We start from the raw sequence: 288,358 nt of genomic DNA, 5'->3' as shown, positions 1-288,358 counted from the left end.
TTGAGGTTTTTGTGGTTTCATACAAATTTTAGGACTGTATTTTTATTTCTGTAAAAAAATGTCATTGAAATTTTGATAGGAGTTTTATTGAATTTGTAGATTGCTTGGATATATGGACATTCTAGCAATATAAATTATTCCATTCATAAACAAAAAATATCTATTTATTTGTATCTCCTTCAATTTTTTGCATTGCTTTATAGTTTTCAGTGTGTAGATCTTTCAGAGAATCTTGCTTCTTCTTTTCCATCTTTAAAAGAGGAAAAATATCTGTCCAAAACTGCAGCGTTTTAATAGCAAAAAATATCTGTATAGAATCAGATAATTATGAGCACTGAATTAGATGCTTCTTTGAAATAAATTGATGATAAACAAAACCTTCAAGGAAAAAATAAGATTAAGTATGTTGGTAATGTCCCAGACTTTTCTCTCTACCACCTGGCTAATTGTAATATCTGACTTCTTCATTTTAGTTAATGAAAAAATTGATATCTTAACCATGAGAAATGCAGTCTGTGTATCTCAGACTGTACCCAGTTTCTGTGTATTCTGTAGCTGTTACACCAAGCTGTAGGTTTTATATGTACATATTTATGCCTTTGAAAATAGGCTGTTTGAGCAGTTAAATGTTATTGGATTGGGTCAATATTCCATGTGAGGTGCTAAGTATAGCTAAGCTGAGTCACCTGACAAGTCCCCGCAGTTAAGAATTTAATTTATAACACCTCCCAGAACAAAGAAATAAAAATAAAGTACCACTTACACGACATTATATAGTATAACTTATGTATCTCAATTTCTCCAGCAGCTGAAGCTGTTGAGCCAGCTTCAACTGGAGAGACAACTGGAGAGAAAGGCTTACATTTTTATAAGGGGAGAATCCAAAAATTTTCTTCTATGTTCTGTAATAAGGAGGCAAGAGTCCTATTCCCATTTAATTCAAGCAGTGATTTAAGTGAATGTTTATGTGTTTGTTATTGCCATGAAATTTTAATCATACATGCATCTTTTAGTCTAAAATATAAAAGCGTTTCTTCAAACATAAGGTAAATTGCTCAGATTTGAAGAGTAAAACATTTTTAGTGATGTGATAATTTATGCAAATTGAGGCTCAGTGGTCTTCTCAGGACAATTGGCAGGATTTAAGAGAGATAGAAGGACTTTTAGATGTGGCTATTTTACTAATTGAGGATGTGTCTGATGTGTCTGGATCATCAGTCTTTTGTCTGCATCTGACGTGATTGAATGAGTTTGTGTTGAAAATATAAAATGCTAGACAAGGAGTGAGGAGTGGAGAACACCTAGATCTATTCCCAGAGTCAACAAGCCTCCCTCTGGGTGACTTATGCAAGCTTATGTTCATATCTTTAATATGAGAGGCATGGAGAGGAGATAATAGAGAAAATAATAATAATAGTGATATGATGATACTAATATCTAACATTTATTCATAATTTTTGTATGTAAACATCGTTTTATTACTCCGTGTGATTTATGTTATTTAAAAAAACACACAATCTTTAAAGCAATACGCATATTAAAGGCCCTCAAGGAATAGGCCCTGTACAAAGGGGATTTTCAAGTGAAAGCATCTAAAATAAAGGGAGTCTATGACTAATCTTTACTGCATCTCCACCAAATAAAGTCTTGCTATTTACCAACTATGAGACCTGCTGCATTATCTGACCTTCATCACTTACTGCCCTGATCATTCACCATGCAAGATATTTACCTTGTGATTGTTAATTCTATGTCAACTTGAATGGACCACAGGGTGCCCCAATTGAACAGTGTTTCGTGGTGTGTCTGTGTGGGTGCTTTGGGATAACCTTAGCATTTGAATTAGTGGATTTAGTAATGCACATTGCCTTCTTCAATGTGGTGAGTATCATCCAATCTGTTGAGAACTTGAAGAATACAAGAGGATGAAGGAGAAATTCACTGTTTTTTTGTTTTTTTTTTGTTTGTTTTTCTGTTTTGCTGCATGCACTGGGTCAGTTTATTTCCTCTTCTACCTTTGGGCTGAAATTCATACAATTGGCTCCCTGATTCTCAAGTCTTTCGACTTTGACTGAATTACACCTGTGGCCACCGGCTTATCCCAGTTATGCAGCTTGCAGATGGCAGATTGTGGCACTCCTCAGTCTCCATAATCATGTGAGACAATTCCTCATTAAGTTTCTCTGGAGAACTGTAACTAACATACTACACCTTCTTCCTTTTATTTTGTACAAAAGAATTTTATATATGTCACACAATGTTTACATATCTATAAACATTAGATACACCCACGTAATTCTCAAAAGATGAATTGATGAGGACACTATCTAAACAAATTTGAAGTAGATAATATTGTTCTCCCCATTTCACAGATTTCAGCACTGAGACTTGGAGAGGGTATGTAATTATCTCATGCTACACACTGGTGAATGGCAGACCAGGGACATGAAACCCAGGTTGTCTAACCTCGAATCTACCCCCTTTTAAACAGAAGACTGTGTTGAACACATTTTTCGTTTCTATCAGCCCCTTGAAAGGGGAAGGGCACATAGACTGGCTTTTCCATTGCACTTGGGAAAGCTAATGATAAAGCCTGTAGAAGCTCTTCCAGCCCGAGGAAAATGAGCCAAACAATGACCTTATTTGAAGAGTTACAAAATGAATTGTTACAGGGAAACTTAGAGGCCAGTTGCTTGCAGCCAATTTACTTCTCCAAGGTTGTACCCACAGTTTTGGTCTCTAATATGTCACATTCCCTAGAATTGCTACCTCCTCTTAGGTACTCAGTTGATGTTTAACAGAAATCAATATGCAGTTTTAACTCTCACTGACAAGGGAAGGTGGATTTTTGTTTCCTGATACATCAAGATAACATACTCCTGTAAAATTATTAAGTCTGTGTGACTTGTTGGCCAACTTGACTTCAAATAAAGTTATTTCAACAGATAGTAGAAGTCCTCCAAGCTCAGAAGACAAGGAAGACCTTAATTAAAATCAATGAAGAAAAAATCTGTAAAACAATTAAGCACTTAAGTTGACTTCTTTTAATTTGAGGTCTGAAGGTCTTCTTGGGAAATTACTAAATCACTGAGATGATTTAATTTGGCTGCCTTGAATTAAGTCTGGTGAAATAGAAAAGGTCTCTCAGATGCTGTATAATGTATAATACTCAGAAGCATTATAGGACTAGTAAAATCCAAAGATACAAGAAAACATTTATTTAAAGAAACAGATGCAGGAGTTAGTTGTCCTCTGGAATAGATTTTTGCAGTTGAAATATTTAATAGGCTGTTTATTTAAGAAAAAGCCAGTTGGAGCCATTTTCTCTGAGACACAAATGAAAATTTCAATAGAAGTTTTACTCCAAAAAACATCAATGATTCCATCTCAGATTTTTTCTAGAATTCAGTGTTTATTGAAATAAATGACAGTGAACAAGATAGAATCATCATTCTAGCATTTCTTTTAAAACTGTGGTACAAAATAGGTAAAGTGATGAATGACTATGGAACTAGTTGTTTTGTTCTTTATTTTGATAGATATCTGTTGTTCCTACTGCCCAGTGTTGGCTGAATTTCCTTTAGGGAGTTACCTTTTTCCTTTTCTTTCCATAAGGTTTTGGGGCTAGCCGTAGCTCCAGAAATATACATGTGATCCAAATCAAAGCCAACTTGACATTCTGTTTGCCAATATCCGGTGTAGCCATATGATTAAATTTGGTCTAAAATTAACACACAATAGTCAAATCTGAGGCTTTGTGTTGAAATTATTAGAGAAAATTCTCTTTTTAATTTCTTTTTTTTCTGAAACCATGTCAGGTTCATACTTTGGGTGGATTCGAGCCTAGAAGAGTTTGAACTGAGTTTGCTAGGGTCATCATGTGAAGACAAAAAAAAAAAAAAATCAAGAGATGCCAATTCCTGATGATATTGTTTGGACTCCAGGATCAAACTAATTCCCAAGCCTACACCTAAGCTTGGCGAGATTGCTACTGTTTCTGCCTAATACTACTTGGATGTGGTTTTTCCATGTTTGCAAATAATGAAGTAAATATTTCTGAGAATCCTTATTTTGTCTCACTTGACTTTCAAACAGGTGATAACCATTTTATGAAGTAAATGTACACATTTACTTTAGGTTTCCTTCTTAGGAAATAATGAATTCTCATTCTTTAAGAAAGATTTCCTGGTGAGTAGCATTTTTAACTCCTTAAAGAAGATATTTAATCTGTTTAAAGAGTTTTCTCATTTACCCTCAAATTTGAATACCTGTTAACGACAGAATAGATCCGCACAGAATTCAGCTCATACCATTTATGAGGCCCTGTCTTTTCCGAAAGGATGATATAGACTGCAGGCTTGTGTTTCCATCGAGCTCATATGCTGAACCTCTAATTCTTAATGTGATGGTACTTGAAGATGGGGATCTGGGGAGGTAATTAGGTCATGAGAATGAAGCCCTCATGGTGGCATTAGTGATCTTATAAGAAAGAGACAAAAGAGAGCTTGCTTCCTCCCGCTCTCTACCATGTGAGCAAACCAGGGAGAGCTCACTCACCAGAACCCAATTGAGTTGACATTCTGACCTCAGACGTCCCAACCTCTAGAACTGTGAAAAATAACTGTTCTTTAAGTTACCCAGGACATGCTATCTTTTAATAGCAACTTCAAATGACCGAGACATATGCCTTAAGCAAATAGCACACCATAAAACAGAATCATAATCTAAGACTGACCCTGACTGGTCATTTGACAAATTGGTATAGGCAGGTAACTAGTGGATAGAGTGCCCTTCTAAAGTGAGTTCAAGGTAACAATAGTTGACTAATAAATGACAAGCATTACACTGAAACAAAGAAAGTTTAAACTATTTAATACATCCCATATTTAAATCAATATGACATAGTTTTTTTAATTTCTTAAAACTATGAACTGTTGTCATGTAAGTTACCATTGTACCATCATAAAAATGGGTTGATTCTATTCATTAAATTTCTCTCCATAATGTTTATTTAGGAGTGAAAAAGAGAGAGAGCTAAGCTAATGATATCCAGTTGTGAGAATTTTTACTTACCGGATTGAGTTGGTCTTGTGTGAACTTGGTTGAGTCAGTCTTATAGGAACAGTCTTTAGGAAACCCAAGCTTTGACCCTCTGGTTAGTGATGAACTTGCTCTGCAATTATTTAGGTCCTTTTGTCTTTCCTTTTGCATCTGCAATGGGTGACATATCCTCCACTGAGTCACTTTTGACTTTAAATTATGAAACGATGCCAAAACTCCTTGCAAAAATGAAGTGTTCTGTATGTGATTCATAACCAAAACAATAATGTTAACCTCTACACAGTCTCCTAAAAATAATTATACTTCATAAACTCCAAATCAGTACAGCTGGCTTGAGTTTAATTTTTAACCCACATTAACTTAGAAGCATTTGATCAACTAAATTCAGCTTAAAAGCAATAGACAAGCTAGAGAATAGATGAAGGGTCTGGTTAAGGAAAGAGATCAAGAAGGAAAAGTCAGAACGACTTGGGTAATTTTTGTACATAAACACAGGTCTACCTTCAAATCAAGGTAGTAATTCTTTGCTAAGCAATTCCCAAAGAGAGGCCTGATAAAGCCAGAATGAGTTAATATCCTTAGAAAGAACAATACTTAAAAATGCCAACTAATTGAGAAAATTATCTGCAACAGAAACTAGCTAAGCTGTGCTCATGTATTTTCTCAATTAGTTCATATAAAAATTTTAAGAGTTAGGTATTATTAAATTTCATATTTTACAGAAAAGCAAACTGAAGTTGAGGGAGTTTAAGTAGCTCTTCCAGAATCACCTATTAGTTGGTGGTAAAACAGATATTTACACCAAGCTTGACTTATTACTAGAAACAACTACAATGCATAAGAAGAAATGCCATATTTTCTATTTACAAGGTATTATATAATTAAAAGTAAGAGCTTTTCTCACACTTGAGATGAGCAGTCATTTAAAACCTTACTGTTAAAGCATTAAGTGTTTAAACTTTATAGATTAAAGTTTTTTTTTTTTTTATTTTTTGGTTGTCCCACTAACCAATCTCAACTGTGAAAAGGAGCAATGGCAATCAAGGCAGAGAATACTTTCTCAAAAAGCCTTCTAATTATATCAGCATATGACTCAAGATTGCAATAGGATTCCAAGAAAACCCAAAGTGTTCAGAAGGTACTGACTATATGAGTCAAAACTTCCAACTGTCAGTGACACAACCCCAGTGTAATTAGCATAAGCAATGAAAAAGAAGGGGCCAACTTATTAGATGGCATAACTGCTAAGTCTGAGGTTAGATAAAACTTCAGGCACACTGGAACCAAGAACATAAATGATCATAAAAGCTTTCACTTTCTTTCTAATTACATCCATCCCCTCATCTTCCACCTTGACTTCTGCACGTTCAGGTCTCTTTTGCGGATCAATTTCAGGGAAGGATTATGATTGACTTGTTTACATCACATCTCAATCTTTAAACCAATCGGTGCCACCAAGTGTTAAGGACTGGGAAGGTACATGCCCATAAATACCTGTTCCCCATTCTAACGTTAATTTGGGACAAAGGGACACTGGGAAGACAGATGTAGCAGATATTCATTGCAGAGGCAGCTGTTTTCCTGTGCAACATACATAATACCTCATTTGCCTTCACAAAACTTCCAATGAGATACGAATATTATACTTAGAACAGTTGAGGTTCAGAGATCTTAAGCATGTAGTTCATCATAACACACCTAGTGTCATCTTCAACACATGTACATGTTCTTAGCCATGATATTATAATGCCTCTAGGAAAGAAAGATATTGCTTGCCTATCAAAGGAGCACAATGCTTTTCCTCCTTCATGCCAAAGCTATAAAGATTCAACAACCCATGCTAGATACCTAGAAAATGGAAAAATTCTTCGTTTGCTTTAAATGTAACCCGGGAGTTTTAAAACTTGCAGTATAGGCAGACCTATCTGAAAGAAAATGGAATCTGGCTCTGCCTAAATTTTCAGAAACTATAAAGGAAACTCTCTGCTATTTTATTATCACAAAGTGAAAGCTTATAATGCTCAGCATTCTAATTTCTACTTCTCTTACTAACCTGATTGAGAATGATTGAATTAGACATACTGGCATGCAAGCTTTTAAAATAAGAAACTCATTTATAAGAAGACAGAGGTTAAAATGAGGAATATAGCATAGGCTTCTTCAACATTTCCTTACTGCTCTTGGACACAGAGGTAAATATTTTACCCTGATGTAGGTTTACAAGTATACAGAACTCTCTGAAATAGAAATAGTTGAATGTAATGGAATGTGTCCCTTGGCTATAAGTGGATGTCCAATTATTTATCTCAGGAAACTGGAGAACTAAAGGGACAAGATTCTGTCCCTTCAAAAGACCGTATTTTAATTGCCCAGTCTCTGACTGAGAGCAGTATTGGGCTGTCTTTCTTTTTCTTTCTTTCTTTCTTTCTTTCTTTCTTTCTTTCTTTCTTTCTTTCTTCTCTTTCTAGTATACTTTAAGTTCTGGGATACATGTGGAGAAAGTGCAGGTTTGTTACATAGGTATACATGTTCCATGGTGGTTTGCTGCACCCATCAACTCATCATCTACATTAGGTATTTCTTCTAATGCTATCCCTCCCCTAACCCCCCATCCCCTGACAGGCCCTGGTGTGTGATGTACCATGTACCCCTCCCTGTGTCTATATGTTCTCATTGTTCAACTCCCACTTATGAGTGAGAAAATGCAGTGTTTGTTTTTCTGTTTCTGTATTAGTTTGCTGAGAATGATGGTTTCCAGCTTCATCCATGTCCCTGCAAAGGACATGAATTCATCCTTTTTTATGGCTGCATAGTATTCCATGGTGTATATGTGCCACATTTTCTTGATCCAGTCTATCATTGATGGGCATTTTGGTTGGTTCCAAGTCTTTGCTATTGTGAATAGTGCTGCAATAAACATAGTGTGCATGTGTCTTTTTTTTTTTTTTTTTGTAGAATGAGTTGTAACCCTTTGGGTATATACCCAGTAATGAGATTGGTGGGTCAAATGGTATTTCTGGTTCTAGTTCGTTGGGGAATCATCACACTGTCTTCCACAACAGTTGAACTAATTTACACTCCCACCAACAGTGTAATAGTGTTCCTATTTCTCGACATCCTCTCCAGGATCTGTTGTTTCCTGACTTTTTAATAATCGCCATTCTAACTGATGTGAGATGCCATCTCTTTAATGCTTACTTCTTGACATGGAAGACAGAAGTATTATTAGTCAGTTTCTAAATCTCCTAATGTTTCTGCTCTTTAAATGATCTCATTTTAAATGTTTTTGTTACGTTTCAAGTTTTCTTTAAAAAATTTTTATGCTGTAATATCCATATTCCTTGGCTGATATGTAAAGATTGGATATAATGATTAGCACAAGATATTGTAGGACATGTATTAGTCTAGTTGCACTAACACTTACCAAGAAAAGCTTATATATGTTAGGTTATGAGTTTGCGTAATCCAAAAGTAATCGTGCAGTAAATAAAATATACCATTGTGAGGTTTTACCAGGGTGTATGCAACAGATAATGGCCTAGATTTTAAAAATAGTTTTATCTCAAACAACTTGGTACATTCATCCCAATGAACATTTATTAAACGCTGAGTAAAAGCTAAGTAGCTTCTTTTTTTTTTTTAACCTGCGGGTCATTGATGAAAGATACAAGGAATTTCCCAGCTGCCAGGGAGGCCACATGCATTTCATGCCAACTATCGCCTGTGGAGAGGTATAGAACTGTTACATTCTTAACAGTGTATTTAGAACCTGAAATATCCAAGGGCATCCCTAAAGTCCTGAAATTTTAGCATGAGATATTTCAAAGCACCACAGTGTCTTAATTTTGCAAAAGTATTCTTTTCTAGAGATATTTAGAGTACTAACAGTTTAGGAGGGCACTTCAAAGGATATGGTGAGTATCTGTTAGTTTTGGCTTCCAACATTCCTGAGCGTTATAGACTCTTAATGTATTGCAGTCAGCACCTGCTGTTTCTTCTTTAGATGAAACCAAAGACCATTAGCTGGGCAATCAAGGTAATAAGTAATCCCTTTTGCTGGTCCCCATATACTAGGTGTTAATCATAAAGGGATGCCTTCTAGTTCTTTATCCCCTACATAGTTAATCTCAGAGTTCAAAAGATTTTTGAAAAAAAAATTATATTGCTTACGTAAAGATTATGTAAGAATTAGATAAATACTAACTTTCTCAGCTCCCCTTTTAACCAAAATCTAAATATGAGTTTTTGCTATTCATCCTTGAAGGATTCCTTATACTCAAATAAATTGTTGATTTTTGACAAGCACAATGACTCAGACAGAAAGCTAACATACAGTAACTTTATGCCAAACATTATATTAAACTTCCAAATTTAAGGACACATACAAAACAAGAAAATGTTTGCTTAAGAGGTCAAAATTAGTTTCTTCTTGAAACCAGTTTGGAATATTACTTAGATAACATAAAATGTACTTGAAAAATAGTTTCTTCTTATTTTTCACGTAAGATGTTATTTTTTAAGAGTACATTTTTTCATTTTATTATTTCCGATTTTTGTTTTTAAATCTGCTGGATCAAGGTGTGATTAACGTATTGAAATAAGTAAAGTATGAGTTGATCCTCAGTTGAGAAAAAAATGAAGATGTTATTTAAGGAAATTCAATATTTATTATAATTATATGATAAGTTAGCTTGCAAACTATCTTATAAAAACCAAAGTGATTATCTATCTATCTATCTATCATCTGTGTCATCTCATCTACCTATCTATATCATATCTGTATCTTAGGCACCTGTAAGTTTATCCCAGTTCTCATTTGCCAATTTGAAATTCTGTTGATGTCTTTTCCAAGGAAATGGTACAGATACTGAGATAGGAAATTAAGAAAAAAAAACAGTAGAAATTACCTGAGGCATTGTTAAGAATATAAAGCCTCCTGTTAAAAATCTTGCCTGGAGACAGTTCAGGTCTTAGTCACCATGCTTAAAGAACTATGTAATTGCTATCAAAGAAGTTTTGCCTCTTTCAACCCAAACAGTGTCAGGCTTCAAGCCATATTATGGAAAAGAGATGGAGAAAAGTCAGTTTATTCTCACTGGATAAGAAAAGAGTCCACAATGATCTAATTGAGATTTATCAAGTTACATCTGACTTCATGAACGTTTGAGCAAGCATCTCTTACATAAATAATAGATCCACATGAAAAAGAATGTATCTTGAAATTAGGGCTTTGGGAGCCAAAAGTCAGTTTTTTTAAAAAAAGAAATTGTGCCAGACACAGTGGCTCACGCCTGTAATCCCAACACTTTGGGAGGCTGAGGTAGGTGAATCACGAGGACAGGAGTTAAAGACTAGCCTGGCCAACATAGTGAAACCCCGTCTCTACTAAAAATACAAAAAAGAAATTAGCTGGGCATGGTGGTGGGCGCCTGTAGTCCCAGCTACTTGGGAGGCTGAGGCAGGAGAATTGCTTGAACCTGGGAGGCGGCGGTTGCAGTGAGCCGAGATCATACCACTGCACTCCAGCCTGGGTGAGAGAGTGAGACTCCATCTCAAAAAAAAAAAAAGAAAAAAAAAAAGAAATTGTAAATTTTCCACTCTAAGCACCCCTGAGTGGGGAAATGCAGGGCTATTGAGATGGGGGCTGTTAAAACAAGATATACAGAGCAAAGAGGGAAATTAAGGAAGACTCGATACTGAAACCTGTAGCAGTATGGGGGATGACTGTCTTAGTTGTCATGGGAGATTAGGACTGGCATGCGTCTGTCAGCATCACCTACCTAAATGTACAGTTACTTTTATTAGGCAGAGTCTATCAGATTACTGTGAATTTTCTGACCCCAAAACTCCAAATGGCCTTTTGTGTCCAGAACATGCTTACTAATATATAATTTGCAAGTCAATGAATAAATGTAGCTTTATATGTATTAGTAGACTATATTTAGCATTCAAATTTGAGTGCAATTTCTAATAATGCATTAAGAAGTATTATTCTATTCTAATAGAAATATTACAATAGCAGTGTGGTTGATAGGATTCACAGAGATTTCTCCTGTATTGATTTTTTTGAACTGGCTACAACCCTGTAAAATAGGCAGGGTTGGTATTTTTTATTCCATTACACCAGGAAAGAAATCTGAGCTTTTAGGTCTTAACTGGCTGCCTCAGTTTACATAGCTAGCTAAAGGCTAGTAAGAAGCTTTGTAATGGAAAGGAAGTAGACCAGTGCATGCTGGTAAATAATGTCTAAGTAGTGGTTTTAGTGCTAGAAATCTACAGTAAAACCAATCTTTATAGCAACTGATGAAAGAAACTCAATTTTAATATACAGAGAACACAAGCAATTTTATGGTTTTATCTCCATTAGCTCACCCCCTTATTCGTTTATTGGCAGTAGTATAGTAAGTAAATGGGAAACTATTATCCGTTCCCAAACATAGACTATTTCCAATAACTTAATTATACCTTTAGGCTTTTCGTCTGTCTCACCCCGGTATGTTCTCATCTTCCTTTCCAGTTACCACTCTGTTGAAGTTTGTGTTTATTTTATATATATATATATGTAATATATATGACATATACACACATGGATATATCAGATATGTGTATATATACATGTACATATAATTTGCTTGTGGGGGAAAGAAAGAGAGATCAGACTGTTACTGTGTCTGTAGAAAGAAGTAGACATAAGAGACTCCATTTTGTTCTGTACTAAGAAAAATTCTTCTGCCTTGAGATGCTGTTAATCTGTAACCCTACCCCCAACCCTGTGCTTGCAGAAACATGTGCTGTGTTGACTCAGGGTCTAATGGATTTAGGGCTGTGCAGGATGTGCTTTGTTAAACAAGTGCTTGAAGGCAGTATGCTTATTAAAAGTCATCACCACTCTCTAATCTCAAGTACCCAGGGACACAATACACTGTGGAAGGCCGCAGGGACCTCTGCCCAGGAAAGCCAGGTATTGTCCAAGGTTTCTCCCCATGTGATAGTCTGAAATATGGCCTCCTGGGAAGGGAAAGACCTGACCATCCCCCAGCCTGACACCGGTAAAGGGTCTTTGCTGAGGAGGATTAGTAAAAGAGGAAGGCCTCTTTGTAGTTAGGATAAGAGGAAGGCATCTGTCTCCTGCTCATCCCTGGGCAATGGAATGTCTCGGTGTAAAACCCGATTGTATGTTCCATCTACTGAGGTAGGAGAAAACCGCCTTAAGGCTGTAGGTGAGTCATGCTGGCAGCAATACTGCTCTTTAATGCACCGAGATGTTTATGTATGTGCACATCAAAGCACAGCACCTTTTTCTTAACCTTGTTTACGACACAGAGACATTTGTTCACATGTTTTCCTGCTGACCCTCTCCCCACTATTACCCTATTGTCCTGCCACATCCCCCTCTCCGAGATGGTAGAGATAGTGATCAATAAATACTGAGGGAACTCAGAGACCAGTGCCAGCGCGGGTCCTCCATATGATGAGCGCCAGGCGTGTGGAGGGGCAGGCTACCCCTTCAATGCTTATATATACAGATATATTACTCTACTGTCCATTTTACAATACATGTGAATGCATGCATATACAGTAGTGCCCTCTTACTAGGGGTTTCAGTTACCCATGATCACCTTTGAAAATAAGTGACCACAGTATAAAGGAGATACTGAGAGAGAGAGACCACATTCACATAACTTTTATTACAGTATTTTGTTATAATTACCTATTTTATTATTAGTTATCATTGTGTTTTGTTTGTTTGTTCGTTTGTTTGAGATGGAGTTTAGCTCTTGTTGCCCAGGCTGGAGTGCAGTGGCACTATCTCAGCTCACTGCAACCTCTGCCTCCTGGGTTCCCAGGTTCAAGCAATTCTCCTGCCTCAGCCTCCCCAGTACCTGGGATTACAGGCGTCCACCACAACGCCCAGCTAATTTTTGTATTTTTAGTAGAGGTGGGGTTTTGCCATGTTGACCAGGCTGGCCTCAAGCTCCTGACCTCAGGTGATCCACCCGCTTCAGCCTCCCAAAGTGCTGGGATTACAGGCATGAGCCACCATGCCAGGCCAGTTATTATTGTTAATCTCTTACTATGCCTAATTTATAAATTAAATAGATCATTACCATATAAGTTCATATAGGAAAAAACATAAAATATAGGGAGTTTGGTATCAACTGAGTTTTCAGGCATCCACTGGGGATCCTAGAGTGTATTCCCTTTGGATAAGGAAGGACTACTATATAACTAAAATGAGTAAAGTTATTAAAATAATAAAGTTTGTTTTTCTTTAATTTGTTTTTTTAATGTCAAATTGTTCCAAATTATGCTACTAGGACCTATCTTTTCACTGCTTTATAATATTCCATTGTGGCCACCATTTTTTGAATCAGTTTTCCCATTGAAAGTTATTTCGTTATTTATTACCTATTATAAATAGAAATACAATTAATATTCTTGGAAATATCTTCTGGCACATAACATAAAATTTATCTTGCATGTATACCTAGCTCTGGGTTTAGTGAGTCATAGGTTATGTGAATATCCCACTTAATAAAACAATGCTAAATTGTTTTCTGAAGTGGTTTTACTGATTTCCACTTCTACCAGCATTGTATAAAATAGTACTTTGATTGACAACGGGTGTTGTCAGACTTCTCGGCTTTTTCCAATGAAGTAATTGTAGAATAATTTCTCATTATGTTCCTAATTTGCATTTTTCTTGTTAGTAGTGAGATTGACATTTACTCATATGGCTATTATATATATGTTCAAGTCTACTTCTGTTGAATTTTCTCTTAATGATATATAGATATTCTTTATATATGCTTGTTTGAAATTCTTTGTTGGTTAAATGTGGTGTACATATTTTCTCCTAGTTTTCAGGTTTCATTTTCATATTTTAAAGATGTTATTTTGATGAACAGAACTTTCTGATATTAATATAGACAAAAGTATTAGTCTTTGTAGTCATGATCAGGACTTCCTGTGTTTGCTTAAGAAATCCTTTCATATCTTGAGTTGAGAAAGATATTCTTTTATTTTTTTACAAGTTTAAATTTTTTTCTTTTGGTATTTAAATGCTTAAATTCATCTGTAGCTTAGTTACATACATGGTTTTAGCTAGAGATCTAATTTTTAACTTAGGCATAATACATATTTTATCTACATTTATTGAACAATACATTCTTTCATCAGTAATTTGCAATGCTACCTCGTTTCTATACACAATTCTCATCGAAGCCTGCTTCTGAGCTGTCTATTCTGTTCCACTGGTCACACACTCATTAAGGCCGTGTGATCTCTGCATACACATAACACTGTCTTAATTAGTTGTACTTTTTATAAGTCTTTCTATAGGCCCCTCCTGAGTATACTCTTTCAAAAATATATTGGACCATCTAGCCAATTCACAAGTCTATACACACTTTTGAAAACACTATTTTACTGTGAAATAGAACATACAGAGATGTGCATAAAATATAAATGTGCAGCTGCATAAAATATTATAATGTAAACACCAAGAAATAGAACAAAGCTTCCTTCACAGAAGTTTTCCAAATGCCTCTTTTCAATTACAATCTCTTTCTTCTTTCTGAATGTAATCAATTTGTTACTTTTATTGATAATCACTACCCTGCCATGCTTTATAAGTGTGCATTAGTAATATAGTATAATTTTACTGCTTTAGAATATTTTATTAATAGAAAAATATAGTATTATTTTGTATCTGGCTTCTTTTGAACAACATTAAGCTTTTAAGATACCTTCATGTTGTAACATTTATGTATAGTTCGTTCATTTTTATTTCTATATAATATTCTACTGTATGAATGTATACCACAATTAATTTATCTGATAGAAATTTAGGTATTTTCAGTTTGGAGCTATTAAGAATAGCATCTCCATGAATTGCTGCAAATATGCATACATTTCTCTAGAGTAATACTGAGACTAAAATTTATGAGTCATAAAGGATGCACAAATTAAAATTTAATAGAAAATGCTGACATGAACGAGTGAATTTGAACATACATAAGAAATATATACAAGTTCTTATTCTTCTATGTTTTCATCCACATCTACTGAGTTTTTGTTTTGAGTGAGTTTTTGTTTTAATTTATTAATGTTTTTGGCCATTCTGATGGATGGGTAGTGGTATATCACAATTTAAAATTGTATTTATTTGATTACTAATAATATTGAGTCCATTTCCATATGTTTTAGGGCTAAACATATTTTTCCTTTGTAATTGCCCATTTTTCCCTTTTTAAGTCTCTTTTTCTCATTGAATTGTTGGATTCCTTTATATTCTACATAATCTTTTGTTGAATCTTTTGTTGGTTATATTTGTTGTACATATTTTCTCTAACTGTGTGGTTTGCCTTTTCACACTCTTAATGGTAGCACCCCTCTCTCTCTCTCTCTCTCCCTCTTGTTCTGTGTGTGTCTATATATACAAATACATATGTATATATTTCCCAAGAATGGAAATTCTAAATATAAATGTAATCAAATTTCTTGATATTTTCCTTTGTGATTGGTGCATTTTGTATACTGTTTGCAAAATCTTTTCCTACCTCGAAGCATAAAAGAATTTTTCTGCCTTATATTCTAAAAGTTGCTCATGGCTTATGTATTATATATTTGGTACTCTTTTATAGTTAAGTATATACACCATGTGAAATTGCTATTTTGGCATATGGTGTAAGGTCAGGGCCAAGATTCTTCCCCAACCCCTCTCCCCTACAACTCTGGATATCAAACTGTTTCCATTTGTTTATTGAAAAGACTTTCTGCCCATTACTCTGAAATTGCACCTTTCTCTCAAATTCAGTGTCAATGTGGATATGGTTCTGTTTTTTTCTTATAGCATATTTTTTGTACTATTTATACTTGGTCAACATTATACTATTTTTTATACAAACATTATAAGTTCTCATACCATATTTTAAAGCTCCTAGAGCATATCATCTATTTTTAGATCTCTGCATTTCTATATCATATTTTAAATAATCTTTTCAATTTACACATACACATACATACACACATATGTGAATGACAGGTTTTGATTACAATTGCTTTAAAACTATGAACAATCAGAGGGAAATCTGTATCTCTACGTTGTGGATTCTTTCAATCTATGAAAATGGTGTCTTTTCATTATTAGTTATTCCCAGGATGTTTTATAGTCATCTGTGTAGTGGTATTTAAATCTCTTTATAAAGATTGAATTTCATATATAGAAATCTTATATATATTTATTTTTAGATATTTGTTACTTGAGATGTTGTAAAATATATCATTCATATTTCACTTTTGGTGTGTGTCAAGCATTTATAAATAAAATATATTGTTTGGTATAATGAATTTGTACTTAAATAAATAAATAAACAATAAACTGTCCTGATATCCATATGGATTTTATTAAGTCTTCAGAACAAAGTGATGGGAACAGATATCTTTATGATCTCAATTCTTTCTTTCCATGAAAATGAGCTATCTCCGTTTATTTCCATCGTTGAGCTGACTTCTGATGCAATTTTATAATTTCTGCATTTCTTTAACAGTTTCATTACAGATATTTAACCAAAAACTTTATACTTTTGTAAATGTTAAAACTGATCTATTTTTACAAAGTGTATTCTTTAACTTTTTGGCTGTCGTGTGAATATGTGATTGACTCTCGTATATTAGGCTTATATCCATGCAGATGTAAAGATGTCTAAATATTAAAATATCTTTGTGTTACTAAGATAAGTCAAATCTTATATTTATTCTCTGTTGAGTTTGGGCTTCTTATATTTTTAGTTTTTTTTTTCTCAAACTAAAATGTGAGGAAATGGGAATTTAAACTTTCCATTCTTCTGCTATACCTCACAAATTTTGGGTATAAAAATATGCTAAATATAATACTCAAATGAAATGAGCTAGAAAACATTCTGTGTTTTTGTCTTCTCTGAAAAGAATTTTTTATGTTTAACACATTCTACTATTTAAGCAAACTCACTTATTAATCTGTCTAAGCTGAATGGAATAATTTTTAAATGACCCCTCTAATGTCTAAACTATTTGTAACTTCTCTTTTTTCTTGAGTTTGTTTTAGTAAGATAAGCTTTTAATTTTTTTGGAAGTAAATTTGACAGGATTCTTTCTTGCCTTTAAAAGAATCTGTAGTACCTGTTATGATAGCCCTTTTTATTCATGGTGCTGGGTTTTTTGTCTACTGTTTCCTTTTAGTTGAAAGGACGTCTATTTTACCAGAGGTTGTCTCTTTTACTAGGTATTTAACAGAATCAGCTTTTGTGACTGTGGGTTCTTTTTGCCTCTGTATTGATTTTTGCTTTCCTTTTTATTTTCACCTTTGTACTCCAGTTATTCTGCTGTTCTTAACTTCTTAAACTGGACAATTGATTCATTTGTTTTTCACCCTCCTTATTTTCCAATATATATATTTAAGACTAGAAATTGCCCTCAGATTATTCCTTTATCTGTGTTCCTCAATTTTGATATATAATGTTACCCTATCATTCATTCCTGCATATTTAAAAAATTTATTGATTTCTTCTTGGAGCCATGAAACATATAAGTTTTATTTCCAACTTCCGAGTATATATGTTTTATACTTTTGTTTAAATTATCTACAATATGTTTAGAGAAAATTTTCTGTATGATGTTGGCTGGGCGAGTGGCTCACACCTGTAATCCCAGCACTTTGGGAGGCTGAGGCGGGCAGATCACTTGAGGTCAGGAGTTCAAGACCAGTCTGGCCAACATGGTGAAACCCCATCTCTACTAAAAATACAAAAATTAGCCAGGCGTGGTGGCGGGCACTGTAATCCCAGCTACTCGGGAGGCTGAGACAGGAGAATTGCTTGAACCCAAGAGATAGAGGTTGCAGTGAGCCGAGATTGCGTGCCATCGCACTCCAGCCTGGGCAACAGAGCAAGACATCGTCTCAAAGAAAAAAGAAAAAGAAAAAAAGAAAAAAAATTCTGTATGATGTTCATTCTTTAAAAGTTGATAAGAATCAATTTGTATCCTAGCACTTAGCAATGTAAGCACATCTTCAACGTGCTTGTATCAGTCATCATCTTTTACTATAAAAACAAATATTCCAGTTTTTCATGGTTTGGAACAACAAAACTTTTATTTAACTCACGGTAGAAAGGCTGGGCATCAGCTCCAGTTGTGTTCAACTCAGCTGGGCTCAGGTGAGCTCCCCATTTCTTCCCATTCACCCTATGGCGAAGGATCAGCATCTATCTGGGACATGCTGTCCTCATGATAAACAGCTGAAACTCCTAAGGCTAAACTAAACCACATAAGCAAATTATAGTTATTTATTGGTGCCTGGATTGTTCACATTCTCTTGGACAAAGCAAGTCATTTGACCAAGTGTGACACTGGGGCAGGGGCATATAACCAATGTACCTGGAGGCATGACACAAATGGGAATAATAATACTTTTAAAGATGAGGACAATAGTAAAATCTACCATAATGATTGAAAAGAATGTCTATTCTAATTTTTCTTTGAAGAATTGAAAGAAAAATGTATGGGTTCATTTGACTCTGACTATTAGTTGTGTTGTTCGAATCTCTGTGTCTTTACAGATCTGTCTACTTGACATAACAGTAACTGAGAAAAGTTTACCAAGAAGATAAAATGTTTATATTTAATAAAGTAGCCTCATTTGTATGAAACAAAATCTATTAAATGTATTAAATTAAGTAAACAAATCTATCATCATAATGGGACATTTCAAAACACTTCCTGTCTCTGGCTAAAGGAAATCTTGCTGACTGGTTAGGCTTGAGGAGTTTACTTTTGTGTAAATTTTCGAAGGTAGCTTTTGTCTTTTATTAAAGACAAAAAATGAAAAATAAAGAGAATATTTAATGTCTGAATCTCCTTCTATGTAATTTAACTGTTCAGACTATTTTCAATAGTTTCAAGTGGTTTTAGCTATGAAAAGACAAATTGTTTTTAAAGTTCAAAACATTAAATTTTTATGTTTAGAGAGGATTTATGAGTCTCAAATTGTTGACATATTTTATTTTAGATTGTTATTTTGTCACTTGTAGCACATTTACATGCAAAGATGTAGATTATCTCCCAAAGGCCATAGGTGAATAGAAAGAAGTTAAGAGAGACATAGCTTTTGCCTATAAAAAACCCCAGAATTTGAAAGTTTAGGTTACACCAGGCATAATAATGAATGTAAATTAAAAGATGGTCAGGAACTTGACAAAATGATAGTTGATTAGATGGCTTGGTATTTCCTACATAGATTGCTTCAATAGATAACTTTTAGCTGAAAGAATTCATTTTACTTCTAATAACAGTTAAAGTTTACAGAACCGGGCAATGAATGCTACCCCCCAAAAAATACTATTTCAGAATTCTGTGTGTGTGTGTGTGTGTGTGTGTGTGTGTGTGTGTGTGTGTGAATAGTTTTGCTGCTCCAATTTAAAATATCCATTGTTTGATTCTAGTTTTGTCATTAATACCCAATGTAATTTTCTCAAGCATATTCTCCAAAAGGTTTTAATTTCGACAGAGTTTCTGTTACAATGTGCATTTCCAATCTTTGGCAGAGGGCAGGTCATAGTCAGAGGGGAGAATTGGCCTGTCCTCAATGAACTTTTCAGATTCTCTGTTGATATGGTTTATGTTAGAGTAGAAAGAAGTAAATTTGGTTACTTTACAAAACTCTTGGCATATATCCTTCTACCATGTGGAAAAACATGAGATTTCATTTACAGAAAGCTCTTCAGACCATATACTGCCTCCTCAGGCATAAATACAGTCAATCTGAATTCTTCGCAGTTGGTCATATCCTGAACCATACAAGATAAATGACTTGAAATACGTCTAATACACTGTTTTTAACTCATGTTGTATATTTCTCTCTCTCTCTTCTTTTTTTTTTTTTTTTTTTTTTTTTTTTTTTTTTTTTGAGATGGAATCTCACTCTGTAGTCCATGCTGGAGTGCAGTGGCGTGATCCCAGCTCACCGCAACTTCTGCCTCCTGGGTTCAAGCGATTCTCCTGCCTCAGCCTCCTGAGTGGCAGGAACTACAGGCGTGTGCCACCACACCCGGCTAATTTTTTGTATTTTTAGTAGAGACAGGGTTTCACCACATTAGCCTGGATGGTCTTAATCTCCTCATCTCGTGATCTGCCTGCCTGGGCCTCCCAAAGTGCCGGGATTACAGGCATGAGCCACCATGCCCAGCCCATGCTATTTCTTATGTTGTCTTCCTTCAAATTATCTATTGACAATAAAACTAATCTCAGCTTCCTAATTTATCTGCCAAGCCAAGAATATGTTTATGCAATCATTCATTCAACAAATTGTGTTGCGAACACCTAATGTGTGTCAGGGACTCTGTTGGGTATCAGAGATATATCCAGTGCAAGACAGTCGCTATTCCTTCTGTCATGGAGTTCTTTGAGTAAGTTTTAGTTCCTTTGAGAGTTCGTTGGGGGCGGGGGATGGGGAAGAAAATTCTTTGACTTTCATATCCATCCTTCAGATGCTTGATATTTTCCTTTTGTAGGATAAAGAATGACCCTGAAAATGTTATGGGGATGATTTTCCTTTGTTCATGGCCCAGAGGTACCTCAAAGAAAGGGTTTAATTACAGATCCATTTCTATTGCTGGACACCAATTTTAGCTGGTGGGGTCCAATTCCAACTCACCTGGCAAGTTGATGGTCGGTTCTTACTTGACAAGTGCATAAAAATGACCAAGCTAGTGAATGATCCTCAAGGAACTCCCCCCTCAAATAAATGGAGTTCTTAGGCTTCTTTTTCCAACAGTCCCAGCAGACAAAAATAAGAGACTACTAGCATTCTTGCATACTCTTGTGCTCCTAACACTGGAATACAAAGCCACCAAGGATGGCTGGGTCATGACAGAGATACATAAAGAAAGCCACATTGTAACCATCAGGCTATTTCCTGAACAGTTTCATTGAGTAGTAAATAATTTACATATTTATTGTTATATCAAAGCAAATAGAGTTATATAATCAAGTAAATGAAAATTTCACATGAATTTTAAGATAATGATAATTGTTAATACTTAAAAAATAGTTCCTAGGTGCTAGACACCATGTTATATACTTCACATGGGTTACCTCATGTTAGTGTTCTGCTATGGTTTGGCTGTGTCCCCACCCAAAATCTCAACTTGAATTATAATCCCCGTAATCCCTGTGTGGCAAGGGAGAGACCAGGTGGAGGTATTTGAATCACAGGGAAAGCTTCCCCCATGCTGTTCTCGTGATAGGGAGTGAATTCTCACAGAATCTGGTGGTTTTATAAGGTAGTTTTCCCTGCTCTCTCTTGCGCTTTTCTCCTTCCTAGTGCCATGTGAGGAAGGTGCCTTGCTTCCCCTTTGCCTTCCACTGTGATTGTAAGTTTCCTGAGGTATCCCCCGCCATGCTGAACTGTGAGTCAATTAAACCTCCTTCTCTTATAAATCACCCAATCTTGGGCAGATCTTATAGCAGTGTGAAAACAGACTAATACATTATCCTAATAATGAGGTAGGTACATTTTACAGAAAGGAGACTGAGACAGGTAAGTGTAAACAAAATTGCTCAAAGTGATAACATAGTAAATGCTGGGGCCAGAATTTAAAGCCAGGCAATCTGATTCAGAACCTATGTTCTTAACCACTGTGTTACGTAATTAAATATGCAACTTTAAGGAAATGGCTGATGGCTGAAGGTCAGTGTTACTATTTGCTTTTTTTTCTGTCAAAAAGAGACATATCAGCAGATGAATCAAATTGTGCTTTACATGATCCTGCTACCACTGCTTTCTGTTTTATTCTCAACCCAGAACTCAATAGCCCTATAGGAATCATTCACTATCCCAATCCCAACCCATCTTTCACTAGCTTCTGGTACAAAACTTCAGGGCATGGCTCTTCATGACATCATTTCTCACATAAAGAAACGACAGTTGCTGTCTTGCCTGTTGTTGCTCAGCTTAAATCCAAAACCCTTTCACCTGTCCTTTCTGCAATCTCTTCTAATCAGGCAGTTTGTCACTCAGCAATGCCATCACTTTGCTCCTGCCAGGCAAAACTCTCCTCCTGCTCTTGCCTCATCCGGTGAACTTTTGACTTTCTATGAGCTCACTCCAATTTTAACAGATTGACATTTTTTGTATCCTAACCAAGTGCATCTAAGAAAATGAACATGGCAAAATCTCACTTGGTGATCTTGGGAAAACATAGAACTTTTTTTCAAGACGGATCTTCCCTTCAAAGCCAAACTGTTTTCCATGGAGGGAGATCTCATTTCAAAATGTGTTTGAACCAGTTTAGCTCATCTCAGTTTGAAATTGTGATTTATCTTGGGAGATAGGCATGAATGGTAGACCCTATTGAAAATGTAAAGGTTTTCACAACCACCGGATCAATAGAAAATGCATTTATGAAGGTTTGGATTTGTTTTCAGAAGCTGAGAAAGGCGAAAACCCTGATTTATGAACTAAGGATTAAGGTGAGTTATGGGCAGTAGGCAAGACAATGTTAGGCTTTTTGTTTGTTTGTTTTTCTGCAAAATGAGTTATTTCCAAAGCCAAAACAAAGAGAATCCTTTCACTAAGTTCAAAGTGAAGAGTTGCACTTGAGTTAAAAGACTGAAGTTATTTCATATTCTTTCTAATTGTATCACACAATATTTCAATTTTCATGTGAGAATAGAACCATAGATAATGTGAGTTGCAGTGCTCCTGAGTGATACATAAATTACAGGTAATTTCATGAAGATTGGAAGGAAGCTATTGTGTGAATGAGAGAGGATAGAGATATTATTACCAAAACCTTAAGAAAATCGATTAAAGAAAAAAATTTTCTTGCAGAAGGAGAGATAATATTTAATAATTGAAATATTTTCTTCTTAGAGTTTTAAAACTCTTAACATAAATAGATATAGCAATTATTGTGCCAAAAAAGCCCTCCAGTTAGTCAATTAACTATAAGCTTACTCTGTCTTTTTTGACATGTACTTGGTGTGAAAATATTAGGGACATATATCTAGCAAAACCAACTATAATTCATCAGTGGCTTAGGTTTCTAAATATGAAATGGAAATGAAAATAGTTGTTGATACATAGTATATTAGAATCTGATTATGTCATGTTAGTAAGAAGATAGGATTAAGAAGAGCCCTTCTGGCCGGGTGCAGTGGCTCAAGCCTGTAATCCCAGCATTTTAGGAGGCTGAGGCAGGTGGATCATGAGGTTAAGAGATCAAGACCATCCTGGCCAACATGGTGAAACCCCATCTCTACTAAAAATACAAAAGTTAGTTGGGCATGGTGGTGCATACCTGTAGTCCCCACTACTCAGGAGGCTGAGGCAGGAGAATCACTTGAACCCAGGAGGTAGAGGCTGCAGTGAACTGAGATTACGCCACTGAACTCTGCCTGGCGACAGAGTGAGACTCCATCTCAAAAAAAAAAAAAAAAGAAAAGAAAAGTCCTTCCAAATTTTGGGTTTTGGCAATAATTTTATTGGACCTATTGAAGATAGAAGGGATTTCTTATTAGGTAATAAAGAAGCAAGTAAAACTCACTTCAAAAAGCATTTCCCTAGTCTATAGAAAATTTCTGAGACCCAGTCCATCTAATCAGTAGGAGAACATGTATACTGTGTAATCAATATTTATGCAAGGTGAAACAAAGCTATACAATTCTGGAAAATGACCATCCATTAGACCTTTGTCTAGTACCTAAGAAAGCTGTCATCTGGCTCCCCAACTAATGTCTCACACCATTTATAATATGCCACCACATTTTACTGTGAAGTTGACAATAAAGGTGATATATTGTTGATGTGCTGCTTCACAAAGCATGTAATACTCATGGAAAGGAGACTGTTTTTCTCAGGTTATAGGTGGAGTGTATGAATATACTCAGTCCCTGCCAGGGTTATTAATATTTTCTCTGATTATGATTTCTACAGCAGATTGCCAAAATATTGTTCTACACTGTTTACACTGTGATTGAATGTGATTCATCTAAGAGGAGAAAGGACAGGCTTGGGCATCAGAACACCAGCAGGCAACTTGGTATAAGATGTGAAAAGAATGCAGGATTTGGAGTGCTTGGCTCTGGTTTGTATTGGTACATAGCTTCCGTAGAGAAAGTTACTTGTTAGACCTCAGTCTTTCTGTTGTTACAATTAGGAAAATGAGAATCATCACCTTTTTAATTCTTAAATGTTTTTGTAAGGATATAAGACTATAATCTGTGGTACACACTGTATGTGTATTTGGTTTCTTATTTTTACTTGTCAGGGTAACAGAAAATGAGAATGTTTTCTATGGCTCTTTTTGTTCCTCAAATTACATCCAAGTAAATATGGAATTGGATTTATGAAGGCTGCCACTCTTCTCCCAAAACTCTGGTTATTCATACCTTGCTCTGTGATTTCCAGAGCTGTCTTTTCTTTTCCTTTTTTTTTTTTTTGAGACGGAGTCTTGCTCTGTCGCCCAGGCTGGAGTGCAGTGGCGCGATCTTGGCTCACTGCAATCTCCGCCTCCTGGGTTCATTCCATTCTCCTGCCTCAGCCTCCCGAGTAGCTGGGACTACAGGTGCCCGCCACTGCACCTGGTTAATTTTTTTTGTATTTTTAGTAGAGACGAGGTTTCACCATTTTGGCCAGGATGGTCTCGATCTCCTGACCTCATGATCCACCCACCTTGGCCTCCCAAAGTGCTGGGATTACAGGCATGAGCCACTGCGCCCGGCCCCAGAGCTGTCTTTTCTTTTTCCACTTCTGCTAACTTTACTCTCCTCATTCTCTTCTTTGGTCTCTATTTCTGTTTGATGTAGTCATACAGTAGCGTCACCACACGCAAGTCTGGCTGCTTCACTCAGAGGCTGAAAACATGAGAAGCGGGGTGTGATGAACAGAAAGCTACTTTATTCAAATGCCAAGATTTGGGAATGGCCAAGCTCATGCCCTTAAAAGACAATTTCAAACTTTAGGCTGGGGAGAGGTGTTTATAAAGCGGAACTTAGAGTGGGAGGCATGCAGGAGTGGTGCTGGGTGCTAGGTCTCCGTGCGTCGGTCTGGTGGCTATCTTGAGTCATGGTCCACCTGGAACGCAGTCTAATGTTATCTTGACGATGGCTGGGCTGTAGACTAACAACCTGGAGGTCATTTCTGGGATTCTGCAGCTTGGTCTCCATGCCTGGTTCATCTCGATATTAGTCCCTGAAATTTCTAAGCAAACACATAATTAGATAAGCCAGCAGTGCAAGGGAGTGTCTATTGGAAAGGTAGGGAAATGAAGCTTTAAACTGTGTTCCAAGGCTAAAAGTAAGAAAGGAAAAAGAAAAATTTCAAAATGCATTTTGAAGCCAAGCTATTGGTTACAGTAGTTCACTCTTATCCACAGGGAATACATTCCAAGAGCCCCAGTGGATACCTGAAACCTCAGATACTATAATACCAAACTCTATGTAATACCATATTTTTTTCCTATACACACATACCTATGATTAAGTTTAATTTATAAATTAGGCAAAGTAGGAGGTTAGCAACAATAATCATAAAATAGAACAATTGTAATGATACACTGAAATAAACCTTATGTGAATGTGGTTCTCTCTCTCAAAATGGGTTACACTGTACTCAGCCTTCTTCTTTTGCTGATGTGAGATGATGCAATGCCTATATGAGGAGACAAAGTGAGGTGAATGATGTAAGCATTGTGATGAAAGTGAAAAGTGTCAAAAACAAACAACTCCTCAGTTTTAGAAAGTGTGCCATTCTGAGCAGCATGATGAAATCTCATGCCGTCCTGCTCCATCCTGCCTGGATTGTCCTTAGTCTCTCAGCGATCTTGGTGATCAGATAAACTTTTGCAGTACCACGGTGCTTGTTTTACTTAATAATGGCCCCAAAACACAAGAGTAGTGATGTGATATTTACGGATCTCCACTGAATGCAGATAACAGGAACCTTAGAAAGCAGACTATAAATAAGGGAGGACCACTGTGTTGTTTTCAATTTAACAAAATTCCCCTGTAAAACATAGCAACATGATTTAAACACATGAAAATTATGAAGGTAGTACATTGGTCTCACCAAGAAGTGTTTATCCTAGTTCAAAATGAGAGCGACTGTTCCCCCCTCCTTGGTCCTGGCAGCCCTTTTTCTTTGCAAAATGAAATCTTAGCAATCTAAGGGCTGAATTTTTGCCTGGTGTTCAGCTGTTGAATTAAAACATCTATGTAATGTTTCTCCAATCCCATGTTCTTCTATAAGAGTTAAGTGACATCTGTTTGATGTCTCTTTCAATCTGTTTTGGTTGAGGTAACTATCTTCCCTGATTATATTTAAGGAAATGAAAGATGAGACTGAAACAAGCTGTAAACTGCCAAAGTACTTAATGCTGTGTCTACGCTAATTATATACATGTAATATCAAACACTTTGCATCAAAGGATGCCTGCAGTCCCAGTGTGATCTACCTCATATGGAAATGAAGACATGTTCAAAAGCCAGGGTGCTCCACAGAATGGTTCTTTTGTTCATCTGAATTGTCAAACTTTCCATTTAAAACATTAAGTCTATTTGATGCTTCTCTCTTATTAAAACTAGCTCCTGTTTTCAGTAAATAACTTGTTACTGATGATATTAGTCTTTGAATGCTCAGAATCCAGGCAAAAATCCTCCAGAGAATCCAAGGTCAATATTGATGTGTCCAAATAGCGTTTTCCACTGTTCCAAAGCAAATAAGATCTGAGACCCTTGGGATATCGCAGTGTTGTATTTAAACTGTAAAATATGTAGGTACAACCTATGAACAGCATCAGCAAAACTAAACATAAAGTCCCAATTTGACAATGAATAGATGTGCTGAGTTTTATATTACACTGAATATTGAGAATTACTCTTGTAATGCACTGTTGGCTTCAAGGTTTATTTTTCTTAAAGTGTGTATTTAAGATCACAGTTATGTAAGCAGAGGCAATGCTCTTACTGGCTGATCAGCCGGCCTCTGTATGTTGTTAATCAGTCTTTAAAAATCAGTGTTGAAACATACACATGCATAAATCACATTTGATCAAAGCACAACAATTAGTACTGAGCCACATGGCTGGGGACTAAAAAAACAGTGTGAACTAGAAAATTCAGGCATCCTGGTCAAAAGAAACTAAACACTCTTACACTTATAAATCTTTTTGCTTAAAATTTATTATGTCTTGCTAATAACAGAACCTAGCCTCACAGCCCAATTAAAAATAACAGTATGATAACAGTCCTTTACTTTTTATACAATGTTTTGTACACCTCGGTTTAATGATATTCAAAAATAGTGTTAAGAGCAGAATCTTGCTATAAACAAAATACAATGCAAAAAGAAGGCCCATCTATTTTATTAATATAACAAATTAAGCTAGAGATATTATGGTGGAGGTGAGACATTTGAGGCAAGGGCATAGTAACACATAGCCTCCATAGTCTACAAGAGATCTGAAAGACCCCCCTTTCTCGGGAATCCTTAAGACTCTATCCAGCATAATTTTAAAATCACTGCATTTGATTTATCTTCGTAACTACCTCAAGAGCATGTGTTGTCTCAGAGAAAGCTAAGCCTGAGTGATGTATGGAAATTTGCCCTACTTCTTCTTCCAGAAATACTGAGTTTTCCAAATCCAAAGTGTATGCCTTTTTTTAAGACACAACTTTTGTCTACAAGAGAACATAGCAGATACCTGCTAATAAAATCGAGATTACTATAGGAGAGAGTTAATATAGATGACTGTTGAGTGGCCAAACAATTAATTTGGTGTAATGATTGCAGGAATACCTATGTGGACCTGAGAAATAGCATTTGGACCTGAGAAATGCTGACAATCAAGATCCTATCAGTAACCCTGTAAGATAACAGCCTTCTATGAATCATTTAAATTAGAGAAAGGTGATTTTTCTGAATTTAAAAATGTTGAGGTATAAATAAATATAAACATTTTCTAACTTAAGAGTGTGATCTCCATGTTCGTATTCTGGTCTGTTTCACTGGTTTTATGCTCAATGTGGGCTTTTCTGTTTGTTGCTGGCAAATCTACCCTTTATTGACTAGTCATGTACCTATATAGATTTTAGTTAATAGCATTTTAAGGCCGTCTCTTTGTGAGAAGAAAAAAAATCAGTGTCTTTAATCATTCACACATGTATATGGAAAATTCAGTGTAAGGGGGAGGATTTTAAACTTTCTTTCTGTATCCCCCTCAACCACTTTTTTTTTTATTTTTTTTACCAGAGTAGTATCTTGGCTCAAAGAGGAAAATAAAATGTCAACCTGTTTGGGAAAAAGAAAACCTAAAGACTTAATTATATGTATGACTTAAGGACCTTGAAATCATGTGTAGACGGAAAAAGTTTGAATCTAGAACTCCTGTTACTTCAATTTTGTCTTGCAGGTGCTTTATAGCAACAACCACCTGTGATGTCGTGGGCAAAACTAGTTGGAATACTTACAGTTATTTGAACTCTTTGGTTGTAAAGTTGTTGCTAAGTACCAAAAAATTATGTTTAGGTTACTTCTTGTGCAAAATTAAGTTGGTAAAAATTTATTTAATTGAATAAATGAAATTATTCAACACATATTTATAAAAACCCTATTGCACACAGGCACTCTGCCAGTTGTTTGAGGAACAAGAGAGAAGATCTTGCTCCCCCAAGATCCATAGCCTAGTGAGTGGGAACAGATACCCCAACACAATAAATATTAAAAATTGTAACTGAAAAATGTTTAAAAACTGATTATCTATCTTTCCATGGGGTTTGTTGTTGCTGTTTGTTTGTTTGTGTCTTACTTCAAGCCAATTGCCAAGCAGAAGGGGCACATGTTTCTAGGAGCCTGGGAGAAGAACCAAGTCTCTGCCTCATAATCACATGCTCATGAAGAACCCCTAGTAGTGATCAGACCTGAGGAGAGAAAAACGGTGTGATACTTGCGGGGAGGTTGGGCCCTAATTTCTCCGAATTTTTCCATGCCTTTACTGTGATAAAGAAGACACAGCCCTTACTCTTTCAAGAGTGCCTTGAACTCTCCAAGGTAAACTGAAAACTCTACTGCCCCATTGTGGGATGGGATCCATCTTCACACCCATCTGTAATACCAGCATTGATTCGTCTAGATATCTCTATTCTACACCTCATAAAGCGTTTGGGAGAAGGGACACTTTTTTATTAACAGAATCTAGCCTGGAGCCTGGCACTTCTGAAAGTGATTAAATTTAATTGTATCTATTCTTAAGAAAGTCAGGAATAATGCTTACAGCCCACAGATTCACTTGACTCTACTCAACTTCTCGTAAATGACTCAACTTTGTATCACTATGAGCCTAGTTCTGAGCCCAGGATGGATATTCATTCAACTTTCTCGTTGACTTAAAAACAAGAGATGCTGGCTCTCTCACAGTTTCTAGAGTTAGACACCTTCTGTTTTTTATGATTGTTGCAAAGGCTGAAATTTTCTTCTTCCTCTTCCTTGGTATGATCCATCCGCATCTCCTTTGATATCTCAGTATGTGCTGCACCTTGCAAGGAGTGGTTCCCCCTCCTGGAATGCTGGAGCCTGCTCACATGGGCTAGTTGTGCACATCTCATCCCACCTCCACATTCACTGACACTACGTTAGTAATTTGAAGTCGGCTGCAGTGAGGGGTTATAACACCATGGAAATGAGCACATGCTACAAGTCAGAGGGAGGCAGAGATGAAATATAGAAATATAAAGATAGAAATAGAGATAGAGCTAGAAAGATAGAAGGAGAATGAGATTTAAACTAAGGCTCAAAGATGTTACAAAACTTGCTCAAAGTCATGTAAATATGACAGAGCCATGATTCAACCACAGATATGTCTATTACCTTAACATCATACGGATTTCCTCTCATCTCTCAGCTGAGCCCTTTAAATTTCCTTTTTCCCAGCCCCCTCACCTGTGAGTTCACAAGCTGCCTTATACTTGCATAATGCTAAATTGCCAGAAGTATGCTCAGAGTCTGGGCTGACTCTCGAATGTTTACTGAACAAATCACAAAAAGATAGAAGGAAACACCTAGAAAAGCTGTTTTGGTGATATTTTGACTCTACCTTCTAACGGGAGGGTGAGCCATCCATCTCTCAGTAATCATCCAATATATTGTACTACATCAAGCAAGTCTGCAGCCATGTACTGTTACCTCAGTATGTTGTCCTTTCTTTATGAAGCTGAATGGACTCTAATGTGTGATAGGTACCAAAAAGAAAAAAAGTGGGAGGTTGTTACTTTCAGACCCAGAATTTGACTGACTATGAATCATACTTGGAACATACAGGTGCATAGAAGCACAAAATGTTCCAGGGTATAACTTAAGTTTCACTTTTATGTACTTCTGTACAAAAGAGAGTGCACATATTTGATTGAATGTATTGTATCATTCGTTTATCTTGAAAACTGACCTGAAATACTACCACTTGAGATGTGCCCAAGAGCCTCAATGACATTCATCAGAGGAACGGCAAAGGAATCTGAGTGCCTGAAACTTTAAGGCTTATAGCAACTTCCCTTTCAAAAGGAAGCTTTTAAACTCTGTGTGTGCTTCTAAATCAAGTATTAAAACTATGACTTAAGGCAGGTGTCAGGGAAACGTTTTGCACTTTTAAAGATAAGAAGATAGAGACTCCGAGGTAAGTTGATTCCTGACGCCCTTATGAGTCAGTGAAATTATCCAAGAAAACAAATGGATTTCCTCTGTGTTAGTGGAAGTCTCTTCCTACATGGGGAATAAAGATATTATCATTATTGTTCCAAGGGACAGACTTCCAAAAAGCAGGATACACACGCAAACTTCTAAGTTTCCAGTACTTTCCTCAAACCTCAAATTTGAACATTCCCAGCAGCTGCTAAAAAGAGAAATAAACGTTTTCATCTGGGTAAGTTAAATGAAAATTTCAATGTTAAGACATTAGCATAGTTATCTTTCTATGGGAAGAACATGGTCATTTAGGTCCTTCTTTAACTGGGAGATAGAGATGGTGCCTGTCCAGCTCCTCCAGGAATTGACAGCCTGGCTTTCTACTGCTCCACAGAGACTTATAAAGTATCTCCATATATTTTAAATGAGAAAAGATACAAATACTCCTTCAGTAAATCCTTTCTCATTTCTTGTCAATATCCACCCCTCCCATCATCTCGTGTTGACAGGACTGATTTGCAGAAGGAGGGTTTAACATTACAGACACTCTTTCATCAGCTTAAAAATTGAGATGAGTCAATATTTACATCATGTTGCTGATCTTTAAAGTACATACCCTGTTTTCTGTTCTAATAAATAGCTGTCACTCTTTCCTCCATCAGAGCTTAGCTGAGAGTGGGTTGGCATGCTCAGTGGTCCCCGTATTCCGGGAACAATCTAATATTTCACATCTCTCATGTGACAGCAGGTCGATTTCTTTCTCTCTCTCTTTCATACTGGTTTGCAATGACAGACCTTATAAAACCATTTAGGTCAGCTTAAAGAAAAAAAAATCCATAAGCATGCTGGGTTTATCTGTCTTCAGAAATGCACAGTGTAACATTTAGTGAAAGAAGATAGGCAGTATGTTTGTTATCTATTTTGCCATGCAATTTTCAGATCATATTTTTGTCTAAAACACTAGATGCGACTACTATGTTTCTATTTCTTACCAATGAAATGAAGTTAACACTGAACTGGAAAAAGAGAAAAGCCTTCCATCCTTTAGCCAGAGAGTTCATAACCATAGCGTATACTTGTTCAAGATCTCGTTTACTCTGTGAGTGCTCTCACTTAGCTCCTGGATAAATTTAACTGGGGTTTATTCATGGCACAGCTTTTCCAATGGACCCACACTGACCACAGAAGAATTTCAAGATTAGTTTTATGTGTCTTATTTTTCTTAGCTTTTGACTGTTGTTGGTTCTTACCTTCCAAAATCATTGGTATGGTTCAGGAGCACAGAGGTGTCTAGATCAGAAATAAGCTTTCCTTTTGGACCATCTGCCTCTCACATTGCAGAAAGCCAACTTCAGAAGAGCCTGCTAAGTATGGTTTTTAAAAATTAAGCAAAAAGGACAGGAGAAGAGATGATCTGAGATATTATAGATATCTTGACATCCTTGAGGGGATGTCTGTTTTACAAATGGGGATTAAGGGCTCTGAGATAAAGAGCAAATGAGGGTAAGAATTTATCCCCAAACTTATACAGCATATCTGGAGACAAAATAAGAAAGTGTGACGCCAAAGCAGATGTCCATTTCCCGTATTTGCCTGCCTTCCTCACACTATCCAATAAAGATGTGAGCTGTGAGCACCCAATGGAAACATCCAGCAGAGGCAAGAGGGGTGTTTATGTACAATGCTGTGGTTATGGATATGTGTGTGTATGTGTCTGTGTGTGTGTGTGTGTGTGTGTGTGTGTCGGTGTGGGGGGGGGGGGGGGCGCGGCAAGAGCCAGACCTAATTCCAGCTTGATTTGTTCTATTTCAATTATTTGGTGATAATCTATTGTTTTAAGGAAGCTCCCTAATGCAGTTAACTAAACCTCATGATATATTTGCATGGACAATTTGGATAAAAGATGCCTAAGTATCATGTGTGATTACTAAGATCAGTTAAGAAAAAGCATTTCAGAATCTGCAAGTTCAAACAAGACAAAGCTGAAGAGAGTATGAGTAAAGCTCAGCCTCTGATATCCTCTGAAATTCATCTCTGAGCTCAGTACCTGCTAGGATTTGAATGAGGGGTGTCCCCTCAAAAACGAATGTTGAAATTTAATCCCCAATGCAACAATATTAAGACGTGTGTCCTTTGGGGTGATTAAGTCGTGAGGGCTCTTATACAAGCACAGGAGGTTGAGGGGAGCACCCTCTTCCCCTCCTCCCATGTGAGGACACAGCATATCTCCCCTGTGGAGGATCTGGCAACAAGGCGCCATCTTGGAAGCAGAGAGAAGCCCTCACCAGACACTAGTCCTGCGGACATCTTGATCTTGGACTTCCCAGTCTCGCAGACTATAAGAAGTAAATTTTTATTGTTTACAAATTACCTAGTCTGTGATATTTTGTTATAGCAGCATAAATGACTAAGACAGTAACCCAAGCTGAAGTACGATGAAGGAACATTTCCATGTGGCTAATGATTCAGCTTTTACAGTGGATTTGATATCAGCAGGTCTTTTTCAGCTCTACCTGGTTACACATGACATCTTAAGTTACTTCTTATGCTTTATCAATAGCAGTTCCCAAACAACCAAGATGAAAGGAAAATCCTACAAATAGATGAATAGGAATTAAAAATCCTCAGATGGAGGTGGAACATGTCTAAACCATCAGTTATAAAAGGCACATTAGTAATTATCTTGATACCCATTCAATAATTCATTATGCTATTGATTGATCACCAAGCAGGTCAGTTTCAGCCCTTGACCCCATAGTTTTCTAGGCAATTTCTCTTGTAAAATAGGACAATGTTCTTTTTCCTGCATCATGATCCAGGGAGCTGGTGAGAATTGTTTTATAGATCTTTCCTCTGTTAATGGCTGCTTTGTTTTGTTTTAGTTTGGCACAGTGGATTAGCCATTATGTGATGAGTTTTTATTATTATAGTTTCCAGAGTATGAGAGGAAATGAGGTAAATGATTAATGGCAGAGTAACTTAAAGTAAGATGGAATTATATAAAGCCATTGAAAAATAGATGGGAAGTGCAGCCTCCCAAATGGACTTGGTTCAGCTCCAAGGGTAACAGTCTTATCAAAGGTGTCACAAGGTTTTATTCATGATCCCAAGTACGGGGGCTCTCAGTATTCAATCTTAGCAACTGCACAATACCATGAAGCAACAGGAAGCTTCCCAGCCCTGGCGTGTGATCCATCCTGTCTCAGAGGGAAGCCCTCTTTGCTTCAGGTCTAGCATCATTGTTATACATCAACTCCTCTTTATTTTGACTTTCTAAAGTTGCAGTTCAGTTCACTGTTACTTTGGAGATTTTCTTAGAGACCACTTGCATACACTTCAAATGAGCATGGTTTTGTTCTGTTTTATGTTTGTTTGTTTGTTTTTTAAGGCTGTTAAAGAGTTTGGTGGATTGATTTTGGTCGCAGGACCGGGAGATCTAAATGCTCTTTCTGTTTTGGGTTGTTTTTACAGCATAAACAGAGGTGACTTCATTTAAAATGCAGCCTGCTCTGACATCAGGATGTTATTGTGCTACTGGGAAGATCAGTTGATTAATGTGTATGAGTGATTCCAGATGAAAGTGAGGTCACCCAATCAACTTGATAAATAGAGCTCATAGCGTAACATCCCACATTCTTACATATTTGAAATTTAAAAATACTAAATAATTCTGAATTATTTTACTCTTAAGAGTACAACTGAACATTTTCTTCTGTGAAGCATAATGGAGAACCCACACCAGCTCATAGAAGGCAGCCAGTGTTTTAAAAATACCTCATTTTCTTCACTGGTCCTATCCTTATCATTATGACAACAGTGGATACTATTAGTTTTTAACTGATGGTACTAACTAATAATAATTACGAGGAAAATTGCCAGTGTTCTACACATACATATTTCACTGAATCCCCAAAAGAATAAGAGGTGGATTTTATAATTACCATCCCTTTTTACAATGCTGATGCTAAAATCTCAGGTCAAGTGCTTTATTAAAGTGGCTCAATTAGGACTTGAATTCCATATTTTGTTTGGTGCTATATTGCTTTTAGGAAAGATTTTGAGGAGTGGGGAGGTCTCACTAGAAATACATTTCTAAAAGCCTTGAGAGTTTCTTTAGCTGAGAATTCCCAAAGCAGCTTAAAGAATTTTGCAAGAACTGAGCTGCTGATTCTTTTATGTCAGTTTGCCACCAAGATGATTTTTTTCAGAGGAAAAACCAAAGATAGAACAGTATTTTTCCACTCTGACCTCCCTGGCTGCCTTCACCCCATCCCATTTCATTCATGCTGCACCTTAGGCAACAAAACAAATGGGACAAAGCTGTATATCCTTTCCTAAGATAAATTCATCAGGTGAGGGAGAAAGATAATTTAAATTAACCATGTGTTGTGTAGGCAAGTTCAATGGAGAGAGAGACTAAGTGAAAACCTAACAAGGACATAAGCACCACCTTCACCAAGCAGGACACATGGACAAACAAAGACTCCCCAGAAGAACCAAGAGATAGACAAGCATCCCAGGAATAAAACCAGAATATCCAAATCATATTTGTGAAAAAATTACATTTTCTACTATGTTTTCTTACTTTTATATATGTAAAAAAATTTGCAATGCTCAGTCTCTTCTTATTTTATAAAAAGTTGATAAATATCCTTTTCATCATCTCAACTCTTGTCAGTTCATGGATAGTTTACTCAATTTCGCCTTTTAGTCTCACTTCATGGTATGCTGCCTGTACTTCTCATAAGAGAAAAACTCCAGCTCAGAATCAGATGCCCTCTAGAGAAAGGCTGGCTTGACTTTGTTGTGTGTCTGCAACAAATGACTTACTTTTTCAATAAAACCCTCAGTGTGGCTGGTAACTATACATTACCTTCTTTCTAAAGCACCCAAGAGGCTACAGAGATCATTTTCAAAGTGAACTATTGAGCATTGCAGTGCTGGGCATCAGGGGAGCAAGACTTAGATGGCAGGGGAAGAAGGTTTACAAGAGACCAGGGAGAGGAAAGGGAGATCAGCAGACAGCTGTCACTCCATGTCTCTTAAAGACACATTGGCAGTGAATATAAATGCTTGACAAAGAGGAAATTCAACACTAGAGGGACGACCCATAACTGCTATAACTCAATGCTTCCTGCATTTTTATACAACTTTGTTATTGTACAGGTTGTTAAATTGATACCTTAATTACATGCATTGTGGCCAAGTTATAGCTGTCATGAGAGGCATAAATCTGGTCTTTTTGACATGCTGTCAACCAGATCATTTTGTTAAGGATAGTTGTGGATACAATTTTGATGTCAAAAGGAGATATGCAATATAGAGATTTACTTCACCACTAAATAAGTACAACTGTTCTCTACCCTGCTGCTGATGGATGTGTTTTGTAAAAAGAGTGAAGTATAATCTGATGTCAAATTCTGAAGGAAATTTATATTGCAGAATTTTAAAATGAAGCTCTCTTTCTTGGCAAATTGAATAGGTAGTTTAAATTTATAGTCACTATTGCAAAGATTGAGTCAATTAGGACTTCTGAAAATTTATTAAAATACAGGCTTTGGGGATTTACAAATTAAATATCTTTTAAGTCTATCAAGTAAGTAAGGTTTTGGTCTTTGGGGTAAATTGATCTCTTATTGTTTTTCAACCAAATAATTGCAAGGTTTGATTTCCTTTGTGTTAAACCACAACTCACGTGTTCTATAATTTTATTCTCAGCACCTGTCATCAGTCTTAGCTATCATAAATCTCCTCTTACGTACTTCAGCTTCAAGCCACTCTTCTTAAACAAGGATGCACACAAGACTATATGCAACTATTCTTGCCCAATATAGATGGAATATATTTGGTCTTCTGCTAAATTACTTTATGTTACTAAAAAATAAGTATAAGCTTGTATGGTACATTTTGCTATTAGTTTGGAGTTTCAAACTTATTCTACAATCCTGGAAGCAAGAGCTTAAAATGGGAAAACTCATCAAGAAATAATTTTGAAACTCTTTACTGGCCGGGCACGGTGACTCACGCCTGTAATCCCAGCACTTTGGGAGGCTGAGGCGGGCAGATCACAAGGTCAGGAGATTGAGACCATCCTGGCTAACACGGTGAAACCCTGTCTCTACTAAAAATACAAAATATTAGCTGGGCGTGGTGTCGGGTGCCTGTAGTCCCAGCTACTCGGGAGGCTGAGGCAGGAGAATGGCATGAACCTGGGAGGCATAGGTCTCCCCACTGCACTCCAGCCTGGGCAACAGAGCAAGACTCTGTCTCAAACACACACACACACACACACACACATACACACACACACACACAGAGAGACACACACAACTCTTTACTTAAAGAAATGTATAGGACACTCTCATTCAGACATAAATAACTATTTAGGATATTTCCATTTGCATAAATGGAAATATCCTAAATAGTTATTTACGTAAACCGATCTCTATGCCTTTCATTGGAGCTAAAAGCATAACTAGGCGTTCTTTACCTGAGTTGTGAAGGTATTAAAATGGAAAACTAAAAATATCTGTTGGAAGGATAAGCCTACTGGTTTGTTATATTGGTGAGGCAACTGAGTGACAGGGACTGGGGTATGAAAGCAACTTTTTGTCAATATATACTTCTGTTGTACCTACCCATTTTGAATCATATAAATACTTCATCTAGTTACAAACAAAGCCTTTAATTGTTATTGGCAACACTTAAAATACTTTTAGACGTATAACCTCTCTATCTTGGTAGGCATGACTTGCAATTAAATTGCTGGAGGTTTCATTGGAGTGCAAGCGGGAAAGAGGGTCTACTTAAATTAAGGAGGGAAAAAAATTAGACTCTGAGCTAAATGGATGCTTAGGGACCATCTGGTACAAATCCTATATCTTTAAACTGAGACTTGGTAGGTTAAGTCACTTCTCCAAGTTCACACTGCTGATCAGTGGCTGAGCTGGTCTTCAGGTCCATGACTATAATTTCAAAGTGTGAGGTCTCTAATGACAAGCTTCATTCTTTGACTTTGAGCAATTAACTTCTGTAGGATTCTATTTTGTTATCTAGAAAATGAGAATGGTTACACCTAACTCACTAGGCATTTGTGAGAAACACATGTCAGTAAATGGAAAATACGGAGCTGAACTCTTAGCAGGGAGCTCTGGCATTGATTACTGGGATTTGCAGCGCTAGTTAAGCAGTAGCAGAAGTGGTTCAGTTATAGTAGAATTTGGGTGAGAAACCATGACTGAAATTCAGGCATTAATGCACAGCTGAATGCCCTTTCCAATAAACCGTGTTTTAATTTCCTCAAACAAAATGCATTATTTGTGGAAGATTGTTTATATAGTTTGGCAATATGCAATTTGGAGTTACTGTATTTATTAAGAGCTTACATGCAATATTTTCCTCTGCATCTCATTTGTGGCTGCCTTTTTGAAAAAGAAAATGAAAACAACACACACGCATTTGGATTCAATTTCCATATCTTCAGATGACTAGCCACGTTATCATCTATGAGTCATTTTGATCCTACGAACCTTAAATTCTTCATCTATAAGAAAGGAATAAGATACTTCTCTACTTAAAGTAAAGGATCATTGTAGGGATTAACATTTTAAAATGAATTTGAACATACCTTTAATCTTAAGGTGCTTCACTTTCTGCTGCAAAGGCAAAGGTTTTATCTGATGAGTTGTCTGGCGGAGGAGCTGAGAATTGGTTTAGAGTCACAAAGATGGGGTTTCTAACACTGCATGCCTCTCCTGCAACTCTGGGAAACATCCTTATCTATTCTGAGCCTCAATGTCCAATATACTTCTTAGGGTTATTTCTGAAATCACAACAGATAGAGTATATAAAATGCCTGGCACACAGTTCATTTAAGAAATTTCAGCTATTTTAATTATTTTTAGTAGACCAGAGAAGAAAGAGCCACAGAATCGTTACTGATATCAGAGTCTTAGCCCTCTTAGCTGTATCCAGTGAAGAGTAAAATTACACTTTCACTCATCCCCAGTTTCTCTCCAGTGCTTAAAATTGTTTTCTGAGGCTCAGGAGCATCAATATAGGTAATTCTTAACCGTGAAAAATGGAATTTCAAAATTTTGCAAATTTATGACAATAAGCTAGCCAGACTGCTATAATCTGCTTCTCATAATAAAAATCAGAGGGCACTTTGTGCCCACTGGAGGAGGGCATGAGAAGTGTTCTGGTCAGCCTTGTTCCTATGGTGATATAAGCATTTGAGCAGATGCCCTGGAGGCAGTTAGCAATCACTGTCATGCTGGCTAATAGTGGCAGGGTGACATCGATCCACATGGACAACTTTATTCATGTCTCCAGCCAAAATCCTAATCACTTTGCTGATTCTTCCTCAATCAAACAGGTAGTGAATGACAGTCATTTAAAATCTCAAACTTTGAAAGTCAATGTACTAGAGCTCAAAGAAAGACTGCAGAGGCAAGTTACATACTCTCAGCTCACTATGGATTAAGTTGTCAGTTCTTGAGATTAGCTTTCTTTGTGTGAGTGTGTGCATGTGCATATGTGTGTGTGTGTATTGTGTGTTCTACATGTGTTTTGCAGTGGCAGGCACAGAGGTACTCTCTTAGATACCCCTTCAAGGAAGGACTTGCTACCTAGCAGTAAGCTATGTGGTCACCAGATACCTTCCAGCTCTCACTAACTTCAGAATCTGCCTCAGCTGCTAAAAGCTGCCTTGCCTAATCTCATATCCTTCCCAGGACAGCAACAGCCCATAGCTGAGCCAGGTGGAGTTATAAAGTCCTGCTCTAGGGCTGCCCACTGGGCTGTCTGAGGTCACTCCAGGCTTTTCCAAGCCTGTACTAGAGTTTAACTTCTCTACTCAATCCTGCTTCCCCCATTTCTTTTGCAGATACTGGTCTCCAATCACCATTTTCCACCTCAGACTTTCTTGCAGCACCTGATCCCTGAGAACTAACTCCTGCAACATATAGGATTGAGGATAGCCCAAGATAGCAGGATGGAGTTTGGACCTAGATCGCCCACAGCTCAGCAGACAATGGGAAACTCATCATTGGTGGTAGGTAGAACACAGTCCCTGGCACAAGGTGGCTTTTGAACTGGTAAAAATTTGACCTGTGGTAAATTGAAAGGGTACCTAGTTGGAAGAGAGTGTGCAGCTGGACATGTAAGTTCTAGGCATTAAAATATATAAGGAAAATAATAACTATAAAGATATAACATTAGATGGTTATTGCTAAGCAACGTTGCTCTTTACATAAAAATAACGAAGAGCTGAGGGAGTGAACTAGAAGTAAAAGACAGGTGCAAAACAGAAGTCCTCTCTAGTTGCATCAAAAAAGCCCTCATCTCTTCCAGCAGGGGCATACAGAAGCCATATGCCAAAACTAAGGCTTATTAATCACAGTGGCTGAACTTCAAAGGGAGTTCAATGCATTGGTTTGTGACATGTCCAGAAAGGTCATCCCTGACCCCTAATATTAGTTGTTATCATGTTTTCTTCTAACATTTTCATACTTTCGTATTTTATGCTTAAACCTTGGCTCCATCTATAAGTTATTTCCATTTATAAGGTTAGGTCTATATTTATAGTTTAAAATGTTGAACAAAACTGTTTTAGATTTAAGCCGTTTTAAAAATAGCTATTGTGTTTTATTCATGTATTTCCAATAGACAGGACTCAGTTCTCAATGCATCTTAAATGACTAAATAAATAAATATGCCATACCAGTATTATCTTGGTGGTAGGAAATTTGGGATTTCCACCATTAGGTAAGTAGGACAATAGTTTTTTAAAGAGAAAAATAAAAGATGATTGGGAAAGCTCTAAAGAGTTGTATATGTAATGTGTGATTCAATGAAAGTGTTTAGAAAAAGGGAGGCATATAACCAAAGACTGCAATCCTTCAAATACAGAAGCTTTGGCTTTTCTTTTAATTGTTTTAACATTTTATATTATTTATCTATTTATATTTTTCTTCGTTGTTATGAAATAACCAAAATCAGTCAGGAGCTCTCTGAGTGGCTGTACTTTCTGCTTGTATAAAAAGGGGAGATGCCCAACCCAGCTTTGCTTCCTGTTGGCTTATTTATTTTACTTATTATAGCTCTGGCTAATTAACAATTAGTGATCATTATTATATTGTTATTGAGTAGTTGAGTAGTGTATTGAGTAGTTTTTATCATGCTAAAGAAAACATAACAGTTATCCAAGAGAGAAGGTTTTCCGTGATGCCATATTGCGAAAAAAAAAGTTAACAAGTAAATTTTTATATAATTCTGGGTTCGTGGAATTAACGTTATCTTCAAAATGGCTTTATATAACAAGCAGAAGTGACCTTCATATGATTAGTTCTGGGATCAAACTTCTGTAAAATAATGTATACTATTACAATAAGTTACTAAATATATTTCAGAAAGGTGATCCATCTGTTGAGATGAGGCTGATTGTGTACTTACCTGTTATTCTGAGTTCATAAAAGGATAAAGTTAAATATATTTTATGTATATGTTATGTATATATGTACATACATAATTCATAGTTACATACTTGCTTATTGTTGATAGATAGTTATCCATGGGCATCTACCATTTTAACATATTTTGTGAGCAGAGACACTGAATGCCTTTGTTGCTTTTGCTTTGGCAATGTTTTCATTTCTTTTTTTTTTTTTTTTTTTTAGAGACAGGGTTTTGCTCTGTTGCCCAGAGTGCAGGGACAGGGGCAGGATCATGGCTCAATGAAGCCTCAATCTCCTAGGCTCAAGCGATCTTCCCACCTCAGCCTCCCAAGTAGCTGGGACTATAGGTGTGTGCTGTCATGCTCAGCTTATCTGATTTTTTGTAGAGACACAGTCTCACTATATTGCCAAGGCTGGTCTCGAACTCCTGGTCTCAAGCAATTCTCTCATCTCAGCCTTCCAAGTAGCTGGGACTATAGGTGTGCGCTGTCATGCTCAGCCTATCTGATTTTTTGTAGCGACACAGTCTCACTATATTACCAAGGCTGGTCTTGAACTCCTGGTCTCAAGCAATTCTCTCACCTCAGCCTCCCAAAGTTCTGGGAATATAGGTGTGAGTCACCCCCACCTGGTCTTGTTCTGGCAGTTTTTTCAGGGAAGTGTATATAGCAAAAAGTATTGAAGATGGAGATATTACCTCCTTTTGGAAACAGGGAGAAAGGCATGCTTACATCATTATAAACATTTAGTTCCCTAAGCTCTGGGTTTCTCTGGTGTATGCAACCCACTGAAAATGCCATCTGTTCCACTGTTTGTCACCCTGTCGGAATTGGGGCTTAGGGAACCAGTGGAAGAAAACATGGATACTCTGGCCACTGCTTTTGCTTTGACTAATAAAGCCCTTGTTTCTTACCCTGGAGTTTCATGTCTACTGCTTGCATCTACAAAATGGTGATAGAGTAACTTTTAGCTTGAAAATAGGGTAAAATCTCACACTCTTCACCCATTCTTGACAATTATTTATTTAGATATAGAATTCTGAGTAGATGACACATCTTTTCCATGTTCTTTTTTAAAAAACTAAATTCTTTTCTCATAGGTGCTGAAAAACAATCAAGATAAAATTGACATTTCGTTATGAAGATGGAGAAGCTAGATTTATCTTTTTCATGTAAGAGACCATTTTTCTTCTCTGCTGAGTTCTAAGCAGAGTTACCTACAGGTTGAGTTAACAGATACTGCCAATGGCAATTTTAGAACCAATACAAGAACCTAGTCTTAGGTACTAGATTAGTCAAGGTTTTCTAGAGAAATAGAACCAGTAGTATATATGAATATATGTATGAATATATAGATACGTGTGTGTATGTGTGTATGTATACATACACACATACACACATACACACACATATCTATATATTCACACATATACATACATATATACATACATATATGTATATATGATATATATCATGTATATATAATGTATATATACATATATACATACACACATATCTATATATTCATATGAATATTCATATATGCTACTGGCTTATATATATAAATTATATGTTATATATAATTTTATTTAATTGTAAATTTATTTAATTATAATTAAATTTATAATCAATCAATAAATTATTTAATTATAATTTTATTTAATTATATAATAATTTTATACATGTATAAATTATATATATATAAATCCAATCTCTCTCTCTCTATATATATATATATATATATAGGAGGATTTTCTTCCTGCTCAGGGGAGGTTGCTCCTGTTTTATGAAGACCATCAAGTGAGTGGATGAGGCCCACACACATTTGGAGGGAAATCTACTTCACTCAAAATTCACTGATTTAAATCTTAATTTCATCCAAAAAAAAAACATTCTCATCAAAACATTCAGAATAATATTTAACCAAATATTTGGGCACTGCGGCCCATCAATTGGATAATAAAAGTAATAATCAGTGGTACCATTGTGTACTAAATGCATGGCAGTAACTGCAAATTAATAAAAAAAAATTTGATGATCTAATAATTTTGGAACATATTCTATACAAATTTCTCTTCCTTGATACATACAATGCATATTAATATAGTAAGTGTTCTGAAAAATCTATAGTAAACCCATTAAACTTTCTTAGACTAAAAAGCAAACTTCTTTATTCATATAACACTCTTTTGGGCAACATGTATTAACAATGAATGAGACTAGCATTCGATAAGGCACTCTTTATTAAATACTGTGTTAGTTCATTTAGTATTGGTGTAAGGAATACCCAAGGCTGGGTAATTTATAAAGAAAAGAAGTTTATTTGCCTTGCGGTTCTGCGGGTTGTACAAGAAGCATGGTACCAGCCTCTGTTTCTGGTGAGTGCCTCAGGACCCTTACAGTACTGGTGGAAAACAAAGGGGAACAGGCATGTAGAGATCACATGATGAGGGAATACAAACGAGAGAGGAGGGAGGTGCCAGGCTCCTTTTAACAACCAGCTCCCACAGAAACTCAAAGAGCCAGAACTCACTCACTCCCTTCCTAAGAGAGCATTGATCTAGTCATGTGGAATCCACTCCCCTGACCCAAATACCTCTCAATAGGCCCCACCTCCAACACTGGGGATCACATTTCAACATGAGATTTGGAGGGGATGAATATCCAAACTATAGCAAATACTCCTATGGAATATGACAGAGATGATATTTTTCAACTGTGAAACCCCAAGGTTTTACTCACCTTGATCGTTTTAGAATTTTGTAATGGAAGTTATTGAATATTTACTCATCTATCCAATATTTTATTATGGCTCACCTACATTAGTTTCCTGTTTCAATATTAGGAAGTAAAGGTAATTTTTGAAGGGGACTTGCACTGGGTTACACATTCTTAGCTTAAATTTATCTTCTCTGTATGTTTTGCATTTTTCAAGCCTTTTTAAAAAATGAACATGCACGTTAGACCACCTGCAAATAATGTTACTTTTAGAAGCCTAGAGTCTACAGCAAAGCTCCACACGTTTTCTAGAAAAAGCCTGATAGCAAATATTTTAGGCTTTGCTGGCCGTATGTCTCAGCTAGTTAACTCTGCCGTATACAATATGTAAGTAAATGGACGCGGTTGTTTTCCAATAAAATTTTATTTACAAAAAGAGGCGATAGATAGGATTTGGCCCGAAGGCCATTATTTACTAATCCTCTATCTAGAATAGCGCTTTAGAGAAATAAGAGAAATAAAGTGAGCTATGAATGGAAAACTATATAATTTTAAATTTTCTAGTAGCTCCATTAAAAAGTAAAAGGAAGCATACAAAATTAATTTTAGTAATATATTTTAATTAATCCAATATATGTTAGCATTTAAGTATGTACTTAATATATGCACTATTAATGTGACATTTTGCAGTCTTTTCTAAAAATCTTTGATATCCAGCGTGTATTTTATACTTTCACCATACCTCATGCAAGAATAACCACATTTTGAGTACTCAACAACCACACATAACTAGTGACTATCATATTGTACATTTTGTCTATATTTTTCATATCTCTGAATGTTATTTCTTTTTCTAATAGGAAATATTCTTACTACTTTTCTCCTAAGACAGAAGCAAACATTAATAAAAATTTCAAATATTGTAAATAACTTCAACTTTGATCATTCTCATGACTACCAAGATATATAGGTCATATGTCTAAAAGTATTTTAAATGTTTCCAATAACAATTCAAAGGCTTCATTTATAACTAAATGATTCATTCATAGGATTCAAAATGTATAAGTACAACAGAAGTACACAACAAAAAGTTTCTTTCACACCCAGTCCCTGTCATTCAGTTGCCTCACCAATATAATCAACCAGAAAGTGTATTCTTCCAAAAATATTTTTAGTTTTCCATTTTAATAGCTTTATAGCAAGAACACCTAGTTATGTTTTCTGGCCAGGTGCGGTGGCTCAAGCCAGTAATCCCAACACTTTGAAAGGCCAAGGCAGGCGGATCAAGGAGGTCAGGAATTCAAGACCAGCCTGGCCAATAGAGTGAAACCCCGTCTCTACTAAAAATACAAAAATTAACCGGGAGTGGTGGCAGCTGCCTGTAGTCCCAGCTACTTGGGAGGCTGAGGCAGGAGAATCACTTGAACCTGGGAGTTGGAGGTTGCAGTGAGCTGAGATCACACCACTGCCCTCCAACCTAGGCGACACAGCAAGACTTTGTCTCAAAAACAAACAAAACAAACAAACAAAAAAAAACCCACCTAGTTATGTTTTCAGTTCTGATGGGAAGCATAGAGAATAGTTTATGTAAATAAATATTTAGGATATTTCCATTTATGTCTGAATGAGAATATTCTAAATTTTTTTAACTATTTTAAAACTACTTGATGAGTTTCCACATGTAAATTCTTGCTTGCTTAAAATATAGCTCCAGGATTATAGAATAAATTTGAAATTGAAAACTAATAGTAATATACACCACACAAGCTTATATTTATTTTTTAACAGTTAAAAGTAATTTAGCAGAAGAACAAATACATTCTATGTATATTGGGCATGAGTTGCATATATTCCTGTGTGTCTTTGTTTAAGAACAGTGGCTTGAATTTGAAGTACGTAACGGGAGATTTATGATAGGTAAGACTGATGATAAGTGCTGAAAATAAAATTATGAGACAAATCAGTTGTGGTTTAACACAAAGGAAATCAAACCTTGCAATTATTTGGTAGAAAAACAATAAGAGATCCATTTACCCCAAAGACCAAAACCTTATTTAATAGATTTAATAGATACATATTTTTAGTCCCCAAAGCCTATGTCTTAATGACTTTTCAAACTATACAAGCTATACAACAAATCTTCCACAAATAATGAATTTTATTTGAGGAAATTAAAACACAGTTTATGGGAAAGGGCATTCAGCTATGTATTAATGCCTCGATTTCAGGCACGATTTTTCTCCCAAATTCTGCTATCACTGAACTGCTTCTACTACTGCTTAACTACTATTGCAAACCCAGTAATCAATTGCAGAGTTCCTTGCTAAGCATTCAGCTCGTTCTTTTTCACATACTAAGATGTGCTCCCCACAAATGCCTAGTGAGTTAGGTATGATCATTCCCATTTTCTAGATAACAGAATAGAATCCTACAGGAGTTCATTGGTCAAAGCCAAAGAATGAATCTAGTCATTAAAGACTCCATGCTTTGAAATCATGGTCATGGATCTGAAGACCAACTCAGCCCCTTGGCAGCTGTGTGAACTTAGAAAAGTGACTTAACAAGTCTCAGTTTGAAATTGTAGGATTAGTACCAGATGGTCCCTAAGCAGCTGATATGATTTGGCTGTGTTCCCACCCAAGTCTCAACTTGAATTGTATCTCCCAGAATTCCCACGTGTTGTGGGAGGGACCCAGGGTGGGAAATTTAATCATGGGGACCGGTCTTTCCCATGCTATTCTCATAATAGCGCTTTAAGTCTCACGAGATCTGATGGGTTCATCAGGCGTTTCCACTTTGGCTTCTTCCTCATTTTTTCTCTTGCCTCAGATGTAAGAAGTGCCTTTCGCCTCCCGCCGTGATTCTGAGGCCTCCCCAGCGATGTGGAACTGTAAGTCCAATTAAACCCTTTTTGTTCCCAGTTTCGGGTATGTCTTTATCAGCCGCATGTAAACGAACAAAATGTATGCAATTCAAAGTCTGACTTTTTCGTTTTGGAGTTTTTTTTGTTTGTTTTCTTATTTGGAAGACCTTCCCTCCTGCTTGGCTCCCATGAAACCTCCAGCAATTTAATCACAACTCACACCACCTGTGGTTGCCTCAAAAATTAGCCTCAATGCCACTAAATTTCATGCCCCATAATGGGAATCCCTACTCCTAGAGTTACCCATAATGAGCCTAATGGCAGTCAGAATTAACCTAACTGTCCATGAGTACATGGTGGTGGTGTGGAAGTATTAAGATTTTCTGAGTGAGGGCAGTGGGTGGAGTGTTAACTCTCCCACGTATTTGGTCGCTATCTTCCAAGCTCCATCGGCCACCTGTATCCGTTCTTGTATATCCTTGAGCCCAACAGCATTTTTGTCACTTTTTTTAAAAATCAGCTTTAAGCTTCATTTTATGTTAAATGTACTGCAGAAAACCTTGCAAATGGGTTAAGAAGCCAAAGAAAAGACAGAGAAAGAAAACCCATTTGAGGTCATTGATCACTGTGAACTATTTCCTTTCTGCTTTTGATAAAACTTGTAAAATTATTTCAAAACAACAAGACTTAAAATATCATTTATCTTTTGATTACTAACAGGCAGAGCCTTGAGTTCAGTGAACTTTCACTGTAAAAAATGGATTTTGAGCCATTGTAATCTCTCATCATGAGAGGGACTTACATGTATATATTAGAGATAAACAAAGAAATAGAAAAATCTTTCAAAAATATATTGTATTCCAAAATGCTAAAGCAATCTCCTAAATAAATTCTCAGTGTATTGAAAAGGGCTTGAACTTTCAAGTCAGAGTGAGGTTTGAGCCTCTAACACTCAGTAATGTGTGACCTCAGGTAAGTTACTCAACCTCTCTGAGGGTCTCCAGTGACATAAAAATAATATTTACAATAAATATTTTCATGGAGATTAAATGAGATAAAATTTAAAAAGTGTCTCACACAGAATATCGTATGCTGAAGCCCCTAATAATTGCTGGTTTCCTTTATTAAAGAGACAAGTAAAATCTAACTTCTGGTTACTCTTTCCTACTGAATGAGAACTGAAGGGTGATATATATGTTGAAAAGAATAATACTTGTGGCTGACCTTGAGCAAACTGGGAGCTGTGCTTTCTATCCACTTAGAATTGCCTGTGCCAGGAATTACTGGACAGATGGCATTTGACATGAGAACTTTCATACCTGAGCCACTGCCCAGAAATTGTGGCACTACTTCTGGGAAGTTTTGCAAATGCTTTGAACTTATTTGCTAAAGTTGCTTTGCATTCTGTACTGCTGGGCCCCTCTGCATATCCATGATTTGGCTGAAGCTGATGCTGGCTGTGCCAGCATATTTTCAACCTGATCAAGGCATGGAGCCCTGAAAATTTCATGAGATTCTGTTTTCGTGGGATTTCCAGATTTATACCAAGCTTTACAGATCCCCAAAGTATGCATAATTCAGAAACAAAAATAAGAGAGGGCCTAACAACTCAGACACAACACTCGATATGCTTAATTCAGGTTGAATTAGGACTCATTTGGGACTGTGAATTTTTATTTCACCTTTAGTGAAGAAAAACTTTTATCATTTTACAAGATGTGCTTTTCAAATTTAACAACAGTAGGAAGTTTCTAGAAGCTGGAATAATAATAATTCTCAACACTAATAAATACTTAGAGTTAAGTCCTAGATGGACCCAAACTAGGTATGTGTTCTCCTGGATTAAACAATAAATATGCTTGCTTTTACTCCTTCTTAATGGAGTACTATCCAATGGATCCTCTTTAGATTCTTAGCAATTATCAGGTATCTGTTGAATGAGGCACAGTTCCTTATTTCCCTTGTCTGTTGTTTTAATGCAGTTGTATACAGCATATTCAACCACCAATAATAATACACTTCACAGTTGCTCTTCATTAGTCACTTCTGGAAGAATTTTTTCTACTAAACTATATTGATTATGTAACAACCAATCCATTTCCTCCTTTTAAATCAGACATATAAGTATCGATCAGAGTTTCTGTGCAACATGAGGCATCTAACATGCCACATTGATCTGATTCATTCCAAGCAAAAGGAAAGAAACATGGTGATTTAGCTAACCTAGAGCAACGGTATTGTAGAGAAAGGTTCAGTTTCTGTCGCACTTCTAAAAATCCTGAAAAAAAACCTGCTTGATTTTCTTTGCTATGATGAATTTCCTGGCTGAGAACCATCATTTTATTAATTCTGTCATCTGTTCATTCAGCAAACCATTTTTGAGCATGTATCCTATACTACATGCCAGATAAAGATACAACATATCCATTATTTTATGCCTTTGTCAATATAAACCAGGTAAAACTATTGAAGGATCAATCAATATAAGGAGTCAAAGAAATTGGTTTCTTATGAAAGTAGAATGTTCTTTGACTTAGTAAATATACCTAAAAGTTAATATAAATTGTTGGCATTGATTTCTCCTACTCTTGCATCCTCACCCTAGGTGAAAAGAAAAAAACTAAGTTCGTTCACCAGTGTTGTTTTTTTTTTTTTTTAATTTAAACCTATGTGAAAATGGATAAATAAGACTGGTATGGGTCAGACTAGTCTCACATAAAACCATAAAAGGCAGAGACTAACATGATATAAGAGACACGTCTTCTGCTTTACTTGCGTTTCTCATGATCAGCTTACTCAGTTCTCATGGTCAATATGTTGTCCTCTAAAATTTTTCTTATATTAAACAAGAAAGGGGATAAAAAATGGATTATATGCTATTAGAAGGTTAAAATGGAAAGATGTTGTTTTTCTAGCAAATGTTAGATGGTGAACTGTTTTCCATTGGCATTGATTAGTTGATCACATCTGGCCTTGGGGATCTGGGAAACAAGGCTTTAGCATTTGTAATGAATAGTCAGAATCATCTGGGGGAAGAAAGCCAAGATTTTGAGCTGATAGACCTACATTTGGGTTTCAACTGCATCTGTTATTAGCTTCGTAACTGAGCAAGTCATTCAATCACTTTAAGACTAGGAACCCTTATCTATAAGATGGGATGATATAAATATCTATTCTATTCCCGTCTCAGACTCAAAGCATCAGAAGCATTACCATATGAATATTGACAAACTTTAAGGGTTCACTTAAAGAAGAAAAAATAAATTCCCTTTCAAGCACCCAAGGAAGGGCAAAATGAGTAGAGAGAAGATAGAAGATTTTTTAAATCAGAGTAAGTAACACTAAGTGCTGAAACAGGTAAATCTGGGAAGCTCAAAACCTTGACACAATATAATTGCAAGTAAAATTGAAAGAAATTCTGGAGAGAGATCCTTTGGAATCTCGGAAGGGTGACTACTCAAAGTGGTATTAGTGACCCTTGTAACCATGAAGGTCTGTGATTAATTCTCTGTTTTTGGCTAACCAGAAAGCAGAAAGAGAATCTCAATGAGAAAAAAAATCTCATTGGGAACTTGGGGCTAGACTTGGAAGTGGTATATAACCACTTTGCCCACTTTCCGCTTTCTAGAATTAATTCTGCAAACACACCAAGATTGTGATTTTCTTCTTCCCGTGTGCTTATCAGAAAATGAGAAAACACAGTGAATGCATGGCATCCAGTGAATCACAAAAGCCTCCTTAAAAGAGAAGACATACGAAAGGTATCCAGAAATATTTCTGAGGACAAATGAGTGATAAAGAATTAAATTTCTAAATCGTATATCACAGAACATTGTTCTCATTCTAAGGTCTCTGGATGTCTAGATATTGATAATAACAGCCTCCAGAACCTTCAAGTTATTATCTAAGGAAAACATGTGCTACTAATTAGAAAGCAAAACAACACAGGATATCTAAATATCAAATATATAATTAAACAACGCAATTTAACATCATTTGGAAATTACTACTTTTATTGTACACTCAGTTGTTTTGTATTTTATTAATGTAATAATTAGAGGGTGACTTAATATTTTTCTTATATATAACGTGTTTGGTTGACAAGAACTTTCAAATACAGAATCCTTTCAGGAAAGTACATCCTAAAAGGATTGTAAGGCAGTGGTGAATGATCACCCTACATATAATCCCTAGACTGAATATGTATTGTGAGAAGTCAAATTTGAAATAAGCAAAAGGTCTTTTGTGGGTGGCCCTTCACCAATCACTCTAGCCATAGTCTTCAAAGATGGATTGAAATTTGTGAGTGGATCTTTAGCATTGACAAAAGCAGCCATGGCATCAACAGAAACAGTCATGTTCTTAATGGCCATGACTTACACCCTGACTATATGATCCTTTTTCCATAAGCAACTAGCAGGTTCTGAAAATGAGTGTAGTAGTCTGTTTTCACACTGCCGTAAAGAAATATCAGAGACTGGGTAATTGATAAAGAAAGTAAGTTTAATTTACTCACAGTTCTGCATGGCTGACTCCCCAGGAAATTTACAATTGTGGCAGAGACTTACAATCATGACAAAAGGTGAGGTGAAAGCAAGGTACATCTTCCCACGGTGGAGCAGGGGAGCGAGACAAGTGAAGGGTAAAGTGCCACACACTTGTAAGCCACCAGATTTCGTGAGAACTCACTCACTATCACGAAACCAGCAAGGGGGAATTCGCCCCCAAGATCCAATCACTTCCACCAGGCCCCTCCCCTGATTTGTGGGGATTATAGTTCTACATGAGAATTGAGTGGGGACACAGAGCCAAACCATATCAATGATGCTCTGCAGTTATTCCCCAGTCCTGTTCAGTCATGCCCATATAAAGGTATGGGCATGATAAACGCAAAGTTTTAATTTTATATTTTTTAAAAAACAGAAGTTAATACAAGAAACATGCTTTCTATTTAAAAGAAAAAAAATGATTTTTGGTGTTCTAGCCCAAATTTTTCATACTGCATTACATGTATAAGCCTCAGGAAGTTGTTCATCACTTATTGGCCCACATAATGTCTAAATTCTAGACTGAGACCAAGTTATGACTTGTATCACTGTTTCAGAAATATGAGTGAATAAGAAAAGAAAAATAAGCAACAAAACAAGACAAAGAAAGATGGCTCAAAAAAGTCTTTGTGTGTGTGTGTGTGTGTGTGTGTAATTATCATAATCCAAACTTATTTTACTTTTGCTCTTTAAAGGAAGGTTCACTCTTTATTTAGTAAAGTAGACCAAATGTGTCCATGTTAGCATCTCTTTTACTTTGGAAATGGAAGTGGGTCAGAAGCTCCCTCTGAGGCAGAAGTTGAAAATCTGTAGCTCTATGACCATTAGTTGAGCTTTTTATTTGCCCACATTCCAATTAGTTGCCAAAAATAAAACTAAGAAGATTGCACAGAAAAAAAAATCTGCATTGTGCACCTTTTTTTTTTTTTTTTTTTTTTTTGAGATGGAGTCTTGCTCTGTCACCCAGGCTGGAGTGCAGTGGCGCAATCTCGGCTCACTGCAACCTCTGCCTCTCGGGTTCAAGTGATTCTCCTGCCTCAGCCCCCCAGATAGCTGAGACTACAAGTGCACACCACCACACCCGGCTGATTTTTGTATTTTTAGGAGAGATGGGGTTTCACCATATTGGGCAGGCTGGTCTCGAACTCCTGACCTCATGATCCACCCTCCTCAGCCTCCCAAAGTGCTGGGATTACAGGCATGAGCCACTGCACTCAGCTGCATTACCCGCTTCTGTTGAAAAATGATCTAAGAACTGAGTCAACATTTCTGGAACTGAGTGGCAAGAGAATTTCTTTCTATGGATGTATACCCTGCAGTTCACCAGAGGCTCCAGCACTCCTCAATGCTTTACCTAACATCACCAAGCACTGTCACCTCCCTGCTCTTAGCTACTGATGTGCCACATTCTTGGTGCCTAGAGGCTTCTGAGTTTGTGATCCCTGTCCAAAACACTTACCTTCCATCTCTGTGGCTTTATACAAATGAATTCTACTCTCAGTGTTCCCATCTGACAAATGCCTGTGATTAGCTCTATTTTATAGCATTGTTTCTTTGGTTACATAACACCATATATGAAGGGGCTTGAGCAGATTCTGGTGCATATAAAGCATAAGTAAACCCTGTACCCATTCCAAAATTTCAGTAAATATTATGGAAGAATTAAGCTGCTGCAATTTTCATAGTGCTTAGCAACATTTTAGCAATGACTCTGTTCTAATTGACTGTAGATTATCCATCAGATTTATATAGATCAAAAATTAATTATAATAACAATAGCCAACATTTATCAAGTACATGTAGTGTGCCAGAAACTTTGTTTAAACACAGAAACATTTTAAAATGTTAAATCATGTGCCTGTTTTTATGTGTCTTAGAAAAAATATATATATAATACATCCCTTCTATGATTTCCCTGATATTCTTGCATTGATAAATCAGCAGAGTTGGATAAGGAGGTGGATGAGATCACTGAGTTCATTTAAAGTCTACCTGTGTTAGTCCGTTTTCACATTGCTATAAAGAACTACCTAAGACTGGGTAATTTATAAAGGAAAGAGGTTTAATTGACTTACAGTTCTACATGGCTGATGAGGCCTCAGGAAACTTACAATCATGGTGGAAAAGGAAGGAGGAGCAAGCACCTTCTTCACAAGGCAGCAGGAGAGAGAGCCAGGGGAGGGGGGACGTGTCACACTTTTAAATCATCAGATCTTGTGAGAACTCACTAACATGAGAAGAGCATGGGGGATACATGGGGATTACAATTCGACATGAGATTTGGGTGAAGACACAGAGCCAAACCATATCACTACCTAAGTATAAAGTCACATAAATAAATATGTGACAGATCTGCACTTGGATATAACAAAAATATGATGATTATTATCTAATAAATAATCATTCTGAAATACCAATTTAGGAGGTTAATACCTAACCAGCTCCAATTCTTAGCCTCAACAGATGCTAACACAAAGAGGTGTCTCATATCCAATACTTGCACGCTAATGGCCAAGCTGTCATAGTCTCAGCTTCTCCCTTGTAAGCATATTTCTCTTGTGGCCTTTCTTTGGTCATTGATGCTTTACAGTGAGAATGTTACCTGTTTCTTCCAGGAGACTGCACACCTGTTTCTGCCAGAAGACAGGTGGCTTAGAAGGCAAATGGGTCTGGTTCCTATGACATTTTGTTAAACAATGAATCATGCAAAACAAAATCCTTTATGGCTCGTGAAGCCGGGCTAATAAGGCGGATGTCCTCTAAACAGTTCCTTGGGGCCTAAAATGCAAATATAAATATAAATGTGCTGATGATCACTGAACCCTAGTTTTAGTAACTGGTTTTATCTTCATTATCTCCTATTATTATCTGTGGAAAAAAAAATCCATTCTCAGCTAATGATGGATAGAATACAACTGATATCAAAGGTTTATATGGCCTCACTATCAATAAATGGAATCAAATCTCTCTTAAGTGGTAATGATACTCCAGAAAGGGCAACAGATAATAAGACCATGACAATAGAACATTCGGTGATGATTCCTTCACATGAAAACTTTAATAAGTTTCATGTGAAACCATTGCTAATTGGTCATTGCTACCTATTATTTTAGGCATATTGGATGTGTTTTCTTATGAATGTAACAACTCTAGCTCACTTACTTCAAGAGAAAATCTTTATTGGTAGTACACATGATTAAACTATGTAATAGGGCACCATCGTTCAACTTAAACAATACTGAAGAACGTTATTATGCCAAATGGCCTAATTAAAAGGTATCCATGTTTCTACTCAATGACACTAAATCCAAAAACAAGTTTTGACTATGAGAATAACTTTTTGCCAATCTTATTCCTGATTATTTTCATTTTGCTTTTGTTTTCCCTCAATTTTCTAGTGTGTTCTTGAATTATATTCTGGTAAAGCTATGATATTTATATATGACTTAATAATAATAATACTTCTAATCATAAATAACTTGTCCATATAATAAAAATACTAGTAGGAAAGAGGGATTAGAAGTAGCAATGGAAAGGTTAGACTCTGGCAATAGTGTGTAAGTTTGCTGCCATCTATAGGCTGGCAATAAAGTTCAAGACCAAAAGGAACCTTGACCAGGTTTACCCACATTGTTAATACAAGAATCGTATGTTTCCTGACAACTAAGAATCCTGAGATTTTCAGGAGAGTGGGTAATCAACATAATTTTGCTTAATTTCTCTCTACGTAATAGTTGAAATTTTTATGAAAACTTGGGTGAAGACATGAGTGGGATTTGCAAGTAAAGTAATATTAGAATAGGCAATTCTTTTAATAAAATATATTTTCTTTCATTTGGCGATCAGTAAGTTTTTTTTTAGAAAAAGAAAAAATGGAAATGAAGTATTAGGACACATTTATGCTTTTCACTTGAGATAAATGTGGAAGTCATACATAATTTACTATTTGCCATTTCATATTCTCTAGCCAGTAATGAAACTGTCTCCTTTACCTTTATATACCATTGTTTTTCCTAAAAATCGGAGTCATGCCTAGTATCTACAACCCCTAAATAAGATGAATTTTTAAAACACTGTTTTGAAACCATGTACATGTATTTATTCACAGATTTTTCTTTTTGGCATAAATACCCAAGCCTCTGTGAATTCAGGTTTTGACAAGAGCACTGACCTGTACGGGTTCTTGCAAAACATTCATCCTTTATCACTCTTCTGCCTCGGGACTTAAGAGCTAGTGTGGGGCCCTGTGCAGGGCTCCCCAGAGGCAATGCCTGCGGAAAAGAAGGCCAACTTGGTTATGGCCCAGACAGCATTTCTTCAAATATTCAAAATGCAATGTACTTGGACATTGCAGTGCTACAGGTCTTGCTAGAGGCTTGCTGAGGGCCCTAACAGCCGTTGCCACCACAGGTGGCTTCCAAAGACGTATTGGAGAAAGAACACAGATCAGTTGCTAATCATTCTGTTTCACTTCTGCTCTGTTAACATATGTCTGAAAGTCTCTCCCAGCTTGTTTCACTGCCCTGGATTGGAAATGCTGATGTTCAAGACTTATCTCCTTAGCTAGATTGTCAACTGCTACTTAAGAATAGAGGCTTTATGCCTCTCATAATCAGACCTGCAGTGTTTTGCACTTATTAGAATCAGTAAGTAGTTACCAAATAACCGAAAAGACTAAGAAGCTAAAACTACTGCTGTGAATTAAAATGTAAAACATGCAGGTTTAGCCCTGGTAAAGAACTAGAGATGGATTCTCTCTACCCATCTCCCCCAGCCTATGCAAAAGTTAAAAAAAACTTCAAATTCTTGCCAATTAAAAGGCTATGATCTGGACGGGTGTGGTGGCTCATGCCTGTAATCCCAGCACTTTGGGAGGCTGAGGCGGGTGGATCATGAGGTCAGGCATTTGAGACCAGCCTGGCCAACATAGTGAAACCCCGTCTCTACTAAAAATACAAAAAATTAGTCAGGCGTGGTGGCAGGTGCCTGTAATCCCAGCTATTCGGGAGGCTGAATTGCTTGATCCTGGGAGGCAGAGGTTGCAGTAAGCTGAGATCGTGTCACTGGACTCCAACCTGGGTGACAGTATGACACTCTGTCTCAAAAAAAAAAAAAAAGCTATATCTGCCCAACTCTTCTCCTTTGCCTTTATGCATCTTCTTTGAGTTTTTCCCCCCAGGTTCTTAGACCTTGTCCTACATCTATATAACTATAGTAACAATGACTGACATTAATTGAAAGTTTCTTTATGTTCCTAAAACTGTACTAGTTCTCAAAACACTAGAAGGAACATCCTAGAGTATGCTTTATTCCATCTAATTCAGTCTGCACATAACCCACAGTATGAGCATTGACTGAATCCCATATTCAAGTTGTGCCTTGGACTCTGTGCCTAATTCTCGCCTACATGATTCTGCTGTAGAAAGATCACTGGCCCAGAAGTCAGAGGATATAAGCCTAGTCCCAGTTCTTCCAATTATGAAATATGGAGTTAATAAGACACTTAACTTCACTAAGCCTCAGTTTCCCTGTATATATTAAAGTCCTAATGCTTTTTAAAAATAATTTTTTGTTTTGCAGATTGTGTAATACTATTAAATAATTTATTTGAAAGCTCTTGACGTTTTAATACTATTATTTAATGTTGATATGGCATTTTTCCTTTATTAGTCTTATTTAACAATTACTATTATCATATATAGAGGGAATATTAGTTTTTGCTGGCTTGGTTGTTTTTAATCACTTATACCTTAAAGCTTTTTAAAGAAAAAAAGGGTACAAATAAAGTAATAAAATAATTTCAATTTTTTAGGAAAATAGATCTATACGAAATGAAATCGTACAATTAAAGAGTAAAAAGAGATATAAAATATCTTTTAAATTTACTCACCTGGTAAGAAAAAAATAGAGAACAATGAAAATGAGTTACTATAGTTAATTACTGAAAGATTGAATTACAAAAAAATATGCTGATGTTAATTTGGAAGTTGAAAGTTGTCTACTAACACAGAATGATGCAAATGATATTAATATTGGGTTTGAATTTTTCAGATAATTTTTTTAATTTTTCATCTTATTTTGCCTTTAAAAATCACACTGTACCCCATAAATAAGTACAGCTATTACGTGTCAATTAAAAACAAAATAAAACCTAAAAATACTCTTTGAATCATCAAGTGTTAGTTATTCAGTAACAATAGATAGCAAAAAAGATTTTTTTTAATGTGCCAATGTATGTGATGCACTGTGTGAACTATAAGCTCCTATGTAAATACATATAGATTGATAGTTATTGCTACCAGATTAATAGTGGAAATCAATGGAGTGATGGGTGTTACAGGCAGATCACCCTCACAACATGATTACACTCACTCTCCCGGGGCCCTCCGACCACCCAGTTTCCAAGAGTCTTTCTTGATTGAATTAGCCCGAGTATCAGTACTTTCTGCTTTTTTGGACCTCAGCTGTAGTGTCTTTAATATTCCCTAATTTGCTTCAAATATTCTTGTTTTCTCTGACTTGCTTATTGAGGTCAAAGAGGTTTTGGTTTTTTTTTTTTTTTTTTTTTTTTGGCTTGTTTGTTTTTTCCCTAACAAAGTAATTCTACTATACCACGTATTCACCATACCTAATGAAGGACCGTTGCAAAATAGAGATAAACATCTGAGAACAACCTTGCAAGGAATCTATTTTCTATTATCAAATCCCTCTCATGCACCACTTCAAAATCATCTTGCTTCACCTGTGACTCCAGCTGTAGCTGCAGGAACTAGTTTCTTGCTGGCTTCCAGAGGATCCTCTTCTAGCAGGTACAGGCTTTTCCTGAGGTTAACGAAGTAGCTCTTCCTTCCTTCCTGGGGTGGTCAGGAAGGGATCTTCTTGTCTTACACCTTAGCGGCTAAAATGTGTGTGTATGTGTGTATTCAGGGTGGAGTCAATGCCTGTGGGGTCATTTTTAATCAACGTGGTGAGAGCAGGTGGCTGTTTCCTCTCTCATTCTCATGGAACTGTCTGAACTGTGTTTCTGAAGCCTTTTCAGAAAGTCCAAGTAGCATTTGGCCCTAGTAACTCATGGGCATAGCCTCATAGATGGATGACACCTTTCTTTCACCTTTATTCTTCTCTGTTTTACTCCACTGTTCTCTGTTTCTGTCCACCGGGATTATATTACCAACTAAACTACTGAAATATAAGCAACTATTTCAGGAAATCCTACTTAAGAAACCACCTCTAAGACTTGAGCAAGAATTTGGCATCTGAATGGCTTCAACCTTAGTGCAGTAAATTGACCTTTCTTTTTCTCTGCTCCATGCCTTTAAATTCTAATGCTGAGTCTCCACCATATTGTACTATACATATATGTTCATCAGGGAAATAAAGACCAGGTTTAAATACATATAAAAAGGCCGGGCATGGTTGCTTACTCCTGTATCCCAGCACTTTGGGAGGCTGAGGCAGGTGGATCACTTGAGGCCAGGAGTTTGAGACCAGCCTGGGCAATATAGTGAGACTTCATCTCTACAAAAAAAATAAAAAATTAGCTGGACATGGTGGTGCACACCTAAAATTCCAGCTACTTGAAGGCTAAGGCAGGAGGATCACTTGAACCCAGGAGGCGGAGGTTGCAGTGAGCTGAGATCGTGCCACGTCACTCCAGCCTGGGTGACACAGCGAGACTCTGTCTCAAAACAACCAAACAAAAAACAAACAAAAAGCACATATAAGCAGGTTAGCCACTGTTTTCCATCTGAGCTTGTGCTAAGTCATACAGCCATGAACCTAAAAATTTACTGAGTTTGGACAATCAAATGGCACCCCAGTTAAGTGACTCCTGACCCACTGAGATAGGATAAAATGATGGCATCTCACTCCTGTGGGAAGGCAGTCTTCTTCCTGTAGCCTCTGCAGGAACTGGAAAAGTAAGCTGTTAAATAAATAGATAGCACATATTTTCGTGTGTTTATTCCATTTTACCGAATGATCTGTCTCCCAGAAAATGAAGACAATCAGTGCCTACTATGGAACAAACTTCATGAGGATTATATTAGAATGAACCAAAACTCTTAGTTCAAGTACCACATTCAGGTACCCTGTCTGTGCTGCCTCCTGAAAAGAGGTGCCCAATGTCCTCTGCAGTCTAAGAGCTGCTCCCCATTGTAAGTTATAATAATAACTACAAAAAATAATAAAAATAATGACCAGAATTGACTGTGCCAACAGCTTAGAATTTAAAGAGTTAGGAAACAATTAAACCAGCTAACATTCACTCCCTATACCCTCTACTACCACCACCACCAATGAGAACATAAGACACTGCTTCTCAGAAACCATGAGCATCTCCCCAAAGTCACCAAGATGGGAAGTGGTGAGTCAGGATTTGAACCTGAGTATTTTTTATTTTAATGCACTAAATTCGACTGTATAGTAGACATCCTGTAAGAAGTGGGAAAATAATTTATTTCTTTCCATAATACTCTTCGTACTAATCTCTAGACGATTGAAAAGGAAACAAGAGAAAGCCTAAAAGGCATCTCACACAAAGCTAGTCAGTCTCCCAAACCATCAGATATCATATTTGCGCCAACCCACCCTAAGTTTTTCAAGTCCTGGAAGTCAGGGATTGGTTAAGCCCTCCTTGTTATTGAGTAATCAGTGGGGAACACGGATGGAGTAGGATATTCTGATTAACCCTCTAATCACTGTTCCTTCTCTTCCATGGTGATACTTTATTTGCCAAAAAGCTTCTTCATCTTTTTTAGAGTGGAGTTCTTGTAGGACTGGCTCTGACTGGTTAGTAGGCCAGGCAGTCTCTTTGGATCATCCCAACCCAGGCTCCATTTGAAGCTCAGCTATCCTCTGAAACTCCCTTGCAGGCCCACCAGCAATGACCTCCTCCCCAGTGTGTTGTGTTGATAATTAGAAGGAAAGAGTGAACCGAGCTTGAGTCACAGTGTGTGGTCAACCCAGCCATATTTTAGACAAAAGTGTAAATAACTCGGTAGCCAAAAGGCTAACAAATCTCTGCCTTCACACTCACCCCAACTTTTGCTCTGACCATAAAGAAAAATCTCATGTTTTATATCAGTTGTTTGCCAACTTTATATACTATACATAAGACTCATCATTGATGTTTATTTAAAATGAAGTTTCTCAAGCCACATACTGAGTGACTTTTATTTATAACATCTAGAATGGAGATCCTAAGGATTTGCATATTAAAAATATGATTTTGAGCTGGGTGCAGGGGGCATGCACCTGTAGTGCCAGCTATTTCAGCAGCTGAGGTGGGAGAATCACTTGAGACCAAGAGTTCCAGTTCTGCCTAGACAACATAGGAAAACCCCATCGCTAAAGAAATTTTATAAAGGGCCAGGCGTGGTGGTTTACACTTGTAATCCCAGCACTTTGGGGGGCCAAGGTGGGCAGATCACAAGGTCAAGATATCGAGACCATCCTGGCCAACATGGTGAAACCCCGTCTCTACTAAAAATACAAAAATTAGCCAGGCATGGTGGTGCGCACCTGTAGTCCCAGCTACTTGAGAGGCTGAGGCAGGAGAATCACTTGAACCTGGGAGGCGGAGATTGCAGTGAGCCGAGATCGCGCCACTGCACTCCAGCTTGGTGACAGAGCGAAACTCCGTAAAAAAAAAAAAAAAAATTAAAAAAAGGATTCTGATACAGATGACTTAAATAATAGCTATGTGAAATATTGATTTATAGACCTATTCATTGGCTACCCTAAGCCTTAAGATGATAGATAGATAGATGATAGATAGATAGATAGATAGATAGATAGATAGATAGATACACAAAGCAAGTTCCAGGAACAGTAAATATGGCACAAATGTTCATTAGAGGTGGCTGTGATAACATTTGGCAATTATATCTTTTCTCTTTCTTACATGGCTAGCTAGTACAATGCTATTTACCCACGAATTTAACAATATTCTCCTCAAGAAAGTATGTTAGAAAATTTTGTAACATACATAAAAGCAATAAAGACCAAATGTCAGAGAAATTATGATTATATGATGAATTAAATGGTGAATGTCTTTTATGGGAGCTGAGAGAAGATTAAGATTCACAAGTTCTAGAATATTCTTCTCAAGTATTCATGGAAGAGCCCTGAGGGTGGTGGGTCACTTGTAAAATTCCAAGTGAATATAGGTGGGGCTGCTCAATAGTACAGCAACTTAATGAAGGGATGAATTGAAAAATCTATAGATTAAGTTTGTGGGAATTTTCTTGGAATATACCACAGATTTTCCCCTTAATCCCTTTCTGATCTCTTCAACTTTTATTCAGTGATTCAGGAAGGATACACACACACACACACACACACACATATATATATATACACACATACACTCTCTCTCTCTCTCTCTCTCTCTCTCTATATATATATATATATATATAGTGATGTGATCAATAGGACAGATGCTGGTAAGAAATTAATAAAGGTGCTAAAAGACTGGAAAATGGGCCGAATTTCATGAAATGAGTGCAAATTCCTACTCCTGGGACCAATAAATTTTACTGAAATTTGTGTGCCCTTTCTAAGTCATTTATTTTTATAAGAATTTTTAGCCAGTAATGCTTTTACCTCTTAACAATGAATCGTTCATGAAAAGTAAGATTAACCACGTGTGCAGACTCTAATTTGTGAGCCTTGCTTTGGAACTAAAACCTTAATTAATTGAAATAATTTGTTACCCAAAAACAAAAATCGCTGGGTCTAAAGTTGATTAAGCATTAGAAACCCACATCTTAAAAATGACAGAGAAGAACAATGGTCATTCTTTGGTTTTGGCCATCCACCATGTGCGATAAAACCTGCTTGTCTCTTTTAAGTAGGTAAATATATGTAACCATTACTAATATTTCCTAATATATTTATTATATTTTTGAACCAATTAACTAATAAGATATCACTATTAGGTTGGGTTATTATAGCTGCAATTTTAAAAAATGCACAAAAATTTCGGTGGGTTTAACCCAATAGAGGTTTATTTCTCTCTTATGTAATACACTGTGTTCTCGGTTAATGGGAGCTGGCTTCCAGGTGATACTTCACGTATGCAAGTTCTTTCCATTCTGTGCTTTTTTTCTCTGTCTCTGGGAACCTGAATGTTCTTTTCATCCTCCTAGGAGAAGGACAAGCAATACAGTGGAGGCACACCTGGCTCACAAATACTTTAGTCCAGGAATGATACTCATTATACCCTTTCACGTTCCATAGATAAGAACTCAGCACTTGGACTCACTTCAATGCAAGGCAGGCTGGAAAACATTGTTAATAGCGTGACCACTTTTCAGTGAAAGCTGTGAAACAGGAGCACAGATTTTAATGTACAACTAACTGTCTCTGTCACAAATCTTAAGTTAATACTTCAGCCCAGATGGTAAATTTTGATCCCAGTGATTCATATCCCATAAGAATAAAAAAAAAGGAAGAAAATGTGAAAAATGCAAATTCTAATCATTTTAGGACTCAAAAGCTATTTTCATCTGTGCAATAATTTGAATTTACACAGAGGGTCTTGTCCTTTCAGATGACAAGCAATTTTTTGCCTTCCCAAATACAACTTCTCTTGAATAATAAATAGATACTAGGGGTTAATAGTTGCATAAGAGCAGAGTACTTGGAAAAATTTGTTGCCATGACAATGTAATTCACATTATTAATGTTTTATGTATTTCCTTTTTAAACAGGTGAAATTTAAGAAAAGTTTAAAATAACCTCTAACAGAAAACTGGGAGACTTTTATTAGTCATAGTCATATTTCTACCACTTGAGAAGAATTAGAAATAAAGAAAATAAAATAGTCAGCTTAGATGCACATTGCTTTTAAATGAAATATCCTGTTTTTAAATTAACCTTGGGCAATGTCTTCAAACATGTATGTGGAATACATGTTCATGTTTTAGTCATTCTTTATGCATCAAATATTTTGTGTGCATATTTTATGTGTCCTTTTGAATCAGGAAGGGAGAAGTAAAATAAATAGCAATGAATACAGTGTTCAGAACACTGAAAGTGTGTACAGTTTAATCCAGGTCATTGGGGGAAGTGCTACTAATTTCAGATGAGTTAATTTAATAAAGTATTCCTATCTATACATGGCTCCTAAGTACTAAATTCCACTATTCCTCTCCTAACTTGTGACTCTAGACTGCTAGGGAAATTACAATTTCTACTACTTACCACAAAAAAAAAAAAAAAAAATTCCTAACAGTATATTAATGCTCCAAGACCATGAAATTTCATTTCATTTCCCCATCCACATTTGACCTACATCTTCCTTCTCTACAGGATATTAAAATCTGTATCTTTTTTTTTTTAATTCAAAGGTGCAGGAAGAGAGAATAAACTATACCCCTCTCTACACCCTTCTCATTTCCAATTCTGCTTTCTTTACTATGTGGAGCTGTTGAAGAAAACTTATGTGATAGAACACCAATCTCTGAACTTTGTAGAATACTAGCCCCTCACAATGGTAATAGGTAGAATATTTTTTAAAATCTCTTTTTTTCCAAATGTTTAGGAAATAGTTTAAGCAAAGTTCAATAGTTTTGTTCCTCTCTCTCTCTGTCTCTCTCTTTCTCTCTTTCTCCCTCCCCCCACCTGCCTCTTTTTTTCTTAGCAGCAACACTAGCAATTACCAATATGACTTCCATGGAATATATAGGGATTTCCCAAGCATATTTGTAATGGATCGCTTCTCCCAAGATTTCTTAACGATATTGATATTCTGCTGAGTGTTCTCTGGGAAATGCTAAATAAAATTCTCACACAGGCTCCAAAGTACCCTTTAAATGGCTGTAACCCCTAGCAGCTCATTAAGACTTTTGTATTACCAAATTTGAGTCCTATTTTTAACAGTAAGCTGTTCCTTACCCCACTCCGTTTTATCTATGGCTCCAATATTAATTTCAGCAACTTCTTTCATAAAAATCATTAGACTAAAACAAACTTTGCCACACACAGGAAACAACTTTTGCTGGGGGAGGACAGCAGAAAACATGACCCCTTATTCCCACTCAGCTTTGGGTTTCAATTATGGATCCTTGTGGGACAAGAAATTATTCTACCAGTACTTGCACAGCAGTAAGGCTATGGACTTGCCCATTATTTCAGTCCATCAAATAATAGGAAAGAATGCACATACATTCCAAATACAAAACAGTCCTTCCAGGAACCTTTGATTTTAACAGTTTAGGTCATTTTGGACTTACAGGAGAGTTTCAAAAATAGTATAGGGGATTCTTGTTTTCCTTCACTCAGCTGGCTCCCTTTAGGTAAACATCTTATAGAACCATAAAACTTTTATCAAAATGAAGAAATTAACTTGGGACAATACTATTAACTAATGTACAGAACTCATTTGGATTTCACTGATTTTTTTCACTAATATCCTTGTTCTCTTCCCAGAGAACATTCCAATCATTCCATTCCTGACATTGTAGGTAGTCATGTCCGCTGTAACCTGTGACAGGTCCTCAGGCTGTCCTTGTCTTTCATAACCCGTACACTTTGGAGAGAACTGATCAGTCATTTTGTAAAATTCTCCTCAATTTGAGTTTTTCTGGTGTTTTCTCATTATTTAATTGAGGATGCAGTATTGATATGTATTATCAATTATGTTAAACTTGATGACTTGGTTAAAATGGTCTCTGCTAGGATTCTTCACTGTAAATTTACTCATTGTCCTCTGTAATTACTAAATATTTTGAAGAGGGTACTTGGATACTCTGCAAATATTCCTGTTTCTATTTAAACTTTTGCCCACTCATGTTAGCATCCATTGGTGGTTCTTGTCTATGGAAATGATGACTGTGGTATTCTAATGGTGATTTTCTAATTCCTTAAATCCTTCTATAGTTATTAATTGAAATTCTCCTTTAAGGAAAAGTTGTTGCTTCTCCTTCATTTCTTTATTTAGTTACTCATTTGTATCAATATGAATTCATGCCTATTTAATTCTTTGTGTTATGATCCAATATAGTTATTTATTGTGTTGCTAAAGTTGTTCCAAGCAAAAGCTTTTAATAAGCACCAATTAAAAACAACTTTGTCATCCTTTATAGAGTGGCTTAGAGTTTTGCATTTGTAATGCATGAAGTACAGTGAAGTGGGTGGTAGGAATGGAAATGATTTGTTCTGGAAGCCCTACTTCTGCTTTGGTTGAATTGTGTGCATACCGGAGACAGAACTGTATGCTTATTAGTATTGTGTTCTCCTGTGCTCTCTCCTTCCCCTGCTGATCTGTAGAGCCAAATGAGCCAAACCCCAGCAAAAGTTATTCTCAACAGTTGCGCCCTATGTGCATAACGAGCACTTGGCTTAGACCTTGGTAATTGTTGAACGTTGGCCATCTAGTAAACTCATACAAGGTTCTCATTTATGGATGCAGAATTTGTCCTTCTTTTTGCATGTGTGCTCTATCTGGCAAATTAAATGGGCATGATTATAAGGTCAAATAAAAAGTCTCTACGTGGTCATTCCAAATGCCTTCTCTCACCCATCAAAGAGAAGTGGAGTCCCATTTAAACTAGAATGACTTTTCCTTGGCCAATGAATAATGATGTACCCCAAAACATGCATTTCTATTTAATGCTAGAGCTGAGAATCATCAATGCAATCACAAACTTAGCTAACCCCACTTGAAACAGCCTTTTGAGCAGGAATATGTTTGAATATTGATTTAAGTCTAGGTCACAAGAATCAATTTACCTTTTTATTTTCATTATTTATAGGTTTCATATGACGATTTATCCCTTTAGATGGAATAATTATGAAAAAGCTACTTCTCTGGAACTCTGAGTAATTTTATCAAGTGAGCATTTTGACCAGTGGTGCTTTGCTGTACTGGGGCAGGAGCACCCCATATGATAGACTCTGTTCTTAAGACTTGACATGTGTGAACTCATGTAATCCACTAACAATGCTGTGATGTATGCATCATTATTGTACCCATTTTACAGCTGAGGAAACAGAGATGGAAAAGTTAAGCCAATTACCCATGGTCACATAGCCATGAGTGGTTGGCATAGCTTTGAGCTCAGGGTTTTGACATCTTAATCATTGACCACATAATAAATCTCAGCTGTAAATTTTACCATCTATGCAACTTTGGACAAATTTCTCACTGCACCTGTTTTATAATTTGTGAAATGTACAGGATAATGTCCATTTTTCAGGGTGCTGTCCCAGAAATTGGAGATGATGCATGTAAAGGGGTTACTCCAGTAATGTTAGTACCACATTTTAGGTACTCAATAAATAGTACATTTTTTCTGATTCTGCACTCTTAACCACTAACATATCCCTTAATCATCCATATATTATATTTGATGTATTTTTCCCCATTAGCATGTTCTTTATTTTCTTGGCTTCTCCTTTTTCCCACCACGGCCCCCACTTATTAAGCTTATTAATAATAACTGTTATTTTAATAAGAAGGAAAGAAGTAACAAAGAGAGAAGATGCTTTAGCACTTCCTAAATGTCTGTTCTAAGTGAAAATTTCATCTCTATAGAATCCCTAAGGGTTAGATACTATTATTAGTTTCAATTTACATAAAAGATGGCTGAGACACAAAAAAGCTAAGTAATCTGTGAACTGCCACACACTAGCTAGTAAGCAGCAGAACTAGGCTTTGAGATAGGAAGTGTGGTTTCAAAGAATTGCCTCTCTGGCCAATATGGGTTATAGGTTATAACAGTGTCTCATTCAGTGACACTACTCTTTGTCAATTTAGAGTCCAATTAGTTTACTCATTCATTCTTTTACTGTTTATTGAGATTTTGCCCTGCTTTGGGCCTGTGCCAAATGCTGGGAAAGGATTGGGGAAAGAATAAGAAATAGAGCAAGATAAGGGCTTGGTCTTTAAGGAGACAGACTAACAATTTAAAAACTCGTCCCAACTGCTGCTGCTAAATAACTGCTTTGAGAATGCCAGAAAGAAGCAACTTACCATGGCTCAGGAAATGAGTAGGGTTTCATGGAGGAGGTAAGATGTCCTCCAAGCATTTAAAGCTGAACAGAGAAGAATCCAGCTTGTTGCTAGTATTAGCAACCACAGGCTCAAAGCACAAAATATCATGGTGTGAAAAAGAAAAACAACAGCAAAAAAACAAAACAACAACAGAAAAACACTGTAGGAGGGTGGAAGTGGCTGGCTTTGAAAGTACCTGATGAAAGGAGGTGATGGAATTGGGAAGGAAGAACAAAAGGAAATAATGATAGAGAAGCAGAGAGGTTTCAGCAGATCATGAAATGTCATGTATCGGAATTTGGATTATTTTACTTTGTGAACAGGAACCACTGCTAGTGTAAGAAGAAATAGACACAGGCCTGGACTGAGTATCATGTTTTGTCCCCAGCTTGGCTGTAAACAAGCTCTGTGGAGCGGTTTTTCTAGATATTAGTTACCTATCTGCAAAGTAAAGACCTAGGCTCATATTATTTCTAGGATCCCTTCCAGCTCTAAAACCATATCTATTTCCATAATTATCCCACTCGCGGCCTTTGTATAGGAAATGGTCTGAAACACACAGGGAAATAAAAAGAACCACTAGATCCCAGCCTAAGAGGCCAGGAACTTTCGGAGGTAATTGGTAGCATCCGTCATAGACCATCAACATTTACTGCTCCAGAGGTTGGGATTCTGCTGCTGTTGCTACACAGACTCGTACACCTCGGTGCTGCCCAAGATTTATCCCTTGCAATTCTGCAAATTGTTATCCTAATGCCTATAGGGATCAAGTTTCATAACTGTAAGCCACTCTATCAGAGGGCTGTTTGGCCCAAGGTATCTTAATTCTTGAAGCAAGATGTTTTATTTAGCCTTCAAGGTTCTCATGGGAAGTGGGAGGCTCAGCATTTAGATGCCTAACACAGTTTTTAAAACTGGGAGGAATAAAAAAAGCTGTCACACTGTTTATGTATGTGAGTGTGTGTGTGTGTGTGTGTGTGTGTGTGTGTTTGTGTGTGTATGTATTAGTAGCTATGGTATATACATTCATTCCTTTTCTGAAATACCCTTATGCAATATGTAGGATGACCAAATATTTGTTTTTTATTCAGCAAATATTTAATGAGATATTTTAGAGAATACTCACGATTACACACAGACACACACACAGAGGTCCAGGGCCAGATATAAAGCTTCCCCTTTTCCAGGGAAAATAATTTAGCTGAAATGCATCCCATACTTGTACCTGCCGTGCTGGATGCTTTTTTCTCCAAGGTCATGTATAAGTAGGCATCTGCAAAATCAAAATGCCTGTGAGACTTTCTCCACTTCCTTCGCTTTCTGTTCTTTTAGTGGGAAAAATGTGTGCCAGAAAGTGAGAAAATACTAGAGAATGCCAAGAAAAATTTCTTCCTGTTCAATTCTCGTGAATTTGAGAGCTATCATTTAAGAAGGTCTCTCTCCTTGGGACACCAGATTCTCAGAGGAAAGGTCCAAGGTGAGCTTATATGTGCAGTCAGTTCAGAACATCCAGGCCCCAGCATCCTGGACAGCCTGGTGTAGCAGTTCAAATCACCTCTTTGGGGAAAGCCTGAGGAGGCTGATACCGCATCTCTAGTTTCACTCATAAAGCACATTAGAATCATTTCTGGTTATTCTACTGTTTCCAGTACTTGCGTCTTCTTTTTTAAATTTCCTAGTCTTTTTTTCCCTCTAGTCCCATGTAAGACTTCCTGCCCTGTAAGTGATGGTGACCTAAATCCACAAAGTTCTACAGCCATCCTATGTGCTTTCTTTATTCCTTATTATTTATTTATTTATTCTTTATTATACAGTATAAAGTACCATATTCTGAAGTCCATTCCTTTTGTATCTAATTTATTCGATGTATTCACCTGCTCTCACTTCCTGAGCTGTCTTTCAAGGTGACAGGTGCTTCATAAATTCATTACCAAGGTTCCCAATTATTTTAATTGTGTGGCTGAAAGGCTAATATGAACACTCAAGCTTACTTTCTGCTGGCTACTGAACAAAAGAAAGCAAGCTTTTTGTTTGTTTTGCTTCATTATAGTCTTGCTCTTCTCCAGTAAGTTCTGATAAAAGGAAGGTATAATAGTAACAAAATACCAAACTCTCTCCAAAATCATTCTTGCACCAATGACATAGATATAATGCCAGAACTATGTTCTTACTTGAATATTTGCTTTGTTTCCTGAACAGCATGGAACACCTAGTGAACATCTACTCATATTTTAAGTCCAAACTCAAGGTCTTCCTCTTCCATGACATCTCCCGAGCATCCTGCTCCTTTACTCTAGGAGGCCTCGGCACTTTGTATGCACTGCACTGATTGTGGTTTGCACCATGTGGTCATTAGATGCTTGCTTGTCTCCTTCCCAGACCGCTATGGCTTTCTCAAGTGCAAGGATCATGTGTTATGACAAATTCTGTCCAAAATATAAAGTGCATCATTTGGCCACCTAGAAAGTACTCAAAAGCAACTGATACACTGAGTAAATAAAGGAAGGTGGGAATAGCTGGATCCATGGTCAATAGGAAGCAATTTGAATTTTTCCAGTCCTGAAGAAGAAACTTAGCTATATTTGGTTTCATTACTTCTGCCTAGTATTTCCATTTTCTTTTGAAAGCGGGCAGTGATGAATCCCAAAAACTATAATTTTTGTTTTTTCCTCCAGCTTCCAGTCTAGTAAACAGCCCTGTCATACTGTGCCTGTCCTCAGAATATTGATCAATAGGGAATTTGATCATCACTCATTCCATTTTATTTCTTTTGTAGCATCTATCTGCTCATCTAAATCAGGGCAGTTTTGCTCCTGGGCAATTTTAGAAATGAGGACAAAATATATTGCTTGAATCTAGCTCTGGGATTTATTCTTCTCTTTCTGGCAGGAACTCATTTTCAGTAGACATAGGCCTTTGTGTTTGGCTGAAGGACATGCAGCTATTTCTGACAACTAGAGGGGTGGATAAACAGGAAAAGAGCAGCAGCCAAAGGGACTGCACAGGGAGAAAGAGCCTGGGACCATCTATTGCGCCCTTCCCTTCAAATGCCTGCTTAGACACTAGCCACAGTCTCCAACACTATTTTTCTTTTCTTTTTCTTTTCTTTTTTTTTAAGACAGAATCTCACTCTGTTGCCCAGGCTGGAATGCAATGGCCCGATCTGGGCTCACTACAACCTCTGCCTCCCTTTGGTAGAGACAGGCTTTCATCATATTGCCCAGGCTGGTCTCGAACTCTTGAGCTCAAGTGATCCACCCACTTTAGCCTCCCAAAGTGCTGGAATTACAGGCATGAGCCACTGCACCCAGCTAGCCAACACTATTTTGTTTTCCATGTCAGAGCCTCAGAGCTTCCTGGCATGAACATTGCAAGGCTCTTCTCTCCAATTGCTATCTACATTCTTAATTAGCTCCCAGGTCATTCTAAGGCAGGTATTTTCCATTCCTACTTGGAGCAACCCCATTCTTTAATGTGCCAAGAGTAAAATTGTCAGCTGTTTTTGGCCTCAGTCTCTCCATTTCAATCCTTCAACCACTTTTCTCTGGCCAAATGTCTTCAAAACTTACTGTTCTTTTATTCTTCCTTCACCTTCACCTTTCAAAGCCTCTTTGCTCCTTATTCTTCGTTCTCATATCCTTGACAGATGTTCTACTCTGGTCTGAGATTCTGCAAGAAATCATGTAACTCTTCATGTCATCATTACAGAAGTATGGTTTCTAACTTGTACAAAATCTCAATTTTGGGGAGCTATTTTTAAAATAAAAAGGTTTGTTTTTTCCCCATTTTTCCATTGGTGGAACCTCCAGATATCTACACATTTTCTTAGTTTTCTTCTGATTCCTTTCACAGAAATTGAACCTGACCCCCATTAGTTTCAAGATCATAGCTAGAGTTCAAGATTAAATCTTCGCATTTTCCGTTTCCTTTCCTCCCAACACCAAACAAATTCATCTGGCAAACATTGACTACTTCCTCCTCCTCATACATAAGCATTTATGTATGAGCTAATAAAAAAGTATCTAAGAAAGAAAAGTCTCTAAGTTGTCTTTCTCTTTTAAAAACTGACTTCTTGATCTAAAAGTTGAATAACATCACCTTAGAAATTTGCTCTACAAATTTTATCTTTTGTCTGCACTTGAACTTTTCTATTTCTGCTTGATTTTTTTTCTGTGACCCTTATAAATATGTTCATCTACGCTTAAAAAAAAGATTTTTATCTGCTGACTCATCAAGCTATACTTCCATTGATTTTCCTTACTTCAATACCAGTTTTTTAAGTGAAATATTATTGCTGTCTTCAAATCTTCTGTCATTCATTCTTCAATTTCTGCCTGACTCTCTGTCACTAAAATGAAACTCATCCATTGAAACCATCAATGATAAATGAAATGTTAAATGTCAGCTTCATTGAAGAACTTATACTATTTGAACATAGAAGTATAAAACTTATGTAACTTGAAACGTTCACCTTTCTTTATTTTTTATGAAAAGATTGACCCTCCTCTCTCCTCTTTGGCCATTCTTTCATGTGTCAGAGATTGCTAGAACTCCATAAGATCTAAATGCACCTCTTCTTCCTGGGCACACAAGTAGGTCACACTGTCAGCTTCCCTGCAATTCCACGTGGCCACAGGACTAAGTTCTGGCATAAAAATGTGAGTGTAAGTTATGTGAGCCATTTTACAGACCTAGTGTTTAAAAACCTTCCCCATGTAATTCTTAGTGTTTTCTCTATTGAATGTTGAAATGGAGAAGTCATCAGAGACCTTGGGGAAATGATACCCCAAGATGAAAAGAAGTGCCCTTGAATATCTGTGTCAAGCATAGTCTTCCTGTTGGCCTGCACTGGATGGTGTCATGAGCAGTTCTTCCTCCAGATATACTCAGAGGATCACTGCCATGTCTCATGCTACCCTAGTGCTTAGTGATCCAACAGGTTTTTGGAAACACCATAAACTTTATGGTTTAGAGGCCCAAACAGTGCATTAGGGGTCTCAGAGAGATCCTAAATTTATTTTTTTTAAAAAGATAAATATGTTTGACCCTTTGTATTAGTAAAGGGTTCTCTAGAAGGACAGAACTAATGGAATATATATATATATATATATATATATATAAAGGGGAATTTATTAAGTATTAACTCACATGATCACAAGGTCTCACAATAGGCCGTCTTCAGGCTGAGGAGTAAGGAGACCCAGTCCGAGTTCCCAAACTGAAGAATTTGGAGTCAGATGTTTGAGGGCAGGTAGCATTCAGCATGGCAGAAAGATGTAGGCTGGGAGGCTAAGCCAATCTCTCTTCTCTCATTTTTCTGTCTGCTTATATTCTAGCCACACTGGCAGTTGATTAGATTGTGCCCAGTCAGATTAAGAGTGGGTCTGCCTTTCCCAGCTCACTGACTCAAATGTTAATCTCCTTTGGCAACACCCTCCCAGACACACCCAGGATCAATACTTTGTACCCTTCAATCCAATCAAGTTGACACTCAATATTAACCATCACACCCCTATTTTCCAAATTTATTTGAATATGAAATATAACCATCATGTAATACCCACTAATACCTAGTCTATACTATGGAAAATGATAATCTAAACTTAAAATAAGCTCCTTACCATTCCCTGAAAGTGAACTTTTTCACACCACTAGACCTGGACAGTGCTGCTTCTCTTCCCTGAAACACCCTTGCTCTAATGTCTACTTAGCCAAATGCATATGCATCTGTAATCAAGCCTAGGGATCCTGGATCTGCCTCTTTCTAGCTTTGTAACTCTGGATGAATTATTTAAACTATTTGAGTTTTATTCCTCATCTCTGAACATTGGAATAATAATATCTGCTTGACTGGGTGACAGTGAAATTTGATAAGATAATGTTCTTCAAAGTAGCAAGCACATAGTCAACAATAAATATACTTGCATTTACTTTTATTTATTGGAAGGCAGTGTAGTGAGGATTAGAGATTGATAAGCATGCAGTAACCCTCTTAATATGCTAAATACTTTTTTAAAAGTGTTTCCTTGTTGGTGGAGTGTCCTTCTATAGCCAAATGTACTAATAGTCATATTCACCTTCTATAACCTCAGTTTAAACAAATATGAAACAAATCATGAAACCTTGGAGTAAACCGTTCAGTGCATCTGCATTTCTCTCCTAATGTAATGCAAATCAGTCAACATGGCTAACAAGGCCATTTGCCATGAGCCAGGAGGGTTAGAGATGTGCTGAATTTCTGATCCTCTCTACTCTCATAGCCTGAGGTGGCTGAAATACCCAGACTGGTGCCTTCAGCTACAAACAGACTCTTTTATTTTCTCCAGGATGGCATATAAGTGTTATCATTTTCTGTGAATTTCATCAACCATTCCGTGGGGTTTCAAATCCCAGGGCTTTGAGCTTTTTGGTCCCTCTGTCTGAAAATAGCTTTTCCTTTAGTAATTCCCCAGTGGATGCCTAACCTCTACTCAGCCATTATGTCTCATCATTGCCACTGTTTCTTTTTGGTAGGCCTTCCCTGATGCCCCTGTGCAACATCTCCAGGCAGCATTAGGTGCCTCTTTTTCAACTCCATAGTACCCTGTGCTTCACTCTGCCCTGGGTATCACTGCAGAATTCTGTAACTGCCAATTCCTGACCTGCCTCTCCTCTAGACCCTAGGCAACTTGAGGTCAGGGCTGATCTGTTTCATATTCTATTCCTAACACACACTCAATGCCTGTCTTGTGACCAGTACTAAAACCATGTTTGTTAAATGAATAAATAAATACAGAATATTTCTGTAGCTTCAGGAAAAAAAAATATTTCCAACATAAAGCAATCTAGAAGCACTGCAGCCCAAGAAAAATCGAGTGAAACAGATTTCAGGATACAAACAGCAGTAAGACTACTTGTTTCTCAGCAAGACGATGCAGCCAACATGGAAAAGATTCTTTTCCCTCTTTTAGCATCTGGATGCAGAACCATTCTCATGGATGTGCTTTCTGTGTATTTAATTTAGTAAGTTACTTCAGAGTCCTTCTAAATCAGGGGTCACAAACGTTTTTTGTACAGGACTAGATAGGAGATATTTTAGGCCTTGCTGGCCATATAGTACCTATTGCACTAGTCATCTTTGCCATTTGGGCATGAGAAGATTCATAGACAACACATAAACAAATGAGCATACCAATGTTCGAATAAAGCTTTATTTAAAAATACCAGTGATGAATCAGATTTAGATCACAGATTTGCTTACCCCTGTGCTACATGAAAGATTCTCAGCTTTTGAGCGGGAGGGGCTGCTTGTATTGTTCTTCTACAGTCTGTATCATCAAGCCCAAAACAGTTTTTATAGTCACTATTTTCAGGGGGCCTGAAAAACTAATTGATGTTACTCTCCATTGTCACAGTAAAGCATATTGCAAACAGTAAATGTCATGTGCGTAATTCTTCCTTACAGACAAGCAAGGCCAAACTGTTTCACTGCTCACACAGTAACTCTGATGAGGCAAATCAGGGAACTGCATGAACCCTGGGCGAGTTCCACAGCTGAGATCTTAGACCTGGGCCTTCTGCCTCAGTTTCTTTTGAGGAACAGCTTGTTCAGCTACCTTAATAAGAAAATGAGTGTGAGAAAGAAACTGTCCCGCTACACCTGGATGCCTCAGAGTGATAAAGGAGAAAGAATTCAGCAGTTAGGAGAAGGAATTCTTTGGAGAGAATTAGTGATGTTTTATGAGCCCCTCCCCTTTGTGGCAAGGGGGAGCCTTGCTACTTTATGACACTAAGGCACGTGTGTGTGTGTATGTGTGTGTGTGTGTGTGTGTGTGTGAGAGAGAGTGTGTATGTGTGAATACCCATACAGGTGGTGGTTGGGGTGGGGAGAAGGAGAAATTTCAAAAGGAAGACTAAAAAAGCTCCAAAATCTGTTTTCTGTGTTGAGGAGACACAGATGTCATAGGGCAGGTTTTATGAGGAAGCTAAACCTCACTGTGGACCCAGACCTGACTCCCACTTGGAAACTCAAGGAAACCTGAATTCACAGGCTGGGCAGCCAATCCAGGACAGTGCTGGGGTTGCTGCCCTCAGGGACTCTAAGAGAAGTGTCAAAGTATTTCTTGTTCACTTGAAATCATTTGAGGGCTTAGCTCCTGAGGGACCCAGAATGGAATCTTCTTTCCATCTTGTCCATAGACTGCTTGAGGAGGCAGCCAAAAGCAGAAAGGAGGCATGCCACAAAAGGATAGGACTGAAAAAGGAGCTTCTGTGGAGAAGGCCTTACCAGAGATCCCACAAAGTTATGCATCTGCAGGGCCCAGAGAGAATGAAGCATGACCAGGTAGGCTGGACACCCTTACTTCTCTCCTGCCCCCTCATTACAGACACACACTTAGAGGAGAAAAACAGCAACTCACAAGGAATGCAAGAGGTGAGCGGGAAAAGAAGAGGGAGATGACATCTGTGGCCCTTGATTAAGACTGAATCTGTGCTGAGCTGGGGAAAGAAATATTAAACCCTACATGAAGTACAAGCTTTAATTCTTACCCTCAACTGAGCAGTCTAACTACTGCTTTGAGACTCTATGACTTACAGTGTCAACACCATCGAAGAGTAATGGGATGTGCTGGAGTTTTGCTCTGGAGCAGGAGAAGGTTGCTTCCACCAAAAACTTGAATAAAATTTTAGCGAAATTGAGAGACAAATAAAGAACTGGTTCTTGATCACAGTCTATGTACTATCACACATTTCTTTAAAGGATGAGACAATTGTCAAATAGACTAATTTCTATAACACAGTGCTAGTCAACGTGAGTTGAGCATCTGCTATTTGCAAGTACTGTATGAGGTGCCAGCAAGAATACAAAGAATGGCATATTAACCTTACCCTCAACTAGTGTTAATTATATTGCAGAGGTGATAAAATAGTTAAGTAAAAAGTGTCATAAGAAATGATTCTTTCTCTCCAGTCTGTAAACTCTTTGAGGGTCAGAAACGTGTTTCTCCAGCTCCAAATGGGACACTGACTGGGAATATACAATAAGCAGTCAAGGCATATTTGAAAAATGAATGAATAGCTGTTATGTCATACAAGAGATTTTAAGATTGTTTAAAATACAAGGCAATCGAAATCCTGGAATTATAGTGCAGTTCGCTAAAAACAGATGTTTGGTTTCAATGACATGTGATTTTCATTTCTAACTTGTAGATAATGGTCCAAAGGAACCTTGGGATTTTGCATGATAAAAGCTCCTATTAAAAGCCATTTACACAAAATTGGCCTTTTAAAAAAGACATTTTAAAAAAACAGTCCTCAAATATTATATTATCTTTCTAGTTTTGCTTTTTAATGAAAAAGGGTGATTATGAAATGCTTTTCATTAGGGAATTACCATTTATCTTATCATAATGTTTACTCTCTTTTCATGAGTCTTATATTTTTTTTACTGCTGAAGAAAGAGCTCAGAAACTCAACTGCATGAAAATAACGGTTGATTTTTACATCCAAATTAGTGTATATTTTCCCTATGATTCTGATGGTTTTTCTAGTTAGAAAAAAATGTTAATATCAAGGGTCTTGGTGTTGTCAATTGTTTAATGTTGCTGTGGACTAGATAAGACCTGATAGAAATTTAGCCCCAAACATGTTGTTACTCCTTTTCAAGCATATCACTACAGCTCCTAAAGTTTAACTCAATTTTCCATCTCAGAAGAGGCTCTGGGAAGAGAACTCATTGTGAGTGCGGGGGATGGGGGTGGGGGAAGTAGGGGAAGTCAGGGAGAGAAAAAAAAATGGATCCAGTAAAGAGCAAAAGAAAAACAATCCTCCCCAAACACCTCTATGCAAGACAGAGTGAAGAATGTGAGCTCTGGCCTGACTGCTACTCTAAGGAAAGGGGAAATATCTGAAAATAAACACACCCATTTAGATGCAGCTGGAAAAACGAAGTCAGGTTTAGAAGGCCTGACTCCAAAGAAAATAGATTTTTAAAACTTCTCTGGGGGATGTCTCTCGTCTGCACTCAGCACTGAGCTATGTCTCTCATCCATCTGCCTTTCTCCCAATTAACAGATGCTGGGCACGGGGTAGCAGGAAAAAAATGCCCCCTTCTTCCTCCAGAGAACCAAGGTGGCATGGGCTTCAGATCCTGGCTGACCCAGGCCCCAGCCAACAGTTACTTTTCTAGTACAATAATGGATTTATCCAGTAGAGGAAGGCTTTCTCATTAAGCAAGAATGCATTCTCAATTGGCCAGTGCTTCTCCACTGATGACAGATTTAGAGGTGTGTTAATGTATTATGGCAATTCTAAGGTGTAATTATCTTTTAAAAATATATTTTTGGTTATGAAAGATGCACATACATAATAATACAAAGAGTTATTACAGACTTTTTATGTTCTCTGCATAGTTCTAAGTGCTCTCCATTAGCTTGTTTCGTTCTCAGTACAACTCTGTGAAATAGAGACTATTATTTATTCATATTTTTTGGATGAGGGAATGGAGAGACAGGAGTTTAATATATGGCCAGGGTCATAAAGCTAGTAAGTGATAGAACTGGCATTTGAACCCAACCCAGGTATTCTGGCTCCAGAATCCATCTTTTTATTCTCTACATTTAATATATTAGTCATATAAATGTTGGGCTTTTACACTTCATGTTAATGAGATTTAAAAAACTAATGATCAGCCATATAACTGACATGTCCTACTTGATTGGTTTGGAGTGTGAATTAAATCACATATCTTTTAATTACCAACTACCATAACTCAATGCCCTTATCAGACCACAGAAAGACATCCTTCCTTTTTCTCTCCAAGTCAACTCCATTCTCTAAGGATGCATACTCATACAAGTCAGTCTTGATCAAGGTTGCCTTTTGAGCTGAAATAAGGGTTCTGTCTGGAGACTCAGTGCTACTAAAATCCCCACCAGGAGCTGGTTATTTCAGAACAGAAGTCGTAGCTTATCCTGCTACCGCTGTGAAAACACCTATGTGTCAAAACCAAAAAACTGTGGCCATTGACAAGGCGTTTATCATGGTGGTACCAAGTGAGAACCTACTAGGACCAACTGTGGCTAAAGTGGAAAGTACTCTGTCATTGACATGAAAATCACTGGTGAAGCATGCTGGTGGCTGGTGCCATGTTGCTGTGCTTGTGCCTCTGCTGAAGTCACTGTGTCTCTCAGGGAGTGATACAGTAACAAGGAAAATACTCTATACTTTGGTTATGCCACACTGAGTTCTTCCCATGCTTCTGTTCTCTTTGTTGTGACACTTTATTTAAAATTTATATGCACTGACAGTAATGACAAACTGTGTCCATAATACCAAATGGCCAGGTTAAGAGAATCAGCAATTCCCCATGATTATCAGGCCCGGATGTACAGCGTAGGTCAACAATTCAAGCTACTCAATCATTTGCTATTAAGTTTTCTTATGAGAAAGAGCCATGGAGATTAGTGTCTTTTATTGCTCACTGAATTTACTTTAGGACTATTTCAATCTTTAGGTAGGTTCTATTAATCATAAGGCTCTACCAGAAAAGGAATCGCACTCCAGAGAGGCTTTTTCTCTCAAGAGGCTCCCTGACTCCCATGAAATCAGCCCTGTCTTTCCAAGTATCCTTGGATTTCTGCATACCAAAACATTCGAGGGGACGGGGTACATTTGTCAAAGTATATGCATGCCTTGTTTTGATACTCATCTTCTCTAAGAGCACAGATAATTATTTTAGGGGACACTGATTAATTTTTAGCAAATAGGGTGGGTTTTGAGTTTTTGTTTTTTAGCTAATAGGTGTCAGCTCTTGTTAATAGGGGTAGGATGCTCTAGGATATAGTGTTAGGTGAAGAGAGAACCATGTGGCTATATTGCCGAGCTGGGTTTAGACAACTTCCCTGAAAACTGAAGATATGACAGGAAGATAAGGAAAATTACAGCTTACTAGAAGCAGAAGCCCAGAGTAGTAGTTGCCAATAGCTGTAAGAATCATTTAAACGATAACTGATGAATTGCTGGATTCTCAGTATGACTAGTTTGAGACAAAAATTCTGAGGGGACAGAGTCCTAGTGATGACCCCACACTTGAGAGTTTTACCTCTAGGAACCTTCCTATTAAATTCTCACTGTGAAGAAAATCTTGTTCTTCTTCTATCAAAAGGAGAGAAAAATAGTACCTTTGAAGTATGTCCAAAGCTCTCTGTTCTCCTTAACAAGGCCTTTCCTGCAAGGAAAACTATTTTATCAAATCCTAACCAACATGCATCGAAGGAAATACCCAACTCCAGGCCCATTTAGCCTTCCGTGTAGAAAAGAAAGATCCAACTCCAGCCTTCCCTAGTCTTTTACATGAGGGAAGGAAATTACCCTACTCAGACTCACTGAAAGATTGAAACCTGATCACAGAACTAAAGAATTCTGCCCTACCCTTAATACTTAACAACCACCTCAGTTAGTTCTACAGAACATAGAATTATAGCTAAAGAACTGCAAACCTCAGGTCCCATTTAAGGAGGCTTTAGGAAAACTCAAAAACAAAATGGGAGAGAAAAACAAGGACACTAGATATAATTTCAGCCCCTGAAACCACGGCTTACGGCAAACAGTATCCTAACTCCTAGCCAGATAAATTAAGACTCCACACTAAAGGTACATATACCTAATCTCCATTTCAGGCTTAAGAGTGTGCCCTTTCCTACTGCCCATCTGTAATAGGCTGAATAGTGTTCTCCCCAAATTCATGTCTACCCACAGCCTCAAAAAAAAAAAAAAAAAAAAAAAGACATTATTTGGAAACATGGTCTTTGCAGATGCAATTAGTTAAGACAAGATCACACTGGATTAGGGTGGGCCCTAAATCCAATCACTGGTGTCTTTGTAAGACCAGGGAAAAGAGATTCAGATACAGAGACACACAGAGAAGAAGGCCATATAAAGATAAAGGCAGAGACTAGAGTGATGCATCTATAAGCCAAGGAACACCAAAAATTGTTGGGAACCACCAGAGGCTAGGAAGAGGCAAAGAAGCGTTCTTTCTTAGAAAGCACTTTCAATGTTGCCTACCTTGCTTGCAAAAATGATGCACTGACACCCAGTTAGACCCTGTTCGCTTTCTCCATAAAAGCAAGGCAAACTACCAGAAATGAAGGTTCACTGGAGCTAAGCAGTACTGACATGCAGTTAGACCCTGTTCACTTTCTCCATAAGAGCAAGGCAAATTACCAGAAATGAAGGTTCACTGGAGCTAAGCAGTGATCTGAAAGATGCAGTTATTACCAGACTCATCCCTTTCAAGGGAGGAATCAACTGGAAGCATATCATTCCTTCATAGAGGTATGAGAAGCCATTGTCAGTGAACACTAATTTTATCTTTACTTTGACTATGATGCTCACTTATTCTTTTGTGTTTACTTTTATTGGCATTTGATTTGGTCAAACCAAGAAATTTGGGAAAGTTTTTGAAAAATAAGTCAATTCACAAGACAATGCAGAAATCGTTCTATAAGCGGATATCTATAGCTTACCTGGCATAGTTGTAGGCGCTAGGCATTCAAAAGTGGAAAAAAGAATGCATTCTAATTGAATGAGTTTCCATAAACAGATACTTCATTTTATCTTTACTAGACTACCCTCCCAGTGCAGACTGCATGGGCAAGACATGATGAAGGCCTGGGTAGAAAGGCCCCATGTAGATTCAGGGGCTGGGGAAAGATACTAGGTTTTTCTCCATGGCCTCATGAGCCTTTTTTCTCCCCTAGTGTTCATGGGAATCCACATTTGGCTCACCAAGTGACTCTGTGCCCTCCACAGTTAATAGTGAGTGAAAGTATGATATCTTTGGAGTTAGGCAATCCTAGACTTTACTCCTGGTTGACCATGGCATTATACTGTAGACGTTAAAGCTCGGGTTCTGTACATGACTGTCTGAATTTAAATTCTGGCTATGTCACCACTGACTTTGAAACCTTGGGCAAGTCAGCACTCTTACCAGTCACTCATTTTTTTAAATCAGAAAATGAGAATAATAATAGTGTCTTTCTCAGAGTTATTGGGAATATTAAGTGCATCTACATATCAAAGAAACTTGAGATAGGGTTTGGCCCATAGTAAACACTCAATAAATATAACATTACAAAGAAGGAGGAGGAGAGGGAGAAAGAGAAGAAGGAAAATGCAAAGAGTTTTTACAAGCTGAGTCCTTAAAACAAATGGTTAAATTCATTCGGACTAGCTCCTTCAGCTGTAAAATTGGAGATAACACCATTTATCCCCCCAAAATGTCTTTGGTATACCACGAAACACATTATGTGAAGCTTTCTAAAATTAAAAAAAGAGGCTATTCCAATGAAAAATTGCTATTTTATAATGTTTCTTTCCTCTACTGTTGCAAGCCCCTTTTGCCAATCATATACAACAGAATACTTGTTAAGGCATGCCCAAGATTGCCAGGCCTGCTGATTTTCCAAGAGAAAATGGAAATATTTGTCTTTGTACAACACTCTCCCACCTCTAACTCCCAGTTTTAAATGTTGGTAATTATGTCAAATTGAAGAACAAACAAATCAAGCTTTGGTACCCTAAAAAAACCATGAGCTTCTGTTATCCACCTCTACTCTACACAAGTTGGTGCTAGGTTCATAATTAGTTACATAGCAAGCACTTAATTTATGTATCATGCATGAAGAAGGAACAAATAGAAGGCAGATATAAGATTACTATTTCCTGTTCAAAGTATATAAAATATAACTTTGTATTCCTGCAGGCTAGTACATATAAATCCTGGGTGCATGGTAGTCACTATAAATATTGATTGAAAGTATCATGAAATTGTATCTGGGTGGGGCTCACACCTGTAATTCCAACACTTTGGGAGCCTGAGGCGAGCAGATTACTTGAGGTCAGGCATTCGAGACCAGCCTGGCCAACATGACGAGACCCCGTCTCTACTAAAAATACAAAAATTAGCTGGGCATGGTGGTACACATCTGTAATCCCAGCTACTTGGGAAGCTGAGGCAGGAGAATCACTTGAACCCAGAAGGCAGAGGTTGCAGTGAGCCAAGATCATGCCACTGCACCTCAGCCTGAGTGACAAAGCGAGACTCCCTCTCAAAAAAAAAAAAAAAAAAATTCTATCTGTATAATATCAGAGATATCCAAAGTAATGATTATCAATCAACAGCACATAAGTAGCCTAGGAATAACTAAAATATTCTAAACACTTTTCTGACATCTCTTAGATTCTTCATTCATTCACTCAAAAAACATTCACTAGTCACCTACTCTTTGCCAGGTGATGAGCTGAAAGGTACTTCTTTAGTTTGCATTTAGCATGTACAAGGGCAACAAAGAAGCCAGCGTGGTTGAAAAGGAGAGAGGTGGAAGAGATTCAACTGTATGGAGCCTTGCAGACTGCTAAAAGAACTTTCTTGTTTTCTCTAGATTATATGGGGAAGCCATTAGGAAGTTTTGACTGACCCGATTTAAGAGAAGCACATTAGCTCTTTTGTTGGGAATAGACCCTGGGGGCAAGCATGGAATCCCAGCACACAGGTAAGATGGTTTAGCAGTAATGCACAGAGGTGATGATGGAGGTGTGGACCAAGGTGTTAGCAGTGGAGGTGGTGAGATGTTGATGGGTTTTGAATTTACTCTTCAAATATAGCCATCAGGATTTGCTGCTAAATTGAATGTGGGGAGTGAGAGAAGGAAGAAAGTGAACAAAAGAAGCTCCGAAGATTTTTGATCTGAGCAGAACTAGAGTTCCCACTGACTGAGATGGAAAAAGCTGCGAGAGGAGCAAGTTTAAGGGGTGAAATCAGTTTAAATTTGATATGCCTATTAGTTATCCAAGTGGTGATGTCGAGTAGGCAGCTGGAAATATGAGTCTGGAGTTCAAGGGAAAGGTCTGGGCTGCAGATATTAATTCGAGAGTTGTCATCATATAGATGGCGTTTAGAGCCATGAAGCTGGATGACATCATTGGGCAGTAGATGTAAAGAGAATTGGGAGGCCCAAACCCAGCCCTGTCTCCCCTCCTCCACCAAGTTGTTTCATGTTAATTTTTATGCTACATTGTAAGAGTGATAAATAAGCATTTTGCACTTTGCAGTCTTTTGTGAGTCCAAAGGGAATATTTTAATGTTTTAACATGTAAGCAATTTGGTGACACAGCGTTCTTTAGTCTAATGCAAATGTTACAAGATGAAGGCATATGGAGAAAAGATGAAAGCAAGTTTGCTTATTTTAGAATAAATTTATTTTCCTGTCTCCTTTGACGCACGAATGGAGAATCTGGAGTAATATTTCTCCTAACCGTTCTTAATCTCTGAAACTATAAGCCATTAGCATTGTACTTGAATATAAAGTGGATGCTTTCTGAATTATAGTGGCCTTTTAAGAACTAAGGAGAACATAGTGGCAGTATTCCACGTCTTTACTTTTCCTGTCACAAAGGTGTTTAGACTTGGATCTTGAATATGATAGCTTTCAAAAAGAAAAATTGAATATCACCATCAGTAAGTTAAAAACTGTGTCCTTGTTTTGTGTTAGTTTAAATCTAATTATTAACACAATAACAAGGTTGTCTGAATGAACTTCACCTAGTTTTAATCTCTCTGGATGACTGGAGAAAATAATTAAATTTCTTATGGAAATTAGCAATTTCTCATAACATACAAAGGGATGCCTTCTAGTCTTTAGCCCAGCGTGTTTGGCCTTTTTCTAATTTTTGTTTGTAATAAGAGTGAATGATTTTAATTAATATTCACAAAGCAGTAAAAATTAGAAACACGAAATCAAAAATACAAAACTAGTTAAACTGCAGAAACTTTTCTAAGCACATGAAAAATTAAAAACATTTCTGAATTCTAAAATTTAGCATGGAAGATTTTATGTGATTTGATCAAAACTAACCGAGCAGTACCTGAATACTATATAATACCCAGAACATGGAATGAGAAAGAGAAAAATCTATGGTGCTCTCCACTCCCCGTCAATTACTTCTGTGAATAAATGTGACTCTCAATCCACTTGACAAACTCCCTACACAGAAAATGGTATTGATCAGAAATGTTCCTTAAATCATGTATGGAGTTAAAATATACTACAGGAAGGTAATGAGAGAGGAGGTAAAGAGCTAACGAGATGGAGTTTTTATGGGAACTGCAATGTGGATCATTTGAAATATGGTGACTAAGTGTACTTTGAAGTTAGAAATATATTAACTCTCAGCTCTAGGAATTCACAGGAACCAGAGTGTTTACACTAGGTGCACACACTATCCCTCATTTCCCTCTTGAACCAGCTGCCGAGGAGGGGCTAGAAGTTGAAGTGTCAACAAAGCCATCTTTTCATTTCTTGAGCCTTTAGTAAGGGGAGAGCTGGGGTCATGGTTGGGATTTGAGCTTGTCAGTCTAAACACAACTCCCTAAAAGAGAATAAAAAGAGTTGCTTTGTTATATTTCATTAACAGTTATACCCCTGCTTTGCTCACACTTAATCAAGGTCCTTTACAGATTCAGGGATGGGGGAGGACTTAAAAGTTGCCTTCTCCCATGTGATGTGCTCAGAATCCTCCATTAACATGGCCTGTGGATTTTGGCGAAGTATTTTAAGTCAGTTCTGGTGTGCTGGGGGCCTCCTGGTGCCTGTATTGACCAACATTCTGATTTGCAGCTTTAATGCAATTTCTGTGTGCACTGGAAGCTTATTTTTTAGCACCTTCTTTTCAAAGATTAGGCAGTTTTAAAAATCCATATTCCACTAAGAATGCAATTTAAATCCTCTTCTGTGACATGAGAGAGTTTTTTGTTATTTTCCACTAATGTGATTACAGTGTAAAAATAATAATAACCCCTTTCTTAGGTCAGCTGTCTTAGTCAGTTAGGCCTGCTGTATCAGAATACATAATACTGGGTGACTTAAGCAACAGACATTTATTTCTCACAGTTGTAGAGGCTGGAAGTCCAAGATCAAGACATCAGCAGATCTGGTATCTAATAAGTGCTTTCTTCCTGGTTTCCAGACAACTGTCTTCTCATTGTATCTTCATATGATGTATTAGTCAGGGTTCTCCATATACACAGATATTTGAGAGGGGATTTATTAGGGGAATTGGCTCACATATAGAAGCTGAGAAGTCCCACAACAGGCTGTCTGCAACCTAGCAACCCTGGGATGCCAGTAGTGCGGTTCAGTCCAAGTTCAAAAGCCTCAGAACAGGGAAGCTGATGGTGTAATTCTCAGTGAAAGTCCAAAACGCTGGTAACCTAGGACCACTGATGTAAGTACTGGAGCCCAAAGGCCAGAGGCTAGAGTTCTGAGGTCCCAGGGCAGGGGGAAAAAAAAAGTGTCACAGCTCCAGGAGGGAGAGAGGAAATTGCCTTTCCCCTGCCTTTTTTGTACTATTCCACCCTCCAGCCCATTGGATGGTGCCTGCCCACCTTTGAAAGTGAATCTTTCCCCACCATTCAACTAAATAACAGGCCAGTCTCCTTTGAAAACACTCTCAAAGACACACCCAGAAATAATGCTTTACAAGTTCTCTAGGCATTCCTTAATCCAGTGAAATTGACAATTAAAATTAATCATCACACATGGCCTAGAGAAAAATCATCTCTGTCATGTCTCTTCTCATAAGGACATAACCCCATTCATGAGGGCTCCACCCTCATGACCTAATTACCTACCAAAGGCTCCACCTCCTAATACTATCATGTTGGGGGTTAGGGTTTCAATATATGAATTTTGCGAGGAAACATTCAGTTCCCAACAGGAGTCCATCTGCATATTTCCAGAAGTTCCCTCAGAATAGTCAGGCTGAAACTGCTTCATTTATTTGCAGTGTGACAACAGCACAGTCTTTGAAATGGGACAAATCTGGGTTCAAATCCCTCTTCTGCGGTAACCTTTCTCAGCCTGTTATTTCATCTCCCTCACCTCCTCTGTGTCTTCTCCATAATACAGGAAAATGCAAATCTTTTGGGGAGAGTTATAGTGCGTACTCAAATTGATGACATGTATCAAGCAAGTTAACAGAAGTGTTAGCATGTAATAGGTGCTCAGTACACTTCAGTTATTTCTCTTCCAGAATCCTGGTCTAATTCCTTAATATTATTTCTCATTGATCATATCATCTACATTATGCCTAGGTATAAATATTTATTGAAACATGGCTAGGCCACTAATAGAGCTAGCCAGGCAGAGGACTATGCAAAGCACTTTACATGGATGATTTCTTTTATGGCTAATGAATCCTTCTCAAGAAGATACAAGTGCCTCACTTTCAGAATGTGAAACTGTGGCTATGAATGTTTAAATAACTTGCAAATTCAGAAAGCTGGTGCTAGTAGGTACACCTTTGAGGATTGTCTAATGGAGTACAGAATAACCCTGAAGATCTGTCTGGAACAAAGTGATACCCCGTACGGCACTAGAGGCTATGCATGTGGGAGGCATGAAGTCCTAATCCTTGTAGTTCTGAAACCGTATGCCAACCCCATGGTGCCTAACTTCTATTCACACTGGCTGTGTCTGCAGTGAATATATAGTTGGACCCTGAATTTGTAAAAATTAAGAGTAATTCCCAGCTGCAGTGTCAAGACAGGGTTGTGTTATGACAAATTGTGAGGTGTGGCTAAATTAATGTATTTCTAATAACAGTAACCATTCTGTTGTTTAACATTTAATCACTCTAAAAAATATAATAAATTTTAGCAGCATCTTATTCAATTGCATGCCCGTATGCATTCCTCAATGGGATAAGAATGGGGGTGATCACTACTTTTCTATTTCTTCTAGACCCTCAATCTTCATGGGCAATGTTTATAACCTTAGTTATCACATGCAGAACACTGGCCTGGCCTGCAACTTACCACTAAAAAAAAAAATTAAGAACTACGAATCTGTAGTGTAGATGTAATTAAAGGGTTTCTTCTTTTCTAATGATGCCCTGTCATGTCTAATGAGTTGCTCATACTTCCTGGGAAGAAATATAAGATCAAATTAAAAATTAAGAGTCAGAGAATTCATTCTAAGATCTCTGTGATCATTAATTTAGTTTGTCAATTTGACTGTACCAGGAGATGCCCAGGTGTCTGGTTAAACATTATTTCTAGATGTGTCTGTGAGAGTGTTTCCAGAGGAGATTAGCATTTGACTGGAGAACTGAGTAAAGCAGATGACCTTCCCCAGTGTAGCTGGGCATCATCCAACCCATCGAGGAGCAATGGCCCGAACAGAGCAAAAAGGCAGAGGAAGGTTGAATTACCTCGCTCTGCTTGCCTGGTGATCAGCCTGCTTGATCAGTCTTCTCTTGCCCTTGGACTGAAACTTACACCATGAAGAATATATATTTATTCCATTTCTCTAGATAACCCTAATATACCCTCAAAATATTATAATAAAACCAAGTATGAAAACCACTGAAAGAAAATAGATCCTCTTCTTTTCTACTTAAATTATTTTATCAACATTCACATCTTCCCCCCACTCCCCCCAAAAATTCCTAGTGTTCTGTGTCAGAATGAATAAACTATCTATCCAACAATGACAAACTGTGAATGTCTTTTGGAGGCTTCAAAGAATAGACAGTATGTACTATGTATGTACTGGGTTGTGCTTTTTTTTTTTCTCTCTCTAAGAATATGCCCTGAGGATGTCCTAGAGATAAACCTCCAAGGCTATCACCAAATAAATGTTTTTTTCTTTGTGTGGCACCAACTGTCTCATTCCTGCCCCCTGCAACCCCATCCCTTGAGTGTTTGCCAGATATTCTGCAGGTGAGCAAACACGGTGTTAACGGGCTATCAGAATTGACACAAGGCGGATTCCATACATTTCAGGTTGGCTTTTTGTTTGTTTGTTTTTTAAGTCATCATGACCTGGTTTTAAATAACAACATGTCTTAAATGAGTTTAATGCTTTCATGATATTTGTAAACGTAATTGTAAATATATGAGTAAACATATTTGTAAGCATTCAGAACTAGAATAAGATTAAACCTTCAAGTCACCAAATGAGTAAGATCTCAAGTTGCTTAAAATACATACCTGAAGTTTCTAAATATCCTTCTCTACAGAGTTCAAGTGACCAAAATTTTGAATCTCAGGAAAAACAGATACATAATCACAGTGATGATTTTAATGAGGAAAATCATCAGCTGGTGAGTGACATAGGGAAAATTTAACAAGATCAGACTTGCCTCGACATTCTGCAACCTTTCCTAAATAAAATTATTATGCCGTGTCCAATTCATCTCTCATCCCTCACAGTTTTAAATATTTGAGACAGGATCACATTATTTTCCTCCTGCCAAATCAGCTTCTGGATAGACCTGTTCCAATTTGCATTTAGAAATAATCATCTGATTTTAAATGAAATGATAGCCTCAGATCCCTGGTCCTATATTGATGCCTGATTCAACCCCTAGAATTCACTCAAACTTTATGATATTTCTAGATAGCCTACCCTTCAAATGTGAAAGCATTGTCACCTTGAAATTCTTCCAGATAATTTCACCTTGGGAGCTCAGCATTCTAGTTTTGTCTCAGTGGGTGCAGAGAAAAATTATTCAAAAATGCAGTTGGGGTAGACTCAACTTCTGCTCACAGAATAAGAGTAAGCATTGAAATTTGAGTCTAGTAGATGGAAAGGCAAATCACTCAAGCAGCAGGCCCCTGGATTTCCTAGATGGCAGGCTTCCAGAGAAGATAGGATTCACTCTACACCAACTCCCTTCCTGCCTTCCTCTTCACTCTCTTCTTTACTGCCTCTTGTCCCCTCACTAATCCCTCCCTTTTCTTTTTTCCCTCTTCCCTCTTGCCCTTCTTCTCTCCAATCTTACCTTTCTCCTCTCCTTGCTTCTCCCTTTTGATCTCCACTTTCCCCCCTTTTCTTACCCCTGTTTAGTATTTTCTCTCTTACACCTCCTTAAAAAATAGCTAGCTACAAAGATGAAAAGCTACATACCTTCCTGACAAGGTTTTCCTTGTGGGCCCCAAGGTTCACGGTAGGTTCAGTGAGCATACTATACACTCTTTAAGGATGCTGGGTAATGTTTTCCGCATTTAAGAAGCTTATGGTATTTTAAAAATTGTAATAAAAAACAGCCAAGCGGAGTGTATCATTGGAAGTAACCTTCATATCTTTTGTGTGTCACAAATTTGTGTCACAAATTCCAACTTTACTTCAATCAGAGTTCCCTCCCTCCCTTCCTTCCTTCCCTCCTTCCTTCCTTCCTTCCTCCCTCCCTTCCTTCTTCCTTCCTTCCTGTCTCTTCTTTCTTTCTTTCTTTCTTTCTTTCTTTCTTTCTTTCTTTCTTTCTTTCTTTCTTTCTTTCTTTCTCTTTCTTTCAATGCTGTATTCCTATGAGATCTTCAGTTTGTGTCCATAATATAGCATCTATTTGGAGATCTAAATGACATCTCAAAACACTAATCAAGAAATAAATAAAACTGATGGCTATTCCAATTACCCTGATTTGCAATTGTACATTGCACTCAATTGCACCCACATGGTAAACAGTTATCAAAATATCACATGTGCTCCAAAAGTATGTACAACCATTATATAACAATACAAAAGAGACATTAATTCTGAGTTATTAAGTATTTGACTTTGTATTTAAATCTTAATTCTCCTCCACTTCCTTTCCCTTTTTCTCCTCTTTCTCCTCCTACTTCATTCATTTTTAACCTCTGTTGCTATAACATCACTGGGAGAGGCAATTAGGCAAAAGTGAAGCAGATAAACTTCAACTGAATAATGTCACATCTGCAAGTATGACTGCTTTCCCCTGCCCTTTCTCATGTCCTCCTCTCCCATTTCTCCTCCTTCTTTATTTTGTTTAAGAATGGGAAGAGATGAGATAAAGAAGTGAGGAAAGATATATAAAGCAGTATCTATGGGTCTCAGTACTTTCATTATCCACCAATTATACAGGACAAAAGGGAATCGAAGAAGAAAGCAAACAAACAAAACATTAAAATAAGCTTAAGAATCAAACAACAGAATATGTATTTATTTATTTATTCACTCATTTTTTTGAGACAAGGTCTTACTCTGTCACCCAGGCTGCAGTGCAGTGATGCTGTTATAACTCACTGCAGTCTCCACTGCCTAGGCTCAAACGGTGCTGCCTCCTCATTCAGACTCTCCAGTAGCTGGGACTACAAGTGTGCACCAGTATACCCAGCTAATTTTATTATTTTTATTTTTTGTAGAGACAGATTCTTACTATGTTGCCAGGCTGGTGTAGAACTCCTGGGCTCAAGCAATTCTCCAGGCTTGACCTCCAAAGTGTTGGGAGTACAGGTGTGAACCATGGCGCCCAAATGACAACAGGATATTTAAGCACTCTCTCTGTCATTTGCTGAGTAAGTCACATAAACTCGCTGAGCCTCAGTTACCTAATTTACAAAATTCAAAAATGCACCCATTTCTTGAGGTGTTTTTATATTTTAAATAAGATAATAAATGTACAGTTTTTTACTTATAGTACAAAATAAAGTATACTCGTTATAGTTACTTCAAACATTTAAAGTTGTTGGTATAGATTGTAATTTGTAATTAATTATTATCCATTAATATAGGAATAACTCCTTCCCAAACGTACACACACACACACACATACACACACACACATACACATATATATACACACAAAAGTGAGTTTGGGGGTCCCAAGATTTATATGCCCTTCACATGTGACCCCCAAACTCACTAAGCCAAAGGGAAAAAGCTGGGAACTGGGTTACACATACCTGCCTCCCATTTGATTCCTAAATAAGATACCTACATAGATAGCTCTTTATCCCTTCCTGCCTTCCTCTTCACTCTCTTCTTTACTGCCTCTTGTCCCCTCACTAATCCCTCCCTTTTCTTTTTTTCCTCTTCCCTCTTGCCCTTCTTCTCTCCAATCTTACCTTTCTCCTCTCCTTGCTTCTCTCTTTTGATCTCCACTTTCCCCACTTTTCTTACCCCTGTTTAGTATTTTCTCTCTTACACCTCCTTAAAAAATAGCTAGCTACAAAGACGAAAAGCTACATACCTTCCTGACAAGGATTTCCTTGTGGGCCCCAACATCTTTTTTTTTTTTTTTTGAGACGGAGTCTCACTGGGACCCAAGATCTTTACCCTAAAACAGTGCTGTTAAACTTCACCCTGGCAATGTCAAGTGTTAGCTTATCTTCACAGGTACAGGACAAAGGACAGAATTCAGTCATCACTCTGCTCACATGAGCCATATACATGTCTGATTGTTTCCTCAGACCTAGTTTTTACACCTTCTTATGTAAAAGTGAAGATTATCTCAGCCAGATGAAGGCAAAAGTTACTATTTCCTCTACCCTACCTCTCACATGAAAATTGTGTATTCAGTGAAAGGCTGATGAATGATTCAACAGGATGTAACCATTTGTCTCTCATCTACTGACATGTTTTTAAAAATATTTCTTCCTTTTCTTCCAGTAGATGCCCTTTCCCCTTTACGTACTGAAGCCCTCAAAATCATCCTTGGAGAAAGGCACAGACCTGTCTCCCAGGCATGACATCCTTAAGTTTTGCAAATAAACCTCCTGAAGGGGTTTGATTCTGTGTCCTCACCCAAATCTCATGTCAAAGTTGTAATCTTCAGTGTTGGAGGAGGGTCCTGGTGGGAAGGGATTGAATCATGGGGGCAGACTTCCCCTTTGCTGTTCTCATGATAGAGTTCTCATGAGATCTGGTTGTTGGAAAGTGTGTAGCACCTTCCCCTCACTCTCTCTCGCTCCTGCTCTGTCCACGTGAAGATGAGCCTGCTTCCCCTTTGCCATGATTGTGAGTGTCCTGAGGCCTCCCCAGCCATGTGGAACTGTGAGTCAATTAAACCTCTGTTGTTTATAATTACCCAATCTCAGGTATGTCTTTATAGCAGTGTGAAAACAGATTAATACACCTCCTAAAGTGATTGAGACTTGCCTCAGGGATTTACATATTTGCATATTTTATATATACATATATAAAACTTTTCATCATAGTCTTTAGATACCTATACTTAATTTATATCAGATTTCTAATTCTTAAATTCTTAACTTTAGTATAAACTCTCTGAATTAAATCTATATCTCTAGCTTGTGGAGATAAAACTAAACTATGATGCATTTACATTCTAGCAGTGTCCTGTCTGTAGCTCTAAGTGAAAATTCAGATTGCTTCAGTGATAATAGGGAGTTGTCAAATTGGCTACATTTTAATCACTAAAAAGCTTAATTGTTTTCTATAGCATCTTCTTGGCTTTATTACATTACTCCAAAGTGCAGCTTAAATTGTGCCTGCTTCTATAAAAAGTAAATCAATATTCAAGAATTAAAACACAAGCATATGTTCCAATAATTTACGGGCTATTCTCAAATATGCTGTATTCTAGGCACACGGACAATAAATGAGTTAATCAATTTGCAATAAAGACAAATAGCCAAAATCTTGCTTTAAGGAGGTAAAAATACCATTAAAAAGTTGGACATTGTACCAACTCTAATCCAAATCACCAAATTCAATGTTAAGTTATATTAGTTGCAAATTTGAGGTCCTGTCATAGGGAATACCTGGTTTTGCAGCCGAGAAATAAATAAGCAATGAAGTTAATGCATGGTGACCATCCTTTAGTCATATCACACTGCCACTAGTAGAACAATGTCCCATCTCACCACTCTGAAATATTTAAGATAATTTTTATATTTTCTTGGTTTTATATAAAATGATCAACAAGTCACTATCAAACCATTGTAAGAATGGAAATGGATCACCTGACATCAACATCATACATTTATTTTCCATCCAATATGTTGAATATTGACTTATCCTCTCAAAGTTCTGCATGCATTTAATACGTGTTAAACGAAAGACAGATTATAAGAAAGCCTACCATATATCAATTCATTCATTCATTAATAAATATTTGTGTCATCTAGATGTTAGAAATTTTTCAAAGTTCTGGAAATTCAAACATGGCGACAACTCAATCTCTGCCTTCCAGAAGAATGAGGAACATATAATTATGGTGTATACATAGTTATGGTACGTGAATAATTTCATACATGTATAAATAACTATGGTGTATTACATAAGTATGTTAATGTTCATGTGGTAAGTGCTACAATGTTAGTATGAAGACATTATTAACCACTGCCTAATTATCCAGAAGAGGCAGAGTTTAACTGCTTAGAGAGCTCATGGAGTGCTTTTTTGTAACATATGCCAGGTGGGCAATACGTTACCATGCTCTTTTTAACGAATATTATTTCTATTCTGCTACTGCAGCTGTTGCTATTTCTAACATTATTATTCCAGCACCTTTAAGTATTCATTTAATTAATTTATTGTTTGTTTGTTCATAATTCAATATTATTTTATTTTATTTATTCATTTCAATTGCTTATCATTCGTAATACCTATCATTGAGTGTCTGGACTGCCAGATACTACTGGCTCCTTTCTATACATCATCATGTTGAATTATTTAACAGTTCATGAAATGATGACCATAGTTCTATCTTATAGGCGAGGAAGCTCAGATTCAGAGAGATTAAGTGATGTTCCCAAAGTCACCACCTAAGCGGATGCAGGCCAAGATTCAAAGCCAGGCCAGTCTGACATCAAAAGCCAGAATCTTAACTTCAAAGTTATGCAGTCTCCTATTCTACAGTCACGGTTTATCATACCTAGTTCTCACGCAGTAACTAAATGAGAAACTCCCTTTCAACTATTTAATTTCAAGTTTTCATATTAATTTATAGCTATGTATGCTGGAGTCTTAGCCTACCAATGACAGGTTTTGAAATCTCTCTTGAAGCATTTCAAAGCTTTACATGTTCACCTTTGATTTGTTGCTGGCTGGGTTGCCCAGGGCAATTTCAACAGAGACCTTCCTACATGGTACATGCTTTTGGTGACCTAGAAGGTAAATAATGACAAGAGGGACACTCTGCATCTCTACTTAGTGCTGGAACTCTGCTGCAAATTCCTACATAAATAGAGTCTAATTCCTTAATTAAATAGGCCATAAGGTATCCCAGCTTAACGTGTAACAAAAAGAAAGCTAGCACACAACAAGAATAAATAATTAAGTCAATAAATTTTGCCTTGCACTCAAAGGATTAATTTTACCTATTAATGAGAAGCGTTTAAATGGAGTGAGATAAAGAAATCATCTGAAAGTGAAGTAAAAATATTAAACCTATCTATAATATTTCTCAATCTCTATTGTATTAACTTGAGAGCTTCTCAAATGTAGGAAATAGATTTTTCCCAGAATGCAAAAGGAAGAATAAGCTTCAAAAATAACAATTTTATATTTAAAGGAAATTCAGTGAACAGAGACTATTTAATAATCGTGGTACTGGCTGGTCGCAGTGACTCACGCCTGTAATCCCAGCACTTTGAGAGGCCGAAGCTGGTGGATCACAAGGTCAGGAGTTTAAGACCAGCCTGGCCAACATAGTGAAACTCTGTCTCTATTAAAAATACAGAAGTTAGCCATGCGTGGTGTCACATGCCTGTAGTCCCAGCTACTCAGGAGGCTGAGGCAGGAGAATTGCTTGAACACAGGAGGCAGAGATTCAGAGAGCCAAGATCTCGCCACTGCACTCCAGCCTTGGCAACAGAGTGAGACTCTGTGTCAAAAAAAAAAAAAAAAAAAAAAAAAAATCGTGGTACTAGTACTGGCCTGTTCTATACTTCCCAACTTGATGATGTCTTCAGCTGTCTTATCCACAATTTGCTAAAAGGTAAAAAGGTTGCAATCGTTTCTGCCCTGCCAGACTAGAAGGCTGCAGTAGGAATTAAATGAAAACCCTTATTGTAAAATGTTTGGAATGAATAAAAAATGGCGTACAAATTCGAGTTATCAGTACTTTCTTGTTGTTCCAACAACCCCCTGTTTATTCCACTTTAGAAAGAAATGTTTTTGTATATTCGAACGGGGTACTTGATATTTCTTGAGTAAGTAGTGTCGTGATAAATACACATCTTACAACACCAGGCCCTCATCTTCACGTTCGGCATATACTGAATCAAAGCCTACGTGGCTACCCTGCTTCTCAGGAGTTCCTTTCCTTTCCATTTTCCCAGGAGTTCTGCCAGAATTTGATTGTTTGTGTATTTAACTTATATTAAAAATATTACATTTATATATCTTCACAAACTTTTTTTTCAAGAATAAATCAACAACAGCAGAAACAGTTGTTTATCTTACCTCATTCTATTTCTTGCTTCCTAAAAATAATCACTTTCAATTCTTTTCTGATTTTTTAGTGTCTACTTTGCCATATTTTAATAATATTGTTAATATTGCTGCTGCCTGATTTTCAGCTTTATTCATCATCTATCGACTTCTACTAAAGCACATGAAGGTTAAACACGTTCCCTACTCATCAGTGTCCCCTCCAAACCCCCCCCACACGCACACACACAACACATCCTTCCCATTTCATCCGATTCTTAGTAAACATATACTATAATTTGCTTGGATGAATAGTGTTTAGATCATCATTACTACGTAAATGTTATTCAAGGCAAAACAAGGCAGTTAATAAGACTCCCTTCCTTTCCTAAGCAGTGTTTTTATTTTCTCTGAAGTTATAAAATGTTTTCTTTTATAACGTGTAGTTTTCTAAGTCCTTACCATTCACGTCTCCCTCAGTCATGTGAACCTCCTCTCTGTATATTCAGACATATGAAGGACTGTCTTAGATCTCCTGGAAGACAGTTTTCTGACTTCTTCCAACCAGAATTAGTTCAATAGCTATTGTCAAGAGACTTTCCTTTGCTACTCTCTTTAAAATTTCCTTCCCCATCCATATCTCTCTCGTTATTCCTGACTTACCCCATATATTTTTCTTTCTTAGTTTGCTTTCTTGTTTTGGTGAACAAATTCCTCTTTTAACTTCTTAAGAAAAGGTACGTGGAAGGTAATCGTGAGGTTGTAAATACTGACAATGCTTTTAATTCTGCCCTTACACTGCATTTATTGCTTGCAATGGTATAGATCCAGATAGGAAATCAATTTTCTTAGACCTATGAATATATCCTTTCGTTGTCTTTTAGCCTGCAGAAATGCCATGAAAAATTCGATTTGAATGTAATTCTTGATTCTTTACATAGGACACTTGTCTTCTTCTTTCTTCTCTCCCTGGAAGCATGTGGCATTTCATTACAATAATGTGATTTGGTGTGCTGTGCCAGACACCAAGTGGGCCCCTTTAATCTGAAAACACTCATGCTTCAATTTTGAACTATCATTTCTCTAATGATTTTCTCTTCTTTTTTTTTTGTTGTCCCTTCTTTCCTTTCAGTACTCCCTTTATTTGAGTGTTAGACTTCCTATACTAGTCTTCTCATTTTATTTTATTCCCTCAATAATTTTTATAATTGGGCTTCCTTGCCATACTTTCTGAGATATTTCTTAAGTTTTGTCTTCCAGTTCTATTTTTGTGAGTGGAGTACTCTCATTAAAAAAAAAATTGAAATTTATTATTTCAATTTTCATATGTTTGGTTTATTTCTTATAGCTTTTAAACATTCTCCAAATATTCTTTTCTTCAATATCATTTCCCATCTTCTACGGATATTGCAGCCAGTATTTTGTTTTGTTTTGCTTTATTTTTCTCCAATCATCATAGTCTCTATTTCTTTCAAGACTTTTTTTTTTATTGGGTTGATTCTCTTTGTTTTATATTTGAGGCTATGTTATCAAAGGTAAAAGACCAGCTGCTAAAACTCAAATCTCTAAATTACTATGGCCTAAGGAACATAGAATACAGAGAGATAGTCCTGGAGTGAGAAACCTAAGTTAGGGGCATAGCTTTGTTCCAAGCAGTCACTTAGAGACCCAGGTTCCTTCCACTGTTTTTCTCTACTGTCACCTAGAGTTTTTGTCTTTGTCTGTACTGTGGAAGCTGAGTCTTATGCCCCAGGTGCACCATCTTGCAGAAAGAGGAAGTGAGAGAAATTCCAGGGTCAGAGTTTCCTTTGAAGCCAATGCGATAGATGTTTTATAAGTCACTTTTACACACATTCCAATTAGCACAGAGTTATCCCTAGCTGCCAAGACAGTCATCTACAAATTTAAGTTCTATTTCTATGGAAGAAGGAAATAGCAGAGTTTGGGGACCATGAGTCATCTTTATACAGAGTCTTTCACAAATGTCTAGAGATTTTTGGTTGCCTGCTCAGCTTTGGGAGTTGGCCAGTAAACAGCTGTTGGAAGCTCTGCGTGATGGCATTTGTCTGTTGCAATCTTGGCTGTAGGTTGAACAGGCTGTTTGTGCTACTGGGCTTTTCTTGCTTGTTTTTGTTTTATTTTGTTTTGCTTTGATTGGGACGCATAAGTTTTTCTGTTAGGCTGGCCATATACTTAAGAACATTTTTATTTTCCTGACTGGATGTTATAGGTAATATTGACTCTTCTAGAATCCTAGTATAGAAGTCTTAAAGTGACCAAATCTCTATGCAAGTTTCACTTAAATTTCATTTATTTAGATTCTGTCTCACCCACAACTATATCTGGTGTACCTCAGTACAGAGGTCTGTACGTATTATCTCTAAAGAAGAAAAATTCTGCCTTCTGTAAGAATGGGGAGATCTACTGGCTTCACTATGTGGCACTAGGAAAGAGCTCAGGGTTCTAATCCCTTCATGATAGGACTTTAAAACAATTCTCCTGTTTTTGTCCTGGCACCATGCCAATTTGTGTTGTGAGGAAGACTGTTATATAAACCAGACAGTTCTTGGTTCTCCCACTGATGGGGGTCCATGGGTGCAGATCTCCCACTAACAGGCAGGTATTGAGTCTATAGCCCATTTGCTCCCCAATGCTCAAAATATTGTCAGTGTTGCCCCTCTGCCATCCTCTTTGACCTTGTGTGTTGATTCCATCTTTGTAAAAAAATTCCCCTATTATTATTTTAGTAGGATTTTAAGGTAGAAGCTAAGCAGATGTTTTCAGTCCACCACATTTCAACTGGAAGCGACCAGCAGTGTAGGAATTGTTCATGTCATACCATCATTTAAAGTATTCAAGGGACCCTCATTGCCTCCATTGCAGAAAAAAAAAATCCATATTCCTTAGCACTGCCTGAAATGTTATTCAAAATCAAGAACCAGTTTCCCTGGCCCACTTTCTATTTCTCCTCAGTTAGGCTACCTTCTGAAAACAATGAACGTTTTGTCATTCCCTGACCCCAATTCCTAATTTTGCTTCTACTGTGAAGTTTCTCCTGACTCCTCTTCCTAATTTTTGACTGCCCCCCCCCGAAAAGAATTTATCTGTTATTTCTCCCTTAATACAAAAAAAAATCTGTCATATTAATTTCCTTAATACTATGTTATATTAAGATCAGCTACAAATCGGTCTGCCATTGCGTCTTTCTCACGCTGTCTCCCATCCTTTGTGAGCTACAGATTAGATTCTGGGTCTTTTAATTTTTGTATTAGTTTCACACAGTATAGTTACTAATACAGAATGTGTGCTCCCTGAATATGTGTGAAATACATTGTAGTATTCTGCAGGTGTATATTATTTAGGAAAGTGGGCAAGTATTTGGATTTGTGAGGTATATTTTGCTTTTACAAAATATGTTATATAATTACATATGTAATTAAACATGTTTTTTGAGTACCTACTATGTGCAGTGCTAAATCTCTAATACTAGTTAATCTCCTTGTGATATCTTTCCCTAAGAAGAACAGAAATGATAGCCAGTATTCCAAGTACCCTAAAAAATATCTGTATGGCTTTTTCATATTGTTCAAAAAATAGGCAAACTTTCAAAATTTTTCCCTGTCTCTCTCACACACAGACACACACACACAGACACACACACATTTATAGTGCATTGCTTCTATTACTCTTAGTTAGGATGGCATTGTGTGGAAACAGAATAAGCACTTAACTTGGAGCCAAACAGATAAGAATTGGAATCTTAGTCTGTCACTGACCAGCTAACCATAACTAAGTTTGCACCTTCATAAAACAGTGATAGTAATACCAAGTTTATTATTATTACGGACTAAATAAGTTATTTCTATACCCCCAGCTTGTGATGAACTGTTAATAAATATACATTGCATGGAAAAATGAGTGGATGAATTAATTAACACTTTATATTTGTTAATTCCAAGCATGGCAAAGAGGAGGGATGAATAATTAGACATTTCTTCTCTCCATCTTTTATAATTTTTCTTCCTTTCTAAATTCATTACTTTCTACTAAAATTTTTTTCCTCCTTGCTTCCCTCCTTCATTTCTTTCTTTTCTTTCTTCTTCCTCCTTCTCTTCCGTGCTCCCTCCCTTGCTTTCTGCTTCCTTTCATCCTTCTTGCCTTTCTCCCTTCTATCCTGTACAAAAATTCTTCTCCTCCAGTTGCTCCCAGTCAAGGCAACACAGTAATGAACATCATAAAATACTCCAAATAGGGAAAAGGAACTTCTACATTTGAGTTATTTTTAACATCTACATAATATATTATCCTGACATTAATAATTACTTCCAGGTCTCAGACATCATGTCCACACTGCCTTCTTGTGACATAAGTTTCATTCCATTGCATATGTGCTGTCTGGTTACATGTTTAATCAATAAAATCTATTTTCAGTTTTTAAGACAGAAAAGCAATACTCTTGCAAAATATGAACACTAACTCAATTTCCATGTCCTTTGGAGCCTTTGCTGTGTCTATTGCAATTACTGAGTATCCACTCTGGGCTAACACATTATATTCATCAACTCATTTATTCCATGCAGCAATCCTACAAGCTGGATGTGATTCTACCTGTCCTGAACAAATGACAAAAATGAGGTTCAGGGAGCTTAAAAGTTTATTGTACAACATCTCAGAACTAAGTGGTAGAATCAGTATGCAAATTCAGCATTTTCTACAAAGCGCACGTCTTTCCACCACACCAGGCTATCTCTCTTGACAGACTCTCTTGACAAAAAGCAATCTGGTTTCCTTGACTGAACTTCTCATCTACTCTTGCTTTGGCATAATTATGGTCTGAGTTTCTCAAACACCTGGACAGAAATGTGTTGCCAAGTAACGTAAAAAAAAAATTACATCCCCCACAATTTTCATAATACAGCAATGTTGATGCAGACAGCAGCTGCTGTATTATATGGGGCATGCAGAATAAAGCCAACAGCGGGTAAGCTGGGCCAAGTGTGGGCGGCTCTCTGAGATTTTAAAGTCCTCCATGAATTGATGATGAGAGACTTCTCTGAGTCCCAGCTCCTTTCTTAACATATTGTGCTATATGAGGTCACACATATAGAGATATTTGAGAAGCTTTTTCTTAGGAGAAATGCTTCATGCTTCAGGACTTGTGATCCATCTCTTTTTTGTTGTTCTAAACCCTGCCTTTTTATTTCTGCTGATTCTGATTTCCTCGTATTTCATATCTATTGTTTTCTCTCCATTCTCACTGCCATTAGCATCAGGCCAACTGCACCTCTTTTTTTTTTTTTTTTTTTTTTTAATTAAAACAACCTGCAACTCATTCTCTTACTTCTAGCCTAGCTGCCAGGTTAGTTTTCTCTTACTTTTGTACCAAACTTAATGGCTTAAAACAATTTATTATCTTATAGTTCTGGAGGTCAGAAGTCAGAAATCGATTTCATTGGGCAAATATCAAGGTGCCGATAGTGCTGTGTTCCTCTGGAGGCGCTGGGAAAGAATCCGTTTTTCCAGCCTTTTCGAGCTTCTACATTCCACTCACATTCCTTGCCTCACAGCCCCATCTTCAAAGCCAGCCATGTAAGGTTGAATCTTTCTTATGATGTAAGGACGAATCTTTCTTTTGATGCCGTCTCTTTCATTCTTTCTTTCTGCCTCTGTTTTCTATTTACAAGGATCCTTGTGATTATATTGCGCCCATGTGAATAATCCCACAACTCAACATTGTTAACTTAATCACATCTACACAGTCTCCTTACGTGGCAGTGTATTCACAGGCTCTGGCCATTAGAATATGGACATCTTTGTTCCTTGCTTTCTCTTCAATGTTCTGACACCTGCTCACCTAAAGACCCATGTTTCTAAACCTTTTCCCAAATGTGGATGAACCTGACCAAATAATATAGTGCCACTCCACCTTAGTTTTCACCATCTCTAAAATAGGAATATTAATAGTTTTTTTTTAACAAGGTTGCTGTTAAAAACATAAAACTCCATTCTTTGTCCTGAAAAAAGTCATAATCCATGTTGATGTATGTAGTTCTCTGACTTATATTTCTAAACTTCTCCATCTCATAAGGTAGCCACTAGCCACATGGAACTATTTAAATTTTAATAAATTGAAATTAACTCGAATTAGAAATTCATCCCCTCCATTACCCAGACACATTTCCCATGTTGCCTAGTGGATACTATATTGGACATGGCAGATATGAACATTTCCATCACTATGGGAGTTCAATTAAAACTTCCTTCAAACTATTAGCATCTAATATTAAGTTAAACTTGTTAAATCGAGTTTAGCCTAAAGCTGCATCCTTACATATTTTAAGTTCAGCCTAAAGGTGTCTCTGTACGTTGAGAACTACAACCTGAATGGAGTTATATACAGACTGTAGTCTACTCTTGGCCACTCAAAGATGGCCAGCTGTTCAAACAATTCAAATAAGGCAAATGATGAGCTGAAAGCAATCCAGCTGTTTCTGTACTTCACTTCCATTTTCTTTACATCACTTTCCTTTTTCTGTTCATAAATCTTCCACCACGTGGCTCTGCTAGAGTCTCTGAGCCTACTCTGGCTCGGGAGGCTGCCCAATTCATGAATCGTTCTTTGCTCGATTAAACTTTTTAAAATTTAATTCAGTGGAAGTATTTCTTTTAACGGATGACATTAGAAGTGGGATCCAAAACAGAGCTTCTAATAACCACCAAGAGTGCTGAGTGACCAAGTGAGGTACCTGCCGGGCCCATCGTGCTCATTGCTCTCTTGGAGTAGTTGGGGATCATGCTGAGTTTTCTCGGGTTCCGAAGCTCCATGAATTTGTGTTTTGAGCTCTCTGAGTTTATTTGAGCAAATTTCTGATGCAGACTGGATTTACACATCATGACAGAAACTGGACTGGGTCCAGGATCAGATTGGATCTAGTAATTAACTGGTTTGGATCCAGTTAGAGGCCTCTCACATCTCACTGTGTCAAAAATAAACCAGTAGTAAATGGCAATACTGCAGGAGGTGTAAAATTCAGCTTTTGGAAATTTGCAGGGATTTTTGTGTTGTACCTCTTTGTTACATTTTTCTTGAGCACTTAGGTAGGAAAAAAAAATCATTGGCTAACTTGATCAAGGAAACCTGAGAGCCAAAGCCAGTATTTGTGGTAAAAATGAGATCTTTAATTTCTATAGAACTGAGTTCTTTCCAGCTTGTACATGCATAAGTATTAGGCCCCAGAAGCAGCAAACTCTTACAGAAATGGTGAAATCTTACTAAAGATATGTTACAGTGGAATGTTCCAGATGACTACATTGCACTGAAGTGCATTTGAAAATGAGGGCTCCCAAATTAGTGTCATCTAGGGATGTCTGTAGATATGCAGAAGCTTCTAAAAAGATTTCAATACTTTTATTTAAAGACTTTATGAAAGGCAAATAAAATGCTTACGTGATTAATTGAAAAAAATTAAATTTGCTAAACTTTTGTCCTAGTTACTATCCCATCCCAAAGGTGGAAGGAAGGCTATCCTAGATAAGGTGTGTATATAAGGTAGGCCGTCAGGTAAAATAGGCGTATTTCTTTTTCTGATCTATCCATGCTGAGTCCAGGCATATAATGCTTTGCTAGCCCTATTCCTTGATGGGCTTGACCCATTACCCTGAACTGAGTAATTTTAGCTAAAAAAGAGTAGCTGTTTTAAGAGGAACACCCTATTAAACTAAAATATACCTTTTTGGAATTTAATTGCCTATATTGAAACTCTTTTGTAAAAGAAATTTACATCTATAAAGGAAATCTGCATATTTAAGGATGTCTGCCCCTGTACATTAGGAACTCATACCATTCTTTTAAATTTACATAAGAAGTCATACGTTTGTTTAAGGTGCTTTTCTGTCCATCTTAAGTGAACTTTAATTTGAGCAATGTTTTCCCCCTTGGTTTGAGCAAATGATGATACAATATTTAGACCTAAAATCTTAGCTCTGTGCTTATGAAATATAATTTTTTGTTCTACCTATGAGTTATCCCTTTAGAAATGCAAGTTTCTTGCCTAGTTAAAAATACTTAGGGCAATGAAACCAGTAATTGGAATATTGATAGACAGAATGTGGAGAACAAAAAGTATTTAAAAGCCCACAAATGAAAATCCTTTATGAGAGCTATAGGAGCTGCTTCTGTGTGTTTGTATGTCTATATGTGTTATGTGTATGTGATATTTGGCAAATAAAACTGGTTTTTAAATTGTTGGTAAAATAGAAATTGTTTCAAAATTATCAGTTAAATATAATTAGCTACTTGCTTGATTTGACTGTGAGCTTATGTCTTTGGTTTAGAGTCTCTGGATTCAGAGGTCTGGATAGATGGCTACAATCAGGTCTGGATAGATGGCTATAATCAGGTCTGGAGACATGTTCTCAGTGCCTAGACCAGCAGCTACAAGCCAGAATCAAGCCTTTTCCCTCTGCTTTCCCTGTTTTGCCTCCTGGCTATTTTGGGAGGGGTTGGATCCTCAAGGTATAGCCTTCACAGCTTTGACTTCTGTCCTGATGGATGCAGACAGGTCCTGACCTTCACAGTCCTCCTGGGTGCCACGTGGCTACTTAGGACCTAGCATTACTGGGGGAAGACATTAGGGTAGCTACCAGTGTAGTTTGTAGCTTCAAAATTATTTCCAGTAATCTAAAATCCTAGAGTCATGTTATGTTAAAATAGGTAATAGATAATCATAAACTGTCTGAGTCATCTTTAATATACTGAAATATTAATTATTAAACATGAGTTTAAGTTTACATACCTTGACATGTTGTTTTATATGGCACAGAAAAGCTAAATATATTTAGATCTGTTAATAAACAACAATTTGAAGAATTGAAGTTTCTTCAAACTTTAGAAAATCGAATTTTGAAATGGAATTGAAATTCCTTCAAACTTCAGAAAACTTGGGAAAACTGTTTTTCTAAAAAAATTATAAAATTTTTTTATCTACAAATACTGACATAAAATTACTTTCAAAATTACTTTTGAGGGTTTTCACTAGAAATAAGGTTTACTAAGAGTTAAAAACTACTAGATATGAGAGAAACAATTCTGTATGCAAAGGGCATAAAAATGTGTGTTAAAAATTTTCTCTGGTTTCTTAAAGGTTTCAGATTCAAGGAGTAAAAAATTTGATGAAATGAGATAAATATAGAAAGTTGGAAAAAATGTAAAATGAAAAGTTTATGAAAATCTTGTGGTTAAAAGATGATAGATTTGACAAATTTATATATGATGTTTTATTAAAATTAGTTTTAATATTGATAATACACTAATATAAAAGTAAAATTTGCTTTTCTCTTTTGAACAAAAATTTTGTGTATTATTAATAAGACATTAAAATATTTTTATTCACCTTTTGAGTAAACTGCAAATGGGGAAAATGGGGAGAGGAAAGAAGAAGGAGACAAATTTCATCTCATGATATCTTAGGTCTTTGATGGCTTGGAAAACTGACTCTTTTTTATCAAAGAGTACAGGTTTTTTTAAAAATCTTTTAATTGTCACTTTGGTTACATGAGTGACTATTGCTTTACAGTGACCTGTCTTCCTATTTTGGTCAAGTATTTTCAACCTTTTACATAGTTGACAGGCTTCCCAAAATCAAATTTCAACTTCAAAATTAAGTCGTTTTTGCCCTCTAACTTTGGGATGCTACAGAGAGCACCTGAAGCACCCAAAAGAGAGGTAAACAGGATTATTTGACATGTTAAGTTAGATGGGAATCATTGTCAAATAACAAATAATGTTTAACCTTCTTCAGGTTATATTTTAATGAATGTGTTCCAAAATTGTATGGAATTTCTAAAATTCTAATATATCTGAGTATATGCTATCAATTATAATTATGGTTATTAAGTAATTGTAGGCCACAGAAATAACCAAATTTCCTTGTCAATTGTGTCTTTAATTATGACTATTTTAAATTTACAATTAATTGCTTAATTTGATGCAGTTTCTGAAAACTCCACCAGCACTCAAAATCCTAGAATATGGTGTCTTTAAGGAGGTTCATGAAAGGATGGAAAAGACCCTGAAAATCACTCTTGAATATAGGTTTCTATTGACTTTAAAATCATATTATTTGGACTGGGTAAGAATTTCTGGAACTTTAATGGAAAGACTGACTGGTTTATAAAACTGCTAACCCAAGCAGAACAAAAATTAATTGAATACCAAGATAATACTTTGCCAGATTTGTATGTTAAGTCAGCCAATAATGAAATTGTTTAGATATGCAATTTGAATGAACTCCATGGACTAAGTTAAATTACCTATGATAACCCATCAGTTATCAGTGCTATGCACCTAAATTGGAGAAACAACTGGTATTCAAGAGGACATAAGTCCAGTGTTAAGCATGGACTCCTGAAGAACCAGAACAGCCACCTTGTCCTTCCTGAGTCTTTAAAGCTTTTATTATTAAAAGTTTTGCATTCCATGACTCATCAAGGATATTGGTCTAAAATTCTCTTTTTTGGTTGTGTCTCTGCCTGGTTTTGGTATGAGGACGATGCTGGCTTCATAGAATGTGTTAGGGAGGATTCCCTCTTTTTCTATCGATTGGAATAGTTTCAGAAGGAATGGTACCAGTTCCTCCTTGTACCTCTGGTAGAATTCAGCTGTGAATCCATTAGGTCCTGGACTCTTTTTGGTTGGTAAGCTATTGATTATTGCCACAATTTCAGAACCTGTTATTGGTCTATTCAGAGATTCGACTTCTTCCTGATTTAGTCTTGGGAGGGTGTATTTGTCGAGGAATTTATCCATTTCTTCTAGATTTTCTAGTTTATTTGCATAGAGGTGTTTGTAGTATTCTCTGATGGTAGATTGTATTTCTGTGGGATCGGTGGTGATATCCCCTTTTTCATTTTTTTTGCATCTATTTGATTCTTCTCTCTTTTCTTCTTTATTAGTCTTGCTAGTGGTCTATCAATTTTGTTGATCTTCTCAAAAAACCAGCTCCTGGATTCATTAATTTTTTGAAGGGTTTTTTGTGTCTCTATTTCCTTCAGTTCTGCTCTGATTTTAGTTATTTCTAGCCTTCTGCTAGCTTTTGAATGTGTTTGCTCTTGCTTTTCTAGTTCTTTTAATTGTGATGTTAGGGTGTCCATTTTGGATCTTTCCTGCTTTCTCTTGTAGGCATTTAGTGCTATAAATTTCCCTCTACACACTGCTTTGAATGTGTCCTAGAGATTCTGGTATGTTGTGTCTTTGTTCTCGTTGGTTTCAAAGAACATCTTTATTTCTGCCTTCATTTCATTATGTACCCAATAGTCATTCAGGAGCAGGTTGTTCAGTTTCCATGTAGTTGAGCGGTTTTGAGTGAGTTTTTTAATCCTGAGTTCTAGTTTGATTGCACTGTGGTCTGAGAGACAGTTTGTTATAATTTCTGTTCTTTTACATTTACTGAGGAAAGCTTTACTTCCAACTATGTGGTCAATTTTGGAATAGGTGTGGTGTGGTGCTGAAAAAAATGTATATTCTGTTGATTTGGGGTGGAGAGTTCTGTAGATGTCTATTAGGTCCACTTTGTGCAGAGCTGAGTTTAATTCCTGGATATCCTTGTTAACTTTCTGTCTCGATGATCTGTCTAATGTTGGCAGTGGGGTGTTAAAATCTCCCGTTATTATTGTGTGGGTGTTTAAGTCCCTTTGTAGGTCACTCAGGACTTGCTTTATGAATCTGGGTGCTCCTGTGTTGGGTGCATATATATTTAGGATAGTTATCTCTTCTTGTTGAATTGATCCCTTTACCATTATGTAATGGCCTTCTTTGTCTCTTTTGATCTTTGTTGGTTTAAAGTCTATTTTATCAGAGACTAGGATTGAACCCCTGCCTTTTTTTGTTTTCCATTTGCTTGATAGATGTTCCTCCATCCCTTTATTTTGAGTCTATGTGTGTCTCTGCACGTGAGATGGGTTTCCTGAATACAGCACACTGATGGGTCCTGACTCCTTATCCAGTTTGCCAGTCTGTGTCTTTTAATTGGAGCATTTAGTCCATTTACATTTAAAGTTAATATTGTTATGTGTGAATCTGATCCTGTCATTATGATGTTAGTTGGTTATTTTGCTCATTAGTTGATGCAGTTTCTTCCTAGCCTTGATGGTCTTTACAATTTGGCATGATTTTGCAGTGGCTCGTGCCGGTTGTTCCTTTCCATGTTTAGTGCTTCCTTCAGGAGCTCTTGTAGGGCAGGCCTGGTGGTGACAAAATCACTCAGCGTTTGCTTGTCTGTAAAGTATTTTATTTCTCCTTCACTTATGAAGCTTAGTTTGGCTGGATTGGAAATTCTGGGTTGAAAATTCTTTTCTTTAAGAATGTTGAATATCGGCCCCCACTCTCTTCTGGCTTGTAGAGTTTCTGCTGAGAGATCTGCTGTTAGTCTGATGGGCTTCCCTTTGTGGGTAACCCGCCCTTTCTCTCTGGCTGCCCTTAACATTTTTTCCTTCATTTCAACTTTGGTGAATCTGACAATTATGTGTCTTGGAGTTGCTCTTCTCGAGGAGTATCTTTGTGGCGTTCTCTGTATTTCCTGAATCTGAATGCTGGCCTGCCTTGCTAGATTGGGGAAGTTCTCCTGGATAATATCTTGCAGAGTGTTTTCCAACTTGGTTCCATTCTCCCCATCATTTTCAGGTACACCAATCAGACATAGGTTTGGTCGTTTCACATAGTCCCAAATTTCTTGGAGGCTTTGTTCATTTCTTTTTATTCTTTTTTCTCTAGACTTCCCTTCTCGCTTCATTTCATTCATTTCATCTTCCATCAGCGATACCCTTTCTTCCAGTTGATCGCATCTACTACTGAGGCTTCTGCAATCTTCACATAGTTCTCGAAACTTGGCTTTCAGCTCCATCATCTCCTTTAAGCCCTTCTCTCCATTGGTTATTCTAGTTATCCATTCTTCTAATTTTTTTTCAAAGTTTTTAACTTCTTTGCTATTGTTTTGAATTTCCTCCCGTAGCTCAGAGTAGTTTGATCGTCTGAAGCCTTCTTCTCTCAACTCGTCAAAGTCATCCTCCATCCAGCTTTGTTCCGTTGCTGGTGAGGAACTGCGTTCCTTTGGAGGAGGAGAGGTGCTCTGCTTTTTAGAGTTTCCAGTTTTTCTGCTCTGTTTTTTCCCCATCTTTGCGGTTTTATCTACCTTTGGTCTTTGATGATGGTGATGTACAGATGGGTTTTTGGTGTGGATGTCCTTTCTGTTAGTTTTCCTTCTACCAGACAGGACCCTCAGCTGCAGGTCTGTTGGAGTTTGCTAGAGGTCCACTCCAGACCCCGTTTGGCTGGGTGTCAGCAGCGGTGGCTGCAGAACAGCGGATTTTCGTGAGACCACAAATTCAGCTGTCTGATAGTTCCTCTGGAAGTTTTGTCTCAGAGGAGTACCCGGCCAAGTGAGATGTCAGTCTGTCCCTACTGGGGGGGTGCCTCCCAGTTAGGCTGCTCAGGGGTGAGGGGCCCACTTTAGGAGGCAGTCTGTCCGTTCTCAGATCTCCAGCTGCATGCTAGGAGAACCACTACTCTCTTCAAAGCTGTCAGTCAGGCAGGGACATTTAAGTCTCTGGAGATTCCTGCTGACTTTTTGCTTGTCTGTGCCTTGCCCCCAGAGGTGGAGCCTACAGAGGCAGGCAGGCCTCCTTGAGCTGTGGTGGGCTCCACCCAGTTCGAGCTTCCTGGCTGCTTTGTTTACCTAAGAAAGCCTGGGCAATGGCGGGCGCCCCTCCCCCAGCCTCGCTGCCGCCTTGCAGCTTGATCTCAGACTGCTGTGCTAGCAATCAGCGAGACTCTGTGGACATAGGACCCTCCGAGCCAGGTGCGGGACACAATCTCCTAGTGTGCCGTTTTCCAGGCCCGTTGGGAAAGCGCAGTATGAGGGTGGGACTGACCCGATATTCCAGGTGCCATCTGTTACCCCTTTCTTTGACTAGGAAAGGGAACTCCCTGACCCCTTGCGCTTCCCGAGTGAGGCAATGCCTCGCCCTGCTTCGGCTCGCGCACAGTGCGCCTCACCAACTGTCCTGCACCCACTGTTTGGCACTCCCTAGTGAGATGAAACCGGTACCTCAAGCAGAAATGCAGAAATCACCAGTCATCTGTGTCGCTAGGGCTGGGAGCTGGAGACCGGAGCTGTTCCTATTCGACCATCTTGGCTCCACCCTGTTAGGTCCATTTTTCCATGGTTTGGAGTAAATCAGGCAATGATTAGAAATTTACTCTTATGATAGGCTATATAGCAGTTTCGACTTTAAATTCTGTTGTGAAGTTTATGCAAAATAATAGAATTGCTCCAGATCACATACTGGCTAAAGACAGAAGTATCTGTGCAGCTGCTGGCACTTGTTGCCCATGTAGAAATACATCATATCAGGTATTATAGAGATTCAGTTGTAAGGGATTAATGAATCCCTTACAGGAAGAGACTGCTTAGTTAAAGAGAGTAGACTCTGGGCTGGGCGTGGTGGCTCACGCCTGTAATCTCAGCACTTTGGGAGGCAGAGGGAGGTGGATCACAAGGTCAGGAGATCAAGACCATCCTGGCCAACATGGTGAAACCTCATCTCTACTAAAAATACAAAAATTAGCTGGACGTGATGGCATGTGCCTGTAGTCCCAGCTACCCAGGAGGCTGAGGCAGCAGAGTTGCTTGAATCCAGAAGACAGAAGTTGCTGTGAGCTGAGATCATGCCACTGCACTCCAGCCTGGGCCACAGAGTGAGACCATCTCAAAAAAAAGAGAGAGAGAGTAGAGAGTAGATTCTATCTAGCTCATTTATCTGGCTCATTCTTTGATCTATTAGATTTTAAGTGATTTGGTTTATGGGGACCCTGGCTAAGGAGCATACTCCAAACTCATGGTATTATCCTCCTGATAGTTATAATAGTAGCCTTCCTGGTGCACTGTATTCTCTTAAAAGTTTTAAATGTTCTCATGCAGCCATCTTTAGAATGTAAAAGAATGTCAACCTCCCTTCAACTGGAATGACAAAAGCTTAAAGACATGTGTGAACTTGAGGCTACCATAACCTATGAATGACATGCTGTAACCAAAAACCCAAAATGATGGTAACTGGGAGTGGCACTAAGACCTTAGGTTTTGGTCACACTCTCACCTATGTGAGAACCTGACCAGAATGGGGGAATTTTTAAACAAAGTTATGGGAGGCCATTGTTTTGAACTGAGCTCATGCGCCAGCCCCTAACAGACCAGACCAAACAAAAATGGAGTAACTTGGGCTAAATATGACATAATCAAACTAAGACATTAGAGAAACACATAGATCCTAGAACAAACCAGATTTTGTTTTTCTCCTGTTCCAGCATAGGAGGTAACCTCTACTCTGACCATTACAAAAAAAATAACTTGAAGTTCTTGTTCCCACCTTATAAAACCCACTGTTCTGCTATTTTCCAGATGGTTTCAGGACCAAATAAATACATTTATGATGGCAATAGTGACATCAGTGACTAAAGTTTTGGTCAGTCTCTTAAGATTGAGGGGATGATCAAATGGTGAGGGTTGTTAAATCAAGTTTAGCCTAAAGCTGCCTCCTTACATATTTTAAATTCAGCCTAAAGGTTTCTCTGTACATGGTGAACTATAACCTAAATGCAGTTGTAAACAGGCTGCAGTCTACTCTGGTGCCAATCACTGAGTTTGGCCAATCAAAGGTGCCCAACTGTTTAAACTGTGTTCACATAAGGCAAACACTGAATTGTAACCAATCCAGCTGGGTTTTTTTATTTTTATTTATTTATTTTTTTACAGCGCTTTCCTTTTTCTGTCCGTAAATCTTCTTCCACCACGTGGCTGCACTGGAGTCTCTGAGCCTACTCTGGCTCAGGAGGCTGCCCGATTCCTGAATCATTCTTTGCTCATTTAAACACTTTTGTCATCTAAAGCCAGAGTAGGCTCAGGAGTGGGGAGGGATAGCATTAGGAAATATACCTAATGTAAATGACGAGTTAATGGGTGCAGCACACCAATATGGCACATGTATACATTTGTAACAAACCTGCACGTTGTGCACATGTAACCTAGAACTCAAAGTGTAATAAAAATATATATATCTAAAAAAATAAACACTTTTAAATTTAATTCAGCTAAAGTTTTTCTTTTAACAAACTACATAAAATTACTACATATAATTTGTAAATGCAAAATAATCAACCATCAGCAACACTGCACAGTTAAACCACATGCCTCTCAGATACTAGTGGTCACCTCAAACTCAACATATTCAAGAGGAACTTCTTTATACTCTCATTACCCTCAAAAATAGCCAGCTGAGAATTAATGTAAGCCCAAATCTGGTTCACACCTTTACTTCATTTCATATACAGAAACACTATAAGCAATTTCAAAATCAGGTTTATAAGTTGATCTTTAAAAAATCCATACTGTATTTATTTTCTGTACAACTATAAATATATCCTGAGGTTGTAACATGGTCTTTTGCAAACTGGTCTGCATTTTTAATGTTTCCACCTTAAGTTATCTTTTTTTTTAATTTAATACATGTATTTAGCATCCCTAAAGAGTTCTTGGCAAGCATAAACTTGGCTCTTCTGGTTTAAAACTTATGGATGTGGTGGCCAATATAGGAAATAAAAATTCAATTTTTAGCAATTTAATGGGACACCTAACACTCAAAGTTTTGAATTTTTGCATCTCTATAAAATTTAATTAAGCCTCTTGTTAAATTACTGTTAAATAACTTAAACATACTGCTGGAATTGAGATCCCAGCTCCCAGTTCCCTATACACTTATTGAGTATTCTGTCAAGTAGCTGATACAGCTGCAAACCAAGGGAAAAATTCTAGAATGAAAACAGGGTACAGGGGTATTGGGTTTTTGATGCTGAATTCCCAGCAGCTAATACAATGTCTGACACATAGTAGGTACTCAGTAAATATGTAAGAAAGATTAAAATAATATATCTTGTATTAATAAAAAAGATAATTACGTCCAATTATAATGTTTATATAAACACCTCCAAACTGTTTAACATAAACACACGCAAATTCATGTTTGTGTGTCTTAGAATGACAGTATCGGAGTCCTAACTTTATAGGGTACAACACCCTCATTTTACAGATGAGGAAACAGATTCCAATAGCTAGCATGACTTTCTCATTTAGTGGCAGCAAATAAGCGCAAAAGTAGCAACAGTAAAATCATTTGTCAAAAGAATTATTGTAAAAGTTGCCATTTATGTAGCACTTAAAAGTAACAGGCACTGCTCTAGCTTCTTTAAATACATTAGCAATTGTAATCCTTACAACAACCCTGTGAGGTGAGTGCTTTCACTATACTCATTGGACAGATAAGAAAACTGGGTACAGAAAGGTGAAATGACTGTCTCAAGGTTGCCTGGTCACAGCAAAGCCAGGAAGTGTGGTTCTAAAAACTTTATTCTTTTAATTTTTTATTATTTTTGAGACAGGGTCACACTCTGTCACCCAGGCTAGAGTGCAGTGGCAGGATGATTGTCTTACTGCAGCCTCGACTTCCCTTAGCCTTGTGGGTAGGTTTTGTTTCGGCAACCTAGCTAAGGAGCCTGTGAGCACATGCAAATACAGGCTCAGCATCTGAGTTAAACACTTTGAGAGAACTTGCTCTCCATGATCAAGTAACCAGAGTTGGGAGTAGCCCTTCCTGCCTCCAGAGGGCTGGATTTGCAGCTTCCTTCATTTTTCCTTTTTTTTTTTCTCATCCCTGATCTGGACGACCACAGGACAGAATGGCAGCATTCATCCCTGAATTCTGACTTTGAGTCGCTTTCTCTGCCTTATTTAAGTAATTTGATTCTTACAGGCATGCCTGTGCACCTGTGTTAGTGAAAAGGCACCAACTTTTTTTTAGTATGGTTTCATTTGACTACAAACAAGGGTGGGATGGAGGAGATGACAGCCTCTCTGAACTTGAGATCTCCTTGAACAATGAAATTAGATTTCCCTTTAAAATACAGAACATTCTCAGCCTCAAAGGCCTAGAGTTAGCAGATGGTCAAACACTTCCCAGGCAAAGCCCTGGAAGACTTTCAAAAAAAAAAAAAAAAAAAGTCTTTCTTCTGGGAATGGCAAATATCTCTGCTTTAACTCTTCCATAAAAAAGTAGAGGGATGGCTATTTCCATAAGGAAAGAAATTGCCAACTGTTTCAAAGAATTACCATTCATCTAAATTAAACAATATATTTTTGTTTCTGTTTTCTTAAAATTTTCGTTCTTAAAATTTTCGTTTTCATTTCCTTCTACAAACAGAGTAATTGCTCTTCTTTTTTCACAGGCCAGGAATAAGCATGATGTAAGGTTTTCTACATAAAACTAAAATTTCGTATTTAATAGTAATCTTATCAAGCTTTCAAAAGTGGCACTTGAACAAAAACAAATCCAATTACAAAACCAATTGAAAACATTCTTTAACTCCAGAAACATCCCTCTTATATTCTTTGATATTTATAGTGTGAATATGTTTATATTTTTTTCCCCTCATATTTTATTACCTAGATTTCCCTCTATTTGGTTATTAACAATGTATGGGCAATATCCTCTATATTTTGTGCCAGGCACTAAAATGCTCAAAATATGCGTATTAATTAAGTAGCTTCTGAAGATCTGATGGGTTTCTAGACAGATTCATGATATTAGCACTGTTGCCTTGAGAAATTTATTTCAGGTTTTTGGGGGTTCTTTTATCCTCATCTCTGAGCAAGCCTTGAGGCTATGCCTTAGAAGGCAGAAGCTGTCACACGTGTGTGCTCAACATAAATACATTTTTATGCTATATTCAGTTAGGCCAGAGGTATTTAAGAAACGAGGCAACCCTGCAGCTACAACAACCACCACAAAAACTCTTCCTTTTTAAGGTTTACAAAATAGTAATGTTGATTGGGACACTGTACTCTATTAATGTTTTAGTACTGAATGGCATAAACACACATCTGCTTTGCATAGTGTATAGTATCAGATACCTATTACCAAAATACCTTTGCGTACTGAACAACCACAAAATCTCTGTGGTCTAGAACAACATGCCTTTATTGACCATCTGTCTGAGAGGCCATCTGGATGGCTCTGCTGATCTTGTCTAGGCTGCCTTAAATGAAGGTTGTCCCCTGGCATTCAGCTGAGCAAGGTTGGTTTTGGCTGGGATGACCTGGGTAACTTACTTCACTCCAAAGTTGCTTATCCTCCAAAAGATTAACTGAGGCATGATGTTATGGCAGAGGCACAAAGAGGGCAGTTAAGCTCAATTACAGAGTTATTCAAACCTCTGCTTCTGTCACATTGTCTAACATCCCTTTGGCCAAAGCAAGTCACATGGCTGAGCACAGAGCCGAAGTGAAGGGCATATTTCCCCGCCCAAAGTGGAAATTTACTGCAGTTGTTTGGCCCAATCATGGGTCTAAGGAGGAGTGATGAATTGAGTACATCTTCAGAATCTACCACACCCATTATTTGGAGAAAAAAAAAAATAAGATTATAATTCTAATCACTAATGAAACGTGATAATCTCTGGAAAAGGTCAAGGACTGTGTGTGAGTACTAGACTAAGAGACTCGACTAGAAAATGATCAATACAACATAAATATTAGTAGTAGTTTATGGTTCGAATCCTATCTAAACATTAAGCTGTGACTACATATTGGAGATGTTTGAGGTGAAATAGGCAGAGTATATAAGGATAAAATTGAATAGTATCCATGAATGTGAATATAGCAGAAAATTGGTCTCCATTAAATACTTTCATTTAAATTGGTTTAACATGGACAGAATTTGATTGAAAGTAAACAAGTAGAAATACTTTCTGACCTCCTTGCTGTTACTTGAGTACTCTAGGCAGGTTTCCACCTCAAGTCTTGGGTGTTTTCTATTATTCAGCTTCCAGTGCAATTTATCCACTCACAGTAACATGTCCTCTCATTAATAAGACCTCTGTTTGAGTAAGATCTTCCCAGAGAGGGCTTCTGAATAGTCCATTCTCACCCTGCTATGAAGAAATACCTGAGACTGGGTAATTTATAAAGAAAAGAGATATAATTGGCTCATGGTTCTGCAGGCTGTACAGGAAGCATGATGCTGGCATCCGCTCAGCTTCTGGGGAGGCCTCGGGAAACTTACAATCATGGCAGAAGGCAAGGTGGGGGCAGGCACTTCACATGGCCAGAACAGGAGGAAGAGAGAGAGGGGGGAGGTGCTACACACTTTTAAACAACCAGATGTTGCCAGGACTCACTATCACAAGAACATCACCAAGTGGATGGTGCTAAATCATGCATTAGAAACCTCGTTCATAATCCAATCACCTCCTCCCACCTCCAACACTGGATATTACAATTGGACATGAGATTTGGGCAGGAAGACATATCTAAACCATATCACCTTCTGTAAGGACCCTACCTAAAGGAGTTCTTCCCTGCCCTGTAAGATTCAACCTCTTGCCCAGCTCAGCTTTCCTCAGGAAATAGAATAGGTTGAATAGCAGGAAGATACACATACTAAATGGCACACTATGTGTATCTTCCTGCTATTCTACCTCACCGCATCCTAATGTAAGGTCTCTGAAACCAAGGATCATGTCCAATCCCTCCTTACTATATCCCAATACCTAGAATAATTCTGGCATACTGTCGGTGCTCTCCACAATTTTTTTTAAGTGAATTGACTGATCGGCTGAATGATATTAGCTAACTGAAAGTGACGTATCCACCCTACTGTCTTTTTTCTTTTTTTGATATGGAGTCTCGTTCTGTTGCTCAGACTGGAATGCAGTGGCACAATCTTGGCTCACTACAACTTCCGCCTCCCAGGTTCAAGCAATTCTTCTGCCTCAGCCTCCTGAGTAGCTGGGACTACAGGCGCACGCTGCCACACCTGGCTAATTTGTGTATTTTTAGTAGAGATGAGGTTTCACCATGTTAGCCAGGATGGTCTTGATCTCCTGACCTCGTGATCTGCCCACCTCGGCCTCCCAAAGTGCTGGGATTACAGGTGTGAGCCACCGTGCCCAGCCCACCCTACTGTCTTTTATCACACATGCTGTTGTTGGAGAGGTGACTTCATTTACTTTTTTTCTTTGAGAAATATGTACCTTTATCTCTACTTGTCCTCAGTTGCTCTTGACTCTTCAGATTTATTTTATAGCTGCTTCTTCCCATCCATTCACATATATCTTAATGGTCTCTCCTGGTGCTGGAAGTTAAGGACTAAATTGCCGCTACTTAACTCTATGTGGCTCCTTGATATACATTTGGGCTGGTAGGGTGGCTCTAACAAAATGTGGCTGCATTGAATTATGGGTAATAGACATTTGACAAAGATAATGGCTTGACAAATAAGTTATTATAGTGACCTATACGTAAGAATAGTGGCTGTATTTTATATAGCATGTATAGACATTTGAAATTGCAAAAGTGCAGAATAATGCTCTTTCATTCTAAATATATAAACTGTATGTTTCATAAAATAGCATCTTTGTGTGGAAAATGGTTGTTTTTTTTAAGTTTCAAGATAAATTACACATGTTGAGCTTGGTCAACTTAACCATCTTGGAGATCTACAATATTAGTATATTAAAAGTTATGAGAACTCCTTTAGTAAAGGAATAATTTTGTTGAAACCGGAAGACTTCAAACTTATTTGATCACAAATCTGATTGATGCATTTGTTTGCTTGCATTATTTCTTACTTTCTTGTTTGTTTGCATTTTACAAGGCAACTTACATATTCAGTGGCATATATTTGAGAAAAGACTTTTCTATTAATAATTGTATATGCTATCACTTGCTTATAACTCTAATGCCTTGCTTAAATTTACAGGCTTGTTGTGCATACCTGTTTTAGAGACTTTTAGAGTATTAGTCACTCAGTGACCAACGTAAGTCCCACAGTAGTTTAGTATTAACCTACTAGAGCCAGCCTTGAAATCATTCTCAGAGATAATACTCAAGGTTGAAGCTGTGGATGGAGCCCAGAGGTTAAGTACAGGTGAGACTCAGAGATGTTAAACAATGTTCCAAGTAGTCTGTCCAGGAAGAGAGTATAGACTTCATCTGACTTTTATTTCTGCTGAGGATATTGGTGTGTTCGTAAATTCTGAGTTCCTACTACTTATTTGAATAATGGTAACAATCACACACACACACACAAATGGTAAAAACAATTAACAATTGCTTAGTGTTTAGTATATACCAAACATTGTCCTTAGTCTTTTATAAACGTTAATTCCTTTAAATAGTTAATACTGTTATTGACACTCTTTTCCAGATGAAGAAAATGATGTAGAGTTGAGTTGCTGCTGAATAGCATACAACCAATGAAGAGAGTGTGAACTCAGAAAGTCTAGGCCAAAAGACAAAAATTCGAATCAGGACTGTATACTGTACTGTTCTTAGTACAATGGTAATCCATAGCAATGCCAGGTTACTGGTATACACATCTTGCACTATATATATATATATATATATATATATATATATATATATATATGATAATATCATATCTTTATAGAAATAAATATATATTTATAATATATATTTTATCTTCCTCCAAGACACAGTGTTTAATAATTTTTAGTCAATACTGTGTACTTTGCACTATGAGGAACATATAAATAACAGACTACACATATAAATAACAGACTACACTTTCCTACTCCATTAGGAAGTACACACCATTTGAGAAGTCAAAACTATGCAGAAAAAGTTGGAGCACAAAAGTATACCCATCTTATTTTTGAATTTCATAAAACGCAATGAATGGAATTATACCCCTTATCCTGGGTAAAAATGTCAAAAAGCACTCATTACCAAATGACATTTAGGCCCTAGAATATTTTTGCCACCTGTCATCTTGCTTCCTCTCACCTGTATAAATGGCATTTATCTCTGTTGACATCGTGATTATAATGTTATCACTGCTTTTCACTTATTTCTACTAACCCATGACAGATTTCTTTATTCACATGCCATGCATTTGACATTTATTTGCTGTCCTTAATTTGTATTTAAATATGAATTCCTAAAATCTGCCTTGATTATATGTTGCTGCTAAGCTGCTATCACTCATTACCTTTGAGATTATTCTCAATAGAAAGTAGATAGTGACATTCATTCACCCTTTCAATACATTTTATGGCAGTATGAACAACAGGTAATGTTCTGGGCAGTGGTTTTCAAACTTGAAGTTTGGGATTATCAGACTTTTTTCTCCCCCAGCACACACAGGTTGTCAACATACCATGACTGTTGGAATTTTGACATGTAGGAGAAGTGAGCTTATCTTTTGACAAAAGCATTTCACATATTTGATGGGTAATTGTGTATGTCAACTTGATGGGGCCACAGGATGCCCAGATAGTGTTTCGGTATTATATCTGGCTGCATCTGTGAAGATGTTTCTAGAAGAGACTAGCATTTAAATGGGTAAACTGAGTCAAGCAGTTCCCAAGTGGGTGGACATCACTTAATCCATTGAAAGCCTGAATAGCACAAAGAGATGGAGGAAGGCTGAATTCACTCTCTGCCTGTCTTTTGAGCTGAGACACCATTCTTCTGTCTTTTGTGCTTCTGGTTCTCAGGCCTTCAGACCCAGACAGGAATCTGTACTAGATCTCTGAATCTGAAGCCTTCGAACTACATCACTAGCTTTCCTGGGTCTCCAGCTTGCAGAAAGCAGATCATGAGACTTCTATGGTTCCTTAAACCAAAACTGCATGAGAAATCTATCTATATATAGATATATGAATACATAGATATATATATATATATAAATGTGTATGATATTTTCCTATATACAAATATATGCATAATCTATTATCACATAATATAGGATATTATCCTATTGTTGTTTCTCTGGAGAACCCTAATATGCTGTAATTTTGAACTGATTTAAAAAAATATATACAGGGGGTTTATTATAGCAAGAGGATAATGTGGCCAGAAGAAGAGGAGAGGGAATAGGAAACAAAACAATTAAGGAAATAATTTTTAAAAATGACATCAAAAATTAATAGAATGTATGTTATAGATCCAATTATGTACTTAAAGTTATAGATAAAAATATTTTAAAATTTAAAACAATTTAAATACACATTTTAAGTTCTAAAAGTTTTTCTCATTCATTGATTCATTCATATATTCATTAAATCACATGTCAAAAGTTTTTGCTCTGGTCTTATGACCTGTAGTCATTAAACATGAACAATGCCCAAAAATAAACTAAAGAATTTCTTTTATTTTCTGACCACAGTGCAGAACACTCAAGATTGTCTAGACACTGATTCTCTTACCCTTCAAATATTCTTTGAAATAAGTGAGACATCGCAACGACTGGGGAGCAGTTTCTTTGCTAGACTTTAGTCTTTCAATTTGATACTCCAATTAGTGTGATTTTTGGGGGCTACCCCAGACAACTTCAAATTCATAGGGACACTTAAGGTGTCTTTCCAAAAAATATATAATCAATAATTTAGTCAAAGCACTGTATCATCTCTGATGAACTGAAGTATGTTAAGATCCATGACTCTCACATTACAGGTCAATTCCATTTCTCCATTATTGAATTGTTATCCATTTGAAAGCACCACCAGGCTGGGCGCGTTGGCTCACACCTGTAATCCCTGAAGTTTGGGAGGCCAAGGTGGGCGTATCAGTTGAGGTCAGGAGTTTGAGACCCGCCTGGCCAACATGGTAAAAATCCATCTCTACTAAAAATACAAAAAGTCCCCGGGCGTGGTGGCAGGCACCTATAATCCTAGCTATTAGGGATGCTGAGGCAGGAAAATCACTTGAACCCAGGAGGTGGAGGTTGCAGCAGTGAGCCAAGATGGCGCCACTGCACTCCAGCCTGGGTGACAGAGCGAGACTCCAACTCAACAAATAAATAAAATAAAGACAGCAGCACAGACAAGAATGATCTAGCAAAATAATTATATCCATTCATAATTAGCCGCCATCTAGATTAAATAAATCATCCATATTTAATTTTGATAGACAAATCGTTTTCCCAAAAAGAGCTTCCAAAGGCTTTATTGAACATTAAAGAAAGTAAACTCATCTAGAAAGGGTAATATTAATTTCATTTCTTCCAAATTAGACTCTGTATTTTGTCTACCCAATGACTTCTGTTTAAAAAAAAAATTAGATTCAACTTTTTTATGAAAAGGCAGATTTCAACTAATGAATTGTGTATTATTATGAACCTGCAGTCCACCTTGTTATTAAGATATATGAATTGTGAAATTTACCAATAAAAATTATATTGAGATGTTGCCCCTAAGCAAGGGGAAATTGTACCTTCTAGATATGACATATGTGGCATTTGCAACATGCCTTTAAAGGAAAAAAAAATACATACCGGGAGTAATTCGTAGAATATTTTGATATGTGCTGGCTGAAGATTGTTTTGCAATGTAAGATTTTAGCATAATTGCATCCCCCTTACCTCTGCGAGCGCGTAAGTGTTATTACAGCATATGATAGAACCCTCAAATGCCACATTCAGATATGTAGTATTTTTCTTAGGAACACATCATATTTTATTACTGTGTTTTTTTCCAAGTAAATACTGGAAAATAGACAAGTCCCATTCAAATAAGTTGCATTAGTTAGTGGATGGCCATAGATGCATGCGCTTCTGATATATTTGATTTTTTTTTTTTTTTTTTTTTTTTTTTTTTTTGAGATGAAGTCTCACTCTGTCACCCAGGCTGGAGTGCTGTGGTGCAATCTTGACTCACTGCAACCTCCACCTCCTGGGTTCAAGCAATTCTCCTGCCTCAGCCTCTTGAGTAGCTGGGATTACAGGCACGCACCACCATGATCAGCTAATTTTTGTATTTTTAGTAGAGATGGGGTTTCACCAATGTTGGCCAGGCTGGTTTCAAACTCAAATCATCCACCCGCCTTGGCCTCCCAAAGTGCTGGGATTACGGGTACAAGCTACCACATCTGGTCTTGATTTTTCAAGTTATACTCATTTTAATGAAAAATCTCATTTCAAATCTAATTCGTGACTGATTTTTAGAAATATAAATGTCCTTTTCCCAAAAAGAAGATTTACGGAATGGCTTTTAGCTTGTGAATCAATGTGTCAGTAATTCAAAATATACCATATATGATGATGATCAAGACGACTTTTTATATATTTTTTTCCTTATCTATATTTTTCATATCCCAGCTGATTTTCGGGAGACAATTATCCACGAGACTGCCGTATTTCTGCATGCCTTGTGAAGTGAGGCAGCAACTGGCCTTTGTTCGGCACTATCTGTTCATGAATATTTTGTTAGTAAGAATAGGAACAGAAACTGGAGAAAATGGCAAGTATACCTCAGTCCAGTGCAATAAAGACAAGGTCTCACCCCAGAACCTAGGGAAGCATGCTGTCTGCCCGTTATAAAAGGTGACGGTTCCCTAAGTTCAAGTCTCCTTTCCTGAAACACCACCTACAGAGGGCAGGTATCACCTGGTCCTCTTCACATCACGGATTGGGAGATGGGGGTTGGGGAAATACAATAGAACTGTTACCCTGACTATTACTATTGTTTGTTTGTTTGTTTGTTTGTTTTGGAGACGGAGTCTCGCTCTGTCACCCAGGCTGGAGTGCAGTGGTGCGATCTCGACTCACTACGAGCTCTGCCTCCCGGGTTCATGCCATTCTCCTGCCTCAGCCTCTCGAGTAGCTGAGACCACAGGCATCTGCCACCACGCCCGGCTAATTTTTTGTATTTTTAGTAGAGACGGGGTTTCACCGAGTTAGCCAGGATGGTCTCGATCTCCTGACCTTGTGATCCACCCGCCTTGGCCTCCAAAAGTGCTGGGATTACAGGCGTGAGCCACGGCGCCCGGCCTACTATTGTTTTTGAGTAATAAACTGTCTTCTATAGTAACCAGGCAACTGTGAGTGGTTAACTTGTTCTGTTGCAAGTGAGATAAAATCTCACACACTTTAAGGTTTTTGATATTCATGCTGTTTCATCAGACAGTAAAAGAAAGTGCCTAAAGTTAGGTCTATCTTTTTTTGTGTGTCTTTCTGGAGTATTTAGTGTATGACATGCAGCCTAATTAATACTGATGATGCATGTTATTTTATTATCCTCTAATTTAAGGCTTTCCAAACAATACACATGATTTTGCCCTAATCATAAAGTGCTGAAACTATTCTTCACTTGACTTTAAAAAATTAGTTTGTTTTCGCCGGGCAAGGTGGTTCACGCTTGTAATCCCAGCACTTTGGGAGGCCGAGGCAAGCGGATCACGAGGTCAGGAGATCGAGACCACGGTGAAACCCCATCTCTACTAAAAATACAAAAAATTAGCCGGGCGTGGTGGCTGGCGCCTGTAGTCCCAGCTACTCGGAGAGGCTGAGGCAGGAGAATGGCGTGAACTTGGGAGGCGGAGCTTGCAGTGAGCCGAGATCGCGCCACTGCACTCCAGCCTGGGCGACAGAGCGAGACTCTGTCTCAAAAAAAAAAAAAAAATTAGTTTGTTGTTTAACTTAAAACCTATTTATTTTAAAATAACATTTTTCAAGAAATATCATTAATAAGTTTGATGTACAGTGTCAGTTACCATAAATAGATAATTGCATGAAAATGAAAGACATCAAACAGAAAAATGTTACAGTACCACCTCAAATCACCTAGATTTATTACCACCTAAAATCATCTAGTACTATTATCATTGGATAAACACTAATCGAGATAGTTGGCAAGGGTCCCAGAGAGAGAGAGAGGCAATAACAGCTGGGAATTGAGGGGGGCCTAGGGTATTACCAGGCATGCAGAAGCCAGGAGACTTCTGAGAAGCTGGAGAAGCAAGGAGCACTTCTTACACTCCCAGGCAACTTCCCAAATAGAAAAAGAACCCTGCCTGAGGTAGAGAACGTAACGCTGCTTCCTTTACAAAGACTGGTTTGGGGTAGGTAAAAACAGGCAGTTTTGCAAGAGCACTCTCATGTAAAGCAAATCAGCCTCTTAGAGAGAAAATGAGGACCTTGTTCATTTCGGAACCCTCTGTGCCGAGCACACAGGAAGTATGAGCTGAATAAGTATAAGTTCAGTGAATGAACAAGTCAAATGAAAGAACCAAATCACCAAAATTATGTGTAAGACAGGCAAGAGGAAAGTGACAGGGCTGTTCTTCTTTTTGATTAATGCACCTGTTAGAGCAGAACAGACGATGACTAAGATGATGCTGAGTGTAACATGAAGCCAAGAAAACAGCAATATCAGAGACAGTGAGCAGCTGTGATGCAACCAGGGCTGCTGGTGAGCTGCTGCTCTGCTTCCTCCTTATCTCTGCAACAACATTCCAGTTACTATATCATTGCTACCTGCAAAGTCGTTTAACCCTTGAAGTCTGGGACATTATATTAGCTTGATTCCTCTCCTGCTTTTTTTGTCTTCTTGTGTCTTTTTTGGGTTGGCTTTTTTTTTTCTTTCATAGCCTAAATACAGGCAAACCAAAGCTCCTCAATTCCCAATGCATACTTTTCTGTCTTAAGCCCTTTGATGTCCACACCTTTACCGAAAAGAACCCTCTTGCCTGAGCTTCCTGTGGACATGTCATTCTATTAACCAGACAGCTCTACAGAGGTCTCTTGACACCATCCCAAACTCCACATGTACACAACTGAAATTCTAATCTCCAATCCACCTGTCCCTCAAAATTACTTTCCTGTTTCTAAAATGATAACCCTATACTCAAGGCACCAGAATGAACACCATTTTTTATAAATCCATCTCATTTTTTCTATCTTAGAAACTGACAATTCTTAGCCAACTTAACTTTATTCTTTCTGCATGTATTCATTTTTTCTTCATAACTGATACTCCTTTAAATGGCCACTGTCCAATACCAGAGACACATGTGAATACTGGGCACTTAAAATGCAGCAGGTTAGGCTAAGAAATTGAATTTTTATTTCATTTTAATTAACTTAGACATAAAAAATCAAAAGTTTTTGATTTTTAATAATTTTATATCAACTACTTACTGAAATGATAATGTTGCAGATCTGTTGTAGCAAATATAATACATAATTAAAATTAATTTTACCTGTTTCTTCTAAGTTTCTTTATGTAGCTATGAAAAATAATTGTTGTATGTGTAGTTTATATTTCGATTAGACATATATTTGATTATGGTTTAGACCATATCAAGGATAAACAAAATGGGATTCACTGATTTTGAATACCTAATGTGTATCAAATTGCAGGCTAGACATTCTGTAACTTGAATCATATAATCTTCAAATTATTTCTAATAAATCAGTAACGTTATTCACCAGTTTTACACATGAAAATCTGAAAAGAACAAGGGAAGAAAAAATATTGCACAATGTTAAAGGTGAATAAGCATAGAGTAAGCCTTCACATTCAGGTCTACCAGTCTGATCCAGGGTTTTTCCACTAGATCTAGCTGTCTGTCACTGCTAAGAGCTTTGGGAAAGCACAAAGGGCTGCACAGGCTCTAAAGGAGACTGTCACTTCACTCTGTGGTTCATGGAGCTCCAGTTTTGTGTGATAATGGTTTGGCTGGCCAGCCTATAGCAGCTGCTTTGGTTTCTATGTTCATGATACATCCCATGACACTCTCGAGTCTCATGATACTCCCATGCCTGTATGATCTGATCCAGCTGTAAAAACTCAGGGCTATGTACCACCTGGTCTAGGGGAAGTGACTCAACACTTGATCATAGATGCATGCCCAGGACTCTGGCGGAGGCAGCACCGTCTGATTCTTTCTCAATGTGGTCAGGCACGGCTGCTTTCTGGTTTCATTCATCTTCCACCTTGGCAGAAACAGGTTGCGGGAGTTGATGGGATTCTCCTGACTTAGGAACTGCTTCCTTTGTACCTTCAGCTAAGAATAAAGGCAGGTGAAATCCCTTTATGACCCATCTCAAAAAGAATGCAATATGTTTGTCCTTGGGGAGATGATGTTAAAATGTCTCCAGGAATGTCACTTTCAATCTGCAAGTCCAGGCCAGTCTGACAAGTTTGTGGAGTTACACAGAAGGACTGCCTTTTGGAAAATGCACCTCACCGGGTTCTCATGGGTTATGTTAAATTTTTCCATCTAAAGTGAATGCTTTCTGAATTTTTTCATCTGATTATTCAAATTAAAATTCAGGGAGCCCAGGTAATCATTTTCAGCTAATACTTTAACAAGACTGCTATGAAAGTAAAGTCTGGTAGAAATTGGATTTTACATAGTGATAATAAACAACAAAAAGAAATATATCTATAATGACCAGCATTTACATTTCTCATAAACACTTAAAAGTGTTTTGTACTACTCATTTCCTTTGATCTGCACAATCATCCCGTATTATGCATATGATTATTATCCTCATTTTAAAGAAAAGCAAACAATGGCATTAAACAATTTGCCCAAAGTCTTACTTTTCATATGATCCAACTTGTTTGGTGTTTTATCAGTTAATTATTTTGCTTTGGGTGTTATTTCTTTTTCTAATTCAAAACAAAATAATCTTCCTACATTTTTACTATTCATTCACTATAACTACATTGTTCAAGCATTTAGCAAGTGCCTTTTTTCTTTTCATGAAACCCATTCATATACAACTATACGTCACATACCTGGTGACTCTGTATTTCAAAGTTTCTATGAAATACAATCTCTATGCTATTGACTCCAAATGTATACACCCAGCACTGGACTCTTCACTGAAAACCAGACTGAAAAGTGCAAGGGCCTGCTTGGTATCTCTGCTGTACTAGTGCTGCAAAAGATATTACAAACTTTACATGGGTAAGACAAGCTCTTGATTCATCATATGCACTCACTCTCCAACACCGTTCCTTTCCTAGTCTTCACAGTCTCCGAAAGAGGAATGCTATCACCTAGTTCCCTTACCAAAATCATAGAAGCATCCTGAATCCTTTTTATCTCTTACCCCTTGGATCCAAGTCCATCAGCAAATCCTGCCAGCTTCACCTTCAAGCTACCTCCCTAATGAAGTAGCCTCTCAGCTCCATTCCTAACATCCCACTCTGAATTACCATAATCTCCTGTCTAGACTACTGAAATAGCCTCTTAATTCTTCTAGCTTTTATTTATATCTACCCATAAACCATTAAAATTGAGATCAAATTTATATTCAGTCAAAATGTACTAATTTCAAGCACACAACTTAAAGATTCCCAGTAAATGTATACACTCATTCTAATCAAGATATAAAATATTTTCATTACACCTTTTATAACTCCCTCTAGTCAATCATCAGCCTTCTCCTTAGACAACCACTGTTCTTACTTCTGTAAGTAAAGACACATTAGCTTTTTCCTGAGTACATGTGCACAGTATGCACCCTTTGTTATCAAAGGACAGATTTCCTTTGCCCAACATCATATTAGTATTTGTGAAATTCATCTATGCTTTTACATGAATTGGTAGTTGTTTTTTTTTTTTTTTTGGTACTAAGTAGGATTCCATTATATAAGTAAACAGAAATTTATCCATTCTCCTATTGATAACCATCAGGTTGTTTTCAGTTTTGTACTATTTTGAACAAGGTACAATGAAAATTTGGGTGCAATTCTAAGTGTAGACATATGTTTTTATTTCTTATGATTAAATACTTAGGGCTGGAAATGCTGGATCTTATGTTAAGACTCAATTTAACTCTTTAAGAAATTGCCAGCCGGGTGCAGTGGCTCACGCCTGTAATCCCAGCACTTTGGGAGGCCGAGGCGGGTGGATCACGAGGTCAGGAGATCGAGACCATCCTGGATAACATGGTGAAACCCCATCTCTACTAAAAATACAAAAAAATAGCCGGGCGTGGTGGCAGCCGCCTGTAGTCCCAGCTACTTGGGAGGCTGAGGCAGGAGAATGGCGTGAACCCGGGAGACGGAGTTTGCAGTGAGCCGAGATCGCGCCACTACACTCCAGACTGGGCGACAGAGCGAGACTCCGTCTCAAAAAAAAAAAAAAAAAAAAAAGAAAGAAAAAGAAATTGCCAAATGTTTTCTAAAATTGTCATATTTTACCAATAACGTATCAGAGTTTCACTTGTTCTACATTCTCTCCAACATTTAATGTTGCTTGTCTTTAATTTTATGCATTCAGAAGCTAGAGTAGCTAAATAGAGTTATACCTCATTGTTTTAATTGGCAATTTCCTGAAGACAAAAAGATGTCCAAAGATGTGTGCTTATTGGCCATTTGTTTATTTTCTTAATGGAAGTATTCATTCAAATCCTTTGCCTCTTTTTGTTAGGTTGCTTATCTTTTCATTATTTTTTTTTAGTTCTTTATATATTCTGTATTTAAGTCTTTCAGATATATTTATTATAAATATCTTCTCCCAGTAGATACTTGGATTTTCATTTTCCTAACAGTGTCTTTTAATAAGAAGATATTTTTAATTTAGATGAAGTTCAATTTTCCATTTTCCTTCCTTTTCTTTTCAGCATTAGTGCTTTCTTCTGTATAGTTCAAGAAGTTGTTTCCAACCTCAAGGTTATGAAGATAATCTTTTGTGTTTCTTTCTAGAAGTTTATAGTACTGGCTTCTATGTTTCAGTTTATGATTGGGATTGTATTATTTTTATGTGTATGAAGTGAGACACAGGTTGAAGATTATTTCCCTGCTCAGGTATTTAGTTTCCTTACCCTCTCCCCTTTCACACTACCTTCCCCAACCTCCTAAATACCCAGTCTTGGAAAAGAGTCTCCTTTTGACATTGAATTGACTTGCAGCCTCAATTGAAAATCAATTGACCAAAAATGAGGAGGACTATTTCTGCATTCTCTATTCTGCCCCATTGATTTGTTTATTCAAATGCCCTCATAACACTGTCTTGATTATAATAGCTTTATAGCTAGTTTTAATACCAGGTAGTGGGAGTCTGTCAACTTTATTCTTTATTTTCAGATTCCTTTGTCTGTTATAGAACCTTTGCATTTTCATATAAAATTAAGAATTAGTTTTTCAATGCCCACAGAAGGAAAAAAGCTACTTGAATTTTGATTGGAATTGTCTGAATCTATATATTGATCTTGTTGAGAATGGGCATCTTCTAATTTGTAAAAGTTATTTAGGTCTCCATTTGTTTGCTTAGTTATTTTACTTTTTTTCAGTGTCTTACTGTTTTCTTTGCAGAGGTTTTGAATATTTGTTTAATTATTCTTAAGATTTTTATGCTTCTTGATGCAATTGAAAAGGAAATATTTAAAATTTCATTAATTTCCTTTTACAATTCTTTGCTACTATGCAGAGATACTAGATAACTAGAGATACTAGATAACTTTGCTAATATTCATGAGTTCTAGATATCATTGCTAGAACTCTTGAAAATTTACCAAAGTCACAGCATGCAAGTTTATTACACACAAAAAACTCTGTATCAGTTTTTTGTACAATGTAATTTTTGTATAGTAACCTTGCAAATTGTGACTTTGGTAAATTCTCATATGAGTTCTAGCAGTTACTTAGTATATTTTTAATATTTTCTATGTAAACCATACTTAACCTAGAGCAATAACTGTTACCTTTCCTCTCCAGTACCTTTGTCTTTTACTTATTTTTCTGACATTATTGCCCTTGATAGGATCTCAAGTACAGTGTTGAATAATATGGGAAGATCAGATATCCTTTCATTAGCCCAATTCCCATTATTTCCTCTTAGAAAGCGTTCCATATTTCACCATTAGGCATGAGGTTAACTTGAGTTTTGATGATGACCTTTGTCAGATTGAAAGTTTCCCTTCTGTTGTACTTCATGAGATTATTTTAAAACCACAAGTGTTATTAAATTTCACCAAATGTTTATATGTATCAGTTGATACTGTCTTTTTCTCTTTCATCCTACTTACATAGTAAACAAAATTAATTCCCTCAAATGTTAAACTAAACTTGTATTACTTATAATCTTACATTAAATGACTCCTTTTTGAATATGGCTAAATTCGGTTTGCTGATAGTTTTGTGTGTGTGTGTGTGTGTGTGTGTGTGATGGAGTCTTGCTCTGTCGCCAGGCTGGAGTACCGTGGCGATTTCAGCTCACTACAACCTCCGCATCCCAGGTTCAAGCGATTCTCCTGCCTCACCCTCCCTAGTAGCTGGGATTACAGATGTGTTGCCATGCCCAGCTAACTTTTGTATTTTTAGTAGAGACAGGGTTTCACCATGTTGGCCAGGATGGTCTCAATCTCTTGATCTCGTGATCAACCCGCCTTGGCCTCCCAAAGTGCTGGGATCACAGACGTGAGCCACCAAGCCTGGTCCTGCTGATAGTGTTAAAGGATCTGTTGGTCTATGTTCAAAGATGTTGGTCTATAATTTCTTTTTTCTCATAACATCTTTGTAAGGGTTTTTCAAGTGGATTATGGTGATTTCATAAAGTATTTTGGGAAGCTTCCTCCATTTTCTGAAAGAGTTTGTATAAGATTGGCATTGTTTCTTTCTTAAACTCTTGGTAGAATTTAACTGTGAAACTAACAGGGCCTGAAATTTTTATTAAGAAGGTTTTTAATGGACTTTTTTTTTCCATTTTAGCTGTTTCCAAATGTATTGGTATAAATTTGTTCATAATATTCTTTATTATAGTCTTACTGTCTATACAGTCATCAGTGATATTATGCCTTCATGTATCCACTGATCTTTTTGAATCTGATGGTTGACAATTTTTACCTAATTTGGAAACCATTGTCACAAATTTTTTTCTCAATTCCATTCTCTATCTCTTCTTCAGGTATTCCAATTAGATGTGATTCAGACTGGTTGATATTTTCCTATAGGTTTTTGAGATTATGATCAATTTATCTGTTCTTCAGATTAGAGAATTTTTATTGACCTAGGTTTAAGTTCACTTTAAGTCTGTAAAGTGAAATTTTCAATGTACAAACTGTAATTTACAGTTTTAAAATTTTTGTTTTTTTTTTATAGTTTCCATTTCTCTTGAGATTCTCCATCAGTTCACTCTATTATTTTTTCTTTAAGTCTTGAACATATTTACATCACGTACTTTAAAATTATTTTCTGTGAATTTCAACTTTTAGTTATTTGGGTTTCTATTTCCACTGACTGGTTATTGAGTTGTTGTTGTTTTTTTTTTAAGATGCAGGATAGAAATTACCTGGTTTTGTTTGTTTGTTTGTTTGTTTGTTTGTTTTTACTGTTCTACCAATTTTTATTGTATACCGGACATTGTGGATGTTATATATTGACACTCTTGATATGTTGTTCCTTTGGAATGTGTCTATTTTTATTCTAACCAGCAGATAAATTACTAGTTGATTAATTTGAATTTTTTATGCTTTATTATTTCAGATATGTTTTAGTTTTAACATTAGTTACAAGGCAAATTCCATAATTCTGGAGTTTCACTTGGGACTTTATTCTGGGCCTTCATCTATGCTCTTAACTTGTGACTCTTGTGGAATTTTAGAGGGAATTCAGAGGTTTATCCAGGTCCTCTACTTAGGGTAAATTCAAACTCCAAATTCAGTGTCCTGTGCTGTGGGCAGCCACTGAAGTCTCTTCCAGCCTTGCTTCCTGCAGGGCTTATTAGCGTTTCCCCCACACATGTGCAGTTTAAGGCTCAGCCAAGTTGGTGAATGAGGTAGAGATACGGGTTTGGAGTTTCCCTTTGTGTGGCTGTTATCCAGAATTACCCTCCCCCAAGTTTCCAGACCATCTGGAAACCCAAAACTCCATTCTCTTTCGCCTCCAGTAAATAAAACTGCAGCTTTCTGCTTGAGTTCTAGCCAACCTGTACTACATACATTGAGAAGTTCCCTCAAGGTAAAAGCTGTACACACACACACACACACACACACACACACACACACTTTCATTTTTTCAGTCATGTTCCATTTTCTCATTTTCTGGCTGTTTTACTTTGCTCCCCTGTGCCTTCAATTTATTTGTTTTTCAATATTTTGTCCAGATTTATGATTGTTATCAGAGAAAGAGTCTTGCCATTACTGGAACCAGAATACTTTCATAATGATTTCTTAAAAACCGTGAAACCTATGCACCTTACCAGCTACATCTTCTTTCATTTGGAATAAAATCTCAGCACCTAGTCTACATCAGTGCTTCTCAACCTTAGCTGCACATTGAATTACATGGAGAATTAACTGGTCTTTTGGTTGCATCCCTAGGCATTTTTTTAAAGCTCCCTAGATAATTCTAACAGCCAAGGTTTAAAACTACTGCCTTACATAAATTTCCCCTGCATTATTCTCCTGCACTTTCTCAATCACTTTCCTTACTTACCAAACTCTAGTTATAGGGCCTTTTTTTCTGTTTCACACACAAAACTTTTTGTGCCTATTCTTCCTGCTTCCTGAAATTCTTTGCTATTATGTCTTTTGCATTCATGTCTTAACTTAAATGCCACCTCCTATGACAGTGAACTTTATGTGTCAATTTATGACAATTTTATGTGTCATGGTGCCCGTATATTTGGTCAGATATTATTCTGGATATTTCTGTGAGGATGTTTTTGGATGAGATTACCATTTAAATGGGTAGACTTTGAATAAATCATATCACGATCTATTATGTGGGTGGGCCTCATTCAATAAGTTGAAGGCCTGAGTAGAACAAAAGACTAAACTCCTCTGAGCAAGAGGGAATTCTGCAGCCAATGGCTTTTGGACTTGAACTGCAACATCAGCTTTTCTATGGCCTTCAGCCTGACATCTTTCAGACTGACATCCTTCAGATTTGAACTGAAACATTTGATCTACCACAGGTATCCAGTATCATGGCCTTTGGACTTGAATCACAACATCAACTCTTCCCTGAGTCTCCAGCCTTCCAGCTCACCCTGCAGATTTTGGACTTGCCCGTCTCCTTTATTGCATAAGCCAATAATTCAAATATGTCTGCTGTACCTACAACATTTAGCACTTACATGTGAATACTCATTCAGTAAATTATTAAGTGTATGAACTAGTAAAGGAGATAGTGGCTGGCAATATTATTCTGCATGTCTACTTGTGTTTATTCTTGTTATATATATATACATATATATATATATATATATAAAGAGGTGAGTGATAGAGAAGGAAATAACCCACAAACACTGTGAACAGGAACCAAGACTCCAAGACTTGGGCGTACTCCCTCTACCCTCAGCCTCAGTTTTTCGAGACATTGCCCCCAACCTGATTTTCTTTTAAACAAGATACCCAAATCAGCAGCAAAGGTACCTGGGGTAGTAACTGAGATTTAAAACACTGAGAATGAGAGGGGGAATGTCCAAAAGTAGAAGTTGAGAAGAAAAGGGAAGGATCAAGGGAGAAGCTAGGCTCTGGAGGACAGGGTTGGGCCACAAGAGGTGGAAGTAAGAAGCCAATATGAGGGGTACCCCTCCTGACTGCTGTCACCCTAAAAGAAATACCAGAAAATTTTAATAGGGGATTCAATTTCAAAAACAAACATCTAGGTCATAATAAAGCATCATTTTTTGCAGAGTTCTCTTTTAAGATCCCAGTCCTGTTTTCACTCTTGTATGTATACATCATGTAACTAAAGTCCTGAAATTAGTGTCACTCCGTATCACATATTTAACCTCTAAATTTTATTTCAGAAGCCAGTAAGAACCAATATATCACATTTCGATTAAAATTCAATTTAAGTTAGTGTCAATGTTTGGATCGCTATACAACTCTTTACTCATCAATTCCCACCAACCCCTTTTTAAAGGAAACTTGTGGAGATTGCATTGAAGACCACTTCACAATGCCTGACTTGGGCTCTAGCATGAGGAGGACAGATCAGATGTTGGAACTCGAAGAAATGAAAGTAAAACGTTCTATCTTCCAATGCATAAAAAGACTTCATTCATTGGAAATAAATTTCTGAAAGATTTTTCTCTAGCTTCATAAATAAACCAAGGAGCAGTGAATTCATATCCTCATCAATGATATCTTTAGACCAAAAGGAAGTTCTTTGTTATGTTGATGTAAAAATTACTTTTGTGTAATGCTCATCCACTGGGGCTAACTCCACTATTTGAAACAGCACAGATGGCATCTCTTCATGTGCATGATCATTTCTCAGTTCTGTGAAGCCAAAAAAGCCTCTCTTCTCTTGGCTTTGGCTTCTATTCCACTGCAATATCTTCGCCAAGATCCTTCGAGAGATCCAAATAGGATGTGGATTCTGGATTCTTCACCTCCTAATTGCTCTCTTTCTAGATGCTTTCACTGTGATGACTGACCTTTAACATGTGTCCTCCATCAAACTCCACATGAGATCTGACCACGAATCAGTTTATACATTACTCCAATTGATTGCTGAAGCCATAGCCACCCTTATACTCAGCAAAAAGTGGATTTTGTTTACATTTAACACAAGAAAGTATCAGGAACCACAAAGTTCTCTTATTTGACTCATTATCTCTGACTGTGCCTTGAAGCTTAACTTGTTTTTCATTTTATAATCCTTCAGAAAGCAAATATCCCAAGACAGAAAGCAAATGACTGAAGAAAAACAGCTCTCTAGTTGCACGGATGGGCCACTGGTGCTCTGATCTAATGATGCACGGTTAAAGTTGGGAATATAAACAAAGCAACTAAGGTCCTGAAACTGACTAACTGCATATATAGGAAAAAATGTAGCCACTCCTTAAAGGTCTTCTAATGTGTATTTATTTTACTATTTTTTAATGGGGTCTAGCAGGACAAATTAATGTTTCCATCAGAGAGAAAGTGCCTTTTAAGTGCAAAACATTTTTCAGAAACTCCTTCCAACACCAGCATAGATGACATCACCAGAAGAGGGATTGTTTAACTAAAAGGGATCGTTATCTGTCATTGGGATTTGTCTTCACTGAACAAGCAATTAGTCTGTCAAAGATGGACTGAGTTCTTAAAATGAATGTCTAAAAGATGCTTACAGCATCTCTCAGTGTTCCTGACAAATAGAAAGATTGGTTTTCATGTAGAAGTGAGGTTCTAGCTGTTTGTTTTCATGAGAAAAAATAATAACTAGTTTTTAGAAAGTCTTTCATATCTGGTTTATCTCCAGTCTCATTTTTCATATTTCAAGATAATTCTATACATGCTTTTGCTGCTTTTGCCCCCCCAATAACTACATGTTTTGATGCAAAATTGCCATAGTTACAGTAATACCCATCTTTGCAAAACATATGACAGGTAATCACTGAGAAGCAGTGAAATAAATACCACACAAGGGGAAACAATCTATTCTACAATTTAGACTCTGACCATTCTTGCCATTCATTCTAAGATCATTCAGTCTAAGTTTCATTAAAATGATTACATTCGCCCCTGAACTTATAGAGAATAATTGAAAAAAAGATAAGTTTAAAAAGAGAGAAGCAGTTCTGTCTACTCAGAAGCAAAGGTTGGCTCCCCTAAATTGAATCAAACTCTGGATGGAACTAATCAGATTTTTCTCAGATTAGCAGTTCATTGGGTAAACAGACAAAAGGCTACTTTTAAGATAAATGTTCTTAATATCAACTCCATAACATGGTAAGCTTGATCCATTACATTTATCCCCACCAAAAGCATCACAAATCACATATAGATTTAAAAAAAAAAAAAAGAAAAATGAGGAGTTACAAGTTCATTATATTAGAACTATAGTTTTAAATGACTCTTGGAAATACTTCAGATTAATTTTTCACCATAATGACCTATCTATTGAAAAATGGTGATCTAACATTATAAATAAATATAGCAAGTATTTATTTACCTGACTCGCCACAAAATTCTATAAAATCATGGAGCAGTTTTCTTAAACTTTTGACTAGAAATAAATATATAGCATCTATTGGCAAATTCATAAGTTTTTCCTTCACTTCTGAAATTGTTAAGATAAAATATTTTTACATGTAAATTTAAATTGGTCTTTGTTTATTGTGTCTCCTCCAATTGTTTCTTCTCTCTTCTCTCCCAACCTGGTAAACAGAAACTGGTGAACCTAATTTGGTATATTTTCTTCCCTCATGCACACACACACACACACACACACACCCATGAATACACACTGTATACAAGGGAAACAATGATAATGATATGTAATAATGATATGTAGAGCTACGATGGCTGGATTTTAAGTTCAGTACAGGAAGCCAACTTGGAATATACAAAAATGTATTTATCCCACTCTCATATTGATGAACATTTAATTTTTTCCGGTTTCCCCTTTTGTAAATAACATTCTGATAATCTTCCTGTAAATGTAGCCTAATGCACATGTGTAAAGTTTTTTCAGGGTTGTTGTATATCAGCGTGTAATCTATAGACACCTGGGGATGCTAGGGACTTTTCAGGGGGTCTGCAAGACTGAAATCTTTCCATAATTATACTAAGGCAGTATTGGCCTTTTCACTTTCACGCTGTTAGGGTTTTGAGAGGCTATTGACGTGGCGTGACATCATTCTTTTGATGGCTAATAGAATTTGTGTGCTTCTATATTCTTGTATTTTCAAAACTTCCTATATTGATATGGAAAGTATCAACATATAAACCCACATAACGAAAAAGTGTCTGGTGCAATCTATAATTTTGGGGTGTAAAGTGGTCCTAAAACCAAAACTTTTGAAAACTACTGTGAGGAGTAATATATACTTAGAAATATGTAAAAATAAGAACTTTTTGATATTAACATAGTGCTCTCCAAAGTATCTATTCTACTTTATATTCCCATCAATAATCCATCTTACCTTTCCTCCTTCGTTAGTATTCCAAGACTGATTCATTTCTAGAAACATAATAGGGGAAAATAACACCTTAAAGTATTATTTTTATTTTTAATTGTTAAATATGAAGGAAAAACAGGAACCCATATAATATCTGTATATCCACAGTTCATATTTAATGAATGTTAACATTTTGCCACATTTACTTTATTTTGCTAACAAACTTAACATTTAAAGAAAATAAAAGTACTTTTTGGAAGAAGATTTGCCATTTTCCTAATATTTTGAAACATTTTGTAATATGTTTCTTTATATATATCATCTGAATTGTATGACTTTTAATTTATATCAATGACATTATATTGTACATCTCCATCAGCAACTTGTTTTTTTCACTCAATTTTTATGATATATTCATGTTGATACAAGCAGATTTTGTTTATTTGTTGAAACCCCCTCCATAGAATATTAAAGTATATAGCAGTCTTTGTTTTTATTTTCCTTTATTGATGGCCATGGTAGTTATTTCCACATTTTTCACTACCCTACTATAAAGGCAAACCCTCTCAGAGTTTAATAGGAGTGATACAAGCATAAGCACATTTTATAAAGTCACTCTATCTCCTCCTACCTGGAGAGTAGATTGGAGTAGAGCGTGAATGATGCAAGGAAGTAACAGCAGTGATTAATTCCCATAACCTACGTTAAATAGCTTAGACCAGGGTGGTAACGGTAAAAATAACAAGAACAAACACAGATGAGATCTACCAATGTTTAGGGGGTAAAAATCAACAAAACTTGGCATAGCAATTTTTTTTTTTTTTTTAGACCGAATCTCGCTCTGTCACCCAGGCTGGAGTGCAGTAGCGCAATCTCAGCTCACTGCAACCTCTGCCTCCTGGGTTCAAGCGATTCTCCTGCCTCAGCCTCCTGAGTAGCTGAGATTACAGGCATGTGCCACCACGCCTCGCTATTTTTTTGGATTTTTAGTAGAGACAGGGTTTCACCAGGTTGGCCAGGCTGGTTTCAGACTCCCGACCTCAAGTGATCCCTGTGCCTTGTCCTCTCAAAGTGCTGGGATTACAGGCATGAGCCACTGCGCCCGGCCCTTGGCACAGCAATTTTGATGTGATTGGTAAAGAAGAGAAAAATAATTTAGTAAATACTAATTGAACTTTTTATTTTAACAAAAGAATTGTAGAAAATGTGCATCTGGAAGATACACTAAACCATAGATTTATCATTTCCTTCATAATGTACTCCACCATCAGTCAGAGCCATCTTTCAGAGATGCTTGTATCATTACAACTTCCTACTGTTGTCCAATTTTTTTTGTTTGCTTTTGCTTTTGTTGTCCGATTTGTTGTCACACATATAGTAGCATATCTCTCCTTGGAGCTATCCTTAAGCTTGTCCCTGAATTCAAGCCACTGACTTCTGCTTTTGATTTTCCTCATCAATGCTTCTGTTCCTTGCTTTGCCTTTTACTTTGCTAAAGATGTTGGCTAGTGTATGCATGCACTCCTCCTTCCAGATCCACTTCAAAAGTCACTCTTTACCCACCTTCCAGCAAAATTAACCACATCACATCTATGTTCACACAGCACTCTGTTACAGAGCTTATACTGTATTGTGCGCCTTTTGTTTTTTTTTAATCTTTTTGTTCGCTTTTTGTCTGATGGAAATGTCTGTTGATCTATCTTCAAGCTTGCTGACATAGTAAGTATTCAACAAATATTATCTGGTATTATTATGACCACACACTATGTACTAGCCACTGTTCTGGATTTACATAATAAATGGAATATATCTGCATTTATCCTGAAAGCAAAAACAACACCTCATTCATCAGTTAAGTTCATTTATCCCTGGCTGGGCTGATTGGAGTCAGCCTTGTGGGGCTCCTTTGCTCTGGCTCTCTTCTATCAGGCATTTCTGCTCTAACTTTCCAAAGCTTGTGGTTGTCCTCAACTCTGCCTTTGCTTCATAAAGCCCCAAACACAATCAGCTTTCGATGACAGCTAAATCTGCCATAGAAAAACCATGAAAGCCAGAAACTCACTAGGACCGTCCTCATCCTCTGCGAGCAGCCTTCCGCCCTCATCTGCCTGCATTTGCCTGCTCTGTGGCACCAGGTTTTGTTTTTGTTTTTTAATATTTCTTTAGTTTATAATGATGATATGTGAGTCAGAGTCCATTGACTGTTACTTAGTTGCTAACATGTATTGTGCTTATCTTTGTATTTGCACATCTGTACTCCAAATCGTAATCTCCCAAGGAACTTAATTCTGGCATTATTTATCTTTCTTTTCTCTAGTAGCATCTAAAAAAAGTGAAAACAGCAGAAAAAAGTTTATAGAATTCTACCCACGTATTAACACTTAACATATCCTTTAATTCTTCACTGTTAGAAAAGTTTTATGCTCTTCTTTCACTAGTTTAAAATAATTCTATATTAATGTTATATATTTGACACCCTCTATAACAATTTAAAAATATAGATATTAGATTATTTCCAGTAGCTTTTAAAACTGAAATATTGGCAATTAAGCATTCACTGGGATATTTTTCTATGTAGAGAAATACATACCACAGAGACCCACAAAACATATAAAATCTCTGGGAAAAAATATTGCTGCAAAACGGGCACAATAAAAATGCTACGTTAAATATTTAATCGAGAAGTCTTTGGAATAGGAAAACAATTTCAGAAGACACTTGGCTCCCATTAGTGTCCCCGAGTTACTAGGGCTATCAAAAAACAAAATTACAATAATTGTAAAGATCTTAATTGACTTTCATTCATGATTCTAGAATCAGATAGCCCTCAGAATTAGAACAACATCTAAGAATTCCAGAGTCGTAAGGTGGTCAGATGATAATTATGGACAGAAAATGGAAGTGACACATAAATATGGCCTAACTGGTTACAGCTCGGTGTTTTGCCTTATTTTAATCATCTGGCCACCTGTGATTTATTGGAGCTCGGCTGCTGTGATTGACTAAGACTCAACCACTTGTTTCAATAGTTGAGGGCTCCTAAGTGAGGCTTTTCCTGTTAGACTACGTATTAAGCAAGGTCAGAGTTTGCCAGGTAAGGACTCAATATGGAGGCCTCCTCAGGCTTAACTTCCAACGTCACAGAGCCAAATTGTCTCTCCTTTAAGATCTGACATGTTCTGAAGGCTCCATGTGGGCTATATTTGAAATAAGCATAGGCAACGTGAATTCCTCAGAATGCTTCCTTTTACATAAATTCTTAATTAATAAATATAAGAATTTGAATTCCCATACTTTTTTTTTTTTTTCAAAGAATTTCCTTGAAAAACCTCCACATGTGGGCAGAAAGAGGAAAATTGTTTGCAGCCACCAATAGGCAGTGGGATATACCGGACATTTAGCTCAAGGATACCCCGTGTAATAAATGTTCTTTAAATAAATTACATGCTATTAAAAAAATGAATTGCCTGTATGTTTTCTGAGATTCCAAAGTTTGCTATTCCTGCTTTAAGTTAAAACATGATGATATCATTAAAACATGAGATTTGGCATTTTAAAAATCTGTTAACAAATATTAAAAATCAGAGGAGAATAAAAAAATACCTCTTATTCCATAAGCATTTATTGGGTACTAATTATGGTTTGGGAAAAATGGTGGGCCATCGAATTATTTTACACTCACAATGTAAGTATAGCCAATGTATTACGAACACAGCTAAAAAGGACATATTCTAGCCCATCCTATTCACGGTCTTATAAAATCTCTTTTTCCAAACACACACAAAAATCGCTTTTTCTAATTTGTTATATTCACCAGCTATTTGGTCATTAGCCCATCTTTCTTACCACTAATATACTTTTGAGTCATTTCTTTACTTTCTTTCTCAAAACATCTGGAACATTTCCTTACAAATACTATGATTTCCTTTCCTAATGTTTTTCCTTCACTCTTCAACTAACCCCCTACTTGTTCTCACATTCTCTTTTTCCTGAGTACTTTATTTTTCCAAATCCTGCCTTGTACTTCTCTCTGAGGCCTGCAAATAACACTAGATAGTGTTAGAACTCCATCAGATTAACCTGTGCCTCTATTCTTTTGCCAACACACTTAGTCTACGTGACACAAATTAAGTTCATAAGAAGGGACACTAAAATTCAAACCCAGCTGGATGAAAGGATCCTACTTAAATGCAAAATAAACTGTGTAATCACATCCCTGTAAGTGATGTGAGAAATTCCTCTCCACCACATCACATCCCACCCACTTCTTTCAGAGCAAAAATGTAAATCAAAATAATTTAAAGCCAGAGCCATTTCCTGTGTAAAAGAGAGAGAAGGCATTAAAAATTATGTAGCAGGATAACTTACAGAACTACTACTAATTTCTATACACTCCTCAATGTTACAGGGCTTAATGAAATGAAAAAGTAATAATAATAACATGTCCCTTTCCCTTCCCTAGGTGGAAGGATAACCAACCCTTCTGTTTAAAGATGTAATTTCTTCACATCAGCATCTGTTTTAAGGAATTAGGCTGCAACATACTTTAAGGTCATGAATAAGTCTTCTGCTGGTATTAGAAGACATAAGTGACTCGATATGGAGGAAGATGACGTCTCAAAGACAGGAAAAGTAATATGGGGAGGGGCCCCTCAAGTAGTGAAGATACATGAATTTTCTGAAAAGTAGGCCCCAAGAGGTTGTGTTCTTAGTGCTACAACTTGGAAGGCTTGATCCAAACATTTGTGTCCAAAATTAGCACGGAACCAATGAAACTGAACAATTTTCGTAAATAATGATGACAGTGCATCAGAAGCAATAAGCAAATCACCACAAGGGATGAAAGAGCAAAGACCCTCTCCAAAATATCTGGGCTTACCTGAACTAAAGATGGTACCCAAGCCAAATTCATTTGATTTAGTTTTGTTTTTTTTTTTTTTTAACATGTTGTTTTCTTTACCTGTGCAGCGAGGAGCAAAGGCATATCATTCACACCTGATGCTGGAATTTGACGTCACCACCTACAAGGCGAATAGGAAGGAACCAAATGTGCCCAACACAATAGTGGGAACATTATTTCTAATGACATAGCCAGAGCCTTGCTCTTGGGGCAACTATTTGTTTCACAATATTGACTTAGACAATATTGGCTTAGAAAGTAGACTATGAAAGTAGACAATATTGACTCACAGACTAATCACGGTTTAGTCTACAGAAAGTAGACTAATCACTACTTAGAAAGTGTGATTATTGGTTAACTCTTGGTTGTTTATGTTTTTGATATAAGTTATTCCAAAGCCTCTGATTCTCATCTGGAGATACACTCTCAACAAGACAGCCTTACTATGCCCCTCAGCTTGATTTAAGCTCAGGTTTCTTCCTAGCTATAGATCCCTGGCCTCCCCTTTCTTCGAGTATTTACTTTGGAAAGCTTGCAATTTAACGTTCTTTCTCTGCCCTTTTGAGATGTAAATCTTCTGCTAGCCTCTTGCCAGTTTTGCAACCCTGCTATGTATTTCTCAAGGACCTGGGAGTCATCCTTTTGAAATGTAATTATTTCAATTACTGTGAAAGAGCCCATCACTCCCAATGTCTCTGGAAGGGTAGGATGCTAACTTGTCTCAGTGCCGCTTAGCAGCACAGATGGCCTAATCGCATGGACCAACCTCCTCACAAAGGTTCACCAGTGCTTTTCCACTTGCTCATCCCAGCACTTAAAAACCGTGCTGCGGGCCGGGCGCGGTGGCTCACGCCTGCTATCCCAGCACTTTGGGAGGCCGAGGCGGGCGGATCACGAGGTCAGGAGATCGAGACCATCCTGGCTAAAACGGTGAAACCCCGTCTGTACTTAAAAAAATACAAAAAATTAGCCGGGCGTGGTGGCGGGCGCCTGTAGTCCCAGCTACTCGGGAGACTGAGGCAGGAGAATGGCGTGAACCCGGGAGGCGGAGCTTGCAGTGAGCCGAGATTGCACCACTGCACTCCAGCCTGGGCAACAGAGCAAAACTCCGTCTCAAAACAAACAAACAAACAAACAAACAAATCCCTGCTGCCTTTCAGAGGAGTTGAGTTCAATTTCTCTCCCCTATTGCAATAGAATTGAGGAAAGTCTTCTTTCCTGCTTAACTCCATCTGCTGCAATTTTTCTTTGGAAACCCCTCCCCACTTTCAGTGCCCAAAGCCCAGGTAGAGCGACTTCAAAGGAAACTGAGAAATAGAGGGAAACACTGGAGAGCCTGGTGATATTTATGCCCTTCTATCAAGCCATGGCTGAAGCGAGAACTACTTCTGGACTTTTTATATGTGGAAGCCATCTATTTCTTTCTTTTTTTTTTTTTTTTCCTGAATCCAGTTATGGTTGAGAGTCTCTGTGTTTGATTTTGTCTTGTTTTTATTTTGATTTTCACATCTTCAAAACAAAGTATCCAAATTGTCATAGTTGGTTAACAAGTAAAGAAACCTGCAGAGGCCGGGTGCGGTGGCTCGTGCCTGAAATCCCAGCACTTTGGGAGGCCGAGGTTGGTGGATCACCTGAGGTCAGGAGTTTGAGACCAATCCGGCCATCATGGCAAAACCCTGTCTCTGCCAAAAAAGACAAAAATTAGCCAGGTGTGGTGGTGCACACCTGTAGTCCCAGCTACTTGGAAGGCCGAGGCATGAGAACCACTTGAACCCGGGAGACAGAGGTTTCAGAGAGGTGAGATCATGCCACTGCATTCCAGCCTGGGCAACAGAGGGAGACTCCATCAAAAAAAAAAAAAAAAAAAGAAAGAAAGAAAAAGAAAAAGAAACCTGCAGCAGAGCCACAATTCTCACTTGTGGAGAGATTGAATATAAAAATTTGCACTGAGAGATTGAAAATAAAATTGTGCACTTGGGCCCTTGTTTATGTGTTATAGCCTGTCCTCCATCACCCTGCAGAGACTTCTCTTGTCTCCCACACGGATAAACGAGATAAAACATTAATTCTATTTGGCTGACACTCAGGACACTTCCTGAACTTGGACCATCCTGGAGAGATCTAGAGTGAGATCTCTTTCTGAGGCAAGGGAAGTTTTCCCACAAAGCAGGATGAAGTCCAGGCTGTAAGCCTTAGGAATGAGGTGCTTGGGTCAGGTGCAGTGTAGCTCATGACTGTAATCCCAGCACTTTGGGAGGCCTAGGTGGGTGGATCACCTGAGGTCAGGAGTTCAACATCAGCCTGGCCAACATGGTGAAATCCCCTCTCTACTAAAAATACAAAAATTAGCTGGGCGTGGTGGCAGGCGCCTGTAATCCCAGCTACTTGGGAGGCTGAGGCAGGAGAATCACTTGAACCCAGGAGGCGGAGGTTGCAGTGAGCGGAGATCGCACCATTGCACTCCAGCCTGGGCGACAAGAGCGAAACTCAAAAAAAAAAAAAAAGTGATGCTTGGAGTGTGGGTGTGCTAGTTAGAAGGCAGCAAGATCTTCCAAAGTGTCCTCACAGCATCCTCAGATCTTAGGTGTCTTCTCATGTTAACATTCAAAAGGAAAGGTCTGCTCTCTTTTTTCATAATTCCCTATGTGAGTGCCTTAAATGTCTGGTAAATAAATTTGTATAACTTGTATAGCTTGGATAAATCTGGCATGTTTGTTTCTAGAAGGCAGGAAGAAAGGGATGGGGTGGCTATATTTCCCATCATCCTAGAGTAGGGAAGGGGAGTTAGAGCAGAAAGGGGTACATGTCCTTAGAGGAATGATGACATTGTTTATGGCAAATAGGCTATCAGAACTTGGAGAATATTGAAAGATTCATAGATGTATAGGAGTGTCCTAGAGAGGCCACAGACAAGCAAGGCAATAAAACCAAACCTTCTGGTGGTTCCATGTGTTTAGCAAATGTGAAGAGGGGCTACAGTTCAGCCCTGAGTTATAAGTATTAGAGAGTATGACGGAGATCAGAGCAAAAAGACAAAACCAAACCAAACAAGACATGAAATTATTTCAACCAAGTAATTTTGGCTGAAATGGAGAATACAAATATGTCAGAGGAAAAATAAAATATTGATTTATAATCCTCTTGATAACATGGGTGATTTTGTTTTATATTGTCCTCTTCCAATTAACAGATGCCTTCAGCACACAAGCAAAAAAGGAGAATTCAGGTAATTGTCTGATTTTGCCTGAGGTTTCCTAGAATCCTAGTTAAACTGTAATTTATAAGGCAGGAAATGCCAGAGTTTCCTGCACCCATAAAGACAAACTTAGCACACTCTAGTTTAATTGCCCCTTCTTCTGATGATTCTCTCTAACCTTTAAATGCAGTGTAGATTTTTTTTTCAGGTAAAGAAAAATCGTATAACCTGGTGTATGAAAGAATAAAAAACCCTCCCCCACTATGCCCCCTTCAACAAAGCACCTTCTACTGCTCTTTTAAAAATAGCTTTAAATTAGCAAACGGCAAAACATGTCACTGAAGTTTAAACTACAATTTTAAAAAGCAGACCTAAGAATGCTCATATTTAATTATAGCTGCACGTAATTAAGTGTGGCAATCTGGTGATAAAACCTTTAAGTAATGACTCATAAAGAGATAAAAATGGAGCATGTGTTTAATCAGTTCACAGCCTTCCTCAGAAGCTGGCATCGCTCAGGTGCTAATGAGACACCTGTTGTTGGGGACACCAGAGAAAGCATGCAAATCAGTCAGGGGACAGAGAAGAGGAGCACTCACTGTCGCTGAAGGCACATGGCTTTGCCGAGATGAATGTCAGGAGGCTTAAGCTCTGTTAAGATATTTAAATAAAAGCATTCAAGCAATTCAGTACTTTTTTAAGTAGGGAAAAAAGAAGGAGAGAAGGGAAAAAAAGAAACAAATTTCTTCTATTTCACTTATAAATTGTGGAACATTTTTTAAATTTTTAGGTCATAATGTATTCAAGTTTTTAATTGGCAATATTTGCAAAATTTCTTTTCTTCTTATTTTTTTTCCAGCAATTGTGTATGTGTGTGTGCATTCAAAAATGTTATTTATACAGTGTGTTTGGGTTTTCATTCCTTTCTGCAATGGTAAGGGATTATTTTCTCTATTCTCCAAAATTGAAGTGAATTATTTCTATGATAATAGAAAAAGAAACTTACCTTTCAGTCTCTATGCGTGGGTTATACTCTTTTTTCTGGCTAGGTTGTGTGTCATGTCAGATGTTAAGAGATATGACTATGTACATTTCTTCCATCTCAGAAAGGAGAAATGGGGTGTTAATATCTGGTTCCCTATAGAACCTTAACAACGTATTAGAATTTGACAAACCTAATGGCCCAATGATGAGAGACGAAGATGAGACTCTTACTCCTGAAAGGAGAAGTGTATGCTTGCTAACACTTCCTTCCCTAGAGAGCTTTAGGCTTGTCACAGAACAACCTCCTTCACTCTTAGAATTATTCTCCATGGCCTATTCAACCCTTGGCTATAAGCAGAAATCACCACCAAGGAGCTATTTGGCACTGAGTTTAAATAAACACATGCTATATTAAAACAGACTTTAACAACATCTCAGAAGGATGCTTTGCTATTTCTGGAAATGGAAATTGCTCATGAGTTTCATGATGTATCAGAAGTTTCGGAAGTTTGAACTTAAAGTGCAATATGTAGACCTTTATTAAACATATGCAGGAAATAAAACCAAACAAAAACCAAAAGAGCAACGTGTAATCCTTTTTGTGGCACAAGTACAGTAAAATATTTGGAAAGAAGAGTGATTGAAAGTTTACGTTGGCTAAATGTGAATCAGAGAAGTCACAATACTGATGATAATGGTTCCACATTGAGCAATTTTCTTGCAAATTTGGATAGCACAACCTAGCATGTGTCATACCTCAGAAAGAGGAACTCAAGCAGCTTCAACAAAGAATACTTGTTCTGAACACAGTGCTGTTGTAGCCAAGATAAATGGAACAGGTCTCAAATGCCAAATTTGATACCCCCAAACTCCCAAGCCCTCAAAAAGCCAGGAGAGATTATTCGGGCAAGAAAGTGAATTATTGTTTTATAGATGATATGATTAATAAATCTATCAGACAATTATTCAACCTTCCATTTAATTTTGACTTTCTAGGTGTGCATGGCTTTATGAAAATATTTTCAATGTCTACATTTTTAAAAAGCAAATGAAGTTCTTATTGGCTCTGTAAATTTTGTAAAAGTCTTGAGTTCAGAAAATATTAACTTTATATACTAAAGAACTTACTTTCATACTCCCATATAAGAAATGGTTTAGGTTTACATAAAATTTGTATAAAATTTTGTAAAAATATGCATTGAACTGTTTACATGTAAGTTTTCAGAGAAATACTGTGTAATGTAACATCAACTTGAATAGAAATCTAAGTGTGATACATGCACATTGTATATATCTCATACTTTTGTATTTATTTTATATTTTTGCATTAGTTATATTTTATGCTAACACATTTTATTTCTACTAGAGAATTGTATGGATTGCATTTAGCAACTGGCTCCTTTTGGCCAATGATACATCACCAGGAATGTCAGGCGACTATCAGGTGATGGGCAGGCAGTTGTTAACCGACTCTAAAATAATAATTGGTCACAGCCAGTGCCAGGGGAAGGCCGTCTCCCAATAGATAGTAAAAACCTGAAACTGATGATCAGCAGCTTTGCAATAAAATCTCAGGAGTTGGACGAGTGGGCTCAAGCATGTGCATTAAGAGGCAAAATGGTAGAGTTTAACTGGTATATGACTTTCTAAAGACATCCGGCTGGTAAGGCAACAACACCTCAAGTGAGCATGCGTACAATTCCAGTAAACACACTGCGCATACTCCTCCCCCTACCTCCAGCAGGTTACTGCCCATGAGGACAGCCCACCCCAATAGAAAAACAGGGGAGAAGGGATGTGAGACCCTGGAGGTATACCAACATATAAAACCCTAAGTCAGGCCGGGCGCGGTGGCTCACGCCTGTAATCCCAGCACTTTGGGAGGCCAAGGCGGGCAGATCACGAGGTCAGGAGATCAAGACCCTCCTGGGCTAACACGATGAAACCCTGTCTCTACTAAAAATACAAAAAAAAAAAAGCCAGGGGTGGTGGCGGGCGCCTGTAGTCCCAGCTACTCGGGAGGCTGAGGCAGGAGAATGGCGTGAACCCGGGAGGCAGAGCTTGCAGTGAGCCGAGATCACGCCACTGCAACTCCAGCCTGGGCGACAGAGCGAGACTGTGTCTCAAAAAAAAAAGAAAAAAAAAGAAACTCTAAGGCAAAGGTCAAACGGGGCATTTGACTCTCTAAAGTCTCCTGCTTTGTCCTCTTCCAAGTGTACTTTATTTCCTTTTGCTCCTGCTCTAAGCTTTTTCATAAACTTTCACTCCTGCTCTAAAATTTGCCTCAGTCTCTTTCTGCCTTATGACTCTCAGTTAAATTCTTTCTTATCAGGAGGCAAGAATTGAGGTTGCTGTAGACCCATACAGATGTGCTGCCAGTAACATTAACAGACCTTTACAGAAAAGCGTGGGGAGGAGAATGAAAAAAAAAAAAAAAATACAGAGAGTAGAGGGAAGAAAAAGAGGGTGGATTACCTGGTGCATTTGTTTCTAAGCAAATCTGCTGATTTTCAAGAGGTTTGCTCTAGATTTCAAGTCTGAAATTTTATAGAATTGAGAAGTCTGGAATTAAGAAAAATGGTATAATCAATGTGATTTTAAAAGGATATGTATTTTGGGGCACGTCTGTCAAGCCTGAATCATTTCACTAGGGGATTTTTCAGCAGGCAGCCTTGCCTTTATTGCTAAAAGTCTGTCAACACTGGTGGGAAGCAGCAGCCAAGACATGCCAGTTCTACTTACTTCAAGTACTGTTAGAGGGATTGCCACCTTTTCCTGTGAAGGCATCTGTGGAAAGAGGGATCTCTTGAAGACAAAATTCTCTTCTTGGGTTGTGTTAGAAGCATAGGAGGATGGTTTAAAGGATTGTTTTTACTGTGTTTCTTTTTTCACTGCATCTCAGAGTTTTGCATTGTAAATTATGCTTTGTACTTTCTCAAAGACCAGTTGCATAATCTCTCACTTTCTTTTTCTAGTTGCAGATTCTTGCTCAGGCGTTCTCTTCATAGGTAAAGTTTACATTTTAATGGTATTTTTGGCTACACTTAAAAAAATAAGAATTTGTTCTTTCTCATTAAGAAGTATACACCTTTACTTTAGTATTTTATATTTCTTACATTAGTTGTACAGGATTTTGTTTTGTAGTTTATTTCATAATGGTTGACATAAATGAGTTTCTGAAAATAACAAACTATTGAGCTTCTAAACATAACATATTGTGGTTTCTATTGGATATATTTGTGATAGATTTTCTCCTTTTGCTTTCCTTCTCATGAAGATTAATTTTCCTTTTTTAATCCCGAACCACTCACAGTTTATATGGATATAGTGAGAATTTTGTTTGTCTTTTTGAAAGTAAGACATTAAAAAAATCATAACCCCACTTACCAAATATGATTATACTGAAAATACCACAGTAAATATCTAAAAAAATCTGTTTTTAAAATTTTGAAGAAAATTTCAAATTTCACCTCTAATACATTTCTGGGAAACAAAAATGGCATGTATTGATATCTCTAATTCTTTTATTTTTAAAAATAAGTAATTATAAGTGGAAGTTCTTCTAATCAATCAATTCTCAACTAATTAATCTAATCTATTATGTTTGGACTTGATATGGTTTCACTCTGTGTCCCCATCCCAATGTCATCTCAAATTGACTCCACAAGTCAATGGAGGGACCCAGTGGGAAGTGGTTGGATCATAGGGGGTGATTTCCCCCATGCTGTTCTCATGGTAGTGAGTGAGTTGTCAGGAGATCTGATGGTTTTATAAGACAGTTTTCCCTGCTCTTACGTGCTCTTCTCTCTCCTGCTGCCATTTGAAGAAGGTACTTGCTTTTCCTTTGCCTTCTGCCATGATCATATTAGTTTCCTGAGGCCTCCCCAGCCATGTGGAACTGTGAGTCAATTAAGCCTCTTTCTCTTATAAATTACCAGTCTCGGGTATTTCTTATAGCAGTGTTAGAATAGACAGGCCCATGCACTAAACTGTTTATAATTCTTAATTCAACTATTTTAATCAATGCTTAAATAATTGTAAAAAAAAAAAAAAAGAAAAAACCTTTTATTGGAACCTCTAGTTATTATTTGCATGTCACCCATAAATAGCTGATGCCTATTCAGATTTTAGAATTACTCATGCATTTTGGGGGCAATAGGGGATGGAAGTGGGTACACTTATTCGTATTAGTATATTTGAATCCCTCTCTCTTTTTTTTTTGTCTTTAAGACAAAAATGTAAATATTGCCATTGACCAAGGATGTGATTAAGAATATACTTCCTGTATTTTATGTAATTCTTTCAGAATTCATACCACTTTTATTCATGCTCACTCTTTGAATAACCCTTTTCTTTATTATTAGTAGACTACAAAGGAAAATCATTGTTTAGTATTATATCTCTGATATAATTAAGTTCCTCCTTTTCAAGAATACTGCTTCATAAAATTAAGTGCTTAATCAACTAGTGTTTTGACTACATTTAAGCAGCAAACTGAAGAATTGATTTAGAATTTCATTTGGCACATGAATGGGTTTTCTTTCTCTCATCACTAAAAGATAATCACTCCTTGGCAATCATTACCTAAGCCCAGTGGCCAGACTTTCATTCCTGGTCACCATACCAGGTAGTTAGATTTGTTTGTTCAGGCTTATGATTCACCATATTGATGCATTGCCTATTGTTTAGAGCAAAGATAGTCAATGCTTTCTACCCTTTTCAAGCCTCATTAGATGCTTGTAATCCTAGTTAGTCAACTAAAAAGACAGTCTTCTTTTCTTTAATAATAACTATAACAGTCTGCATCCCAATCTTTAAATTATATAAATATTTAAGGTATATAACAAATAAGGATGTATGTGAGAATCTTCTCAAATATATATGTAATTATTGCGTAGATTTATTAGAATTTCAAAACTGAATGCAAACTAATTCATTTTTACTAATGTTATAACCTGTATGGATTTTCCAGTGACAGACTGCTCAGGGATCCAGACAGAAGCAGAATCATTTCTGTGTGATTCTAGACAATGATTTTCAACAACAAAGCTTTGTTATCTTAATTTACATGTGGGGTTGGGAGAGGGATGTGGAACTGTCTGTGTTTTGTGGGCATGGCTTTGTGTGAAATGCAGAGCAAAATGAGAGGATGAATAAAATCACTACAGGGCCAGGCTTTGTGGCTCATGCGTTTAATCCCAGCACTGTGGGAGTCCAAGGAGGGTGGATTGCTTGAGCTCAAGAGTTCCAGACCAGTTTGGGCAACTGGCTAAACCTCATCTCTACAAAATACACACAAATTAGTGGGGCGTGGTGGCATGTGCCTGTAGTCCCAGCTACTTGGGGAGCTGAGGTAAGAGGATTGCTTGAACCCAGGAGCCAGAGGTTGCAATGAGACAAGATGGCACTGCTGCACTCAGCCTGCGCGACACAGCAAGACCCTGTGTCAAAACAAACAAACAAACAAACAAAAATTACTACAGGATTAAACATTTATAAGGATTCTTGTGAAGATATTACGTTATGGTATTATTATAATTATTTTCATACACTTTCAAAAACAATTTTAGAAAGTGGCAGATTGAACATTTGTTCTCAATGAGTATCACTGTATCTAGTACCATGGATACATACAATGTGCAAAATAAATTACCGTTTAATAAATTAATGAGAAGAGGAAGAGAAAGGGATTTCTGGCTGAGAAAACAACAATAAGGTGAGGAAGAGTTTGTGTGTTGGGGAATAGTGAATAATAGCATATGATTGATCCGTAAAGACAGGGAGCATGAAGGGAGATAAGCTGGAATAGTAGGTAAGTTTGGTCTAGATCCCTATGCATCTTCCATTTCCTTGCCAAGCTGTTGCATCTTGTTTCTGTTCTCACACGTAGAGCTATTCATTATCACTGAGAAAGAACATGACTTCTCTCCGGTTTTAGAAAAAAAAAAGGCAATGTTTGTACAGTAAAAGAGAGTTTGAAATGGCAAGAGGCAAAATCTTTAACTATACGTGTGATGGTTTTTCTGCTTTATTTAGTCTCTTTCCTACCACATTTCTTCCTCTATTTTCTTTCCTTTTACCATCTTTCCTCCAAATAAGTCAAAAATACGTTACTTGTATTTGGCTCCCGGATTTAAGCATTTAAGCAGCTGAATCTTTCTACAAAACTGTGTCTTTTTTTTTTTTTTTTTTTTTTTGAGACGGAGTTTTGCTCTTGTTGCCCAGGCTGGAGTGCAGTGGTGCAATCTCGGCTCACCACAACCTTTGCCTCCTGGGTTCAAGTGATTCTCCTGCCTCAGCCTTTCGAGTAGCTGGGATTACAGGCATGCGCCACCATGCCCGGCTAATTTTGTATTTTTAGTAGAGATGGGGTTTCTCCATGTTGGTCAGGCTGGTTTCGAACTCCTGACCTCAGGTGATCCACCCACCTCAGCCTCCCAAAGTGCTGGGATTACAGGCGTGAGCCACTGTGCCCAGCCAAAACTGTGTCTTAAGAAAAACTGAAAAAGAGAGGAGAGGAGAAAAGGAGAGGAAGGAAGAAGTGGGAGAGGAGGGGAGGGAAAGAGAGGAGAGAATTTTGATCAAATCCATCCCTCCAGTACTTTTTTTTTTTTTTTTTGAGACTGAGTCTCGCTCTGTAGCCCAGGCTGGACTGCAATGGGGTGATCTCGGCTCACTGCAAGTTCCACCTCTGGGGTTCACGCCATTCTCCTGCCTCAGCCTCCCAAGTAGCTGGGACTACAGGCGCCCGCCACTGTGCCCGGCTAATTTTTTGTATTTTTAGTAGAGACGGGGTTTCACCGTGTTAGTCAGGATGGTCTCGATCTCCTGACCTCATGATCCACCCGCCTTGGCCTCCCAAAGTGCTGGGATTACAGGCGTGAGCCACCGCGCCCGGCCCACATTTCTTTTATATTTATTTCTCTTATTTCCAATGCTGTCACTCTCTTCCTTCCACTAGGCCCTCTTGTTCTTCATCACATTCTCCCCAGTTTGACCCTCCAACTTTGGCTGAGAAACCTTTGGTTCTTCCCTCTGCTCTCTCCTACTTAGGCTGATTTAACTCACATCTTGCTAAGCCCTTCAACTCCCCCTCTACTGACTGCCCCTTCTTCTCCCCATTCTCCATTTCTCCATCATAAAAGTCCAGAAACTTCTCTGGTAAAGATCAAACAATCCTTAAAGGCTGAGAAAAATGAGGAGAGAGTATATTCTCCAGCTACAGGCTTTGGAGGAGGAGAACTGAGAACATTTGTATATAAATTAGGTTTGATGTGATGGTGGTTTAGTTAAAAAAAAAAAAAAGTCTTTTATTTCCCCCAAGACTTATTTATGCCTTTATGGTCCTTCTTTTTCTGCTTAAAATAACACCATTCTGGCAAAATACTGATATTTGCCTTTTGCCAAGACATGAAAGGGTTAGGATACAATTAAGTGAAAAAAGAAAAAAAGACCCTAAATGAGTTACAGAACTGTTTGTGTTGTTGCTCAATTTGTTATGTTTAATGCGTGGAGGGATTTTTGGTGGCTATTTATGAAAACAGAATTATTCCAAATGGAGTTAATATGAACATCCGTATCCATGATTTTGATATTCCTCATAAGCTGAGAAAAGTTGGGCCTTATGAGTAACTGAATGAGCCTCTAGAGACGTATGTAGATGATGGCTTCATAAAGTGGTTTGGATGATGACTCAGGTGGAATGCTGCCTCCAATTTCAGGCCCATTATGGCTCAGGGGCAATGATAATGTGCACATAAAAGCTACAGATTGGTCCAGAATGGGTACTATAAAGACAGCCTTTTCCTAATCATGTCACCATTTGTGTCTGATGGCTTGGATTACAGCCTGGATGTTCAAAGGCAAGACTATAAATGGAAAATATTGAAAAGTATGTCATCCTAAGCCAGAGTGATCTTTAAAAAATGGTAATCAAATCACCCCAATTCCCAACATAAAAACCCTCAATGGCTTCCAGGGCATTTAAGAAAACATCCTTCAACCTGGATTAAAAAATCCTGTGCGACTTGGCTCTTCTCTGCCTCTTCAGGGCCATCTCCTCCAGGTCTCACCCTTCACATACCAGATCCTCACAGCCTTTTATCTGGTGCTAATAGTTGCCAAGTTCATTCCTACTTTATGACCCTGCACTGCATTCCCTCTGTCTGGAATGTTTTCTCAAATAATCTTCCCAAAAGGATTGGATTGGTTTTGTCATCAGGGTCTTAGCTGTTTGTTATCATCTGCTTAGCATATCCTCAAACAATTTCTTATTTGTCGATCTCTCTGCTCCCCTCCCAACCTCCCCCACACACTCCCTCATCCATGAATCTACCTTTTCTCCCATCTCTGAATCTATCTTAGTCATGATCAAAAAATAAAAACAGTCTTCTGGGAATACATGCCCTTTTCTTCATTTTTGCATGAGTCTGGGAGTATAAAACTGATCAAACAAGACATTTTAATATTTTTTAATGTGCTTTAAATTCTAACTAGGACTTCTGAGCAATGTAGTTTTATCTTGTTCTCCCTAGAATAGTGCAACAAAGCTGTGCCAACAAATGAATTCCCTGGACTGACCCTGACATTTCTTTCTAAACCTCTGTTTTCTCAGGATGTCAATTGCACACTGCACAGATGCCGTGACCTAAGATAGCCAGAATGAGGGCCTGCTCCAGCCCCGGGCCTCTGTCTAGAAATGGTTTAATCCTTACCTGCTTCTGCAGCTGTTTTGTTTTCTTCCAATCTCTGTGATAAGTACAGCAGCTTGCTCCCCCCACCCCATCTCCCCCTGCCACTGAGGGACCATCTAACTATTTGTCTAAAATAAGATGCTAAGGAAATTAGCATCTGGTGTCATTTTAAATATTTCTTTATCTGAATTTGCAGGGAAGACATGCTTATGGGCAGAGTGAAAGCACAGTAAGAATCAAACTCAGGATAAAAATAATAAATACATAAAACAGGTTTGGTATTATGGTGGTTTAGTTAAAAAAACTATTTCATTTTCCCCAAGACCCAGTTTGATATTATGGCTCGTTTTCATTTACCTCCATTAATAAATGTGTTCTATATTATAAAATAAATTTGGTAGAGAATGCAGTACCCATGAACACACACGGATATGCATATGAAATTTTAATTGGCCGGGCACAGTGGCTCACACCTGTAATCCCAGCACTTTGGGAGGCTGGGATGGGTGGATCACCTGAGGTTGGGAGTTCAAGACCAGCATCACCAACATGGAGGAACCCTGTATCTACTAAAAATACAAAATTAGCCAGGCGTGATGGTACATGCCAGCTACTCAGGAGGCTGAGGCAGGAGAATCCCAGCTACTTGAGAGGCTGAGGCAGGAGAATCGCTTGAATCCAGGAGGTGGAGGCTGCACTGAGCCAAGATCACAACACTGCACTCCAGCCTGGGCAACAAGAGCGAAACTCCATCTCAAAAAAAAAGAAAAAGAAGAAAAGAAAGAAAGAAAAGAAATTTTAATTGATATGGTCACAGCCAGAAAATTAAGAAAAGGAAGAAGAGCATTTATAATTTTTTTCCCTAAACCATCCATTCTAGCATCTTGGTATTTTCTTTCTTTTCTGCCAGTGTTTTTTAACTCAGCAGCTTAAAAAAGTAATTAATGGCATATTAAAAATACCTTTTAGCATTTTTCTATTTAATATTCAGGATTTTTATCTTCTCATTTTTTGTAATAGTTTTTTTTTTTTTGAGACAGAGTCTCGCTCTGTCGCCCAGGCTGGAGTGCAGTGGCGCAGTCTCGGCTCACTGCAAGCTCCGCCTCCCAGGTTCACGCCATTCTCCTGCCTCAGCCTCTCCGAGTAGCTGGGACTACAGACGCCCGCCACCACGCCCGGCTAGTCTTTTGTATTTTTAGTAGAGACGGGGTTTCACTGTGGTCTCGATCTCCTGACCTCGTGATCTGCCCGCCTCGGCCTCCCAAAGTGCTGGGATTACAAGCGTGAGCCACTGCGCCCGGCCTGTAATAGTTTTAATGACTATTATGTTTAAATACTTCAGTATTTCTTCAAGTAGGATACATGTTCTCAATTACTCCTCAATTAATATTATCATTTTATTTCCAAATAGCTTTTAACTTTTCATAGGTCAGCTTATTTTCTAAACGTCATGATTATATATTTAATTTAAATGTACAGAAAATATTAGCCCTAAGAGGAAAAATTCATATATAGAACTGAATGTATTTTATTTGAGATTCTAGGAATAAAAATGGTCATTGAAATTTGAATAGTGATCATTTTGCTATCAAATCTTATAAAGTTGCTCTGATATCAAAATGCCATAATACAGCAGTATATATACAGAGAGGAAAGAAATTTTTCTAAGAAAAATCAAAACTCCCACTCTCAGAAATATAAAAAGATTCACTTTACAAGTCTCTTCTTATGTTTAAGAGATCTTGAGAAAGCTGATAAATCATATACTCAAACAGATAACCTTCCTTTGTTAAGGAAGGTTACATGATCATGGGTCAAAGCATTGTTAGTGCTGACCTAACCCCAAGACAAAAAGAATTAAACTGTGGGTCACTTTCAGCCTATGAAGTTTTTATTTTGTTAATTGAATTCGTTGTGAACATTTCATGTGAGTTTTAGTGAAAAAAAAATCTGGAGTTTCAGCATTTCTAGAAATACTACATTCTGAAGCAATATTGCATTTGTTTTTCCTTTGTCACAAACTGCTGGGGCTGAGTGGAGGCTGCCTCTTAGAAGACCTGTTTGCCCTAATCCTTACCCTCCACATATCTCTTTTATGCACTTCATTGAATTAGAGTCCTTTGATAATCTCCACAGTCCCAATTTTAGAAAGGAGAAAACTGAGGCACAGAGAAAGTAATGACTTGACCGGATCAAATGGTTAGTCATTGGCAGAGCCAAGGCAGATTCCAAATTCAAACACTGCCTAATTTAAATGTTATTTAGAACTTTAGTACCCATGCATAAAATTTATTATTTCAAGTGAGGATCTGTTGAGCATGTACTATGTGTCAGGCCCTGTTCTGGGGGTAGAGGGACAATGATCAACAAGACAGGAGTCATTGCTCTTTTGGAGTTTATGTTATAGTATCTCATGGATGGACATCAAAAAGGAAATCAATGAACAAATAATAATTCCTGAAGAGGGTAAGCCAGAATTCCAGAGAGGTAAGGAATCAACACCTCCCTCATTCCAGGAAAGTCTCACCAACTATTATGGAAGAGGAGGCCAGAACAAGTCAAGAAAGTGATGCTGAGAGTAAGTGAGGGTGCTGATAGAGGGAGGGTGGTGTTTTGAAATGAAAGATTTGTTTCTTTCTCATTTCCTTCCTTTCTTTCTTTCCTTCTTTCTTCCTTTCCTTCCTTTCTTTCTTTTCTCTCTCTCTTTCTTTCTTTTTTTTCTTTCTTCCTTCCTTCCTTCCTACCTTCCTTTTTCTTTTTTTTTTTCCATTGGTTCAAAGAAAAGAAGTGGTTAAGTGTCAAAGAGTAGGGAAGCTAAAATGAAGATTCCTAGAAGCCTTTCTGGTAAGACAAGTGTGCTAGCTCCTTTGCTTACTTTGCTGCTCTGATTGGTAGTGGTTAATATAATTGTGCATTTCCTTTTCAATGTACAATCTTGAAGAACAAGCATTCTTTCAGAGGGTCACCAATCACAGCATGTTTTTAGTAATGATATTTCAACATTCCAATGCTGCTATTAGTGATGTTTTAGCAATCGAATGAAATGATCAATAAAACAGTGTTCTGCATCCAAACAAAGTGGTCAGATGAAATGAGAACAAGTGGCACAGTTGGAGAAAATGGCTATCAAAACTAATATATGATGTTAGAAATAAAGGCAGTTGTTTCCTTTACCTTGGGAATATGTAGTGACTGGAACGGAATATGCAGGCACTTTCGAGTGCAGGTAATATTTTGTTTTTTGACATGGCTGCTACTTGCAGAGATGTGTTATATTTCTAAATAATCCTTGAAGCTATACATGTAAGATATTGGCATGTTTTTTAATGTAAATTCTTCTTCAGTTAAAAAGTTTAAACGAATAATAAAAACTGGCAAGTAACACAGACACTATTGAAATGAAAAAATATCAGGGAAAAAAAAAAGGCTTTTCGGTACTTTAAGGAGGCCCCCGAAATGAGTTGACTTTACATAAATGGAGACACAGAGAAAGGGTATCCAATGGGAAAGAATAAGGTGACCACAGAGGAAAACTAAGGAACAAATGCCAGGATCAAGAAAGACCCAGGGTAAGTTTTTCAGGAGATCTGGTCAACTTGGGACTCTCTAGCCCAGAGCCTGCAAAAATCTTCACCTGGGTTTCACTTGGCAGCCAAAGCCCCAAATCTCAGTGATAGCTGACTTTTAATTTTGCTTGTTGTTTTATTCGCTTATATACCCATCCCCTAGAATAGTGGTTCTCAAACTAGAGCATGCCTCAGAATCACCAGGAGGGCTTGTCAAAACATAGATTCTTGGGCTCTGCACAGATTTTCTTATTTTGTAGGCCTGGGGTGATGGTCTGAGAATTTCCATTTCTATCAGATTTCCAAGGTGGTGTTGATGCTGTGTATCTAGAAACCTTTGAGAGCCATTGCCTAGAAGAATATTATTTTCCCTTTCTTCATTGATCTAGCTCTACCTTACCTTTATGACTCAAAAGAAAATCAATAAATTTCCAGATAATGGGAACTTAAAGATTGGTTAATCTCACCCCCATCAAGTCTTGATCGTCTAGCCTACAATGACACAGTTCCTTTCTCCTTTTTTCTGTTTATTTAATTTTTATTAATCCCTCAAGACCGATTTCCAATTGCATAAGGCTTCTATCATTGGAGCAGACTTTAGTGATTCCTTCCTCTGAATGTATGCAGCACATATCGTAGATGCACAGACAACAGTGGACACACGGCCTTTGTAGAATTTGTCTGCATATCCTTCCTGCTACCAATTATGTTGTCTATATACCAATCACACACACTCCCCAACACACACACATACACACACACGCAGGTGCACATGCAGATGCAAGCTTTTCTTGATCTTTACTTGTGTTTCTATTGGGTGCCAGTCACATGGTTAGTCACATAGCTTATGACAGTTTAATTTTTTGCAATAGCCTTTGATAACACTTTAGCTTTACATTTTCCCCAGTGCTGGGCAGACTGACTTTTTTCTAGTAGGTGTTAGCTACCAGAGGGCAGAGGCTATTTTGTGTTTATGTTGAATCCCCAGAACCTAGCAGAGTGTCTGGCACATGTTTTATGCTTGAAAGATATTTATTGAATGCAGTCAATTTTTGCCACAGAAGTACTGAATATAAAATATACCTCTAAACATAAAATTAGTAGGTGATATTGGAGTTCAGTGCTAATTTAAACAAGAATTTAAATTGCTTTTCTACTTAAGTCAAATCATATAATGCCATTGAGAGTACGCCTACAGCTCAGCCAAGCATCATGATTTCAATTTTCCAAAATGCAACTACCACTTTAATGTTAAGGACCAGATTTGATCCTTATGTAAGCTTCTGGTTTAAGTCATACAATTCTCCCACCATCCATCCTCCCCCAGTCATTTCATCTTTTAGAATTGTATTTTTGAGTGCTTTACAGGAGAAAAAAAAAGTCAAAAGTAACTCTTTTGTGTTGGTGCATAAATGTTTCACTTTTATGGATGTGGCAGCAGCTTGTTGACAATATGAAAATAGAACTAGTAAGAACAGAGCTTCCAGATGCCACATATGATAACTTAATACATGAGACAACTAGGTAGATTTTATTTTAGATTGTGTTCTGCTATTCTTTGTTTTCTCTTTTCATTATCTGTAACACCTACTCCATGATTCAATGCTAATATAAGATTCAGTAGTTTAAATATCACGCAACTATAAGATATCAGCATTTCTTCATTTGATTCACAACTATTTATTGAATGTCCAATATGTACCAGGCACCATTCTATGTGTTGGAGATACAGTATTGAAAAAGATAGACAAAATCCTCTCATTGTGAAATTTATATTCTAGCAAAGGAATATACAAACAATTGAATACACCTACACATAAATACATACATAAATAAATAACTTCAGGTGATGACATATGTTATAGCGGAAAAAGGATCAGTGGCAGAGAAGGCTGAGATGAACTACTCTAGGTTATGTGGACAAGGATAGCTTCTCTGTAAAGGTATAATAACATTTTATCTGAGAAGTAAGTGTTGAGAAAACTCCACCATGTGAAATGTATGCAAAGGAAAAGAGCAAACATGGAATCACCCATGAAGACATCATGAGAGATTACAGGGTGCTTTACTCTAATGTTACTGTTGAATTTCTAAAAAATTTGCTTTATCACAAATAAAGATAAAAAATAATTACTTAGGCCGGGCGCGGTGGCTCACGCCTGTAATCCCAGCACTTTGGGAGGCCAAGGCAGGTGGATCACAAGGTCAGGAGATCGAGACCATCCTGGCTAACATGGTGAAACCCCGTCTCTACTAAAAATACAAAAAATTAGCCTGGCGTAGTGGCGGGCGCCTGTACTCCCAGCTACTTGGGAGGCTGAGGCAGGAGAATGGCGTGAACCCGGGAGGCAGAGCTTGCAGTGAGCCTAGATCGCGCCACTGCGCTCCAGCCTGGGCAATAGAGCAAGACTCCGTCTCAAAAAAAAGAAAAAAATATTACTTAATGGAGAAGGAAGTGAGGGCCTAAAACATTTTAGACCTATAGCAACAGAGTTTTTTTTTAATAGAATTCCAATAACGAAGGTGTTTCTTAAACACTCATTAGGGATGGCATTCAAAATAATTAACAGCCAGCCAGAATGGACACTGGCAGGGATGCTGCCTGGAAGTTAGCTTTAGTTGTATTGCTATAAACATAACATCAATAAGTAAATATAGCATTATCTGGAAATAGCTCTGTAAACGAATAACAGCCTTTTGTATTCTATCAGAATCAGAGTTACTACCATCAGCCCCATAATTTTCATAGCTCTTTGTTACATGTATTGTTCACTGCCATAAAGCATAAAGTCATCTAAGAGAAAACCCAATTCAAAGGTTGCCCAATTTCCTACACACAGTACTAGGTCCCCAACTCAATCATAGTTCCAGATGGAAATTTCAATACTAGTTTGATATTGCAAACTGTATTTTCTAAGTAATCAATTACATTGTTGCCATTTGCTATGGTATGAATGTCTTCCCCAAATGCATATGTTGGAAACTAAATTCCCAATGCAACAGTGTTGGGAGGTGAGGTCTATTAACAGGTGACTGGGTCATGAGCACAGAGCTTATGAATGGATTAATGTCATTATTGAAGAAGTGAGTTTTTATTATCATAGAGTGAATTACTATAAAAGGCAATCTGCCCCTCATGCTTTCTCTCTGTCTTCTGTCCTTCTGCCATGAGATGACACCAGATGCCAGCAACATGCTCTTAAAATTCCCAGCCTTAAGAAGCTTGAGCCAAATAAACCTCTTTATGAATTACCCAGTTTTTGGTATTCTGTTATAGAAACTGAAACGAACTAAGACACTGTATTAGTCAGTTTTCATGCTGCTATAAAGAAATACCTGAGACTAGTTAATTTATTTAAAAAAAAGATTTAATTGACTCACATTTACATGTGGCTGGGGAGGCCTCAGGAAACTTACAGTTATGATGGAAGGCGAAGAGGAAGCAGGCACTTTGTACACAAGGCTGCAGGAGATTGAGAGAGAGAGGGTGGGGGAGAGAAAAGGAGGAACTGCCAAATATCTCATGTCCTCACATTTTAAAAGTAATTATGGCTCCCAACAATCCCCCAGAGTCTTCACTCATTCCAGCATTAATTCAAAATTTCAAGTCTTCCAACAGTCCCCCAGAGTCTTAACTCATTCCAACATTAACTCAAAAGTCCAAGTCCAAAGTCTCATCTGAGACAAGGCAAGTCCCTTCTGCCCGTGAGCCTGTAAAATCAAAAACAAGTTAGTTATGTCCAAGACACAATGAGGGTACAGGCATTGGATAAGTTCTCCCATTTCAAATGGGAGAAATTTGCCAAAACATAGAAGATAACGGGCCCCATACAAGCCCAAAATCCAGCCAGGCAGTCATTAAATCTTAATGCTCCAAAATAATCTCCTTTGACTCCATATCTCACATCCAGGGCATGCTGATACAAAGGGTGGGCTCCCAAGGCCTTTGGCACCATTGCCCCGTGGCTTTGCAGGGTTCAGTTTCCACAGCTGCTCTCTTGGCCTGGTGTTGAGTGCCTGCAGCTTTTCTAGGTGCATAGTGCAAGCTGTTGGTGCACCTACCATTCTGGGGACTGGAGGATGGTGGCCCTGTTCTCACAGCTCTTCTAAGTAGTATCCCAGTGGGGACTTCGTGTGGAGGCTCGAACCTCACATTTCCCTTCTGCACTGCCCTAGCAGAGGTTCCCTATGAGGGTTCTGCCACTACAGCAGACTTCTCTCTGGACATCCAGGCATTTCCATACTCCCTCTGAAATCTAGGCAGAGGTTCCAAAAGCTCTTCTCTTCTGTGCACCTACAATTCCAACACCACATGGAAGCTACCAATGCTTGGGGCTTTCACCTCAGAAGCAATTGGCCCCTTTTAGCCATGGCTGGAGCTGGACAGGCTGGGACAAAGGCACCATGTCCTGAGGCTGCACAGAGCAGGGGTGCCTTGGGCCCGACCCATAAAACCATTTTTCCCTTTCAGGCCTCCTGCCCTATGATGGGAATCTCTGCCTTGAAGATCTCTAACATGTCCTGGAGAAATTTTCCCCATGTCTTGGCTATTAACATTCATCTTCTCATTTCTTATGCAAATTTCCACAGCTGGCTTGAATTTCTCCCCAGAAAATGGGATTTTCTTTTCTATTGTATGGTCAGGTTGCAAATTTTTCAAACTTTTTCACTCTGCTTCCGTTTTAAACATAAGTTTCAATTTCAGATCATCTCTCTCAAATTCAAAGTTCTACAGATCTCTAGGGCAGGGGCAAAATGCCGCCAGCTTCTTTGCTAAAGCATAGCAAGAGTGACTTTTGCTCCAGTTCCCAATAAGTTCCTAATCTTCATCTGAGATGACCTCAGCTTGGACTTTGTTGTCCATATCACTATCAGCATTTTGGTCAAAACAATTCAACAAGTCTCTAGGAAGTTCTAAACTTTTCTACATCTTCCTGTTTTCTTCGGAGCCCTTGAAATTGTTCCAACCTCTGCCCAGTTACCCAGTTCCAAAGTCACTTCCACATTTTCAGGTTATCTTTTTAGCAGTGCCCCACTCTCTGCTGGGGTACCAGTTTCCTGTACTAGTCCGTTCTAACACTGCTATAAAGAAATACCTGAGACTGGGTAATTTATAAGGGAAAGGGGTTTAATTGACTTACAGTTCTGAATGGCTGGGGAGGCCTCAGGAAACTTACAATTATGGCAGACAACGAAGGGAAGCAGGCAGCTCCTTCACAAAGTGGCAGGAGAGAGAGAGAGAGAGAGAACAAAGGAGGAACTTCCGAACACTTATAAAACCATTAGATCTTGTTAGTACTCAATCACTATTATGAGAACAGCATGGGGGAAACTGACCCCATGATCCAATTACCTCCCACCAAGTCCCTCCTTTGACATGTGGGGATTACAATTCCAGAGGAGATTTGGGTGGGGACACAAAGCCAAACCATTTTGTTATCACATTTCATTATTTACTCATTTTACAGATACTTATTGAATCCCTACTGGTGGTCAGGCCCTGTTCTGGGAATCAGGGTTGCAATAGTGAACACAACATACCGAATGCCCTGTCCTTATAAAGCCTGTGTGGAAACAAGAAAGAACAACAATGAACAAGATACACAGGCAAAATTCAAAGCATTTTCTCTCATGATAAGAAAAATAAGTAAATAAGAGAATGGAAGTATGAAATGTTGATGGGAGATTAAAATTTTAGATAGAATGGTCTTAAGAAAAGGGTGAATTTACAATCAAGACCCACAAGGAGATGAAGAATCTAATTGCATATGTGTTCGTAGAGGGAGCATTCCAAACAGAGAAAAAAAAAAAAAAATGACAAGTGTTTCACTGAGGTAGGAGTGAGACAAGCATATCAGCTTATAAAGGACACCAGTGAAGACCAAGCTGAGTATACAGGGATGAGGCCAGTGGGAGACAACTCAATGAAGCAAAAGAGGAACAAATCATCCGTGCCTTGGAGGACATAACAAATCCTTTAGCTTTTGCTCTGAGTAAAACAGGGAGCCAGTGAAAGTTCTGGGTAAAAGGGCAACAGTGTTATAACAGCGTTATAACCTTATAACAGCATTGCCTTATAATGGGATGACTACGGATATAACTTTGTGCATTTTGTAATCATTAGCGTATTTCTATCTCCGCTTCCTTTCCTTTGAAAGAATCTTTGTCATCATAAAGAAATTTATATATCTTCTTGAATCTTTCTACACTCCCAAAATATAATCCTTAGGGTAGCCGTGGTTTCCAAGTCTGTACTCTAAAAGATATCATTTGAGTAAAGAATCTCACACATCCAATCCCATTTCCTTCTTGATTGAAGTATTTCTTATTCACCAGGCATTGTGCCAACTATTTAAGGAAACACTTGATCCAGGCAAGAATTTTGAGTAAAACACAAATTCTAACTAAAAATTCTAATGCCTATTCTTTTTAGATTCCCTTCAAGATACAGAATTTAGAGAGATATAAAAATTCTAACATTGAAAAAGGTACCCTTCAAATATCACAAACCTTGGTGAATTTTTTCTGGAGTCAATGTAAATGGGATCTGTCTGAGGCACGAAGGATGGATTTGCTCTTCCCATAGGTTGGTCTCCTTGGAAGTAACCTGCAGAGACCGGGCCAAGCAGCAACCCTATAAAAATAGAACAGAAACAATATGAGACATAGAAGGAAACTTAAGTGAAATAAATAATAACAACAACCATAATAATAATTATATGGGGAAAATAGGAGTTTTGATTTACTAAAAAAACTAGTTAGACATGTCCTGAAATTTCCAAGATAAAGAAAAAGAATTTAAAATTCAGTCAGGAAGAGCTCCTTTTTTTTTTTTTTTTTTTGAGATGGAGTCTCGCTCTGTCACCAGGCTGGAGCACAGTGGCACAATCTCAGCTCACTGCAACCTCTGCCTCCTGGGTTCAAGTGATTCTCCTGCCTCAGCCTCCCGAGTAGCTAGGATTACAGGTGCCCGCCACCATGTCTGGCTAATTTTTTGTATTTTTGGTAGAGACAGAGTTTCACTGTGTTGGCCAGGATGGCCTCGATCTCTTGACCTCATGATCCGCCCTCTTTGGCCTCCCAAAGTGCTGGGAATACAGGCATGAGCCACCGCATCTGGCTGAAGAGCTCCTTTTATGCTGGTAAAACTATAGACTGGTTTTACATTTATTTTCAGTTCTAAACAATAGAAGAAGTTAGCATAGAGTGTAGTGAGAAAAGTAACCAGTGAATTTGTCCTTCCTATGTGAGATGAGTGAATATTTCAGACAAGTAAAAGTTCAGAAAGTAGGGCTTTCTTGTAGCATTCTGGCAAGTGGGGCAGGGGAGACATGGGATTTAAGTAACTTTACCTTAATAAGAGATTAATAAAACAGCTTCTATGCAAGTGTTGGTATAGAATAACTGCTGGAATGTAATGAAACCAGATAAACATAGAATTGAGATAAAATACAGTTATAAAATTTAATTCAGTATTAAGTCTATGTCATGTCTAATAGGCATTTCTATGTCTAATGTGAAAAACATCCCTATCTCTGCTTTCAAACCTCACATAACCCAAATACCTATACCTAACAAATGAGGCACAATCATAAAAGTACAGAAAGCCCTCACTTTTGAGTTTAGATGGGTACTAAATAAAGTCCTGGCAAATCAAATTCAGCATATTATTAAAATAATACATTGCAAACAAGCAGTATTCATTACAAGAATGCAAGAGTCATTTAATGTTTACAAAATCTAATAAAAGTCTAACTTGATTAGGTCAAAAGTAAAAAGAGAATAATTTTATCCTTTCAAGAGATACTACAGTGTTTAGTAGAACTCAGAATCTAGGCCTGATCAAATGTATATGAATAAATAATACAGTTAACTTTCTCAACATAATAAAAAATAGTTGTGTCAAGCTACCAACCAGCACTATTCTCAATGGCTCAATAACGTGGAGTCAACAGATATTTACTAATCTCTGCCTAGAATCTGAATATATAAGAAAGTAGTCAAAGAAGATGGCCTCTGCCTTTCATGGAGTTTACATGAATTGGAAGGTGAGTTTTGAATAAATACCCAAAATGAAGTAAAGAATCTAATTGTATGTTTATGTGTGGGGAGAACATTTCAGGCATAGGTTGAGAGCAGTAAGGTAGAACTGACAACTGAACGAAACACCAGTCATTATGAATTAAGTCAGAGGCAATGCTTCTATCACTTCTACTGCTTTCTATCACTACTATTGGTCAATGCCCTGAAAATTTTAGTAATGGCCATTGAAGGAGAAGGACAAGGTGGAGGAGGAGAAAGAGGAGAAGAAATGTAGTAATCAAAATTTTAAAATGGAAGAAAATTATAATGAATTGCAAATTACATCATTAGACCAAAAAGAAAGCTATCAAGATTTGTTTGAGTCTTTGGGTAGATAGGGAGTTATAAATAAACATTTCAAAAAAATAATATATTTTGTATACCAGCAATTAAAAAAACACTGTACAGTTTAATGGAAAATAAACGCCATTTTGAATGCTAACTAAATTACAAAATACTTAGGAATGAACTTAGAAAGCTTAGCAAACCACTATGAGAAAAATCTATGGAACATTATTAAGGAACATAGAAATAACCTTAATAGAAAAAAATTAATTAATTAATTAATAATTCCCTGAGGAAACTACTCAAATTGAGAATTTAATTTGGAAGTAAAAGAAATGTGAGCAAAAGTTTAATGGTATTTTGCAGGATGTTGCAATTCTTTAAACTTAACCTAAATTAGAAAGAAAAAGTGAATTCGTAACAGACAACTTGGAAAACAGGACTAAACAGAGAGTTTTAGAGTATTAGATATCATAGCAGTGTATAATAATCAAAACAGGATGGTATTGGCAATACAAAAAAATTAAAAAACCTATGATTTTTAAAAAGCCTAACTTAAAAGGGTATATAAGAATTCAGAACACTAAGATATTTTAAATTGGGAATTAGATCTTACAAAAACTGGTGGAGGAAGAGAATTTCATAAGGTGATAGAAAATAATTATAAAAATAAAAATAACTGATTTTTAAAGCATCCACAGACCTCAAGAGCATGTAGAAACAGTTTCTGGTCCCTGAAATCACTTCTTTTCTAAGGCAATAAGAGAAAAATAATGCCACAAATTCTCTTTGTAATCTTTTCTATAATAATAGGATTTTGCAAAAGTAATTGCAGTTTGTGCCATGGAAAGTAATGGCAAAAACTCAGTTACTTTAGTACCAACCTATAGGTTTTACTCTGCATATTGAACACAAATCTTTACCGTGGGAATCTTAGTTCCCTGGCTTTCTATTGGGAAATAATGTGGGATAGGTGAAAGATCATGTGTTTTTATGTTTCAAAACTTGGAATCAAATTTCAAAAATAAGTTGGTATATACATTATCTTGGGAAAATTAACATTTCATATCTTCAATGTCCTCATCAAGATAATTATGCTAACTATACCTAATTTCAAGTATATAAAACATGAAGTTCATTTATAAATTAGAAAATTCAGCCAGTTCCTTGCAATTTCTAATCCAAATGTTACCGTCTCCACTTTGTTTAAGTGCTTTAGTCATTCTTATATGTGTCTATGCCAGATATTCTTAGTTCATACTCAGTACTATCTCTGCCCTTTAAGTTAGGCTTGGTATTATGGGAGCTAAAAGCCTCGAAAACATTTAGCAAATTCTTTTGCCAGCACAGTTATATTTAAACGCCATCAATGAGAAACATCCAGTGATATTTTGAAGATGGAAAAGGAGGAACTGTTTCCCCCTATGGCAATGTATAGACATGCAGGCAGTGGCTCACTTGAGGTTTGCCTTTACTTCCAGTTAAGGCAACCTTCATTATCACAGTGGGCTGAAAATCCATGTAAGCAGCTTCCTGTGGTTCTAAAACTGCCTATTTCCTTAAAAATAGAAGCAATTTTCCTTGACCTTTATGAAACCAAATAAATATTGTTTGGGTAAGGTACTAGTAGTATCATGTCGCTGCTTTTAAAACCTTATTCTCAATTATAATTGTTCAAAAATAATTTTAAACTATTATTTTTTTAAATATATTAACCTAGATTAGTCTATGATATTTAACTCCTCTGCATTTGATGATGACAATTCTATGCTTCCTTGAACTTGCTCCTCTCTTAATATCCCTCAGGCTACGACACTGAACTTCTTCAGCTTTGCTGGCTGTAATGTCCTCATTATCTCCCCTGGTTTTTTTAATCCTCTTTTTTAAAGGTATCATACACATTTCAGTTTTCTCAGCCTCCTACCAAAGAGGAGCTGTACTCAACTTGAATTGCTGCCAAGTTTAGTGAAGTCTCCCAACTCGCTGATTTTAAGCAATTAAAGAGAGAGATGTAAATATCCACATCTGCCAATCAATTGATTTTTTTTTATGTTCTGGTATATTTTGCAGATTTGATGGGTGAAGTTTTTCTCTCCCCACAGACTGCAGCTGTGAATTTGCAACTTTTGAATTTCTGTTCATTTGCCATTTGAAAAAATTTGTTTGGAAAAATTAAAACTTTTTATGCTGGAAAAAAAAAATCAGTCAGCATTCTCTATAAGTACCATATAAGGCAAGCATATGGCAGGAGAAAGACCAGTGATCTGGTTGATATGAATAGGCTCCAAAGGGCTTTAAACCATACTCTATGCAACTATTTCTTAACTCTGACACCTGCATGGGTGGATTTGGCCATAAAATTGGAAGTGCCCAAAAGCAATGAAATTCTAATGTCATAGGGAATGCCCCCTTTATGCATCATATTTCTGCATGCTTAATTGTATACTGCAAATTTACACCCATGTCTATACTTGAATACTTCTACTTATTACTATTTTGCAAATAAATGTATTTTATTTTTGTGGCCTAAAAACCAAACTTCTGTAGACTCTTACTTGGATCTGATTATTTACAAACTTTTCTCATATGAAGCATTGTTTCATTAAACAATTTTGTGTTCAGCACATCCAATGTGATGGTGTCTAGAACAAGATGCAATCCCTGACTCAAATTGCTGATACTTCATGTTGTAATTCACTTATCTCACAAGTGCTGTATTTATTCACCTTTATGTGATTTACCATCACCATTTTCTACCTTGAAAGATCATACTTTGGGGTCACTGTAATAGAATCTCGAGATGGAGACAGGGGCTAAAGGATCTATGTTAGGAGTGCCTTAACGTTCTTCAGGTGGAAAAGAGAAATGGTCCAAGGGAAGATGGGGAGAAAGCCAGGTTAGTCACAGACCTAATAGTTTAGGTTATTCAAATATTGTTGAACAGCTGAAAAATAACAGCTACAAAAGAGGTTTTAAGCTGTAAAACATCAAAAATCACCACTAAGATCCAATCTACTAGCAGAAAATAATGCAACAAATTCTATGTCCAATTCTAAAAAGCAGCCCCTGTTTTTTCATTCTATAAAATCATAATATCTGGTTGCAGAAAATATTCCATTAGGGAAAGATAAGACCATTAGAAGATGAAACAAGCTAGTTAACATCCTTTTTGCACCTCTGTGATGGTTAATATTGAATGTCAACTTAATTGGATTGAAAGATGCAAGCATTATTCCTGGGTGTGTCTGTGAGGAGGTTGTCAAAGGAGATTAACATCTGGGTCAGTGGACTGGGAGAGGCAGACCCACCTGCAATCTTGGTGTGCACAATCTAATCAGCTGCCAGTGCAGCTAGAATAAAAGCAGGCAGAAGAACATGGAAGGATTAGACTGGTTAAGTCTTCTGGCCTCCATCTTTCTCCTATGCTGGATGCTTCCTTCCCTGAAACATCAGACTCCAAGTTCTTCAGCTTTTGGGCTCTTGGACCTAATACACCACTGGTTTGCCAGGGGCTCTCGGGCCTTCAGCCACAGACTGAAGGCTGCACTTTCAGCTTCTCTACTTTTGAGGTTTTGGGACTCAGGTGGGCTTCCTTGCTCCTCAGCTTGCAGACAGCCTATTGTGGGACTTCACTTTGTGATTTTGCAAGTCAATACTCCTTAATAAACTCCCCTTCATATATATATATATCTATCTACCTTATGAGTCCTGTCCCTCTAGAGAACTCTAATACAACCTTCTTACTATGTATGAGAGAGGGAAGATGCCTAGGGCCTCGCTATGGATGCACCCTCATTTGCCTGTATCTAAGGTTATCACCAAAACTGTAGGAATGAGGTGTCCATTGTGATATAGTTTGGATCTGTATTCCCACCCAAATCTCATGTTGAAATGTAATTCCCAGTACTGGAGGTGGGGACTGGTGGGAGGTGATTAGATCATGGGGGTATGGTTTAGCACCATCCCCCTAGTGCTATTCTCATGATAGAGTTCTCAGGAGATCTAGTTGTTTAAAAGTGTGTGGCACCTCCCACCTCCTGTCTTTCTCTTCCTCCTGCTCTGGCCATAGCCTGCTTCCCCTTCACCTTCCATGATGACTGTAAGTTTCCTGAGGTCTCCCCAGAAGCCAAGCAGATGCCAGCATCATGCTTCCTGTACAGCCTGCAGAACCGTGAGCCAATTACACCTCTTTTCTTTCTAAATTACCCAGTCTCAGGTATTTCTCCATAACAATGCAAGAACAAACAGTACACATAGCTAGAAAATGCCTTTACACATGGATAGAAATTGCCTGTAGGTAGAGAATCAAGGGACTCAAGGAAAGAGACAAGAAACCTTATCAGCAGAATAACCACACAATCAGCAATCCTGATGGAGAGACTGACAATAATTGGGTAAATATTTCCATGAAGCTGAAGAGGACAGAATGATGAATCTCAGACGGGAAAACGAGGCCTGCCCTATAATACTGCCAGAGTAGAAGGAATAACAGAGGGCACAGAAGCAGCTATTAACTTTGCTGACTGTAGAGAGAAAGCAGTGGGCTTGGAAGTTTGGACACAGAGCTAGACTCCTGTTCCACAGGAGGAATAAATTCTTTCCAACACAGGATTGCTTGTTTGATTTGTTTTTGTAGCCTGCAAATAAAACATTCCATATGTTTCTGATTGTGAGTGAAATGGAGGGGACAATAAAACATCCTACTTTCAAAGTGGGATCCAAATGTTCTCAAATGTCTCCTTCCATGGAAGGGTATTCTATCACAGTCTCTAGAAATACTAGGATGGACGAGGTGCACCATTCATAAAGAATCTCTGCAAGTGTCTAAGCAATATAATTATTTTCTGAAGCTTATCTAAACTCTTCTGGCTTTTTGTATGGGGAAGTATAATTAAAAAAACATTTGAAAATAGATTGATTGCATGTAATGTTCAATTTAAGAATTGTGATGACTAACACTTCTCATTAGTATGTGAAAATGCAAATTTCAGATAACACCAACAGACTTATGCTTAGGACATAAATAAAATCGAAAACAGGGAAATGCTGAGACATCAGAAAAGTGCCCCATGTAGTCATTTTTCTTCCCCTTCAACTATTTTATTTTCTTATTTGAGTAAAAAACATTTATTGCCAATAATTGGGAAGACAGGCTGTATTATATTTTAATGTGTTTTTTTAATTTTTTTTTAGCTAAAGATATTGCAAGCCACTTTCTAGTCCAAGATTGTCTAAGTCCTAACTCATGCCTTATTCTCATTTTTATGGATTGCAATCTTATATGTAAATAACTTATTTAAAAATATGTTGGTACATGATGTGTGGGAAGGCCCTAACTTGATTTGTTCCAAGTAACAAAATTGAAATCATCTATCCCTTTACTAATGGTTTTCAATTGTTCTCTAAGGACATCAGATGGAAGTTAATTATTTCAGGGAGCATTTCCAGGCTGCTGCTGTTTGTACACCAATCTGGCTGTCAATTCTTGGGTCTTCACTATCTGTTGCCTGGGCCAGAATGCAGTGGCACGATCTCGGCTCACTGCAAGCTCCACCTCCTGGGTTCAAGCAATTCTCCTGCCTCAGACTCTCTAGTAGCTGGGATTACAGGCACCTGCCACCACACCCAGCTAATTTTTGTATTTTTAGTAGAGACAGGGTTTCACCGTGTTGCCCAAGCTGGTCTGGAACTCCTGACCTCAGGTGAATCACCTGCCTCAGCCTCCCACAGTGGGGATTACAGGCGTGAGCCACTGCACATGGACTCTATTCACTGTCTTTTTATAATGCTTTTAAGCAGCTCACTTAAAAAGTCTCACTACATTGTCTTTACAATATTTTATCGTAGTTATATGTTACCTCAAAGGTCTGATAAAAATATTTTGTCCAATTTTAAAATATTACATGGCAATACAATAATTAAATTTGTGACTGACTAGAGAATATTGATAAAATTAAATGCTGTAGCCAGGCTGATCTCCTATGGCTCCCAGTATAGCCAGGAATGTTCCATTTAGGTTTCCCTCTGTCTTGGACACTCTTCCCCCAGATATTGACAAATCTTGTTCCCTGTGTAGTCTCAGTTTTCCCTGACCACCTATTATCAAATAGCACTACCCCCTCCTCTCCAACCTCTTGATTGGCTTTATTTTTTTGTATATCAATTATTACTGACATTTCTGTTATACGATTATTCATTTATTTTTTGTTTTTCCTGAAAGAACTCAATGTCCATGAAAAAGAGGAATTTTGTCTGTTTACTGATAATTCCTCAGCTCCCAGAACAGTGCCTGGCACATCAAAATATATATATATTTGAGACAGAGTCTCACTCTGTTGCCCAGGCTGGAGTACAGTGGCACAATCTCGGCTCACTGCAGCTTCTGCTTCCTGGCTTCAAGTGATTCTCCCACCTCAGCCTCCCGAGTGTTCGGGACTACAGGCATACGCCACCATCCCTGGTTAATTTTTGTACTTTTAGTAGAGATAGGGTTTCGCCATGTTGGCCAGGATGGTCTCGAACTCCCGGCCTCAAGTGATCTGCCTGACTTGGCTTCCCAAAGTGCTGGGATTACAGGCGAGAGCCACCGTGCCTGGCCAAAAGTTCTTAATAAATATATATTCTAGAAACAAGTCGTTGAACTTGAATGCTCCCTAGATTCAATGGATTGTGATTCCTAAATGAGGTCACTTTAGTCATCAGATCCACAGCCTCCACATTTACAACAGCAATTCTCTAAATCATTCCTGATTTTCTCCGCATGGGTATATGAAGTGGGCAGTTGCTTCACATTTAACTATTCACTGCCTGCAACTCAGATATCCTCCATTCCATGTAACTCTCCCATAGGTCTTTGGAGTCTATGCCTGAAATGACCACACTTAACCAAGAATAGATTTTTCCCAAAGAGTGTTTCCAAGAGCCCTTCCTGAATTTCAAACAATAAACGTAGTGTTTATGAAGCACCTATTGGAAATCATGCTGGAAATATCCTGTAAATAAATCATCTCTTTTGATCTTCACAACAGTCCTACAAGGTATGTTGCATCAATTCCTACATTATTAGATGGAAAATCAGAGAGTTGAAATAAGTGGTTCAAGTTGACATAATTAGCATGGAGCTTGTCCAAGATTCGGACATAATGAACAAAGTTCAAAGACAGATGTTTTTCTATTTTCTCTTTCTCTCTCTCTTTCTTCTTTCTCTCTCTTTGTAAAGGAGCTATTAACCACAATTAGCCAAACTGAAAAGTTTGAGGGCACAGCCAGCAGGACTACCCTAACTTCTGACACCAACTGAAAGTTCAGGAAGTTCCTCAAATGACCCATTTACTAGAAGGACTCTCAGAACTCACTGAAGTCCATTATACTCACAGTTACAGTGTATTACAGGAAAATAATACAGAATAAAATCAGCCAAAGGAAGAGACACCTAGGTCAGAGTCTGAGAGGGCTTCAAACATGAATATTCCCTTGTCTTCTTCCATGGAATTAGGATGCATTATTTTCCCAACATTAATGTGTGACAATATTTATAGAGTATTGCCAACCAGATAAACTCTGGAGCTTCTATGTGCAGAGATTTCATTGGAGTTCTATGACATGGGTATGACTGATTGATTGCACACGTGGTGAATTATATTGTATGATCCAAAGCCCCTACCTTAAATCACACAGGAGCTCTTTGTGGTGTGGTTAGGCCTCTTCCTAATATTATCAGGTCTTACCGACTCCACCCTGAGCTCCTGTGCCGCAAGCCCCCTCCCTAAACAAAGGTGCTTTTATCAGATATGAAATGATCTCCTAGAAGTTGAGGCCAATCGCCAGACCTCTCTTTGAGTAAGACCAAATTCTTTACTACACAGAACTTGATTCATTTACGCAGCTTTCAACATCTTTTAAAGACAATGTGGCCCATTTTTATGACTAGGGTGCTTTGCCAAATTGTACAAATAAACTTAAACTTGTGGACTCAGAGAAGTCCTGCAACAGACTGGAGACAGGGTGACACACACACACAGAGACCACAGATTTGATCATCACATCAGCTGTTACACCAAGCGCCATGCTCCATCTTTCAAAGCTTGTTATAGGCTTGGCAGGTTTTTGGTTACTAAGCTGAGAAAAACCTCAGATGACAGCAAAAGTGAAACATCAGGACTGTAAACTACTAATTGCCAATTCTATATGTTTGCAAGGCAAACAACGGGGCAGAATATCAGTGGTGAGAGATTGCTGAAGTTTGTACTTATGTAGCTAGTAGAAAAATAAAATTATGTAAAATCATTCTTCTCTCTAATCCTGTCCCCATCCCCAAATCAAGAATCCTTAATGTAAAGATTAAGGAGCCCTGAATTTAAATCCTCAGTCTTTGAAGCACTTGGTCTATATGTTTATGTAACCTACCTAACCCTGTCTCTATGTTTTGGGAATATGAGAATGATAGGTAAAGTAATATTATGCATTATAAAAATGATTGACTTACACTCTTCACCAGCCACATGTTTGTTGCTCAGCATGTTGTTCAATCTTTTTTATTCTGTTTTTCCTTTTTCTTTTCTTTCCTTGTTTTTTTTTTTTTTTTTTTTTTGAGATGGAGTTTCACTCTTGTTGCCCAGGCTGGAGTGCAATGGCGCCATCTTGGCTCACCGCAATCTCTGCCTCCCAGGTTCAAGCAATTCTTCTGCTTCAGCCTCCCAAGTAGCTGGGATTACAGGCATGTGCCACCACGCCCAGCTAATTTTTTTGTATTTTTGGTAGAGACGGGGTTTCACCATGTTGGTCAGGCTGGTCTCAAACTCCTGACTTCAGGTGATCTGCCTGCCTTGGCCTCCTGAACTGTTGGGATTACAGGCATAAGCCACCGTGCCGGCCAATCCTGTTTTTCTATAACGTCCCAAACTCATAAGGTCTTCATCACAGAATAAGCATTCAATGTATGTTTTCTACTATTATTTTTACTAAAGCATTGGGATGAAGTGAAAACCAGTTGGTTAAATCACACTGTAAACATCCTGTAAATAGTCTCTTTTGAGCCTCGCAATTCTGCCAGGTATGTTGTATCAATTCCTATATTATTAGATGGAGAATCCGAGCTTTTACACCTGTTAAATACATCTAATCCAAAATGGTTTACTGTCTACTGAGTTTAAAATCAGCCAGAAATACTACTACAGATTTTTTGAGAAACAGTTTCTGAAGTAAATATCAAAGCGTCCTTATCACCAGCTAGTGTAAACCAAAAAGACAGCAAAAATTTGAAAAAAAGAAAGAAAGAAAAATCTATAGAAATGCAGGTGTAATGAATGGTTAATAGTACTGCCCCTTTTCTAATATTCCCAGTGGTTTCCATGGTGGTGGATCTCAATGAGAAGGAAAAAGAATGTTACATTCTTGTTTTCTGAATAACTGAATAGGGAACCATTAGAATTTTTGTTTAATCCACGAAGGAGATAGAATTAAGAATACAATGTAGCTAAAGGGGGATTACCCAGAGGTAGTTAATCTTCTCAGAAAGTCTTTTACTTTTTTAAATCTGTTGCTCATTAGCCACTGTTTTTTTGTGTTTTTTTTTTTTTAAATCTCTTTTCTTTATTCCTTTTTTGGTGAAGATTTGTTGCTATAATCATTTCGCTAAATGCTCTGAAGTAAAGTAAAAGTAGAAATAGTTTGTTGGCAGAAATACATCATTAAATGTGTCCATTCATAAATACGAATAAGAATAAAAATAATAAATACTATGATATTCATGATATATAATATACTTAATTTAAATATTATAGTACAAATTACATATGTTATAGTGTATATATTATATTTACAAATTTACATTGTTATATAGTAATAAATGTTATGACTTTAATTTCTATTGAATATTTCATATGTAATTCATACTGTACATATGCTAGCTCTTTAATTTTGCTCCTAGATAATTTTGTTACCCTCAATTTATAGAGACACAAATATTCTGAGTGAAGAAATGATTTTTTTAGAGTCACCCACAGAAATTGCAGAGCTAATATGTGAATCCTGGTCTCTGACAGAAAAGTCCATAATCTTACCAATGTTCATGTTGATGATGATAAAAGAGAAGCAAATCAACAATAATTGCTATCATATCTTGAATGCTTAACATATGCCGCAAATGCTAATACAGTATGCACTGTGCTAAATACTTTACTTCCATTATCTAAGGAAATAGTCTCAGAGAAATCAAATGATTTCATCAAGTTTGTAGTTAGGGACTTTCCAGCGTATGCCATATCTTAAGACTTTTCTTCAATTTAATGATCTCCCTGTTATTCTGAAGAAACTGTGTACATTTCTGGTGACAAGATCCTTTCCTTGACAACACTTTGACCAGGCTCCTCTGAGCTCCCTCTTTGACTAGGCCAACACTTGAGCTCCTTTGTTCTTTCTTATAGAGTCCAGCTGTGCAAAGAGTGCATCCTACTAAGTGGGTTCATCAAGACCCATCTCCACCCTCAATATCTGATCACCCTCAATATCTGATTGGGTTCCTCATCCTCCCCCATCACCCAGGTGACGTGTGATTACCTTGGCCTGCCTTCAGCAAGAATCCTGTTAGGTGGGTTTAGGTAGAATCTCCCCTTATGTCTGATACTCTCTTTTAATAATTTTCCATTCACCAGATCCTTACTCTGGTTCTTGGCTATACATTTCTTGTTACATTTAGAATTAAGCTTGAGTCTATCTTGATACTTTTTTTTTGCCTTTACCGTAGGTTTTTGTTGTTGTTTTCTGAATAAAATCTGTTTTTATTTTATTTAACTTTAACTACTGTCCAGCTCTGGTTTTTCTTTAGCACTCTCAGGTGAGAGGTGTCAAGATTCTCACTATTATGAAAGATTAGAGGCCGAAAATTGAAAAGACCTTACTTCTGTAATTAACAAGCCATGATTTTATTGCTGATCTGACACATTTATGACCAGCTTTGAGGGCTGAGTCAAGTTATTTGATTCCTCTATGCTTGGAATTTTGTTGTCAATAAAGAAGTAAAGTAAATTTGTGTTAGAGTACAGCTGTAAGTGACATTCACTATATCTCAATGTTGAGGAGTTTAGGCACGCTTGTGCAATGGATGCTATTATTGCTCAGCTGCATTGCTTTCAAAAACTGTATTATCACACAGTAGGATGAAAGCATCATATTATCTAAGAGAAGTAGAAGAGCCAGAACCTGGAATCTGCCCTGACGTGATTTCTTGCAAAATTTCATTTGTTCTTATCTGAGTGTGTAATCTGGGCCTCCATAAGGGCCTTATTAACATTGATTTCTTATCGATCTGTCACATGCCAATGTTCACTTGCAATATACTTGACATTTGGCTATCAGAAAAAAAGGGAATTGGCAGAAATGTGTCAACTTAACTTTTGACCAAAACGCTATGTAATTGAACGGGAAAGCAATGTTAACATTATGCATCTGATTCCAGTTCATGTACTCAATGGGCTAACATTTTAGAGCACCGATCCTTAAAATTCTAATGCATGTCAAATCGGTATGTAAATATCAGCAATTCTGGGGAGATTTGCAATGTACAGCCCTATGCTAATGAGCAATATCTCAAGGAGCTGGAGGTTTTTCTTTTCCTCTGTGATATGAATTGGAAAATTGGAAAGCAGGTCAACTTACGAAGTTGTTTGGAGACTGTGAGCTGTTTGTTAATAGATGCATAGTGCCTAGACTATGTAGGACCTAGAATCGTATACCAGTGACAATAAATAGCAGATAAATATTAATTCCTTTCACAGCCATTTCGTTATCTCCAATGATAATAAAAAAAAATTAAATAGCATTAATTCCCAAATAATAAAACTCAGATATAGAGTTAACTAAGGGAAAATATAAAACATGCACGCTTTATATTCAAGGGCAGAAAAGTGTTCTTATTCAGCTTATTTGGGAAACTTGCAAGTTTAGAAACAAAAATGTTCTCCTCTTTTCAAAAGCATGACTTGATGTTTGTCCTTGGTCTTTATCTGTGAACAGGCAAAAGCGTCATTTAAAGTATGCTTTTTACTCATTGTCCTGTATTCAAAATACTTTCATTATAGAATGGCTGATACTCCTACTGGGAATAGTTGAGGAACTCATAGTGATCTAATCCATTCTAACGTGCTCTAGTCCCAGTGCTGTTATTTGTTCTGTGTAAAGTTTCTTAAGCTCCATGTACTATCAAAAGGAATAAGACATAACTCATTCTTCTAAATGTTATCATGAGACCTAAACATAAAATGCTTTAGCAAACAGAAAGCACTGTGTAGAGTTAAGTAATACGATTAGCAGTATCATTCATTTATAGTTTGCAACACAACAAACAATGCTGCCCCTCCAAAGTTTGAAAGGCATCTTGTCTTCGGTCAATGGAAGTATTCTGGAAAGGAGCTCCTCCACATTTAAATTATATTTTTAAAGCAGCCTATTAAAATGTCTTTGAAAAGTTTACACTGCAGTTTCTCTTGCATATATGGATCTTTTCCTCTTGTAAAATCCCAGGGCATTTCAAATAAGGAAAGGTCATTTAGCTCATCTGGTCGATTATAGCTGCGATCCATTTCCCCTACAAGAAGCAAGGGAAACGTTTCTCAATGTGTATCAGAGAAAAAAACTCTTAGGCCATTAGGACTAAAGCACTGCATATGCCACAAGCACTAGACACCTAATTTCATCACAGACGATTGATGATTCTGCCATCCGGGCAGAATCAAGCCCGGGATACTGGGACTCAGTGCTTCAGTACGGAGGCAGGTTCACCGCAGCCTTCATCCAGTTTAAAAAATATTTTATTGACACATAGAGCATTCAGAGTCATAAAAATATATCATGTTTATCACTGCTTTTATGGCATGCATAGGTATGACACAGGGGCATTGAGCCATACAGCATTAGACAAGCGTTTATTTCACCCTGAGCCGCTGGGAAGAATACAGAGCTCAGCTTCTATCCCAGGAGTGGAGCCAATAGGACAGATTTCATCAGAAATAAGCATTTAAGAAAAACAGAAAAATCAATGCAGATGCATGTATCAGTGAAGTGTCCTGATTGGGGTTTTCTACGTGTTAAACAAGCCTGTTCCTGATACATTAGTGCACATTTCTGCCAAAGGCATTAGATTGCTAAACTGGAGATTTTGAAAAAATGATCATCTTTCATGGATGTGGGAATACAGCCAGAAAATTTACCTTTAAGCACTTTAACTAACACCCGTAGTTTATGATTACATTATCACCCAGACTCTGATATATATTTTTATAGAGAGCTATTTCCTGAAGAATTATGATCCAAGACATTTGGTTTTTGAGTTACCAAGTGGACGGTTAAATGTGCATCTAGATTTAACAAACGCGAAGCCCTCCATTATCTAAAGCCAGGTTAGGGCAAAGTTGGAGGGACAGAGTGTTACAATGAGAATAGAGAGTAGATTGATATTTGCATATAAATGACAAATGTGAGTAGGTGGAAAGGAAGCATTAAGAAATTTGCATCTGATTTAAGCCTTGTCCTTATTCAGCAGATTGCAAGTGTCACAACTTGTTGGGCTGTTAGAAAGGTAGCCAGGGGTGAAGACAATGTTGGAAGAGATGAAGGGAAATGAAGTCTTTATAAACAGGGACATGCACATCAAGTGCTCAGAGAAAGTTTCAAGGCCTTTGCTCGGAGTGATTACACCCCTGGCCTGGCTAACTGTTTAGCTCTCTTGGAGGCAGAGAAACTCTCCTTTTACATTATACTACCCTAGGGCTATCTAACTTCTACCTGCTTCCGAAAAGGTTACTATTTTTTTCCTGTGAAACAGCATCATGGTGTTTTTTGTGTGCGTTAAAACACATGCATATGACTTTTTCCTCCAGGGGACTTAAACTCCTTCAAGGCAGAGACCATCTCTTTAATGTATATGTATCCCATAATTTTCACTAGTCCATAAGAGTGCAGCAAATGACATACATTAGGCCTTAAATAGCGAACAAATGAAAGAAGAAAGGAAGAAAAGGTGCAGTGCAGAATGACATTATTATAATGTTTTGTTTGGGTGCAACATGCATGAACTAAGATGCATCCTCATCAAGAGAAACTACTGAAAATAGAAAATTAACTTTATATTGAACAGTGGAGGAGAATATGGCTTCCTTAAGAAAACAAAAATAAAAATTAAACTTCCTTTGTTGTAAAACTACCTATCCCATATTCCAAATTACTCAAATTTAGCACTTGATTTTCTTTGGGTCCAAGCCAGCCATACATGATAGGGTAGGCTCTCAGTATCAGACAGACAGCCTCATGTCACAGTATATAGCAAGAAAAGGTTTTGTGTCAGGAAAAATAAAGATATACATTATTTTGTTTCACTGTGTTTAAAATCTGGTATCAGATGCCATATAATGAGCTAGGCAATAGCAGGTTCCTTTTGTAATAACCTGGCAAGACATATTGAATTCTCTTCTGTATTCCAAAATGAGACATGCATGGAAAGAATTGTTCAGCTCCTTTGCGCTATGGAGTCATTTACCTGTTCAGGATGGCTTGCTGGAGGATTGTAAAGAATGGCAGGCAGACACTTTTCCCTTGGTGGAACAATTGCTCACGTAGAGTTTAACTTGTCTCTGTAGCTTCCAACATACTTCTGAAGTGTGCTACTTAGAGGAGGAAAAAAAAAGGTGTTTTCAACCCAGAGGTATAAAAAAAAAAAAAAAAAAGAAAGAAAAAATGATGTATGTTTCATCCCATCTAATCTATCCTATTTTAAAGCAGCAGTGTTTAAAGAGAAGAGCCCTAGCGGCATACTAGTCAGTGTCTTGCCTGGCAGAATGCAAAGCGGTACCACGAAGAAGTTCTGTCATTTTCCTGCTGTCTAATCTTGGGTAACTTACTTAACTTCTCTGTTGTCTCCATTTCTTCATCTGTAAAAAGGGGGATAATAAGATCTTTATTTCTTAGGAACAAAAGAGTTGACACCTATATAGCCCTTGAACAGTGCCTGTCTCATAGTAAGTGCTCCGTGTGTTAAATACTGTTCTTGAGGCCAAAACGGTGGTTTGGCAGCCTTGGACAAAGTGTGTTTTTTCTGTTTCTTTTGCATCTCATTCGTGATGTGACACAACAGCTATCTACTTCAAACTCTTCTTTTCAGTCAAACCCACTGCAATTATTTCCCAATTCATAGTGACTTCTTTACTCACATCTTCCAAAATGACAAGGTTCCTATTGAAAGTATGAGTATCTGGCCGGGTGCAGTGGCTCATACTTGTAATCCCAGCCCTTTAGGAGGCCAAGGCGGGCAGATCATGAGGTCAGGAGTTTGAGACCAGCCTGACCAACATGGTGAAACCCGGTCCTTACTGAAAATACAAAAAATTAGTCGCGTGTGGTGGCACGTACCTGTAATCCCCACTACTCAGGAAGCTAAGGCAGGAAGGATCACTTGAACATGGGTGGCAGAGGTTGCAATGAGCCGAGAACATGCCATTGCACTCCAGCCTGGGTGACAGAGCAAGACTCCGTCTCAAAAAAGAAAAAAAAAAATGTATGAGTATCCAGCATCTATGAAACACTTATCAACCACTTAGGAAATCTGCTGAAACAACTTCAGTGAGTCTTCTCTGCCCACTGAATGAAGTTTCAACTCCTTAGGCTTAGATTCTAGTATTTACAGCTCTGATAAAGTAGTCCTCAGCTTTTCCATCCAAATTCTCCTGCTGCTTCCATCCTCTCTCTTAACCTACAGCCAATGCAGCCTGCTTATTATTCTTCACACCTAGGCTGTGTATGTGACCTGTGTTTCTCTCTTTCCTTTCTCTTTCTTTCTTTTCTTTTCCTTTCTTTCTTTTCTTTTCCTTTCTTTCTTTCTTTCTGTCTTTCTCTCTCTCTCTCTCTCTCTCTCTTTCTCTCTTTTCTCTTTTTTAAGACACAGTGTGATGGTTAATATTGAGTGTCAACTTGATTGGATTGAAGTATGCAAAGTATTATTCCTGGATGTGTCTGTGAGGGTGTTGCCAAAGGAGATTAACATTTGAGTCAGTGGACTGGGAGAGGCAGACCCACCCTCAATCTGGGTGGGCACCATCTAATTAGCTGCCAGCCCGGCTAGGATAAAAGCAGACAGAAGAATGTGGAAGGACGCGACTGACTGAGTCTTCTGGCCTCCGTCTTTCTTCTGTGCTGGATGCTTCCTGTCCTTGAATATCAGACTCCAAGTTCTTCAGCTTTTGAACTCTTGGACCTACACAAGTGGTTTGCCAGGGGCTCTCAGGCCTTCAGCCACAGACTGAAGGCTGCACTTTCAGCTTCCCTACTTTTGACGTTTTTGGACTTGGATTGGCTTTCTTGCTCCTCAGCTTGCACATGGTCTATTGTGGGACTTTACCTCGTGATCGTGTGAGTCAATACAACTTAATAAACTCCCTTTCATATATGCATCTGTCCTATTAGTCCTGTCCCTCTAGAAAACCCTAATACAGACAGAGTCTCACTCTGCTGCCCAAGCTGAAGTGCAGGGTTGCAATCATAGCTCACTGCAACCTCAAATGCCCAGACTCAAGTGATCTTCCCATCTCAGCTTTTCAAGTAGCTGGGACTACAGGTGCATGCCACCACGTCTGGTTAATTTTTCTATTTTTTGTAAAGATGGGGTCTCGCTCTGTTGCCAAGGCTTCCATCCTCCCACTCAGCTTCCCAAAGTGCTGGAATTATAGGCGTGAGCCGCCACACACCGACTTCTGTTTTTTTGTACCTGAAAGGGCTATTCTGTACGCTTACATTGGTTCAATTCTTGCCTTTTCTTTAAGGCTAAACTTATGTATGTTATTTCCTATGAGAGCTTGTTCTCGATTCACCCAGGCAGAAAAAATCGCTTCCCCCTCCAGATTTCGATATCATTTTCTCATGCCTTACAAATGGAAGGTTTTACTCTAAGGCTCACTTACTTGCGTATCCATACTACTTCCATCAATAAATCATATGCCTCCTGAGAACTGAAGCTAAAAAAAATGACACTCTCCTTGCCCACGGCAGACACTTGATAAATATTTCATGAATCAATGAATCTACCTACCTACCACACAGAAACAGGGGTTTGACAAAAAGTTCCCTTTCCTAATACAATTAGTATAGACATCTCATCATGTTTATTCAGTGAATATTTATTGAGAATCAAACATCATCAGGGTTTGAGATTAAAGTCTGTGATCTTAAAGACTGGGAGACATTTGAAACCTCTTCTTGAAGGATATATTTAAATAAATAAATAATAGTTTAATAAGCTTTAGCCTTGGACTATGTATATAGATAACTGCCTGAGGGTTAATATAATATTATATATAATCATCTATATATTCAGGCTGGCTTCACAGGAGAGGTAGGATTTAGACTGAATCCTAGAAGTTTTCCAGATGAAGTCATTGAGATTGGCAACCATGGCTCCATTGAGAATGGAGCAAAATCATGATTCAAGACAGTGAATTATGAAAGGAGCAGGTAAATCATGACTAGAAGAGTAACTGGCATTTATTAGGCACTTATTTTGTGTCAACTATTAAGCTAGGTTCCTTCATTGTCATCATAAACCTAGAAATTAGGTACAAATATTTTTCCCATTTCACCAAGAAGAAGAAACTGTAGAGTATTAGCCAGAGTTCTCCAGAGAAACAGAACAAACAAGAAAGAAGGTAAGAGGGGGTGGAGGGAGAGTTGCACTCAAGTTTGAAGAAAGAATTCCCTCTTCTTTGAGAAGGGCAATTGATGAAATGAAGCTCATCTATATGATAGAGATAAACTGCTTTACTCAAACTCCATCATTTAGAATATTAATCCCACCTCAAAATCACCTTCACAGGAACATCCAGAATAGTGTTTGACTAGATATCTGGGTACCATGGCCTAGCCAAGCTGATAAAATTAACCATCACATGTGGCCTGCAGAGATCAAGTCATCTCGTCATGAACACCAAGGGAAAGTTCATACAGCAAATATGAGGTTAAGCTGGGATTTAAACTTCTACTTGATGTTGCCTAGTTTGCAGACCCAGGAACAGGATATATTTCTGGAAAGAGCTGGTGGGTAGTATTCAAGCCAGGCTCCTTAAGGCAAAGCTGAGAGTTAGAAAATGAAAGACTAGTTACGACTGCCAAATCCGAATGCTTAGACCAAGAGTTGGTAGTGAAGCAGAAACAGAATCAATGCGAGAACTGGAGTTGAACTAAGAAGTTGCTTTGCAATGTGTAATCACTGTCGTGGCCAGCTGAGTGCACGAGTGCATTGGCATGTTAGCCTGGATTATAGGAGAAGTGAACTTGAAGGCAGGCTGACTAGAATCAGGAGAACTGACAACTCTCCTAGCTTGGTAGGAGTCTAAGCTAAAATAGGTAATGTAGATGCGAGAAAGTTAAGTTCAAGTGCACAGAGCTGGCACATGGTAGAACTCTTGCCCCTATTTGGCATCTTCATTTAGTTAGTTTAAACACTGCCCAGGTTCACAGGTCCACTGGGCATATGAAGAAAAGGAGAGAGATATCAAGAAACATTAAGATAATCAAGAAAAAAAAATCAAGGAAGATATCCAATGAGAGATGCTAGGCAGTAGTAGTGTCCAGTAAGTTGTCAAAGCCATGAAAAGATACATGGAAAAAAAAAATCTACATGAGAAAGTTATCCCATCCTGTGCTGATCAAAAGTACTCTACACAGGTGAAATAATACATAAAATAAAAATCAAGGTACCTACACTGATTAGCAAGTCACTACACTATGCTCCTCAGATATGTAACCTAATTTCATCCATTAAATGTCATCAAAAACAAGTATTTGTATCCTTTCTCCTTCATGAAGATTAAGTAGATTACCTAAGGGCCAGTAGCAGGTGATAATAGACATAGTATGTGAGTCCACAAATGGCCATTTCCAAATCTCATTTTATTTTTGTTTCAGTAGGGCCACCCTTTGACAAAAGAATAGTCCATGTATAGCGGTTATTTCCTGATTATTAGAGGTGAGAAGATGGCTAGTCATTAACATTAAAAAAAAAAAAAAAGAGCTCTGTTGCAGGGCTGGGGGAACTTTGAAAAATGTCAGTCACCTATCTACACGACATTAGTCTACAGATAGAACTTTTCACACGTGACTTAAGAATACCTATCCACCATCCACTCTAGACTATAGAAAACCTGGCAACATCCCAAGTTTCTCTTACTTCCAGTGGAGAAACTGAGGGCTGTCCCAAGAATCTCCCCCAACTCTCTACCCTCATTGTTTCCTGTCACAGTGATTCTGTTGGCAGGAGTCTGAGTGGATGTCTTTCTGGTCCTAGGCCAGATGACTTACATGTGGGATCTGCAAATGGCAACTCTGTGTTTAATGAGTTACTGCTAACCTTCTAATTCCTGATGAATTAGCGAGCGTCAGAGAGCAATTTCCCATTATATTCTAGTGGATCAGAGCACAAAATATCAGCCTGCTGTGTGTATCGTTCATATCCGAAACCAGCTTTAAAAGCCCAGGTAAAGAGTTCAATAAATTTAAGGAAATTGCAATTGCTCATAAATTATAGACACTTCAGCTGTCTGTATATTTCTCTATCAGCATATAAACGACATGATGAAAGCAAGAAAACTGATTATTTTATAAACTGTAATATGGTAATATAGTTAGAAAATTTCCAAAAAGCAATTTAAACTTCCAAGTTAACTGATAGGAAACTGTTACTGAAAATCATCATATATTTCCACTCTCTAAAAAAAATCTGTGTAAAGACTATTACTTTCCATTTAAAAAAAAAAAAAACCTCTTTACTTTTCATGTCTGCATTGCCTGATTATGACATAAAATAATTTTATGATAAGTATGAGGTATCAGAGAAGGCAAAGGAATTTTCCTCTATTTGTATCTTCAGGAAAAGAATACAGAAATACATGTAATGTTTACAAAATCACATGCCCAAAGACCAGCCTCTGAACCACTACATATAATAGCAAATATTTGGGGGGCAACTATTATGTGCTAGACTAGGGATCCAAAGTGATGAAATTATAATGCCTACTCCAACTGAAGGCAAAACATGGAAGAAAGAGAAATAATCAAGCAGGCAGTTTTATGCATTTTAACAGTGCATTCAACATAAATAGAATAGATGGATGGATGAATGGATAATAGAATAAGAATTGCTGTCATGGATGTTTACAGTTCAATGTCCTTTCTAAGTTCATATGTTGAATCCCTAATCCCCAGTGTGACTACATTTGGATATAAGATCTTTTAGGGGGTAATTAAGGTTAAATGAGGTCATAAGAATGAGGTACTAATCCAATAAGACAGGTTTCTTGTAAGAAGAGAGAGAAACACCAGAGCGCTCTTGTGCTCTCTCTCTCTCCCTCCCTCCCTTCATGTGCACAGAGGAAAGTCCATGTGAGGGTCATAGCAAGACTGTGGTCATTGATGAGCCAGAGAGAGAGAGGCCTCACCAGAAACCAACTCTGCTAGGGCCTTAGTCTTGGACTTCTGGCCTCCAGACCTGTGAGAAAATGAATTTTCGTTGTATAAGTCATCCAGTCATTGGTATCTTGTTATGCCAGACTGAGCAGAGTCCTACAGATAGATAGGTAGATAGCACCGTGAAATCAGAGAATGGGTTATGTAAATCTCTGCTCGGGTAACAAGGAAGACTTGAAAGCGAAATTCAATATTTTTTTCCTCTTTGATTTGCTTCATTTATAAATGCAATACATACTCCTTGTAACTTTGCAACAACATAGAAGGCATATAAAATTTGCAAATATGTAAGTGTTCTATTTGTGCATGACTCTTAAAGAGGTCAGTTGAACTTTTCCAGATCACTTTAAGGGAGCTGATTTCCAAGGGACAGAGGGTATTCCATATGGGAATGCTGGAAGGTAACACAATTGGAGCAAAATGAAGGGCATGTGCAAAAGCTGAGACGAAAAAGCAGAAAGGAATGAAGCAGAACCTCTCACATGAACTGGCAGCAGGTGTGTGTTCAAGGGTGCCATGCATCAGGCCATCAGCTTATATGTGAAATGGCAGGAACCAAGTCATGAAGGCACTATATGGGAAATTGGACTAGAGATAGGAATAGACAGTCCAAAGAAAAATAAAATAGCCTATACAGGAAGAGATCCTTAACTTCACTCAAAATTAGAGAAACACAAATTAAAACTACATTAAGACACCAGTTGTCATCTTTCTGATTGTCAAAACTCTAAAATTTTTATGAAGTACTTTCTTGAGGAGGCTGTGTAAATACAGCACGCTTAGACATTGCTGTTGGGAATGCAAAATGGTACAACCTTATGCAGGGGAATTTGAAAATAGCTAGTAATATTATGTAAACAGTTGCCCTTTGACCAAGCATTTCTACTTCTGGGAATATATCACAAAGATACACTGGTGGAATATAAAAATATATATAAACAAGGAATTCAATGTAGTATTTTTTGTAAAGGTAAAATACTGGAAATGATCTAAATATTTGCCAATGAAGAACTAGTTAATAAACCCTGGTACATCTGCACTATGGAATACCCTGAAGCTGTAAGAGAAATAAGAAATGATTCTATATAATACAGGTGATCACCAGGATCTACTAATAAGTGAAAAATTAAGCAAAGTGAAGGAAAGAATATTTAGTGAGTTACCATTTATCCTAACAGTTTGGAATATATAGAGAATATCCATATATATATCCATATATATATATATATATATATATATATACATGTTTGCTTATATTTTAAAAAATGAAAGGATGAACAACACCAACAAAATTAAATGGCTACCATTAGGGGCCATTTTGCAGGGGACTGGAATGGAAACTGAATGCTTTTGAAGATAACTTTTGTAAATATTTGAAAAGATGCAAATATTTCACATTTATAACAATAAATGAATAGGACAAAACATAAAATTTGGAAGAAAAAAGAAATGAAAGAACCTAACTATATATAAGTTAGCTATCATAACCACACAAAATGGAACCATTCCATGTCACTTTAACTAGCATTCATACTGGGATATCTCCTAAGGTAAAACAGTAGAAAACAAAAAACAAACAAACAAAAACCTCCTACTTTTAGTAATCATCAAGTCATCATACTGATGTCGAAGCTAGAAGTGAGTCTATGCTAAGTATATTGGCAAATGAAGAAAGTGAATAATTATATTGGTGTTCTTGACAGCTATGATTTTGGCATGGGGGAAAGACTTATTGAAAGACTGGTGAGGTTGAGGAAAACCCATATTAAATTGGAAGTGTTTGAATAAAATTTTTAGAAATTTTCTCCTTAAAATACGTGCATTGAGACAGCCCAGTACCAATAAGCACTTTTCTAATCCATATTATACTCTGTAAAGTATATATCTCATCAAAATGACCCAGTGCTTCTGTGAGAAATGCTTAAATCCAGGATAAAATGGTGCAAACAAGTTTGATAGCAAGGAAACCCAAAGACTACTGGGATCATGTAAACTGACTCAGGAGCCAAAATAAAAAATTTCCCACTAGCCACATATGGAGTAACTTGAGTATCAGTAAAGATAATTGCAATGAATTGAAAATAATTTTGTGTTAAATCTGTATGCTTTTAATTTTACAAGGAAAGTGTTTAGCTTTAAAAATAAATCTTCATCATCTATTTTTAGAGGATTGTAGGGAACCAACTCATCATTTGGAATACTGCTAAGGAAATGGAAATAATCAAATATTATGTATATTTAAGCATTTTTGTTGCCTTTCTTTACAAACTCTACCTCAGTGTTGTTAAGTAGTTGATGACTAGTAATTTTTCTATTTGAAATAATCCAGATAAGAATAAAGGACCAGTACAGTTAGAATAAATTCAAATGCATTCATGAGTAAAGAGAGATGGAAGTCAAGAAGAAGACTGTTCTGTCAACATTAAATTGTACTTTCTAGTTCTGATGTCTCTTTCACAGTTACCAATTCTTGCAGGTCCTCTCCACTTAAATTTCATTCTTATTTTTCGTGGATAAGTTTCCAAAGCAAACAACATGTTTTGTTGGTTTATTTTGTTTTTTTCCATGCATATTTCTTCTCCTGACTTTCTGTTTTTATTGTCGGATGACATCATACTTCTCTCATTAATGGAGACTTGAAAGCTTTTCTACCTTTGACTCATTCTCCTTTCCATGATCTCCCATACCAAATATAGTTACCAAGTCCAGTTTATTTTGTCATAGCAATATCTTGAAAACACATCTTCTTTTCTTCATTTTCCTTCTCTGGCCCACATTTAGAGCAGGTAATCAGGGCCTTGGTCTTGGACCTCACATTACATGGGGTTCTGCTCTGATCTTCCTCTGGAAAAACACTTCACCATAAAATGGAATGTTCCAAAGACCAAAGGAATGTGCTCATCTGAAGTTCACAGATGCTCATTTAGACCGCAATGTAGGTACCCAGCACCCTAGACTATCTTGCCCAAGGGCCCCCAGACTGCTTCTCTGGGTTGTCCTCCCAAAGACAGACTATCATACCTGATTTGGCTGTTAGAAGAGGGAGTGTGTGTGGCACATGGCCTCAAATGTCCACATGCTCAAGAGGCCCTTTGTGGTAGAGATGGAGCCTGGGGTTTAAAAGAAGGGGAGTGTGCAAGAGGTGGGAAGTCTCCATTTGAACTCTAGTCCTATCTCTGCAAACGACAGAAGAAAGCCTGCCCACCATCTAGTGAGACCTTGTCATCTTTCACATGAACTATGATAGTAATCTTGAGACTACAAACCATTCCCTAGAAATTTAGTTCAACCTTTCTAAAAGTCTGGACTTTAAGAACAAGCAGTGTGAGAATGCCCTGATCTCTGATGTATTAGCATGTCTGGGGCAGGGCTGGAAATCTGCATGTGTCACAAGCTCCTTGGTTATTATTCTCCATGTTGGAGTTTATACTTAAGTGCCTCCTCCCTCCAATGCATTTTATATACTTTCACCAAACTAGTATTAGTAAGGCTCAGTTCTAATCACTCCATCTACTTCTCTGCACCTTGCAATGGGCCTCCATTGCTTAAAAAGCATTAAATACAGTCTTCTGAACTTGCTGGTCAAGAGCTCAATTATTATCTTCATGTGACTTTTCCAGGTAATCCGATGCTTTTTCCATAATTTATCTTATAGTTCAGGGATCAGTAAACATTTGGAGTAAAGTGCCAGACGGTAAATATTTTAGGCTTTTCATGCTAGACAGTCAGCTATAATGATGCAAATCCACAAAAGCAGCCATAGATAATATGTAAACAAGTAGGCATGGCCGTGTTGCAATAAAACTTTATTTACAAAACAGGATTAGGCCTCAGGCTATAGTTTGTTGACTTCTGATTTGGTTAAACTGACTGACTCGCTCTTCCATGAACCCCACTCTCCATTTGTTCATGCTATTCCTTCCATTTCTGAACATCCATATCCTACTCAAGATTATTTCCCAAAACTAGCTCCTTTAGAGATCTTCCCTGAGCATTTTAGTAAACAGCCCTTCCATGCCAACAGCATGGTGCCTGATAGTTCTCACTAGCTTGAATTTTAGTTATGTGTCTACCTGGTCATTTCTCCAGTTTAACATCCTAAGAGCAAGGATGTTTCTGTTTGTCTTGTAGCATCTGGATTTTTGACTTTATTGTTTATTTAACAAACATTTTGGTATAGATGTAGACAGCAGCTGTAGTGGATAAGCATTGCTTGTGCCCACTAGTACCCATTAGCCATTCCACTGAAGGGCCAATCCTTCTCTCATTCAATCTCTATGCTACAGATTGAATCAAGCCCAGTGAGGAATCCAGGGTGTACCCCTGAGTCAGTCCTGGACAATTAGAGTGCTGCCTTCTACCCATCATCACTGATTCATGGGAGGATTTAGGCCTAGAGACTACAGCAGCTATTCTATCACCACCAGGAGTCTGAGAATGAAACCAACGTGAAATAAAAACGAGAAAACTCATTAGAGAGACTGATTTCTTTAGAAATAAATTGTACCTGGCTGGGATGGTGGCTCACACCTGTAATCCTAGTATCTTGGGAGGCCAAGGTGGGCGGATTATCTGAGCTCAGGAGTTGGAGACCAGCCTGGGCAACATGATGAAACCCCATCTCTACTAAAAACAACAACAACAAAAAAAAAATTAGCCAGGCATGGCGGTGTGTGCCCGTTTACACTCCCAGCTACTCTGGAGGCTGAGGCAGGAGATTCACTGGAACGCGGGAGGTGGAGGTTGTAGTAGCCGAGATTGCACCACTTCATTCCAGCCCGGGCAACAGAGGGAGACTCTGTCTCATTAAAAAAAAAAAAAAAAAAAAAAGAAAGAAAGAAAACAATTGTAGCCTCTGTAACAAGAACTAGAAATGCCCAAACTTCACTCTATATTCTACAAACATTCCCCTACTCCCAGCCTTTTCTTCCACATGAGACAATAAATTTTCTTTTTTCTAAATTAGTTTAGGTAAGGTTTATTTCCTTTGGTACTTTAAAAAACATTGTTTGGCAATGTAGGTTATCAATAAACATCAGAGGAATAAATGAAAATAATAACCCTTTATAGGACACAGTAATCGATTTCTAAAAATAATTGGAAAACTCTCCTATATACAGAGATGATCAAAAAGTAAGAATGTAATATAATATATAATATATATTAAATATTATAAGCATAATATATATTATATTATATACATTATATATTATATACATTATATATAATATATTATATTAATTATATTAATATATAATATTAAATATTATAAGTATAATATATGTTATATTATATACATTATATATAATATACATTATATATTATATGCATTATATATAATATACATTATATTATATAATGTATTATATTTATTATAGATTATATTAATATATAATGTATTATATTTATAATACATTATATATATATTTATAATATATATAATAACCCTTTATAGGACATAGTAATTGATTTCTAAAAAAACTGGAAATTATTTCTAAAAAGCGGAAATTAATTATTATATTAATATATAATATTAAATATTATAAGTATAATATATATTATATTATATACATTATATATAATATACATTATATAATATATTATATAATATACATTATATAATATATTATATAATATACATTATATAATATATTATATAATATACATTATATAATATACTATATAATATACATTATATAATATACATTAATATATACATACAATATATATAATATACATTATAATATAATATACATTATATAATATATTATATAATAACCCTTTATAGGACATAGTAATTGATTTCTAAAAAACTGGAAAACTCTCCTATATACAGAGATGATCAAAAAGTAAGAAAGTAATATCGGATCCCATTTTTAAACATTTAACTGAAATCATTCCAAAGCCTTAGAAATTTGGAAAAAATGGAGAGAAAAAGATATTTTATAAGTCATTTCTGAGACCAACGATGTGTGACATTCATCTTCCATATAACAAGGTGTCTTGGGTGAAAATAACTATTTGGTCCTCTTGAAGCTCTCTCTTAGAAGCTGTGACACTTGTTTTAAGCTTTAAACAAAATCACAAAGAAGACAGGGAAGGAAGCCAAAATCTTCAGTGAATAGAACTCAGGCAGTGACATTTACTAAAGCAGCTGCCTCTAGTCAGCCTCTGAGACACAGAGTACACAGAACAAACTGCTTTTTAAACTGTTGTTTTTAGCTGGATGAAAAGTGATGTTTATTCTCATTCATTTCAGGATTTTTCATATCTAAAAGATGGTCTTACCATAAAAAATACTGTTAAAATGGAAGAGCTAATATCGACTTGACCATGAAACAATAAACATAGTTTAAAAGCTATTTATCAACATAAATGATCTTGCACATCTGACACATTTTTATGCAGAAAAGGGTAGAGTAATAGACCCATGCCTTTGTAATGCAGTGCTCTGTAACTAATGATTTTTTGAAAAATAATTTTGCATTTCTCACCATTTTATGAGGAAGCTAATGATTTCAAGTGATGAATTTTTTTTTTAAACCTTACTCTGTGTGGTTAATGGTTTCTCATAGATAGTAAGAGACTACCACTCCGACAATTTTAGAGAGTATTGTTTTCCAACTAATAATGGATCCTAAAGATTCTTACACCTTTACTCAATGAATTGTGCGTAATCTTCTAAGATGTATTTCCAAGTACATTGCATTATTTTGGTGCATATCCATATGTTAGATTACGACTTCCTTAAATATTAAGAATGCCGAAAGAGGAATCTTAATGCATTGCTTATTATGTTGAATTGGTACTGATATCTCTTAAGTTCTAGTGATTTCTCTCTGCTCTTTTAATATCTTAAAACTTGTTGAACATAACTTTAAAGTAGAAAAAGGGCAATGGAAATCAATAATACTACCTTTTTTCTAGAGTGGTTCTTCTTAGAGGGGCAATCTCTCTCCCTGATACACCCAAAGCCCCTTGGCAATGTCGGGAGACATTTGTGGTTGTCACAAGGGTTGGAGGTGTTACTGGCATCCTGCAGGTAGAAGCCATGGGTGCTGCTAGGTATCTTGAATGGACAGGAAGCCCCTCACAACAGTTAACTCTCTAGTCTAAAATTTCCATAAAGTTGGCCAGGCGGTGCCCCACAATGGAATTTCAAAGCTCAACCTAATGAAAATTGCTGATGTAATCTGTTCACTCATATCTGGACTTCTCAATTCTTTAATGAAACCCTCACAATCTTGAGAAGGACACTTGTCAGAATGTGCACTCCCACCCACCCCCCAACCCTAGCTGTTATACAATTCTTTGTCTCTCAACTAGTATGCTGCTCTTTTAGTGGTTTCTGGCTGTCTCTGCAATTAAGACTATATTATTCAAGATGTTGCCAGCCATGTTCATGGGATTAATTGCAGATACACTATTTCAGCATCTGAATTGCCACCTAGGACTTGGGTAATGTGTGAGATGCAGAAGAATTTGATGAGGTTCCTTCCTGTCTACCTAAGGTATGGAGAGATGATCCATGAGTTGGAACAAAGAATTAAACTGAAAAAGAACACAATTTAAAATCAGCTTCAGGGCTTTAAACCAGTATTTTTGGTACCGCAATAGTGAAAATGAGAGGTATGGGAAAACGAGGTAATTTCCAGTTTGTTTCTGAAATATAGTTCTATCTGAATACAGGAAAGAATATTTTATGGAATTGGATAACAAAATGGCCATTACTTTAATACCTAAAGTATGACTTCAGTGCTTGGCTCAAAGAACTGGTAAAGGTGCCATTTTACACTGGCTGACACCTCTGTGCAGAGTTCCAGAACAGTACCATTTGGTCACAGCTTTGGCAGATTGCTATCACCCAGAGACCTTTTTATAAGCCCAAAGTCAAGCAGTGGAATGTGAAACCCACCATAATATTGGATCACGTAGAGGTACCCAGTGGTCTAGAGCATTATGAGGTAAAATCTACATCCAGGTTGAAATAGCTGCCACTGAGATAGAAAAATACCAACTAGCTTCTTCCAAGCTTGGAATGACCTATTCTTATTGGGCAAGGAATTGCATGTAGAAGAATGTTCTGTTTCCAGGAAAGGCTACTCACAAAGGGGTTGTCCATATCAGAAATTCAGGAAGCAAATTGCCCTAATATTACTAGCAATCTAGATGGATACTCATTGATATTATCCTTCTGGAAAATTACACTCGTTGCAAGAATTAATGGATAAAAAGGGAAGTCAATGGTTAGGATATGCTATTATTTAGGAGAGAGTTTTTTTGCTTCATTTTAAAGACTATGGGAGACTAGGTTATATATACCACCATTGGAACAGTAATTTAAAATGTTTAGCTGTGAGATAAATTAAGCAGCTGATCTGAGTTAGTAGATTATTTTAGATAAAATACTATGGTTCCTTTTTAGGGGAATTGAAAACATTTTTTTCTTAATACCCTACTTCTCATGGCCTATGCTGGTTCTGAGACACAGAACCAACATGGAAGCTTATTCTCTACTGAGAGTCATCATTTAAGTTCTTAATAAAAATGCAAAGAGGCAGGAAAAGTAGTTGAGAGAAAAAGAATATTAACATGAGGAATCAACCTGAAAAGCAATTCATTCGAATCGTCTTGTGATGTTTCATTCCTGAAACTTCTATAAACATAACTTTCATCATTTAATGACTCAGGTAAAACAGAAACATCATTCCATTTTGGTCTCATCTTTGTTGTAAAATATGTCGATAGTCTTGAATAGTACTATATGATACAAACTTTTTTGAATTACTTCTAACAAATAAGGATAATATTTCCCTTGATTGTAGATATTTCCAAGATGAGTGATAATTTGCTGAAATTACATTTATTATCAAATTCAATATTTTGCTTCCACTTCTTCTGCATACTTAAAATTCTAATTGTCATTATTCAAATTGCCCTTATTCATTTATTAAAAACCTTGTATTTGGTGCTTCATAAATGCAAGCTCCGCTATCAGACACAATTAAAATATGGTAGCTCCTTTGCCTTCTTTTAGCCTGAGATTACAGCAAATATGGCAGAAGAGATTTAAAAAGAGGGCAAAAGTGAAAGGACAATAATAAGGTTTATGAAGGACTGTTTTGTATTGGTTTCAACAAATTAACTTGAATCTCTGATTCAGTCCTCATGGTATAAAATCCCATATACAAAAATCAGTGAAATGAAACAATTTCATTTATTTCTTTCTGCTAAAATTGCATTTGTATTTGGAACACTGAAATATTGAAATGCATATGAGGTATAATTTTAAGTAGTAGCGGAAATATATGCTTGAAATGTCTAAAGTTACTTACAACCTACTGCAAACTTTATAGAATAGGTCATAGGCCTTTGGAAAAGGTAAAATAACTGAACGAAATCAAAGGAAAAAAACTAAAAGGAAAGAATAAGACATAAAAGAAACAAAAACAAGACAAGGAAAGTAATAATGCCAAGGATAAAACAGCAATTTATATTTTGTTTTCTAACTGATTTAAAGGAATATTATTTGTATTTAAATATTCTAGTTATAAAGCCATCAATGTTTAGGCCTCTATTAGTTTGCAAAACCATGGAATTAAAAATCTCTAGGAATAAAAGGGCCTTAACTGCGTTTGGATCTCACATGAAGAAATGAACCTGGAATTTAGTTAATTCCATTTTCTTTACTATCAGAGCTTTAAGTGACTCAGCTGAATTCAGAGTTGAATTTTTTCTCCAAATGAGATCTGAGATTTAGGAATCACGTGAAAAGTAAGACAATAAAGAAATGAAAAAATCTACTGATGCTTAGGGCAGAGTAGTGATAAAGATTTGAAGTAATAGGCATAAGAGAATATTTCCTTCATTTTAATCACAAGTTGATGTTAATATAAAATATTATAGATCTGATTTTTGCCTGTATGTATGTATTTATAAATGCTCTAGGCATTGGTATCCTGAGTTGAATAATTGTTAGGTGCTTTTCCAAGGTTGGAAGCTTGACGTGGTTGAATAAAAATTACTGAGATGAAACTGGATTACAATGATTGTCAGGGGAAGCCCCCTTTGCCACTATACAAATGAGCCAAACACTAGAAAATAGCTCCAGTACATCTGTTTATAATGGGGTTTGGCATTTGAAACAAGATTATTAGGATCATCTGCAATATCTTAACAATGATCCAGTTCCCAACTTGCTAATAATTCATGCATTTGGGTATAGAAAAATACAACTTATGTTTTGTGCAGAAATAAATAACATGTATCCTGTATTTTACTCTGAGACGAACATCATGATAAATAATTCTAAAAGAATTTTTTTTTCTTTTTTTCCCCCAATAGTACACTCTAAATTTTCCCGGCATGTTAGGTAGAGGGATTTTAGTATGATGCAGGTTCTACTGCAAAGTCAACATTTTATGTCTGACTATAAAACACGTTATTAAGGATTGAGATAAAAAAAACATGAAGCTTTACCTGATCAGAGAGTTAACACAATTCAAGCAAAAACACCTCAGAAGCAATCTTTTTCCAGAAGAAAATAATGACAACCAGTCAGTTTGTAAATAATCCAGATATAAATCCAGTCTTTGACTCCAGTCTTGGGCAGGTACTCTTGGTTTATAAAACTAAATCCCAATCTGGCTCATCATGAGAAACCGCTGGGGGCCACCCAAACCTACTAAATAAGGATCTCTGAGGAAATATGACAAAATTTGTAGTTTTACAAAAGCTATCCCAGCGCTTTTGGATGATCCATCAGGCTTGGGGACCACCAGTCTACGTGAAACTTACTTTTTACTAAAATAAAATTTCAGAAGAACCAGGACAAGTCCGTTTTTGTAAAATAAAACCTTTTTGAGGTATAATGTGAGTTCAGTATGTAAATGAATCTCAGTATATAAAGGCTAATTATTTGATAATGTATTCTTCCCCCAAATTCATTGGGTTGATAGGCCTGGGGATTTGTGTAAGGTAAAAAGCTTTTCTTAAAGTAAAATGGGACCCATTTCAACTGGATCCTAAAACCTAGAGAATGAATCTCTCACATTTTAGTGAAGAACACATCACATTAACTTAAATCAAATTATAATTCAGTTTCATCCAGACCTCGAATTTATGGCTGTACAAGACTTGGTTTGTTTTTGCTTTGACATTCCAAGACCTTTGACCGTAGATAAGGTACTAAGTCTTTTATCTCCATTTTATGCCTAATTTGTTTATGTCCAGGAATTTGACAACGCAATAACAATTGTTCCTAATTCAAAGTGGACTTTGAAATGAATTCATTTAATAAATATTTATTAAAAGAGTATTTTATTTCAAGACCTGATTGTCTGATAAAGGAAAACTCTCTTATTAGTTTAGCATTCATTAAAGGCATCAAAAATCATTTATTGACTCTTTTCATGGATATATCAGAAGCCTCAGGTGCCAAGAAATATAAGAAACTGAGTGATTCAATTATGTATGAAATACCATGGCTCACGCTTGTAATCCCAGCACTTTGGGAGGCCAAGGCGGGTGGATCACAAGGTCAGGAGATCGAGACCACAGTGAAACCCCGTTTCTACTAAAAATACAAAAAATTAGCCGAGCTTGGTGGCGGGCGCCTGTAGTCCCAGCTACTGGGAGAGGCTGAGGCAGGAGAATGGTGTGAACCCGGGAGGCGGAGCTTGCAGTGAGCCGATTTCGCACCACTGCACTCCAGCCTGGGCGACAGAGCAAGACTCCGTCTCAAAAAAAAAAAAAAAAAAGAAATACCAGAAATGCATCACTAACTGTTCACTCTGACTTCTGTTGAGTTCAAGACATGTATTGTACTACTGTGATGTTCAAGGCATTGATTAAGAGTTAGAAATACACATGAAGACATATATTCTATGAGCACACAATGTAAAGTGAAAATATCAATTGCCTAAACACCTGGTATTTATTAGTATATTCATTGGTATCTCTACAGGATATCACAAATCATCTATTGAGCTTAAAAAATAAAAAGAAACATCTACCAAAAGAAATGAGCCTAAGGAATATTTTAGTAGAAAATATGAAGACAAGCTATTAAAAGTAAGGTATGTTTTACATTGAATAATTGTAGAAGAAGTAAGAACAACATTTTATTAATGTATTTACATTATTTTTAAAGACAGTATTGAGTTTTGTCAGAACTGATGGTTACATTTAAAAGCTTAACTTGCACATTTACATATATATTGAGTACAGAGCTTTTAGTAGCCTGAATCTTATAGATGAAACCAGCTTTTAATAATCATCTTGTATTTCAATAAGTAATTATACTTAATCAAGATTCAATTTGACTAAAATCATTTTTATTATACAGCTATTGTTCCACAGTAAGAAAAATTCAAGTGTTAGTGGATATAATTTGTAAGTTCTTATTATGATTTACCCATATTTATTTTAATAATTTTTAAATATCAACAGAAAAAATGAGATATGATATATATACTTAGCTCCTCAAACTGGTGTCACTTGTTTAAAAATGTTTTTCTATCTTATAAAGTCCCATTTTTTTTATGCCATCATTGATCTTTCAATAGCCAAAAATGTAAGTAAAATGTGTATTTTAGCCAGGGGGATCACCTGTCTCTCAACAACCAAAATATTCCTTGCCAGTAGAAGTCTAAAACCATCCCCAAAGATTGGTGCAAACTCTCAAGGGGTGATGGTCTCAAAAGGAAGATGGAGACAAAAGGGTGCCAGATGAGATGGTCTTAAGATCAGATCTGATCACCATCTCATAAAATCTCATCTGATCTTGAGACCATCTGATGTGACACCCTCTTGTCTCTGTCTTTATACATGCATCCTCTAGGGTGTGCCATATTGCTCCAGATATGAGATTTGACATCATTTTCATTTCAAAGCCAAAAACAAACAAAAATGAATTTACATGTACAGCAATACAAGTAGTTGTGAATATGGAACATTTTCTCAAAGACTTAAAGAGGAAGATGTACCGAAATGGATTACCCTCGTTCTAACTTCTCAGTTGCTCATTGGGAGTCTCTCTCTTTTCTTCAATATAAGCCAATGTGCTGTCAGTGAACCCAGCTTCTTCCCTGAAGCAGAGTGATCTCATACTCCTGGCTGTAGTGATTGGTGGAATGATCTGCACATGGACAAGTGAGGCTTAATGAAACTAATAAACATTTTGCCTAGAAAAGGCTCTTTGCTCCTGGATTTCAACCTGAAAATTGCTGGCAGCCATCTTGCAACCATGAAGACATGTGAAAAACAAAGAAGAAAAGAGTCAAGGAATATATTTTGCGAACCTTGTTCAGGCCCTGACTCAAGCCAATCTTCCTAGTGTCTTATGATTATGTGAGGCAGTCAATTTCAGTTTTTGTTAGCTTCCTTTTCCATTTGCACCAGGAAGACATAAATGGTGTGATCTTTTTGTCCGTTATATAGACTTAATATAAAAATGTATTTAAAGAATTTACAGGCAGGGAAAAATTCTTCCTTTTTCTTCCTTAATTAAGGTAACTAGAACTAGGTAATACATTATATTTAACTTTTTCCTTGGTTACCATAATTAAAGCCATAATTTAATCCTATGCTCCACTGCAATAAACATCTTTACCTAGGTTGGAGTACAGTTATGTTTCCATAACTGTATTTCCTCTACCACTATATTTTCTCTTTATTTTGATATTCCTGCTGTGTCAATATCTTTTATTAAAAACGACTTTGATGGCAAAATTTTAATTGTTCAAAGTGAAAAAAATAATCTAGTTTTTTATTAGTTAGAAAATCCTTCTTTAGAAATGCTATTTGCAATAATATAAAAACTTTGCACTACATAATGAACATTTTGAATTAAAACAACAATACTAGTATAATTTAATGGATAAATTAGATTGTTTTATTTTTCCAGGAAATTACTACGAATTATAGGGAAGGAACCACAAGATGACAGCACAGAATTAGTTAATGAGTTGGAGTGAATAAATCAATTAAAGGAAACATATTTTCTGAATTAATGATTATTATATTGTGATTGAACAACTGATGAATTTAAATACAGACACAAACACAATTTCTCTCTCAATGTATATATATCACACACACAACACACACACACACACACACACACACGTGAATGCCTATCTGTTCCAATGTAGGTAACTGGTTTTCATTTTCTAAACCAAAAAAAAAGGATAAAAATGTACCTGAAGAAAAAAGAAGTTTAAAAGAATGATTGATTTCTCTTCTGGCCTCTTCCTTAATTGTGTGCATTGAAGAGGGAGACAGTCGTAGAAGGTAATTCTGAACTATCAGTACCAGCATCAGTTGCAGATTTACTTCCTGGATACTAGAATAATTTCCCTGTTTCCCAAGGTGTTAATAGATAAACCTTGAGAGCAGTGAGAACAGTGCCTAAAATCCTAAATTGAAGGGGAATAATATGACTTAAACAATAGAAACACAGTATGCGTAAATTCAGCATAAGGAAGAATTGTGCTGAAAGGGTAAGAAGATGTTACAAAATAATAAAAAAAAAAGACTGTATAGAACTAGAACTTCAAAAAAACTTGGACCTGTTCTGAGAACTTGTGTAATAGGAACAAATGGGCAATTAATCCCTTTAGGGACTTGCAAAAGGAATGAATGAGCATCATTTATCTACTCTGATGCCACTCAGATGCAGACTGGTGATTCATACAGACAGTCTGACCACAGAGCTTCACTTACTCGCTGACCCTTGATTGGCCAAGACTCCCTCATTGGCAATCTTTCCAAGAGTAAACGTACCGAGAGAGACTCAGTTTCTCAAAGGAATATTAGGGTGCTGCTTCCAAAGGAAATGGAGAGGAATATTGCTTAGGCCACCAAAACAGACTGGGCTCAAATCCAAAACAGTCCAGAAAGAGAAAGAAAATAAGAGGCTGAAAGCAATAGAGAAAAAAGTAAAAGCCACCAGCTCAAGTAAAGTAATCTGGGAGAATGCTTTATATATTTCTCTGAAGACAAGTAATAAATTATAGTTTATGATATTGTTTTGTGCATAATTATATCAAAGAGGAGAACAAGCCAATTTTTCCTTTCCAAATATCCCAGGTAGAAGGCAAACAAACTGTTTTAAAACATCCACGCTTAGAATAGATTTGCTTTCTTCTGACCCAGTTGATAACACAAATTTTAATGTTGTTTTCCCTTTATGTAGCTTCTTAAGGCTTTACCTTTTTATCTACAGCGTATAAGTTGATATAGTTGCCCTGTGTGCCTTGCTTGCCTCTGGTATTTTTTCCTTCAACCTGAAGTGCACGACATAGCCATGTGTTTGAGGTTTTAATATTTTTGTAATTATTTTATTAATGGGCTGCAAGTGTTTTACACCTATTCTTTTGAAAGAATGGTTGCCAGTTCTGCCGTGCATTTTGGAATTCGAAGCTTAGAGAAATTAACAAAGTTGTATTTATTCATTTATTTACTTATTTATTCTGAGATGGAGTCTCACTCTTTCGCCCAAGCTGGGGTGCAGTGGGGCAATCTCAGCTCACTGCAACCTCCACCTCCCGAGTTCAAGCGAGTATCCTACCTCAGCCTCCCGAGTAGCTGGGATTATAGGCGCCTGCCACCATGCCCGGCTAATTTTTGTGTTTTTAGTAGAGACGGGGATTCACCATGTTGGCTGGCTGGTCTCAAACTCCTGACCTCAGGTGATCCACCCACCTCGGCCTCCCAAAGTGCTAGGATTACAGGCATGAGTCACCGTGTACGGCCAGTTTTATTTATGTAATAAGGCATTATTTCTTGATCATCTGATCTTAATATTTTCAGGACAATGCTATGTTACAATTTTATCAGTAAAGTCTTTGTTACATGAAGCAATCTTCTTACTAATTTTTTCTTAGTCATTAAGAGTAGTCGTAACACATTTTTCTATTGAATACATGAAGTATATTGCTTTTATTTGTGATTTTTCAATGGTTTTAGCATGTTCACAAACTTATGCAACAATAACCACTAATTCCAGAACATATGCATCATCCCCGAAAGAAACACCTTATTCCTTAGAAGTCACCCTCAATTCCCAACCCCTGCCTCCTTCCAGCCTCTAGCAAGAATCAGTGTAATTAATATAATTTCTGGCTCTATTAATTTGCATTTTCTGGACATTTAAGAATGTCCAGAATCATAAATGAAATCATGCGATATTCAATATGTGGTGTTTCATGTCTGGACTTAGCATAATGTTGCTTAAAAATATGTTGTTTAAAAATGTCTGGACTTAGCATAGTATTTTCAAAGTTCTAATGTTCTATCATATAACAATGCTTCATTCCTTTTCATGGCTGAATAATATTTCATTGTATGGCTATATTACAGTTTGTCCATTCATCAGTTGATGGACATTTGGATGGTTTCCCCATTTTATCTATTATGAATAATGATGTTATGAACACCCAAGTACAAGTTTTTGTAGGAACGTATGTTTTCAATTCCCTTGGGCATATACTCAGAAGTAAATTGCTGGATCATATGGTAACACGATGTTTAACTTTTTGAGGACCTGCCAAATAATTTTCTAAAGCAGTTTCATTTTATGTTCTCACCATCAGTGTATAAGGAATCCGATTTCTCCGCATCATCTCCAACATTTGTCATTGCGTATTTTTGATTATAGCCATTCTACTTTTCTTAAAGTGGTATTCTACTGTGGTTTTGATTTGTATCTCTCTAATGACTAATGGTGTTGAGTACCTTTTTTTATTTTAATTTTTTGTAATGACAGCCTTTCTTTGAAGAAATGTTTATTACATTTCTTGGCATTTTAAAATTGCATTGTCTTTTTATTATTGAGCTACTTGTATTCTTTGTAAACTCTGAGTGCAACTATTGTATCAGATATATTATTTGCAAATATTTCCTCCTACTTTGTAAGTTATCTTTTTGTTTTCTTAATGGTATACTTTGAAGCACAAGCATTTTTAATTTTGATGAATCTCAATTTTATTTTCCTTTTTTGTTTGTAGTTTCATGTCATCCTTGTCTACTCCAATATGATAAAGATTTTCACCTACATTTTTCTTCAAGAGGTTTATACTTTTAGCTCTGACATTTAGAACTTTGAACTATTTGAATCCATTTTTGTAGATGGTATGAGATTGGGTTTCAAATTAATTCTTTTGCATGTGGATATTTGGTTGTCCCAGAATTATTTGTTGAAAAACATATCATTTTCCCTTTGAATTATTCTGGCATCCTTGTCAAAAAAATTGATTTATTTCTGATTTTAGCTATTTTAGTCTTCTTTTTTTTTTTCTCAGTCTAGCTAAAATGTTTAAATTTCATTGATGGTTTTTCTGAAAAATCGACTTTTGGTATAAGAGTTTTTTTCATTGATTTCTATTCTCTATTTATTAATTTTTGCTGTCATCTATTATTTTCTTCATTTTTCTTGCTTTGAGTTTATCTTATTTATCATTTTAGTTTCTTATAATGAAAAATTAAGTTATTGATGAGTTATTTCTTTTTTAACATAGACATTTGCTCTAATACATTTTTCTCTGAGTGCTTTAGCTGAATTTTCTAAGTTTTGATACGTTATTTTTTATTTTCATTCATCTCAAAGTATTTTATAATTTCCCTTTTGTCTTCTTTGAACCACTGGTTATTTAGAAGTATGTTATTTAATTTCCAAATATCTGTGAATGTACCAAAAAAAATTTTGCTACTGATTTCTAATTCATGTCACTGTGATCTGAGAACATACTTTGTATGCTTTAACTTCCTTTAAATTTACTGAGACTTCTTATAGTCTAAAATATGATGCATCATGGGGGATGTTTAATGTGAATTTTAGGAGATATATATTCTGCTGCTGGGTGTTCTATAAATGTCTATGTCTAGTTGTTGGGTAGAGTATTCTGTAAATGTTCATTGTATCTAGTTGTTCTATACTTTTGTTATCTTCTTCTATATTTTTGCTGGTCTTACGTCTAGCTTTTCTACAAATTATTATAAGCAGGATATTGAATTCTTTAACTATTACTGTTGAAATATCTAATTTCCCTTGTCAGTTTTCTGTCAAATATTGTTCATGTACTTTAGGCCTCTATTGTTAGGTGCATAGTTGCTCATATTTTCAGGCCTTCTTGATAGATTAACCCTCTTAAAAATGTAAGATCTCTTTTTTTGTTTCTACTAACAATTTTTTTATAAAAGTCTACTTTTTCTTATGTAGTTGCTCAAACTTTCTTTTGATTCATATTTTCATGTTTTTCATGCATCTTTTTTACATTCATACTATTTATGTATTTTAATCTGAAGTGTGTCCTGTAGATAACATATAGTAGGACAATTTTTTTGTCTTTTTTTTGCCAATTTCTGCTTTTTGATTACATTATAGAATCTATTTACATTTGATGTAATTACTAATAAGGTAGGATTTACATCTGTCTTTTAGCTAATTGTTTTCTATATGCCTTATGCCTTTTTTGTTTTTCTATTTGTTTATTACTCCCTTTTTATGTTAGAATCATTTAAGTGGCATTTTAATTCCTCTGTTATTTCTTTTACCACCTATTTTTGAGTTGTTTTCTTCGTAGTAGTTCTGGGAATTACAAGTCACATCTTAAAGCATAGCAATCTAGTCCATATTAATAACAACTTAATTTCAATATTTGCTTCCTTCACCCTCCTTTGACCTATTATTGTCGTACATATTACATCTTTATATATTATATGTTCATCCACAAAGATATATAATTATTGCTTTTTGCAGTTGACTTGCAAATAGGCCAGAAAAAAAAACTGTTATAAACAAAACATGTTTATACTCTTTCATTTTCACTTATGTGCTTAGCTTTACTTGTGCTCTTTGTTTTCTCTGTGTTCCCCAACTTGAAAACCTACCTATAGTATTTCTTATAAGAAATGTCTATTAGTGGCAAATTCTGTCAGTGTCAGTTTTTGTTTTCCAGCAAATGTCTTAATTTCTGCCTCATAATCTACATTTCCTTCATTGCTAGATATATAATTCTTGGTTGAGAGTCTTTTTTCTTTTAGCCCTTTGAGTATGACATTGCACTGCCTTCTGGCCTCCATGGTTTCAATAAAAAATTGGCTGTTCATTTTATTAAAGATCTCTTGCATGCGATGAATTGCTTCTCTCTTGCTGCTTTCAAAATTCTCTGTTTGTCATTTGACAGTTTGTTTATGATGTGTTTAAGTGTGCATTTAAAATTTCTCCCAGAAAAATGTTGCAGAGGTCCTACTTCTTTTGGCCATATATGTTGAAAATAATGAGCAAAGTTTTGGCTTCATCCTTTTTTACTTTCTTTCTTTTTGTTGCTTTAATTGTGGTTAAAAAAACACACATAACATTAAATTTACCATTTCAACTGTTTTTAAGTATACAGTTCAGTAGTGTTAAATATATTCACATTTTTGAGAAACAGATCTCAGAACTTTTTTGTCTTGCAAATCTGAAACTCTATACTCATAAAACAGTAACTCCTCATTTCTCCATTCCCCTAGACCTTGGCAATCACCATTCTACTTTCTGTCTCTCTAATTTTACTACTTTAAGTACCTCATATGAGTGGATATGTGACTTTCTATGACTAGATTATTTCACTTAGTATAATATCCTTAAGATTTATCCATGTTGTAGCATTTCAGAATTTCTTTCCCCTTTAAGGTTGAGTAATAGTCTATTGTATGTGTACGTATTTTGTTTATTCATTCATTTATCGATGGATGTTTGGGTTGCTTTTACCTCTTGGCTATTGTGAATGGTGCTGCTCTGAACACACATATGTAAATATCTAGCCCTGCCGCTTTCAATTATTGTGGATATATTTTCAGATATGGAATTGTTGGATAATATGGTAGTTCTATTTTTAATTTTTTGAGAAAGCTTCATACTGTTCTCCAAAATGATGTCACCATTTTACAATCCCACCAACAGTGCATGATGGTTTTATTATTTTCACATACTCATCAACACTTGTTATTTTCTGTAGTTTTTTTAAATAGTACCATCCTAATGGATGTGTGGTAATATCTCTCTGTGATTTTAATTTGCATTTCTCTGATAACTAGTTGATCATCTTTTTATTTGCTTGGTGGCCATTTGTATGTCATCTTTGGAGAAATGGCTCTACAAGTCCTTTGTACATTTTTTATCTGGTTATTTTACTTTTTGTTGTTGAGTCATAGGAGTTATTTATATATTATAGATATTAACTTCTTTTCAGATATAGGATTTGCAAATATTTTCTCTCATTCTATCAGTTGCCTTTCCATTCTGTCAATTGTGTCCTTTTATATACAAAAGTATTTAAGTTTGATAAATGCCAGTTGTCTATTTTTACTTTTGTTGTCCGTGCTTTTCATGTCATATTCAAAAAATCATTGCCAAGTACAATGTCATAAAGATTTTCCTCTATATTTTCTTCCAGGAGTTTTATAGTTTTAGTCTTATGTTTAGGTATTTAATCTATCTTGAGTTCATCTTGTATATGATGTAAGATATGGGCCTGACAATTCATTTGCTTGGGAATATTAGGTGTATTTTTTTTTTTTTAGTTTATCCCACTTAAGAGTTTATTGAAATTCTTGAATATGTCTATTAATGTTTTTACTCAAATTTGGGAAAATTTAGTCATAATGTCTTCAGATATTCTTTCTGTCATCATCTTTCTTTTCTCTTTCTGAGACTCCCATAATGCGTATATTCTTGTGCTTGATGGTATCCTAACAGTGTTTGATCCTTTGTTAATTTTTTTCCTATTTTTTTCTTTATGTATCACTCTGAAAGTCTCAATTGACCTATCTTAAATTTTGTTGATTACTTCTTCAGACAGTTAAAATCTGCTTTTAAGCCCTTCTAGTTAATTTTTTATTTCAGTTACTATAATTTTCAAGTTCAGAATTTTCATTTTCAAGTTCAAATTAAAGAGATCTCTATCTCTTTATCGATATTCTGTATTTGTTGAGATGTCATTCTCATACTTTTTTTATATTTCTTCAGGCATTATTTTCTTTAGTTCCTGGAACATGTTTTAAAATAATTGACTTAATGTCCTTGTCTAGTTATGCCTAATGTAGGATTCCTCAGCAACAATTTCTAGCGCCTGAGTTTTTTCTTGTGTTTGGGCTATATTTTACTGTTTTTAAAAAATGTCTCATAATTTTTTGTTAAAAACTAGATATTTTAAATAATATAATGTGATAATTATGAAAGTCAGATTATTCCCACAATATATACAATTTTTGTTATTGATGTTTGTTTTTGTCGTTGCTGTTTGTTTAGTGAATTTCCTGAACTACTTCCATAAAGTCTGTATTTTTTGTCACATGTAGCCACTAAAGTCTTTGGTCAGTGGTCAGTGAATGATTGGTCAGACATGTCCTTATATGTTTTGAAACTATAAATTTCCCAGCCTTTGCTGAGAGCTTCTATATGCAGTTTGGATAGGTCTTCAACGCTTAGATAAGCAGCTTAAAATTTTGCCTTTACGTTTTACTTTTAGCTTTCATCAGAGCCTGAAGCTTAGCAAAAGGCAACAGATTAGGGCCTTCTCAAGTCTTTTCTGGGTGTGCACACATCCCTGCATATATGCAAAGCCTTCTAGAGTCACAAGAAAAAGTTAGAGCTTTTCAAAGGCCCCTATAGACAACTTTGCAAGTTTTTCCCTTTATGTTTTTTGTTGAGCTTCTTTATGGTCACAGTTGTTATCATTGCCTCATGAAGCTGCAATATTAAATAACCACTGTTGATTGTTTTTCACAAATGTAGCCCCAGAGTTGAAAGCTCCTTGAAATTGGTGAGGTCTGATTTAGGCCAAATAAAGATGAGTTCTGCAAATGGATGTTTCCTGAGAACTGCCAGACATGTCATGTAATGGCATGTATGAATATGGGCTTTTGGGGAGCTTCAAACCCATTCTGCCCCTTCCAAAACATGTCTGCTTTACATGGCTACCATAATTATGAGGCTTTTTTTTTTATTTCTTTAAAGCTGGGGAGAGGAATAAAAATAATTTGAAATGTGGCAAAGCTCACTGTTGTCATCGAGATTCAACCATTTTTCTTCAACAAAATTCCTTGGATTGTTGCAGGCCTTTGGTTAATTCCCAGAGTTCTTAAAACATTGATTAGACAATAAATTACTATTACTATTAATTTTGGAGTCAGTGTTTTCATTTTTTTATAGAAGAGTAAATTCTTGGAGAATCTTAGTTTGCCATTCCTATGCTCTTACATGTTTGAGGATTTTTTGTAATTTTAATTTTAATTTAATTAATTAATTAATTTTTTTTTTTTTTTTTAGCGACAGGGTCTGGCTTTGTCATGCAGGCTGGAGTGCAGTGGTGTGATTACTACTCACCGCAGCCTCAAATTCCTGTGCTCAAGTGATGCTCCCACATGTTTTAAGCAGTAATAATAGTCCATTCTTAAATCTTTTAATGTTCTTTATTAATATGCAAATAATAAACATGTGGGATCCATTGCAATATTTTCTAAGGCATGCAATACATGCACAAGTACATTGCTTTCAGAATAGCTCCTTCTTTATAAGAATGGTTGCAATCTTCTGAATCTGGTCCTCTTTCCAAATAAATTCCAGCAGCAGTGGTTTGTAGGATTTGAATATGGGGTATTATATCTACATTGATTGAACTGGTAGGTATTTTATATGACATAATTTAAATGTTTTTGTGATAAATATTAAATCTATTTATACTCTGGGAAGGAGAAAGACACTCTGAGTGTAATTTTATAGAATATTCATAAGATGAGTTAAATCAGATTTTTGACAGCTCTTTTTATGGATTTTATTTAAATTACAAGTGTTTTTAACTGTTTTCCAGATGCAATTATCACAGACCACAGATTCACATTCTTTATAACCCTGGGGAGAAATCACACAATTACATAGTCAGAGATTTAAACTGAAACAAATTCTTAAATACAAATTGTCCATTATATGAATAGTATGTAAATAATTAGAATTTTACTAAAGAAGGCAAAAAGCACCAGACATACTTCTGACTGCTTTATGCAACCAGTCACTTAATTTAAGATGCTAATTTCCATTGGCTGTGCTTCAAAAATGATGTACATTGAACACAATACTCATTATTTAAGCAGATTTCAATGAATATTGAAAGAAGGCAGAAAGAGAAGATTTTGTGCATTTAAATGTGTTTTTAATCTGCTTTTCAAGAGAGCTATTTATTTACAAATAAAACACTTTATTGCTTACCTTGTAAACACATATTTACAATGGATAAAGAGCTTTCAGGAAAATTGTTAATGTAAGTAATGTTAAACACATCCATCAGGGTTCATAAAGTATTTTGTGATATACTGGCTGCAACCTAGAAAATGATTTTTCTGGCCTGGCAAGTTGGCCATTGCCTATAATCCCAGTGGTTTGGAAGGCCCAGGCAGGAGGATCACTTGAAGCCAGGAGTCGAAGACCAGGATGGGCAACATAGTGAGAGCCCATCTCTACAAAATATAAAATTAAGAAAGATTTTCTATATTATTAACATTATGAAGGAAACTTTTAATTTAAGGCAATGTCAATTAAATTGCAAGTTATAGGGTTTTGGATTCAACTGAAGTCTAGGCTCTCAAAATACCTTTAAGAATCCTTCTAGCCATTGTAAATACTGAAAGATCACTATCGACTAGTAGCTCATTTTAAGAAAATATTCCACTGTCCTAATATGACGTTTTTTTCATTATTCATGAACTTTTTCTTTTATTTTTGAGACAGGGTCTTGCTCTGTTGCCCAGGGTGAAGTGCAGTAGTGTGATCTCCATTTATTACAACCTCTGCCTCCTGGGCTCAAACAATCCTCTCACCTCAGCCTCCTGAGTAGCTGGGACTACAGGCACATGCTGCCTCACCCAGCTAATCTGTGTATTTTTAATAGAGACAGGGTTCTGCCGTGTTGCCCAGGCTGGCCCTGAACTCCGAGGCTCAAGTAATCCACCTGCCTCTGCCTCCCTAAGTGCTGGGACTACAGTCATGAGCCACCATGCCTGGTCATTCATTAACTTTCCACACACACACACAAATAATGTTAGAGCCTAAACTGGATGATAACAAGTCTTTCTGGACATTCCTGAAATGGTTCTACATATGAATTTTCCACAATGAACTAAAAGTAAACTGAATTTTACCCTTGCTCCAAAAGGATGTGTTTGATATTCTATGTCAAGTAACAGGTATGTAAAAAGGAACAAGGGGATTGTTACGTGAGAAAAAGAGCTTGCATAGCCTAGACTAGCAGCATAGCACACCACTGGAATGTTGGAAGCCCTGGATTCTGCCCTGGCCTTATATGCAGGCTTCAGTAAATTATTTAACCCCTCTGTGTATAGTTTTCTTATCTGTAAAATAATAATGGCATTATTCACATGGCAGAATGCTAAGCAAAATAGGTGCCCAATACATAACAGCTAGTATTTTTAATTAGCAAAAACATTTATTATGGAGTAGAAAAATGAATTCTAAGGTGAATGTGAGTTTTTGACTTGAAGAGTCCTAGGAGGAAGTCAGAGGTTTTCTCACGATGAGGTAGATGAAAAGTTCAGGAAGTTTGTAAAAACAATGTTAGGAGTGATTGACATCTTCCTCTGCATTCAAGACACAATCTTGAAGTGATCTGTGCTATTTCTGATGGGCTCGTATATGGATTCTATCAGCCTAGTTAAGACCACCTTCAACAATCTACCCTGAGGAAATGTCCTAAAAGTCAGGTATGCTGCAAAAAGTTGCTCCCAAGCCAGAAAGGAGCAGGCTGGACAATAGCTTGTCTGTATTTAACCCACAGCCTCTAGAGAAAGGTTTTTGAGGAGATTCCATATGCTGACATATATTAATACATCATCCACAAATTAGGGGAATCTTGTATCTCCAAAGAACATGGTATTATATAGTGGTTAAGATCCCTGGCTCAGATTGGGTGCAGTGGCTCACGCCTGTAATCCCAGTACTTTGGGAGGCCAAGGGGGGTGGATCACTTAAGGTCAGAGGCTCGAGACCAGCCTGGCCAAGACGTGAAACAGTGTCTCTACTAAAAGTTCAAATATTAGCCGGACGCTGTGGGGCATGCCTGTAATCCCAGCTACTCAGGAGGCTGAGGCAGGAGAATCGCTTGAACCCGGGAGGTGGAAGTTGCAGTGAGCTAAGACTGTGCCACTGCACTCCAGCCTGGACAACAGAGTGAAACTCTGTCTCAAAAAAAAGAAAAGAAAAAAGAAAAAGATCCCTGGCTCAGTTAAAATTCCTATTCCCTCACTTACTAGCGATATAATTTTGGCTAAGCTTCAGTTTCTTCATATACAAAATTGAATGACTACAATCAATCCATAAAGCTTATTGTGAGCCTTCAGTGATAATATGTATAGAAATTACTTAGTACAGTGACACACACCATATAAACATATGCTGTATATTGACATACTAATAAACTATAACTAGTAAAGATCATTACATGCAGTACAATTGTTAAAAAATATATGTGTAGGAAACACTCTCACTAAAATATACGATAAAATTTTGGCAAAATATTTGCATGGAGAGGTTAATCATCTGTTTGTTGTAAATGTCTGATTCTACAAGGTTTCTGGTTATAATTCACAAGAACTCACAACTCTTATAGAAAATATGTCATATGCAAAGTTTTGAAGTGGAAATTTCCACACCATGTATAAAAAATAACGTTTCACAAGAACCTGCATTTTGATTCAAATATCACTTTAAAAAATGTGAAGCTAATCATGACTTATTGCAATTGGGTATCGTAGAAAACACATACTCCTGCTTCAAAGAAGTTGCTGCAGTGAAAAGGAGAATTGGTTTGACAAGCCCAGGCTTTTAGTGGGTTATAGACAAAGTTGGTTTCAGAATATTACCCTAGAATTGATTTTATCATTGTTAAAACAGTACCGATCCATCATTAAGAAAGAGGTTTGGTGATATCAGCATTTGTATGAGTAGACTTGAGCTCAGACTGCCCTTGGTTGAAATATTTTGCCGAAGATTTAAGAGAAAGACACCAAATAAGGGGCATTGGAATGAACTAATTATGAAGTGATAAAGACAACTGAAGTCTGCAAATTGACCAATTATAACTGACATAGCAGACAAGAGTGGGAAGATTTATGTTAAATGTGTTCCCGATTGTACTCCAGGCAGAGCAACTGGTGTTAGCAGCAATACGAAAAGATTCCCAGGAAATATAAATTCAGGTTAATCACTTTTCTTGATGACAACAAAAGGCGCATAAATTTGGTAAGAATTGACCAGGCCTTTTATTTGATGGGGCAGTATATCTGGAGCAAGCCTGTTTGTAGACATGCACAGAGTGATACATATTTTGCTTGTGTCTCAGATTTCTCACCTGTGAAATGAGGAGAGGTTGTGAGATAAGATCGAGGATGCACAGTTAAATTTTAATTATGGACACGTAATGAATAACTTTTATTCATATGGCCCATTCAATATTTAGGAATACTTAAAATGTATTCATTGCTTCTCTCAAATTTAGATTTAACTGGGCATCGTTCATTATTATTTGCTAAATCTGGCAACCTAAATTTGGATAACAATGAGTTGTGAAGATTAAATGAATTAATACATATTAAGCACTTAGAAAGGTATTCAGCACAATGGAAGTACTCAATTGATGTTAGCTTTTATTAAAATTACTACTATTATCTCACTGAGGTAAATATAAAAGTCTTCTTTATGAATTGAGATACGTCATTTCTCATGTAAAAATATTTGGCTATTCACAGATCTAAAAATTATAATCACTCCATGTAAGTAATTTTTTAATCTAAATTCATGCTCTTTGGGCCCAACCTTCTTGCATGGATGGCAAAATGCTGTTTATATTGCTTTTGTTTACCAAATCAATCTTTTAGGAATTAATTGTTTCTATTAGGGCATCTATTCTCCAATTTGGTTAACTGTCCATTAGAGAAAAATAGAATGACACCTAGATTTGCATAAATGGGTCAATTAGCTGGACTCTCTGTAGGTACTAATGGATGAAATAAAACTGCCTATCTTAATTCAAGATATATTTCATTTATTTTCTAATGAGAGACATGAGAAGGACTAATATTTTGAAGTGTTAGTTTGTGCCTCTCACATTCGTTGTCCCCAATTCTCTTTACCCTTTATTATTCCTTCTCTACTTTGCCCCCAAAATGCAAAATCTTAGTTTGCTTCAAATGAATCTTGTCCTAGCAGAATCATTATTGGCATCAAATTCTTGTGTTTGTATGAGACACATCTCAAGTGGAAGTGTGATTTAAAGAAAATGTGATCTCATTTTATCACCACCACCCAGGCTAAATATCCTTTAACTGAAGGAAGAGAAAGATGATTTAGAGGGAAATCAAGAGAATCAGATGTTGGTGACATTGCAGCCAGTTTCCTTCCCTAGGGGGAGGAATAGAACCTTGGGGAGATTTGGGGATTAGGAAGAGAGCACACTTTCTTTCCATCTCACTGCTTGGGGAGTTGGCAAGATTCCCAGAGTTCTCTAGCCATGATGGATATAGACAGCAGCATAAAGACCCCAGAGAAGTGGCTTGGAATAACTCAAGCCAAGTTCTCATCCATGTTGAAGGGGCATATATTGACACTCACGTCATCTTATGTGAGCAGAAAGTTGCTGACAGGACACTGAAAGCCAGCAAAGTCAGTGACTTTAACCAGCAGATAAAGATTATATAACCAGAGACCAAATGACAAAATAGATATTTCTATACATATTGCCATAAAGTAATTCAAACCAATAATCAGATGCCATCCCTGAGAGGAGGATGCTGTGTCCCTCTCAATCTCTAAGTTAATTTCTCTCCAATAAGAAAGGATAGAGGATAAGTAGCCAACATTGCTAGATTTTTCCTCCTGAATCAAGAGAAAACACCAGAGTGGCTGAGTTTTCATCCTGGATGGAGTAAGATAAATGAGAAATCTATTATTACAAAAAAAGTTACGTTTCTCATTCTTTCTCAAGAGCCCCTGTGATGTGTGAGGCTTGAAGACTTATGTCTGCCTTTAGTAATGATAAAAGCAGTGTAAGTTTTGCTAATATTAAACCCATGCATAACTAATTCATGAGAAGGTGTTTTGTTGTTGTTGTTTTCAGACGGAGTCTTCCTCTGTCACCCAGGCTGGAGTGCAATGGAACGATCTCGGCTCACTGCAACCTCTGCCTCCTGGGTTCCAGTGAGTCTCCTGCCTCAGCCTCCAAAGTAGCTGGGATTACAGGCACACACCACCACACCCAGCTAATTTTTTGTATTTTCAGTAGAGACAGGGTTTCACCATGTTGGCCAGGCTAGTCTCGAACTCCTGACCTCCTGATCTGCCCGCCTCAGCCTCCCAAAGTGCTGGGACTACAGGCATGAGCCATTGCACCCAGCAAAGAAGGCTTAAATGAGTATCTGATTGGATATGTGAGAGTGTTTATACAGAAGTTAAAAAGACCATTGATTCCGGGCTCACTATGTTCTAGGCACTATACTAGGCTCTTGTTCATAATCTTAAGAGATTTGGTATTTTACAAGTATTAAACTTGGGGCATAAAGAGATTGCATAATTTGAACAAGTCTCTGACAGTTTGTAAGTGGTAAGGGTCAGATTTGGTTGACAGCCGCTCACTTCCAAGTAGAAGCTTTTTGGAATATCAGAGCACACCGTCTCCCTGCTAAGTATCATCTGTTATCGGTCACTGTTCAACTTAACTATGAATAGCCAGACTAAATTTTATAGGAATCTTCTTACTCTCTTTCATTTATATTTCGAGAATCTAAAGACCTTCATCAACACCAAGTTTTGCCAGAGGCAGCTTCTGCCCATTTCAGCAGCTTTAAGACGAGGGCAACTGGAATAAACAATTTTTAACTTCCTACCTCAAACTGAACATGAAGAACATTAAAAATGTCTTCCTCCTGGCCAGGTGCGGTGGCTCCAGCCTGTAATCCCATCACTTTAAAAGGCAGAGGCAGGCGGATCACGAGGTCAGGAGATTGAGACCATCCTGGCTAACGTGGTGAAACCCCATCTCTACTAAAAATACAAAAAATTAGCCGGGCGTGGTGGCGGGCGCCTGTAGTCCCAGCTACTTGGGAGGCTGAGGCAGGAGAATGGCGTGAACCCGGGAGGCGGAGCTTGCAGTGAGCCGAGATCGTGCCACTGCACTCCAGACTGGGCAATAGAGAGAGACTCTGCCTCAAAAAAAAATAAAAATAAAAAAAGGATTTCTCCTAATGAGAGGAGAAAGCTACTAAATTTCTGACAAAGTCCCTGGGTTAATGAAAAAATCAATAGCAAAATACCCCAGAATATGTCACTTACTTCTGGAACACACGTTACTCCCTAAAATGTAGAGATACTCAATGTCCATTTGAAATTGCGTTTAAGTGGTGACTTTATGGAGTCCTTCTTCCATAGTTCAGGAGATACCATTTGGGTATACTTTTGTTATCTTTTAATTGAGTCCTGACCAACTAGTGTGCTTTGAGGTAGGGTTCTGATTTTCTGTAAGTCCTGTTTCTTAATCCTGAGCCATTTCTCCAGAGGGCTGCAGAAAAGTCACATAGTTTCTAGAATATTATTGTAATTATTGTCATTAATTTTGGATGCTGAGGCTTTTCTTTAATTTTTAAGATGATTTGATAGATATGTCAGTGGAAAACTTTGAAGAGAATGTCTGTGGCATTTTAACTCACTTCATCATTGTTTTTCTGGAAGTTTCTCAGCAATTAGTTTGTAATGTATGTTGCCAGTTTTGCTGCAAGTGCATTTCCGTAATTGGCCTATGAGAACAGACATTTATTGAAAAAAAAAAAAAGGCTGACTGGAGAACATTATTTCAGGCTCACCACTGCCTAGGAAAATAAAAAGCTCTCTGCAGAATTGAGACAAAAGAATCTCAGGAGGTATTATTTCAATGTTAAGCATGGTTTGACAAAACATGTTAAATTAAATTGCTGACATTAGAGTAGCTCTTCTTTTCCTGTTGAGGCTAGGAAATAGATTGGTCTAAATATCTTAATGAAATACTCACAAAATGTAAATTTTATCATAGAGACAAATTACTTTTCATAAATTGAAAATATAATGTAATCAGTGTTTTACATATTGCTTGTAAGACATTTTTTGAATAATCAATGTTGATACCATATCATCGATTCAAGAAAACCCCAGCCATATATATATATGTGTGTATATATACATATGTGTGTATATATACATATGTGTGTATATATACATATATGTGTATATATACATATACGTGTGTATATATACATATATACATACACACACATATATGTATGTATATATACATATGTGTGTGTACACATGTATACATATATATACACACAAACATGTATCTTGGTGCAATAGCTGGATTTTTTAGCTTAAAAATATTAGAATGGTATATGACACTCAACAGCAAATAATCTGTGAAAGAAAGAATTGATAAATGCACTTCATTAAAATTAAAATTTTCTGCTCCACAAAAGACACTGTCAAGAGAATGAAAAGACATGTCACATACTGGGAGAAAATATTTCCTAAAGACATATCTTATAAAAGACTGTTATCTAAAACTTACAAAATACACTTAATACTCAACAGTAGGAAAATGAACAACACAAAGAAAAATGGGCAAAAACTTTACTTATCACCTCAATAAATAACACATATAGGAGACAAATAAGCATAGGAAAAGGTGCTCCATATGTCTTCAAGGAAATGCAAATGAAAACAACCATGTGATACTAATATACAATTTTAAAGAATGGCTAAAATCCAAAACAGTGACCACAGCCAATGCTGGCAAGGATGTGGAACAATAGAAACACTCATATGCTGCTGGTGGAAATGCAAAATGATACATGATACAGCCAACTTCGAAGACAGTTTCTCACAAAACTAAACATATTTTTACCATACACTCCTTGGTATTTACCCAAAGGAATTGAAAACTTATGTTCATACAGAAACTTAGACTTGCATTTTTATAGCAACTTTATTTATAATTGCCAAAACTTGGAAGCAACCAAGATGCCCTTCAGTAAGTGAGTGAATAAATAAACTGTAGTATATCCAGAAAATAGAATATTACTCAGTACTAAAAACAAATGAACTCTCAAACCCTGAAAAGAAATAGAGGGAATTTAAATGCATATTACTAAGTAAAAGAAGCCAATCTGAAAAGGCAACATACTATATTATTCCAACTATGTGACATTCTAAGTAAAAGAAGACAGTCTGAAAAAGATACATACTGTATTATTCCAACTATATGACATTCTGGAAAAGGCAAAACCATGGAGATGGCAAAAAGATCAGTGGTTCCCAGGCTTTGGAGGGAAGGAGAAATGAATAGGCAGAACACACAGGATTCTTAGGACAATGTAACCATTCTATATTAGGCCATACGGTGGGTATCTGTCATTACACGTTTATCCAAACATACAGAATGTAGAGAAGCAATGCAACCCTAAGGTAAACTACAGACTTTGGATGATGATAATGTTGTTTATATGTAGATTCACAGATTGCAACAAATGTACCACCCTGGTGGGGGAAGTTAGTAATGGGCAGGCTATGCATGTGTGCAGGGACGGGCATATGGGAAATCTCTATACCTTCCACTCAATTTTGTGCTGAGCCTAAAACTGCTCTAAAAAATAAAAGTTAAAAATAATGAGTATGAGCAGAGTCTTTGAAGCCTGATAGCATGTCCCAGTATCCATATATTAGGAAAGGACTCTTCCAACAACCTTTGGAATGTCTGGCCTTGTCAATTCACAAGCTCTGTGGTAAATCCAAAAAACCTGACTTTCTGCTTGGCTCTGTTTCTAATGGCTGAGGCCACATTCATTCTGGCATTATTCTGCTAATCTATTCTTCTAGAAAGGTTTCATATTGAACAGAATAATTTAAACAATCCCTATTCTTTCCTTTGTTCATAAGATTATTTGAAGAATCCCTGGAGAATTACGAAATTTTACCCAAATTAACATTGTGCTGAAATACCAAAGTATTTTCTTTTGTAATAGTAAAGTGTTAATGATTAGAATAATTATTTCTAAGGTAAACATAACATGTTACATTTTAAACAATTTAATTGAACTTTATCCTAAGCCACAGCCTTGACATTTGGACTCATTAAGAAAAGGCAATTTGTGTCAATAAACTGACGGTCTTTAAATTTCACTTAAAATCACACTCTGATTTCCAGAAGCTAGGACCAAAAATTTTTGGATCTACAAGAAGTTACTCTAAGAAACAATTTATCTTAAGCCAAGGATGAAAACATAAGGAGAGTTTCGACATTTTGAATCAGGTCCAGGCAGCTGGCAGTGTGAAACCACATGAAAATGCAAAGAACATTTTAAAGAAAAGGTTACTATAGTCTTTTGCAGTAATCCTAAAGATACATAGTTCATATTATGCCAGATTTAGATAGAATTACTTGGGGGGAAATGTTCTTATTCTACTGAAACTAGCTTTTCCCTCCTCATCAATTGGATAACATATTAGGCATTAGTGATAGAAAGACATTTGAAAGCTTTGCCATTTTAACATAATCATGAGAAATGTCTACAAAGTTATATAGTCTGAATTAGGAAAAGCTGCATATTATGGGGAAAATATAGCCACGTGTCTATAGCAGAGAGAGAAATATGTTCAAAACAATGACCTGGAGACTATACGATGCCACCTAAGTGTCTTTCTAATCATCAAAGAACATTTAAAAAACACAATCTGTAGTTTTAGCAGTAAGTTGATGGTGTACTACTAACCTATTGCTGAGTAGTAATTCATGGATAGTCTCTCTTAAAGCATTATTGGACTTATATTTTTCATTTTGCATTAATAAGCCAGTAATTATATCGTGCTACACATTCAAAAATTGAAGTATAAACATAAGCAAACATAAAACTAATATTTGATATCCTGGAGCTTCATATTATGGAAATAAAAGCCATGAATTGAGGAATCCACTATAAGGATAGAATCTGATGGAGTGTATGGAAATTTAATGTCTGGTTTCTGAAACATCTGGGTGTCTTTAAGACTCTATAACCAGGTGTTAACATCTCCAAGATATGTGAAAAAAAGTTAACTGATGTCTAAGATGACTTGACTAGTCCTCCGGTGGTCATGGGGCAATAAGACTGGATGAGGTGTCGCTATCAGTTTGGCAGGAGGCAAAGCATAAGCCATTTCAGGAACGGCAAAAACTGTGACCACAAATTGAACTTTTCAGGCTAAGTCGACTTGAAATATGCCTATAAAAAACATAAATCATTAGAGGTTTAATGAAGAAGGGGGCAGCAAAAAAAAGTGGTCAAATACAATTGATTCAAGTGAATTATTAAAGTACAATCGTTTTACTGATGTGTTTGTGTGTGTGTGTGTTTGAAGTGCACCAATGTTTAAGCTATTGTCCTTGATATTTTGAACATATAAAAATGTTTATAAAAACAAATCTCTGCCCACAGAGTATTTAATCTATACTATTGAATGAGTCATCTCAGGCTGCCATAACAAAATAGCATAGACTGAATGGCTTAAACAACAGAAATTTACTTTCTCCTAGTTCTGGAGGCTGAGAGTCTAAAATTTGGGTGACTTCATGGTCACTCCGACGAAGGCTCTCTTCCTGACTTGCAGATCGTTGTCTTTTCACTGTGATTTGACGTGGCAGAGAGCATGATCTCTCTGATATTTCTCCTAATAAGAACACTAATCCTATCTGATCAAAACCCTACCCTTATAACCTCATTTAAACCTACTATCCTCCAAAAAGCCCTATGTCCAAATACAGTCATCTTGGGGGTTATGGCTTCAACATATGAATTTGGGGGAAACAAGAACATTTAGTCCATAACAAGTACAGTACTTCCTGTCTCCCTACTAAATAATGATTAGAAAAAACAAAAAAGATAAAGGAATAAAAACGAGAAGGTTAAAAAGAATAGTGTGAAAAAACATAGATACATTGCAGTGGATGTTTAGATGAGGAAGCTGTTCCTAGAAAATAGTTCATGGCAAATGCAGCATCACATATGTAGGATACATTCATCAACCATATAATGTATTTCACAAATTGAAGCATGTCCTAGTCTGTTTATGTTGATATCTAAAACACCTGAGGCTGGGGAATTTGTAAAGAAAAAAGGTTTATTTGGCTCACAGTTCTGCAGATAGTATAAGTGTGGTGCTAGCATCTACTGAGTTCCTAGTGAGGGTCTCATGCTGCTTCTACTCATGACAGAAGGCAAAGGGGAGCTGGTTTGTGCAGAGGTCACATGGCAAGAGGGGAAGCAAGAGAGAGTAGGGGGGAGTGCCAGCCTCTTTTAAACATCCAGGGAACTAATAGAATGAGCACTCATTCATTACTGTGGGGGTGGCACCAAGACATTCACAAGGGATCTACCACCATGACCCAAACACCTCCTGCTAGGCCACACCTCCAACACCGGGGGTCAAATTTTAATATGAGCTTTGAAGGGGTCAAACATCCAAATCATAGCAAGCAATTTTAGAGTTAAAGTGGCACTATTAATAATTGCAAAATTGGTCAAGCTACAGGCAGCTCATGCCACGGGCCAACCAGTCACATTGAGTCATTTGGTCTTGTTGAAGAATAGAGTGTAAGAGGAACAAGAGAGGGGGATTCCTTGGCACCAAAATCAATAGAGGTTTGGACTCTGATTGCAGGTAAGTGAAAGCCATGCAAAGTTTCCAAAGGCTGGAGTGCCGTGGTTGAAGGTGGGCTTCCTTATGACGAATCAGGAAGTAGTGTAATTAGAATGTATGGACCAATTTTAGTAAAGGTGGTGGCAATGAAGCAAATAGAGAAGACAAGTAAGAGATGTGGAGACAGAGTTGTCAAATCAGGGGCTGATGGTGAGGCAGCAGGCGGCTCAGGTCTATAAAGTGCTAACTTTCTATTTGTAAACTATTTCTCTCTCCTCCTATACTCTTTATTCCTTGCCCTTTCTTTGGGTTTGGAACTGAATATTCAAAATCTGCCCTTTACAAAGCAGAAGCAGGTTGTAAGTTCCAGACATGGAATGATGCTGCTCAAATGGAAAGTTCTGTGGGTGAGCTGTAAGCTCAGGTGACCTCTCAAAGGTAATATTTTCTTATACCACAAAAGCATATCTAGTGTGTAAAAGGAGTAATATATTAAGCACTGTTCTGCTCCAGGAATGTTCCGAAAGTCTCTAGATACTTCCTAGCTAAGATCTCTTCATCCTTCAAAATTAAAGTAAAAGGCAATGCAGCCTGGGAATTAAAATGTTTCCAAGATTCTTATGCTGCTCTTTAAGAGTAGAGTTAGATAAGTTTTAGATAAGAAAAAGTGAAAGGGTATTATGTTATAAAACCTAATCTGCATGATTAAAAATGTCACTGATGTGAACAGAAAAGTGAGCAATTGACTGTTCTCTAACTTCTACTCTCTGCCCTCGCTTCCACCCTCCTGGGGAAAAATCCATTTCAATACCTGTCAGCTTACCTGAAAATATTTAGATTTTACATGTTTTATTTAAAAAATAAGGAAAACTACATTATGGATGCCTTTGTTCCCTGATAGAAGCTAAGTGATCTAATGTTGTTTGTGGCAGTTGTGAAGCATTTGTTTTGAGACATTCTGGCCTTTTCATGGAATAAGATACAAGAGATTAAAAAAAATCCTTGTTGCCTGTGAGAGACGTGCTCAGGAATGATTTCTTAGATGCTAAATCTATCCACAGAAACCTCTTCCTCAAGGAAAAACTGCTGCACTAGACCTTCTGTAGATGTCTTAAACAGTATTCAGATGCTCAAATCACAAGCCTCAGACAACTTGTGGAACTATTATTTCATTTTAATAATTTATGAAAATCATTTGCTTCTGAATCCATTGTCACACCCCAGTCATGCTCAGGAGTGATTAATTTTCAGCCCAACTAAAGTGGCCACGTCTTCTGCCAAGTAGAGAATAAGTGTGTCTCTTTGTTCTGGGCTATGTGTGCATCTTTCAGGAAATGCAAATGGGGAAAAATAGGCAGGAAGGGAAAAGAAAACACACAGACCTCAATAAACCGCAAAGAACTGGAAAGAAGTAACTGAGTATTTGAGAATATATCAGATCTTGCTGTGAGATAAAATGCATGTATTTAGAATATTCTGGGAAGATCTAAAACCATTTCAACTCTAATCATAAAGCCATTGATTCCTTTGTAAAATGTGCCCACAGCAATTGAGATACCAGAAAGCCAGAGGAATCAGAAAGTGATATAAGAGAACAAAAGCAATGCTAAAAAACACAAGATTATATGTGACTCGAATATGATTTCAAAATAGCATTTCAAAGAATTCTCTATGAAAAAGTCTTAAAATAATAATGATTTGTAGGGATCTACTCTAATAGTCCATTCTCATGCTGCCATGAAGAAATACCCAAGACTGGGCAATTTATAAAGAAAAGAGGTTTAATTGACTTACAGTTCCACATGGCTGGGGAGGCCTCAGGAAACATACAATCATGGCAGAAGAGGAAGCAACATGTCCTCACATGACGACAGGAGAGAAAAGAATGAGTGCCCAGGGAAGGGAGAAGCCCCTTATAAAGCAATCAGATATCATGAGAACTAACTCACTATCATGAGAGTAGGATGGGAGAAACCACCCCATGATTCAGTTATGTCTGCCTTGTCCCTCTCATGACATGTAAGGATTATGGGAACTACAGTTTGAGATGAGATTTGAGTGAGGACACAAAGCCAAACTGTACCATTCCACCCTGGTTCCTTCAAAATCTTATGTCCTCACAATTCAAAACACAATTATGCCCTTTCAACAGTCCCCCAAAATCTCAACTCATTCCAGCATTAACCCAAAAGTCCAAGTCCAAGTTCTTATCTGAGACAAGGCAATTCTTTTCCACCTATGAGCCTGCTAAAGCAAGTTAGTTACTTCCTAGATACAGTGAAGGTACAGTCATTGGATAAATATTCCCATTTCTCCAAATGGGATAAATTGGCCAAACAAAGGGGACAGAGGCCCCATGCAACTTCAAAATCCAATCAGGCAGTCATTAAGTCTTAAAGTTCCAAAATGATCTCCTTTGACTCCATGTCTCACATCCAGGTCATGCTGATGCAAGAGGTGGGCTCCCATGCCTTGGGCAGCTCTGCTCCCATAGCCCCCATCCCAGCTGGCTTCACAGGGTGGTGTTGAGTGCTTGTGGGTTTTCCAGGTGTATGGTGCAAGCTGTCAGTGTATCTACCATTCTGGGATATGGAGGACGGTGGCTCTCTTCTCACAGCTCCACTAGGTGATGCCTCAATGAGGACTGTGTGTGGGGGCTCCAACCCCACATTTCCCTTGAGCTACCCTAACAAAGGTTCTCCATGAGGGCTTCACCCCCTGCAGCATACTTCCTCCTGTACATCCTCTGAAAGCTAGGCAGAGATTCCCAAACCTCAATATTTGACTTCTGTGCCCCCACAGACTCAACACCACATAGAAGCTGCCAAGGCTTGGGGCTTGTACCCTCTGAAGCCATGGCCCAAGCTATACCTTTGCCCCTTTTAGCTATGGCTGGAGTAACTGGGATGCAGGGCATCAAGTCCTGAGGCTGCACACAGCAGGGGTCTCTGGACTTTGTCCAGGAAAGCATTTTTCCCTCCTAGGCCACCAGGTCTGTGATGGGAAGGGTTTCTGTGAAGGTCTCTAACATGTCCTGGAGGCATTTTCCCCATTATCTTGGTGATTAGCATTTGGCTCCTAGTTAGTTATGCAAATTTCTGCAGCAGGCTTGAATTTCTTCACAGAAAATGGGTATTTCTTTTTTATCGTATGTCAGGATGGAAACTTTCTGAACTTTTATGCTCTGTTTCCCTTTTAAAAATAAGTTACAATTCCAAACCATATCTTTGTAAATACATAAAACTGAATCATTTTAACAGCACCCAAGTCACTTCTTGAAGGCTTTGCTGCTTAGAAATTTCTTCTACCAGATAACCTAGATCATTTCTCTCAAGTTCAAACAAAGTTTCACAGATCTCTAGGGCTGCGCAAATGCTGCCAGTCTCTGTGCTAAAGCTTAACAAGAGTCACATTTGCTCTATTCCCTACAAGTTCCTCATCTCCATCTGAGATCACCTCAGCTTGAACTTCATTGTCCATATCACTATCAGCATTTTGGTCAAAACCATTTAACAAGTCTCTAGAAAATTCCAAACTTTCCCACACCTTTCTGTCTTCTGAGCCCTCCAAGTTTCTAGGAAGTTCCAAACTTTCTCACATTTTTCTTTTTCTGAGCCCTCCAAACTGTTTCATCCTCTGCCTATTTCCCAGTTGCAAAGTTGCTTCCACATTTTTGGGTATCTTTATAGCAGCACCCTCTCTCTGCAGTACAAATTTACTGTATTAGTCCATTCTCAGGCTGCTATGAAGAAATACTTGAGACTGGGTAATTTATAAATAAAAGAGGCTTTCTTTTATTTATAAATTACTCAGAGTTCTGCATGGCTGGGGAGGCCTCAGGAAACTTACAGTCATGGCAGAAGGGGAAGCAACAAGTCCTTCTTCACATGGTGGCAGGAGAGAGAATAATGAGTGTCCAGTGAATGGGGAAACCCCTTATAAAACCATCAGATCTTATGAGAACTAACTCACTATCATGAGAACAAGATGGGGAAACCACCTCCATGATTTGATTATCTCCATCTGGTCCCTCCCACAACATGTGGGGATCCTGGGAACTATAATTCACATGAGATTTGGTTAGGGACATGGTCAAACCATATTAGATGAGAATTTCATAGAATACAAGATACTTTCTGCTTGGCATAAGACAACTAAAGAGAAAAATAAGAGGCTCAAGACTATGTGACAAATCATGTATCCAGCCAAAGTTTCAAAGTCAAGGTCAAGGAAGGCAGGCTAGGGATAATGAGAAAGAGTAGTTGAGATCATTTTCCTCAAAGGAAACTAGAGATTTTATTTGTAGTGTCAAACTTGAGCTTGGAATCCTGGGAGAGGAAGGAAATGATAACATGAGGGTACCCATGAGAGAAAACTTCTCAAAACATAAAGATATCTTCTTTATTCCCAAGCCCTGAAGGTGGTAAACTTTTGGCTCTTTAGACTTAAACTCTAAGAGCTTGGTTTAATTTGTAGAGAAATATGATAGTGTACAAAAATCCAGTAAAGGCCGAATAATCCAACAGCAAACAAAAAGTCAACCCAACAATAAATACATATGCAGTTGAAACGTAGATCTAAGATGTTTCCATATGTTGATTGATAGGGATAGATGGTGTTTGTAAAATGAACAGGAATAGGTGGCACTTATGAAAGAGAGACTACATACAGAAATAAGGTAGAGGTCAGAATACTAAGGAATGCCTGTGATTAGAGGTTAAGATGTAGAGGAAGTCAAGCAAAGGAGGCTGAAAACCGGTTGTGACAAAGCTGTGTGAGTGTTAAGTGAAATTTGGAGAAAATGATAAATGAGTCATTTTCAGTAACCATGAAGGCATACCATTCATGTTATGCTTGCTTAATAATTACTTGAGGGTGGAACTTAGAGTGAAGGGTGAGTTCTTATTGTATCAGTTTCTCCTCTTTTTCCGTTTTACATTATACAGATTTGAAATCTAAACCATATTAATAACCCCATTGTAATAGTCCTCCTTGAACACAGTCTGAATTACTGTACTTCACTTTGTTGTTGTTGTTTTGGTTTTGTGTTTGAGACAGGGTTTTGTTCTGTTGCCCAGGCTGCAGTATAGTGGCACAGTCGTAGCTGTCTGAAGCCTCAACCTCCTGGGCTCAAGCAATCCTCCCACTTCAGCCTCCCAAGTAGCTGGGACTACATCATCACACCAGGCTAATTTTTGTATTTTTTTGTAGAGATAGGGTTTTGTCACGTTGCCCAGGCTGGTCTTGAACCTCTGGACTCAAGTGATCTACCCGCCTCTGCCTCCAAAAGGATTAGAAGGCTAGGATTTCAGGCATGAGCTACTGTGTTCGGCCAATTACTGTACTTTGACAAGTATCATATGTTTTTCTTTAACAAGGATACAGCTGGACTTGGCAAGCATTGGCCATAGGAACTTCAGAAGAGAGGAGGGGGAAAAGTAGGAGGGCTAGAAGCGGTACTGCATAGGGCAAAGTCAAGGGTCCTCAAGCACTCCTGTGCATAATAAATAAGATCCAACCTTAATGTTTACTAAAATGCAGATTTCCAGGCTCCACATCCTAAGATTCTAATTCAAGTGGGAGGGATGAGATTGTCTTGAATCTGCTTGAATGTGTGTGTGTGTGTGTATGTGTGTGTGTTTCCAAGTCTGCCCTTTTACGCTGATGCAGGCTTTCCCCACCAAACTTTGAGAAAGTCTTAGAAAAATTAAGTGTGTGGTGAAACAGTACAAAGAACATGCACAAAATTCATTGGAAATCAGAATGCATTGAGTCAACTCCTAAATGCAGCTTGGTGGCTGATAACACAGTCCCAAAATGTTACAGAGTATAAGGAGACTCTCAGAGCAATAATTTAGTGAAAGGCTAAAGATGCTTTTTGATTCACATTGAAAAAAATACATCTCTGGGAATAAAAGTTGTTACCTATAGGCCATTTCAAACAAGATTATCAGTGGCCTCTCTTGCTCTCTAAGGCAAAAGTAATACTTAAGTAGACCATTACATGCTAAGGCAGAAGCTGAGAAGCAAAAATGAGAAAAGGGTCATTTATGTGAGTTGCATATAATAGAAAAACCTGTGTTACAATTCCAAATGATTGATACTGGTAAGGGATTATACAAGAAAGTTTCATGAAATTAGTTTTTCAATTGATTTCAATTATTTTATACTTATCAGCCACTAAACCAAATTGACTAAAGGAATGAGATACTTAACTGTAAGATGGATGTTCCAAAGGGGTTGCTCCATTGCCGATGCTGAGGATCCTGAGGTTTTAAGTCATAAAGAGTGTGCTTAAAAATCACCTACCAGGCTTGTTTAAAGTGCAGATTCCTTGGCCCCAACCCACATCCACGAAACAGAATCACAGTAGATGGGTTGTAAACATTAGCTTTTTAAACAAGCTCCCCAGGACAAACTAATGTGCCTAAAGTTTGGGAATGAATGCTTTTGCTTCTTTTTCAAGTTTCTCAACCCCCTAAGCTGACAGTCTTACACAATGAACAAAGCTGGTCAAACTGGTTAATAAAATGTTAAAATACAGCAATTAGTAAATAACAGCTTTCCTGACACCCAACTTTGACTGTCAGTGCAAATGCCAAAATGACCACCTGGTCTCTCCAAGTCCTAGCCTGGGGCACTTCGACTTCCCCATGTTCAGCGGCTGAAACAGTTAACACCTGGGAGAGCAGGGGCTCAGAACCTCATTGCAGTGCTGTAGCTCCTCCCTTTTCTGTTTGGTTAGTCAACATGCCCCAGGGATTGTTAGCTGTTTTTACCATTCTCCTGGATCCCTGTGGATTTCTAATGGGCAAGCTTTTTAAAAGTACAAATTCTCAGACTCTAAGATGCTGGAGAATCTGATTTAGCAAGTCTGGGCATGTTACAATTGATCTATGTATTCCCAAAAGCTTCCCAGGTGAAAACCAAAACCTTGCTACTCAAAGTGTGGTCTGGAGACCAGCATCACCAGCATCGGCTGAGAGCTTGTTAGAAATGTAGAATCTTAGCACCTCCACCTCACTCATACTGACCGAATCAGAATCTGCATTTCAAAAAGGTGTCCAAGTGATCCATGCACACTAACTAATATGGTTTGGTTCTGTGTCTTCACCCAAATCTCACCTTGAATTGTAATCCCCATAATTCCCAGGTGTTAGAGACAGGACCAGGTGGAGGTAATTGAATCATGGGTGTGGCTTCCCCCATACTATTCTTGTGCTAATGAATGAATCTCACGAGATCTGAGGGTTATATAAGCATCTAAGCATCTGGCATTTCCCCCGCTTGCGTGTACTCCGTCCTGCCACCCTGTGAGGAAGGTTCCTGCTTCTCCTTTACCTTCTGCCATGATTGTAAGTTTCCTGAGGCTTCCCTAGCAATGAGTAACTGTGAGTCAATTAAATCTGTTTCCTTTATAAACTACCCAGTTTCAGGTATTTCTTCATAGCAGTGTGAGAACGGACGAATACACTAACGTTTGAAAAAGACTGAGCTACTGTAATTCACAAATTCATTAAACTAGGTCAATGATGCCCAGATGAGAATTTTATTACAAAACAGAAAAAAAGCAAGAGTTAAGGACTTAACCTATGGCTTAATGGGGAAAACCAAAGAAAAGAAAGCTTTGAAATTGCCTCCAGGAGAACAGAATATTTTAGGAGGCACTATTTGCCCTGATATTTGCTGTTTTCATTTTACAGGGGTTAAATTGCTGGACATTGTGCTCTCCACTTACAGTTTAAGCCTGGAGTGACTGAGATTAAGAAATTTCAGGCTGCTAGTGTCGTTTTTCTAGTCACGCTCAGTGTTTTAGCTGTGTTGTCTTACTTTATATTCTATACTGTCTTTTTTAAAAGTATGGGACATTACTAGAAGCAATCAACTTAAAATAAGCCTTTCATGCGCGTCCGTGTGAAGAGACCACCAAATAGGCTTTGTGTGAGCAACATGGCTGTTTATTTCACCTGGGTGCAGGCAGGCTGAGTCCAAAAAGAGAGTCAGCAAAGGGAGATAAGGGTGGGGCCGTTTTACAGGATTTGGGTAGATAAAGGAGAATTACAGTCAAAGGGGGGTTTTCTCTGGCGGGCAGAGTGGGGGTCACAAGGTGCTCAGTAGGGGAGCTTTTGAGTCAAGATGAGCCAGGAGAAGGAATTTCACAAGGCCATATCATAAGTTAAGGCAGGAAACGGCCATCTGGATGTGTATGTGTAGGTCACAGGGGATATGATGGCTTAGCTTGGGCTCAGAGGCCTGACAAAGCCCTCTGTGTTTCTTTCTCTTTCTCTCTTTCTTGTTCTTTTATCAACCCATGTACTGAAAGGCAGTAAGATGTAGCAGAAAGATTCCTGAACTGCAAAGCAGAAGACCAAGGTTCACAAATTCTACCTTTTCCACTTTGTATTAATAGTCACAACACATCGAATTCTTGAACTGTGCCAGGAACTTCAAAATCAGTCCTGAAAGAAAACTATTTTTCCAATTTAAAAATAAGGGAATTAAGCCTTCAAGAGATTAAAATAAGTCATATCTAAAATCACACTGCTAGTAAGTGAAAAGCAGAAATTTCAGACACTATCTATTTAAGCCTAACCATCAATTATACCAATATTAGGAGAAGATGTGAACAAATTATTTAGATTCTTTGAATTCTATTTTTCTCTTCTATGAAATGCTGAGGCAGCATTTGGAGGTGGTATATTAAACAGACTTTCAGCTCATGCAGAATCCCTCATGTAGCTTCTAGAATCTAATAATTTTCTTTTGACACATAAATTTGTCTATGATAATTTTAATCTATAATGAATAACATAATCTTGTATCCAATTCTATAATTAAAATTTTCAAAAATATAAAATTATTTGTCACCCTTTAGGATTGATACTTTTCCAAGATTCCACATCAGAAAATATACATACATACAAAGACCCATTCCCACACATCCTAAAGGTCTATTCTAATGCTCTAACGCATGGGCTGAAAATAACCAAACCAACTTGGAAAAGAACCAAGATGGAGTTATTCTAGCTGACTTTGAGTCTATTTATAAACCTTCAGTAATGAAGACATGTGGTACTGGCATCAAGAGAGAGAAATAGAATAGTGTAACAGAATAGTCTAGAAATAAATTCACACATATATGGCCAACTGGTTTTCAACAAAGATACAAAAGTAATTCAGTAGAACAAGGATAAACTTTTCTAAAAATGATACCTGAACAATTAGATATTTTTGTGCAAAGAAAGAAAAAGGGAAAAAGAGAAAGAAATTTGACCTATAAATCACAACATATACCAAAATTAATTCAAAATTTACTACAGACCTAAATTCAAATCCAAAATGTATGTAAATTCTAATAAAAAAGAAAATATATTTTTACATTTTATTTTCGAAAGAGTTCTTAAACACAACACAAAAAGTACAATCTATAAAGAAAAAGGTAATTTACAGTTCTCAAAATTAAGAATTTGTTTATAAAAAGCACTTTTAAGAAAATGAAAAGATGAGCCATAACAAAAAAGAAACTGCTAATCATATAGCAGATTAGTGACTTTTGTCCCACATATATTTAAAAACACTCAAAACTCATGAATTACAAAACCCCATCCCTACTTTAAAAATGGGTAAAAGAATGGGAAAGGCACTTATTTAAAGAAGATATATGAACGGCAAATAAACACATGAAAAGATACTCAAAACTCTAGGAAATTCAGATAAAAGCACATTGAGCTACCACTGTAGATAGAACTAGTCAAAGGGCTAAAATAAAAAATTCTAACAAGAATGAGGAGTAACTAACTGGATTGTTCATTTACTGGTAGTAGAACTGTAAAATAATACTATGATTTTGGAAAATAATTTAGCAGTTTTATGCAAAGGTATATGTATTTCTCACCCATTCAATCTGAGATATTTACTAAAGAGAAATGAGAGCAAAACTCATAAAATCTGCATTTTCACAGAATTATTATCAGTAAGACCCCAAAACTGGAACCACCCGAAATGTCCATTAATAAGATGGATAAACGAATTGCAGTGTATCCATTAAGTGAAATATTACTCAGCAACACCAAAGAATGAACTACTGATACATACAACAACATGGGTGCATCTGCAAGTAAATATTCTGAGTAAAAGAAACCAAACAAAGAAGATGCATTATACAATTCCATGTATATAAAATTCTGAAATTGCAAACTGATCTTTATTGATAGACAGCAGATCAATGGTTGCCTAGTGATGGGAGGAGGAACAGGAAAGCTGGATTGCAAACGGATACAAGGACAGTTTTGGGGGTGATGATTGTCTTGATTGTGGTTATGGTCTCATGCTATATACATATATCAAAATGTACCAAATGTAGCATTAAAATATGTACAGTTTGTTATATGTCCATTATTAAGACATATGTATATAACATTGAGGTACTTTAATGTTTTACATATATATCATGATGTATATAACATGTTATATATCATATATTATATATGATATATAACATGTTATATACATCATGATATATATGTAAACATACCATACATTATATAATAAAACATATAATGTATGTTATATATTTTATGTTATATAATATATAATATATGTTATATAATATAATGTGCTACATATAATGTTATACATAACTTATATGTTGAATATAACATGACAATGTTATACATAACATATATATAAATTTATATATAACATATATAATATATAACATATATTATATATATTATATGTGTATATATGTTTATATTTATGTTTATGTATATATAAATATATATACACATATATTTATGTTTATGTATATATGTTTATATATGTGTATATATGTTTATATATGTTGTATATTTATATATGTATATGTTATATATATAATTTTATATATATATGAAAATTGAGATTCATTACATATGTCCTAATAATGAACATCTAACAAATGGCACATTCATTTTACAGGGCAAAGGACATTGGAGTTCTTTTTTACTTAAAGTTTGGTAGAATTCACCCATATTACCACCTGTAATAGTTTATATTTTATGGGAGTAACTTAGTTTCTGGAATAAGTTAGTAAATGGCTAATATCATAGTCTGTTTGTGTTTCAATTAGTTTTAAGAACTAATTATTGTATATGTTAGTTCTACCATTTTCCTGTAATTACAGTGTTGATTTCCTCTGATCTAAGCTAAGAAGCAATGGTTGATATCATGTTAGCAGAGTGGGGGTAGAAATCTAGAAAATTTTAGCACTTTAAGCAAAATTAGATGTGTGGTTGTTTTTGATTCACATATAAAATCAAAGGGGCATTTTAGGTAATATTTCTAGTTGAGGTAACTTTTTTAACAAATACTGGTTTCAAAACATATGTATGTCTTATAATAGTTAACAATGTGAATAATATTTTTTTAAAAGGTCGTGATTTTCCTAATTAAAAAATTTAAAAATTAATCTGTACTAAATGCACTATAATCATTTCATTGTTCAAGTTTGCTTGCACTGCTTCCAATAAATGTTTAAAATGACAAATGTAATAATTATATGATCAAATAATTAAATTATAAATGCTAGTCTATAAAAGTGGATTAATTTTTATAATGTTATAGGTAATAATGACTTAATTCCTTGCACCGTGTCAGTAAAAATTTCTGTCATATCTCTTATGAAAACACTTGTTTGTCAACACAATTTTAATATATGTATTAAATAGCGTATGTAAAAAGTACATGTTAGGTAACAGGTTGGAAAGGGTGAGTAGACAACATTGGGTCATAATGATATACATGTTTATATTTGCCACTTAAATGTGTAACAAATATGTATGAGCGAATGAAAATATATGTGTCCTTATTAGTCATAAAGTCTTTCCTGGAGCTCTGGTGTTCCAATCTGTGCTTAAATATGTCAAAGAGTTGTCATTTACCTGCCTTACAGTTTTCCCTGTGCCTGTGGGGGACCAGAAGTAAATTACTTGGGTGAAAAGTTATAACTCTTTTTTTTTTTTTTTTGATTTCCTAAAAGAGCCTTTTATTTCTCATAGCTACAAATTTGATATAGCCAAAAATGAGTTATAGAATCTGATTCAATAGGTCGCCAAATTTATTTATTTATTTATTTATTTTTTTATTATACTTTAGGTTTTAGGGTACATGTGCACAATGTGCAGGTTTGTTACATATGTATCCATGTGCCATGTTGATTTCCTGCACCCATTAACTCGTCATTTAACATTAGGTATATTTCTTAATGCTGTCCCTCCCCACTCCCCACAACAGTCCCTGGAGTATGATGTTCCCCTTCCTGTGTCCATGAGTTCTCATTGTTCAATTCTCACCTATGAGTGAGAACATGCGGTGTTTGGTTTTTTGTCCTTGAGATAGTTTACTGAGAATGATGTTTTCCAGTTTCATCCATGTCCCTACAAAGGACATGAACTCATCATTTTTTATGGCTGCATAGTATTCCATGGTGTATATGTGCCACATTTTCTTAATCCAGTCTATTGTTGTTGGACATTTGGGTTGGTTCCAACTCTTTGCTATTGTGAATAGTGCCACAATAAACATACGTGTGCATGTGTCTTTATATAACTCTTATGGTCTTGCTAGAACTATGTTCCTTAGAATAGTTGTAAAACAATATATGAATAAAAAATGGATATGTTTTTCCTTTTTTTTTTGAGAAACAAAGAGATTAATTACATCTTAAGTAAAATTGCCTCTTTGTGGCAGAAGGTGAAAAGAAGACAGTAAACCGCATGCTTAAGTTGTAGAAGATTTGAAGAGTTATGTTTATTTACTTTGGTGTAAAATACTTGCAAATAATGAGTTTGAAAGCATTAAACTGTGTGAAATTTTTACAGAGTTGTTTCAGTGTTTATGGCTTTATTTATAAGATGAAGACCTGGCTTACTACAGAAAAAAATGTTACATTGGTTGTATAAAAAGGGGTAAAACTATAATTTGGTTTATTTTCTGTTAAAATAGTTTTTTTTTTTTTTTTTTAATCTGTGTCTTCTGTGTATTTTGTCTGGATAAGAAACATTTCTTATAGCATGAGACCTTAAATTTTTGTGATTTTTGTGCATATTCCTGATTTTTTTTTAGGAAGGAACTCTTGAAAAAGCAAAGGATCCTAAAAATCTTTGCTACTTGGTTCTGTTTGAATATTACTTCAAACTTTTTGCCTTTATATGCCTAGAACTTATGTTCATGCGTTTTCTGCTTTGATAATTCTATTTGATATTACAGTTTTCAAATTCAGGCTCCAAATTCACAGTAACAGAATATCATTTGCCCCTCACCTATCTTTGGGGTTTCCCAGGTTGTTCCTGGGCAATGCCAAAAATAAACTCATTCACTTTAAAAAATTAGAAGGATAGAAATAATTAGGTAAGTTTGACATTTTTCATGTTATTAATTTACTCGACATCATTGCAAGGGCTGTCCTGCTCATCAAACCAACAATTTGAGAAGAGCTAGAAAAATCAAAAGAGAAGTTCAACCTTTCCAGGTTAATTACATACAAGTAAAATGATATCAATATGAATGTATTTACCCAAATATGTACTTTTTATGTTAGATACAAGCAAAAAATCCTGTTGTTGTATAAACAATGGTGGAATAGCTGTCAACAAACTGATGTTTTAAAAATGTTTTATATCAAAATTTAATTAGAGTGTCCATGTATTCATGCTCTTTGGCCAATTTTTTTTTTTTTAATTATGGGAGTTATGCCCTTTGAAAACATGGCACAAAATTTGTGCTTGACCTTAATATGGCGTTATCAGTAAAATCACCTTATCTCTGAAAGGCATTCAGGTCAGCTTTACTTCACTGGCCAGTGTTGTTATGAATAATAGAATGGACTTAGACTTCCTCTTTGCAGGCCAAGATGTAGTCTGTGTAATTGCTAACACATCCTATTGTACATTGATTAATACCTTGGACCGACTGGAAAAGTCCATACAAAAATTTTAGGAAAGTGTCTGAGACAGTCTGAGAGACTGTCATGAGTTCCATTCTTTTGCATTTGCTGAAGAGTGTTTTACCAGATTCCGCATATGAGTAAGATTATGTGATATTTGTTTCTATTTCTGGCTTATTTCACTTATAATGTTCTCTAGGTTCATACAGGCTGTTGCAAATGACAGAATTTCATTCTTTTTATGGCTAAATAGTAGTTGTATGTATATTATCCTGTTGTTATCCACTCATCTGTTGATAAAGACTTAGGTTGATTGCATATGTTGGCATGGTGAATAGTGCTACAATAAACATGAGAGTGCAGGTATCTTTCTGACGTACTGGTTTCATTTTCTTTGGGTAAATACTCAGCAATAAGATTGCTGGATCACATAGTTTTATTTTGTATTATTTGAGGAACCTCTATACTAGTTTCCATAATGACTATACCAATTTACATTCCCACCAACAGTGTCTAAGGGTTTCCTTTTCCTCACATCTTTGCAACATTTGCTTTTTTCCATCTTTGTTTTTTTATAATAGCCATTATAACTGGAATGAGGTGATATCTCATTGTAGTTTTGATTTGCATTTTTCTGATGTCAGTGATGTTAGCATTTTTTTCACATACTTGTTGGCCATTTGTATGTCACTTTTTGAGAAATGTCTATTTAGATCTTTTGCCTATTTTTAAATTGGATTATTTGTGGGGTTTTTTGATAATGAGTTGCTTGTGCTCCTTATGTATTCTGGATATTAACCTTTGGGCAGATCTATAGTTTGCAAATATTTCCTCCCATTATGTTGGATGTATCCTCACTTTATTGTTTCCTTGCTGTGCAGAAGCTTCTTAATTTGATGTAATCCAATTTGTCTATGTTTACTTTTGTTGCCTGTATTTTTTAGGTCTTTTCAAAAAAATCCGTGCATAGGTCAATGTCATAAAGCATTTTCCCTATGTTTTATTCCAGTGATATCATAGGTTTGGGTCTTACATTAAATCTTTAACTCATTTTTGCATTTATTTGTGTATCTGGTGGGAGATAAGGGTCTAATTTTATTCTTCTATAAGTGGATATTCAGTTTTCCTAGCACAATTTATTGAATAAATTGATCTTTCCTCAATGTGTATTTTTGCAGTTTTGTCAAAAGTCAATTGGCCGTAGATGTGTGAATTTATTTCTGGGCTCTGTTCTGTTCCACTGTCCTGTGTGTTTTTATGCCAGTACCACGCTGTTTTAGTTACTATAGCTTTGTAGTATATTTTGAAGTCAGGCAGTGTGATGCCTCCAGCTTTGTTCCTTTTGCTCAAGATTGCTTTGGCTATTCAGGGCCTTTTGAGATTCTATATGAATTTTACGTTTCTCTTTTCTACTTCTGTGAAGAATGTCATTGGTATTTTGCTAGGGATTGCATTGAATCTGTAAATTGCTTTGGTTAGAAAAACATTTAAACAGTCTTGTTTCTTTCAATTCATGAACATAGACTATTATTTCTTCTAATCCATGAAAACAGGACACAAATAAATGAAATAGATTTTTTTTTCTTAATTTTTTTCAGTGTTTTCTAGTTTTCAGTGTAGAGATTTTTCACCTCTTGGTCCAAGTTGTCCTAGGTATCTTATGTATTTTTTGTAGCTATTATCAATGGAATTATTTTCTGGCTCACTGCAAGCTCCGCCTCCCGGGTTCACGCCATTCTCCTGCCTCAGCCTCTCTGAGTAGCTGGGACTACAGGCGCCCGCCACCACGCCCGGCTAATTTTTTTTGTATTTTTGGTAGAGACGGGGTTTCACCGTGGTCTCGATCTCCTGACCTCGTGATCCGCCCGCCTCGGCCTCCCAAAGTGCTGGGATTACAAGCGTGAGCCACCGCGCCCAGCCAATGGAATTATTTTCTAAATTTCTTTTGCAGATACTTCACTATTTGTTTATAGAAACACTGCTGATGTTTGTATCTTGAGTTTGTATCTTGCAACTTTCCTGAACTTGTTTATTAATGTTAACACTTTTTTGGTGGAGTTTTTAGGGTTTTCTATATGTAAGATCATTTGTCTGCAAACAGAGACAGCTTGACATTTTCCTTTCTAATTTGCATGCTTTTTATTTCTTTCTCTTGCCTAATTGCTCAGGCTAAGGTTTCCAATATTATGTTGAATTGATGTGGTGAAAATAGGCATCCTTGTCTTTTCCTGGATCGTAGAGGAAAAGTTTTCAACTTTTCCCTTTCCTATATACTATTCACCCGGATTCCCCAAGTGCAAACTTATAGCACATTAGTTTAAGTATTTGTTCATTCTCTCTTGCTTTTCCTCTCTTCCTCTTTATATTTTTTCTGAAACTGATACAAATGTTTGTAGTACATTGCAGAAATAATTCCCCTTATCTCGAAATAAGTCATTGTTTATTTTTCGTGAAAACATGGAACAATGATCACACTTGGGAAATTATCATTAGTACAGTACTATGACCTAGTTGACATACCTTATATTACATTTGCCAAGTGTCTCACTAATATGTTTTCCATGTCCAAAAATCAAATCCAGGATGTGATACATTGCCTTTAGTTATTATGTCTCTTCAGTTTCTTTTAATCCGAAACAATTCCTAAGCTTTGTCTTCATAATCTTCATATTTTTTTAAGAGAACCGAACAGCATTAAGAACTAGGAAAGATCTGAGATTTTACCTTACTTGGAAGCTAACAAGCTAACTTGCCACAGTTTTAAGTATGCAGGCAAAGGATACAGTTTCTTGGGTCAGACACAAAGGACGTTATTACTCACAGCACAGAAAACAGCCTGAGCTTAATATTTGTGTCAGTTCCTTGTGTCTCAAGACACATGAGGCAACCCAAAGGGAAACAGGCAAATGCTTATCAGAAAGGAATTTGTATATTGGCTGAGGAAACCCAAGCTTGGGGAACCCAAATCTTTTTAAATGGACTGTAAGTGAATCTACCCTTTTGTACCAGAGGGAGACATATCTTTGTTATATTGGACAGTAAAAACTTCTTCCCCTTTAATTTTGAGTGAAACACTAGCTGTCTTCCAATTTCCTTTGCTATACAAACATTCTTGAAAAGATAGTCCACGACAAAAGGTTATCGCTTTGACTGAAAAATGTGCAGAAATTGCAAGAGACACATGAAAATTTGTCTCCCAAACACAGCCACCTCTTGTTTCTTGACTGTTTTTTCTTCTAGCAATAACATGTGTATACCACTCTGTCAGCCTCTCTAATTAATCTGGTCAATAGAGGCTGGGAACAAAGTCATTCAATTTGCCTCATACAGTGCTTCATGAAGTCTACCATAAACCTTGTTCCAACCAGTAGGATGGGGCCAGACTGCAGTTTTGACCTCTACCATGCCACCCAAGATGATGGACTGACTCAGCCAGCTGAACAAATCCCATAAACCATCAGAAACTACCTTACAAAGTCAGGTGGCACTTTCCTAAAATGTTTGTATGGACTTTTCCAGTTGGCCCCAGGTATTAATCAAGGTACAATGGGATGTGTTAGCAATTACACAGACTATATCTTGGCCCGCAAAAGAGGAAGTCTAGTTCCATTCTATTATTCATAACAACCCTGGCCAGTGAATTAAAGCTGACCTGAATGCCTTTCAGAGATAAGGTGATTTTACTGATAACTCCATATAAGGTCAAGCACAAATTTTGTGCCATGTTTTCTAAGGGCCTAACTCCCATAATAATCCTCTAATCTCCTCTAATCTTGTCTTTACGCTTAATTTCATCAAGTTGATCTTCAGTCTCTGATATGCTTTCTTCTGCTTGGTCATTTGGCTATTGATATTTGTGTATGCTTCATGAAATTCTCATGCTGTGTTTTTCAGCTCCATCAGGTCATTTATGTTCTTCTCCAAACTGGTTATTCTAGTTAGCAATTCGTCTAACCTTTTTTCAAGGTTCTTAGCTTCCTTGCATTGGGTTAGAACATACTCCTTTAGCTCGGAGGAGTTTATTGTCACCCACCTTCTGAAGCCTACTTCTGTGAATTCATCAAACTCATTCTCCATCCAGTTTTGTTCCCTTGCTGGCAAGGAGTTGTGATCCTTTGGTGGAGAAGAGGCCTTCTGGTTTTTGGAATTTTCAGACTTTTTGCACTGGTTTTTCCTCATCTTTGTGGATTTATCTACCTTTTGTCTTTGATGCAGGTGACCTTCGGATGGAGTTTCTGTGTGAATGTTCTTTTTGTTGATGTTGATGCTATTCCTTTCTATTTGTTAGTTTTCCTTCTAATAGGCTCCTCTTCTGCAGGTTTGCTGGAGTTTGCTGGAGGTATACTCCAGACTCTGTTTGCCTGGTTATCACCAGCGGAAGCTGTAGAATAGCAAAGTTTGCTCTCCGTTGCTTCCTCTGGAAGCTTCGTCCCAGAGGGGCACCTGCCAGATGCCAGCTGGAGCTCTCCTGTATGAGGTGTCTGTCAACCCCTGCTGGGAAGTGTCTCCCAGTCTGGAGGCACGGGTGTCAGGGACCCACTTGAGAGGCAGTCTGTCCCTTAGCAGAGCTCAAGCGCTGTGCTGGGATATCCGCTGCTTTCTTCAGAGCCAGTAGGCAGGAACGTTTAAGTCTGTTGAAGCTGTTCCCACAGACGCTGCTTCCCCAGGAACTCTGTCCCAGGGAGATGAGAGTTTTATCTATAAGCCCCTGACTAGGACTGCTGCCTTTCTTTCAGAGATGCTCTGCCCAGAGAAGAGGAGTCTAGAGAGGCTGTCTGGCTACAGTGGCTTTGTAGAGCTGAGGTAGAATCCGCCCAGTTCGAACTTCCTGTGAGGGGAAAACCACCTACTCAAGCCTCAGTAATGGCGAACGCCCCTCCCCCCACCAAGCTCGACTTTAGACTGCTGTGCTGGCAGAGAGAATTTCAAGCCAGTGGATCTTAGCTTGCTGGATTCCATGGGGGTGAGATATGCTGAGCTAGACCACTTGGCTCCCTGGCTTTAGTCTCCTTTCCAGGGGAGTGAAGGGTTCTGTCTCACTGGTGTTCCAGTTGCCACTGGGGTACGAAAAAAAATCCTGCAGCTAGTTCGGTGTCTGCCCAAACGGCTGTCTAGTTTTGTGCTTGAAACCCAGGGTCCTGGTGGCATAGGCACTCCAGGGAATCTCCTGGTCTGTTGGTTGCGAAGAGCGTGGGAAAATCTGGGGCTGGAGTGCATCATCCCTCACAGCACAGTCCCCTGTGGCTTCCCTGGGCTAGGGGAGAAAGTTCCCTGACCCCTTGCGCTTGCTGGGTGAGGCGATGCCCCACCTTGCTTCTGCTCCCCCTCCATGGGCTACACCCACTGTCTAACCAGTTTCAGTGAGATGAGCTGGGTACTTCAGTTGGAAATGCAGAAATCACCCACCTTCTGCGTTGATCTTGCTGGGAGCTGCAGACCAGAGCTGTTCCTATTCCGTCATCTTGCTGGCCACACTAAAATTATTTTTAAATAATTTTTTAAAACTATGAATGTGGAAAACTCCAAAGGAAAAAAAAAACATGTTTTCTTAAATAAATTAATTAAATGGAAAAAGATGATCTTAGAGTAACCTGTTGTTTAAAAGTAACTTAAGAGATTATCAACCAATTACAGTATATCATCATTGAATCCTAATTCAAACCTACTATAAAAATAATGTATAAAATGATAAAATTAGGTAAATTTGTACGTTGAGTAAATATTTGCTATTAAAGAAATTTGTAGTATAATCGCGTAAGTGTAAAAAGATTTTTATAGATATATTTGGAAATATTTAAAGATAAAATTATGATATAGCAAATTTACTTCTAAATAATCTGGTGATGGAGAACAGATGGGGATATAGGTAAACAAGAATGACTATAAGTTCATAAATGCTGAAAGAAGTTGATGTGTACATGAGGCATCATTACCCTGTGTTTCTACTTCTGCATATGCTTGAAAGTTTCCATAATATATAAATGTCTTTATATAGAAATATAGAGGGGTAAAAATAGTCAAGACAATCTTTTAGAAGAATAAAGTGTTAGGACTCATTCTATTGGATAGCAAAACTTGTAAAGATTACTAATTAAAACAATGTGGTATTGATATAAGGATAGTATGCTTTGGTACTACAGCAACTCTAGATAATCACATTTAATTTCTCTTATATATAAAATGAATATAATTATTTGCCTTATTTTTAGCTAGAGAAACTGGGTCTTAAGTCAGGAAAGTCACTAGTTCATGATCATATATCTAGCAGACGGTGGAGCTAGGACTGAAATGTAGACTGCCCTGGGCCGGGTGCGGTGGCTCACGCCTGTAATCCCACAACTCTGGGAGGCCGAGACGGGCGGATCACGAGGTCAGGAGATTGAGACCATCCTGGCTAACACGGTGAAACCCCGTCTCTACCAAAAATGCAAAAAATTAGCCGGGCGTGGTGGCGGGCGCCTGTAGTCCAGCTACTCAGGAGTCTGAGGCAGGAGAATGGCGTGAACCCGGGAGGCGGAGCTTGCAGCCACTGCACTCCAGCCTGGGGGACAGAGCAAGACTCTGTCTCAAAAAAAAAAAAAAAAAAAAAAATGTATATAGACTGCCCTACTGTGTAGCCTTTGAGCTCATCCACTAGGCCATGCTGGCTTCTACTAAAACTTCCAAATGTAGGTGTCTGTGATCCATTGAAAGGGAAAAAAATTTGAGAAGCAAATGCATAGAATTACCCCAAAGCTAAAATAAACTGAACATTAAGAAGCAATTTCTAAGCAAAGGGGTGTTAGTAATAGCATTTTCTTTTTCACAGAAGTGAGGAAACTGCATCCAGTCAGCGCAGGTCATTAAGCTCCAGCGAAAGTTCACTGAAGCAAAGGCACCTATTGTTGATCTCACAAAATAACTGGAGGGTTTTCCAGAGAGAGTGGGGCACAAGGTAAATTACCTAGTGGAAATGTCAACAGGACAGGACTGCACACTAGGGTCTTTTTCATGTGCAATTGACAACAGCTAAAAATAAATTGAACTTGGCAATGGCTCCCCATGTTCCTGCAGCCCCAGGGGGCTACTTTCATTTTAATAAATGACTGAACAAAGTGTTTAACTTATTTTTGTTTTCAGACTGGTATTCAGGGGCATAGGAAATGCATTATTGAATATTTTCCTGTGCTCTGGCTTCAGGTAAATGGCTGCTCTTAACAACCAGAGCTAAAGAGCTGTGTGGGCTTACCCATGAAGAGTACTGAAAATTCAAGTTGTGTTATTAGAAGTGAAGTTATATCCTGTGCCATCCATGTCCCTTCCTAGTTCCCCATGACAGACATAAGGGTAAGACTTCTGGCTAAGGGAAATGTGTACAGACTGTGCTCATAAAATAAAATTAAATTAAACACTGTCTATTAGAAATGACTTCGTGATTGTGCCAAGTGATCGTGAATTGGGAGAGAAATGGGAAAGGGAATAAGTTAATGATTAAAAATAATGTTGTCCTGGTGAGAGGTTGAATCCAAAATAATAAATTGTACCAAGTGTTTCTAGAGTGTCTTAAAAAAGGAAAGCATTAAGAAAATATTTTTAAGTACTTTTGCTTTTAAGTTCCTTGATGATAAGATGTATGCCATTTTTTGTATTTTCCTTCTCATCGTGCTTTGAACACTCTTTTTGTATTTTATGATATCAAATTGAATCAATGCCTTATTATTTGTTAAGTATTATCTGCTATATGTTACTTAGAGAAATATAATATTGTCCACACAAAGAGATGAATCTCTAAGCAAAAAGGTTTTGTTTGCAAATAATATATAAGAAGAAAGATTGCAATCCAGGACATACATACAGACCAGGGTGATCTCTGATATGTCTGTAGAAAAAAGAAAAAGTCGTTTTCAGAGAAAGCGTACTGGCACTGGCAGCATCTTATAAGAGCTGGTGAGCTCTGATTGGTGAGTGTCAGTAGTTGCTAGATAAGACTTGTAATCTTAAGGTTATAGTTAAGCCTTTCCAGCTTTGAGTTGGGTTTGTGAGAGTTTTTGAAACAGGCAAGTGTTCTTGTATAACCGGCTAGGTGTCCTTGTGCCACTAGTTGTCCTTATGCCACTAGTTGTCCTTGTGTGACTTGTGTAGTAACTTGTGGTTTGCAAAAATTTCTTGTGATAGTTCCTGTTATCAGGCAAATCCTGAATGAGAGCACTTCCTTTCATGGCCTTCCCTGGCTCCGTTTGTCAGGAATTAACCCAAGTGACTCTATTTTGAATCTTACAATTTTCACAATATTAAAGCAAACAAAAAGCTTCTATTTCTGTCTTGCAAATAAGAACTGTGCCGTAGGCTTTAGGTGTGCCCCCTTGATTAATTCCCACAATAAATTAGGTACTATTATTGTTCACATTTTATAAATAACGAGTCATAAAAAAATTAAATACATTTTTGAGGTTACAGAACTAGGCAAAGCTGGGATTTGATCTCTTTTACTCTGTACTCTAAGAAGGTCATCAAATATATATTGAATAGTTCTTAGTTTCTTGTCCATATTGGGAAATATGGGGAGACTAATTAGTAGAAGATGTTTTTGATATCTTTAGAAATTATGTCTAGCCAACTGGCCTTATAGAAACAGAACTAATACCAGTGAAATGCTTGGTAAAATTGAGTCTGTTCTTTTTCTACACTGTGGATAGTATAATTTACCAACAACATTTAATCTAACATAACAGGTATAAGCTCTATGCACTAGAAGAGTCACCTATACCAATTAATTAATTATTGTTTTTATTTCCTATAGAATCACCTAGATAGCTGCAATGAAAGAAGTTCAGACACAAACAGTATCTCCGTCATTAATTTTAGATAATTATTTTTTTATTTTTTTTTGTATTATTATACTTTAGGTTTCAGGGTACATGTGCACAATGTGCAGGTTTGTTACATATGTATCCATGTGCCATGTTGGTTTGCTGCACCCATTAACTCGTCATTTAGCATTAGGTATATCTCCTAATGCTGTCCCTCCCCCTTTCCCCCACCCCACAACAGTCCCCGGAGTGTGATGTTCCCCTTCCTGTGTCCATGAGTTCTCATTGTTCAATTCCCACCTATGAGTGAGAACATGCAGTGTTTGGTTTTTTGTCCTTGTGATAGTTTACTGAGAATGATGGTTTCCAGTTTCATCCATGTCCCTACAAAGGACATGAACTCATCATTTTTTATGGCTGCATAGTATTCCATGGTGTATATGTGCCACATTTTCTTAATCCAGTCTATCGTTGTTGGACATTTGGGTTGGTTCCAACTCTTTGCTATTGTGAATAGTGCTGCAATGAACATACGTGTGCATGTGTCTTTATAGCAGCATGATTTATAATCCTTTGGGTATATACCCAGTAATGGGATGGCTGGGTCAAATGGTATTTCTAGTTCTAGATCCCTGAGGAATCGCCACACTGACTTCCACAATGGTTGAACTAGTTTACAGTCCCACCAACAGTGTAAAAGTGTTCCTATTTCTCCACATCCTCTCCAGCACCTGTTATTTCCTGACTTTTATTAAACCTGTACTCTGTGTAGGAATTTGGAATACATAGATTGCAATGAAAAATATTGAGAAATTCAGTTTTGGTTGTAAAATGAGTAATCTTATAACACTTCATGTATAAATTATGAGGCATTTAAGTAAGAAAGTTCTGATGGTTAACTAAAGAAAGGCGACTAACAAAGCCAGTAAAGATAGAAAACCATATTTAGAACTTTTTAACACAAAAACCTGTATAATAGAGATTTGGCTTGTGGGTGAGTCGCAGAGATGTGAGTATATAATGACTATCGAAGTATATAATGACTCTATTTTAATTCTTGGAGGGTAACCATGGCCAAGGATAGTAAGCCTCAGAAGAAAAGTCACAAAAGAGAGAGGAGGAATATAACAGCAGGAACCAGAAATATACTCTATACCAGAAATTAGGAGACAAGGCTTAAAAAATCAGAATTTGGAAAAAGCAGTAGCCAAAATTAGGAAGCATGGGTTCCAGTTCCAGTAGTTTCCTGTGTCTTTGGGCCCATTGCTTTGGTTCTCTGGGTTCCTATGAGTAAAATGGGAGTGTTCAGTTATATAATTTCTGTAACTCTTTCTAACTCCCCCATACATCATATTCTACAATCCTTAGGAACGGTTCAATAACATTCAATACCCTAAAGGAGGAAAGGAAATTGTAGTATACTCAACTGAATTAAGAAGAAAGGCCTTCCGATCTTCTTGTCAGGCCTCTGAGCCCAAGCTAAGCCATCGTATCCCCTGTGACCTGCACATATACATCCAGATGGCCTGAAGCAAGTGAAGAATCACAAAAGAAGTGAAAATGGCGGGTTCCTGCCTTAACTGATGACATTCCACCATTGTGATTTGTTTCTGCTCCACTTTAACTCAGCGATTAACCTTGTGAAATTCCTTCTCCTGGCTCAGAAGCTCCCCCACTGAGCACCTTGTGACACCCCCGCCCCTGCCCGAAAGAGAAAAACCCCCTTTGATTGTAATTTTCCACTATCCACCCAAATCCTATAAAATGGCCCCACCCCATCTCCCTTTGCTGACTCTTTTCAGTCTGGGCCCGCCTGCACCCAGGTGATTAAAAAGCTTTATTGCTCACACAAAGCCTGTTTGGTGGTCTCTTCACACGGACGGGCATGAAACTTATAATTTTCTGGTTGCCAATGTGAAAAATGAACAAATAGTAAATTCTTATAACTAATTATAAGCATGTGGGATAATCTCCTCTAAAATATATGAGAGATACAATTCATAGAGAGGTTAAGGTAAGATTACTGTGTCAAAGTCAGGAAGTTAGCCAAGGAGACAAGGGGTAAATATGATCACAGTTTAAAGGAGCTATGAATAAGGGAAACCAAGAAGGTAAAAATCTGGGATGGAAGAAGGCCAAGTAGGAGATCGAGATAAGCCCCTGAGGGAGACCTCAACAGAAATAAGTATGCAGACTTGCATATGCAGAATAGCAAGACATGCTGCTCTGGCCTAAAGAAGACCACTGTAAACAACAGATCGCTAAGGCATGTTCCACCCAACTTGTTAAAGAGCTTCGCATGTACACAGGGCCGGCCACACCAGCAAGACTTCAGGAATACTGGATATTTAACTCTTTAAGATTCAGTAGAAGAAAGAGTCTTTCCTCTGAGCATAGTCCAGCTTCAGTTCTTGTTCTGGAAAATTTCATGGTAGGTTCCAATTCTGTAAATTCTGTTTAAGAAAGCAGGAGAAAGACCAATAGAATTTAGAAGATATGTTTTAGAAAATGCTAATTATTTAAAGTTTTATAACAAGATAGTAACCTTCAGCCAGCTGATGAGTCAAATTATGTGGAACACATCATGATGGAGAAATAAGATTCTATTTGATTTTTATATCTTCCATGCCATCAAGTGATGATTTTTGTAAAATATTACAAGGCACTGACAAATTTCCCTGGATTTCTTCACTCACAAATGAACGTGCGGTTGTTGCAAGCTGACCCTGTGCCTCTTTATGTGTTTTCTACTTGGCATGCAGTGATTTCCCTGCCTCCTGTGATAGTTATTCACAGGCTGCTGCCTAGTGATTTTCATATGCTTTCTTCCTGCCTTGGACCAATGAAGCAATAAATAACGGGGAAAAAAAAGGTAAGTCTCTTTAAACAGCAGAAGAGCAGTGGTGCAGGAAATAGAAAGCAACTCCCAGAAGGAGCAAATGCATTCATAGCAAATTCCACCAGCAAATGAGTAGTGTCATCCAGCTAATTATATGTAATTGTCCCCTATATTGAAACAATAAATAATGTGGGAGGCCAGTGCTGCTTGTTGGGAATTACAACAACTCTATATAAATAGAAGGAAAACAAATGAGGAAAACCTGAACATAGGTGGTACATCCTGAAGTTGTTGCCATAGGTGTTTTATAGTACTGCCCACTGGTATATCTTCTACATAAAGAATTCAATGCCTGCATGTAGGCATACCAGAAGTGAGAATGGTAGTTGTAGATCTTCCAAATCCTAGGGTGACTCTGAGCATGCCACCCAGTACGAGTAAGCAGCCAAAACCACTGTTTATATTAGTCTTCATAACATGGTCACCTGGCCAAAGGTAACAAGATATCAGAATTTCTTAGTCACTTGAAAAGGTGAGCATATTGTCTTAAAACGTGATGCAAAGTATCAGAGACCCATGTCACTACCATAAGTGTGATGAAGACATTCATTGGTAGCCATTCATCTGTGGTACCATCACTCATATGCTGAAGGAATCTTTGTGATTTAGGACCAAAAGTCCAAATGATAGCACTAAAGCCACCAGCTCAATATTATGGCAGCCAATGTCATTATAAAGCCTCAAGTCTCTTTCCTATAACTTATACAGAGCTGCACAAGTCCAAGACTTTATGCATAGAAAGGAGAGCTCTTAGCCTGTCCCACAATTTCAGTGTATCTATGGCTATGTCTGTCTCTAGTCATCTTATATACAGTCTGTTTTTCTTTTGTTTAAGACAAAAACCTAAGTTCTTTCTACTTTAGGCTGAGATTATAACCACATAGTTACATAAACACAGCCCATCAACTGTCTTTATTCAAAGCAGATAGCAGAAGGGATTCCAAATTCAAGTTTATGCAGTCCTACAAGGCTAACCCCTCTAATTGTCACTACCGTGCATTTATTTTCATGACTGTCTTAGATAATCCTTAATAGTACTAATCTAGACATATTTGTTATTCCATATGTACACCCATTGTTACAATTGTTTATTTTTCTTTTCATTCTAAGATTATGCATTGAGCCACTAACATGCACTAGGCCTAAGACAGGCTCTGGAGATACAAAAATAAATAAAATAACACCTTTCCTCAAGGAGCCCTGAGGCCAGAGAAAATAAACTATCTTTTTCCCTCCTCAACAAGTTAACCAAGCTTATAATAACTCAGAAATTGGAGGTAGGAGAAAGGAAGTGATATGCTTTGGCTCTGTGTCCCTACCCAAATCTCATCTCAAATTGTAATCCCCCCATGTCGAGGGAGGGACCTGGTGGGGAGTGATTGGATCATGGGAGCAGATTCCCCCATGCTGTTCTTGTGATAATGAGGGAGTTCTCACAAGATATAATGGTTTAAAAGTGGCAGTTTTTCCTGATCTCTCTCTCCTGCTGCCTTGTGAAGAAGGTGCTTGCTTCTGCTTCACTTTCTACCATGATTGTAAATTTCCTGAAGCCTCCCCAGCCATGCAGAACTGTGAGTCAATTAAACCTCTTTATTTCATAAATTACCCAATCTCAAGGAATTCTTTTTAGCAGTGGGAAAATGGACTAATACAGAAAATTGGTACTGGCAGAATGGGGTAGTCTCATAAAGATGATCTGAAAATGTGGAAGCAACTTTGGAACTGGGTAACAGGCAGATATTGGAAGAGTTTGGAGGGCTCAGAAAAAGGCAGGAAGATGAGGGCAAGTTTTGAACTTCCTAGAGACTTGTTGAATGGTTTTGACCAAAATGCTGATAGTGATATGGACAATGAAGTCCAGGCTGAGATGGTCTCAGATGGAGATGAGAAACTTATTGAGAACTGAAGCAAATGTCACTCTAACTATGCTTTAGCAAAGAGACTGGCTGCATTTTGCCCCTGTGCCAGAGATCTGTTGAACCTTGAACTTGAGAGAGATGATTTAAGGTATCTGGTGGAAGAAATTTCTAAGCAGCAAAGTGTTCAAGAGGTGATGTGGTTGACTCTGAAAGCATTCAGTCATATGCATTCACAAAGAGATCACCTGAAAATGAAACTTTTATTTAAAAGGGAAGCACAACATAAAATTTGGAAAATTTGTAGCCTGACCATGAGGTAGAAAAGAAAAATCCATTTTTTCTGCTGCAGAATTTGCATAAGTAAGAAGTAGCCAAATGTTAATCACCAAAACAACTGGGAAAATGTCTCCAGGGCATTTCTGGGATCTTCATGGCAGCCCCTCCCATCACAAGCCTGCAGGCCTAGGAGGTAAAAATGGTTTCGTGGGCCAGGGCCCAGGGCCCTGCTGCTCTGTGTAGCCTCAGAATTTAGTGCCCTGCATCCCAGCCACTCCAGATCCAGCTGTGGTTAAAAGGGGCCAAGGTACAGCTCAGGCCATTGCTTCAGAGGATGCAAGCCCCAAACATTGGTGGTATTCACATGTTGTTGGGCCTATAGGTACACAGAAGACAAGAGTTGAGCTTCATGTACCTCCACCTAAGTTTCACAGGATGTATGGAAACTCCTCGATGTCCAGGCAGATGTCTGCTGCATGGGTGGAGCTCTCATTGAGAACCTCTGCTAGGGCCATGCAAAGGGGAAATGTGGGGTTGGAGACCCCACACACAGTCCCCACTGGGGCACTGCCTAGTGAAGCTGTGAGAAGAGAGCCACTGTCTTCCAAAGCCCAGAAAGGTAGATCCACTGACAGCTTGCACCACGTGCCTGGAAAAGCCACAAGCACTCAACGCCAGCCCATGAAATGAGCCGTGGAGGCTGTACCCTGTAGAGCCACAAGGGCAGAGCTGCCCAAATCCATGGGAGCCCACCCCTTATATCAGCATGCAGTGTATGTGAGACATAGAGTCAAAGGAGCTTTACGATTTAATGACTGCCATGTCGGATTTTGGACTGGCATGTTGCCTGTGGCCCCTTGTTTTGGCCAATTTCTTCCATTTGGAGTGGGACCATTTACCCAATTCCCATACTCGCATTGCATCTTGGAAGTAACTTACTTGTTTTTATTTTATGGGCTCATCAGTGAAAGGGACTTGCCTTGTCTCTGATGCAACTTTGGATTTGAACTTTTGAGTTAATGCCGGAATTAGTTAAGACTTTGAGGGCTGTTGGGAAGGCATTTGTTTTTTCTTTTTCTGAGACGGCATATCACTCTGTCACCAGGCTGGAGTGCAGTGGCGCGATCTCGGCTCACTGCAACCTCCACCTCCTGGGTTCAAGCGATTCTCCTGCCTCAGCCTCCTGAGTAGCTAGGACTACAGGCGCACCACCACACCCAGCTAATTTTCATATTTTTAGTACAGATGGGTTTCAACATGTTGGCCAGGATGGTCTCCATCTCTTGACTTCGTGATCTGCCTGCCTCCACCTCCCAAAGCGCTGGGATTACAGGTGTGAGCCACTGCACCTGGCTGGCATGAATGGTTTTGAAATGTGAAAAGGACATGAGATTTGGGAGGGGCAAGGGATGGAATGATATGGTTTGACTCTGTGTTCCCACCCAAATCTCATCTCAAATTGTAATCCCCGCACGTCAAGGGAAGGACCTGGTGGGAGGTGATTGGACCATGGGAGTGCTTTCTGCCATGCTGTTCTCATGACTGCGAGGGATTCTCAGGAGATCTGGTGGTTTAAAGGTGGCAGTTTTCCCTGCTCTCTTTCTCTCTACTGCCACTCGTGAAGTTACCTGCTTCCCCTTCACTTTCCACCATCATTGTAAGTTTCCTGAGGCCTCGCCAGCCATGCAGAACTGTGATTCAATTAAACCTCTTTCCTACATAAACTACCTAGTCTCAGGTAGTTCTTTATAGCAGTGTGAAAATGAACTAATACAGGGGACAACCAAAAGACATATAAATCAACTTCAGTGTATTTAATCAGCATATAGTTTATTGGTGAAATAAAATAGCAAAAGAAAATACAACAGTGTATGATAAAATGCTCACTTAAATAAAGTCAATAAGAAAATTCATAGTATGTTTAATTTATATGTTCTGTTATTAGAAAACCTTTTGTCTAATTTCCAATTCCATGTCAAATAACTACAGGCAGTTGGAGAGGGGATGAGGTTGCAAGAGTAGGTGCCATGGTGATCATATGCTGTAAGATGGAAACCTGCAATACTTGTTCTTCTAAGTCTTCTGTTTGTTACATTTACTGGCTCATCCTGATCAGATATTTATATCCTACACATGCGAGGCAGGCAAGTCTCCTGGAATCAAATCATCTTACCAAAAGCATATTAACATGATGTTGGCAAATACTCCAAAGATATTAGTTCAAAATCTGGGCACTTTTCTTTGATTAAAATCTTCTTGTTACCAAATCGACACCAGGTAGTATGCATTCTTTCTTTCTTGATATACTCTTTTCTTGGAATAGTCATGATAATGTCTCATTCCTTTACACAATTCTGATGTGGGAAGTAATGCTGTCAAAGGAGGTTTTGCTTATTTGCTTGCTCAACAGATTAGAAAATCAGTTGAGAAGAATGAGAAGTCTGTCAATATAATCATTTTTTTAATTCAGTAGAACTTTTGAAAAATGTAATAAGTTACTGTATATTCGACAAATGTTAGATGAATGCCTACCATGTAAAACAATTTGGGCAAGGCATTGAGGACAGAGAATAAGAAGAAAAAGACAAAGATCAAATATGAGTGACAACACCGAGCCTGTTATTACATGAATAGATAGCTATAAATCTGCTGTGATACATTTCTGGAGGGTTCCTCTTCAATAATTATACCCTCCAATATACAAAAATGCTAATATATGATAGTCTGTTATTAAAGGTTTAATTCTTTTCACAAATATTTACTCATTTGATATGATGTAAATGAGGATCTCCATTGTAAATGTCAGTAATTGGAAAGTCAGTGGTCTTTGCTCCAATACCATTTTTATTTAACCAAAACTCTCAACTTGAGAGCTCACAATAGAGAAACAAATGGCTAACTGAAAAATCTAGAATAAAAGGGAGTGATAGGAAGAGCAAAGTAAATATAACAAGAGCAACAATAAAAGAAAACATAACCTGTAACTATATATTAAAAGATTACATGTAAGGTACACAAAATGCCATGTGGAGCAGAAGTTTCTTTAGGAAGCATTTCTACAGAAGACGGATTTGGAGTTTATTTTAAAAATCTGGGAAAACACAAAATGGTAGAAGGCAATGCATGGGCTATACCCCATGGTGTTTTCCTTTGACACATAAGCACCTTTAAAAATAGCCTGATGGACCACAAGCCCCAGGAACTAGCTGTTCGTAGCTAATTATCCAAAGACTTGAAGAAGTCAAGCTGTGCAAAGTCAATTCAACTTCGCCTGGTGCAGCCTGAATCTACTTTAGTTAAACCTTAGTCATAGTGTTTCTAATGAAAGGGGGCAACACAGAATAAAAACTGCAAGCCCAATTCAATACAAGTGAATAAAATTGCAAGCAGTAAAGGCACACAACATCCAATAATTAAGACTAACAGCACTATTATTTTTCTAGAAACCCAAACCATAAAAGAGATTAATTGCTTTGTATTTAACTCAGAAAAAAGCTCATTTGATTGGGACTCATGCTCACAACTTACTCAAACAGATGTTACCTTTTGCTAATACAGAAAGGATGCTATTTTAAAAATTGAGCAGAAAACAAATTAAATGTTCATTAAAAATATTTTCAGCCAGGCGCAGTGGCTCATGCCTGTAATCCCAGAACTTTGGGAGACAGGTGGGCAGGCTGCCTGAGCTCGGGAGTTTGCGACCAGCCTGGGCAACATAACAGGGTGAAACTCCATCTCTACTAAAAGACAAAAAAAATTAGCCTGACATGGTGGCGGGTACCTGTAGTCCTAGCTAGTTGGGAGGCTGAGGCAGAAGAATTCCTTGAACCCGGGAGGCAGAGGTTGCAGTGAGCATAGATGACACCCACTGCACTCCAGCCTGGGTGACAGAGCAAGACTCCGTCTCAAAAAAAAAAGAAAAAATGATTTTGGTTTCATAGAATCAATATATTAAATAATATGTACACTATACCATTAAGTGAAAAAGAAAGGATATAAAGGAGTCAGAAACATTGACTTGTCCTCACCAAGGCTAATCTGGCTACTGACTCAAGTGAATGCCTGTCTTGACCACAACAGAAACCAATACTAAGGTATCCCAGATGTCACTGTTCCCCACACTAGCCACCTAGAAGCATACTGCTTGCTGAATTCTTTCAACATGGAGGTGGCAACAACTTATCTTTCTTACTAGAATAGACATGTATTCTAGATACGCATTCATCTTCCTTGCCCACAGTGCTTTGCCAGCTTGTAGATTTACAGAACATTTAGCTCACTACCATGACATCTCTTACAACATTGCTTCTAACCTAGAAACTCAGATCCACAACGAAACAGGACAGTGGGCTCTTGCCCAAGGAATTTACTGCTATTACTATGTGTCTCATTATCCAGAAGCAGCTGACCTGACCCAAGAGTGAAATGGTCTACTGAAGACTCAGATTCAGACATAACATTAGCAGGAATTAAAGACTCTGAAATGTCATAGAGGATGAGTCGCATGCTTTAAACAAGTAATTAATGTATCATGCTATTTTCCTTATAACCATAATACATAAGTAAAGGAACCAAGGGTAGAGGTAGCTTCTCTCTCTTATAAATAATCCACTTGCAAATTTTATTATCTTTTCTTGAAAGTTTAAACTCAATTGGTTAGACTCCCTTAATTCTTAAGCATGGAATGCTGCCAGCAAGTGATAGGACAATAGTTCCTTTGAGTTAAAAAATGAAATTAACACCTGATAATTTTGGGTTTCTCATGTCACAGCACCAGTAGGTGTTGCAGTATTGGCTGGAGGAATGATTCAGTTTTTCAAGAGGAAAATGAGTTGGTACTACATTATGTGATTAGTGAAATCTGGGTCTAGAACCCAGGGGATTGTCTCAGGTATCTCTCAATATTTCTGTGTCCCAATACTAAAAAGTTAAGGGAAAACTACAGTGATTGGATAAAAACAAATCCACAGGTTTGTTAGACACTCTAGAAGTGGTTTGGCTCATTCCACTAAGAGAGGAAGCAAGGCAACTGGAGGTACAAAGAAAAAGTGCAATGAATAGTTTTTAAAAAGTAAAGTAAAAACTAAACTATAGCATTATTCTTAGCTACAGAAACAATGCACATGTGAAGATTACGGTAGCTACACACATATAGTCACCACAGTTGTTGCAGAAATTGTGAAGCATGACTTGTGGATTGATATACCAATTTTCCCTTTTCAGCTTTTTGCTTTGAGAATAGTTCATTGGTGATCTTTTAATTTAGTGTTTGGGTTAAAGGATATTTAAGTAATTTTGTGACTGAGCTAAAAGAAACTGACCTTGCATGCTGTCTTTGTTCTTATCTTATTTACAAAGAAAATGAGAACATCTCCATTTGCTCAAAGAAAGCCATCTTATTAGGTAGAGGAAGTCATTGTTATTTTGTTGCCTGCAGAGTAAAATATGTGTAAGATGATATGTAAGTTTGCTCAGCAGCCAAAGGGGTGGACTATGCTGGTTTACTTATTTATTACCTTCTTTCAAATTCAAATTCACCTTTCTTGACTCTATAAAAACAAGACTAGAGTTCTGCCAGCTATGCATACCAGATACCCTGTCCAGTTGGCTTACTTTTAGGTTAGAAGAGCATTAGAAGATTGAAGTGGTGGTAGTGGGGAGATATTTATTTATTTATTTATTTAATTGATTGATTGATTGATTTTGTTTATTGTTCCTGTCAGTCAGGCTCCACCCATTAGCTATTGGCTCCAACCACCAGCTTCTTTTGGTGCTGCCCTGACCAGCTCAGTTTTCCTCCCAGTTTTACTAGAGAAGGCTAGATGGTGGCCCCATCTCAGATCTTGGTCTCAAGTTTTGTAGGGCCCTCTCTTGAGCTTCTGAAATACCATCTGGAGAGAGGTAGTGCTCCCTATCCAGAGATCTAAGCACATTCCAAAAAACCGTATTCTGAACACATAGGTCCTAGCAAACCTCAGCTAAGTGGAGCATGTACTTATTTGAGATGATGGGCTGTTAAACGAAGTTACCAAAATCATTCTTGAGACATGCTGCTGAATTAGCAGTGCAGAATTATCCAGATTTATCATTCCTTACTGGAGTCATTTTGAGAAAGCCTCACATTAAGATGGCAGACTTACAAGACTGAAGAAGCATAAATTGGTAATCCACATTGAGTTCAGTTGCTCTAGAGGCTTACTTAGGCACATAGAGAAATTAGTGTAAATTAGATATAAAAATGTTTGTGTTTAAGCCATGGGGATTTTGAAGCTGTTCGTTACTACTTATGACCTAGTGTCTCCTGATGAATATAGAAATCAGTACCAGGAGAAATAGTGTGCTGCCATGACAAATGCTAAAATATGTACCAGTGGCACAGTGAACAGGAATAAGACCCAAAGGAAAGATGATGATCTATGTAATGCAATGGCAGAACATAATGTTGCCTGCAATAACTTGGGAAACAAATGTTTGAGGAATTTGCAGTGTTCGGGAAAATGATTAGGAAATAAAACTTTACTTGTGGGTGTTTATTGCTATTGTGGTTTATCATATGAAATGGAAAATGTTAGAAGAATAGATGTTCTACTCTCTCGTTTCAGACAAAAGACTTGGAAGAAACAGTCTGACATATATGTTTCAAATGTTCAGCATATATAAAGTTCTAAGAGATAAAAATTGAGGCTACAAAAATAAATAAGACATACCTTTGTTACCAGAAAGTGGTCTCAATCCAGATCCCAAGAGAGGGTTCTTAGATCCCATGCAAGAAAGAATGTGAGGCAAATCCACAGAATAAAGTAAAAGCAAGTTTACTAAAAAAGTAAAGGAATTAAAAAATGCCTGCTTCATGGAAAAGCAGCCCCAAAGGCCACTGGTTGGCTATTTTTATGGTTATTTCTTGATTATATAATAAATAAAGATTGGATTATTCATGAGTTTTTCAGGAAGAATGCAGATTATCAGAATTCAGGGTTCCTCCCTTTTTAGACATAGGGTAACTCCTGGACATTGCCATGGCATTTGTAAACTGTTATGGAGCTGGTGGGAGTGTCTTTTAGCATGTTAATGCATTATAATTAGTGTATCATGAGCAGTGAGAACAATCAGAGGTCACTTTCATCACCACCTTAGATTTGGCAGGTTTGGGCTGGCTTCTTTACCACATCCTGTTTTATCAGTAGGTTCTTTGTGACCTGTATCTTGTGTTGACCTCCTATCTCATCCTGTGACTAAGGATGCCTACCCTTCTGGGAATGCAGCCCAACAGGTCTCAGCCTCATTTTACCCATCCCCTATTCAAGATGGAGTCACTCTGGTTTGAATGCCTCTGAAACCTTCTGTTATACACAAGGTTTCATTCAGGCCTATCTGTCCAATCCCTTTGCCTCTGAATTCAGTCAGCTTTCCTGACCATCATACCATAGCAAGAACCAGTCAGGAGCAAATGGGTTTTCTCTCCTAACTTTTACCAGATCCCACAAAGCTTGCTGTGTGCTGCCGACTCGTGTACATTTAGTAGTGGTTACTCCCCCCTTCCTGAGTATATACTCTGGCTCAGTGTAACTGTCCTTGAGTACCTCATTTGGTGAATCACTTAATCAACATTGTTTCTCTACTCAGATCCCAACCAGATAGCGTTCATTACTTTGGTTACCTTTCAGAAAATCCAAAGCTCTGAGTGATTAATACCTTTTACCAGCTCTCTCTGCCTTTTCCTAAAAGAGAAATTTTTAAAAAGCTAAGTCATCCCTCTCGCACAAATATAGATAACTCACGAATTAATCAGGGCATTGGTAAGATGTTTCAAACTGCTCAACTGAGGATTTGATTGATAGAAATTTGTATTGTCTACTTGTAAAAAATATTTTGCATTTCTATGAACAGGAATCATTTACAAAGACATAGGCAGGAAATATTTGCGTTACCATCAGTTTTCTACTAGTTAACTTTCATCTCTACAGACTTACAAATTAACCAAGTGAAATAATCCAAGGCAAAGATCACTATAGAATCAGAAAATTCATAGGTTGTTTTCTAGACGATGCCCAGCATTCTATTAAAAGGAAGTGCTGGAATCTTGTTTGCCTACTTTAAAGTCTTCCATATCTTGTCCTAATATGCCATCAATTAAACTCATCCCTCATCAAGTCACCTACCCAACAAATAGAAATACAGATGCAGATATACTAAGCGACTTACATGCAAATAAATATTTGAAGAATGGGTACGTAGAAGAGGAATTTTATATTCCACATGTAAACCTATTGTGAGTTAATTCGTTTACTGGCATATTAGCAGGAAACAACTATATTCCTTTCCACTGCTACCATTTTAAATCTAGTCTTTCAATTTGTTTTTTTCTAAATCTGTCTGTAATCTTGGGCAAGGCTCATAGCTTTCCCAGTGACAGGCAATGCATGAAGAATTTGTTGTTTTTTGTTTTTCCTGGTAATAAAATCTTGTTTCAGGCAATATGAAGTCCCTAAATATCATTCAGATTAAAACTTCTTTTCCCTAGATCAGGCCTTATTTTAACTCAGAAATCTGCAGGAGGAGAAGGGGATATGGTCAATTTTACCTCTATTTTCTGCTGCTTCTCCCATTATATTTAGTAGGTGATGCTTTGGGTCCTACTGGGAGATAAAGAGAAGGAGAGGTACACTTGACTAATAAGAGTTGGAATCAGCTGTGGTGCCTCATGGCATGGTGTGTTTCCATTTTCCATCCTGTGATGAGGATGTTGCCACCTCCAACTAGCCTTTTGTAATTTCTCCATCTCTTGGTTTCCAGGAACTTAGCTTTCTTGCAGAGTCATTCTAATTTCTAGTTATTCTTCTAGGAAGAGTCCCTCTCAAGAAACACAACAGGACTCTTCTCTGTGATGACCACATCTGGCTTGGTGGAACCAATGTAATACTCAGACTTTTCATTCCATTTTCAAAGCAAGCCCTTTTTTCTGTTTTATTTCCAGACAAGGGTGTTTTAGCCACAGATTCCTACATTTAAGCTTTCAGACAAAAGTTAAATGCCAGGTTCTGTGTCTTTCAAACTCCAGGAAATGCCTATAAAGCTATTTGGTTCTTTTAAGACCTCCACTTACTTGACTTGAAATGGCAGGAAGATAATAGCAACCACAGGTTTCTGAAAACGAAGTAAAAGAATTCTCACTCTGCAATCTCTTCAGCCTCTGCCAACACATTCTATCTGTAGGGAAGGAGACATATCTTCTTCCTATCTTATGTTCTTGGCTAAGACCCCTATAACAAAAGACAGATTAACAAGAGAAAAGCATACAATTTATTTAAAATAAGTTTTATGTGAGATGACAGCCTTCAGAAATAAAGATCCTATGAAACAAACAAATGTGTGTATTTTAAGCCTAAGTTTGATGAAGTGGATAGTTGCAGAGAGTATAATTAGACGAACGGGGTATGATCTAATAGTACTAGATTGGAGGAAACTTAGCAAGGCCTGTTTGTTCAGATTCTTCTCTGTGTCCCTGTGTCTTCAAAGGTAAATTTGTTCCTTTCCTCTGAGTACAGAGTGAGCACCTGTCACCTGAAGGTCTGATGACCTAGTTCAGGAGAAGATCAGCAATTCATTTCCAGGTCTTATGATCTACTTCAGGGGAAAATAGGGAAGGTCAGAATGACATTCTTGCTTCTGCTATTTTTTAAAATGCCAACGAGCCATATTTGGGGATAGTGCCTCTTGAACCCCATTAGCATTTGCTTGAATAGCTGGGCCACAGATGATAGACCAAAGTGGAGAGAACTAGTTTGGAGCCAACTCCATTGCATGTCCTGAATGCCACACTTATATCCTAATATAACATGCTACGTCATCTTATATTAGAGTATAAATGTCCCTTGCACCAACTATCTTATTTTCAGCTGTTGGAGTCTTTGTTAAAACGCCAATACAACAGAAATAGTTGCATCTAACATCTTGTTACGTATATTATCTCAGAGGGAAGAATGGTAGTAGGTGGTAGGCAGCTATATTTGAGCACAATACAAGGTGAGATATTTTTAAGAAAGGAAGCTATACAAATATGCTGTGGGCTTCCTCACGAAGTGACAAATCTCCTATCACTTGCAGGGTTTAAGCAGACATAGGATAACCACTTATTTGAATGCTGCATCAGGAATTAGAAGGTTGATTTAGCTGACCTCTTGTTTTCATATTTTATGATTATTGGGATTCGATGGCAATTTAGAGTGTATATATCAACATTGTTTGATTTGATTTTAAAGATTTAGAAAAATCTTTGTGAAATGAAATATTAGTTATCAGTTACTATTCGTTCAATCACTCATTCAGAATATGTTTTGAGAGCCTAGTATATGTTAGGCACTATGCTAGTAACTGGGGAAATTAAGAAGAAACACATTGTCCCTGTGTTCAAAGAGATGATAGTAGCAGAATAAGGAAAACAAGCAAAAATCTCTACAGTATTTCCACTCCACAGCACTATCTTGCCTACTTAAAGTTCCTCATTTGAAATGGGTCATAAACCAAAATAATTTTTTCATAGATAATTTAAAATGACAAATTACTGGCAATTTAATGTAAATCAAGTTAGCATCAGTAATTAATTCACGTGTCACATTTTATATACTAGAATGTAATTCACTTATTACATGTTGTCACATTTCAAAGAGCTGCCTGGGCCTGCACACACGATTTCCTCTGAAATGCATCCTACCTTTATGGAAGTGTTTTTTTTTTTTTTTTCAGTCCTGGGGAAAGCAGAAGGCACAGCAACATAAATTTAGACTGAACCGCTCAGGGCACAGCATGCCTAAACCCTATGCACTTTTTGTTTGCAAAGTATTCAAATGCCTTTACAAGGAAAGTCGGTTAGGAAGGAAGGGCTGCCTGCAGAATTAAGAGCGAGAGTGTAGCTGTGCATTTTTCTTTCAGTTGGTTAACTGAAAATCAATTTCCTATTTTAAAAGCAGACCCGTCAAAGCCCAAGTGTCCAATTTTAAGCTAAGCTCTACAATATGCTTTTCAATAAAATGTCTTTCTGCCTCTTTCCCTTTTCTCATTTCAATGTCCTGTTACATATTTCCGAAAGCACGGCTTTCATACTTGGTGTATGCTATGATTGTGTGGAATGAAAACCTCTGAAAGACCACAGAGAAAAGTGTCACTTGCCTCCATCTCTGAGGAGAGGGCCCTTTGAATTAAGACTGATTCCACCTGAGAAGCCTGATTGAGCCTGAACTGATAATACCTTCGTGTTGTGGGTTTTCTCGCTTTATTTCACTTGCATTCTTTTTTATTTCAGAATGTATTGTGGGTCATTATCCACTTTTCATAGCAGCATGAGCGATTACTAAAATGCTGTGAAAGAGAAACTAAATTCTTAAAAAGAAGTATTCATTGAAGACTTATAGGAATCATACACCAATATTCTGTGCTGATTATTGGAATTCAAAGCTGAACATTGGAAACATCTAAAGGATTTAACTTTAACTCACAAAGGTTTATTTTTTTTCTCTTCTTAAATGCTTAGAGCTCTTGAGACTGAAAGGTTTGCATTTATTTTTATGTTTTGACTGTTAATATTCTTTAGTTAGATCTATAACATGGCCTAGAGAAAGGACACGGCAAAGACACCTGACTTTATGTGAATAAAAGATTTTTCTTCAAAACCCTTATCTAGACCTTAACTTTCCAAAGCACATTGCCCTTTGCCCTAAGAAAATATACAAGGAAGTTTTGAGCAACCTATGGTTTAGACAACCTGGCAATAGTAAGCCCAGCATAAAGAAATGGAAGGTGGATGGAAAAAGGCAATACTGGGAACAGAAACGCTGCCTGTGTGGAGGCCAGATGGACCACGATTCCTGAGGTCGTAGCAGCACTAACAGGCAGGGTCATGTAAGCAGCACACAGTTGCAACTGAGGCTCATTAAATACCTACAATTTTCCAGATATAGGTGTAGGCCCCGGCATAGAGAGGTGAATCAAATGTACTTCCTTCTCTGTTTACAACTGTAAGATAATATGTAGCATGCCATAAAGAAGTGGTATAAAATCCTATAGGAATAAATGGATATTGAAGTACTATGTGAGAAAAACCAAATGATCATCAACTATTAAGTGGAAAAACATAAATGTAGTATATCTATACAACGGAATATCCCACAATGGACATATTCAGCAATGAAAAGGAAACAAGTACTGATATGTACAATGACATGAATGAACCTCAAATACATTATGATAAGTAAAAGAAGCCAGACACAAAGGACCACATATTGTATGATTCCATTTATGTGAAATATTCAGAAAAGGCAAATCCATAGGGGCAGAAAGTACATTATTGATTGTCTGGGGTTGAGGTTAGAAATAGGGATTAATTGTCAGTAAACATGGAGGATTTTCCTGGGGTGATGAGAATAGTCTAAAACTGGTTTATGGTAATGGTTTATGGGATCTGGTAAAGTTACCAAAGCTCATCGGATTATACACTTAAAATGGTCAATTTTATGATGGGTGAATTTTACCTCAATGAATTTGCTTTAAAACAAATACATGAGGTGAGGGCAAGATGCAAATGGTAGATGAAAGGAAGACTTTTCTTTCCTATGGCTGCTATGGCTGCTATAACAAATTACTACAAACTCAGTGGCTTAAAAAAACACAAATTTATTCTTTTACAGTTCTGGTAACCAGAATTATGAGATCAGTTTCACTGGGCTAAAGCTAAGGTGTCATCCGAACTTATTTCTTCCCAAGGCTCTGAGGGGAGAATTCATGTAGTTGTCTTCTTCAGTGCCTAGTGGCCTCCTGCATTCCTTGGCTTGTGGACTCTTCTGTCTTCAAACTGCATCACTTCAATCTGCTTCATCTTTACACTGCCACCTTCTCTGAGTCTTCATCCTCCTACATGCCCGCTCATAATTTCTCTTGTGCTCACATGGGCCCACTGTGATAAACTAGGATAACCCTCCCCTTAATTTAATCACAACTGCAAAGTCCCTTCTGTCATATAAGGTGACATTTTCAGGTTCCAGGGATTATGATGTACAAGTATTTGGTGGAGTCAGGTGTTTTTCAGCCTACTACGAGACCAACGTGATAGTTAATTTTATGTATCAGATTGACTGGGCCATGAGGTATGCAGGAATTGGTCAAATATTGTTCTGGGTGTATCTGTGAGAACGTTTCTGGATGAGATTGTTAGGGCTGAGAACACAATAATACTCCAGACTATGGTGCATTGACCTGCTGAGTACTTTGCACTGAAGGAAATGGGGAGGACCTCAGAAGCAAGGTCTCTCCCACCCTCCTTCATCCTTTCTTCTCCCTTTTATGCAGGACATAGAAACTAGAATTTCTCTCCCCAAAGCAAGCCATAAAACCTAGAAAGGTCAGTTTCTGACCTTCCCCTGCCTTTCTGTGGGGAAAATGGTCATGTAGGAATGCTCTGACTTGTCTTGCCTGAAAGTAGGTTGTAAGACCCTTCTTCCAGACGAGTCCCACTCTATACTTGGAGGCCAAGAAGAATATGAACAGGCAGGCTTTGCTGTGTTCCCCCCTTCGGTTTATTACCAATAGATCATACCCTTTTTCTCCAAGCATGTTTCTCTACGTTTTTCATCAGACTTTGCATAAAAATTCAGTTTTCCCCTGGTTTTGGGTCTTCATTTCTGAAACCTCCTATGTCACATAAACTTTGACTTAAAAATGTATTATGCTTTTCTCTCGTTAATTTGTCTTTTGTAATAGGAGTGTAAGACATGACCCTTGGAATGAGTGAAGGAAAGTTATTACTTTTTCTCTCCTACAGGATTAACATTTAATCAGTATGCTGTATAAAGCCAATTGCCCTCCTTAATGTAGGTAGGCCTCATACAATTAGGACAAGGCCTGAGAAGATCAAAAAGTCTGACCTCCCCCAAGCATGATAAAATTCTTCCTGTCTGATGGCCTTCAAACTAGGATATAGGCATTTTTGTCCTTAACTTTGGATTTGAATAAAAACATCAATTCTTCCTTTGTCTTGAGCCTGCCAGCCTTCAGACTGGAACTGCAGCATCAGCTCTCTTGGTTCTCAGGCCTTCAGACTCAAACTGGAACTAAACCATTGGCCCTCCCAGGTCTCCAGTTTTCTGACTCATCCTGTAGCTCTTGGGACTTGTCAGCCTTCATAAACACGTGAATTAATGCCTTACAAATATGTAGATTTATGGTAAGAATTTGGTTCTGTTTCTCTGGAAAACCCTGGCTAAATAGCCAACATTTCAAATATGATGCATTCTGAGTTAGAACTTAAAGGATGGGTGCTTTTCTGTTAGGAAACGTAAGTAAAGTCATTCTGAGTAGAAGGAATGGTGTCAGCAAATGAATAGAGAGGAAAAACTAGTCTGTGGGAGTATCACAGAGCTCAGCCCTCTGACTTTTGTGTTTTCTGTCTCCATACTCATTTCCTATGTTATCTTATCCACCCTGTGTCTCTAAATTCTTCTGCAGTATGATGACTACAGTTATCATCACTCACATTTTTTTTTATACTTACAGCCTCAACCTCTCCCATGTAATCAAAATGTGTAAATTTAACAGCCTACCTGACCTTGCTACTTGTATGTCTAGTAGGCATCTCAAACTTAATAATGCATTTCAACCAGATTTTTTTATTCCCTCTCCCACTCACCAAATTGGCTTCTCTCACAATCTTCCTCTTCTTAATACATGTTGCCACCATTCATCCAGTTTCTTAGACTAAATTCTGGCTTTGTCTTTAATTTTTCTATTTTCCTCAACTTCATATCCAATCCCTCAGTAAATTTTCCTGTTTCTACCTTCAAAATATATGTAGAGCTTGACCACTTCTCAATACCACTACTTCTGCCATCCTTTTGTGACCGACAATTTAACATCTATTTTCTCAGTTATTTCAATGGCTTCATACTGGTCTACATGTTTCTACTCTTGATTCTTTATGTTTTCTTTTCCACAATGCATCCAGAATAATTAAACATAAGTCAGATCGTGCCATACACCTTCTTCAGAATTTTTCTTGTGATAGACTCCACGATGGTGGCCAACAACATCACCCCCTACTCATCTTCATGCTTTTATATGAATCCCCTTCTCAGAAGTGTACCAGGACCAACAAAAGGACATGATGATATTCTACTTCAAAAATCAGATTATAAAAGACTGTGCGTTCTGTTTCAGGTCTCTCTCAGTCTCTTTCACACACACACACACATAACCCACACTCACTTTTTCACTCTCACATTACTCTTTCGGGGGGAAACCATGGCATGAACAGCAGTCCTGTGGAGAGACCCATGTGCAAGAAGGCAAAGCCTCCTGTAAATATCCATGTGATACCCAGCCAAGTCAGAGATGACTGCATCCTTGGCCAACATCTTGATAGCAGCCTCATAAAGACTCTGAGCAGAACTACCTAACTAAGCTGCCCCCATTCCTGACTCACAGAAACTGTGAGATAAATAATTAAAATTAAAATTAAATCTTTGTGATTTTAAGCTGCTACATTTGGAGCATTTTTTAATGCACATGTAGATAATGAGGTCTATGGTAAATTGAAAAACAATGCCTCTAGATTGTCTATTTGGAAAATAAAATACTTGAAAAGGTGAGGTTTGTCTTCTAATGTTTTCCATCTCTAATGGCTTTTTGTTAATTTTGAAAAACTGGAAGTCACTTTCGAACTATTTTGGCTGAAACATACACCATTTGGAAGAATAGTATTTCAGGAATATTTAAAATGCAGTCATGGAATAATTGTCTACTCATTTAGTTTGGTGGCTTGGTTCTCATACATGAAATTTATTTCTGAGAAGGGTACAAGTGAATTGGGAAACTAAGAGGTCATTTTTATAATTAGCTGCAAGGCAAAAATGTGACAATCTATGGCCATTTATTCATTTATTTCTTCCTTCCAGTGACAATGTGTATGGAGCAGCTATTCTGGGACAGACACTGAGATGAAGTAGTTACCAAGGCATAATCTATACCCTTGAGGTAGAAAGATGTAAGAAGACAGATGATTTTAAAACATCACGGTAAATGCATGCAATAGTAAATTATTCAGTGAAAAAGCCAGTTTTCATTGGGGTCAAAGCAATATAGGGACATCAATTTTTTTAATTGCAGAGTTGATTTTTCAACACAAAAAGCACATAGTCATACTGGGAAAAATCAGCACTTTGTTAGATTTCTGTGTACTTATTTTATGGTTCAGTATCATTTTCATTTTGAATTACACTTGGCAGGCTAGGAAGAAAACTGTTGACTTCTTAGTGCTTGTGGCTTCTAAGATCTGAATCTGGCAATAAGTATGTGATAAGAATAAGTCTGAGTTGTGTGGGAATATGTAGGAGATATGGGTAATCACCCTAAAGAGACCACCGTTATGAGGTGAGCATAAGCTGTGTTATTCTAAGGAGCAGGAAGTAGTCAGTCAGGGATTTGTAGAAGGTCATTCTAGGCATGTGAAACATGGGCAACCAAGAGAAACATGGGAATAGTCAGAAGCTTATAACAGCTGGGCAGTAATCAAAGAGTAATATCGACAGATGAAACCTGAGGGGGCACAAGGGCCAGATAAACTAGCAGGGGTGTAAAGCAGGTGTTGGGAAAGTTGCATTTTATCCTGAGGCCCATGGGGAATCTTCTAAGTCAGAGAGCAATTCAATTTGTGTTTAGGGAAAAAGGAACTTGCTACATGGCATAAAGAAAATATTGGGGGGACATGGAAGAGGAGGTGGGGAAAAAATTACATTGCAATAGTCTAGAGGACTATATAACATGATTGTCTTGTCTAGAGTAGTAGCAGAAAAAAAATGGAGAAAAGTAGACAGATTCAAAAGATACTGTGTAGCTTTAAGTGAGAAAAGTTGGCAATTTAGTAGAGGTGAGATGGGAGTGGGTGGGGCAAGAGTCATGTATGTTATCCATGCTTCTCACTCATGCAATTTGGAAGACGTTTGTACTAATCCTTAAGGTAGAGAACACAGGAGGAGTCATGGAATTATTATACAGATTTTCTAACTTTTCTATTCATGTCATGCGAAAGTTAACATCAGGCTAGTCTTTTAAAAGTGTGATGTCCAGGTTCATAGAATTGTCTTAGTACTCTACAGAGTATGCTGGGAGGGGAGCAAAGAATGGGGAGACAAAATCAGGAGGCCACTGTAGGACTCACAAGATGGCCACTGAAGTAATGTCTTCCAGCGAAGGTGACAAATGAACACCATAATGGCAACACTCATCTGTAGAACTAGAATGTGACCAATTACCTTAATGTGTAGTTACTTGAGCGCTACTTCCGTATTCCATTTATTTGTGTCTTCCCAAGAGGTGAAGACTAAGTTGAATCTGTCATTCACTTACATACAGTCATGGTGTTTCCATATATATCATGACAAGCTTGTTTTCTGATACTTATAAAATTGGTATACTATATGCCATCTTCTAAAGAATGCTTGTTTCCTTTATTATAATTCTTATATTTATCTATGAATTTGTGTGTAGATATAATTCATTCATTTTCTCAGTGCTGCATTATTCTATTGTGTTAATATAACAAGCCTTTTTTTATTTTTTTTATTATACTTTAAGTTCTAGGGTACATGTGTACAATGTGCAGGTTTGTTACATCTGTATCCATGTGCTATGTTGGTGTGCTGTACCCATTAACTCATCATTTACATTAGGTATATGTCCTAATGCTATCCCTCCTCCCTCCCCCCTCGCCATGACAGGCCCCAGTGTGTGATGTTCCCCTTCTTGTGTCCATTTGTTCTCATTGTTCAATTCCCACCTATGAGTGAGAACATGTGGTGTTTGGTTTTCTGTCCTTGCGATAGTTTGCTGAGAATGATGGTTTCTAGCTTCATCCATGTCCCTGAAAAGGACATGAACTCATCCTTTTTCATGGCTGCATAGTATTCCATGGTGTATATGTGCCACATTTTCTTAATCCAGTCTATAATTGATGGACCTTTTCCAATTCTTTGCTATTGTGAATAGTGCCGCAATAAACATACGTGTGCATGTGTCTTTATAGCAGCATGACTTATAATCCTTTGGGTATATACCCAGTAATGGGATGGCTGGGTCAAATGGTATTTCCAGTTCTAGATCCTTGAGGAATCGCCACACTTTTTTATCCACTCATCATGAATTGTTTCCGTTATTTTGCTGTTGTGAAAACTTCTCTTATGAGCAATCTTTGTCATTGTTCTGGGTGTTTACAAACAAGTACTTTTACATTTGCAAACAGGGTCAAGACATATACAAATGTTCAACTTTACAAAATGATGAAAAACTGTTTTTCACAGTAGTTACAATCTCCGTAGTAGTTACACCAATCCCACCAACATAGAATAAGAGTTTCCCTCCTTGCCAGGTCTTGTTACTTTGAGATTTTCTTGCATCTATGTGCAAACACTGGCTTGCCTAGTTAAGCCTGGGTGGTTGCAGTTAGATCCTGCAGATTGGGATGACTGCTGGCTCATGTCCACTTGCTTGCTCACCCCAAAGTATGGTTCATGCTGTAGTTTCTGCTACTGTTGCGGCATCTGGAGTCCCTAGGAAGTGCCCAGGAGAGCCAGGGAGTATTTGCAGGAAGTTAAAGCTAGAGGGACCAATCTGACCAGTGAGAGACAGAAGAGGAGAAGGAACCTGAAGAAAAACATTTTTTCCTCAACCCTAAGGATTATTCTGGAAAATCAGTGTTTTTAGTCAATTCATTGCATTCATGCAGCCTCTTTAGATTCATTCCCCTTACCAAATTCTAGACATTTTTAAATTATTGTTTTATTTTTGGGTATAAATAAATTCTTCCTCCTTGCCACACTTCGGTTTTTCCCTCACACATGTGTATCTGGGATTATAACCATTCATGAAGCATTAGCACATCAAATTTTCTAGGGAACTCAGGCTAAGCACTGGGTAATCTTATTCTTCTTTAGTATCCTGACTATTTTTGGATTTTGCTTTTGTATATTACTTTTGCCAGTAACTTGCTTTCAAACCTTATGATTGTTTTTTATTGAAATTACATGAAATTTATGGAGCAGTGTAGGGAGAAATGACAATTACAACCTTATAAATTAATGTCTAGTCATGATCATGGTATTTATCACCATTTCTTTAGGTCTTCTTTTTAAATTTGCTGCAAAGTAATTTTTTAATGATTTTCGGGCACTTTAATTGCTTTTCTTACTGTGTAGTCTATTCTTCATAAATTATATATTTTTTATATTGTATTTAGTTTATTCCTTATAGTGATTATTTCATTTGTTACTATTATCACTCACTACTGTCAGTACATTCAAATAATTATGCTAGGTTATTGCATGATATACCATTTTTTAAATATTTTAACTTTAAGGTTCAGTGGTACATGTGCAGGTTTGTTATGTAGGTAAACTTGTGACTCAGGGCTTAGGTGTACAGATTATTTCATTACCTGAGTACTAAGAATATTACCCAATAGTTCTTTTTTTTCTGAACCTTGTTCTCCTCCCACCCTTCTCCCTCAAGTAGGCCCCAGTGTCTGTTGCTCTCCTCTTTCTACCCATGTGTTCTCATTATTCAGCTCCCCTTATAAGTAAGAACATGCAGTATTCGGTTCTCTATTCCTGCATTAGTTTGCTAAAGATAATAGCTTCCATTTCCATCCATGTTCCTGCAAAGTACATGACCTCATTCTTTTTCATGGCTGCATAGCATTCCATGGTGTACATGTATCACATTTTCTTTATCCAGTCTACCATTGATGGGCATTTAGGTTGATTCCATGTCATTGCTATTGTGAATTGTGATGCAATGAACCTGTGTGCATATGCCTTTATCACAGAACAATTTCTATTCCTTTGGGTATATACCAAGCAGTGGGATTGCTGGGTTAAATGGTAGTTCTGTTTTTAGTTCTTTGAGTAATCACCACACTGCTTTCTATAGTGGTTAAACTAATTTACACTCCCACTAGCAGTGTAGAAGCATTCCCTGTTCTCTGCAACCTCACCAGCATCTGTTATTTTGAACTTTTCATTAATAGCCATTCTGACTGCTGTGAAATAGTATCTCATTGTGGTGTTAATTTGCATTTCTCTAGAAATGCATTTGATTTTTGTATATTGACTTAATAGTCAGCCATCATTCTAAATTGATTATTATTTATCAGCTTTATAGTGTATTTTTATATGTGGTCAATTTATTATCTATAAATAATCACAGCAAATTTCTTTTTTTATTATTATACTTTAGGTTTTAGGGTACATGTGCACAGTGTGCAGGTTTGTTACATATGTATCCATGTGCCGTGTTGGTTTGCTGCACCCATTAACTCGTCATTTAGCATTAGGTATATCTCCTAATGCTGTCCCTCTCCCCTACCCCCAACCCACAACAGTCCCCAGAGTGTGATGTTCCCCTTCCTGTGTCCGTGAGTTCTCATCGTTCAATTCCCACCTATGAGTAAGAACATCCGGTGTTTGGATTTTTGTCCTTGAGATAGTTTACTGAGAATGATGTTTTCCAGTTTCATCCATGTCCCTACAAAGGACATGAACTCATCATTTTTTATGGCTGCATAGTATTCCATGGTGTATATGTGCCACATTTTCTTAATCCAATCTATCATTGTTGGACATTTGGGTTGGTTCCAAGTCTTTGCTATTGTGAATAGTGCCGCAATAAACATATGTGTGCATGTGTCTTTATAGCAGCATGATTTATAGTCCTTTGGGTATATACCCAGTAATGGGATGGCTGGGTCAAATGGTATTTCTAGTTCTAGATCCCTGAGGAATCGCCACACTGACTTCCACAATGGTTGAACTAGTTTACAGTCCCACCAACAGTGTAAAAGTGTTCCTGTTTCTCCACATCCTCTCCAGCACCAATCACAGCAAATTTCATTGGCAAAACTCAGCTGAGCATAGTGTTCTCTTCATGGAAACACTGACCAAGACTTTTGATAGTGATGGAAATATTCACAAGTTATGTTTCTTTTCTTTTTTTGAGACGGAGTCTCACTCTGTCACCCAGGATGGGATGCAGTGGCACAATCTCGGCTCAACCCAGTGTCTGCCTCCTGGGTTCAAGTGATTCTCCTGCCTCAGCCTCCTGAGTAGCTGGGACTACAGGGGCCCACCACCACCCCTGGCTAATTTTTGTATTTTTAGTAGAGACAGGGTTTCTCCATGTTGGCCAGGCTGGTCTTGAACTCCTGACCTCAGGTGATCTACCTGCCTCGGCCTCCCAAAGTGCTGGGATTACAGGCATGAGCCACCATGCCCAACACCTAAATTATGTTTCTTCTTGATTTAAACTGCATGTGCTATATTTGTCCAGGAATTTAACAATTTTATTTAAATTTTCTAATTTATTCAAATTAGAAAAAAAGCTGGAAAATATGCTGAACATCCTAGCAATGCTTCAGCATAATCCTCTGTAGCTTCTAATTACATTAACCTTTAAGTAATTATTATTTTTTTCAGCTACCGTCTATATATCAGGCATTGTATGTATTACATAATGCAGTCATAGATCCGGCCTTAAAGAATCTTACAATTCTGTCCAAAGAGGATAAGAAATGCACCTCAAATAACTAAAATTCAAAGTAGGAGCTGGTATATTATCACTGAATGGCACAGAGTTAGTGCTGAGGGCATCTAGAGGAAAGATGGATAACTGTCAGATGGGGGGTTGGGAAGACATCAGGAATGCTTGTATATGGATTTCCTACCGCAATCACATAGCCCAGGTTTAACCGTTTCATCATAATCACTTCCAGACTGTGATGAACATTCACCAACAAAATAGCAGCAACGATGTCACGGAAGTGAAGCTCCCTGGCCTCTCTGGGCTGGGAAGATGTATGGAGATGGGCTAGCAGCAAATGCAGCCAAGCATCTCTTTTAAGAAGAGCTGGCTTAAGCCAAATGTGAGCAGAGTTGGCCAAAGCACTTTAATAAAAGAATTAAATAACAAAATGTACAATTTATCTTCAGACTCCCCAAAGAGCAGGTTGATGCTTACAGATTCATTATTTGGAGTAAAGGCATAGAAAATGGCAAATAACAAAATGAACATGATTTAATTATTATTTAAAAGTAACTATTAACTATTGATTTATTCCCATGTTACAGGTTGCCTGTTATACATTTTATAAATAATTTTTCATTTTTGAGATGGAATTTCGCTCTTGTTGCCCAGGCTGGAGTGGAATGTCCCAATCTAGGCTCACCACAACCTCCATCACCCTGGTTCAAGTGATTCTCCTGCCTCAGCCTCCCAACTAGCTGGAATTACAGGCATGTGCCAGCACGCCCCACTAATTTCGTATTTTTTTTTTAGTAGAGATGGGGTTTCTCCATGTTGGTGAGGCTGATCTGGAACTCCCAACCTCAGGTGATCCACCCACCTCAGGCTCCCAAAATGTTGGGATCATAGGCATGAGCCACCACACCTGGCCTATAAATAATATTTTATTTTGATAAAAAGGGGGCAGATATTATCATCTCAGTTTTTTAAACAAGCCTATCAGTCATGATTTTTAGTTGCCAACCTGGGAAAACAACTCTGTTTAACTTAACCAGCAAAGGAAAACAGCATGAAGGCTGGAGAAGTTACCCTGGAAAATGGACAGAAATCAAGGGAGTCTAAAAGCAGGAACCGTAGCAAAGGCTACACCATAGGAATGGCATAGCAGGACCCCTCTGCTCAACACTTGTTCTTCATAGCTCTAGACAACACCCCAGCCACCACTGGACACCGTGCAATGAATTCACTATTAACCGCTCCTTCATCTTGGTGACACTGACTGAAGATTCAGAGTCCTAGATGGGAGCCTGTGTCTCATCCATGCCTGACTGTGAATAGGTGTGAGAAAGGAGAGACTTCTGTTCCCCTTGAGCTCTCCAATTGAAAACAGTTTCCTACTTCCCACACGGACTTTCAGAAATGGATATTCTCCCCCAATCTAGAAAGAATTTTAGATGCTCATGGGCATGCCACTGGATATAATTTCCAAGGTGACTTAGCTAATGAGCAGAGCTGTTGTTTTTCAGGCTTTGGTCTATCTGAATTAAAACCCCATGATCTTTATTTCACTGAGTCATCAGTGTTGATAAATACTACAGAAAAGCTTAAAGGATGGGTATAATTTTTACAGGGAAGTAGTAAGGATAGGCCTGCCATTGAGCACTTATCCTTTGGAACAGAATGCTGAGCAAAACAAAGTGGGAGATATAGTCTTACATCCTTAGAGTTTACAGCTTAATTAGGGGCCACATAAGAAAAAAAGCCTGCTGATGGATGGTGTTATCACTACCTAATGAGTGTCAGTGCTAATAAGAGACAGGACATTTAAAATAAAGAGATTACTTTGATAGGGAACTGGTTTCACTTATTCTTGGCTTCACCTTCTCTTACAGAAAACCTTACAGGAGGGTACCTGGGATTTAGATCTACAGGGGACAGTGTTTTAGGCAGGGGAGGATTTGTTTATGCAAAAGAACATGTAGACGCAAATCTATTAGACCAGGGGTTCCCGGCGAGCATTACCAGCGAGCATTACACCCTTAGCTCCACCTCCTGTCAGACAGGCAGCAGCATTAGATTGTCTTAGGAGCATGAACTCTATTGTGAACTGCACATGTGAGGGGTCTAGGTTGATCTTATTTAGATTCTCCTTATGAGAATCTAACTAATGCCTGATGATCTAAGGTGGAACAGTTTCATCCCAAAATCATCTCCCACCCCTGTCCATGGAAAAATCCTTTTCCACAAAACCAGTCTCTGGTTCCAAAAAGTCTGGGGATTGCTGTATTAGACTGTAATGCAGAAGAACTTTCTGGATTAAGTGTACGACACCATAAAGGGAATAACATAATTGGTCATTATAGTCACTGGATTTTTAACTATAAACCAAAATCGAATCATCACATTAATTGTCAAGGTTTTGGGGAGTCAGAGAGTAACTGCCAGCTCTTTCAGTTTAAAGGAATTTATTTTTTGGAGGGAAGGGCACAGACTGAATACCAGCTCTGCAGTGATTAGCAAATAAACATGGAGCAAAGGAGAACCGAGCATAGTGCCTCCAGCTACGATGTGCTCTCAAGCAGGCTATCGACCCAGCCAGCAAGATGCTGGCTAATAAACAGCAAGGAGAGATTCGGGCGAAAGTCAGTTGTGAGAGGTCTGAAATATAAACAAACTCAAACTGTGTTTTGTGGCTTCAGGATAGAGTTCCATTTACACTGGCTTTGACCTTATGAGAACATAGTGGCCTTGCAACAAAAAGAATAATGCTCCCTTCTGAAGTGAAGCCAAGAATCATGCTTTATTGAAGAATTATAAAGCAAATCCTACACCAAGCCTGCATCCTAGTGATGTGTCCTTCAGTCCTGCTTATACCAGCTGGTCACCTGGAAGAGAAAATCTCTAGCTGGGCCCATGACACTAACATGAATATTGAAGCCCCATTATCACCAAGGTGAGGAAGGCTTCATTCCTTTTTGACTTACTTAACATAAATATCCTTACTTCTTGGTAGTTTTTTGTTGACGATTCACACAATGACAAGCAGATGTGGGTGTGTTGAGAGAACGATAAATGATAATACATCTCAGAGGTTACTAATTTCCCATTCAGCCTTCACCTACACACTCTTGTCGTACCTTATATCTACTTTCTGTCCTTTCCATGCACACACGTGTGTATACATACACACCTTTCATCCCTTTGCTTATATGACCCTCTCAGTGACCCTCACAATATTGGCTTATTTCCAGTTTTAAATAGAAAGTTTAAATGTCACCTTCTGGGACCTGTCTAGCTCATGTAGGTTAGCTCTCTCTATCACAGCATCTTGGTTGTTTCCCTCAGAATACTTACCGAATACTTATATTTATTTACTTATCTCCTTGATTACTTTGTGCCTATGCTTCTAGGCTGTTAACTCGGAATCCAGTGATCACGTCTCTCTTATTTATTTCCACATACGTAGTGTCTAGCAGTGTCTGGCCTATGAAAAACACTCAATAATTACTTGTTGAATATACAAATGAATGAAGAGTTGCAATTTTCTTCTGAGTCACTGGCCATTAAACAGATGTTAGTAGATCTCATGCACAGAAGGAAAGATAGACCCAAAAGGACCTTAGAGATCTGATTTTTGTCTGAATTACTTAATCTAGCTTTTTACTTCTTTTCAAGGAAACAGAATCTCATTACACATGGAAATGAGTATTAGAAGTTTTGTGTGCATTTTTGTTAATTTATGTAACAGTGATTGCTGCTATCTAAAGAGGGTCTCCACATTTCAGTATCACACAGAACACTGCTTTAGATATATAAGTGATTGGTATTATTTGTTGCATAGATATTAGAACGATTAGATGATTAGATGGCTGAGTATAAACTTGTGAGTGATATAATAATGCATAGAATCAGGGGATTTACTTTGGGCTATGAATCAAATAACTGAAATGCAAACATGAAGATAATTCCTGCTTTGAATCTGCAGGCTCTAATTAATATTTATTAGGTAGGGAGTAGAGTCTCTGGCTGGGAATTTTAATTAGCAAGCAGATGGCTCCTTTAATGTTGAAAGTGTAGGTCGGAATTTTTTAGCCCAGTTAGCAACAGTCAGTTCCATAGCTCCATGCTCTACTTACACGGCACACATGACATCGTGATAGCTTGGCTACAAGTAGTACCTGAAGAGGCAGATGGTTTAGGGCAAGGTTACACTGTTTCTGGGAAAGACATCTCACAGTGCTTCATCACAGACTGGGGACAGTTGCTTGCTGGTTGTTACACTAACATGTAGAAAATCAATGCTGTAAAAATGAATTTGTGGGCACCACCATTTCACTCTGTATGATAAAATCATTGTGGTAGGTTAAAACACCTTCAGAATGTTTCAGTATGTTTATTAAAATCTCCCAGGAAGCCTAATGCATTTTACTCCGTTCACAATTTAGAGAAAAAAAAAAAAAACAAGAAAACAATGGTCTGATTACTTCTAGTCTTTTAGAGGGCAGCGTAAATTTTACCTCTTTTTTGATTGTAGTATGTACGTAAAATGCCTTGTACAAAATGCATGTGATGTAGTAAACTATCGATAAATAATTTCTTTCCTTTCCGTAACACTTGAAAATTAGTTTGCTTATACATGTTTAATAGTTATTTATGTGGCGCTCATTGTATTTCAGATACTGTAGGAATATTTTATAGGCATTATCTTGGTTAACCCTCATACTTACCCTATGAGGTAGAGACTATGATTATCTCCATTTTCCAATTTAGAAAATTAAGTCACTCAACTACGGTCACATCTAGAAAATCAGATCTGTCTTATTTGAAAATCCATGCTATACATATTTTACTATTTAATTCAGTATGTTCATCACTTGGAAAAGATTGGTACATTTAAAGCTTTGATTAGAAGCATTCCATTGTGATTTCTTTGTGTTTGTGTAAAGTGCCTTATATGTTTAAGTAGTGATGGACTGCATATGAATAAGAACTGTTTTATTCTCACATTCTCATGTCTTCTCCAGTGCTGGAGATATAGTCCATGCTTTATAGATGTTTGGCAAGTTAGTAAGTTAACGATTATAGAAGAACTAACAGCATGAAATACTACACACTGCATATTAGGCACTCAGTTTCTATTGGAAGTGTTCAGGCTGAAAGTGGGTGGCTGCCCGTCATGAATAACTTAGAATCTCTTCTGATTCTTCCAAATCAACAGAGAAATTGTCCTGTGGAGGATGATGTCAATGGGTCACACAAATTCAATGATTTTTAACTTGCTTCTACAAGTGACATGGAGTTTAGAATCTTATTTACCTGATTCTGAAGTTACTTTTTATTTCCCTAAAAAGTTTGCATCAGAATCTAGGAGAAAATAACAACAAAAAAGGTCCATTGTATTTCCCCAGCACCACACTCAAACTTGAGGGAATATTTTATTGTTCTGAAAGCCTTGTTACCAATAATGTATAATCTCCTACAACATCTTGATAAAGTGACACTCCCAAGGGCATTGCTTCTAACTAAATTGTATAAAACAATTGCACTGGGAAAATATCAGGGTATTAGGTAGAAAAAGCAGGTTTCCTGAACCTCATCCCAGACAAACCAAGGCAGAATTTTTGATTGTGGAACCCAGAAAATCACTTTGTGTCCTGATTCTCTGTGATGGGGATGATCACGACAGTCTGAAAATCCCTTTACCCAGACTATCTGGAGATAAGAATTAAACCTCAGGCCACAAGACATACACACTCACACACATATACTAATGTCTGTCCTCATGGTTCTATGGAGAAACAGAACAATGAAATTGTGTGTGTGTGTGTGTGAGAGAGAGAGAGAGAGAGACAGACACATGAAATCCTTCTTAATTGACCTTTAGTTGAAAGCTCTCAAAATGGATTTTTTTCCATATATATGGAAAGGAAAAAAATATATATACACATATATATATACATATACACATATATACATGTACATATATATACATATACATATATACACATATACATATATATATATACACATATACATATATATATATATATATACACATATACATATATATATATATATACACACACACAGAGAGAGAGAGAGAGATTTTAAAGAATTGGCTCACGCAAATTGTGAGAGCTGGAAGTCCAAAATCTATAGGGCAGGCCAGCATATTGGAGAGCCAGAAAAGAGTTGATGTTGCATTTCAAGTCCAAAGGCAGTCTGGAGAGAGAATTCCCTCTTTGTTGGGGGACCTCAGTCTTTTTCATTTAAGGCCTTCCATTAATTGGATGAGGCTCACCCAACACTGTAGAGGGTAATCTACTTTGCTCAAAGTCTATTGATTCAAGTGCTAATCTCATCTAAATAATAACTTTGCAGAGACATCTAGATTGGTGATTGACCAAATATCTGGGTAGCATGCCTTGCCAAGCTGACACATGAAATTGACAGTCACACCCAGAATTAACACAAGAGAAAGCTCATAATGGTTTATTCATCATTTGGGCCCATCAAAAAATAAATGATTCTGAGCAGAGAGCCCACAGACACTGTTTTATAGATACATTTTAAGTGCAAAGGAATTTCACAGGTTGAATTTGTGTAGCTCCATTAGTCTCTAGTGGAAAATGACCAGGTAAATCTTAAAGGAAAAATCTCAATATGGTGAATTTTCAGGTGGTTTTTAGCATATATATATATATATATGAAATATCTTTAAAAATGGATATGAAATATTTATATATGTATGTATGGATGGATAGATTGATAGGTAGAGATTTGGAATGGAGATTTATTATATCAGGTCATTACATTCAAGGTTTTAAATCTTTTTTATTCCCAACAAAAAAGAATGGAAAAAGGAAAGAAATACAGGTGGTGATGAGGGTTAACCTCCCTCTCTGATCAATGTCAAATTCAGAAGGAGCTGAACTTCTTTCCTGGCTCATCTAAATATAAAGTGAAATTCTTCCTCCTCCCAGTCCTGATCAGTCACAGTTGCTGACAAGCTGGAATTCCATGAAAAGGTGAAATATTCCAGGTAAATGTCTTACTCCTGATGTTTAAGCCAAGGAGCTCATTTCTCCGATTCACTGAAGGAGAAACCTGGCCGTTGCTCTCATGGGCCATCAAGTTCCCATTTCAGTGTGCCAAAAGGCCTGCCAGAAAGCACTGCTCCAGAACTCAACCTCACTGAAATGATTCCTTTTGCTCATGAGGGCTACATAATCCACATTGTCCCAGAACTTGGTGGAATAAATTAAGAGGCATTAAAATTCAATTTCCTATAACGCATGAAATCCTTCCTAACTGACGTTTAATTGAAAGCTTTCAAATCGAATTTCCTGTCCTTGTTAGTGGTAAAATGAGAATTTTTAAGTATATGTATGCAATTTCTCATTAATAATTTGCTTCTAATTTGGCATATACACCAACTTCAACCATTGCGATAATTTTCCAAACTAACCAGTAGGAATTTTCACGTCTGCTGATTATTTCATGGAATATGATTTCACCCAGAGTGTTCCCACAAGATATATTTTCTTAGAACAGAGCCTGGCTACCTATCAAGGAGATGTTTTTAGCCAATGGAATTAGAATTTTGGCTTCCTTTCTGTTGGTTTTACCATGTGGCTGTCATGTGTGCTCATGTATGTCATGGAGGCTTTTGCTTTTATCCAACTTCCTCCTGGGTTTTTGTATCCGCGGTTTGAAATCAGTCCCAGGTGCAGAATAGAATATCAAGGATGAGTAATCCTTCATTTAAAAGTGAAAAAAATCACAAATATTTGCCTCCAGGACATCACAGAGGCTGTTACCTTTATACAGTGTTCTCTTCATCTTTTTTCCTTTCTGTGATTCAACTTGGAATTAGTAAACTTGATAGATGATACATAGATAGATAGATGATAGATCAGAAAGGGAGGGAGAGAATATTTTCCAAAATAACTACATATTTGTAAATAAGCTGCATTGGTTTCAAGGCTCATTTTCCACAAAAAGCCACTGCTTTAGGTAATCGGTTCCCTCGCTATTTCCCAAATTCGCAGTGTTATTGCATTCTCTCTGCTTTTGTGAAAGCTACGTATATCTCTTTCCCATGAAGTCTTCTACTTGCTCTCCACCTACCAGATCTTGCTTTTTAAAATCTAAATAAAGGCATAATTCTAGTTCTTCCAATTCCTTAGGCCTACAGTAATCCGTCGTCTTTTGATTGCTTTTTGCATATAACATCAATACTACATACTTTGCACTTATAATGTGTTACTTTCTCCAATGTTTATTGGGTTTATTAGTCTTTTCTTTTTCTTAAAGGCAGTGACAGTGCCCTTTCAAGGTGCTTATTCACCTCACACAGTACCTAGTCATATACAAGGTATTCAAATTATTGGCAGATTTAAAAGTAAGTCTTAATCACATTAGCACTCAAATCAGGTCCACATGATTGTGGGTGGAGGTGGAGCATCAGTGAGCTGGAGACAATCATGGTGGGACCTCATTTCCTATCTTGAAAAAGTTGTGAGTTTTCATGTCTTTAAAAAAAGATTCATGATAGATTTATGACTTCCTTTTTTTCCATTCTTTACCTTTCTTTCTCTCTCTCTCTCTTTTTTTTTCTTTCTTTTTTTTTTTTTTTTTGAGACAGCATCTTGCTCTGTCACCCAGGCTGGAGTGCAGTGGTACAATCATAGCTCACCAGTGACTTGAACTCCTGGCCTCAAACAACCGTCCCACCTCAGCCTCCCAAAACACAAAATGCTGGGATTACAGATTACAGGCTTGAGCCACTGTGCCTGGCCCTTGACTTCTGTTTCATCATTGCTCCCTGACCCACCTTCCCTGGGAGTGTGCAATTCCCTTTCTTTTCATTATTAAAAAGCTGGATAGTTAAAGGTATTATTCACTAACCATGCAAATTTGGTGTTCTAAGTATTGTCAGTAACAAGTTATTAATAATGTTATCAGTAACAAGTTATTAATAATAACAAGTTGCCAATCAGTAACAATTGATAACAATAAGCTTCAAATTTTTTTCTACTCATGGCCCTAACCATGAGAAATCTTGGGAAGGACTTGGCATCTGTCTTGGTAAACTTCTTTTCCTATGCTTTATGCATAAACATAGTATAGAAATGAGAGTCAGAAAATGCTGATTTTAGAGCAGTAATGGTGGAGAGAACAATGATAACTTTCAGAAATGTTCTAGAACTTTCTTAGTTTATAAAGTAAGTATGGAATTACAAATTTGTAGGAATATGCTAATCTAAGAATTTTAATCTTATTTAATATGTTGCATGTCTGAGAAAAATGTTAAAACAATGGTTTTCCTACTTGTAACTATAGAAAATACTTACTTATTCCTTTATGTTTTCATTTGATATTACTTGTTATCTATGATTTGGAGTGGTCTTCCCCAAATAAGAATGACATTGTCAGGATCTGTAAAAGTACCCTTGATATGACATCTATTCCATGAGGTTTTCTGCCTAAACTAGCATAGGGTAAGGATATTGCCACCAGAAGTAGAATGTCATAACCAGTACCCCTTATTATGGAATGAAAATCCCAAGTCAAAAGAGGCATTAATCTCATGTTTAAGCCAAGAGGCTCATTCCTTGCTTGTCAGCCACACTGGCCGACTGAGCAGACATTCTGAATTAAACATTATAGAAATTAATTTGTAACTTAATGCAAGAGATTTCCCTTGAGAATTTTTTTGACAACTCCTTTTGACATAAGGAATTCCCTTTAGGAACAAGGCACATCTAAACAACAGATTATATTTTTCTTCCCTTAATATGTATACTTGCGTATCTGTTCATCTAGATAATATATTTCCTTTCATTTTCCATGATTGGTGCCTGTTTTCCTTGCTGTGATAAAAATGTATACCATCTTTTGGGATAGTTGGAGGTGTTCCTGTCAGAAATACTGGCAACTACAATGTAATTAAAAATGAAGGACAACTTAAAAAGACAGAAGCTTTACAATTTTTTTCTAGTCATTATTGCAGTGACTCTACTTTGGAAAGTCTTGAGAAAATCTATTCTTTAGTGATTTAGGTTGTTTATAAAAGCTCCGTGGTTTCAACCGTGAACATATATATCTTACTGAAAAATATTTTGTTATATTTTTACAGACCTTTACTCAAAGTAGGTCAATAGGCTGTTTTAAGGAACCCCCTTTTATGGCTTAATATAATTACAAGTGATTTTCTCAGAAAATCCTACGACAGATACACAGTAATTTTCCTTAACAAATGGCATTGATACCTAAGTGTTAGCAAATGATAGGCATGATGCTGTGTACATCAATTTGTAAAATATAATTTACATAAATTTGTAAAATATAATTTGATTAGGTCCAAATAATTTATGGAAGAGATTTCTAAAATATAATGTTCATTATATCAAAATGAACTAACTACTATTAGTTAGTTCATTCTTATTAGTTAGTATCTTCTAACTAGTATTTCTGTTTCTATTCATATCTCTCCAATCTATCCCCTACAATGTGACCAGAGTAATTAATCTAAAAAGCAAAACTTACTACATTTTTTCACTTTGAAACTTTCAGTGGCTGAATACTTCCTATAGGTTAAAGCTCAAAATTTTTAACATAAAAAAGATGGCCCATGGTATGGTCTTTGCTTTTCTTTCTAACTATATCCTCTGTGGCTCCCAATATGTATAGAACTCCAGCCGTATCTTCCAAGATAATGCCTGCACTGCTTATCCTCAAACGCGAGGTCTCCTGTGATAACTGTCCCCTACATTTCTCTTTAGGCCCTTCCAATACCCTTCATTCCTTGGTCTTTGCACTTCACCCATAACAGACCCTTGCCACTTTTCCTTTCACCATGCTCTTTTATTCTTCTGGGACTTCGTTCACATTTTTCCTTTGCTGGAGTTTCCAGCTCACTCCTTACGTCACCAGGCTAACACATAATTCTGCTAACCTCCAGACTCCTTCTCTCATCCTCTCCTGATTGTTTTATTTACTTCTTCCTTCCTGCAGTTCCACAACACCAAGTTCAAATTCATGATATAAAACTTGCTTACCTTGTGTGGCTGAGGTGGGCAGATCACTTGAGATCAGGACTTTGAGACCAGCCTGGCCAACATGGTGAAACTCTGTCTCTACTAAAAATAAAAAAGAATACAAAAAAATTAGCAGAGTGTGGTAGCACACACTTGTAATCCCAACTACTCAGGAGGCTGAGGCAGGAGAATCATTTGAACCCGGGAGGCAGAGATTGCAGTGAGCCAAGATCATACCACTACACTCCAGCCTGGAAGACAGAGTGAGACTTCGTCTCAAAAAAAAAAAAAACCTTGCTTCACTATATTGAAGGTATCCTTTCCAGTCTATTTTTCTTACTAAAATAAAAGCTATGTGAAGGCAGGGATAGACTCATTTATCTTTGTATTCCTTGCTTCTAACAAAATGCAATGCAAATTGAAAGGTCTTCATAATATAGTTTTGAAATAAATATTATTCTTTATTATTCTTAAAAAGAGGCAAATTATTTGAGACCATGCTGTGAATGACTCAATACTTTTAGAAAAAGATAATTCAGCAGAGCTTCTCAATGGTTTATAATGCCTCCAATTTTTATTTGTGTACAAAAATATACCTTCTCACCACATAATTTCCATAAATTACTAAAACATTAAAATTATCTAAGCATTTGAAAACCTCTTACCCTGTTAAGCAAACATATAAATCCTGTAAAAAGTTGGGTTTGCATTTAAATACTGTGAACATGTCATATAAGGCTGATGTTCTACACTAATGTTCATGGGATAAGAAAGGAAAACATAATTCTTGAACTGAATATTAAGAAGAGGTATTTGATCAGTATTAGGATTAGGGAGGAAAGACTAATGTCTCAGAGGGAGGTACAGATGGGTAGAGCTCTTTGACCTTATTACAATATCCGAGAATTACTCCACTGATTAATGAAGAGAAGAGCAGGACAAGGCCTGCTGTAAAGGGAAATGTGGGTGAGCCATCCTGGTGGTACAGGGTTGTGTGCCTAAAGATGGCAGCAACACGGTAAAGGGGAAACCTCAGTAAGAGGGGACTGAAGCATTCTGCCTCTCAGGTAGATAGTCCTCTGAAAGTTTATTCATTCAACAGCTATTTTTGTACTCAAAATACTTTTAAAAATAATTTTAAATTCCATTTTAGATTCAAGCGGTACACATATGGATTTGTTACATGGGTGTATGGCATGATGCTGAGGTTTGGAATACAAATGATCTCTGATATGGTTTGGCTCTGTATCCCCACCCAAATCTCATGTTGAGTTGTGGTTCCCAGTGTTGGAGGAGGGGTCTAGTAGGAAGTGATTGGATCATGGGGGCAGACTTCCTCCTTGCTGTTCTTGAGATAGAGTTCTCACAAGATCTGATTGTTTGAAAAGTGTGTGGCACTTCCCCCTTCTCTCCCTATCTCTCTCTCTCCTGCTCTGCCATGGTAAGACATGCTTGCTTCCCCTTTGCCTTCTGCCATAATTGTAAGTTTCCTGAGGCTTCTCAGCCATGCTTCCTGTACAGCCTGTAGAACTGTGAATCAATCAAACCTCTTTTCTTTATAAATTACCCAGTTTCAGGAAGTTCTTTATAGCAGTGTGAGAATGGACTAATACAATCCCATCATCCAGGTAGTGAGCATAGCATGCAATAGTTTTTCAACCCTTGTCACCTCCATCTCTCCCTCCCTCCCTCCCCACTCTAGTAGTTCCCAGGGTCTACTGTTCCCATCTTTACGTCCATGAATACCCAATGTTTAGCTCCCACTTACAAGTGAGAACATGCAGTATTTGGTTTTCTGTTTCTGTATTAATTCACTTAGGATAATGGCCTCCAGCTGCATCCATGTTGCTACAGAGAACATGATTTTGTTCTTTTCAATGGCTGTGTAGTGTTTTCAAAATATTTTTGATATTGCATCAATCTTTAGGGATATGGGTGTGAAGACACATTTGTTTTTCCTGTACTACTGACTGTGGAGTGTAAAGAATTGGGAAAAGATAACTGTTGATAAAATAATCTTTAGTAGTAGAAATTGTGTTTTTATCTTCACTGTACTAACCAACTACAATTGACTGGGAATCCCATGTAACACACACATTTTACATGCATTTCCCCATAACTATGTGTTATTTCTTTGGGCCCCTAAGTATGGGAAATGGCCTAGAAGAAGAAAGCTTGAGGCAAAGCCTATGAATAAATACTTTACTGAGATGTGAAAACTCAAGGTAGCCAGAGTGAGGGAAAAGGAGAAATGAGGTAAGATCAGGAAAACAAGCACAGGCGATACGTTATCAAGCTGGACACAGGCTTTCAATAAAAACAAACACAACTGGTTGTTTGGTTCTGTGAGATTACTCCAGAGAGATCTCCCAGAACTACTGTGTGTCTAGTATCTTTCTCTTCCTTCTTTTCTTTCCTTCTTTTCTTTCTTTCTCTTTCTTTCTTTTCTTTCTTTCTTTCTTTCTTTCTTTCTTTCTTTCTTTCTTTCTTTCTTTCTTTCTTTCTTTTTCTTTCTTTCGCCCTCTCTCTCTCCCTTCCTTCCTTCCCTCCTTCCTTCCCTCCTTCTTTCCTTCCTTCCTTTGTGTCAGCTAGCTGTCAGTATTCAAAGCCTGCCCCATAGGGTGTAACTTTCTCATGATTCTGAGTAGTGTTTCCAAGTCCCTTGTGGCAGCCACTGGGGAAATGCAGCTATTAGGGCTGTTAGCCTAGCCTTTACCCTCTGAGGAGGTTTCTGCAATTGCTGATATCTGAGGATGAGACAGAAGGATCTCGGAATTTACTACCACAGGAAAGAAGAGATTGAGTGGATCTATAGAGGTGCATAAACTGGGTCCTGAACATGTGGAAAATGTACCACACATTTAAAAATGTGACATCTTGTGGTATAGGGACAAGGCATTAGCTAACATTAAACATAGTACATTTTCCCCTCATAAAAAAAGTATCAGCTGGAGCTATTCTAAAACATTTCTCCAGCACTTACTCATCTTTTTAATTTTTTTTTTTTTTTAAATCAGGGAAGGAAAACTTTGAGACTATTGCAACAGGGGAGGGAGACTATGGTAATAGGGGAGAGAGATTGAATTCAAATTAAAATACAACAAAGAGAGGTGGTGATTTATAGCAAATAGCAGGGTGAGGGAGTGGATAGAAAATTACTAGGAGGATCTTGGTTGGATATCAAGGTGAGAGCATGGCTTGAATGGCTATCAAGCTCGGATAGATTCTTTCTAAAATGGCTTAGCTAGATTCTTGTTAAAACTGGGCTCTGGGCCAGGCATGGTGGCTCACTCCTGGACAACATGGTGAAAACCCATCTTTACTAAAATAAAAATAATTAGCCAGGCATGGTGGCGTGTGCCTGTAGTCCCAGCTACTCGGGAGGCTGAGGCAGGAGAATTGCTTGAACCCAGGAGGCAGAGGTTGCAGTGAGCCAAGATTGCACCACTTCACTCCAGCCAGGGCAACAGAGCGAGACTCCATCTCAAAAACAAAAACAACAACAACAACAACAACAACAAAAACTACTGGGCTCTGCAATACATCTTTTTTTTTAAACAAAGAGAGGGCAGGTAAATATAATCTAGTTAAGATGTAATTACATTGTTTTGTTTTTATAATATTTCTAGTATGTAAATATATAGTTTTTGTGTATTACATTTTCTAGAAAGTAGCATTGGTTTATATTATAGTGAAGAAAGATTTCCCTTCCAAATAAATATTTAAGTAAAAAATCAGATTAAAGGAAAAAAGGTAAATAATCATAACATTGATGGTGATACAACAATAAGAAAAAAAGCATTGACCGGGCATGGTGGCTCATGCCTGGAATCCCAGCACTTTGGGAGGCTGAGGCGGGTGGATCACCAGAGGTCAGGAGTTCGAGACCAGCCTGACCATTACAGTGAAACCTCGCCTCTACTAAAAATACAAAATTAGCCGGGCATGGTGGTGCATGCCTGTAATACCAATTGCTTGGGAGGCTGAAGCAGGAGAATTGCTTGAACCTGGAAGGCGAAGGTTGCAGTGAGCTGAGATTGTGCCTTTGCACTCCAGCCTGGGCAACAAGAGTGAAACTCCAACTCAAAAATAAATAAATAAATAAACAAATAAGAAAAATAAGAAAAAAACATTAAAAGGAAGAATAAAAGTGATAAAAGTTTTAGCAATGCTATGGGTTATGACTGGATCTAGGTACACCTCAGTATGCATACAATGAACTTTGTAATAATGAGTTTTCAAATTAAAATTCTTGTTCTTAAATCTTTTTTAAGATTTAAGTTCTTTTACGTTCTGTACTTTAAAATATCAGGACTCAAGTCTACAGAACGGGTTTAACTGCATAAAACAATTAGCATACTTCTAAGCACATGGTTAGCATTTTATCAATGATGTTGTCATGTCACTTTTACTATTAATACGCATGTCCTTAATTTAAGAAAAAGAGAAGAAATGTATGAGCAGATAATTTAGTACTGGCAATATGATCTTTTTTTTTTTTTTTTCTCCATTTGCCTGGAGAAATGTTCCTTTCTAGATTCACAGACTTTTAAAGCTAAAAAGAAGTTGAGACACCATCTGATTAATTCTGTCTTTATAAAAGGAGGCCCAGAGAGGCTAATGAACTTTTTCAAGACTATACAGCTAATTGTTTAAAAAGTTTGAACTGAAACCTAAGTCACTTGCTCATTTCAGGAGGAATTATTTTCATGGTATTACTATACATAACTCAATTAGGCTTCTAAACCCAAATGTTCCGGGAACCAGACCACACTTAAGCCACATTATTTCCCTGTGCAAAAAGAATATCTCAACTGGCTGACCCCTCTGCAGCATTTAAAAGTATTTGCTATTCTCCTTTTCTCCAAGAACTCCATTCCCTTATATTCTAGAATGCTGTTGTCTTCTCGTTTCTCTCCCATTTCTCTAGTCACAAATTTTCTGACTATTTTATTTCTCTCTCTTTTTCCTCCTGCCCTTTTGCTGACCTTTAGATTTGTTCTCTGATATTTTTCTAGGTTGAATCCTAAGCAATTATAGCCTTCTACTTTATATAATAAAATATTTTTAAAATACTTGGCAATCTATTTTTTCTATCAGTGATCTATGTATTTATGGTTTTTTTTTTTCTTTCTTTTACCTTTGTTTTATTTTCCTGCAGGGACTAGCATCATTATTACCAAACCATGAATTTAGTAATAAGTGTAGTAATCTAAAGAAGGAAAGGGATGCATCATCCAGAACAAAGTCAATTGGTAAAGAAGGAAGGAAGTGCAATGTAGTTGTTCTCACTCTTTGGAAAGGGGAAGTAGAAGCTTTTCTGGTTGGGGTGGAGGCCCTGGTCCAGAGGAAAGATAGCAGGTGAAGAAGAAACAAAGGATTTCCAGGGTTCCAGTTCCCTCACCTCTTTGAGCCTTGCTTCTTTGGACTGGATGTAGTTGGCAGACATGGGGAAGAGGGGATTTCTAGCGAGGTAGAAACCGCAGATAAACTGAGAGGAAACCCAAAAGATGAGGGGTGTTTACAAAATATTTTTTGTGGGAGGGTAGACTGATTGAAGAAGGTGACCACTTGAGTGGCACAGAGGGACTCCTCTCAAAGTCATGGACACTCTCTAGTGGTTCACAAAAAGCAGCCAAGATTTCCCAGGCTCCACATAGATCCAAAGACAACTGATAGTCTGAATACACAAAGTCAGGCTACAGATGCTGCAATATCCAGAGACCTCCCAAAGTGAAAAAATATGGTAGGGACCAGGGAATTTATCAGCAGCCAGGGGGACACCCCAAGGGACGATAGGACCCCAATAGTACCTGAGTAGCTTAAGTGCAAAACAACCAGGGCTCAGGCCTGACCAATTCCATGACACTAGTGACTAAAAAGAGCCCCAAGCAATGCCTATAAAATTAAAAGTTCCTCTCTCTTGTCTACATAATGAGGAATGAATAGCTGCTTCTGCACACCAATTGCGGTCTAAGGAAACCCTAACAAAGAAAGCGATCTTTGAACTTACTACATATTCAATCAAATTATCCTGTTAGCTCAGAAGAAACTCAAACTGGAAGGTTACTGTTGTACTTAATTGGCAACTCACTCAACCCTTCCCCTCAACATCTAACAACCTTTGCCAGTGAGTGGAAATCGAGAATCTAGAAGTAGATGTTACAGACAATCCAAAAAATTGCTTTTTTTGGTGTATTGTATACATTTAGATACTGCTATTCATGTAACATTCAATATCTAAAACAAATTGACAATTATGAATCTAGCACTATGGCCATTCGCAGAAGTAAGCCATGGAAATCGTATGTTCCGAGCCATGTGCAGGCCTCTGCTGGGTTTCCTTCACATGGATGTTCCACAAGCACTGCAAAATCAAAATGCCCAATGTTGAACTTATCTTCACCTCTTCTTTATTTTCTTATTCATGATAATGGCAAACACAACGTAGATAGAGACCTCAGAGCAATGTTTCTTTCTGATGTTAGATCAAAAAGTGATAGATAAATAAATAAATGCTTCCCTAACTACTTGCAAGATATCACTACTAAAGTTCAAGTGGCCTAACTCGAGAGCAATGTGACATATGACAAGTTTCAGTAAAAGTCAGTTTCTTCATAAGTGTAAAGTGAGGCAGTTAGTAACAATTAGAGAGTTCATATGAAGAAGAAATAAGAAAGTGTTTATAAAATTCTCTTGCATTAAAAAACGATCCTGAAAATATTTTTAAGAAAAGCCAGTTTAATTGAAGGTTTGGGATAATATTTTTCCAAATGAATTGTCTAATTTATGTTCCATATTTGTATTCCATTTAGTCAGAATTAAACG

General features: G+C 37.2%; 3 long non-coding RNA genes across 9 annotated transcripts; 1 reads left to right on the top strand and 2 right to left on the bottom strand.

Annotated features, from left to right (window-relative positions):
- Positions 1 to 24,975: 24,975 nt before the first annotated feature.
- LOC129488888 (uncharacterized) lies at positions 24,976 to 38,525 on the bottom strand. Its single transcript, XR_008659739.2, has 2 exons — positions 38,400 to 38,525; positions 24,976 to 25,300 (listed from the first exon to the last, which is right to left on the bottom strand). It is a non-coding gene; the product is annotated as an uncharacterized lncRNA (long non-coding RNA).
- A 23,866-nt stretch (positions 38,526 to 62,391) lies between these two features.
- On the bottom strand, positions 62,392 to 79,662 carry LOC129487297 (uncharacterized). 2 transcript variants are annotated; one of them, XR_008659284.1, is made up of 3 exons: positions 79,518 to 79,662; positions 70,926 to 71,025; positions 62,392 to 62,680 (listed from the first exon to the last, which is right to left on the bottom strand). It is a non-coding gene; the product is annotated as an uncharacterized lncRNA (long non-coding RNA). The 2 variants fall into 2 exon arrangements; XR_010122281.1 differs by lacking the exon at positions 62,392 to 62,680 and adding an exon at positions 68,515 to 68,629.
- Positions 79,663 to 79,819: 157 nt separating this feature from the next.
- LOC129487574 (uncharacterized) lies at positions 79,820 to 242,047 on the top strand. 6 transcript variants are annotated; one of them, XR_010122282.1, is made up of 5 exons: positions 79,820 to 79,989; positions 82,782 to 82,892; positions 172,793 to 172,980; positions 198,408 to 198,519; positions 241,922 to 242,047. It is a non-coding gene; the product is annotated as an uncharacterized lncRNA (long non-coding RNA). The 6 variants fall into 6 exon arrangements; XR_010122283.1 differs by lacking the exon at positions 241,922 to 242,047 and adding an exon at positions 200,349 to 200,393; XR_010122284.1 differs by lacking the exons at positions 172,793 to 172,980; positions 241,922 to 242,047 and having other exon boundaries at positions 198,408 to 198,531.
- Positions 242,048 to 288,358: the final 46,311 nt, after the last annotated feature.

Source organism: Symphalangus syndactylus, chromosome 8 (assembly GCF_028878055.3).
Source record: "Symphalangus syndactylus isolate Jambi chromosome 8, NHGRI_mSymSyn1-v2.1_pri, whole genome shotgun sequence".
NCBI classification, from domain to species: Eukaryota; Metazoa; Chordata; class Mammalia; order Primates; family Hylobatidae; genus Symphalangus; species Symphalangus syndactylus.
Note: the sequence above shows the minus strand (reverse complement) of the source record. Positions and strands in the feature narration are given on the sequence as shown.